The sequence below is a fragment of the Pituophis catenifer genome, unplaced genomic scaffold (assembly GCF_029215685.1).
Source record: "Pituophis catenifer annectens isolate HBS135680 unplaced genomic scaffold, rPitCat1.0.hap2 SCAF_11, whole genome shotgun sequence".
Taxonomy (NCBI): Eukaryota; Metazoa; Chordata; class Lepidosauria; order Squamata; family Colubridae; genus Pituophis; species Pituophis catenifer.
In genome coordinates this window covers 10,740,741-11,029,098 of record NW_027256891.1, presented here as the reverse complement: position 1 = coordinate 11,029,098, position 288,358 = coordinate 10,740,741, and positions in this window count along the sequence as shown.

Here is a 288,358-nt window from a genome sequence, read left to right as displayed (position 1 = left end):
GGATTACCTTGAAAGTGAACTTTTCAGATTGAAAGGGGATTCATGGAATCTGAAGTTCTAAAGTTCTAAAATATCTATCAATTTGATAGATCAGCCTTAATCTGCTACCTTTGCCAGCTGCCAAAGCAAAACCTTAGAGACTAGAGAGGATGGCAAATCTTATTACTGGCAGTAGAAGTAGACAACACTATTTGCACAAGCACACATGTACACACACACACACACACACACACACACACACACACAACACACACACACCAGTGGTGGAATTCAATTATTTTTACTACCGGTTCTGTGGGCGTGGTTTGGTGGGTGTGGTGTGGCTTGGTGGGCGTGGCTTGGTAGGTGTTACATATGTAAATAGCAAGTGAAGCCAGGGATGTAGGCTTCACTCAGGTCCGGGTTTAGCTGGACATTTGCATGCCCACCACTGATTGGCGGATTCAAATGGGGCCCGCCACTGATTGGTGGATTCAAACGGAGGGACATGTAAAGCGTTGTCAGAGGCTGAATCGGTGGGACTGCTCCCTTTAAAAGGGAGTGCTGCTGGCTAAGCCTTGGCAGAAGTCACTGACTTAAATAAAGAGTTGAAGTTACTGTCTGTCCTCCTGCCTATTCATTGCCTCCCACGATCTAACAGTGGGCATGGCAGGGGAAGGATAATGCAAAATCCCCATTCCCTCCCCGCTCCTGGGGGAAGGATTTTGGAAAATCTCCATTCCCACCCCACTCTGGGGCCAGCCAGAGGTGGTATTTGCTGGTTCTCCGAACTACTCAAAATTTCCACTACGGGTCTCCAGAACCTGTCAGAACCTGCTGAATAGCACTCCTGACACACACACACACAAATCTCATGTTATTTTGTCAAGAAGGAACCCACAACCTCACTTCTCCCTTTCCCTCCCTTCCAAACAAAACACCATCAATTCTCAGTCAATCAATTCCCAGTCAGTATAGTTTGTTTTGCAAACAACAGACTTAGGAAAACTTCGCAAGGAAGACAAAATTTGAACGTTCTGGCTACAAAGGTAAAAAAAAAAAAAAAATCCCAACGAAATATCATCTAGTTCCCATATTAGTTCCAGGCAGCTGGTCTTCATTTGTGGGAGCCATTAACATGCGAGCTGAGAATTTTGCTGCAGTTGTAATTTGCAGCATAATTCACTGCCAGTGAGAAAACAGGAGGTCCCAGTCACATTTTGGAAAAGGTGCCTTGGGTAGGTCCCTCCCGCCCAAGAGCAGAAGAAATATGTGAGCCGGCCTTAAAATATCACCTACAACAGGGGGAAGTTGTAAGCTCAATTGCTCTGACCGTGTATTGCCTGCATATTCCATCTTTATTCATAGATTCTTGGAGAGCCGTAAAAATGGCAGAGAGGCAATTCACTAAATAAGGGAAGCCATTACAGCCAGCTCGATGGTCCATGCAACATACTTTTATATGTACATTTGAAGATTTAGATTGTTCTCTCTCTCTCTCTCTCTCTCTCTCTCTCTCTCTCTCTTCCTTAATTCACCTTGCCGTCTAGAAACAGAAGCCACTCCAAACCAGTTATAATCAAGGTTATCCAAAATAGCTTTTAAAATCATAGGTTTCATGCATGTCTTTTTTCAAAAAAATAGACGCTGATATCTTGAGATCATCTCCACCGAGAACTGTCTTTGATTCCTCATCTCTTCCATCTGTCTGTCCCTACTCTTTGTCTTGGACTTCCTGCTATTCTGCTTGGACTAATTTGTTGCCGCTGCTGTAGATTCTTTCTGTCACCCCCTGGGATATTATTTAGCCGGTTTCTTTAGTCCTGCATAGTTATATAGTATTGCTCTTTCCTTGGCATACGATCTCAACTTCCACTTCAATTTTCTTTTATTTGTTTTTATTCCCCCCTTCCCTCCTGCTTGAAATTCCTTTAATCTCGGCACAGGGCACCGCAGCTAATTGGTTTCTACAAATGGTGCCTACAAGGTTAGCGGCTCTTGTTACCATTTGACAGATAAGGGAGGCCGAAGGAGCAAAGATGATGCATTTTAACAAGACCTCAGAGGAATTTGCTGCTGTACGAAAAAAAAAAAAAAGGTGAGTGCTTCTCCCTTTGGTGCATTTTCCCTAGCTCACACCAGGAGTGTTAACGAGGAATGGAGAATAGCGCATTCTGGAGGGCCTGGGTGGATTCCCTTGGCACCCGCCAGAAACGCTGCTAGTCCTGATGTTTATGCCTAGTTTCTTTTAATTAACAAAAAAAAAGCTGCCACACTACAAAGCAAGGTGTCATCCTTCGGTATCATCAATATTAAGTGGCCTGCAGAGTTCCAGAGGTCCAAACCGGAGGCAACCCACCACTGCTCCTCTTCCTCATCAGCCACCTCCAGACCTGGGGCTATTGATTCTCCATCTGAAGGCTGATGGCTGACCCTGTTCTGTCCCCGTCTCACACACGCACCCCCACAGACAGGCAACAGTTAAAGAACTCAGCCGACAACAGTTTATCCGGTATCAGAATTGGCAGCAATGCAGTGGCTGGCTGCCAGGTATTCTTTACTCACGAGGGGGGAGTTTCTCCCTTCGTCTGGGAACAAAGCCAATACACAATAATTAACAAAGTCCAGTAAATACAAAGAAGGTCGTCCAATATCCGTTTTTTGCTTGTCACAGAGCTAAGGTGACCAGACGTCCCGCTTTTGGCGGGACAGTCCCGCTTTTGAGCAATTTGTCCCGCGTCCCGCGGCGTTTCAAAAAAGTCCCGATTTTTCTTGAGCCCCAGCTGATGGCTAAAAGAAAAAAAAACTGTTTAAACTCTTGCCCGGGGCTTCAAAGGGCCGCCCTACAGGCAATCAGTGTAAAGCAGTTTTTTTTTCCCCTAGCTAAGCTTCAGAAACGAAAACGAAACCGAAACCAGGGTCTTTGGTGCAGCGTGACAAAATGAGGCAGAGAGAGATTTATTTTTATTTTTATTTTTCCTCCCCAAAAAAGGTAGGTGAAAAACTGCAAACAATAGGAAATTTAGGAGGAGAGTTCAAGATTTTAAAACACAAAGGAAAAAAAGCTGTATTTAACTAGGGAATTGTAATAATTGAGATACTATTAATTGTATATTGTGTTGAAAGCAGAAATGGTTAAGTTGTGGTTCGGAGGAATATATGGGAGAAATTATTTGGTTTATTATTATTGGTAAATATAATTAATTGATTTGTAAGAAATTGGATTGCATGGAAATAATTGGAATATTCATGTTCATATTGATTAATATACAAAAAAGATAGTTTTATAACTAATTGATTTATATTAAAATGTTGAATTTGTATTAAACAACTGTATTACATAATTACATAATTAAACAATGTGAGGATGGATATAAAAATAGATGACAATGGGAAGGGGTATAATATAGAATAGAAGGGAAAATTTGAATTTGATTAAGATTAGAGATGAGGATGAAGGGTAATATTGGTTTTTTTAAAAAATAGATGAGGAATAAATATGGCAAAAAGGAAATATAGAAATTGTAAATTTAATTGAAATGACTAAACGCTGTTTAAATTTGTGAACCAGCCAAATATTCTGTTCAAAGAAAATACATTGTATGTTTGTATGTGTGTTTCTAATTATTGCTATTTATTCATATTTGTTCTCTTTTATTCTTTAAAGTTTAACAATTCATTCTTTATCTTAATATCTTTATATTTGCTTGGGGTTGGCTTTCTTCCCTTTCATCTTTTTTATTGTACAGCAATCTTTCTCCTCAAACCTACCACCTCTCTCTTTTCTTTCCTTCTTACTTTCTCTTCCCCCCACCCTCTTTTTCTCCTCCCTACTTCCTCTTTCTTTCTCCTTCTCCTCCTCTCTTCCTCCCTCTCTTACCCTCACTCCTACTCTAATTTCCATTCCTTCATCCCTCTCGATTGCTGTAATCCTTTAATGCATATGGACTACTCAGAGGGCTGAAAAAGTTATTTTTGACTGGTCCTCACACTTTTGACCAGTCCTCGAACTTACGACTGTCCTCACATTTTACATTTTTGCCCTATCTTGTCACCATGTTGAAGAGAAGCAGTTGTGAAATGAGTGACATGGTTGTTAAGAATGCTGCACGGGCATAAATGTGAGGATGGTCATAAGTGTGAGGACCAGTCAAAAGTGCGAGGACCTGTCAGAAATGACTTTTTTCAGCCCTCTGGTTAGTCCTTTTGTGCATATGGACTACTCAGAGGGCTGAAAAAGTTATTTTTGACTGGTCCTCACACTTTTGACCAGTCCTCGAACTTACGACTGTCCTCACATTTTACATTTTTGCCCTATCTTGTCACCTTGTTGAAGAGAAGCAGTTGTGAAATGAGTGACATGGTTGTTAAGAATGCTGCACGGGCATAAATGTGAGGATGGTCATAAGTGTGAGGACCAGTCAAAAGTGCGAGGACCTGTCAGAAATGACTTTTTTCAGCCCTCTGGTTAGTCCTTTTGTGCATATGGACTACTCAGAGGGCTGAAAAAGTTATTTTTGACTGGTCCTCACTCTTTTGACCAGTCCTCGAACTTACGACTGTCCTCACATTTTACATTTTTGCCCTATCTTGTCACCTTGTTGAAGAGAAGCAGTTGTGAAATGAGTGACATGGTTGTTAAGAATGCTGCACGGGCATAAATGTGAGGATGGTCATAAGTGTGAGGACCAGTCAAAAGTGTGAGGACCTGTCAGAAATGACTTTTCAGCCCTCTGAGTAGTCCCTATACACATAGCCATGGCCACCCGGTCACATGACCAGGTAGCCACGCCCACCCAGTCACATTGCCTCCAAGCCACGCCCACACAATAAGCCACGCCCACAATGGTGTCCTTCTTACCAATGTTAAAATCTGTTCACCTTACCCTATAGACATAGCCATGGCCACCCGGTCACATGACCAGCTAGCCACGCCCACCCAGTCACATGACCAGCTAGCCACGCCCACAAAATAAGCCACGCCCACAATGTCCCTCTTTACCAATGTTAAAATCTGGTCACCTTACACAGAGCTGAACCGGCCACCACACCCTCTTATATACCCTGTGGGGTGTGGTCCAGTGACTCAGCCTAATCCCTGGCATGCCTCTTTTTCTGCTGCATGCGCTTATCTCTGCGACGCTGCCGAGGGTCCAGCCAAGACTCATCTTCCTCATTACTGTCCACCTGTGGCTGCGTGGACGTGCTTGGCCCCGGCCCTATCTCTTGACCTTCGGCGGACACCAAAGGCATTGCCAGAGAGGAGGGTCCTGGAGAGGGAGGCCCAACTCCTCTCCTTCACTCTCGGAGTCCTCTCCTGCCGATAACACAGGCTCAGGTAACGGAGCCACAACAGACCCAGGCTCCACCTCTCTCTCTCTCTCTCTCTCTCTCTCTCTCTCTCTCTCCCTCTCTCTCTCTGACAGCTCCATTCCTTCTTCCCGCTCGGAGCTCTCAGGTTGCCTTAATGCTGACCCTGACTCTCATGCCTCCTCCTCCTCATCTGATTCAGCTGCTGGAGGGGCCGGCGGCCAACAGGCCACAACAGGTCATAAGCCACTTTTTCAGTGCCTTTGTAACTTCAAACTGTCACTAAACGAATTGTTGTAAGTCGAGGACTACCTCTATTATAGGATCCTAAGCAGTTGCATCAGAAGGGTTGATGGGGAGAAATCTCAGCACTTTCCTTTACGGTAGGTAGATATTTGAGACTGTTGGCTGTTCTACAACCGGCTCTCCAAATTCTAAAATCTGTTCACAATCCCCAGAATGTGGTCTGGGTCTCTTTTCTATAATTGCATGACAGCAACATTTGGTAATTCTATGAACTGTTCTGAAAATCCTGCAGGTGGTCTAAGGTAGGCTCTGTGCCCTCCCACGCACCGTAAAAACAAAAACATGTCCAAAGATGCATGAAAGAATACATTCTCCTGGATTTTTCTGTATAAAACAAGAGCCAAGATAAAAATAGCTTGACCCATTTCCTTATAGACAGAAAAATGAGGATTAAATGGACATTGATCCTGCTACTAATAGAGGTCAAAGCTCAGTGAGCTACACAGAGACCCAATTATTGCCTTAATGAGTCTCTGATATAGGCTGCAACACACTGAAGTCCAACTTGATTTGTAAAGGATTTCCAAAATTCTACACAAAGGTTACTTCTCTTGGAGAATGACAATCTTGGGAAAAAAGGGACCCTCATATGTCCAATTTCTTAAGAACAATTTCCACCAGTTTGCCATCGGCTAAAGATAATGAATTGTAAAGTTCTACTTCTTCTACTAAAGCTTATATTTTAACCTTTTTTGAAGAAAGAAGAAACGATGTCGCCCAGTGCCTTGTTCCAGATGTTTAATGCCACAAATCTATAGAGATGCAGAGATCATAATTAAAAATAGATGTATATTATCAATTCCTGCAAGAATTGATAGTAGGACATCCTGGTGTAGTGGTTAAGGTGTTGGAGTAGGAGAGGAGGACCCAGGTTCTAGTTTTCCTTTAGCACAGAAATCCGCAGAATGATCTTGGGCTTCTTAGCTTAAACCAATGTCAGGTTTTGTGACATGATAATATGAACCTGGCAAAATCATCAATCTCTTATTGGAGAGAATTCATTGAGTGGTGTGGTAGCCTAGAGGTGGAGCTCTTGTCTCACAGTCAGGAGGTTATGAGTTTGATCCTAGGTAGAGGCAGATATTTCTTTTTCTAGGCCCTCTGAGAATGTATCTGCTGAAAAAACTCTGCATTGGCAACAGGAAAGGCATCCAGCCAGGAAACAATCAGCTCCATTCAGTTGCCCAGACTCCACCCAACAAGGGATTTATAGGGTCATTAAAAGGAGATAATGATCAGTTCCTGAACTGCTTTAAAGTGGTGGCACTGTGATTAGAATGCACTATTACAGTCTAATTCTGCCAACTGCCAGCAGTTCGATCCTGACTGGCTCAAGGTTGGCTCAGCCTTCCATCCTTCTGAGATCAGTAAAATGAGGACCCAGATTGTTGGGGGAAATATGCTGACTCTGTAAACTGCTTAGAGAGGGCTGTAAAAGCACTGTGAAGTAGTGTATAAGTCTAAGTGCTGTTGCTATTGCTATCACATTTCCAGTCCATCATCACAGCATTAAATATTACTTTAAAAATTGTGAGACTTCCGGTTTCCTTGTCTTCGGCGTCGGCGGTGCTCTTTGAAGCTCCGCCAGCCCCGCCGCCTGTAGAGCCGCTTCGAGACGAAGAAGCGGCTCGAAAACTTCTAGATCCTAAAGGATTGAAGAAGAGAGATCGCAGGGCACAGGTTGAGCCCCTGTAACCCCCCAGGGAAGTTTCTGGGGAGAGAACAGGCGTGGCTCCCTTCCAGCCTGCTGAAACTCCGGGCGACGTGGGACGATTCTGCCTTTGCAGAACAAGCCGGCTGCAGGAAACTTAAAGCGAAAGAACCGGCTCTAATAAACAGCGAAACTACCTGAATCCTGAAATTTGGAAACGCAAGTATCAGCACTTTATTGACTTTCAATTTGAGAAATGTGAGTGAGTGAAAGTGCTTTGGAAAAAAAAAAAAATATGGCGCTTAGCCTCAGAGTTAACGAGCCAGTGAATGTGGATTGGTGAAGTTATCTTGTTTTGTTACAAAGTTTCCAAGTTGCTACAAAGTTGCCTTGCTTGTTATAAGAGAAACAACAATTTCTCCCCTTTTAATACTGGACTTTGCTTTATTTTAGTCTTTATTTGATCAAATCTGGGGGACTTTTTTAGAAGTCTTTGTGCAGGAGGGAAAGGAAAAGGAACTTCCCTCTTTAGAAAAATTAGATCACGAGCCAGGATGGCTTCAAAGAAGCAGGAAGGGAAGGCATCAGGGGGGGGATCCCCCACACACAAACATGAAACGCAATCTCCCCCTGCTCAACAGTTACAAACTCAGAAAAAAGAATTTGATGTGGGAGATTTAAAAGAATTTATTTCTAAAACTTTGGATGATAAATTTCAAAAATCCCAACAGGAGATAGATGATAAACTTCAAAAATCACATCAAGAATTTATGCAGGAAATTAATGAAGTTAAAGATATGGTGAATCAGAATCAAAAAAAGGTGACCAAAAAAATATCAGAAGTGGCGTCTGGCCTGGTAGAATTTATTGGGAAAGTTGATTTTAAAGTTGAAGAATTTAAATCAGAAGTTAATGTTAAGATGAAAGACAATGATTATAAAATTGATGAAGTTGACAATAAAATGCAGAGAATTGAAGATGAGATTGTTATGATACAATTTCGGGTGATGGAATTTGCCATACGCCTTCGGGGAATTCGAGAGGAGGAGAGACAGGATTTGAGACAAGTTTGCTCTGAAGCCTTGGCTAAGATTTTACAAGCTAATCCTGATTTGGTATTTCATAAAATAGATAAAATTTACAGAGTGAACTCTTGGGTGGCCAGACAAAGACAACTGCCTAGAGATGTGGTGATATATTTTACTGATAGAGAAATTAGAAATCATATCCTGCAAAAATCTTTTCACACTTCTGTACAAGTGGGGGGTTCACGACTTGAAATTTTTAAAGAATTACCTCCTAAAATGCTGAAAGCTAGAAAAGAATTTGGTTTTCTTGTTAAGGAATTGAAAAATTTACAGATACCCTTCCGGTGGGACGCACCAGCTGGGATAATTTTTAGATACAAGGGAGAAGGATATCGGTTGAATACCGTGGAGAAGGCACAACATTTTTATAGTACTATACTTAAGGAAAGAACTCCATCTCCACGTACATCTACAGTTTTGGAGATTAAGGAGAGTGAAGAGAGGCAATTGAAAGAACAGTCTAAGCAGGAATTAGAAACAGTGCAAGGTGCAGAAGGAGGTTTTCTGAGTGAGCCCTTGCTGGATTCTTCTCCAATTTTGGATTTGATTCAGTTGGCTGAAGTTAAAGATCAACGTATAACTAGAGCTCAATCCAAGCTATTTAAACAAAAGCAACAACAACAACAGGAAAGACAAGACAAGAAGGCAGTTAAGAGTACCGTACAAGAGAGTGGCGCTATGGGAGGAGCGAGATCGAAGCTTTCGGAGGAACTTCAAATATATTGCTCCGCGCTCCAGAAAGAGGCTGATGACCTTTAAGTGTCTATCTTGGAATGTCAATGCGTTGAATTCAGCACAGAAAAGGAAGAAATTATTTATATATTTGAAACAATTTAATAATGATATAATATGTTTACAAGAAACGCATATAACCACTCAAGATCAAAAATATTTGATAAACTCAAAACTAGGAGCACATTTTATATCTTCAACTTCGCAGAAAAAGAATGGTGTGGTTATTTATGTAAATAAAAAATTAACAGCGAAAGTTATAGAAGCAGATCAAGATGGTAGATTTGTAGCAATTGAATTGCTTACAGCAAATGGCCAAATTCTTTTGATTGGAATTTATGCTCCCAACCAACAACAGGACTATTTTTATAAGATGTTACATACTAAAATATTGCAATGGGACTATAGATCTATTTTAATTATGGGAGACTGGAATGGAGTAATTGATTCTAAACTAGATAAAAAGAGCTTGGCAAAGTCTAGAATTAGACTACCACAGACTTTTTTTGATATGAAAGAAGATATGGAATTAAAAGATGTTTGGAGAATACATAATTCAAATGTATTGGATTACACTTTTTTTTCTGATAGACATAGATCCTTTTCTAGGATTGATTTTATCCTGTTGTCAAATGATCTACTTGTTAAGACAAAAAGAACAAAGATTTTTCCAAGAACTTTGACTGACCATAGCCCTGTATGGATAGAAATTGAGATGGATAAGGTTGAGAGACGTTCTTGGAGATTAAATGAGAACTTGTTTAGATATGAAAAAAATACAATAGAACTTAAAAAGCATTTGAAAGAATTTTTTGAAATAAATTTGAATAAAGGTACTCCAATTGAAATTGTTTGGGACGCAAGTAAAGCTTATATGAGAGGGGTACTTATCTATATGAACTCTAAACATAGACAGTTTCGACAAAAGAAAAGACTTGAGTTGGAAATGGAAATAAAGAATAAAGAACAGCTATTTATTAAAAATCCAACAGATGAAAGAATTCGAAGTGCTATAAAACTTTTGAAAGACCAATTTCAAATGCTTATGGCGGAACAAGTTGCAACAAGTCTACAATACGCGAAGCATAATACATTTTGCAACGCTAACAAACCGGGCAGATGGTTGGCTTACACATTGAGGAAAAAACAAAGTATACGGACTATCGATAGTATTGTTATTGGCGGGAAAGAAATCTTTCAACAAAAATTAATTAAAGAAGCTTTTGTGGACTATTATACTAAATTATATGCTAAAGAAGAGGTGCAGAATGGACTTATAGAAAAATATTTAAATGATAAGAGAGTTACAAAAATTACTGATCAACAAAAGGAAAGAATGAATTATCCCATAACAGAGGAGGAGATAACAGCAGCAATTAAACAGTTAAAAACAGCCAAAGCTCCTGGCACGGATGGTTTGACTGCAGTGTATTATAAAACTTTACAAGCTGAAATGGTGGGACAACTTAGAGATTTATTTTGTAACATTCAACAAGGGGGTAAAATACCCCCATCCTGGACAACTGCTTATATATCTTTGATACCAAAAGAACAAGTTGGTCCTAAAAAACCAGAGAATTATAGACCAATATCTCTTTTGAATACAGACTATAAAATTTATGCGAAGGTATTAGCCAACAGGTTGATGCCAGTAATCCAAAAGGTGATTCATGAGGACCAAGCGGGATTTATTGAAGGCAGATATATGAAGGACAATGTAAGGCAAGTAATAGATTTATTGGAATATCTTGATAAGAATAAACAGATTCCTGCAGTGCTGGCTTTTTTGGACGCAGAGAAGGCCTTTGATAGAGTGGATTGGAATTTTCTACTAAAGACTTTAAAAAAGATGGACTTTGGGGACCAATTTATACAGGCGATCTCAGCAATTTATCAAGAGCAAAAGGCACAAATTATTATTAATGGAAGTTTGACGACAGAGTTTAAAATTGAAAAAGGAACAAGACAGGGATGTCCGTTGTCCCCACTTTTATTTATTTTAACATTGGAAGTCTTGCTAAACACAATACGGGACTCTAAAATTTTGAAAGGCATAATGATAAGGCAAGAGGATTATAGAATAAAGGCATTTGCAGATGATCTGGTTGTTACCCTATCACAACCAATGGAATCAATAATCTTGATGAATGACATTATACAAGACTATGGTAGAGTCTCAGGCTTTAGACTGAATTCAAAAAAGACTAAAATGATAGTTAAAAATATGACACAAGATCGTAAACATGAGCTTGAAAGGAGGGCAGGTTTTGAAATTGTACTTAAGGTAAAATATCTTGGAGTTCAGGTTGCAGAATCAAATTTGAAATTGTTTCAAAATAATTATGAGGTGTTGTGGCGAGAGGTCCAGAAAGATATGGAGACTTGGAAAAAGCTGCAACTGTCTTTACTTGGAAGAATAGCAGCAGTTAAGATGAACATTTTGCCAAGATTTCTGTTTTTGTTTCAAATGATCCCGGTGCTTAAAAGTGATAAACAATTGAAAGTTTGGCAGTCTGGTGTGAATAAATTTGTCTGGAACGAGAAGAAGCCGAGAGTGAAACTGAAAATTATGCAAGATGTTCCAGAAAGAGGAGGTCTTAAACTCCCAAACCTACAGTTATATTATGATGCGGCAGCTTTAACTCTAACAAGTGATTGGTTTGGAAGTAAAAAGACTGGAATACTGAATGCAGAAAGTTTTGATCTTGAATTTGGATGGCATGCTTATTTATTTTATGACGACAAAGTAGATAAAGTATTTAAAAGTCATATACTTAGAGACTCCTTGATGAGAGTTTGGAAGAAGCACCGACTCAAATGGGATTACAAAATACTACTATGGCTGGATCTTGGTCATACTTTGTGGAATACAAATATAATGTCACTCGGGGGGTTTTTATACAAAGAGGTTCTTTTTACAGATGCGGGCAGATGGCAGCTGAAGACATTACAGACACTGTTGGATGAAGGGCTTAATCTAACTTGGCTACAATATAATCAATTACAATTGAGATGGAAAGAGGACCAAAAAACTGGTATTATGTTGCATGAGGAAGAATTGGTTAGACATATAAGAGAGAAAGGTCCAATGCATATTAAAAGGCTTTATAATGTTTTGCTAGAAAGGGATTCAGAAACTGAATTAGTTAAAGATTGTATGATTAAGTGGGCACAAAATTTTGAAGAACCAGTGATGTTGGAAACATGGGAAAATATTTGGGTTCAGAATGTTAAATTTACACAGTCCCAGAACTTGAGGGAAAATTTCTATAAAATGTTTTATAGATGGCATTTAGATCCCAAAAAGTTGTCATGTATGTACCCTAATGTTCAGCCAAAATGTTGGAGATGCGAATGTTTGGATGCTACGTATTATCATGTTTGGTGGACCTGTAGGAAAGTTAAGGCTTTTTGGATAAAAATTTGGTGGGTTATGCAGAATGTTTTGAAGAAAAAAATTCAATTTTCTCCACAACTGTTTTTATTGGGTATAGTTAAGGGTTTTACACGGGGTGAAATAAAACTAATATTGTATATGATAACAGCAGCAAGATTGTTGATAGGTAAATATTGGAAGAATGAAGCCTTGCCTACTATCGAGGAATGGACTTTGAAGATGGCTAGTTTTGCAGAGATGGCGAAGATTTCAGCGTATTTAAAAGACTGTTCACAAGAGACTTATGAATGGGAATGGAAAAGGTGGATAGAATATGTTCAGAACAAATATCAAACTAGAAAGTATCAAATAGCTTTTATTTGAAAATAATGTATTAGAAATATTTTAATGTAAAGAGATAAAGAGGAAAAATTATATAGGGGGAGGGACGGGTTCAGGCTTATATATTAGTGTTATTAGTTATGAGTATGTAATAGGGAAGTCTGGGGGGGGAGGGTTAGGGAGGGTTAGGGAGGATGGGAAGTTTGGGGAGGGAGGTGGGGGGTGAAAAAGGGGGTGAAAATGTAATTGTAAAACTTTTGCAATAAAAAAAAAAATTGTGATAAAATAAAAGAGAGGGGAAAAAAAGAATACCAAATACTAGTCAGCATTTGGAAATTAGGTGTGCAAGGAATGAAAAATTAGTTTGAAAAGTGATACTAAGATCTTAAAAATGATATAACATGATAAATACCCAGAAGAAAGTAACATTAGAAGCATGTATGTGTTTGGATAAATATTTAAAAACACAAAAAAGATAGCAGAAACAACATTATCTGCTGTTTGAAAAGCACTGCCTCATCCCATTTCAAACACTTGAATTCTACTGTACTGCAAATTTTTTTTTTGCCAAAAGTCTTCAATTTTTGAGAGCAAAAAACTAAGTAAGAATGGAAGAATCTGCCCATTTGCTAATTTTTTTTTGGTCCTCTTTAATAAAAATTAAGTTCTACTAAAACTGGACCCAGGATTAAGGGGCGGTTAAAATTCTCAGCCAAGTTTTTGGCACAGAAAATGAGTGGGCAATTTATCTAAAATTGGTTAGAAGGAGACACTATCCAGTCTTAACTTCCTTTTAATGATGGGAAAACCACTGTTGCTGAACAATAATTTGCTTTTTGAGTTCATTCTCTGGAAGGCTGTTGAATCCAGGGAATCTCCCTGAACGATGATTGTAAAGGAGAAAGTCAGTGGAATTTCCACCCAGGAAAAATATATTAAAATTCCTTCTTTAAAGATTCCCTAAAACAAGTTCTTTTTTTAAAAAAGCAAGTCCATTTTTAAAATGGACACCTAACATCAACATTGCTGAGCACATTGTAAGCCGCCCTGAGTCTTCGGAGAAGGGCGGCATATAAATCAAATTAAAAAAAAAAAAACATCATCAAAAAAGCTCAACAAAGAATGTTCTTTCTGCGCAAACTCAGAAAGCTCAAACTGCCGAAAGAGCTGCTGATTCAGTTCTACAGAGGAATTATTGAGTCTGTCATCTGCACCTCCTCCACCTCTGCAACCCAACAAGACAGACACAGACTCCAGAGGATAATTAGAACTGCAGAAAAAACAATTACTACCAACCTGCCTTCCTTTGAGGAGCCTGTATACTACATGAGTCAAAAAGAGGGCTGTGAAAATATTTACAGACCCCCTCACATCCTGGACATAAACTGTTTCAACTCCTACCCTTAAAACAACACTATAGGGCACTGCACACCAGAACAACTAGACACAAGGACAGTTTTTTCTTGAATGCCATCACTCTGCTTAACAACTAATTCCCACAACGCCGTCAAATTATTTATTAAGACTGTATTACTATTATTCTTCTCTTCCTTACTAGTATCTCTCTCTTCCCACTTATGACTATAACCATGTTGCTTGTATCTTTCAATTATATTATTTTTATTTGTTTCCTAGTATTATTTGATAGCTTATTAGTAATCTTGACTATCACTAAGTGTTGTATTTTTTTTATTCTTGATGAATGTATTTTATTCTCCTTATTTACACTGAGAGCATATACACCTAAAACAAAATACTTGTATTTCCAATCACACTTGGCCAATAAAGAATTCTATTCTATTCTATTCTATTCTATTCTATTCTATTCTATTCTATTCTATTCTATTCTATTCCATTCCATTCCATTCCATTCCATTCCATTGTATATTTTCTATTCCATTTTCTGTTCTATTCTATTCTATTCTATTCTATTCTATTCTATTCTATTCTATTCTATTCTATTCTATTTGTCAGTGAAGGGAATGATAGCTGTTGAAAAAAGAAAATCTTTGCTGGCCCGGTGCTAATTAAAACAGATTCTATTGCGACTGTGTATCGTTGCAAACCGAACGGGTGTGTGTATATATGGGCAATAACTGTTTTCTTTCAATCTTTTTTTCTTCTTCTCCCATTCTGACAACCAGCACAAACCTGCTTCTGTCTACAGGCAACGGTGCATGAAAAATGCATCCAGAGATTCGACCTCAAGATCCTATCGCTGCCAGATATGCGACTTGCGAGGACCTGCAGGCTCACGCAGAGGGCAATGATTGCATTTTCAAGAACCCGAGAGACAGAAATGAAATAGAAGAGTGATGGTGACAGGAGGGTAGAAGGTGTTTAATGAAAGCAGCGGGTTGGAATGAGGAGATGAACTTTACGCTGGCCATAAGCTTTTTCAATGTTCATTCCTCAAAAAGTGTAAAAACAAAGCAAGGACTTGGCTCTCTCTTGTTTCTGGAAAATCAGCATTTGTGAAATAGCTCCTCCAGTAAATATATTTTTTATTTCACATGATAAATGTGCTTCTCTTTCTCAGGCCCAAGCACTATTTTTCTCATGCCAGCCTTCTCTCGGCTAGTCTCCATGTCCGTCTTCATAAATATAAAAGAAACCTAAACGAAACTCTTCTAGGTTGGTCCCAAAAGGTGCTTTTTAAAGAGGCAACTGGACTTTCTGATTTTTCTTTGAAGACGTTTCGCTTCTCATTCAAGAAGCTTCCTCAGCTCTGACTGGATGGTGGGGAATGGAAGAGCTGGAAAAAGCTTCTTCGATGAGAAGTGAAACGTCTTCAAAGAAAAACCAGAAAGTCCAGTTGCCTCTTGAAAAAGCACTTTTGGGACAACCATGACCTGGATGACTGAGAATCTCCATAGACTCTTCTAGGATAGGTTTCTGTACCCATTTTTAGGGCCTGCTTTGGGGCGCAGGACAATTGTCCTCAATGAAGATCGTTGAAATAGCAGAATTGCTACATTGTAGGGTCCTCCATATCATTTGCCCAATTATACCCCTGGCTTTAGATTAGTATTTAAATAAAAAGACCATAAAAATATCATCAATCCTATTTATCCAACCTTCTGCAAGAAACTAATTTACAATTTCCCCTTTATTACAACTCCCTTTCATTCTGGCAACTGGTGTGGGCAAGAATAGCAATAGCACTTAGACTTATATACCACTTCACAGTGCTTTACAGCCTTCTCTAAGCAGTTTACAGAGTCAGCATATTGAAGTGGGACAACTTGCTGTGGCCAGTTCACCACAGGACAACTCGCCACAGGACAATTGAACAATTCAAATTAATTATTTAAAATAAATTTAAAAATATTTTAATTTTTGTCATTCACATTTCATTTTGTCCCTCCTTTTTCTTCCTTTCTTTAATAATTCTATTCCACTTTTTCTTTGATATTAGTGTATTCTTGTCCTGTGGCGAGTTAGCTGCAGCAAATAGGCTGTGGGGAGTTGGCCATGGCAAATTGTCATAGACCCCAGCAGATTGCCCCTAACAACCTGGGTTCTCATTGTACCAATCTCAGAAGGATGGACGTGTCAGGGTTCCAACTGATACCTAATTAAATCATGAGTCTTGAGCTAAGCTTCAAAAGAAATCCAGGTATTTTTTAGGAGCTTCATGTCGGCACGTTCCCAGGTGAAACCAGCTCTGACCCTACATAATTTACGCTCCAATTATGACCCTGTTCCCCCCTCCCCCCAGGGCGTGTTATCAATCACATTAGCCAACGGAGCAATTTCAAGTGTGTAGAGGTCACTCCCCTTCGACTGTTGTAAGTATCCCTGGGATACAGCCTTGAGGGAGATAAGCGTGAATGTGCATCTGTTTATGGCTGCTGTGCAGTTTCGCCAGTTTCCCATCCCCCCTGGCCTATGGCAACTCGAAAGCAGGCCAGGGATGCTTTGCGAGTTGACAGGAAGGCTGAGTCAACCTTGAGCCTGTCAGGATCAAACTCCTGGCAGTGAGCAGTGAGTTAGCCTGCAAAACTGCATTCTAATCACTGTGCCACCACAGCTCAATCTTGCCAGGGACTCGTTTAGAATTGTGACACTCAGGGTATACTCACAAAATATCTAACATGGGACATCTGCTTACTGACATGTTGGGAATAGCAACTCAGAAATCACCCATTTGCTGGAAAGCCAGTTGTATCCTCAAGGTTGGTCTCTGTAGTCACAGTGGGAGAACGGTGGGACCTAAAAGCATTCCAACAAATAATACAATAATACTGGCTGAGCTTTGCATCCTGGTGGGCTCGTGCCAGATTTATCTCCCAAGATATGACAATAAATCCTAACTCTCCAAAAATTCTACTTGGTATTCTGAGTACTAGGCTTCATAGATTAACATGGACAGATATGTAGCTTTACTGAAGACAAGAACAAAGTCATATGGACACTGTCTGTCCATATGACTTTGTCTCCTGCATTAGCAGCTAAGGCAATGGATGGATAGATGACATTATCTATCTATCTATCTATCTATCTATCTATCTATCTATCTATCATCTATCTATCTTTCTATAGCTAAAGAACTAGCTAGCTAGAGATGGATGGATGGATGGATGGATGGATGGATGGGTAGATAGATGATAGATAGATAGATAGATAGATAGATAGATAGATAGATAGAATAGATAGATAGATACGAGAGAGAGAGAGAGAGATTTTCTTCCCTGATAAACCTCATGGAAGTTTTATCTCAAATAAATTAGTTGGTGGTAGCATACTAGTCAGTTGTGCCCATAACCTATAAGAAAGGTGCAATAGGAGGTAGTTGGGAAGAGTCTGGGTGGAAATCAACAGTGTTGAAGCTCCTTACCCCTTCTTTTCCAAGACTGTCAAGACACTTGAAGAGGAATAGTACATTCTTTAGCACTCTAATTATCTAGGCAAGTGACAAATAGATAATTCACATTGCCCAGAAGGACAGAGAATAGAAACAAGTCAGTAAGATGTCTTTAGATGTTGAGTATGGATGTGTATTGAAGGTAACAATCGAGGTAAAATGAAAGAAAAATGACTTTGTGCTCTGGAATCCAGCTATTAGTTAGGATTTAAATCCTCTTTATGTTTCCAAAAAAAGCACTACGCATCATTACGGACACTTGCAGAAAAGCACATGTCAGATGATCCACAATGTTTTATTCTCAATGCTAATAATAAGCAGAATGGAATGGAATGGAATGGAATGGAATGGAATGGAATAGAATAGAATAGAATAGAATAGAATAGAATAGAATAGAATAGAATAGAATAGAATAGAATTCTTTATTTGTTTGTTGCAAAATTAAATCCAGAAAGAACACACAGGTAAACTGATTCAGCATGATTCATTAACTTCTTTATATACATATAATACATGAAGATAAATGTACAATACCAGAGCAGAGTACAATACCAGCAGAGCAGACTAGTTTCAGTTTCTCTGCACAGACTCAGAAGCTGCTGACTAAGACACGCCCTGGCTCCAGTCTGTCTCAGCTCCCAAACATCCCTCATTGGATGATTTAGTTGCTATGCCTATACATTGGCTGACCTTGTTACCATGTCCTATTCCAGTTGATGAATATACTCTGACACAATTCTTAGTGGAATTTATTTCGAAGTGAAAGTTTGCATGCTTCTAGGTATGATTACTCCAAAGAGAACCTTTTCACTTTAGTAAGACTTGTCAACTTCCCTGCAATAAAAACATTATATATACTTGGGTTCAAACTTATTAAACATAGATTGATTTCTGAATAAAGCTGAGTAAAGATTTTGTTCCTATTTTTCCATGATAATCTCATTCTTTGAATGTAGTATATCAACATTTCTGTGTATTTTAAACTCCTGCAGAAAGGAAAAAATATATATACATTCTACAGGAGCTGTTTTCCTGTCTATTTACCTTCTCTGGCTCATATAATAAGGGAAATAAATACATGAAGTTGTATATTTCTGCATTATTCATGGTTCCTGGTTATATTATCAGCCAGGTACCTGGCTTCTGCTCTTATCTACCCATGTGATTGACAGTCATTTGATTTCTTTCTTTCTTGACTTCCTTTCTGCTCAACCTGCTTTTCATTACGGTAGTCAGATCTCTCTCCTGCCTGTCAATTGGCCTGGCCTCCTCTCCCCTTCCTTTCTGCTTGGTGAATTTGACTGCTTCAGGGTAATAAGCCAGGGAACTGCCACCATCATCATTGCAAAGGCCACATTGAGCTTTGAATGCATATCAAAGTCCATACCTGAATGATGTTTAGATAGATGTTACCAGGAGGATGCCTACAGCATTTAAATAAGTCAGATTCATTTGTTTTTAAATGAAGTAAAGGGACATAATAAATATGTGTTGTGAAGGATGGAGAAAGAGAAAGAAGTGGGGAAGAAGAACAGAAGGTTTTACCGAGCTCACCTTTTATGGGTCAGCATACTGAATGCCCAAACTAGAAGTGAGAGGCAGAATTATCTAGATAAATTTTGTTTATTGGGGATAGAACGAGTAAAACATCTCCATCCTACCTCAGCCAGCTTAAAATCCATTCCAAATTGCCATGTGCTTAAAATAGTATACTGCACGGATCAGAAAGAGGGCTGGGAAAGTATCTACAGACCCCTCACATCTATGGACATAAACTGCTTCAACTCTTTCCTTCAGGATGCTGATATAAGGGCATTGCATGCCAAAACAACGAGACACAAAGACAGCTTTTTCCCTTGTGCCATCACTCTGCTGAACACCCAATTCCCACAGCACTGGCTTGTGTCTAAGGATATTTACCCATTTAGTATGGCTGTATCACTATTACCAGTGGTGGGATTCAAGTAATTTAACAACCGGTTCTCTACCCTAATGATTTCTTCCAACAACCAGTTTGCCAAACTGCTCAGAAAGTTAACAACCGGTTCTCACGAAGTGGTGCGAACTGGCTGAATCCCATCACTGACTATTACCCTTCTCAACTTTTGTACTACCTTCTATTGGTATCTTATGATTACCCATATTTTTCGGACTATAAGACACACTTTTCCCCCCCTAAAAGGGGGTGAAAATTTGGCTGTGTCTTATACACCAAATGCAGCCCCGCCCACCCACTGCCCCCTACCCTTTGGTTTCTGCCTCCCAGCAATTTACCTCCTTGCGGCAAGCAGCAAGAAGAAACAGCCCATTTCAGCTTCAGCACAACTTAATTAGCATAAGTTGATTGTCGGTTGGATCGGCCTCCCGATTCTCAGCTGTTTCAGGCTGCAGGGATTGCCATTGCCTATTGCTGTGCGGGCCTCTGCTGCTTGCTGCAAGGAGGTAAATTGCTGGGAGCAGATTTTTTTTTCTTGTGCTAATCAACCTATGCTGAAAACGAAAATGAAAGTAAAGCAGGCTGTTTGCTGTTTGCTGCAACGAGGCAAAATTGCTGGGAGGCAGAGGCAGATTTCTTTTTCATGTTTTCCTCTCTATTCTATTCTATTCTATTCTATTCTATTCTATTCTATTCTATTCTATTCTATTCTATTCTATTCTATTCTATTCTATTCCATTCCATTCCATTCCATTCCACTCTGTACAGTTGTAATGATTTATAAGTGTGTAAATCTATTGCCCTCATGTTTTTCAATGTGCAACCCCAGAATTGACAAGCAACCTGTCAGCTGCGGATTTCTGAGACTAATAATTGCAATAGATCTGGAAGGCAGAGATGTCGGCAAAGCTGTTGTATGCAGTTACAGAGTTGGATGAATTAGACCAATCTTATTTTCTTGATTATATGTCCGCTGTGCAGTCAAATATTTCTTTGTTATCGTATTAATTCAGCCATTTCCTCACCGGATTATGTAGTTGGATGGGCTTACTTGGTTTCTATTTTTCATGGTTTTATTTTGTACCTGTAAGTTGCTTTGAAGGCTTGATAGAGGAGAAGGATAGTTAAAAGATGGTTGAATCAATCTGTTTTCGCCTGCTTTCAGTTTTGCACTTCTAAATCGCTTCTGAAATTTAAAACCTCAGAAAACGTTGTACCTTTCAACACAATATTTTAATTTTGTTCCCTATCAAAATATGAATCTTACATTAGTTGATCCAAAAAATTAATCTGCAAGTACAAAATTGAATTTATAAGTAATATACACAATCAAAGAATATGGAACAGACCACTTCATAATTCAACTGACAGATCGAATATTGCAAGCATTTATTGCAAGTTCTAGTGTTCCTAAGAAATATGATTCTATACAGAAACATTCATAATGTCTCCATTATATTTTTGTAAAGTCCTATCTTAATATATTTTAAAACTTTTAAATTTTGTGACCTCAAACTACTTTTTTTCTTCCCTTAATGTATTGATGTGACCCAGTATGTGTGTGTTGTATTCAGCTAAATAATAACATTAGATATCTGTATATCTGTATCTATCCTTATATTTATTCATGTATACATTATGTATGTTATAAAAGCTGCTGGATCGTTCATTTTGGCTATTAAATGAAAACTGGAGAATTTAGAACATTTTGTTGATCTTTAGAAAAAAAGACATATATGATAAGAAACTGATAGAAGTATACTCAGGTATCTTATGAAAGGAATAGATAGGAATTAAGTTTTAATTTCTCTTTCCTAGGTTTGTAACCTGAGGATCATGAAATGAATGACCAGAGTATCAACTTCCATACATAATGGAAAAGCTGTAGAGTTAATGCTAGTACACGATGTTCTGATGGCCATCAGCTTCGATGACCACTTAACTTGGGGGAGATTGGCCATATTGAAAAAGGAGAAGGCTAATTAATGATTGCTAGCTATAAAACATAAAATGTTATTAAGTTATAATAAAGTTCAATGAAATACTTAAAAAAAAGATTGCTAGTCATGATGGCTATGCATCTTCAATATTTCTGGAAGCATGACTGAATACCAGTTGCTGAAAACATAAGTAGTAAGATATCTATGGAGAGTCTCAGTCATCCAGGTCATGGTTTTCCCAAAGGTGCTTTTTCAAAAGGCAACTGGAATTTCTGTTTTTCTGGATGGTGAACTCAACAGCTCTCTAAAAGAATACAAGTGACCAGCTGTCTGCAAAGAGTATAAATCCTTCCATTCCCCACCATCCAGTCAGAGCCGAAGAAGCTTCTTGGATGAGAAGCAAAACGTCTTCAAAGAAAAACCAGAAACTCCAGTTGCCTCTTGAAAAAACACCTTTGGGATAAGTAGCAAGAGTGGTGCTCATATTCTGCTTGTAGTAATATTTGGCTATTGATGAAACAAGGTACATGGGAACACGGCATGTATAATATGTATACTCCCACAGGGACCAACATCAGTGGTTTTCAATTAAGGCTCCCTTGTCCAGTTTTGTCTGTATATCTGACTCTAGGGCAGTGTTCTGTCCCCTCCCACGAGTGGCCTTGCAGAGGCTCAAATAGCCCGGCAGTAACAAACGCAGACTAGATAGACTGAAGCTGGCCCTTTAATAAATAGTTCTCTTCCAAAGCGTTTATCAGTCCAATAGTTACCGGGCAATGTTCCAAAGGTCTTGGCAGATGGCGAGCAGGCTACTGCAGGAATGCAGACTCTTGTCAAAAAACTCCAGACTAACAGTTGTAAATCCACTACATCCAAAACACCAACAAATTGTTCACCACGCCTTTCCAGCCCAGTCACACCCCTTTTATACATCTCCTGATCACATCTCCTGACCACACCTCTTGGGAACTGTTCTCTATGACGTCTCCTACGTCTCTCTCTTGCATCCAATAAGGGCTCCCCCTCCTTGTTACCGGCCTCTGTTTCCTTCTCACTTTGACTGGGGTCCAGAGGCACGTCATCAACTGTCAGTTCTTGCTGACTCACCAGTGAAGACGGCCCCTCTGGCACATAGCTCGTGACAGCTTCCTCCTCTTCCATATCATCCTCCGACTCAGCATGTGAAGATAAATCAGCCTCCGAGGCCGGAGTCACAACAGGCAGGGTGCTCATCTTCATTTCTTGGCTGAGGGAGCCAGTGTTGTCTGGAGACACTTCCATGGTCATGTGATCAGCATGACTATACGCAGAGGTGGACGGAACTCTGTTACCTTCCTACTAAAGTAGTATCTATTAATCTACTTGCATGCTTTCAAACTGCTAGGTGGGCAGGAACTGGGCAAGGAACGAGAGCTCACCCCATCAAGAGCTGTGGTGGTGCAGTGTTTGGAATGCAGTACTGCAGACTACTTCTGCTGACTGACAGCTGCCTGCAATTTGGCAGTTCAAATCTCATCAGGCTCAAGGTTGACTCAACCTTCCATCCTTCTGAGGTCGGTAAAATGAGGACCCAGATTATTGGGGGCAATAGGCTGACTCTGTAAACCATTTAGAGAGGGCTGCAAAGCACTGCGAAGCGATATATAAATGCTAATGGTATGCTATCATGTGATGCTCAGGTCTTGAACCTGGGCAGATAAGCTCAACATATTTAAGTTCTGAGCCCTGGGACATTAAGGGGATGCTATTACTACAATGGACTGCATGGCCACTGTATGAACAAACTACGGAGCTAGAGATGCCTTGGATTTGATGTAGTACATCTCATGCTGTTGTGTTCTTGCTAAGTCTGTTCCAGAACCTAGTATAGATATAGAAATAGCAATAGCACTTAGACTTATACAGTGCTTCACAGTGCTTTACAGCCTTGTCTAAGCAGTTTACAGAGTCAGCCTATTGCCCCAATAATCTGGGTCCTCATTTTACCCACCTTGGAAGGATGGAAGGCTGAGTCAACCTTGAACTGGTCAGGATCGAACTGCCAAACTGCTGGCAGCTGGCACTGTGCCACCATATCTGTTTATGGCCTATTATTACAAGATGAGAACAGAGCTGAAGATGTTAACTAGGTTTTAATTCCCATTAGGACTGAATATATGTCTCGATTGTGTACATAAATCTAGGTCTGATGTTAAGAGTTTTTGTTTTTCTCTTCTACTTTCCTGGAGAAAACATTGAGAGCTAATGGTTCTTCTTAGGCCACAATGTAATTGATACCATTTTCATAGACAGTTAAAAATGCTAAAAACATAGCTAAGAAATATGAAGAGCCATTCTGCAACTTTTTGGCCAAAAATAGAATGGGAATGTGAAGTCCTTTCTTAGCCCATGACATTATTATTTAAGGCACATCTTGATCAGTTTCCTGATATGCATGTTAAAATAATCCTGTTTGGTCAAGTATGTTGCGGTTCAAGAATTGAAAAGCAGGCAAGGAGAAGAGTCACCCTTTCTTCTTAACCTAGCATATCTATGACAGCAATGGGTATTGAATAGAGCAGAAAGATTCTTACTCATTTTCCACTACTCTCTTCAGTTTTATAAAAGATTAGAAATTCCATTAGATGAGAATATACATAGCTCAGAGTTGAACTGTGGAGTCCTTGATGCTCTCTGTTAGGATATGGTTTGAGCCTAACAAGTTGTCCAGGCAATATATGTGTCCTGTAACTTTAATATGAATATGTATTGTGTGACTTTAAAGTTTTCCTGCTGATTCATTGTAATGCTGAGTCATGCTGTAATTAGTTGTGAATGTATTTAAGAAACGTATTCAGTTAATGATAAGCTACCATAGTGTGAGGAGTTGCTATCCATTGTGCTATCATCGGTTGGATGGATCTGCTACCATCGTGGTTTGTGACAACAGAGACAAGTTTGCACATCAAACTACACACCAGTTTGCACATCTCTTATTCATTGCTCTCAGCAACGTTTCTCTGTGCTCTACACTCTGCTGGTTGGTAACACAACAACAATATCCTTAACACTCTCTGAGCTTGCTTGCTTGCTTGCTTGCAGACTTTTCATTACCCAACTAGGTAACCTCATTAGTGTTAGTAAGTGTGTTGTTTGCTCCCTGTTTATATACAGTAGCTCCTCCTAACAGTATTGGTGAAGGTATGGTTTTCTGCTTCATAGTTAGGAATTAAAATTTAATTAGGAACTATCTAATTAAGGAACTACCTAATTAGGGAACTTTAGCTATGGAGTCATTGATGCTATCTGGGCTTGGTGATTTCTTTGTGGACGTTTCATTACTAAAGGAAATAAATAAAGGTTATTCTTTTATAAATTGTAACAAATATAATACCAAAGTGTGAGACTATTTATCTGCTGTTTTCTGACTATGTAAAGTGACCACAAATGGTAATCAGTGGAGACAATGTATTATGACTTGCTAAGAGCCCCCCAAGAGACAGGAACTTACGTCTTGGGCAAAAATCGCTATCAGGAGACAGGAACATCGGCCCAAGGTGGAAATTGTCAAGATGACCCTTTAAAATGTAAAACAACTTAAAGGATGACTTAAGAGAATAAGGGGGAGTTGGGAGGGCTTCTTAGGCGTGGCGTGCGTTGTGAAGGTGTATAAAATGTATAGCTTGAACACTGCTTTTTGTGCTCTTTGAACTCAATCCATTTGGGAAGAGTCTAAGAAGCCGCGCTTGCAACTGCTTTTCTTTTTTTTAATTTTCATGCTTTTCTCCAATAAATCTTTGATTTTGTTAATCAGACTTGTCTTGGAGTTGTGAGTATAAAATTTTGGGAATTTTAAATCTCACATAACCCAACTAGGTAATGCCATCAGTGCTAATAAGTATGGGGTTTGCTCCCTGTTTATATACAGTAGCTTCTCTTGCCAGTATTGGTGAAGATATGTTTTTTTTTCCTTGATAGTTAGGAATTGGAATTTAATTAGTTTAGTTTATTTGATTTGTATTTGATTTGTATACCGCCCTACTCCCGAAGGACTTAGGAACTACTTAATTGAGGAACTATCTTAACAGCTACCAAGAAATATAGAAAAGCTACCCCTACCAATACTGGAAGAACAAGCTAGTGGCATACAACTAGTTTGGAGGGAAGAAAATAAATATCCATTTTTATGACTTATAGGAGGGGTTGTTTTGCAACTCAAAGTACTATTCGCTGCAAACTTCATCACCACTCATTTAAAAGCACCCTTATTGTGTGTTCTTCCTTTCCTATTAACTTTAATACAATTTTCCCCATTACCTTTTACTGTATTTTGCTGTGTTAAAGATTCAGCCCTTCCCTTCGCTTGCTGATTTCATTTGAATAGCAAGCAAACAACGCTTCTATTTTGGCCTCGTCACGATGCTGCCTTTTTGTATAATTTTCAGAGGAAAATGATTAACATCTGAGCCTGATGGCTTCCATTGAAAAGAAAGGAGGGGAAAAAAAGCCCACTTACTCAAAGACATTAGAACCCATTCACTGTGATTCCAACTGTCCTTGAAGGCGCCGCTTAAAAAAAGCACAGAAATAAATTTGACACCTCTCGGACTCTGAGTTCGGACATGCTGCATTAAACTGTTCAAAATTAATTTAATCTGAGCATAGAGAATAATAGTCTCTCAGTTCAAGGTTTCAGATAGCAGCAATTTGCACTCAAAAGTGCTTCCAAAGGAAAAGAATAAATGAAGGACGAGTCTCAAAACCCAGAATGAGCAAATATATTCAATTCAAACCAAAATAACTTCTTGGTATTCCCGTGAAAAGATCAGCCTTAAAAATATCTTGCAGGGATTGGTGAATTGTCTGAGAATATTGGAATGGAGAGATTTTCTCTTCCAAAGCCAGTCATTCCTGCAGTTAAGAAAAATATAGTATAGGCAGTCCTTGACTTACAACAGTTCATTTAGCAACCATTCAAAGTTACGACAACACTGAAAAAAGTGACTAAGTTATCACTGTTTTTCACAGTTACGACCTTTGCAGCAGGGGTGAAATGCTCCCGGTTCGGACCGGATCGCCCGATCCAGTAGCGATGGAGGTGGGTGGTTCGGAGAACTGGTAGCAAAAATCCCTGCCCCCCCCCCCACATGCCCAGCCGAGCTGCACAATCATCAGAGGCTTTTTTTTTACTTTTAAAAGCATTTTTTCTACAACCTCTTCAGCCAAAAAAATGCTTTTAAAAGTAAAAAAGAAAAGCCTCTGATGATCGTGCGGCTCAGCTGGGATCGTCAAAGGCTTTTAAAAGTATTTTTTCTACAACCTCTGATGATCCAAGTTGAGTTGCCTGATTGTCAGAGGCATTTAAAAGAAAAAAAGCCTCTGCTGATCAGGCAACTCAGCTGGGATCGTCAGAGCCTTTTGAAAGCATTTTTTTACAACCTCTTCACCGAAGAGGTTGTAGAAAAAATGGTTTTAAAAGTAAAAAAAAAAAAAATGGCCCAACCAGTCACATTACCCCACCACCACCACCACCAAGCCATGCCCACAGAACCTGTAGTAACAAATTTTAGATTTCACCACTGCTTTGCAGCATCCCCACAATCACATGATCAAAATTCAGGTGCTTGACAACTGATTCATACTTGTGACCATTGTTGCATCCCGGGGTCATGCAATCCCCTTTTGCGACCTTCTGACAGTCAATGGAGAAGCCAGATTCACTTAACAACCAGGCTACTAACTTATCAACTGCAGCGATTCACTTAACAACGGTGGCAAGAAAGGTTGTTAAATTGGGCAAAACCCACTTAACAAATGTCTCACTTAACAACAGGAATTTTGGGCTCAATTGTGGCCATAAGTCGAGGACTACGGTACCTGTACCAAGAACTGGGAATTCTCTAGGTAGATTTTTAAGCATACATGGTTGCAAAACCATGCCAGAATGTTTTGTTTTTCAGTAGTCAATATAGAAATGCATCGTGAAAAGAAGTTGATGTTATTACCGTGTTTCCCCGAAAATAAGACCCTGTCATATTTTTTGAACCCTGAAATAAGCACTTGGCCTTATTTTTGGGGAGGTCTTATTATTTTGGGGCGCATGGAGGAAGACGGGGCTCCTCTTGTTGTCTTACCTGATTTCCAGCGCTGTCTCCCTAACCCTAAACAAAGGAAATGGTGGGGATTGACTGCGCATGCATTTAAATATTTTCAGGGAGGGCTTATTTTTGGGGAGGGCTTATATCCTGGGTGGGACTTATTTTAAGTCAAAAGCCTGATGGGGCTTATTATCAGGCGATGTCTTATTTTAGGGGAAACAGGGTAGATGTTTCCAGCATTGTTAATTTAAAAGCAATACTCAAGATCAATCAGAATACCTTGTGATAAAGTTATAGGACTTTTTTTTTTTAAGAAAATAAAAAAGTAAGACAATTCAGCAGGACTTTGGTTCAACACAGCAGAAATGTGCAGATCCTATGGGAAAGACAGCTCTTGGCCTCTGAACACGTTTATATTTATTTTATATGCCAGTCCAATCTAGCGGAATTCTGAGAAGGTTATGATATTCTCTTTACAGCAAAAGGCCAAAATAGAAGAACTGTGTAAACCTACAGCATGAAATGATAACAATACTGCAGAGATACATTGAGAATAGAAATATTTAAGCAGAGTACAGGTTCTCCTTCATGAAGGGTGGAGCTCGGACAAGAAATTTAGAATAAATATTTCAATACAATTTCTCTCATTACTTTACAGCTTGCTCTTTTTTTTTGTAATCTACAATTCACGGCTTTTGGAAATCTCTAAGGAAGAATATCCAAGGCTTTGGTTAAGCATTTCTTTAGAGTAATAAATGATATTAGCTGCTTCCAATTTTTTCTTCTGCTCTGCAAAATATTCTCCTCTTTGGGTATATTCTGAGATATGGCAAATCTGTGACACCGAAAAAAGCTTCATCATCTCTGTAATGAAGTTTCAATTCCAATCTCACACTTGCTTTGGGAAATTCGCAAGACGGAAATGCAAAAAGATCTTTTAAGTTCTCAAACAGCGCATAATTTCTTCTGAATTGCCTGCCACTTGCTGTTTGTTCTAAAATAATTCAGAGAAGATGGGCTGTGTCGAGAACCAAAGGGAAAAGTGACTTGGGAAGGGATGAGAAAGTTACCAAAAAAAGGGGGAAATTATGCTAAAGCTCAGTCAGGCGATCTTCAAAATATTTTCAACTTAACCAACAGCCTTCCAAAAAAGGAGCAAGGATATCCAGATGTGTGAAGGAGATAAAGGGGATTTAATCAAAATATTCGAACTGTTCCATTGTTTCATTGAGTTCCATTTATTAATTCTCTCATCCCGTCCCCGCCCCCCACTACTCATTAGTATCATTTGCAGAACAGGAAAATATGACTAACAATTTTGGAAATACAAGGACAGTACAGAAAATCTGGGATGTATGTTGCTTGTCTTACAGGACACAGTAGGTGGGAGAAGGTAAAAAAAAATGGCAGTCATCCCCACAGGACTGAGGGGCCATGCTTTCTTCTGTGTTGAATAAAAAAGTAAAGGTAAAGGTTCCCCTCGCACATATGTGCTAGTCATTCCCGACTCTAGGGAGCAGTGCTCATCTCTGTTTCAAAGCCAAAGAGCCAGCACTGTTCAAAGACGTCTCCATGGTCATGTGGCCGGCATGACTAAACCGCTGCTACCTTCCCACCAAAGGTGGTCCCTATTTTTCTACTTGCATTTTTACGTGCTTTCGAACTGCTAGGTTGCCAGAAGCTGGGACAAGTAACTGGAGCTCACCCCATTATGCGGCACTAGGGATTCAAACCACTAAACTGCCAACCTTTTGATCGACAAGTTCAGCGTCTTGCCACGGAGCCACTGTGTCCCTTTCTGTGTTGAATACATTGCAACAAATATAAAGAATACAGATAATCTCCGAGTTACGACTGTGATGAAGCCTGTCCATCATGGTCATAAATTCATGTTAGCTGTTGATCACATGATTAGCCTGATTTTATCACCTTTTTTGTAGCAGTTGTTAAAATGAATCACCATTAAGCAAATCTACCATCATTAAGGGAAACAGTGATGTGCAATGGGCGTGATTTTGCCAAAAACTGGAATAAATAGTGATTTTTGGCAAAACCACTGTAAAACGTGGTCACATGGCCATGGGATGCTGCCAATGGTCATAATTGCAGCCTGTTTGTCAGGTGCACAAAATGTGGTCACATGATTATGGGCGGGATCAGGTGACCATTAGAACGTTGGATCCGGGTTGTAAATATCCCCAGGTATGTCTGTTGGAACGCTGAATGGTCACTAAGCAGCCAGTCACAAGTCAAGGACTATCTATAGCTAGGATTTCTAGCACAGAGTTGTGGCTCCCATCTTCATTTTTTCTTTGCTTCCCCTTCAGGTATCCCTTCTGCACAGCTAAATGGTTGGATTTTTCCCCCTGACATTCCCCTTTAGATGCAGAGCACCTATTATTTAGTTATTTAGCGTATGGCATCTACAGAGGACATGCAATCACTGATATACAAATTTAGTTTAAATAAAGCGTCAGCAAATTTTATACGCAAATACACACACACACACACACACACACACACACACACAATATGTGGAGAATACAATGTAGGAGATAAAATATTAAATTAAGATAAAACCATAATAAAATCACCATAATATGGAGCCACAGAGCACCTGTGAGAGTCGTATAAAATTATCTAACTTGCAACCCGAGAGTCGATTTTCATATTTGCCACAACAGAATCACATTAGTTTCTGTAAAGAAAAATATATTGTTCAAGGACAAATTGCATCCTCAAAAGCTTTAGCGCTCACATTTGGGCCAGTATAATGTGTTAATATTGAATGCTGGAATCCTGCATAGAGTTTGGTTATTTAAATTGCAGAGATCTTTTAGCGGTCCTGCCAAATGCAGGTTAGTAGCCCAAGGCACAAAGCAAATAAACTGCTACTGTCTCATGTTTAAACTATTGCAGCATAAAAATTCCAACTCTGAAGCATCCGAAGTGACTTTCATTTTAGAGGCTTTTTAGAGTCTGCCATAGTTTTTTTTTTAAAGTATTTATTATTCAGAGAAGTCAATATTAGCCTGTCTCTTTTCTAAGCATGACACCATAATTTTCTTATATTGTAAAATTTGATTGCCCTTGTACATCCTAAAAAGCTTGTAACACTATTGTCAGGGATTAAATGGTTTCGAAGAGTGTAGTCTAAATAACATATCTCGGCTTCCAAAGATAAATGGAGGTAATTAATTCATAAAGTGACCTATGATTATAACAAGGAACTTCTCAAACCTTGTGACTACCATTTGTCATTTCATGCAAGTTACAGGCACTTATTTCAAACTATTAAGAGAGTTCACTGAATAGGGGAGTACTTAAGACATTAATAATACCAGTTGCCACTGAGGGTTAATTCTTGGAGTGGGGAAAAATCTTCTATTTCTCAGAGTGGTAGGGTTGTGTTTTATTTTTTTGTTTTTTGGGGAATTGTCCCAAAAGAGGGAGCAGATTAGTTTTTTTTTTAAAAAAAGTATTGATCAATGCTGAACACAGTACAACTTCTAGCTGAGTTTGAGAGCTGTTCCCAGAGTTCCCAGCCAATGGCTGATCTAAACTCACGATTCTGATACTTGTACTTCAACAGAATAAAAAGACACCAGATTATGGAAGCTACCATAGATTTACTATGCTCATTTTGCTGAGGATTCCATGCCCAATCTTTGATAGCTTCTTTATACCTTGCTCTAAAACAGATGCAATTTATTGTTGTTAGTCGCGAAATTGTGTCCAATCCATCATGATCCCATGGACAATGTTCCTTCAGGCCTTCCTGTCCTCTACCATCCTATGGAGTCCATTTAAGCTCACGCCGACTGCTTCAGTGACTCCATCCAGCCACCTCATTCTCTGCTGTCCCATTCTTCTTTTGCCCTCAATCTTTCCCAGCATTAGGCTCTTCTCCAGGGAATCCTTCCTTCTCATTAGGTGGCCAAAGTATTTGAGTTTCCTCTTCAGGATCTGGCCTTCTAAAGAGCGGTCAGGGTTGATCTCCTCTAGGACTGACCGGTTTGATCGCCTTGCAGTCCAAGGGACTCACAGAAGTCTTCTCCAGCACCATCGTTCAAAGGCCTCAATACTTTGGCACTCAGCCCTCCTTATGGTCCAACGTTCACAGCCACAGATTGCAACTGGGAAAACCGTCGCCTTGACTATACATAGTTTTGTTGCTATTTATTATACATATGCAAATGAACATTCAGTTAATTTTTCAGGAGTGAGGTGCAGAATTCTTGCTTGTTGAAATGGTCAATGGATAAGGTATGCAAAAGTCTTCTTTTATATTACACAACTGCTTCCTCATTGATCTTGGCTTTCCTTTCCTAAAGGAAGAATTGGATATGTGAACTGCTCCCTCTGAAGAAGAAAAAGACAGCCAGAAAAGAAGCAAACATCATCCATCCATCCATCCATCCATCCATCCATCCATCCATCCATCCATCCATCCATCCATTTTACATAGCAAATAAGGTAAAGGTTCCCCTTGCACATATGTGCTAGTCGTTTCTGGCTCTTAGGGGCAGTGCTCATCTCTTTCAAAGCTGAAGAGCCAGTGCTGTCCGAAGACATCTCCGTAGTCATGTGGTCGGCATGACTAAATGCCAAAGGTGCATGGAACACTGTTACCTTCCCACCAAAGGTGGTCCCTATTTTTCTACTTGCATTTTTTACGTGCTTTTGAACTGCTACGTTGGCAGAAGCTGGGACAAGGAACGGGAGCTCACCCTGTTATGTGGCACTAGGGATTTGAACTGCTGAACTGCCGACTTTTCGATCGACAAGTTTGGTGTCTTAGCCACTGAGCCACCATGTCCTTTTTCCGTAGCGAATAGTGAAGAATTATATAGTCCAAGATGACAACAACAGTTGCGGCAACCTTGACTGCTTTACAACAATAAAGCAAGCTCAAAGGCATTGCCCAAAGAAATTTGAAAAGAGGCTGAAATGAGAAATCTGTTTCTTAGAGGAGGCAAAGAGGAGCAAAATTAAGGAAAGATTGAATTTGAGACTTTTTTACTACTAACAAAGCCCAGAGTCCCCGAGTTTGAATTTGCAACTTAGACATATTAGGAATGAAGCTTTGCTTTTACAAAGCAGAGGTTTCTCTTTAGTTGAAAGAAGTTGGTTGATCTCATAATCTCTCTTTTGACACTTTCTCTTGGTATATGACACATTAAAGGATTACAGATTAACAGAGTTGGAAGGGACCTTGTAGGTCATCTAGTCCAACCCCCCACCCAAGCAGGAGACCCTACACCATTTCTGACAAATGGCAGTCCAATCTCTTCTTGAAAATCTCAAGTAAAGAAGCTCCCATAACTTCCGAAGGCAACTTCTGTTCCCTTGGTTGATTGTTCTCATTGTCAGAAAATTTCTCTTTATTTCCAGGTTGAATCTCTCCTTGATCAGTTTCCATCCATTATTCCTTGTCTGGCTCCAGGTGTTTTGGAAAATAGCTTGACCCCCTCCTCTCTGTGGCAGCCCCTGGTCTCCCCTGGTCCTTCTCTTCACTAGACTAGCCATGCCTAATTCCTGTAACTATTTTTCATGTTTTAGTCTCCAGTCCCCAACTCATCCTGGTTGCTCTTCTCTATACTTTTTCTAGAGTCTCAACATCTTTTTTATAGTGTGGTGACTAAAGCTGGATGCAGTACTCTAGGTATGGTCTTGCTAAGGCTTTACTAAGGAGCAAGCATGAACTGAATGCAAGGCTTAGGAGCAATGTCTCTTTGGTTTAAGTACAGGAGCTTATCACGAGACAACCGAGAATTCCTCATCATTGCAGCATATAACCAATGATAGTACAGTATGAGGACCTAGAATATAGATTTACTTTCCCAGATAGACCTCAGATAATCTCCAGAAGTGACACACTTCAAGAAGCTGTCAAGTTGGTAGCCATCCTCAATTTTGCAATAATGACCTTCAAACTGTACTTTGTGCCTTGTGCTGATGGGCTGTTTCCTTTCAGACCTGAATTGCTCATCCTTCAGCTACAGAAGGTGACCCCAAAGTATATAATGACAGTATATAGAGCACATCTTCACTTCACACACTCTCCTTACACCATAAATTGGAGACTGTGCAGAAAAATCCTCCAGTATTTTTTTCCCTTAACAGTTCTTATTGAACAGGTTGAAGCAGAAGAAAATATTGGTAGGGAACTTCTGGGTGACGAATATAATGTTTTGATTGGCCAAAGGGTATGTTTTGTATTTGTGGGTGGGGTGGCTGGGTGGGTGCACCATTTCCTTTAGTGCATTTTCATCTTTCCAGAAATCTGCATTTTTTTAGCTTTCTATACTTTGATTAAGGGTAGACATCATATTCCGCTTATGAGCGTAGGGAAGAGTGGGCAGCCGGAGAAATTTCAGAGTGATGGAAAAACATGAAACAGAAAACATTAAAATGAGCAATATCTTAACAGATTAACAGAGTTGGAAGGGACCTTGTAGATCATCTAGTCCAACCCCCCATCCAAGCAGGAGACCCTTCACCATTTCTGACAAATGGCAGTCCAATCTCTCCTCAAAAGCCTCCAGTGATGAAGCTCTCACAACTTCTTTCTTCGCTTGAAAAACATCAGATAAAAAATGTCTATAGAGATTTTCAGTCATCCAGGTCATGGTTGTCCTAAAGGTGCTTTTCTCAAGAGGCAACTGGGCTTCCTGGTTTTTCTTTGAAGATGTTTTGATTCTCATCCAAGAAGTTTCTTCAGCTCTGACTGGATGGTGGCGAATGGAAGGATTTATATTCTTTGCAGACAGCCAGTCATTTGCATTAGCATTGCATTCTATGTCCAAATTGAACAGCCCTCTCTCAACAGAGGGGGAGGGAATACGACATTAACTATTTCCAGTCTACAACCCAGTCCTTGTTGTCGCTCCGATCACCGAGCCTGTGTTATCAGCAGAAGAGGACTCCGAGAGTGAAGGAGAGGAGATGGCAAGGCCTCCCTCTCCAGGATCCTTGTCTCTGGCAATGCCTACGGTGTCCTCCGAAGGCCAAGAGATAGGCCTGAGGCCAAGCAGTTCCACGCAGCCGCAGGTGGACAGTAATGATGATGATGATGAGTCTTGGCTGGACCCTCGACAGCGTCGCAGAGATAAGCGCGCGCAGCAAAGGAAGAGGCATGCCAGAGATTAGGCTGAGTCACTGGACCACACCCCACAGGGTATAAAAGGGGGTGTGGTGGCCATTCAAGCTCTGTGACGAGCAAAAACTGATATTGAACAAACCTCTCTGCATTGCTGGACTTTTTGAATATTCTCTTATCTGTTGTGTGTTGGCTTTGAAAAACACTCCCTTCGTAAGGAAAAGACTCTTGGCAGCCAGCCACTGGGTTGCTGCCAATTCTGCTCTTAGAGAAACCTTTGTCAGCTGGTTTATTTCACTATTGACTGTCTGTGGGGGTGCATGTGTGAGACGGGGACAGAACAGTCCTTTCAAGAAGGTTCCACACCCATTTGCACCACTCAGGTGACCCTGACGACACAGATAAACCTCCAAGTGGCCTCAGCGGCTCTCTAAAAGAATGCAAATGACCAGCTGTCAACAAGGAATATAAATCCTTTTCCATTCCCCACCATCCAGTCAGAGATGAAGAAGCTTCTTGGATAAGAATCAAAACATCTTCAAAGAAAAACCAGAAAGCCCAGTTGCCTCTTGGAAAAAAGCACCTTTAGGACAACCATCACCTGAATGACTTCAGAGCTGAAAAAGATTCTTGGATGAGAAGCAAAATGTCTTCAAGGAAAGTCCAGTTGCCTTTTGAAAAAGCCCCTTAGACATCAGTTTAAAAAGTCCACCAAAGAAATCCTTAAGCACCTTAACATTAAGGCAGGGGGGAAAATATCTTTCAGAGGAGAAGGAAATTTTTGAAAAAATTGCAAGCTGAATTTCAGCAGGCATTAATTTACAGCATTGTTGTTGTTTTTTTCTTTTACATCTACTCTTAGATATTTTATTTTAAAGTTAAACAGATCTGAACATTATACCTTTTCTTCTTAAAGGAAAGTTTCTTTCAGCTTCCTTATTTTTTGGGGGGGGGATTTTTAAACTTTTTATATTTATTTTTCAGCATTTCCAGAACTATTACTTTATATAGCCTTTCTGAGAGGCATGGAGCAGATTTGCAAAGTGTGCCAAGGATTTTAACAGCAGGTATAAATTGTATATATATATATACAATTTATAATTTTATATATATATATAATTAACCCAACATTAGAATTTGTCTTTTTTTTAAAAAAAGCAATGTTAGTGAGATCACTTTCTACATAGAAGGCGAGATGAATTTTATGTTATTTGCTGAAAAGCATTTTATTATTATTATGCTTGGGAAAGTGAAAATCCAGAGACAATGTTCAAAACAAATCAGACATTTTAAAGCTGAACATTGCTTTCCTAGCCTGAGAACTGTTATTACAGTGGTTAGGTATAATACTCAGTCTATGTAGCTACAGGGGTCCAGTAAAAGCTGTAATTATGTCATGCAATGCTACCATCATTATGTAAATGATGTCATGACATGCCTGACCTTACTTGACCCCCACCCTTGTTCTTCCTGCTGACACCTCTATCTCTAAAGCTGGGAGAGATAACAAGATATTCTACAATCCACCAGCTTCCTGTATCACTTGCTGTGTTCTGGAAGATAATTGGGACAATGAAAACTTTGTTCGGTTCAAATAAAACCTGGTTGCTATTTAAAAAAAAAGGTAAGTAGAGGCATGGGTGGGCTTCAAAAATTTTAGCAACTGGTTCTCTGCCTGGTTGCTGGGTGGGCATGACCATGGTGGGCGTGGCCTACTCGGCCTCCCACACTATGGTGGGGGGGGCATTTTTGCCCTCCCCCGGGCTCTAGAGACTCTCAGGAGACCGGCCTTTCAGAACTTCTGGGAGGCCCATTTTTTTCCCTCCCCAGGCTCCAGAGGCTTTCCTTCAAGCCTCTGGGAGGGCGAAAATGGCTTACCCCGGGCTCTGGAGGCCCTCTAGAGGCCAGAAACGAGCCCATCTCCAGACTTCCGGAACTTCCGGGAGGGCCGTTTTTTGCCCTCCCAGAGTCTTTGTGCGGGCCCTGCACTTATCTGGCATCCAAAACAGACCATGTGGAGACTCCTGGGAGGGGTGGGGAAGGGTGAGTGGGGCCAGCCATTCCTTGCAACTCCCGGTTCTGCAAACCAGATGTAAAATTATCATCCAGTTTGCCCAAACTGGTCCGAACTGGCTAAATCCCACTCCTGAGTAGAGGTAAAGGAATCCCTGTGATTTTACTCCACATGTCTTTGTTGACTCTAGGGGAACGTGTTCATCTCTGTTTCAAGGTCATTGATCCAGCACTTTCTGAAGACATTTCCGTGCTCATGTAGCCAGAATGATGTCATGGAGCATTGCTACTTTCCACCGAAGTGGTACCTGTTTATCTACTCACATTTGTATGCTTTCAAACTGCTAAGTAGGCAGAAGCTGAGGCAAGGATGGGAGCTCACCCCATCCCATGGCGCTCGGGTCTTGAACCGGGGATGCCAGATTTCCAGCCAACAAGCCCAACATCTTAACTACTGAGCCATCATGCCTCCCTTGTTGCTATTTCAGCTGAGTATTAATTCGAATATGATGGCTTTTCAAACGGTAAACATGCCATGACTGCCTTCTTGTATCTTAGACAAGAGGATTAATTGTAGAAATGCACAGAATTAATCTGTTTTCTGCAAGTGGGCTGTATCATTGTTTGTCTGGCTAAGCTCTTGTTCTGATAGACATCTAAGGAATGAGCTGTCCTTGAATGATATCAGGTCAACGGCATAATAAGCTGTTCAGTGGTGTAAGTTACTAAGATGACATGTGAAAGGAATATTGAAACTGTGGTTTTTCTGACCCGATGAATTGGAGTGCTTTTCTAGGTAGCCTTTTACACACATGACTACAATTTGTGAAGCTTGTCATAGCCCAGCTTTGGAAGTATTTGTGCAACATCATCCAATCAAATCTTTATTACGGCCATCGACCCCGCATAAAAACAACACAATTCATATTCAGTGCAGTTTCCTTTCTTTGAAATCTTATCCATCAAAGGGAAATGAATTTTTTTATTTCTTTGAACTCCTATCCATCAAAGGGAACGACTATGGGAACTCTGAAATTGTCATGACATCCTAAATAAAAAAGAAGTTCATTGCTTATAACATTGGAAAGGTTTATTGTTTAATATAGGGTTTGAATCCAGCTCTTCTGGATTGTTAGCAAAACAAGGTTAACAAAACCATGGTTTGGTGCAATGCATTAAACCTTGCATATATGTAGAGTTCTCTGACAACCCATTCTGTAATTTTAGCAGAAAATTCTGTTATGATTCGAGGACATGTTTTTCTCTTCAAGGTGCTTAAAGTTACAGGGTTATTTACAGTACTCTTTTTTTCTATGTTACCCTGCCAGAGAAAAGCTTTGATGTCTAGGATATTTATTTATCTTCATAAGAGGCCTCAAAGAGCGTTTTCAACCTAAAGTCCTGTGCTAAAGCTTAGCTTTCAATTAAACCCATTTGCAGAATGAAGCTTACTGAAGATGAGGCTAAGAGAAGGTGAGTGCAAAATACAAATAATAACCAGTCTGACGATCCCTGAAGAGGTTTCAGTCCTTTGACAATTGACAAAGAGATGGCAAAATTAGCATTGGGGTAAAACTTCCATTTGTGTACGATGCCTCTCTGCCAACAAAAGCGTCTGTACAGAAAGATTAACCTATTGACAATGACTTTCAAAAATCCAGACTCATTTAATAACAGGTGCTGAATATGTTTACTTTCCCAACTCCCCCATTTCACGATAAAGCAGGTTTTCTTGAAAAGGTCAAAATCCAGGAAGAACTGAATCTGAAAGGGAAGGCATCTAAAAACATCTCTGAATAGGGCACTTTCATTCAAAAGAAGCACTGGAACTAAGTCAGTTTTGACTCTTCAGATGGGAAGAGTGTTTTGCACAGAAAATTCTGGGGTGATAAAACTGTCAGTGTTTTTGCAATGATACAGGCTGCACATAAGAAAAAAAAATGGAGACAAATTGTTAATCGCCATGGCCCATGTTCCAAGTAACCCAGAGAGGTCAATATGCTTTTTCTTTCTCTTCACAATCAACACTTTTAATTTTCTCTCCTCCCTCCTCAGATTCCATTTGCATAAAATATACATGAACATAGTCATTGGAATTTGGGAGAATCAGCATTTTCTAGATATGAATTAGGATTTTGCTCATGGTCTTAAGCAATTCTCGGATAAGTAAACAAGAACAATAAGAAATACTGTACTGGCCTCCACACTTAGGGTTGATCCTTCTGAAATGCATTCCTGAATATTTAGCGCTCATAAACATACATGTACACGTAGTCATCCTTGTTCAGCAAACCACAATTGGGACCGACAATTCCATTAAGTGAATTGGTTGTTAAGTGAAACCACAAATTTCTCATGATCTTACTTCAGCTTTCCTTTGCTTTAGAGACCTCAAAGGTCATAAATGCATGGATTGCTTGCAAAGTGACTTTTTTACCACTATTGCAGGGATGAAATTCAGCAGGTTCTGACAAGTTCTGGAGAACCGGTAGCGGAAATTTTGAGTAGTTCAGAGAACCGGCAAATACCACCTCTGGCTGGCCCCAGGAGTGGGGAGGGAATGGGGATTTTGCAGTATCTTTCCCCTGGAGTGGGGTGGGAATGGGGATTTTGCAGTATCCTTCCCCTGCCATGCCCACCAAGCCACACCCACCAAGCCACACCATGCCTACCAAGCCACACCCACAGAACTGGTAGTAAAAAAAATTGAATTCCACCACTGCACTATTGTATCTGTGAATGGTCACTAAACAAAACAGTTGCTAAATGAGGATTACCCATACATAAATAGACATGCTTACTAAGAAGTATGTAGGTAAGGCTCTCTCATGAACAAAAACACAATTGATGATAGAAATTGATTTCTCGGCAAGACTTCCGGGGGCACCACAGGCGCTGGCAGATGTTCCTTTTGGATTGTCAGCCCTGCGATCTCATTAAAACCGCTGAGACAGCGCAAATCAGCTGTCTGGCGGTTTGGAAACCTTCCCCTCGGGAGAAGAGAGGAAGGCGAGCAGCCAGACAAAGGTAGAACTCCCCAAAAGCCCTAGGAGTAATTTTGGGGCTTGGAGGGTGAGAGCTCCCTGGTAGTCCAACTGAGCTCCGGATCTGGGACTTTTCTGCTTTAAGCAGAACAAGATGCCGCGACCACCCCTGCAATCAACATGCAGCTTCAAAATAATCTCAAAGCAGGCAGAACAAAAACAGGAGTCCTCGCAACTGCAAGTACTGAACTTTAACTCTGTATCTATATTTCTTCCTTCTAAGATCTTCAAAAAGGAAAGGAAAAATGGCACCTGAACTGTAACAGGGCGTGGAAAAAGTGAAAGTTATAGTGAAAGTGATTGTTAACATCGTTAGCGCTTCTAAGGCTGTTCAAGATTATTGGATTCTATACTAAAGAAAGAAAGATTTAAAGTGGAAAGATTACAGTTTGGACTTTAAATAAACTATAATACTTACAAAAGATTTAAAAATAATTGGACTTACTGATTTGGTTGCTGTAAGAAGTATAATTTGAAAGTTAAAAATGGCTTCTAAGCAAATAAAATCTGGTTTTAAAAGTGCTGGAGGATCGCCAGCACAACCATCAAAACTACAATCTTTGTCTACTTCAAACCCACAAATATTGACTTTGGAAGCTCTACAGGAATCTTTACAGGAGGCTTTTAAGCAACAAACCTCTGTTTTAGAGGGGAAAATTGAGGGAGTGTCTGATGAGATGGCTGAAATTAAGGAAGTTATCCAAACTCGGAATAAGGAAATAAGAGAAAATATAGTAATGGCATTTCAGGGTCTGGCAAAACACATTGAATTGTTGGATGAAAGAGTAGAAGAAATTAATCAGTCTAATATGAATTTGGAAAATAAAATGGATGAAGTTCAGACCAAGGTGGATAGGGCAGACGATGAAGTGGTGATGTTACAATATAGAGCGATGGAGTTTGCCCTGAGAGTAAGAAGTTTGAGAGAGCACAATCGAGAGAATCTGAGAGAGATCTTTGCAAAGGCTTTTGCAAAGATAACTGGAGAGCAACAAGCAGATCTTTCATTGCAAATTGACAAAATATATTGCGTTAATTCCTGGTTTGCTAGACAGAACCAATTGCCAAGAGATATTGTGATTTATTTTACAACGAGGAGGACCCGAAATGAAATTTTACAAGCCTTCTATAAAAATAAACTTCAAATGGCAGGACAAGAGGTTTTAGTGCTGAAAGAAATCCCCCCCCAAAATGTCGAGAAGCAGAAAGGAGTTTGCTTTTTTGGTGGATGAACTTAGAAATCGACAGATTCAGTTTAGATGGGATGTTCCAGCTGGACTGGTGGTGAATTACATGCAAGAAAGGCATCGCCTTAACACAATTTGGAAGGCAAGAGATTTTTATACTAATGTATTAAAGGCTGGATGCCCATCATCTCTGGAAATGAGGAGAAGAAAAGAAGAGCTGGCAATACAGGGACAGAAGGAAAGTAAACAGCCACAAGCTGCAGGAGAGACCTCGCTTATTGAAGAAGATTTATTGCAACTTTTTGGTACTGTTCAACCTTTGGAAGTAGCAGAAAAAAGAGAAGAACCAAAAGATCAAAGACAGACCCGAGCTGCAGCTAAACGAAAAGAACAAGATTTAAAGATACAGCAAACCCAAATGAAAGCTCAAGAAGCTACAAAAACAGAAGCAGTGGGAAGAGCAAGGCCAAAGAGAAAGGTGCAGGAGGATCTTCAGCTGGCACTTCGGAAGCTTCAAGGCGCCAAAAATGGCAACTAAATTTTTGACCTGGAATGTCAATGGTTTAAATTCACCACAAAAGAGAAAGAAAATATTTCACTATTTGAAGCAGTTTAAAAACGATGTAATTTGTCTACAAGAAACACATATTAGAGTGACAGACCAAAAATATTTGATAAATTCAAGATTGGGAACACATTTTGTTGCATCTGCTCCAGAGAAGAAAAATGGTATCTAAAGACAGACTTAACAGCCAAACTAATTGAGGCAAATGCTCAAGGAAGATTCTATAGATGGCATTTAGATCCTAAAAATTAGCTTTTATGTATCCGAATTTGCAATCTAAGTGTTGGAGATGTGATTGTGATGATGCCACTTATTATCATATATGGTGGACTTGTAAAAAAGTTAAAGCATTTTGGATTAAAATATGGTGGATTATCCAAAATATTCTTAAAAAGAAGATAAAGTTTACTCCACAGTTGTTTTTGTTGGGTATAATCACAGATTGTACGGTTATAGAGACTAAATTGATGTTAAATTTAATAACTGCAGCTAGACTTTTGGTGGCGCAATATTGGAAGAAGGAAGATCTGCCTACTATTGAAGAAAGGACATTAAAAGTAGCGAGTTTAGCAGAAATGGCGAAGATTTCAGCATATTTGAAAGATCATTCACAAGAAAGATATATATCGGAATGGAGAAGATGGATTGATTATATTCAAAATAAATATCGGACTAAAAAGTATCAAATAGCTTATGAATGAATAGAAAAATTAAGAGTACTTATATTTAGTTAAGTAAAAGGGGAGTTAAAGTGTGAAGGGGGGGATAAGAATCCATAGTTAGTTAGCTTAGTTTAGTATATGATTGTTAATTGTTATAACCTGTATTTTGTACTGGGAAGTTCGAGGGGGGGGGTTGGGGGGTAAGGAAGGGAGGGGGCTGATGGGGAAATATTTGTAAAAAATTTTTTTTGTAAAACTCTTTAATAATAATAATAAAAAAAGAAATTGATTTTTCGGCTATCCCTTATCACAATTGCAGATTCTACTCTGACCTTCCAATTGCTCTTGTCTTACTTCTGATGTTATGTTTGGTTATGTTAACTAACAATCATTGATTAGGATTACCCTCCTGAAACTTAACCTAGCCTATTCCTACTGCATCTCATGATCTTCCTGAATGTGAAGAAGAGATTAGTATTTATAGGTTTAAATAATAATTAGAGAACACTGTTCCCAGACCTAAGTGAATTATGCTGCTAAATTGAAAGAAATAACTTACTTTCTACTTAACGATGTCTCTTCTTTAATAAATATGTACTTTTCTATATCTCTCAGTTTTTGCCATACACATGTTATTGCACAGCTACAGCAGACAACAGGGGCTCTTGAGATCTATTATAATGTTTCCAGTAGGAATAACTAAGTAAATAAATGGTAAAATAAAATATAATAGGAAGAAGTTATAGTCGAAAGAATTAATGGGGCGTTTTGTGACACCCAATGATGGAATGAACTTCCATGGGAATGGCCACTGTTCCTAGGATAATTATTATTGTCTGCATCTTTTAGATTTTATTTCATTTGACCTCACAATTTATAATTCCTGAATTTTTAAATTGAAGATCTCATTATAATATATGCAACTGTTCTAAATCACGGAACTTTTTGAAATAGATACATTGAGATTCTGTTCATTCCTGTTGTGTCCAAGAGCTTTTCCAGATCTTTAGGGATGGGATCAAAGTGTACCTGCCACTATTGGCACTACTGTAATTTTATTTTTCCATATTCACTCAATCATTATTTGAAGATTTTATTCCTTCCTTCCTTCCTTCCTTCCTTCCTTCCTTCCTTCCTTCCTTCCTTCCTTCCTTCCTTCCTTCTCTCTCTTTCCCTCTCCCCTCCCCTCCCTTCCAGCCACTGCAGTGTTAATGATTCATACTGTACTTGTTTCTTTATATCTCTGACCCATTATGCGCTAAATGCTTATCAGATTGTATTCGAAATTCCCACAATATGATGATGATGATGATGATGATGATGATGATGATGATGATTTGAAGGGTTCATTCAGGTTTGTGCCATAGTTAATTTGTAAAGTTAATTTGCTAGATCCTTCATGTCTTTGTGCTGCCATGAATTAATGGACTATATTTTCAGTTCGGCAGAAACAGACAGCGAAATGAGCTGTGAGACGATGAATGCTAAAGACACATCTTGGAACCAAATGGCAGACTGCAGTGACAGGCACAAGGAAAGAGTGACATTACTAAAGGGCCATATTGCGATAGTATTGTATTATTTTCAAGAGGTTTTTCAGTGAAAGTGGGTGGCAATCATGTACCTTTTTAATTGCTTACGATTCTTTCTTTTAGCAGAGCATGTGGCGCTGATTAATAAGCCAAACATGCATACTGCCATTTCAAAGGAAGATTATTTAAAAAGAGAGGAATGGCTAAATTCAGCTTCTTCAGGCTGCCTTTAATTTGGCATTTTAAAAAAATAGCTGGAGGAAGACAAAGCGTGGCTGCATCAGCTCCAAGAGTCCAAAAGCCTAATGAATATTGGAAATGATCTGTGCTTTACAGAAGGCCAGGTACCACCATGTGTCTTGCAGGCTACAGAAAAGTCCTGAAATCAAACAGCCAATCAAAGCGTGTCATTTCCCATGGGGACTTTCCAAGGTAGGTATAGGAGCATTTTTGCCTATTAGTAGTTCTCCGCTACGACTCCCATCTTTAATGCCACCCCCCAAAAATTAATGGGTAGGCCCAACACTTAAAATTAAATGGGACAATTCTTCCAAGCAGAGAGGTTTTTTTTTTAATCGTTTCATACCTTTAGGCAAAATCTTGTCAGATGGAGGCCTCTACTATCTGCACCTACAATGTACTGTGGAAACTGTTAGGGAGGAGCGGTCTTCACCCTCTTTCTGATATCTGGGCTGAGTTGCCTCTTACTCTTCTGAAATTCACCCCTCCCTCCTGAGGATCCATCATAAAAAGTAAGATCCCGCCCCACAACTTGGCTATCTCTATGATGTCACCACTCTTCTAATGTGATCCTCTAGCTAGTTGGGAGAGCAAAGAATCGTTAAATGAATCAACTCAGGAATGTTGTCTTCCTCTTCTTAATTTTAAGCAACTTTTCAGATACCATTTAGTATGGGGTGCAACTGGCGTTGGGGCTAAACTTTCCAATTTCATAGCGCAATACTTGGTTCAAAATTATATATAATTTTAGCATAGTTGTGATTCTATAGTTGAAATGGTTTACAAAAATGCTTTGTCCAAGTGAATATCTATCTATCTATCTATCTATCTATCTATCTATCTATCTATCTATCTTCCTTCTCCATCTCACTATGGGATAAGGTTAGAAACTGAAAAGGAGGCCAACCATTTTTATTAATAAACCAATGGATAATTTTGGTAGGCAAATAAGTCTATATTTTTAATGCCAACTAAACTTTCTGTTTGTGTGCTGTTTCTTAAAAATACACAAACATACATACACACACACACATACACATCGATCTTTCAGAGTAATACCGAAGTTGGTTGGTACTGATCTATGAATGAATAGATGCAAAACTGAACCAAATTAAATGTAAATCAATACATTCGCCTCCACGAATCATCTTTAAATGTTAAAATCCTCATAATACCAATGTTTATCATAAAGGAAACCATTCACAGCTCATTTTTGCTTCTACCAGATGTTATGATATAGATTTTTACAGATAACTTGCATTTTTAACCAAACATTTTTTGGTGACACAACTAGCAATTAAAGTATTTCGCAGCTTGGGAGGAATTTTAATTCTTAGCAGATGGCTGGATAGTGCATTGAGGCCTTCCTTATCAAACAACATCAAAAAATTTGGAGGCAGTAACTATGTCTTTCACAGCAATTAAAGTCAACAAATATTTATTATGGAAATTAAGCAGCTGGGTTATATTTTACTATTAAAACCATTGGATATTATTTATCTTCGGGCTTCTTACTTACAAGTAGATTGTGTTGTATTCTTTTATCTTTTGAAAGCAACATTTTACTATCAATTGGATAAAACAATGAAATCAACTATAACATTCTAATGTGACCTTTTTTCTTTTCATAAGCATCCTATCTATACAGCATCTTGATAAGAACTCAGAATGTGGATGGGTTGCTCCTAATAATTTTCTTTGTATTGGTGTCCAATATCATTGTGCCTTCATTTATGAATATGGAATTTGATGGGGGAAAAATGTTCTTTCCCAAACCCAAGCATTTTAGGAAAGCTTTAATTTAATTTAATTTAATTTAATTTCGAATTTATATACCGCCCTTCTCCCTGAGGACTCAGGGCAGTGTACAGCCAAGATAAAAAACATAGAATACAAATATTAAAACATTTAAAAATATATATAAATTTTGGCCCAAAAATTTAATTTGTGTTAAGGTTTTTACACAGGCTGAGCCTGCTTATGAGATGATAGAAATTGTATAAGAATATTCTGGATTTCATGGAATGAAAGCAACCATGGAATTTTTCTCAACCATGGAATTTATGTCAATTAAATCACAAGCAACTACTACAGGAGGAGGGGGGGGCTTATTCAGATAAACCTATCCAAGTTCTTCCACAACTTAACAGATATATAATATTCAAGGTTATGTCTCCCTATTTGTGATCTTTGAAGCATTGTATTTATACCTAGTTCTCACTCACTCTCACCTTTGTTAGCTTTATCAGTGTCCTCGTGTGCTTATTAATATTTCCATTTACATACCACCTACTTCTTTTAAAGATTCAGGCAGCTTACAATAAAATGTTCAAATGTCAAACAACAAAATAAAAATACATTAACGGCAAGTCTAAGAAACTGCCTTATGCAAGTTAAATTCAGAAACCAAATTATTGTTAAGTATAATATATGAATCCAGCTGCAAAGTCAGAATGTGTTCTAGCTCATTATTATTTACATTAGCCTCCTTCAGCCTGATGCCTTCCAGAATCCAGATGTTTTAGACAGAGGTTCAGAAGAACAAGGCTACAGCTGCAGTCCATCACATTTGGAGGATAACCATTGGAGGAAAACTAATTTATATAATAATTTGCAGATTTTCAGACAGAGACTATTTCTAATAGTCTTGATTGATTTTTATATTAGGGTTGAATGGGATTTTCTCTTTGTTCTCCACCACTGATTTACATCTGTTTCTCCAACAGGAAGACCCTAGTTGGGTAGGGATCATCTAGTTTGTCATTTTCATTATAATAGAGGCTTGTAGCAGGCCTTCTTAGAAGAAGAAGGGAGGGAGGGAGGGAGGGAGGGAGGAAGGAAGAAAGGAAGGAAGGAAGGAAGGAAGGAAGGAAGGAAGGAAGGAAGGAAAATCTATAGTAGGTTGAATGACAAAAAGTAGTTTATAAACAATGTGTTGAGGAAACCCAGTTACCACGTTGCCCAATGAAGGACATCAAGTGAAACCATAATATAATTTGACTGTTCAAGTAGCATTGTGTAAGACAAAAGCTGTAGATTTACTTCTGGCAAACAAGATAGGAATATTTTAGTGTTTGAGACATGGATTCTTTAGTTCTTCCCAGAAGTCTTTGAGAGGGAAGTTAGAATCACTGGATATGGGAATTGTATGGTCTATCTCAGTGGTTCTCAACCTTTTCTTCACCACGGACCCCCTATAAATATCTTTTTTATCCACCAAGACTTAACCCAAGATTTAAACCATAACATTTCTTCAAGCCTTCACGGACCCCCAGTGACCACATCGAACCTCCCCAAGGGTCCGTGGACCACAGGTTCAGAACCACTGGTCTATCTTAACTGCCTGTTTCCTGAATTTATTCTCTTCTAGAAACTTAGCAAAAGGTAACTTTTAAAAATCAGAGTCTCATTTTTTTTTTGAATACACTAATGTTTATTCATGAGAAATACCTGTGAGTTGTGTGGGTGAAAAAGAGAGAGAGAATGAAATATTGTAAAAGAAATCCTCACCCGTAATCACATTTTAACAGAAAAATAAACAGGAAGGAGTGGGTTGAACACTGAAGCTATTGAAACCATGATGCTAGTACTTAAGAAAGCATGTTCCCATTGGAACCAATCTAAAGATCAAGAAAACCCCCTTCCTCCCCCCACCTTTTTAAAAAAGTAATATTTGTGGTTTCTAAAATCACCATTTAAGAAGGTGGTACAACCAAGAAGTCCTACTTAGTAGCAAAACAGGAGTCAAAGCTTTTTTCTTAGAATTGCAGAAGAAAGAATGCAAAATTACACTTCTCTAATATGGAATGGATCACAGTTTACCAGATTATAGAGTTGAACATTCTACTGTGGTAGAAATTAGTATGTTATGAGAAAGCAACACAGATGGAAAAGGTCTTTAAAAGGTTTTGAAAGCATAACTATTATGAGAGGGGTGGGAAAACGGATAGGCTCTTGAACTGAGAAAGCAGTAGTCATAAAATAATTCAGAACTTTTTATAATCGACCATGAGCACCTCTTATGTTGATCCTGAATCACTATCCCTGTTATCATGATCATTATTTTTACTGAATTCCATAAAAACATCAGCGCAGTTTACAAAATTAGAAAATGTTCTCCAAAGCACCTGAAGGCAGAACAAGAAGCAATGGATGGAAACTAATCAAGGAGAGAAGCAACCTAGAATTAACAAGATTTTTTGTTCATAGAACAATTAATCAGTGGGATGACTTGCCTCTGGAAGTTGTAGGTTCTCCAATGCTGGAGATTTTGAAGAAGAGATTGGACAGCGACTTGTCTGAAATGATGTAGTGCAGGGGTCGGCAACCTTAAACACTCAAAGAGCCACAAAGGTCCTAATCGAAAGCTCCCCATTCAATTCTGGAGCTGACCGGAAGTCCAGTTCCCCCACCATAGAGTTTCCTCCTAGAGCAGTGTCCTTTTTCCTCTACCTGTCCTAACCAAAAGCCCTATCAATTGTAGACCCAACAGGTGACAGGGAGCCACAGCAGAGGGATGAAAGAGCCACATGCGGCTCCAGAGCCGTGGGTTGCCAACCCCTAGTGTAGTGTTTCCTGCCTCAGCAGGGGGTTTGACTAGAAGACTTCCAAGGTCCTTTCCAACTCTGTTATTCTGGAAGATTCTGTAAAAGGGTTATGGCTGTGAGTATAAATGGCTGGAATATAAACATTTGCCAAATAGGACTTCTAAAGTATTCGGGTATCTAATAATGGGCATCTTCTAGACTTATTTTGATTGCTTTCCTTGAAACCTTCCCTATAAATTTATCAATCTCCACATAGCTGGAAAACCCAGGAAGCAAAACAGATTTCAAAAAGTCATCTTTATCACTAAAAGGTAAAAAAATCTTGAAAATGCTTAATAGTTATTTTCTAGGCTGACTTTATTTTCCTGGGCTCCAAGATCACCACAGATGGGGACTACAGCCAAGAAATTAAAAGACGCTTGCTCCTGGGGAGGAAAGCTATGGCAAAGTTAGACAGCACACTAAAAAGCAGAGACATCACCCTGCCAACAAAAGTGCATATAGTCAAAGCTATGGTTTTCCCAGTTGCAATGTATGGCTGTGAAAGTTGGACCATAAGGAAGGCTGAGCACCAAAGAATTGAGGCATTTGAACTCTGGTGCTGGAGAAGACTCTTGCGAGTCTCTTGGACTGCAAGGCGATCAAACTGGTCAGTCCTAGAGGAGATCAATCCTGACTGCTCTTTAGGAGGCCAGATCCTGAAGAGGAAACTCAAGTACTTTGGCCACCTAATGAGAAGGAAGGACTCACTGGAGAAGAGCCTAATGGTGGGAAAGATTGAGGGCAAAAAAAGAAGGGGATGACAGAGAACGAGGTGGCTGGATGGAGTCACTGAAGCAGTCGGCGTGAGATTAAATGGTCTCTGGGGGATGGTAGAGGACAGGAAGGCCTGGAGGAAAGTTGTCCATGGGGTTGCGATGGGCCAGACACGGATTTGCAACTAACAACAACAACAGGCTGATTTACCACAAATTAATATAGAATATCTTTGAAATATTTATTGATTTCTATTTATTGATCAACCCATCTCATGGTTCAGGCAACTCTGAGTGATTTATTTCCTTTCTGTGACCCACATATGTGGGCTTAGTTACCTCTCTCACATCACCTGAACTCTTCCACTGTCTTCCCATAGTCTCCCCCAAATTAGAAAAAAAGAAAAAATTAGAAAAAAGAATCATACTGTGGTTGAGTTTGCAAGTTACATTCAAGCTTAATATGGCTTCCTAGTTCTTAATTAACTTTTTTCTACAGTGCAAAAATTTCATGTTATTTGGGCATCATAACATGAATTTCCAGGAAAGAACTATTTATATATATGAAAATATATCCTTCTTCTCAGAAAAGGGAACACGCGCCTTAGCGTAAAGACAATTAGCAAAAAAATCAAAGATGCTGCCAGCAAACATAACTGAAAGGGAATATGAAACTAATGTGTGGGTTAATAGAGTATGGAAATATTTAAGGATTTACACTACTTATAGAAATTCACATTTAATTAGAAATGACCATATCAGATTGGTTAACTCTATTGGGAAAATTTAAAGGAATTGGGAAACATTAAATTGGTCATGGCTGATGAGAACAAGTATGGAAGAATGATTATTTCTAAAATTTCATTGTACTTATAAATAGTTTTAACTCTAGGTAATTTAATAAACCAGAACTGGCTGGATTGACATCACAGCTAAACAAATCATTTTACTGTTGACTCGAGACTTTGCCTGGAGGGTCAAGGATATGGTCTCCAAACTTCATTTTGGAAGGAAGTTTAGTAGTTAAAGCATCAGAAAATTAATGCCTTAAGCATCTGAAAAACATTTGGCCCAAAGAGCCTTCAACAATGTAAGGGAAATAAAGCATTAGCAATTTGGGCTGTTTTGGAATCAGAAAGATGTATGCACAGGCTCCAAGAAGGCCATAATTTTAGTAATTTTCAATAAAGGATCTATGACTTGGAGTGATTAATTGATAAATTATGAAGGGGGGGGGAATTGAAACAAAACAGGCACCTGATTTACTTTGAGAGGGTTGAGAGATTTAAATGAGATTTCAATGTGCTTTATTTCTGACTTTATTGTGAAGCAAGGCAAGTTTTAAATCTGTCTGGGCCAAATTGTTTAATTTGGTTTTATTCTGTTTTTTAAATTTTGTATATATGTATTTTATCGTTTGGCTGTTCACCGCCCTGAGTCCTTCGGGAGTAGGGAGGTATATAAATCAAATAAAGATAAAGAAGATAAAGAATGCATTTTATGCATTTTACGCATTGCCCTAGTCTGCTTCCATCCCTTTTAGTGATAGGCACATCTGACGATAGTGCTTTTTACAGTTTAATAATACAATACATAAACAATTGCTTCCTTTCTTGAATCTCCTGATGGATAATCTTTAATTTATTATTTTAACTTATTAAAATAATTAATATAAATCAAATTATTTAATCAAGCCATTAATTAATTCATCTTTAAATGGATATTTAATTCAATCTTCAAAAGATATTTGGAATCAAGTATAGTGAGAGAATGAGGAAATAATCCTTTCCTTATCAAAAGTATTTGTGTCTGATGGGGTATTAAAGTGGTTAAAAAATAAGTGCAAAGTCTAGAAATCCAAGGAATGGAGTAGACTAAATGCACATTGTTAAGAGCTGTTCAAAACAGTGACAGGTGTAAGGCTACGGGAATACAAACACACGAAAACTAATGGACTTCTTTGTGTGTCCATCTCAATTTCTCGATTGTCAATAAAGGTATAAAAGCTCATTTGTGTCTCATTCTGCAGCAAAATAAAGGCGGAAGTCATTATAAGCAGCAAACCATGTCAGAATAATAGAATAACTGAGTTGGAAGGGACTTTGGAGGTCTTCAGACTCCTGCTCAGGAAGGAAACCCTGTACCATTTCAGACAAATGATTGTCCAATCTCTTATTAAAAACTTCCAGTGTTGGAGCACTCACAACTTTTGGAGGCAAGGCATCCCACTGATTAATTGTTCTAACTGTCAGAAAATTCCTCCTTACTTGTAAGTTGCTCCTCTCCTCAATTAGTTTCCATCCATTGTTTCTTGTCCTCAGGTGCTTTGGAGAATAAGTAGACCCCCTCTTCTCTGTGGCAGCCCCTCAAATATTGGAACACTGCTATCACATCACCCCTAGTTCTTCTTTTCACTAGACTAGACAAACCAAATTCCTGCAACAGTTCTTCATATGTTTTCAGTACCTAATAATCTTTGTTGCTCTTCTCTGCACTCTTTCCAGAGTCTCAACATCTTTTTTATATTGTGGCATCCAAAACTAGATGCAATATTCCAAGTGTGGTCTTACTAAACAAGGAAGTCTAGCAAGTCAACAGAAATGAACAAAGGCCAGAATTTCACATCAACACTGAAACTCTAATTCTTGGATTGGCAGCAGCTACAATTTCTTAAGGGATAGAAAAAATAAAACTAATATCAGAGTATTAGATATTTGGGAACAAAGCCAAATTTCCTTTCTGATTTCTGATTCCTCACTCCCCCTCCCCAGGAGAAAAAAAAACGGAGCCCTTTTTAAAGTTTGATGCCACATTAATTCCTGCAACGGACAATGATTGTTCCAATTTAGAAGGAATCTAAAGGGAGAAAAACTTGAAAATCGGTAACAAGATGTTGGATCCATTTTTCAATAGATTCATTTTATAGAATAAAGTATACATTGGAACAATTGTATATAAATAGTATGTTTCTCTTCCTTTCAGGTCATTTTCTCTATTTTCTATATGTGTATTAGTTCCACTGTAAAAAAAAAAAAAGGCAGATTATTATGATTGGTCAAACTTAGCTTTACACAAATAGATTTCTGCAGTTTAAATCAATGCTGGATAAGTATCTGACATTTCCAAATGTAACCAAGACTTAAGGATATTAGAATGTGATTCTGATTTAAAATGCTATGCTCCAAGCAGTGTTAAATGTGAAATGCTTCTCAGCTATTTATCGCTATTCAACTTGCCAATGAACTAGGGGAGGGAGGGATAAGAGAGAATGCAGATGATCCAAGAATAGATCGTTTGAGCCAAGAATCCACCAAGGTCACTACTGCAGGTGTCTGACAAAGAAATGAACTGTTCTCAAAACAAAAGACTGATTCTTAATTGGACAGTGTGATCTCTGTGGGTGGGAAGAAGGGGAAATGAATGTTTAACTAGGTAGCATTACATGGGAAAACTTCAGAGCTGGTTTTAATTCATCAGTACCAAAATGGTGTATTCAATAAAGTTTTACTTTTGGGATTTTAAAATGCCTAAGAGTGCCTACTTTTCTTGGGTCTATTGTCGGACGGTTGACAGCAGTACTGATTAATTTTACTACAATTCTACTGAAAATATGTAATTTTTTTAAAGACATAAGATGAGTCATCATAAAAAAATGTGAATGCTTTGCACATCATGCTTAATTTAACTATACACATCCATTATACACCCAAATTTTGTGTGTCTGTGTGTATGCATACACATTTAAATGCATATTCTTTACCGTTAAGCTACTTTCTTTCTGGTTTGACATATAAGAGGTAATCCAAGGATAGGAAATCAGATATTAGCCAATGGGGTTGAACCACAGTCCTGTCAGCTGGGACAAACACTGGTGGAATCTGATAGCAGCTCCAGACCAAAGCAGGCATCAGCAAATGTCTTACCAGAAAGAAAATAGCTTAGTGGCGAAGAATATACATTGTACGGGGGGGGGGGGGGGGAAGCAATATCAAGTTGCCTTATTTATTATCAATAGAAGTTTATATGTCATTGTGTCTGATCATGACAGCCTGCTTCTACTATCACAACTATTTAATTGTTGTTATTGTTTTTGGAGAGGGGTGGTGTTTTCAGAATGAATGAGTTCTGATGGACTGTGGATTAATACATGAATTCATATCACCATCATCAGGACAGGAAATGCTGCTTTTATGAGTATTTAGGAGCACTTTCATGAAGAGTGAGTCAAGAGAACAGGCAAATTAAGAGGTGGTGGAAGAATAGAAATGACCAAAGTTTTGCAATTTGGGGAAAGAGGGACCATTTCCCTTTTTTGGAAGCAGTCAATGGAGTTTTGTTTTATTTTCCTTTCCTTTAAAAAAAGAACATGTGTATCCATATTTCAAAGGAACTTGCTTTCCTCCTATATCTTCTTTCAAGGAATTCAATTATCTGGCCACACAAATAACTATGAATGTTTGCAATGCCACCTGTCTTAGAAATCTTTCAGAAGGAATAAATAATCTCATGCACAATCGTAGCTGTTGAGCCCAGTTACAGCTCGACATACTTTCCGGAGGGAGAGGCATTCAGTGACATCTCTCAAGTCCTTGTTAGAGAGGGATGGCTACGAACTTTTCGGGTTAGAGGTGGTGGCGAGATAAGCTTGATTAATGGTGATGGTGGTCGCTATGGGTTGTGTTTAGGCTGCGAAACGGGATGATATGTCAAGGGAGTCACTTCTACGAGGCTACGATGACGAATGCAGAAATGGAAGGAGCGGAGTGATCTGAGGATCGCTGCAGCCTGCCAAAACCAGGATCAGCTGAGAAGTGTTAATGGGGGTGGGGCACGGGCGCAGTTGGTGCGGCTTTGTCGAAGTGTGAATCAGCCTCGTCCCCCCTGGGGAAACTGTAATTAATTAGAGGTGGATGGATCTTATTTTCCATGCTGTATACTTTCAAAGAAAGAAAACCCAAAGTATATATTCTAATAAACTTCAAAAAAGCTCTGAGGAGCAGTAACGCTCAGGGCTGACTTTGTACCGTTCGTACTTGGTTTTTCCTGATGCCCAGGTGTTGCGGATCAAAAGAACGTTGACTCCCTAGAACTGTGTTTGGTTTGGTGATTCAGCAGTGGACCGCCCAAACGTGGATCAGAAGAGCCGAGAGAAGCTCTCAGAAGCCTTCTAGCTTTCACACAGTTGCCATGTAGACTGGGTTAACAAAATGTTCCTTCCATTGGGATCTACAGGTAGTCTGTGTCTTATGACCACAATTGAGCCCAACATTTCTGTTTCAAAGCGAGACATCCATTATGTGAGTTTTGCCCCATTTTACAACATTTCTTGCCACAGTTAACTAACAGAATCATAGCAGTTGTGAAGTTAACAACAGGGTTGTTAAGTAAATCTGGCTTCCCCATTGATTTTGCTTGTCAGGAAGTCACAAAAGGGGATCACATGATCCTGGGACACAACAATGGTCACAAGTATGAGACCAGTTGCCGAGCGTCTCAATTTTGATCACATGACCACGGGGATGCTGCAAATGTCGTAAGTGTGAAAAACAGTCATAAGTCACAGTTGTAACTTTGAACAGTCACTAAATGGACAATTGTAAGTTGAGGACTACTTGTATTTATGGGGAGGGGGGAGGATTTTATTTCAAAATTGATACAGTATTTTTGAAGTAAAGTCTAAGAATTGGTGCTGTAAAATCAGTGTAATTATCTTTAAATACATTTGTTTGCAATGTAATGGTAAAAATAAACTGGCCCTTTACACAGCAGTGTCAAAGGGTGTGAAGGGACAGGCTAATCTGAACATTGGAAGTTTCACTCTAAGCTAATTATATCTAGTAATTTAGTTGGGAGGAAGACTAACTTGAAAAGTGAATCCAATTTAACGGTGGGAAGATTGTTATAAGGACTATCTCATTGTGAACTCAGAAGTCCCTTAAAGTGCTAATTTTTCACTTCAGTAATTAGGTTGCTGCAGTGAAGTTTTGAAAATTGTTTAATATTCACAGTGTATTAGTGGTGCTAAGAAACAGAAAGGAGGAGGAGAATGTGGGAGCTTTTTGATTTCCAATTGTATGACAACTATTAAAACAGCTGTGAGGAATTAGTAATTCATATTGAAAAATATATATATTCCCATCAATTGCGGCTCAACTTTGTTAAGGGTAAAAATGCTAGCAGCAAATAAAGTGAAGGGCCACTACTTGTGCGATTTAGAATGACTTCTATTAAATGGAATTATTCTGAAGACTTTCTATTGGAAACTTGAAATTAATCTATATTTATATAGGATTCATTTCGACTCAGTGAGGGCTCTAGGCCTCAGCATGTGAGGTCTACCATTGCAGGTTGACTAGGATAAGAAATTATCCTGCAGATAAATGGCTTTTGCAAACAGGAAGCTGTTCCCCAGACTGTGAAATGGGAAAGCAAGATGCTCATTCCTTGTTTCAACTCAGATTTAGATTGTTTCTCTCCTGAATTTGTACATAAAATGGAACACAATTACGGACTGATTGTTATAATTTGAGCTTTGCAATGAAGCCTGTATCTATCTGGGACTTGAGGTGGGGAGCAAACCACAAGTTTCTTTAAGGGGACGATCTATGGAGATTCTCAGTCATCCAGGTCATGGTTGTCCCAAAGGTGCTTTTTCAAGAGGCAACTGGATTTTCTTAAAAGTCCAGTTGCCTCTTGAAAAAGCATCTTTGGTTCAAGGGGAATGCTGTTTAGGCAGAATGAAAAGGTATGCAGCTTAAGTACGCTCTCAAATCCACAGGAAAAATAACAGCCTTCAGAGATACCTAAGAATGGAAAAGATATGTATTATGCTGGTGTTTGAACAATTCCCAGGGTTTGGGATAAAGCTAGAATGGACTCTAAATTACCATCATTTGCTAAGTATCCTTCAAAAGAAGGTTCTGGGCTTTTTTCTTTTCTAACACCTAGCAAGCTCTCACTGCTAGGTGGGAGACCTAAATAGATCCATTTCTAGCTCGTTAGCTGTCATCAGTAGGCCACACCCATATCCTCCCTGTAAAGGCATAGTATCAATTTTCTATTTAGGTCTCCCACCTAGCAGTGAGAGCTTGCTAGGTGTTAGAAAAGAAAAAAGCCCAGAACCGAGTAGATGAGATTCTACTGAGCTGGAGCTACAAAAAAAAACCTTGGCTACGTAGGGAAAACCTGGCTAGAAGAAAACACACATAAACCCTACGAAGAAGTAAGAAAATTTATATATATATATATATATATATATATATATATATATATATATATATATATATACACACACACACACACACACACACACACACACACACACACACACTTATGGTAGTACTAAACCTGAACTGTTTGTTCACCTATAGTGGTATATAATGCAATTTTGACAGCGTGGACCTTGGAATTGTAATGCATTTATACCCCATTACATTATTTATGGGCCACAGTAACATGGTTTTGATTGGTGACTTGAAAATCATGGTTTATATTAGACACAATAGATAATTGGAGCCAATTTTGACTTATTCAGCAAATCATGGTTAAGCAAACTGTGGCATAGCATGGTGGGTGTGGCACAGGGGTGGGTTCCTTCCAGTTAGGTCTGGTTCGGCCGAGCCAGTAGCGGTGACAATATGACCGAACCGGTTCTCTCCCCCACCCACCACCCACGTTATTCTTACCTTTTATTTGGTCCACCCCCAATCTATTGCTGCCTCCTGAGTCCCAGCTGATGACTAGGGGGAAAAATACTGTTTAAACTCTTGCCGCAGGGCTTCAAAGGGCCGCCCTACAGCTGATCAGTGTTAAAAGCAAACAAATGAGTTGGGTCATAAGTGTGAGGACTGGTCGTAAGTGCAAGGACCTTCCAGAAATGACTCTGACCAGCTAGCCACGCCCACCTAGTCACATGACCTCCAAGCCACACCCACAAAATAAGCCACGCCCACAGAACCAGTAGTAAAAAAAAATTAGAACCCACCTCTGGTGTGGCAGGTTAAAGATTCAGGGGAAGGAGATCAACTAGTATGTAAGTATGATGGACAGTTCATGAGAAGACTGAGTTTCCTTGGAAAGTTTGTAACGCTTGGAAGAGAGGATGGAAAATGGGAGAAAAGAGTCAACAGAAGGTGGGTGGATTTGAATTATGACAGCTATGAATGGTGAACTTCTAAAAGAAGTCAAGCTGAAGACAGATTACTCTAGAAGATAGTCTCTATCCAGAATCATAGCTAGATGATAGATAGAGTCCAGAAGGATTGATACCAATAGTTCATACAGATGTGATATCAATCAATCAATCAATCATGTAAACTTAAGCTTTGCAATTTTTTCAGTTAAAGGATCAGCCAATTACCGTATTTTTTGGAGTATAAGACACTCCGGACTATAAGATGCACCTACCTTTTTGGGGGAGGAAAACAAGAAAAAGAAATCTGCCTCTGCCTCTGTCTCCCAGAAATTTGCCTCCTTGCAGCAAACAGCAAACAGCCTGCTTTAGTTTCATTTTCATTTTCAGCACAGCCTGATTAGCACAAGAAATAAAACCTGCCTCCTAGCAATTTGCCTCCTCACAGCAAACAGCAAAAAGCATGCTTTAGTTTCATTTTCATTTTCAGCACAGCCTGATTAGCACAAGAAAAAAAATCTGACTCCCAGAAATTTGCCTCCTCGCAGCAAACAGCGGAGGCCCATGCAGCAATAGGCAATGACAATCCCTGCAGCCTGAAACAGCTGAGGGTTGAGAAGCCGATCCAACTGACAATCAGCTGCTTGTGCTAATCAGGCTGTGTTGAAGCTGAAACGGGCTTCAGCTGTTTGCTGCAAGGAGGTAAATTGCTGGGAGGCAGAGGCCAAAGGGTGGGGGCTGGCAGGTGGGCGGGGCTACATTCAGTGTATAAGCCGCACCCAAATTTTCACCCTCTTTTAGGGGGGAAATAAGTACGTCTTATACACCCCAAAATACGGTAGATAATGGAAGAGCTTATATTTAAAATATTAACAAAATTGAGACACTATTTACTTTAGCTCCATTTGGATAAGGGAAGTAATTATTGATATGCTTTTGAAACTGGTAAATTGCCAATTAGCCCCATCATTTTGAGGCTGGGCAGACTTGTTTTCCTCCTCTGTTTGATTAATGCACGCACATTCAGACATGCAACCAACATATTACAGAAAGCTATTCCAAATACTGTTTTCCCTGTATGCAAACTCTTACCCCGTCCAGTCTTTAGCCTCTATGTATAATATTCAAGAAGTAATAAATGAATTGCAATAAGCCAATATTTTCACTTTTACTCCAAGCAACACACAAATTAAGCTAATTTATAAGGCTTACCACCCATAAAAACAATTTCTGCTATGAAACCAGTTCCCAAATTCCTGAAAGCGTTCTTTTCCAGTGAAAGAGACTTCTGATTAATCTATCTCATTTTGCTTTAAATGTTTTTAATTTATTCTATCAAGGTTTTGAACTTACTTTAGTCCATTAGAATAGAACAGAATAGAATAGATTCCATTTCTAGATAGAAGACTCTATCTAGGAATGGAATGGAATAGAATAAAGAACAGAAAGAATGGAATGGAATGGAATGGAATGGAATGGAATGGAATGGAATGGAATGGAAGGGAGGGGAGGGGAAGGGAAGGGAAGGGAAGGGAAGGGAAGGGAAGGGAAGAAAGGAAAAGAAAAAAGAAAAGAAAAGAAAAGAAAAGAAAAGAAAAGAAAAGAAAAGAAAAGAAAAGAAAAGAAAAGAAAAGAAAAGAAAGAACCAAACAGAAAGAATAGAAGGGACGGGACGGGACGGGACGGGACGGGAAGGGAAGGGAAGGGAAGGGAAGGGAAGGGAAGGGAAGGGAAGGGAAGGGAAGAGAACAGAATTAAGAACTGAATAGAAAAAAATGGACTGGACTGGACTGGACTGGACTGGACTGGACTGGACTGGACTGGACTGGACTAGACTAGAACAGAACAGAACAGAACAGAACATTTTGGCCAAGTGTGTTTAGACACACAAGGAATGTGCATAAGCTCTTAGTGTACATGGAGAACAACAAAATAATAATACCCATAATAATTAAGGCTGATATTTTCCTGTCACACTCTGTTTTCTTCCGTTCAAAAGTGTTCAATTCTGCCTGGATACGTCCCTATAATATTCTTGGCAAAGCTTTTCAGAAATGGTTTGCCATTGTCTCCTTCCTAGGACGGAGAAAAAATAACTGGCCCAAAGTCACCCAGTTGGCTTTGTGCCAGTAGTGGGGTCCACTTACCTTCGCTACCAGCTCGGAACTGTAAGCGCTCACGCAGGGCACTTCTGCACATGTGCAGAGCATCCATGATAATATCTGGACAGGTGGGCGGAGCCTCCCACCGCCACCACTACCGGTTTGCCCAAACCGGGGCAAACCGATAGAAACCCACCACTGCTTTGTGCCTAAAATGTGGGATGGATTAGAACCCACGATCTTCCAATTTCTAACTATGACAAACCACTATGCCAAACCAGCTCCCATTGCACTCTTAATCACTCCTAATTTCCATGGCTGATTGCAGTTCCCGATCTGAACAAACCAATTAGATTAGATTAGATTAGATTAGATTAGATTAGATTAGATTAGATTAGATTAGATTAGATTAGATTAACAGAGTTGGAAGGGACCTTGTAGATCATCTAGTCCAACCCTCCGCCCAAGCAGGAGACCCTACACCATTTCTGACAAATGGCAGTCCAATTTCTTCTTGAAAGCCTCCAGTGATGAAGCTCCCACAACTTCTGAAGGCAACTTCTGTTCCATGGGTTTATGGCTCTCACTGTCAGGACAAATTACTTCAGAATGTCATATCATACTGTGTATGCTGGTGGCTCAGCAGACTGATAGCATTGTGATTAACACCAGCTGTCTGCAATTACTGTAAATTCGAATCTCACCAGGCTCAAGGTTGACTCAGCCTTCCATCCTTTCTAAGGTAGGTAAAATGAGGACCCAGATTGTGGGGAAAATAAGCTGACTTTGTATAAATATACAAAAGTATGAAGGCTATTGCTTAATGCATTGTAAGCCACCCTGAGTCTCCGGAGAAGGGCGGCATATAAATAAATAAAAAAAAATTATGACACAAATGTTACTTTGACCTCATTTTGGCTTGTTCTTGCGAATGCACTCAAAGAGACATTGTTCTGTATGCAAAGAACATAACATCCAAACAGACAACGGGTGGAAATATTGCTCAAAAGGAGAAGATTGGGAGAGAAGACAATAGAAATGTCATTAATTCTGCAAAAATCTGTTTTGGGAATGGGAATTAATATGTTAAGCCACAGGCCACAAGAAATCTCTGTGCAAGCACTAAACAGGTGGAAAATGGTTAGAATTTTGTTTGCTATCTTCATCCTTCAAGTTATATGTTGCAATGACTAATGTCTCAATCCAGCTGTTGAGTAGGCTATATTGTATTCTGTTATACGAAATAAGATCTCCCTTTGGAATTTCATACTCATCATTGAGACATTAGGAAGGCTGGCACCAGCAATGTTTATGAATGTGCATAAAGCACACAAATTCAAAGAAACTTGGGGATAAAAAAAAAAAGAGTGTGACATTTCCATTCAGGGTCCATTATCCAGTTTTTGCATCACATGAAGCCAGAATGCAGTGAATAAACATTTATTAAACTTTTTGTACTTGGGTTTTCACAACACACTGATCCGTAAATTATAGTTTATAAAGATTAATCACGGAGTTCATAAAATACTTATTAGAATAGACTATGGTTTGTTTTGATTTAGTATATTGTATGAACTCAGGAAGGAACCTTCAAAAGGCTCAATTAGTTTTTGCAAAAGGTTGAATAGTTTAAACTGGATATTTCAAATCCTGAAGTTAGTATATTTATTACGGGTTTTTTTGACATGTATTCTCTTGTAAACGTTCTTGGAAATTAAAGCATTTTTATAAATTGGCTTTGAGATTCTCAGAACCAGAGTTAGTTCCTCAAAGAATTAAACATTTTGATGAAGTTCCCTATCATACCATGTCTTTGTATATTGTTTTAATCCAGCAAGGGTATATGTAAATCACAGGTTTTGCCTTACAATATTGTGTGAAGCCTAAGTAGATAATACTTTATGCTTAATAAGCAAAGTCTTTGCTTGCAATAAATTCACTACAAACCAATGTTTGCAGCTACAGAAAATTGACACACCCAATGTACAATGTGAACTGTAATATATTACTATCTTGAAACAGGACACGTAGAAATTTTACACAGACAGTTGATCTATCCATCATATGCTTTGAAATAAACCATTAGTTGTTTTATTTCAATATTATTTACAACATTGAATCCACTATCTCCAGGGATCAAAAGGAATTATGTTCAATAATAAACAATTAATTAATAAGCCAAATAATATTCACATTGGTATTGTCCTTTTTTTTTGCTAAACCTTTTTCTGGCATTTCATAAATATTACTTTGCAGCCAAGCAAGGAATTCTGAATGGCCAATTCATAAACTGTTCCACCAGTTCATTGCTTTTTGGGTTTCCATATCTATGCAATTTTCTTCTGAGGGATTAACAATACCTGTCATTCATTTGGATTTCATTGTTGGGAATTGAATCACTGAATCACTCATATTTATGAAGCCCACGGTGGTGAATCCATTGTCACGCCTTTAAACAATAACACACGGCCATAGTAGTAAGATTCGTACAGAGATTCATTATCGGGTTTAATGCTGAGAAAAATGATAGACTTGGAAATAAGCAAAATTCCAGCTCTCATTTATTTGTTTCAAAATATTCTGTTTACTTTTTCAGCCGCAAGAGTTGCCTTGCAAGTATCTTCTTTTCCATTCAACAACTTCAATCAGTCTCACACACTTTCACAAGGGAAGTTTTTCATCATGTAGGCACAGAATGTTACCTCCAGTCCCTCCCTCTGAAGGATAGGGAGAAAAGCTTCTCTCATTTTAAATTTTGAGGCAGAACTGGAGGAGAGCTGCTGAGGCTGAGAAAGAAAGAGGATCAGAACTGTTCCCCAAACTTCAATTAAAGTTGAGATTTTTCAGTAAAAAAAAAAAAAGAGAATTCAGGGTAAAGAAGAAATGTGTCCTTACTTCAAGAAAAAAAAAATCCCAAATAATTCTGCAGAAATAAGTAAACATATCCCAACCAAACCTAGAATGCTTCTTTTTCTCTGTGTTAACTCAAGTTTAACCTTATTTATCTGTACAAATTAGAAAATTAAATATGTAACTTCATCCCTCCCATCCTTCAAGGTCATTTATAATTTTGGTGGGCCTCTATATTAAATAGCATTATCTCAAAGCAAGAAAACATCGGGACCAGACCTGCACTAACTTGTGATTTGCTTGGAACATTGCATTTTAAATATAACTCTGTAGCTTTCATGTTTTGTCTTTTCTTTCTTTTCAAATAAAGTTTGATTTTGTTTATTTACCATGGGATTAGTCTACTTCCCTAGGAAGAAAAGTAAAGGCCAAAACCTCTAGTCACATTCTCCTAGGCTACCAATGCAAGAGGCGCTATTATTGAAATTATTTCTTTTCTTGTCTTATTCTTTTGAATTTTACTTGTAAGAAATTTTAATTGTAATTTTACTCACATATTGGGATTGGAGAGAAGAGGCTGTGTGAGCTGCCCTCTTCAAAATAGATTGTAGCACTGAGAACCATCAAGCTGTTTCCCCAAGGCAAGAGATGGGGCCAAATTGTGAAGACCAAAGACTGATCGGAGGGAATATTAAAGTCCACCCTTACAGGCATTCTGCTTAAAGTCAAACAGTTGTTGAATGTTTCACTGCTGAAAAAGATTGTGGCCAACAAATTGTACTACATTAATGACAACAGCATCTGCAAAACAACGTATATTACAAAGTGCCCTTGAGAAAACTAGTCACAACAAACTTGGTTTTATTCTGAATAACACCTCTGATCACATGGCCTGAAGTGCAGCCTACATAACCTCCTCTGAGTTTCCCAGCACACACACACACACACACATACACACACACACAGAGAGAGAGAGAGAGAGAGAGAGAGAGAGAGAGAGAGAGAGAGACAGAGAGAGAGAGACAGAGACAGAGACAGAGAGACACAGAGAGGCAGAGAGAAAGAGACAGAGACAGAGAGAGAGAGGCAGAGACACACAGAGGGACACACAGAGAGAGTCAGACAGACAGATAGATAGAGAGAGAGTGGCAGGCAGACAGGCAGACAGGCAGACAGGCAGAGCAAGACACAGGAATAGTCACACAGATACAACATAAGGAGAGATCAGAATGAATGAAAGCAAATATACGTATCCCAGGATAATGTTGGGCCAGTCACTGGGACTAGAAGTTTATTCTTTTGACCTTTTGGTCTCATGCTGGAACCCATCTTCAGGGAACTTCTCTCTACTGAAATATCTGCTTTGGGCTATTCTGTGAGTCGTATTTATGTGGTGCCTTCCTATTGGTTGATTGTGTTGATAGCTGGCAATTGGCCATTGTTTTATTGTGCTGCCAAGCCTTTGGCTCCTAAGTACCTGATAAACTGGTGGTAAATCAGCACTCCTGGTGACTGACAAGGGGTCAATAAATCAGAATCTCCACCAAGAAATATTCCTCATTTCTTTGTTACATGTAAGAAAACACAGAGGGCTCCTTCGACTATGGTTAGGGAAGGAACTGGAAATAATTCACATGTTGTATGTTTTCCCTGTTTTATTTCTGAAATATGCCATCACCAATAACACTATTCCCCTAAACGTTTCTTCAAAAATACGCTTCTTCACTCCATGCAGCCGGAATTACTGTTCTGTTCCCACAATACACTTAACTGGGTCAATGAAGAGTTAGCATGTCTTGGGAATTCCAAATAAAGGTTAATTTACCAGTTAAGTAATCCTCAGGGGATTTCGCTTTAACACTAAACAGACCTAATCTTCCATAGAGTTAAACTAATTTTCCTACAATCACCCATCCCTCGGAAGCCATTGACAGTACAATAACTGAATCTTACTTCTTTTGAGATTAAAAATACCCAGAAAAGAAAAAAAAGAAAGAAAGAAAGAAGAGAAGATTTCTATACATTTCTTTCACTGTGCATATTTCAGCCCCTGTTCCTCCAGTGTCAGACATGTAGGAATATGGAATATTGTGTAGCATTTTCCCATATATACTGATTTATGAAGTTGTAACAGGAATCTGAAGTAGTCTCTGATATATCTGGCATCTACTGACATCAGAAAATCTTGCCTTTTTATGATTGCTATTAGCCCAGGCATTAGTTAATCCTCCTATTATTATAAATTCTGAGAACACGTTGACAGTCCTGGAATGTATGTTCTGAAGCATATTTTGCAATATCTAAAAAATGATTATAGCATTGACAATGATTGATCTGTTTTAACCCACTTGGAAAAAAATGATTTGCTATCATTTCCTTTTGATCTGCCTCAATAGAAAATCCTAATCAACAGGAGATGATGATAGATGGTTTGTCCAAGGGGAGGAAAACATGAGATTTGCTATGCAAACATAAAAATTTGGGTAAGATGGACATAGATAAATGGGATCAAGTGCTGTGGTTTGGTCCTTCCTAGTTGTTTTAAACCAACTAGATCAAGATCAAGATCAAGGGAGGTACTAATACCACTCTATAAAGCCTTAGTAAGACTACACCTAGTGTCAACTCACGAAGTATTCCTGAACTGTTCTCGAGTTGCCATAGGCAGGGGGATGGGGAACCGAGCCTCGCAGCTGCATCAAGTAACTTGTACATCAGTCAAAACAAAGCACATTCCAACTGGCAATTGTCAAGGCCATCTCCAAGGAGACCCACAGTGGACAAAGGGACTGATTTCTACAGCCTGTGAAATTGGGGAATGTGACTGATGACACACCTTCCTTGATGCAGTTGCAAACCCTAGAGTACTTCATGCTGCAAACCCTAGAGTACCTAGAGTACTTCATACAGTTTTGGTCACCACACTATAAAAAAGATATTGAGACTCTAGAAAGAGTGCAGTGAAGAGCAACCAGGATGATTAGGGGACTGGAGGCTAAAACATACGAAGAATGGTTGCAAGAACTGGGCATAGGTAGTCTAGTGAAGAGAAGGACCAGGGGAGACACGATAGCAGTCTTCCAATATTTGAGGGGCTGCCACAGAGAGGAGAGGGTCAAGCTATTTTCCAAAGCACCCAAAGGCCAGACAAGGAATAATGGATGGAAACTGATTAAGGAGAGATTCAACCTAGAAATAAGGAGAAATTTTCTGACAGTGAGAACAATCAACCAATGGAACAGAAGTTGCCTTCGGACGCTGTGGGAGCTTCATCACTAGAAGCTTTCAAGAAGAGACTGGACTGTCATCTGTCAGAAATGGTGTAGGGTCTGCTGGGCGGGGGAGGGGGGTTGGACTAGATGATCTACAAGGTCCCTTCCAACTCTGTTAATCTGTACATCTGTAAACTGGGGTCATGTCCTAGTCAATAGAGATGGTGCAGAAAAATTCCAATCCAGCCAAAGTTTTATTTATTTATTTATCTCATTGATTTGTGTCCCACCTGTATTATTTTTACAAATAACTCAAGGCAGTGAATACATCCAAGACATCCAAGACACCTTCCTCCTCCTATTTTTCCCACAACTAAAACCCATGTGGCAAGTTGGGCTGAGAGGGAATGACTAGTCCAAGGTCACTCAATGGTTAGTTGATTAGTTTCCATCACTCAATCAAGGAAAGAAACAATCTAAAGCTAAGGAGAAATTTCCTGAAAGTTAGAACAATTAATCAGTAGAACGATTTGTCTCCAACAGTTGTGAATGCTGCATCACAGGAAGTTTTTAAGGTTGGACCACTATTTGTCTGAAATGATATAGTGTTTCCTGCTTGAACAGGGGTTGGACTAGAAGACCTCCAAGGTCCCTTCCAATTCTGTTTTCTGTTACTCAGTTGACTTTCAAGGCTAAGGCAGGACTAGAATTCTGTCTTTTTTTGCTTCCCACCTTCTCTTAGTAATGAGATGGGCGGCATATAAATTTAATCAACAAACAAACAAATAAAACTAGATTTCAAAAAACCTTGCCAATCAGGAAATGAATGACTTTTGACTTCAGATCTTCCAACAAAACTGTGTAAATTTGATTTTAAACATGTTTTTTATTTAATGGTGGATCTTTTTTTCCTCACCAAACTTCATGGCAATTCTTCCCATTTATTATGAATTTCTGAAGCCATCCTCATCTTGTGAGACATTTAAGAAATCTGGATTTTCAAAGAAAGAGAGCCTTGGTAGTACAGTGGTCTAAAGCACCCTGTTATTAACACAGCTGCCTGCAATTACTGCAGGTTCGAATCTTACCAGGCTCAAGGTTGACTCAGCCTTCCATCCTTTCTAAGGTAGGTGAAATGAGGACCCAGTTTGTGGGGGCAATAAGCTGACTTTGTATAAATATACAATAGTATGAAGGCTATTGCTTAACGCATTGTAAGCCGCCCTGAGTCTCTGGAGAAGGGCGGCATATAAATCAAATTAAAAAAAAAAAGAGGAATGAAATCTTTCTATGTCTTCTCACAACTATCCCAATCTTTGCTATTGTGAGATGTAGGTTTCAGAAAGAAATGTAATGTATTATGAAATTTTCAGATTTTTTTCCCCAGTTGGTTGGTTTATTTCAAATAGAAATTTGTTGCCCAATAAGCAAACAAGCCACAAGTGCATTCAGGAATTAGGTTCAACAAATTCTCTGCCATCAATATATGTGAACAAATCTTGGTAATTGTTAGGTAGACTGAAAAGTATAAGTTTCTATTCTAGATATTCTGTGTGCAAAATGAGTAATTAATAAATTAATATTAGTAATTAATGTATATTGCCTGGTTTATCAACTGAACTTCTTAGGCTGTTCTGGTCTTCTCTTCTTACCATTAAAAAGTTGCTTTTTTATTTTGCAAAATGTTAAGGAGAAGTTATACTGGTGATGTTAAACTGGCCCATACATCCTCTTTCCCCCTCTTTTGCCTTTGTTACAAATTCTTGGGGGATTCTAAACGCATTAGGCTATTAAATTCTCAGCAGTTTACTATGAATAGCTCATATTACTTTGGATTCAAGACCCATAAATCCATTTCTTTTGGGATCTGTATTGTGTGGCTTTAAATTGGTGTGTTTGTATGTGTGCCTTTACTTTCATCTAATAGGTTCTCATGTGTATAGATAAGGGTAGAACAAAAATAGTGTCCTATTACTAAAATTGGAGAAAATGCTCAAATCACACAGGGATTCTTACCTTTTCTTTTTCACTTTTCAAAATTGTGGAAGCTTAAGGTTGAAACTGTTGGATACCATTTTTATAAAGATGCTTTTTCGCCTCCCATCAACTTGGCAGTAAAGAAAATAATCTATGTATTGTTGATGTTTTCAAGAAATAAAGTCATTGTCTTTCATTTCACGCAAGTTGCTGGCTGAGGAATTCTGGGAGTTGAAGTTCACCCATCTTAAAACTGCAAACGTTGAGAAACACAGCTCTACTGGATAGATTTGTGGTCTTCTTAAATATAATCTTCTTAGTTATTTATCTGATTAAGGCCACTAGTTGCTTGAAACAAAATCGTAGCTCAGGGGTCCTCAAACTTTTGAACAGAGGGTCAATTCACAGTCCCTCAGATTGTTGGGGGGCCAGACCAGCTGGGTGGGCATGGCTAGGTGGTCATGTGACTAGATGGGCGTAATCTGGTATTTGTGTAATCTGGTATTTGAAATACCAGATTACACAAATTCATAGCCTGTTATGACTAGATTATTCACCTCAAAACTGACTTTTAACTGCAGAACCCATGGCTAAAACATCTGGTTTAAATTTCATTCTACATCATTTGAAATATTGTGCTCTCTTTAAGGCATTTTGGTTAATCCTAGTAAAGGCATTATTCAATTATGGCTTTAAAGAGACATATAGTAGTATATATTGCCTTTTAAGAAGGTTGTTTATATGGCCACCCAACTCACTCTCACTGACTCCAAGAGGCTTGCAAAGATAAAAACCCAATAACAAGCAATAACAAGCAATAATGCCTTAAACCTTCATCTCAAACAAAATCAGTTTGCAATTGGAAAATATTTTCCTCATTGTCCTTCTCATATTTGGGTTTTGCATATCACCAATTATGCATGCACACAGGCTTCAAATAGACAATTGAACTTTTAAAATTAGGATATTAGCTAAAATGCTTGTTTCATAAGCATTTTGGCCCTATCTATTAAAAGTTCTATTCCTGTGACCATTTCTCTCTTTATGTGTTCTTATTCCTAGCTGAATGAAAGCCAAATATTAGTACAAAATGCACTGACCATGCAACAGAGTTTTTTATATTCATGCTAATAAAATAAGTAACAAATTAAGTAATTTTATCACAATAGCCATTCTGTTTTGCTTTTCATTCTGCCGGTTCCTAATTTAGCTGGTAATGATGGCTATTTCACTCTGCACTGCATAAAGACGAGGGCTTGGTTCATGCAACAGTTCATGCTTTCAAACCACTAAATATCTTACTGCATGAAATAAAAAATATTGTGCACCTCCTTAGAGGCGCTCATCCAGTGGCAGAATTGTGCAATATTTGCAGAAACATAATATTCTCTTCCCTCCTTAGCATGCATAGAGGAAATATCAAAATTCTTATAGGGCACTAATGCTGCTTACCTCAGCTTAATTATATCACAGTATCAGACAAAGGCGTTAGGCAAATAACAGTTTTTCTTGCTTTGCGAAATATTCAGAAACATTTATTTCCAAATGACAATTTCCTCACCAGCAAACAGGAATTTGGTGGGGAAAGACAAGGGGGAGAAATTGCCCCTCTCATATTTTTCCTCATCATTTTTTCCCTCCGGTTCAGGTTAGTCATCACCCAGGGAAGAAGCTTCAATGAAACTCAGGATTAGAGCAAGCAAATTAGGAAGATTTGCATGCAGGTTTGGAGAGAAGGCTTGACTGGGAAAATAGATAGGAAGCAAACATCATCCCGCCCTTCAAAGTAGCAATAGCAATTGAACTTAGACTTATATATCGCTTTACAGGGCTTTACAGCCCTCTCTAAGCGGTTTTACAAAGTCAGTATATTTCCCCCAACAATTTGGGTCCTCATTTTACCGACCTCGGAAGGATGGAAGGCTGAGTCAACCTTGAGCCTGGTGAGATTTGAACTGCCAAATTGCAGGCAGCCAGCAGTCAGCAGAAGTAGCCTGCAGTATTGCACTCTAACCACTGATGTCAGGGTTCCAAAAAACACCCCCCAACGAAATTTATTTATTTTATTTTATTATTCATATTTCTATGCTGTCCACTCTCCGAGGACTCTGGGCGGCTTACACCAAAGACAGTATACTAAATAGCATATTGCCCCCCAACAATCTGGGTTCTCATTTTACCCACCTCGGAAGGATGGAAGGCTGAATCAACCTTGAGCCGGTGAGATTTGATCTGCTGATCTGCTGAACTAGCAGTCAGCTGAAGTAGCTGCAGTACTGCACTCTAACCACTGCGCCACCTCGGCTCATAAATAAAACTCCAAGGCTATATATTCCTCAAAGTTCTACTTTATTAGAAGTGTCATGTTGGCACATCTGGGAAAACCTGAATCTGAAAGCTTCCAGATTTTCCCCACCCAGTTGAAAGTTCACAACCCTGCTTCACACCCACAAGTTCATCACATGGTCCAGTCCATTCTTCAGACCCAACTGGAGACAATCCCCAGTCACTCCCATCCAGGTGCAGGCAAATGTCCTTGACTCCCAGAGTAAGGAATGTTGTTATGGCTAACCTTCCAGCACTCCAACAACCCCCCCTCCCAATTTCCCAGGCTAAAATATGTGGCAGTTAGGAAGCTAAAAAGAAAAAATGGCTTCCAAAACTGACAACTGCACTACCACGGCTCATGAACAAGTAATGGTTGTGTTCCAACTTGAAGATGAGTCAAACTGCACCTACTGGAAGTGCAAGCTTGTTTCCTTATGACAGGAGATTCTAAAGGGACTTGAGATTGTCTACATTGAAGTATATTCATCTACTCAGAGAAGATGAGAGATAAAGTATAACTGAAGAACCCCAAAAGAACAGGAGAAGAATTCTTTAGCAGAGCCAAACACATGGAAAAATATGACCCAAAGAAGCAAAGAGACTTGAAATCATTCAGTCCCAGTGGAATTCAGGAACTGGTCCCAGACTTGTCCCAAAGGCAACTGGACTTCCCTTGTTTGTTTTAAGATGTTTCACTTCTTATCCAAGAAGCTTCTTCAGATCTGGTTCAGTTCAGTTCAGTTCTTAGAACTGAAGAAACTTCTTGGATGAGAAATGCAATGTCTTCAAGCAAACAAAGAAAGTCCAGTTGCCTTTTGAAAAAAGTACCTTTGGGACAACCATGACCTGGGTGACTGAGAATTTTCATAGACATTTGGTCCCAGTCTTCTTGTCTAGAAGGTGGTCTACCACTACCTGCCATTGAACATTGTAGAAGACATTTGACCCCATGTGCATCAAAGAAAAATAAGACAAACTGACAAAGAAGAGGCAAGTTCAATGTAAGGAAAATGTGATGGCAGTCTTCAAATACCTAAAGGACTGTCACTACCAGAAAACATAATGGATTTATCTTCTATGGACCCTTAAGCTTAAAAAATACAAGGAAGGAAGTTCAGGACAGAGATCAGGATGAAGTTCAGAAGCTGTCAACTTTTGGAAAGGGCTGTCATATGAAGTAGACACTGTAAGAGATGTCTAAGTGGAGCTTAGATTCAACAGAAAGCTGGACTCCCACTGTAGTTCTATTCACAAGACAATGTATTTTTAATCATTATTTATTTAGAAAAAAAGCCAGCAAAATAAATCAACTTGCTCGTATTTAATTCCTGGCATCTAATTCAAAACTATAGCTGATCTTACGGATAGAGATGAGAAATGGATTTGCAATACATTTTAATATTAATTTATCAAATATATAACATCCCACTCTATACCAAAGGGTATACATCGGCTTTGAAAACTGTTTGTGCCAACTTGCCATGGGTCAATTCAAGAATTGAATTTAATTATTTAAAATAATTTAAAAAATATTTTATTTTTTTATCATTCACATTTTGTCTCTCCTTTTGCATTGTTTCTTTAATGACTCTGTTCTACCATTGGAGAGTGGTGAGTTGGTCCCTATGTCTTGGCTATGACAAGTTGTCCTTTGGCAAAGTTGGCCATGGCAAGTTGGCTATGGTGAGTTGTCCTAGACCCAGATTTGGGGTATCCTCAAGCGGACAATGAGATGGGCATCTGATTTACACATACAAAAGCTAGTTCTATGTATCTACTTTTCCAGATCCCAATAATATTGTTTCTAAGAGTATGTTTCATTTAATATGTTGGTTGGTACATGGCTTTGAGATATTATAGCACTGGAAAATGAGATTTGTAAGTTGTATTAATAGGTAGTTGGGGAACCTTTATTTCAATTGTAGAATTACACTGACAACACTGTCTTGAACAGACTTAAAATTTATGGCCTTCCTCCTTTACTGAGCAAAATGTGATGAAGAAATTAATCAGGTTTATTCCTGAGGGGAGGGGGATGAGATAATGGCAGAGACAGAAATCCAGACAGATAAAGCATTGGACACCTTGAGTGATAGTCAGAGACAGGGAGAATAAATTTCTGGCTTTCTCACTTCTTAGGGAACATTACATGTTCACCTTCAGAGGAAATGTCCCTCATTAAGTATTTTACAAACCAATAGATTAGCTTTCCTAAATTTATAGAACAGGGAATGCTACATTGATGAAACCTGACCTAGGCATAAGAAAGAATTTCAGATCCAGCTGGGAACAAATTTGGTTATTTTGCTATGAACGTGGATCCCCAGAAGGATGAATTCTAGTTTGGCCAATTTCTGTTTGTCATACTGATTTATTTTTTGATGGAGAAATCCTCCTCCCCCTCCTCCCCAGGCATTTCCTCAACTGACCTGAGGAAACTAACCCAGAGAGTGTTTAGAGAACAATACTAGCTGCAGTTAGTCCTTGACTTACAAACACAATTGGGAGCAGAATTTCTATTGTTAAACAAGGTGATTGTTAATTGAGTCATGCTTGATTTTATTATCTTACTTGGCCATGGTTATTCAGAAAATCAAAGAGGTTATTAAGTGAATCATGCAGTCATGAAGAGAATCCAATGTCAGGGTTCCAAGTAACACCCCCAATGAAAGAAAACTCCGAGGCTTGAAGTTCCTCAAAGTTCCATTTTATTAGCGATGTCCTATTGGCACTTCTGGGAAAACCCGAATCTGAAAGCTTCCAGGTTTTACCCACCCAAAGGAAAGCTCAAGTCCTTGCCCAGCATCCACATGTCCATCACATGGTCCAATCAATGCACCATCCCAACTGGAGATGCCTCCCAGTTCCAGCCCTCCAGGTGCAGGGCAAGATGTCCCTGACTCTCTGAGAAAGGAATGTTATTATGAGTATATATCACCCCAGCTTCATACAATCCCTGCTCACAGTTTCCCACAACAGTAAATGCAGCAGGCCTGAAGGCCCAATGCAAAAGATGGCTTCCAGGCCTGACATCCAGCCAGGGGTGGGCTTCAAAATTTTTAGCAAGGGGTTCTCTGACTGGTTGTTGGGTGGGTGTGGCCATGGTGGGCATGGCCTAGTCTGCTTCCTGCACCATGGCAGGGGGAATGTTTTTGTGCTCCCCGGGCTCTGGAGGTTTTCCTTGAGCCTCCAGGAGAGCGAAAACGACCTCCCCAGGCTCTGGAGGCCCTCTGGAGGCCAGAAATGGGCCCGTTTCTGGCCTTCCTGAACTTCCGGTAGGCCCATTTTTTGTCCTCCCTGAGCCTCTGTGCGCACCCTACACTTACCTGCATCCAAAACGGGCTGTGTGGGGACTCCTGGGAGGGGAGGGGAGAGGAGGGGTGGGCGTGGCCAGCCAGGAGACGGATTTGGGGGTTCTCCAAACTGCACAGAATCTTAGCTAGAGGTTCTCCTGAACCCCTGTGAACCCCCAGCAGCCCACCTCTGCATCCAGCTTTCCTCATTTGCTTGTTGGAAGCCAGCTGAGAAGGGCCCAAATATATGCTAGTTGCCAAGTGTCCCAACTTTAATCAGGTGATTGTGGGGATGTTGCAACAGTCATAAGTACAAGGATCAGTTGTAAATGAATGGTTGCAAGTTGAACAATACCTGTATATTATATTTAGTTCTACAGTACTTTCTGTGTTCTGAGTAGAAATGGAAACTTTTTACTTGGTTTTCCAAAATTCTACTTATTTCAGGAATTCATCCTGGCAGTGAGGAAGATGGGAGATCACTCTTTTCCTTCCCCATTTATTCTGTGAATATTTCAAAATATTATCTGCCTGGAACTAAACCTTGATCATTCTTATAGCCAGAGTTCAGGATTGAAAAGTCAAGATGGCAAGTCTTAATGGTATTCTTCTTTATGTTCTTTGCCTTCAAAATGGGCAAAGCTTTAATAGACTGCCTTGGCAATCATTGGGACTTTTTTTTAATCATACCCTGTGGACGCTCTGCTCATAGCTAACTGAAACTTCGTCACTAATTGAATCATGATTTAAACCTTACAGTGAAAAAGATTCTTCATCTTTATACGTTGGTATCTTCAAATGCTGATTTTTCCAAGGAAGTTTCAGATAAAACCAGTCATCAAACGTTCAGTACTGTTTTGTTTTTTTAAAGAAAGAATTCAGTATGCTACAAACTATGAAATTTTGAGATTGATAATATTTGTTTGTGTCAGCTTGATTTTTATATATTCTTAAAAATATTTTGGGAGAAAGAATAGTAAGGGACTTACTTTATTGGTTTGGCTCTTTTGCAAATATATTATATACAGACAGATATTATATACTGCTGAGGAAACCAAGCAGCCATTGCCAACAGAATAATTTATAGAAATTTGTGTTTAAGTAGGAGAAAAACATGCCCAGATTTTAACATAGTATGAATAGTTAAAAACTATTACTGCTGTAAATAGAATGATAAAATTATTGTCTAGAGATCATTGTGTTTTTGTTGGATGCTGACAGATTCTTTCCCGCCATTAACAACCACCAAGGAAAGCTTACATTTATTAAAACAGCCCCAAAAAGGGGGTTATTATCATTAGACTGTAAAACAGCTTCATCTAAGCCATATTTACTAAAAACCTAAGTCTCTATTCCCTCAAATGATCTTACCCCTAAGAAAGACAATATAACAACCAATTTCTCCTCTTCTGTGCTTAAATCTTTGAGGAATAGCGTCTGCTGAATATTAAATTCTCTTTTGGAATTTATGATAGATAGAATTAAAGCTCCGATGCGACTGAAATATAGAATACAAACAAAACCCACACATATACAAACACAAAGTTTCAGGAATCCCCTCCTGATAATTACACCTTTGAAATAATTCCCATCTGTGTTTTTCCCCTTTTGTCATTTTTTTGTACCTTCCTTGTCAACTCAAAGTAAATAATAAATTGATATTCTTGAAAGCTGTAAGATTACAGAAGCACATCTTCACAATTGCTGTCAGTGTATATCCACGTTTTGTGCAAAATCGAACAATGTTTAAATCTAGCTCATCTGCTGTTAAATATGTCAGAAATGGTACTGGATTTTTACTCTAAATGTCAAGTCTGAACATTGATTTTGCACAATGCCTACTTTATAGTTAGAGAGATACCTTTCTGGGAACCTAAGCACACACTAATATGTGCCAAAACATCTGATCAGCAAGACACTTCTTCATAAGGCAATGAATGCAAGGGAATGGCTGAAGTGATCATATAGAAGTATCTTTTAGAATAGAATAGAATTCTTTATTGGCCAAGTGTGATTTGACGCACAAGGAATTTGTCTCTGGTGCATAAGCTCTCAGGGTACATACAAACAACAAAGTGATAAGTCATAGATCATAAATCATAGATACTGTCAGAGTTCCAGAAAGCTGACAGATACAATTATAAATCATAAGATACAAACAAGTTGTCAGGTTTTCAACCAATGCCCTAATAAAATTAAGAGTCTCAAGCCGTTTAGCAAGAAAAATCCAGTTGTTTATTAGGAGCGCCATGTTGGCACAACCTAGGTGAAGCCAGCTCTGGCTTCACCCAATTTGCGCCTTGCCTCTGACCTTGTTTCCCCCTCCTCCCAAAGTGTGTCACCAGTCACATTCCACAACAAAGCAATTTTACGGGTCATAGAAGTCACTCCCTCCAGCCATTGTGGGTCTCTGTGGAGATGGTCTTGACTTCGGCCAGCTAAGCTGTGTCTTGTTTTGACTGAGGTGTGAATTCCTTGGTGCAGCTGTGAGGCACGATTTCCCATCCCCTTGCCTATGGCAACTCGGGAGCAGGTCAGGAAAGCTTCGCGAGTTGACACAAATGATAAATCATAAGATACCAATAGGAGAAGGTAGTAGGAAAGATGAGAAGATGACAAAAATAAGATGATTTTATTTATTAGCCAACCTTTATCCTCCTGACCACTGAAGACTCAAATTATTTACCATAAAATATCTAAAAAATGTATTTAAATTAATATCAGAATAAAAACTATCCACAATTAAAATCCAACAAAGGATTAGACCCTTAATTAAGCACTAAATAAGTTATCTAACCAGGTAATGAAACATCTACAAGAAAACAACAAAGCTCAGAGAGCACCAAGGATTTCACAGATTAAAACCTTCATATCAATAAACAGCTCATTCTTAAAGAATTGGTAGACAAGAATCATTCATGAGGACCCAACAGCAAACATCTGCAGATGATCCATGTTCAGGCAAAAAGAGAGTCAGACAAAAAAAATGGGTTCCTTCAGATACCCCAGTTATCATCTGCAGACGCTGTTCAAGTGTCACTATTATGGACAATTTATCATTCAAGGAGATGGGATCCAAGCTGAAGAGTAGATAACTTGCTTCAATTCCTGTCATTTTTAGTTAGAAATAATGGAATGAAGCATGAAAGATATATTACCAGACAAATTAGCCCATATTAATGGAGGAATAAATAGCTCTATATTATTTTGATTTATGAAGCCATGAAATGTGCCACCACAAGAACCAACAAAAGTTTCCACATTTTAGTGGACATAGCTCTGAGGAAAAAGATGCTGAACTGAGTTTAGGACAATTAGAAATCTGGAATAACACTGTATGTTCTTTATTTCTCTTTAGTACTATTCTTAACAAAGGAGAGAGATTAACAAATTGGTGATTACCTTTCCCCACTTAGGTTAAAATCTACCCTACAATAGTCCAGATGATTAGTAAAGTTAGAAGTTCCTCTTGGATGTTTGCAGACCAAATAACTCTAGTTAAGCATTGCTGGTTGATTTTGTTTATTTCCCAATTGTTCCATCCCATTTCCACATATGTTTCAAAAGTTGCTTTAAATTTTTCCCCCAGTGATTCCTTGCGTTCTCTATAATATTTTCACTGTAGATCCCTTCAAAGTTTAACAAAGATTATATTATTTATGACCAATCACTTTGTTGTTGTGTGTGTAGACTGAGAGCTCCTACACCAGAGACAAATTCCTTGTATGTCCAATCACACTTTGGCCAACAAAGAGTTCTGTTCTGTTCTGTTCTGTTCTGTTCTGTTCTGTTCTGTTCTGTTCTGTTCTGTTCTACTCTACTCTACTCTACTCTACTCTACTCTACTCTACTCTACTCTACTCTACTCCACTCCACTCCACTCCACTCCACTCCACTCCACTCCACTCCACTCCACTCCACTCCACTCCATTCCATTCCATTTTGTATTTTCTATTCTATTCTATTCTATTCTATTCTATTCTATTCTATTCTATTCTATTCTATTCCATTCCATTCCATTCCATTCCATTCCATTCCATTCCATTCCATATTTTATTTTATTTTATTTTATTTTATTTTATTTTATTTTATTTTATTTTATTTTATTTTATTTTATTTTATTTTATTTTCCATTCCATTCCATTCCATTCCATTCCATTCCATTCCATTCCATTCCATTCCATTCCATTCCATTCCTGAAGAAGTCATGTATTAATATATTGTGTTCACCTTGACATACATTCCTAAGAGAACAGCAGATTGCCAGGGAAATGACACCACTCCCACAGGTATTCAACAACCTTGTTAATACCACAGCCTTAAAATGGCATTAAATTGGCACACTCTTTACAGCCCCTTCCTACATGATGCGTGATGAGGACACCAGTGACACTGTGCACTATATACTGTAAATATCTATAATGATATTTTTGCTCTGTTGGGATTTGTTTGGGTGCCACTGGGACTTCATTAACAGGAGACATGCCTGAGATTATATTGACTTCACAACTTTTGTTTTCTTGCAATAGCTAACCCCTTCAGTTATTCTAAGGATAGCTATGTCCATTTCTGTTCCCCAGCTCTTAAGAAGAATTCAAAGAAAGACAACATAGAAGATCAAGTCACTCATTTCTGATCTAAGTATTGTGAGAAGAGATTGAGGGAAGCAAACGTTTCTAACATTAAATATAGGTAGGACAGCAGTAGGGAAAATATGATGCTCCTTTTTTTAAGAACCTGAAGGGACTTCACAGAGAAGGATGTAACCAATTTATATTGTCCTAGAGGGCAGGACACAGAATAATGGTTTTAATCTAAGGAGTACAGATTCTGGTAAAAGAAGAAAAAATAAATGTAGAACAGTAAGAGCACTTTGGCGGGGAAACTAATTATTTAGATAGGGGGTGGCTCCCCTTGTTAGATGTTAGAGGCTGTACAGCTTTAATTTGTGCTCCTACACTGAGCAGGGGTTTGGTACAGATGGCCTAAATGGCTCCATCCAACTCTATAACCACATAAATCAAAGGAGGTCAAAAAGGAAGGCTTTGGAAAACTGCAGGAGCTCTTAATGCAGTTAGGAATAAGCTCTTAAACTCTTTTCCCACGGCCATTCTCTTAGCAGTTTCAGGGAGCTTAATTAACTGTTCAAAAGAGAAACACACTGAGCTCCTCCTTTGGAATCCGGCTATACTGAGCCAGGCATCTAAAATGTTTCCGCTAAGTTTCAAATTAAAAGATGGTTGCTCTTTAATAAGGAAAAGAGGAGAAGGAGGGAGAGAGAAGACTGACCTATTCAATTAAATGAAGAAAAAAATAATCTTGGGTTTTGCATTACCAAACCCCGGCTGAGTTAAGAAAATTGATTTTTTTCCCCATTGTTTCAAAATATAACAAAAATAACTTGTGTATTTATTATTGAACTAGAACCGAAACTGGCCATGGGAGGTTTCCTCATCTAACCAAATTAAGCCTTCCAATGTGGCAATTATATCAACTAATTAAAAATTGGTCAGGTTAGGTAATTATATTGACAGAAGTATCCTATGATATAAGTTAAATGTTGTTTAAGTCACCCAGAGTCACCTTGCCAGCAGCATAAAATTTAATAAATAATAAATAATAATAATAAGACCTCTAATTATTTTGGTCCATTTGCTCAGCACGCCAGAAATTAAACCATAATCCAGTTTTATTCCATGATTGTTTGTACTGTTGTATACAGTTTATAACTTCTATTAAGAGATAAATTGCAACAAGACAATGTACTTTTGCCCAAACTCTACCAACCAAGAGATATTTACGGTATATGGATACACATGGGATACAAAGATGCATTTGCTCCAGAATGGATTTTTTACACACACAGTCAAAACTATCAAGAGAGTGCAAAAATTAATGTAATTTGAGATGTCAATCAATATCTCTCAACAGCTTTTCTTGGAAAGAACAAAAGCTTTTTCTGTGGCAGATGTAATGGTGTTTCCCACTGTCCTTAAGAAGTTTCCAACACTAAAATATTTTCTTATATTTTAAAATATTTTATGATTGCACATATGTTTAGCAACTAATATGGTAGATATTTTTTACCATATTTTTCTTAAGAAAAAAAATTGACACAGAAGGAAAGGAAAAAAAAATTGAAGTGAAAGAAGAATGATTATAGGAAGATATACTATGAGCCATACATTTAAAATGTTCTAGAAGATTAAATTCATAGAAAATGAATGGAAAATAGATGGAAAGAAAGAAAATGTGGAAGCCACAAGAAAAATTGTATGAATTGGACTGAATTATGAAATGTTTTGCCTGAGAATGAAGTTGAAGGTTGATTGCTTAAATGGATAAAAGAGGTGCTTGACGGAAATAAAATACACGTGAAAGTAAATTGTTCAATACTGAACAGGTAATAAGACAAAAATGTGTGGTGTACATTTGGATGCTTAATAGGTATATTCATAAAGGATGTTTAAGAGCTGTTATGCTTGTAGATTTGCAAATTAACATATCAAAAATCACAGCAAATGTTTTTGAGAAGGAAAATGGAGCAAAGGGCAAAACACTAGCAAGAAAAACTAGAGTCAAGTCTATGAATTGGTGTACCTAAAGAAAAGATTTACTAAAGATAAGGAAAAAAATTAAGAGAGAGAAAAAAATAAGACATGCAAATGTTGGTAGAAAGATAGTGGGTAGCATTTGCTCTGTTGCAAAGAATAAATCTTTGTTGAAATAAGTAAAAATTGCTCTATATCAGAGGGTGCACCTGCCAGTTTTTTTATGTGGAAGATAGAATTGGGTGTTTCAAGAGAAACATAAAAGTTGAATGCAGTGTGAATGAAATATTCAAGAAATGTGTGGGTGATAAAAAAAAAGCTAAGTCAAAAATGAATGAGTAATAAAAGAATGCAGACTGTCACAAAAGCATGCAACCGACAAGAAAAAAGCATATTGAGGTGGTTTGATCATATTCAAAGAAAATGAATGGGGACTGAATCACAAAGCAGACATGAAGGAAGGCTGAAGATATATATATATATATATATATATATATCCCTGGGAGAGAGGAGGTGTGAACACAGGCCTGATATTTCGTGTGAGAGAAAGAGGGTGAAGACAGCCCCTCTTGAATAATTCCTGGAATATGTTGTAGAGGCGGAAAGTAGAGTCCTCAGTCTGCAAATATTTGGCCTACAGCAGTGAAGGAATTTGAATTTTTTTACTACCGGTTCTGTGGGTGTGGCTTGGTGAGCGTGGTGTGGTTTGGTGGGCGTAGCTTGGTGGGCATAACAGGGGAAGGATAGTACAAAATCTCCATTCCCTCCCCACTCCTGGGGCCAGCCAGAGGTGGTATTTGCTGGTTTTCCAAACTACTCAAAATTTCCACTACCAGTTCTCCAGAACCTGTCAGAACCTGCTGAACACCTGCCCTACAGGTGTGAAACAATAAAGAACTCAGCTTGGAAGGATTGGCACATGTCATTCTTAATTGGGGGCCTGGCAGATCCTCAGAATCAGAGACATGAGGTGCTTAATGAACAAAATACAAGCAAAAAATGGTATATGGAGCTAAGTGCATGGACAGAAGGTTGGTGAGGGGACTGAGATTGGTATAAATAGCAATAGTGCTTAGACTTATATACCGCTTTACAGAGCTTTACAGCCCTCTCTAAGTGGTTTACAGAGTCAGCATATTGCCCCCAACAATCTGGGTCCTCATTTTACCCACCTTGGAAGTATGGAAGAGTCAACTTTGAGCCTGGTGAGATTTGAACTGCCAAATTGCAGTCAGCTGGCAGTCAGCAGAAGTAGCCTGCAGTACTGCACTCTAACCACTGCGCCACCATGGCTAAAGCAATTTTTATTGATTTATTTATTAATCACACATAGCTTTAGCTACGCTTTTCTTTCTCTTCTTATTTCTCCCTCACGTTCTGTCTTTCGCATAGTGTTGCTTACCCTGAAAGTAAATATGGTAGTAGGATGAATTTTTACATGGTGCATGTCTTATGATCATTCTTCTTTCCGAGATCTAGGATTCAAATTTTTAAAGACTTGATAAAAGCAAATATTTGGGGTATCAATGAACAATGGGAATCTTAAAAAAAATAACCTTCCCATTGACCTATTACATACTATTTTGCAAAAAGAAGTAAAGGAGAGTAGAACTGTCTCAACGCGGTATTTAGCAAATTGTCATAATTTATTTAACATCATGAAGATCTAGCACTGATGAAGATCCTTAGCAAGGTGAGATCAATTTCCTTCCGTGAACTTTTATTCTTCCCCCTCCCCATCAACACATCTAGTTTCTAGTTTCTTGACTTTAAAAAAAATGTTCCTGCATTTGATGGTGTTATGTTCAATTTGTGAACCACTTAAAAAGCTTCCATGATATGCCCTAAAAAGTAAAAATACACACAATAAATAAATCCAATGCACAGAAGAAATGGGAAGCTATATCTCAGCTGGGAACTGGATCTGACAGTGAGTACCCGTGATAGACTATTTCTTTTGGAGGGTATCACAAGTAGCATTCAAAGCGGTATTTTCTCTAACACTTCGCTCTGGCTTCATTTATCTGTTCACTGAATAGGAAATCTACTTAAGTCTCCATGCCAAGATCTGCTATTTCTTGGGCTTCAAATACATTTTTCACTGTGCTGTAGTGGTAATGAAAAAGAATTATATATATATATATATATATATATGTTTTCTCAGGTTTTCGCGGGTGTTTGTATGTAGGTCTTTGGTTATTCGGGTCTTCTCCCACGTAAAATTGGAAGTGTCTTGGCGACGTTTCGACGAAGTCTCATTCGTCATCTTCAGGCTGGTGTTCTCGGCTTCGTGCTTCCAGGTGCTCCTGGAAGCACGAAGCCGAGAACACCAGCCTGAAGATGACGAATGAGACTTCGTCGAAACGTCGCCAAGACACTTCCAATTTTACGTGGGAGAAGACCCGAATAACCAAAGACCTACATATATATATATATATATATATATATATATATATAGGTATATCCATCCGTTCCTGTTATAAACAACACAAAAGCCTTTTATTGAAACGTATTCTTAATTCAGACAACACATCTTTGTCTCAACCATATTTTAAACGAAACCTTGACTGAATCAAGCTCAAGCTTTGATGAATTATGAGGATGAAGGCCTTGTTAAACAACAACAATTACAACAACAATTACAACAATTACAACAACAACAACAACAACAACAACAACAACAACAACAACAACAACAACAAAAGGTTCACAGCACCCTTGCAAATGATGTCTTTATTTCCTAAGATATGCACATGGCTGGCACTGTTTCCCTCTATTTCCTTACGAAACAGAAATGGCATTTTCTGTGTGACCTCTCCAGCAAAAATGACTGAAGCTATTACTACTACTATGTTCATGTCAGAAGCACCTACCAAGACATTTCCAGTTGAAAGGATTAGCTGGTGATATCACCGTGGCCCAGGAGATACCCGAGGAGGCTCTTTTCAAGCCTCCGGTATTTTCCCATTGAAGTGGTACCTATTTATCTACTTGTATTTGCATTTTTCCACTACAGGAGCTGGAACAAATTGACTAGAGCCCATTCTGTCATCCAGCTCACTCTCAGGTTTTGAACTGAGTTATTAAACTCTCAATGGTCTTCTGACTCAGAGTCCTAAACACATTGTGCCCATCCCCCCACCCCCAAGTTTGAAGCTTAGGAAATAGGATTGTAAGAATGTGCTCATTTCTTTCCATAACTGCCTATCTGTCAAAGGCATAGAATCAAGCCCAAATGACTATATTTCTATTGTTGTGTACAACACTTATGGGCTGCTTTAAATGGAAATCTTGTTTTCTCACAAGCCACAGAGAAGGGTAGATTGCAAAGGTCCCTTTCAGTTGGAATCTTGATTAATGGAAATACTTATTTTTTGCATTTAGTTGAATTACTTTAACCTTAGAGAAGCATGCCTGTGTACATGGGTGTACATGTAAATATGAATATGTGTATGTACGGAAGCTGTAAAACCAACTTGTTTCTCCAATGGCTTTAGATGTAGTATTAGATGGATAGAAGAAGGTACATAATATGGCTGCACATCAATGACAGAACATAAATGGTGTCTTATTATCCACAACTTTGCTTAGGACAGGTGACCTGTGGTTTCCTAGTGTATATTCCTAGAGTATTACAACTCTTTCAGCATTGACTATGATGCCTCAAGATGCTGTGAGTTATAACCTGGGAACATCTGGAATCCAACAAGCTGCTACCCCAGATTTACATCTGCAAATTAATATATTCAACAGCTTTAGAACAGGAGTGCTCAATAGGACTGCACAAACTGGGCCATCTCAAAACATTCCAACTTTGAAACAGATGGTTATAACTTCAGAAAGAGATCCCTGAGCATTCCAGAAATAGACCAGTTCAGATAGTCCTGGAATACTGGAGTCAGCCCATTCCCAAGTCAAACCATCCCACTGGAGAATCACATCTTTTGAATAGTTTGCACACGCAACTGCTTAAACTTTCCCAAGATTGGGGCTGCACCTGGCTTTTGAATGTTGCTCCAATAGCTGCATCTCAGCAGGAATAAAAGTAACTTTAACTTTGTTTGAAGGCATTACAATGAAATTAAATACCATTAATGTAGTGATAGACTTTATGCTTAATGTTTCTCTTCTATTCCCTTAAAATTTAGAATTGGACATAAGCTTTCCTGGCTTGGGATTTCTCAGGTGCAAGCAACCAGATTCATGTGTGTAGAGTTCAAGCTAACTACTTTCTTGTATTCTGTGTCAACCCTGAAACTGACCTGACCGAGGCCATTTTGAGATTTTAGTGTTGCCACACTGGAGCTGAGGGATAGGGAGGGGGGAATAGAGATAGCTGGGGTTTGTAGCCAAAACAAAATGCTTTCTCCTGGGAACCAAGGACATTCCCACAGGTGGTTGGAGGGAGGAGGAATGAAGTTACCAGGCAACTGGTCAGCACCTTGATTGGACCATGTGACTGATTCTTTAGGGAAGGGAATAAACTTTTACTTTTAATTAGGTAAAAACTGTGGGAAGATTCAGAGTCGGTTTTCACCAGCCTGTGCCCATATCATATGTCCAATAAAACTATTATTTGAGGAATTCACCTGCCTCGGAGTTCTGTTTGCTATGGATGTATTACTTGTAAACCTGACATTCTGCCTATAATACAGGAATCTCCCCAGATTGCTTATCTTCCCTTGGGAACAAATAAATGAGGTTGCATGGAGCTTAGGATTTATTTATTTATTTATTTATTATTTATTAGTTCGATTTATATGCCGCCCTTCTCTGGAGACTCAGGGCGGCTTACAATGCATTAAGCAATAGCCTTCATACTTTTGTATATACCTGCTTAGTAGGGCTTTTTGGCCCCCCCTAAGCGGTGTTCTTTTTTATACAAAATCAGCTTATTGCTCCCACAATCTGGGTCCTCATTTTACCTACCTCGAAAGGATGGAAGGCTGAGTCAACCTTGAGCCTGGTGAGATTTGAACTTGCAGTAATTGCAGGCAGCTGACAGCTAAGTGCTACTTTAACAGCAGCAGTTTAGTCTGCTGCGCCACCAGGCTCCAGGATGGATCACTCTTAGGTCTCTTGCAGCCATGCAATGATTCAAGACTAATTCCTCACTCGATTCCTCCTCCCTTCCTGATTGGGCATTTTCCAACAGGATTCTGGGAACTAAAATTTCATACATTCAAGAGTGCACCGCATTGAGGATGGTTGTTTTTTCAAGTTGTAATTCCTTTTCCTCTCTTCAGAAGCTGAAATCACACCATTGCACCATTGTGCAATTCAGCTCTCCCCTCCCCCCTCCCTCCCTTGCAATTTTTGGAAAGCATTCAACAGTCCACTTCCAATTGCTATTAAAAACATAAAATAATTTCTGACCTTAACAATTCACTGTCCCGTCCTTGCATTAAAAACAACTATAAATCTGCAACTAAATATAGAAATTAGCCCACTCAGTGATCCAGACAAAGTGTCCTTGCTATCAATCTACAGTTATCTGGTGCTCTCTACCAATAGGGAGTTCACAATTTGCTAGCTTACCATCTCTGACAAATTTATATTAAAACACTTAAGATCCTGGCTGGTAGTTTGGATTTTATTTGTTTATTTTAAAGTGCAGGGTGTACTTTTTAAAGAAACCACTTCAAAGAAAAATAATCTATGTTGCAAAGATATATAGTATCCTGAATAACTCACTGACAAATTTTCACTTAGCAATAGCAATAGCTTATATCAGGGGTGTCAAGCCTGATCTCATCGCGGACCATATCCAGGGGTACTATTCAGCAGGTTCTGACAGGTTCTGGAGAACCAGTAGCGGAAATTTTGAGTAGCTCGGAGAACCGGCAAATACCACCTCTGGCTGGTCCCAGAGTGGGGTGGGAATGGAGATTTTGCAATATCCTTCCCCCAGGAGAGGGATGGGAATGGAGATTTTGCAGTATCCTTCCCCTGCCACACCCACCAAGCCACACCACGTCCACAAAGCCACACCCACAGAACCAGTAGTAAGAAAATTGGATGCATTGGGATGTTTTTTGCCTTTGAGGAGCTGGGGTGGCTGTGGCCTGCATGGGCCCAGGTGTGGCCTGCATGGGTTATATCTGGCTTGCGGGCCGCCAGTTTGACAGGCCTGGCTTATATGATGCCCTACAGTGCTTTCCAGCACTCTCTTAGCAATTTACAATGTCAGCATATTGCTCCCAACAATCTGGGCCCTCATTATACCAAACTCAGAAAGTAGAAGACTGTGTCAACCTGGAGCCCATCAGGATCGAACTCCAGGCTATGGGCAGAGTTTGCCTGCAATACTGCACTTTAACCACTGTACCACCATGGCGCACTACTTAGAAGATGCACAATCTTATTATAGATGCACATGTTTAGGATTAAAAGGTATGGGCTTCAGTTCAGAGGTGGGATTCACTTACCTTCCCTACCGGTTCGCAAACGTGAGTGCGTGTGCAGTGCTCACGCATTACATCCAGGCGGGTGGAGGGAGCCTCCTGTAGTCGCCACTACCGGTTTGCCTGAACCGGACAGAACCGGCTGAATCCCACCTCTGCTTCAGTTCCATATGAACATTAGGAATCTTTATTTTTTGGGTACACCTTTGTGCCACCAACTATAGCAAAAACAGTATTCAGTGCACAGCGAGCTGATATTACAATCCAAATTGATATTTCAGCTACAAAGGACAATGATGAAATGAATGAATAGCATTTTTCTCGCTTTAGTTATCCTGTATAGGCTTCCTGAAGTCTGTTGGATGGGCAAATTTCTCACATGCTCAGGCCAGTATCAGTGTTGCCCAATAAGGATGAGACCTTTAATCAAAATCATACGGAGGGTGCAAAATTTCCTAACCTCAGGATATCACCTACTGTTGGGAAATGTTGCTGTGAATATGTCATTCTTCTGACAGCATGGAGAAAAAAGAGGAAAGGTATCTTTTATGACATGCATCCAGGAGTAAATCTGAAATATAAGCTTACTTATTTCCCTCCAAACCTGTTCTGGCTCCCAGCCCTTTCAAAAGGAGTACCAGGTTTTAATGTTAATGTGCCCAAAGGGGAAATTGTTAAATATAGGGGAATAATCATAAATGTATTTAATTTGTTTGAATTCAATATACGGTAGAATAGAATAGAATAGAATAGAATAGAATAGAATAGAATAGAATAGAATAGAATAGAATAGAATAGAATAGAATAGAATAGAATAACAGAGTTGGAAGGGACCTTGGAGGACTTGTAGTCCAACCCCCTGCTCAAGAAGGAGATCCTATTGTTTCAGACAAGTGATTGTCCAATCTCTTCTTAAAAACTTCCAGTGTTGGAGCATTCACAACTTCTGGAGGCAAGTTGTCCCACTGATTAATTGTTCTAACTGTCAGGAAATTTCTCCTTAGTTCTAGGTTGCTTCTCTCCTTGGTTAGTTTCCACCCATTGCTTCTTGTCCTGCCCTCAGGTGCTTTGGAGAATAGCTTGACTCCCTCTTCTTTGTGGCAGTTTATGAGATATTGGAACACTGCTAACATGTCACCAGTAGTCCTTCTTTTCATTAAACTAGACATACCCAGTTCCTGCAACCGTTCTTCATATGTTTTAGCCTTCAGTCCCCTAATCATCTTTGTTGCACTTCTCTGCACTCTTTCTAGAGTCTCTGCATCTTTTTCACATCGTGGCAACCAAAACTGAATGCAGTATTCCAAGTGTGGCCTTATCAGGGCATTATAAAGTGGTATTAACCAGTGGTGGGTTTCTAATTTTTTTACTACCAGTTCTGTGGGTGTGGTTTGGTGGGTGTGGCATGGCTTGGTGGGCATGGCAGGGGAAGGATATTGTAAAATCTCCATTCCCACCCCACTCCAGGGGGAAGGATATTGCAAAATCCCTATTTCCTCCCGATCAGCTAGGACTCGGGAGGCAGAGAATAGATGGGGGCGGGGCCAGCCAGAGGTGGTATTTACCGGTTCTCTGAACTATTCAAAATTTCTGCTACCGGTTTTCCAGAACTGGTCAGAACCTGCTGAAACCCACCTCTGGTATTAACACTTCACGTGATCTTGATTCTATCCCTCTGTTTATGCAACTGTTGTTGACTTGGTTTTAGAGAACGAAGTTATGCATTTTCAGGTTTCCCCCCAAAGCTAGATCATTGGAAAGGGCAAATGAAAAAAAAATAGTACTCTTTTGGACTGGATCCCGGAGGCAAAAATGACAAACTGAGGTGTCTGCAGAATCTTATGTTTTAATGCCGATGACAAAAGTGGTGTCACACCATTGTGCTGTAAGCTGCACCCCTTTTAGAATTGATGGGTTGGAGGACAAAACAGCCACTGTTGATATGATTCCCAAAAAATATGCATCGGCACCATGGGATACAGCCAGGGGTGGGTTCTACTTACGTTTACTACCGGTTCACATTGAGCCTGCACGTGCTCTTCTGCACATGCACAGATCACTTCTGATGATGTCCGGGTCAGTGGGCGGAGCCTCTTGCCAGTTTTACTACCAGTTCTTGTGAACCGGTCCGAACTGGAGGCAACCCACCACTGGATACAGCATGAAATTTATTTATTTTTTTTTATTGCAAAAGTTTTACAATTACATTTTCACCCCTTTTTCCCCCCCCACCCCCCCCAAACTTCCCAACCCCCCTAACCCTCCCTAACCCTCCCGTCCCCCCAGACTTCCCTATAATATACTCATAACTGGTAAAGAAAGATAAAAAAAACCACAAAAAAACCCCCCTTAATATGACACTTATGTAAAAACTTGAACCCCTCCCTCCCCTAGATAGTTTTTCTTTTTACCCTCATTACATTAAAATATTTCTAATACATTATTTTCAAATAAAAGCTATTTGATACTTTCTAGTTTGATATTTGTTCTGAACATATTCTATCCACCTTTTCCATTCCCATTCATAAGTCTCTTGTGAACAATCTTTTAAGTATGCTGAAATCTTCGCCATCTCTGCAAAACTGGCCATCTTCAAAGTCCATTCCTCAATAGTGAGCAAAGCTTCATTTTTCCAATATTTACCTATCAACAATCTTGCTGCTGTTATCATATACAATATCAATTTTGTTTCACCCGATGTAAAACCCTTAACTATACCCAATAAAAACAATTGTGGAGAGAATTGAATTTTTTTCTTCAAGACATTCTGCATGACCCACCAAATTTTTATCCAAAAAGCCTTAACTTTCCTACAGGTCCACCAAACATGATAATACGTAGCATCCAAACATTCACATCTCCAACATTTTGGCTGAACATTAGGGTACATACATGACAACTTTTTGGGATCTAAATGCCATCTATAAAACATTTTATAGAAATTTTCCCTCAGGTTCTGCGACTGTGTAAATTTAACATTCTAGACCCAAATTTTTTCCCATGTTTCCAACATCACTGGTTCTTCAAAATTTTGTGCCCACTTAATCATACAATCTTTAACTAATTCAGTTTCTGAATCCCTTTCTAGCAAAACATTATAAAGCCTTTTGATATGCATTGGACCTTTCTCTTTTATATGTCTAACCAATTCTTCCTCGTGCAACATAATACCAGTTTTTTGGTCCTCTTTCCATCTCAATTGTAATTGATTATATTGTAACCAAGTTAAATTAATCCCTTCGTCCAACAGTGTCTGCAATGTCTTCAGCTGCCATCTGCCCGCATCTGTAAAAAGAACCTCTTTGTATAAAAACCCCCCGAGTGACATTATATTTGTATTCCACAAGGTATGACCAAGATCCAGCCATAGCGGTATTTTATAATCCCATTTGAGTCGGTGCTTCTTCCAAACTCTCATCAAAGAGTCTCTAAGTATATGACTTTTAAATACTTTATCAACTTTGTCATCATAAAATAAGTAAGCATGCCATCCAAATTCAAGATCAAAACTTTCTACATTCAATATTCCAGCCTTTTTACTTCCAAACCAATCACTTGTTAAAGTTAAAGCTGCTGCATCATAATATAACTGTAGGTTTGGAAGTTTAAGACCTCCTCTTTCTGGAACATCTTGCATAATTTTCAATTTCACTCTCGGCTTTTTCTCGTTCCAGACAAACTTATTGAGTCCAGTTTGCCAGACTTTCAATTGTTTATCACTTTTAAGCACCGGAATCATTTGAAACAAAAAAAGAAATCTTGGCAAAATGTTCATCTTAACTGCTGCTATTCTTCCAAGTAGAGACAGCTGCAGTTTTTTCCAAGTCTCCATGTCTTTCTGCACCTCTCGCCACAACACCTCATAGTTATTTTGAAACAATTTCATGTTTGATTCTGCAACCTGAACTCCTAGATATTTTACCTTAGGTACAGTCTCAAAACCTGCCCTCCTTTCAAGCTCATGTTTACGATCTTGTGTCATGTTTTTAGCTATCATTTTAGTCTTTTTTGGATTCAGTCTAAAACCTGAAACTTTACCATAGTCTTGTATAATGTCCTTCATCAGGATTATTGATTCCATTGGTTGTGATAGGGTAACAACCAGATCATCTGCAAATGCCTTTATTCTGTAATCCTCTTGCCTAATCATTATACCTTTCAAGATATTAGAGTCCCGTATTGTATTTAGCAAGACTTCTAGTGTTAGAATAAATAAAAGTGGGGACAACGGACATCCCTGTCTTGTTCCTTTTTCAATTTTAAACTCTGTTGTCAAACTTCCATTAATAATGATCTGTGCCTTTTGCTCTTGGTAAATTGCTGAAATCGCCTGTATAAATTGATCCCCAAAATCCATCTTTTTTAAAGTCTTTAGTAGAAAATTCCAATCCACTCTATCAAAGGCCTTCTCTGCATCCAAAAAGACCAGCACTGCAGGAATCTGTTTATTCTTCTCAAGATATTCCAATAAATCTATTACTTGCCTTACATTATCCTTCATGTGTCTACCCTCGATAAATCCCGCTTGATCATCATGAATCACCTTTTGGATTACTGGCATCAACCTGTTGGCTAATACTTTCGCATAGATTTTATAATCTGTATTCAAAAGAGATATTGGTCTATAGTTCTCTGGTTTTTTAGGACCGACTTGTTCTTTTGGTATCAAAAATATGTAAGCTGTTGTCCATGATGGGGGTATTTTACCCCCTTGTTGAATATTACAAAATAAATCTCTAAGTTGTTCCACCATTTCAGCTTGCAAAGTTTTGTAATACACTGCGGTCAAACCATCCGTGCCAGGAGCTTTGGCTGTTTTTAACTGTTTAATTGCTACTATTATCTCCTCCTCTGTTATAGGATAATTCATTCTTTCCTTTTGTTGATCAGTAATTTTTGTAACTCTTTTATCGTTTAAATATTTTTCTATAAGTCCATTCTGCACCTCCTCTTTGGCATATAGTTTGGTATAATAGTCCACAAATGCTTCTTTAATTAATTTTTGTTGAAAAATTTCTTTCCCTCCAATATCAATACTATCAATAGTCCGTATACTTTGTTTTTTCCTCAATGTGTAAGCCAACCATCTGCCCGGTTTATTAGCGTTACAAAATGTATTGTGCTTCGCATATTGTAAGTTTGTTGCAACTTGTACAGCATGAAATTTAAATAACTTCCATAATTATTTCATAATTATGTTCTCTTAAGTGCTGGCCACCATTTTGTATTATATTTTATATTGTATTTGGTTGTTATTCTTTTTATTCTTTTAAAATTATTTTTATTATTTTTATTCTTTTTAAATTATTTTTATTATTTTTATTCTTTTTAAATTATTTTTATTCTTTTTTTTTATTGATTGCTTGTTTTTTATGCTCTTCTAGGCCATTCAGTATCACACTGGGCAGCCTTAAATACCTTGAGGATAAAAAGCCCTAAATTTAAACTACGACACTGTAAAGAAGAGATAGACAAAACTATAATGGTCTACAGCTTTAATTAATATAATTTATAAAAATGATTCTTTAGAAGACTTTGATTGCAAACTGTCTGTGTGTATCTGGGGCATATTAATAAGTTCTCGAAAATGGAAAGAAACAATGGGGGGGGGGAGAGAGAGAGAAAATTCTCCACATTTTGCGAAGTGTTCTAGACAAAATGTGAAAGTCAAAAATGGTTACTTTGACCTTCAAACTACAATTAAGGTTAGCCACTAATGCTGTTTTTTTATCAGAAAATCTGTAACTGAGTTTTTTTTTTTTTTTTTTTGCTAGGGTTGCATGCATCTGTTGTTGCAAAACAAATCCTACATTTTGTAGATGTTTCTCCTTGGCCTGATTCTTCTTTCATAGTGGATATCTGTATTCCTCATCTTTCCTTTGTAGTCGTTTCCTTGGCTGAGTTACTTACTTAATTTGTATGGATTAAATGGCTAAAAAGCAAATGTTTTTATAACCCCTTGAAAACCTGTGGTACATGAAAATATTTCACCTTTGCGGTCCTTTCTCTGCAAATAGAACATGTTGATGTGGGATAAATATATGTTTCTGAGTCATTTTCAGGGGCGAAACTTACCTACAAAGAATTACAGCATTAAGTGAGAGATTAACAAAGGCATGAATCATTATTTTCAGCACCTTTTGGTTGAAACATGGGTGCCACTGGCAGACAATCTCTGTGTTGTAGCAGGAGCTGTGAGTTCAGAAGTTATCCCAAATATTACAATAATGTGAATAAAATAGGAATCATACAGAGTCAGATACATGAGCTCTAGGAGACCCTCTCTATTCACATTATTATAAGGGAGAAACGTGCTTGTTGGAGATTATATTAAAGTCAGTTAAACCCCATTAAGTGGTAATATATCTTCTGATGAGACCTAGATGTCACGGAAGGACAAGCCATATGGAAAACATTTGAGGGGCCCCACTGTCATAGACAAGGACATATATGTTACAAAGAGTTACTTAAACCAATAAATTTACCCAAGGACAGCAGTAAATTTCCCATTAGCAACTACAAGCACTTAAGGAAGGTTGTCTAAGATAAGATAATCTTATAAACTAAAAATAATGGTTTACTAATGGTTTAGTAATTAGGAAATGTGTCAATTATCATATAACAAGTGTATATTAACCATATATGGAAAATGTATGATCTCATGTTAACCATATATGGAAAATGAATGATCTCACCAAATCCTTTGTCTTAGAAATGTATAAAAACAGAGGTATCACAGCTCTTTCCTCGTTCAAAGTTTCAAGTACAAATCTGGCTCTGAACCTTGCGCAATAAAAACTGTCTCTGGCTGACCCAGGAATGTTGTTTGGTCTCATCATTCCATAACAACAACAACTCTTTAGGGGAGTTTCAGCCCCAGCTAGACCAATAGATGGAACTTCTACTAAAACAACATTACCAATAATAGCTCTATCTTGCTAGACAGCATGCTCTTGTGGTTTTGCATCCCAAGTCCCTTGCAGCCTCTGAGGACAGAGTCAGGCTATCTACTACTTACTGGCCTGACCAGATAACCATAGCTGTTATTAATATTATTATTCTCTCTAGAGAATACTAGGTGCCATGATGACACCATTGTTAAAGTTCAGTATTGCAGACAAACGCTCCCCAGAGCCTGGAGTTTGATCAAGGTTGACTCAGCCTGTCATTCTTCTGTGGTCCGTAAAATGAGAACCCAGAATGTTGGAGGTAATATGCAAATAATGCTTATATTGTAAACCACCCAGAGAGTGCTATAAAGTACTACAGGGCAATATATGCCTAAGTGCTATTTCTATTGCTATTGCTGCTATAAATCTCTTTATTGCTGTATAGCCAGGGGTAAAATCCAGCAGGTTCTGACAGGTTCTGGAGAACTGGTAGTGGAAATTTTGAGCAGTTTGGAGAATCGGTAGCAGAAATTTTGAGTAGTTCGGAGAACCGGCAAATACCACCTCTGGCTGGCTCCAGAGTGGGGTGGGAATGGAGATTTTGCAATATCCTTCCCCCAGGAGTGGGGAGGGAATGGGGATTTTGCAGTATCCTTCCCCTGGAGTGGGGTGGGAATGGAGATTTTGCAGTATCGTTCCCCTGCCATGCCCACCAAGCCACACCATGTCCACCAAGCCCCCCCCCTGCAGAACTGGTAGTAAAAAAAATTGGATTTCACCACTGTGTGCAGCCTTTCTGACTGCTCCCCATGGGAGGAATTGCTTCACACTCCAAGCATATGAATCTCAGTGGGGTTTTCTTCTTAAGTTACTTAAAACAAAACAAAACAATTATATTTTTCATCAGATGGAAGTAGAACAATTGAACTAATTCAAAAGTAATGTTTGAAATAATGCTACTTTAAAATTTTTGATATTGTCCGATAATTATCTCTTCATCCCTTTTTTTCATGCACTTGTTCTTCTTTCTAACCTAACTTTTATCCACCAACTTCAGCTTCTTCTATTTAATTTCCCAAAACCCTTATCACAAAACAGTAGTAAGTACTAATTTGCAAAAACACCAATAGCATAATTTATTCCTACAATTTGAAGAATGAGAAAATAAGTTTTGCCATTAAGCTGTTTTGTTGGATTTGAGCAATTATATCAGATTTATAAAAGAAAACAAGAGTAAAATAGATTTTCTCAAACTGGAGAAGGTTTAATATATTGATCATGTGAAAAATAAAGCTTATCCTCTAATGGATATTATTTGATGATTTAGTATATTTTTATGACAGAGATAAAATCTGCAAATAAGTATGGAGCAGATTCAGACTTAATCAACTGCAGAATGTATATAGTGAAATCATTGGGAGCACTTAATTATAATTTAAATCACATTGATTTCAATTATTTACTCTCAAAATGACTAAATCTGGACCCAATGCAACATCTTTATCTGCCTAATTGCATTGATTTTAATTATGATATATCATTTTACTAGTACTATATTGGCAATTCTTAAAATTCTCATCCCCAAAATGAAAGCTTTATTTGTGTACAAGTTTATTTGCATGCATTGATCCATCTATAACTTTGACTCTTTTGATAGATCTTGGTTTTTTTCCCACCTCTGTTTTCAACTGTTAACCTCTTGTAGACAGAAGCTGTTTAGTTGTTATTAGAATTTGAATTTCAATAGGCATTAATATGATACTGTGATTTGAACTTTAGTGTGAGAACTTGAAAAAGCTACTGGGAAACCATTTCCAAAATGTTGGCAAGAAAATTGTTAAGCAGATCAAGCCAAAATATAGCTTATTATTTGAGCAAAATAAGCTATGTGAACAGAGCAATAGACTTGATTAGCAAATTAACCAATTTTCCAGGTTTACACAGCGCATCATGCATAAAATAACCAAATAGTCTAGGTTCATATCATATACTAGATATAAGAGGTGACTGGGAAGAACCCAAAGGCGGGGTCAAGTGCATCATCAGTTTAGAATAGTGATGGCTAACCTTTTTGCCGTTGTGTGCCAAAAGCGGGGGGGAGTGCGGGGGTGTTGCACCCATGCGTGCCCACATTCATAATTCAGTGCACCCATCCCCCCTGCATGCGCGCGCAAAACCCCTGCGCTCCCCCCACTTTTGACATGTGATGGCACAGTGGACCCAGTAGGCCCATTTTTTGCCCTCCCCAGGCTCCAGAGGCTTTCTTGGAGCCTGGGGAGGGCGAAAACAGTCTTCCCTATCCCTCCAGAGGCCCTCTGGAGGCCAGAAATGGCCCATTTGCCAACTTCCGGTGGGCCTGGAAGGCCCAAAAAACATCTGGCCGGCACGCACATGCGCGCCAGAGCTGAGCTAGGGCAATGCTTGTGTGCCTACTGATATGGCTCCACGTGCCACCTATGGCATGCGTGCCATAGGTTCGCCATCACGGGTTTAGAATCTCTATGGCCCCATAAGAGACCAGCCTTCCTTGAAGTCTGTTGACTCTTATCTGGTGCCAATTTTTTTATTTCTTCTGGATAGGTAGCATGAAATAAACTCATAGTACTTTTGAACTCTATCCTGGCTCCTGATTTCTTGAGCTTGACATTAGGATATTGAAAAACCCTCAACTAAAGCCGAAGTTGAAGAGAGCTACTAAATAAATAATGCATTTTGTTTACAGTCTGAGATGAAAGGAAAGGAAAAAAATCAGATAATCAGGCAATACACAATAGAAAGATTAGAAGACATTTCTATAAAAAAAAAAAAAGTATTCTTGCTGTTAACAGTGAAACACTGACAAGCCTAAAAGTAGAGACACTTAATTGATAATATCAAGCTCAAGTTGAAAGCAAACTCTTTCTAACCAAAATTACAACTGAATAGAATTTAACAACCGTTATAGAAATTCATGTATTCTGATAGGCAAACAAAAATGTGCACTCTTCATTAACTGGCCAATCATGCCTTTAGTAAAGTGCAAATTACTAAGTGCATGTTTTAAAATGCATTTTAATTTAGCAAACTAGAAAGTCTACCAGGAGCAATGCTGCAAGATATGGGCAATTGTCTAGTTTATCGCATCTGAGATTGGGGAGATACGCACAAAGTATGAAATATTGCTGCAGCTTCCCTCTAGGGCCTTTGATGTTATTAAGATATTATGCTTAATTAGTGGGAAAAAAAACCTCTCCAAAATGTAATAGAAAGAATATTGAGAAAATCACAAGGATAGAAAAAGATTTATTTCACAGGTCTCCAGTTGTCAGGCACAGCTCAAGAACAACATAGTATAATCCAGTCAAAAGTCATGCCTATGGATATCCTCAGTCATCCAGGTCATAGAGGTGCTTTTTCAAAAGGCAACTGGGCTTTCTTTGTCTTCACTTCTCATCCAAGAAACTTCCTCAGTTCTGACGGAATGGTGGAGAATGGAAGGATTGGCTGGGATTGACAGAAACTGCAAGGAATATAGATCCTTCCATTCTCCACTATTCAGTCAGAATTGAAGAAGTTTCTTGAATGAGAAGTGAAACGCCTTCAAAGAAAAACAAAGGAAGTCCAGTTGCCTTTTGAATTTTGGACCAGCCAAAATTAAGTTTTTAATTTGTCCATACCATATATCCGTGATGGCAAACCTATGGTATGCATGCCACAGGTGGCACGTGGAGCCATATCTGTGGGCACCTGAGCGTTGCCCTAGCTTAGCTCCAGCGCTCATGCGCGCTCCAGCCAGCTGATTTTCAGGCTTTCCAGAAGTCGGAAGTTGGCCCACTGGAAGTCAGGAAGCGGGCTGTTTCCGGTCTCTGACGGGGGTGGGGAAGGCTGTTTTCGCCCTCCCCAGGCTCCTAGAAAACTTCTGGAGCCTGGGGAGGGTGAAAAATGGGCCTTCCGGTCCCACCAGAAGTTGGGAAATGGGCTGTTTCCAGTCTCCGGAGAGCCTCTTGGGGGTGCGGAAGGCCGTTTTCACCCTCCCCAGACTCCAAGAAAGCTTCTGGAGCCTGGGGAGGGTGAAAAACGGGCCTACCAGGCCCACTGTGCCATTGCGTGCCAAAAGCGGGGGGAGTGTGGGGGGGCTCATGCGTGCATGCGCAGGGGTGGGGCGCATTGAATTATGGGTGTGGGCACACATGCATGCAACCTCCCCACGCTCCCCCCTCTTTTGGCATGCGACAGCAAAAAGGTTAGCCATCACTAACCTTTATATAATTGTGCCAGACTAAACTTTTACTGCTTTCATCCTAACCGATATAACTTCAGAGATATTAGGGAATGGTTATCCTGAATCTCACTCCGTCTCCAATCTAGCTCTTGGCTGTGTTGCCTCTTCTCTCACCCCCCCCCCCCGGAATTTCCTTCCTTCCTTCTTCCTAGGAAACTGTTGCTTTACTGTAGCCCAGGGGTGTCAAACTCCATTTCATTGAGAGCCACATCAGGGTTGTGTTTGACCTTTGGGGGGGGGTAGGGGGAGCATGGCCAGCTTTATGTCATTCTTTGGGGATGCTTGTGGTGGCCTGAGTATTCTGTGTTGGATATTTATCCTACGGTTGGGTAGGTAATATATAGAAAATCTATGTTTGTGTCTTTAAATGTTATGGGAAGAATGATTGGCTGTGCTATTATCAGGCAGCCATGAAAGCAGACAGGAAGCCCGGGAGCTCCTGCTCCTGCTATTTGATGATTGATCTTCTGAAGAGGGACTGCGTGTGACTGAAGAGAACTGTAAGCAAACTATGTTTTGTGTTGGAGAGTGATTATTCGAAGACATGTTATCATTGTTTTGAGAAACCAAGTTTGTTTTTTCACTAAGAGTAAAGACTGTTTGTTTTTTCACCGTTCAGAGTCTGTGAGTATCTGTGTGTTTAACCAGCAACATATCTCTTTGCTGTCCGGTCTGTTGCCTACTATGCAAAGGGAAGTTTCACTCTCAACATTCTGCCAGCAAAATCAGGCTCCCAAGTTCTGTTTCAGTTGCCATGGCCTCCTGCAACTCTCTGCCAGCAAAAACAGAGCGGGAGGGAGGGCACACACGGCCCTCCCGAGCTCCGTTTTTGCTGTCAGAAGCACTGCGGGCCAGATCTAAGTACCCCATGGGATGGATCTGGCCCCCGGGCCTTGAGTTTGACACCCCCTGTCAGATTTCGATGCTATCTCAAAATAAATGAATTTCCAAACTGCCAATCTTTGAGGAAATTTTCTCTTTATTGAGCATAGTGATCTGTCCCTGGCTCTTTCGCGGTCAGCACTGACCTTTGCCCCCCAAGGCCTCCCTTTCCGATCCCCAATTCTCTGCGTCTCATTGGCTATCTTCAAAGCCTCTCTCCTCATCCCATCTCCGTCAGATCACAGGAATGTCCCCCCTCCTCCCATCTCCGAGGAAACAGAATCTTCAAAGGAATTAAGTAGGCAAAAGTTCAAGCTTCTCCTCTCCTTTCATATGTCAGCGCTGGAACACTGACACCCCCATCACACCAACTCCTTCTTCCTAGATACAATTCATCAAACCAACAGGTCACTGGGTCTATTCCTTTGCAAATCAAAATCAAAAATTCTTTGTTTCTACTACAGCTTTAGAGTTCTACTAAACCAAGCCTTGTTGACAAATGTAGCGTGTTGTGCGGATGCAGCTGTTGAATTTTTAACCGACTTGGAGAAGTGCATGAAAGAATCTTGCACTGCTTTAGATCACAATAGGATTGCTGTGGGAGAGTTAGATACTGAAAATATTAATGCCTCTTTTATTTCACTCTCCCAACTGTTATAGGCCAAGTAAGGTGAGCAAGGAAGAAGGCATCAGAGAAAATGGGAAAAGAAACGGGACTAACTCCTGGGTTCCAAAAGAGGAAAATCAATATGGATTGTTGAGGGATCTCTCCAAAAATCTGTTGGTTCTCCAGTTCTGACAATCATCAAAAGACAGGAAATGGTTCTTATATAATTAGTTATAAAGGAGGTAGTCTCCACTGAAAATAATACAACCATTTTGTTAGTCAATGCCTGGAATGCATTACTTGACTGGAATGCCTGGAATGCATTACTTGTGGTTACTTCCACAGATCCCCATAACTTTTACCTTAGACCGTCTACTGTCGACCTCACCCCAATCCTAAGAGGTATGTAAGGGGCGTGCATAAGCGCACCAGCGTGCCTTCCGTCCCTGTCCTACTGTCCCCATTTATTCGTATCCTTATCCTGTTATACTTATATCTGTTATCTTATACGTATTTGACAAACAAACAAGATAGATAGATAGATAGATAGATAGATAGATAGATAGATGGATGATAGATAGATAGAATGAACTTTGTCTGGTAGAATGTGAGGATGAATTTGGTAATGTGGGCCTGGTGGCTCAGCAGACTAAAAGCATTGTGATTAACACCAGCTGTCTGCAATTACTGTAAGTTCGAATCTCACCAGGCTCAAGGTTGACTCAGCCTTCCATCCTTTCTAAGGTAGGTAAAATGAGGACCCAGTTTGTGGGGCAATAAGCTGACTTTGTATAAATATACAAAAGTATGTAGGCTATTGCTTAATGCATTGTAAGCTGCCCTGAGTCTCCGGAGAAGGGCGGCATATAAGTCAAATATTTTAAAAAAATGTTATTTTCGGTTCATCTGAAAGCCACAAAATGGTTGAGTCATATACTTCTTTACTGCTTGCTCTTATTTTTCTCAGTTTGTTTCCTTTTGTTTCTATTAGCCATGGTGGCACAGTGGTTAGAAAGCAATACTGCAGGCTAGTTCTGCTGCCTGCCGGCTGCCTGCAGTTTGGCAGTTTGAGTCTCACCGACTCAAGGTTGACTTCTGAGGTCGGTAAAATGAGGAAATAGATTGTTGGGACCAATATGCTGACTTTGTAAACCGCTTAGAGAAGGAGGGCTGTAAAGCACTGTGAAGCGGTATATAAGTCTAAGTGCTGTTGTTATTGCTATTATATGCAGATATTGTAGACCCACTGCCCATAATAAGCCTTCCCATCTGGCCCTCTTCTCTCTCTGCAAAGATCAAATAAAATTGGGCACATGGCATGAGAAGAAAAGAAAGGAAAAGAAAGAAAAGTGAAAAGAAAATAGCTATTACCCAAATCTGCCGTTTAGAATATTAAACCATGCAACAAAAAATTCATTGCCTGCTTGAGAACACTGAGAAAAGGTATAATTTTCCAATATAGCATTAAAAAAGCACCCATTGTTCAACTACTAATTATACTTTAATTATGGGCAAAAAGTAACATGCTGGAAATTATTCCTTTTATATCCAGGGACAACTCTAAATTATAGATGATATTTAACCTTAGATAAACGAATCTTCTCACTGTTTTTTTTTTTTTTTTGAGACATTTCAGATGAATATTTTTTCCTCTTAACAATGGCATTTAATTAGTACTAAGACAGCTCTAGTTTTTAGTTTGATGGTTCTTCTCTTAGCACCCCCCTTTTCAAATAGTACACTATTATTTTGTGGAGGGGTTTTTTGGTTGTTTGTTTCTTATGTTTGGCATGAGACACAAGAGATACACAGGATTTTCCTTACAACATTTTTGATTGTTGGCAATACTAGGCTTAGGCTAATGAAAATTACAGCAAGAAAGATCAAGAAGGAATTTCACTTGGGATGGTTAAGTCTCAGTATTCAGATTAATCCTATGCCAAATTCCTCTTCTACAGTTTATGTTAACATGTCCTCATTTAACTTGTTACGAAAAAAAATTAAATTTGAATTTGTTTTCAGTGGAAAAGCACATTTTAGCAAGTTTCTAATGGGGGGAAATGTCCCTTTTTATCAGTTAGAGTTAGGTTCCATTTATCTCAAAGCAAAAGCAATGAAACCAACAAAAGGGCATGCAATTAATTACATTCTGGGTTCATTAAATTCCGGGGAAGCCAGACTGGTGCAGGAAATGTCCAATCAAAGGGAAGAATTTTATAAATCATAAGATCTTTCTTAGCGCTCTGCATTAGGTGCCACCCAACAAGATGTTGGGAAACACCCATCCTGGCAAGGGGGAGGCCTCAAGCATAGAATTAGCCTTGAGTCATTGCGCAGGCACAAGAGATCCAGAACTGACTTCCTTCCCCCATTAAAGCACCATAGAACTTTATTTATCTGCTCCCAGGCTGAAGCTGGCAATCTTGGAAGACTCTTGTGTAATCGTCAGAATATAATAAAGTAGTGAGCTTGAATTTTACACATGTAGATCTGGTTACTTGTGCCTGGCACAAGCAGAATAACAAATACTTCATGCTACTGGGAAGTATATAATTTTTCTGTTTTAGAAACCAAACCAATAGAGGGAAACTGCTGCCCCTCTGCCGAAGATATATTTTATGTAACTGTCTACCTTTCTATGACTCTTTGCTGAGTTCTATTCCTGCCTTAGAGTTGGGTGATTTGGGTCAGTCATTCTATTAAAAAAACACAGATTTTTATAGTAGTTGGAACATGTGGTATGATTGGATCCAGAAACGATGGGAGAGAGAGATAAAGGATAATGTTGAATTATAATTATAGATGATGGTATAATTATGGTAATCAATAAGTATTGGAAATGTAAATTTGTATATAAGAATATGTAAATAATTTCTATTTTTACTTTCTGATTATTGGTGTATATATACATGGATATTTTGGTGATGTTACACTGTAATAGAAAAACTATTACACATATTTTTTTTGAACTATAATAAAAATTTTAAAATAAAATAAAAAATGCAGCAACAAACCACCTCTGACCAATGTTGCCAAGAAAACTGAATGTACTTTCAATTAGTTGTCTGAAGATGCAATGGTATGTGAGAAAGATCTTAAGAAACAGGAAGAAGAAATGCTGCCTAGGGCAGGGGTCTCCAACCTTGGCAACTTTAAGACTTGTGGACTTCAACTCCTAGAATTCCTCAGCCAGCCAACTTTGCTGGCTGAGGAATTCTGGGAGTTGAAGTCCACAAGTCTTAAAGTTGCCAAAGTTGGAGACCCCTGGCCTAGGGAATCATCAGAAAAGAGAGGGCGTAGCCTGCAACTGCATAATGGACTGATGAAGATGCTCAGGAGAGATCCTTCCTAGTTTATCAGACTTCAAAGGATATGGTAGGAGTTTTGTACTTTCAGACTTGCAAAATTCTGTTAATGTAGCCTTACAGTACTGTAGAATTAGTTCATCCGGCTGTATTTCCTGTCTGGTCTACCTGGGGAGGCTGACAGAAGTCAGGACTCAAAGACACACGTACCCAAAAAAGGCACGGAGTAGGTGCAGGTTGCAGAGTGAGGGCAAATCTTGTAGTCCAAACCCTGTAACTTTTTTTCTGCAAAGAAAAATGGTTCTCCATACTCTACATTCTTATATGTGTTTGAAACATGTCATGACAACATTTCTCACTGACACAATGTCAAATCAAGAAAACAACAGCATGTCTGAGAAGGATACATTTCATAGAAAAGATAACCAGAGAGAATGGGATTTTAAAAAAAAGTTTTATTTGCATAATTCAGAAATATCTGACAGGCACTGTAATTATTTGAGGTACTTATGACAAAAAGTACCCTAATTTGTCAGAGTTGCAAACATCACTGCAATTGCAGGAGTCAAAATAATTGTGATTAAGCCACTTCTTGAATATTATTTGGAAGATATAAGAAAAAAGCCAAACTTTTCAAGACAATGACATTTAGAATGCTTGAAAAAAAGATAATCCACATTCCTGTGGGATCATTTGTATTTTTTTTATTTCTTATTAGAAAGGTGTTAGCCATATAGGCTTTGTCACATTCATAAAACAACAACAATAACAACAACAAAAAAGACATGCTACCCATAAAAATAGAACAAATAACAAAATGAAAATACCTTTCTTTTAGAATTAAGTGACAACAGTAGACAGTAGATACTGTCAAAAGGAATATTGAGAGAAATAATAGTAATTTTATTGTCAAAACTAACTCTCTGAAATGTAATGCAAAATATTTTTCAAAGCACAATAGGCAAAATAAGAAACAATGGTTGGAAACTAACCAAGAAGAGTAGCAACTTAGAAATAAGGACAGATTGCCTAATGGGGAGAGCAATGAACCAATGGAATAACTTGTTTTCAGAAATCGTGGGTGCTCCATCACTAAAGACTTTGGGGAAAAAAAGAGTGGACAACCATTTGTCTGAAAAAATATAGGGTCTCCTGCTTGAGCAGGGGGTTGAAGACCTGTTGAGGTCCCTTCCAACCAGGGGTGGGCTTCAAAAATTTTAGCAAGGGGTTCACTGCCCAGTTGCTGGGTGGGCGTGGCCTAGTCGGCCTCCTGCACCATGGCCAAGGGGGGCATTTTTGCCCTCCCTGGGTCTGGAGGCTTTCCTCAAGCCTTCGTGAGGGTGAAAATGGCCTCCCCAGGCTCCGGAGGCCCTCTGGAGGCTGGAAACAGGCCCATTTCTGGCCTTCCCGAACTTCTGGTAGGCCCATTTTTCGCACTCCCGAGCCTCCATGTGCGCCCTGCAGTTACCTGCATCCAAAACGGGCCGCATGAGGACTCCTGAGAGGGGCATGGTGGGGTGGGGAGGGCCAGCCAGGAGTGATTTGGGGGTTCTCCAAACTGCACAAAATCTTAGCTAGAGGTTCTCCCGAACCCCTGAGAATCCCTAGCAGCCCACCCCTGCTTCCAACTCTATTATTCTATGAAATATGGAACGTGATATACATTAGACAAGCTGAAGCTTTGCAATATATTTCAACCCATTTCCTAAACACTATCAGAAGGTTGCATAGATAATGGGTTATTCAAATCAAGAATGCTGGATAAAAGCTAAAAGGAGTTAAGGAGATTCATTCAAAGCATAAGTGGAACCACATAGCTTTGAAGACCAGGGAAAGTTCACACACACACAAAAAAGTCTGAAACTATTTATCTCCTCGTTTAAGACTAGAAATGTATAGGATGAGGCTATAAATCATGTAAAGGAGAAAGCTGAGCTGGTATACATAATGCCATTTCAGTCCACATATTTGAATCAAGAAACCCATTCATGAAGAAATGGGTTCGATTATTATCTGCCAAAGCATGAAAGGGGGCTCATAAAATTGAAATGATGCTAAATAGTTTGCCTTTCTACAAATCTATGGAGCGTGATCTTGTGTACGGTCTTGCTCGCAGCATCCCAAAAGGGTTACTGCACAGCTGGAAAAAAATCTATATAGAAAAGTCAAAATTATCAAAACTCTGGAGCAACTTTCTATAAGGAATAAATGATGGAGTACTTTGATTTTTGATCTTAGGGGAAAAATGAATAAAACTTTACAGTTAAATGCCACTGACTTCAGTTCAGAGTGGTAGCCTTGGTGGCACAGCAGATTAAAGTGCTGTTAAGTAACACCAGCTGCCTGCAATTACTGTGAGTTCAAATCTCACCAGGCTCAAGGTTGACTCAGCCTTCCATCCTTCCGAGGTAGGTAAAATGAGGACCCGGATTGTGGGGGCAATAAGCTGACTTTGTATAAAAAAAAGAACACCACTTGGGGGGGGGGACGAAAGCCCTACTAAGCAGGTATATACAAAAGTATGAAGGCTATTGCTTAACGCATTGTAAGCCGCCCTGAGTCTCCGGAGAAGGGCGGCATATAAATCGAACCAATAAATAAATAAATAAATAAATAAATAAATAAATAAATAAAAAAAGCATATACAATTATACATGGGGTTATCAAATGCATTCTCAGAATGACTGAAAATTTCTAGTTCAATATTTGCATGCATGTTCTATAATAATAAATTATTCACTTTCCAATATATAATTAATTGTTTCTCTTAAAATTGCTTTTCAAATGCTTTGTTTTGAGTTGAACATTAAGCAGAAGCTCGAAAACGTGAGACACGTGAACCCCTAAGGATAATTATATTCTAATTCCATTATTAGTTTCACATCAACATTTCAACAAATCACTTTCTGTCAAGCACTCCCAGGTTTTTCCAAAACAAGAAGCCAATTATTGCATGGTGCATTTTTCTGTTTTGTTTTTCTGGAGGGAAAGGGGAGAAAGGTTCTTTGAGAAAGCTCACAACAACCCCATGGTTTGCACAACACTTGAAAACTGCTCATCTTTGAATACAGAAACACAACAAAAAGAAGGAGAACTCACATGTGCTTCTTGCTCTATTATTTCTTTGTGATTTGTCTCTCTGCTACTCAAAACGTCACCCAGAGGTATGCCGGTTATCATTTCATCAGTTTCCCTATTTCAGGGGTCCCTGAGTTGCATTCAGAAGGCACAAAATGATTTTGAAGCTAAAAGGTTTCTTAATGCACCTAAAGCAAAAATATACTTAAAAGTTAAACGGCGTGCTTCTTATTTATTTATAACCTGGCTGCAAATATGACATTGAAGTGATGGCAGAAAAGATCTCATAGTTGGCTCATTTTAGAAGGCAGCACCATTATTGAAATTAAGTGGGGAACAGATATATAAACATGGAAAGTGCAGATCAATTATTGATTGATAGGTTGATTAAATTTATTTGCCTCCCAACTTTCGGCATCTTATCTAGATCTTAATGGAAAGGCTGTGCTCATAAATCTTCAAATTCTAAAGCGAGGTAGCCACAGATAATGGCAGGACTCATAAATGGACTTCAGCAATGACTCTACCAGCACCTCAGTTCTAGATATCAGAAATATTGTGAATCTATGACAAAGCTATATTTAAAAGGTAAAGAGAAAAAGAAAAAGGCATAATCATTTACCACAAGGATTTTATTTATTTATTTTATTTAAATTTGCATACCGCCCTTCTCCTTGGCGGTGCACAGCCAAATAAAAAACATCCAATACAAAATTTTAAAATTTAAAAAAATTATACCCTTTGGCCAAAAATTAAGAACCTTACGACTAAAACCCATTAAACAATTAAAAATCTAATATCTCAAAAACGGGGGGGGGGGGGGTTCCACGCCAGCCCTGCTTGATGGAAGAGAAAAGTTTTTAGGGCATGGCGAAAAGCCCGGAGATCTGATATCCTCCGTATCTCCGGGGGCAAATCGTTCCAGAGGGCAGGTGCTGCCACAGAGAAGGCCCTCCCCCTGGGGGTCACCAGCCGACACTGCCTAGCTGACGGCACCCTGAGGAGTCCCTCTCTGTGGGAGCGTACTGGCTGGTGGGAGGCTATTGGCGGCAAAAGGCGGTCCCGCAAATGTCAAACTTGATTTCATTAAGGGCTGCATCAGCATTGTGTTTGACCTCGGGGGCCGGGGTGGGCTTGGCCAGCTCAACATCCCTTGTGTCAGGGGCCCCTGTGGTGGGCCGAGCACTCTGCCAGTGAAAATGGGCTCCCGGGCTCCGTTTTCATCTGCGACGGCCTCCTGCAACCCTCTGCCAGTGAAAACAGAGCTGCATGTGGCCCTCCTGAGCTCCGTTTTTGCTGGGAGAGGCACTGCAGGCTGGTCCTTCACTGTTTCCAGGGTGGCTCTGTGGGCCAGATATAAGCACCCCATGGGCCCCTGGCCCTTGAGTTTGATACCCCTGATTTATCATTACGCTGAACCTGGTCAACTTGTGTACCTATGCACCTATGTATTGATGCATATGCACCAAGACAAATTCCTTGTGTGTCCAATCATACTTGGCCAATAAAGAATTCTATTCTATTCTATTCTATTCTATTCTATTCTATTCTATTCTATTCTATTCTATTCTATTCTATTCTAATTTTTGAATGACTACTCTCCTCCACACTCTCAAAGCATTTGTTCATTCACAAAGACAGAACAACAGAACCATAATAAAAGATACAAAGCTGCTCTTCAAGCCATTTGACACTAGTCTTTCTCAGTCCATTAAGAGCTGATGCTATTAACTTTCCATTAAACCATCCAATCTAAGTACTCCATCCAAGCAGCCATCCATGCATCTATGCATCCATGCATCCAACCAGAGTCCATGGGTTCATTCATCTCACCCATCCATCAATGCACCCATGCATGCATCCATCCATCCATCCATCCATCCATCTATCCATCCATGTTTACCATTAGTTTAACAGAATCAGTAAGCAGATTGGTAAGACCCACAGATGTTGATCATGATCTGAAATTGGAAATTGAGCTAGAGAACTGTCCCCAGTCTCCTATTAGAGATACCTGTGAACTACCTCAATTTTTACTTAGGAGAGAGGAGAGAAACAAAGAGAGACTGGGTTCATGTGCCATGCCTGTTTAGCCATGAAATAAATAAACCGGCTACGATTCATTGGGTTTGCTCAGCTTTGAATCCCAGAATCAGAAAGGGAAAGAACTGGAAGGATCTTAAATCCTGTTCCCTGTCCAGTGCTGAAATCCAAAATAAAGTGGTAGTAATAGTGAAGAAGACTCCACTATTAAACTGCTTGTCAACCCTGAAGTTGGCTGAACTGTGGCCATTTTCTTTTTTGTAGTATTTTTTAGGGAGTTCTTCTCACGGCTTCAGGGCTGACACAGCCTGGAGTGAAGGGGCTGGAGTGGTGGCGGTGTAGAGATAGCTGGGGTTCTGTAGCCAAAATAAAATTATTTCCCCTAGGAATCAAGGCCATTGGTGCAGGTGTTCGAAAGGTGGAGACCAAGGTCACCTAGCAACTGGACTACATGCTGATTGGACCATGTGACTGAGACTCTGGAGGTGGGAGAAGTGACAAAGTTTTACTTTTAATTGGATGTAAAACCGGTGGAAACTTAGAGTTGGTTTTTCACCAAGAAGATGCCAATTTGATATGTTCCAGTAAAATGTTCTTTGAGGAATGTGCCTGCCTCGGAGTTCTTATTGAGTGGGATGTATTACTTGGAACCTTGACACTGCTCTTATTTTGGGAAAGGCTTTTTTTAAAAAAATCATTCAGTTGGAATTTGCCTTCTCGTAATGTAAATTCTTTATTCTGTACCATGCCCACTAGAATGACAGAAAGTAACTCTTGATCTTATGACACGACAGAGAAATAGATCTTGACCTTCTTTGGTGTGATGTTCTCTCAGGTATCTAAAGAGGCTCGGGATCCTCCTTTTTTAGTCTTTCCAAGGTTAAATAAGCCTAGCGCTTTCATTTTCTTCCCAGAAATTAAAGACTAGCAGCTTGATTATCGTTGTTGCTTTTCTTTGAATCTGTTCCAGTTTCCCTGAATCCTTCTTAAAATGTAATACTCATGACTAGACCAATATTCAATCTAAAAGTCTGGCCAACACAGAAATCATCTATGGATCACAAATCCATAGAAAGGAATGATCAGTCCGTATGATTTGAAAACTGTCCTTTTGTTGAGGTAACCTAACATCGAATTACCTTTTTTGCAGCTTCATCTTCCTGATGGTTCATATTCAGTTTGCAATCAAGTATTATTGATTTTTTCACAAGTACAATAACCAAAGCAAGTCCACCCCCCCCCCAATCTTAGGTTCTGCATTTAACTTCTGATTCCTAAGTGGAAACTGCTGCATTTCTTTAGATTTAGTTCTATTGTTTTCAGCTCAATTCTTTAACCTACAGAATACTAGAGTTGGAAGGGACACCTTGGAGGTCTTCTAGTCCAACTTCTTGATCAGGCAGGGAACCCTACACCATTTCAGACAAATAGTTGACCAATCTCTTCTTAAAACCTCCAGTGTTGGAGCACTCACAACTTCTGGAGGCAAGCTGTTCCACTGATTAATTGTTCTACCTGTCAGGAAATTTCTCCTTAGTTCTCTCCTTGATTAGTTCCCATCCACTGCTTCTTGTCCTGCCTTTTTATGCTTAGGAGAATAGGTTGACTCTCTCTTCTTTATGGCAACTTGCTAGATATTGGAGCACTGCTATCATATCACCCCTAGTCCTTCTTTTCATTAAACTAGGCATACCCAATTCTAGCAACAGTTCTTTATATGTTTTAGCCTCCAGTCCCTAATCTTCTTTCTTATTCTATTAACCTATTTAACCTATTATATTCATTTTGTACTTCATTTCTGTCTTCTAAAGTATTGACAACCCTCAATCATCTGCAGATGTCATAAATGCTTTTTTCACCTTTCCATCCAACCAGTGAAAGAGTAGAGGGTTAGGACCAAAGCATGTGGCACTCCAGTAAATACCGTACACCGATTTGAAAACCATGCATCAAATTAGCTAGTTGTCCACTTAACTGGACCACACTTAATTAGTTGAACCCTAATCAAAATGTCACTTGCTAAGCTATAAATCATGGCCGCTAAACCACAATGCCTGGTTTATGCTACAAGTTAAACCTAACCCAAGCAAATCATATAATGGCTTGACACAAATAAACTCAGTGAGAAAGAGAAGCAATTTTAGGGACGTTCTGAGGAATCAGAAAAAAAGCTTTGTTTTACCAAAACAAGTAAAACAAAACAAAACCCCTATGCCTAATGTACATGCCTCAAACAAGTAATTGCATGTATACAACCCCAAAATCTCATTTTGTGATTAATTGGTGCCCATCAATTATTTTAAAATTTGAAAAGCGAATTCATGAATGTAATGTTTGATCTACCTATCCATCTCCATCCATCCATCCATTTATCCATCTTCATTATCTTCACTTTCCTCTCTCTCCAATTTTATTTATTTATTTATTTATTTATTTATTTATTTATTTATTTATTTATTTATTTATTTATTATCAAATTTATAGACCGCCCTTCTCCCGAAGGACTCAGGGCGGTGTACAGCCAAAGTAAAAAACATGGATACAAACATTAAAAACAATTTAAAAATATATATATAAATTTGGCCCCAAAGTTAAAAAATAATAACAAAACATATTAGAAACATTTAAAAAGCATTAAGCCAGCCTAGCTTGCTGAAAAAGGAAGGTCTTCAGGGAACGGCGGAAGGCACCGAGGTCTTGAATTCTTCGTATCTCTGGGGGCAGTTGATTCCAGAGGGCAGGTGCCCCCACAGAGAAGGCCCTCCCCCTGGGGGCCACCAGTCTACATATACAGGTAGTTCTAGACTTATGACCACAAGTGAGCCCAAAATTTCTGTTAAGTGAGTTTTCCCCCATTTTATGATCTTTCTTGTCTCAGTTAAGTGAATCACTGCAGTTGATAAATTAGTAACCTGGATGTTAAGTGAATCTGGTTTTCCCATTGAATTTGCTTGTCAGAAGGTTGCAAAAAGTGATCACATGATCTTGAGACACCGCCACCATCATAAATATGAGTCAGTTGCCAAGCATCTGAATTTTGATCACATGATCATATGGATGCTACAAAGATTGTAACTGTGAAAAATGGTCATAAATCACTTTTTTCAGTGCCATTCTAACTTTGAGTGGTCATGAAACAAACTATTGTAAGTCAAGGACTACCTTTATAATCAAGAAAAAACACCCACAGTTTAATTCTTGCCACTGAAAAGTTGCTTATGCCCAGAAGTTGCTTCATATTCAGAATGAGAATCCAAAATGACCATCCTTCTCTGCACAAGAGGAATAAATTACTCTATTCAGGAAACCTCTAAGTGTCTCTAACAGTTGATTCCTAGAAAGTTATGTAAACAGCCTGCTGCAAGTTTCCATATTATTACTGAAAAGACATTCCACATTAAAAGAAATATCACAGTCACTGCCTTAATGTAAATAGAAAATTGTTGGTCCTAAATGGAAAATGGTGCAGTTGTTGGGATTCTTGAATTAAAACCCTTCCACTTCAATAAATCTTGCTAAAAAGATTTGATGCTAAAAAATCAAACTCGGAAAAGAACCATTTGCTACTTGAAGTAGCTGCCAGAGAGCCAGAGAGTTTCTACAAATAATATAGGGAAAAGAAGACAAAGGGGGAAAAAAGTGAAGCCAAAAGTTCTAAGAGGGCAAAATAATTATTTAACATGTTTAATGACCATAGAATGCTGACTGTTGAAGGTGGAGGGAGAGCTAGGCAAAATTGAATATGCTGGTAAAACTGATTTACTAGCTAAAATATCTGAAGAGGAACAAATGACACTGTAAAGCTTTGTTATAGGCAGTGTTTTGTTGCAGGCAACACCTGAGGGTCACAGCCCTACTGCCATCTGCACAAAGTGTTTATCTATCATGTACAATGGTATACCTGGAGGGCCAGAATAATAGGAAATGATGAATTAGATGAGAATGAAACTCAGCAGCCCCATATTTGAAAAAAACAAAACCAAAAGTAAATAAACAAGACAAATTGGAATTTAAAAGATTTGAGACAGGATAGATAGATAGATAGATAGATAGATAGATAGATAGATAGATAGATAGTAGGTAGGAAGGTAGATAAGTAGGTAGAAGATAGATAGATGACAGATAGATGACAAGTAGATGACACATAGATGACAAATGATAGGTAGGTAGGTAGGTAGGTAGATAGAAGATAGATAGATAGATAGATAGATAGATAGATAGATAGATAGTAGGTAGGAAGGTAGATAGGTAGGTAGAAGATAGACAACAGATAGATGACAAGTAGATGACACGTAGATGACAGATGATAGGTAGGTAGGTAGGTAGATAGAAGATAGATAGATAGATAGATAGATAGATAGATAGATGACATAGATGACAGGTAGATGACAGGTAGATGACAGGTAGATGACAGATAGATGGTAGATGATAGGTAGGTAGGTAGGTAGGTAGATAGATAGATAGATAGATGGATGGATGGATGGATGGATGGGTAGATAGTAGATAGATAGATAGATAGATAGATAGATAGATAGATAGTAGGTAGGAAGGTAGATAGGTAGGTAGAAGATAGATAGATGACAGAGAGATGACAAGTAGATGACAGATAGATGACAGATGATAGGTAGGTAGGTAGGTAGGTAGATAGTAGATAGATAGATAGATAGATAGATAGATAGATAGATAGATAGATGACAGTAGATGACAGATAGATGACAGATAGATGGTAGATGATAGGTAGGTAGATAGATGGATGGATGGATAGAAGATAGATAGATAGATAGATAGATAGATAGATAGATAGATAGATAGATGACATAGATCAGCGGTCACCAACTGGTGGTCCGCGGACCACTGATGGTCCGTGAGAAAATTTTGGTGGTGGTCCGCAGAGAAATCATTGTATTTCTCTCATGGAGCCCAGCCAAGGTTTCCTGCACTGCTCGCGCTTCAGCGCTTTGACTCCCAGAGACAGAATGGGGTCCTTCAGGAAGTTATCTTGGCCGCCTGTTAGCAGAGAGAAGCAGCTGGAGTCAACCCTGGCTTTGCTGTCCATTGCAGATGCTAGATCAGCCCCCTGCAAACTCTTGTCTCTCAAGGAGCACTTGCTGAAGAGGCACGGGAAACTTTGGCCGGGCTCCTCGAGAGGCAAGAGTTTGAAGGGAGTTGATCTAGCATCTGCAATGGACAGCAAAGCCAGGGTTGACTCCAGCTGCTTCCCTCTGCTGTAGTGCTTCCTGAACGTGGTTTACTGCTCTGAGCCCCAAGTGCCCCCTCATCAGTCCCCCGCAGCAGCTCCCCTCCACTGGTCGAGTCCAGTGCCAGCTCTCGTATGCCAAGTAGAGCCCTTTGTCTACTTCAAGCCATCCCCCATCAGGGGGACCCCACAAAGCCCTCACCACCCCTTCCATCCTTCTGTCCCCAGCCTTTTGGATGAGGTGGAAATACTGGATCTTCAGAGGTTGGGTGGCTACGGCCGGGAAGAAAAGGAAGAAGAGCAGCAGCAGTTCCAGGAGGAGGAGGATGAAACCTCTCCCCCCTCCTCCTCCTGGAGATATCTTTGAGGTATCTTTGCCTGACTTTTCCATACAAAGCCAACTGGCTCTTTCCCCTTCTTTCCCTGTAGCTCTTTCTGGAAAAAAAAAAAAAAAGATTCCTTCCTCTTTTTGTATCCAGCTGGCGCTTTCCAAAGCTGGCTTTTCCAGGGTTAGCTGCCTAAATCCCCTTTGATTGTGATTTTTTTAAAATTATTATTTACATCAGCCATCCCTTTCTGGACATCACTGGGCTTTAAAGACTTCTCTTTGTATTAGATTGGTGGATAAATCCCAGGCATAGTCCCATATTCCATAGGCTGGTGCACCCGGGTGGAGGAGCTGCTCTGGGATGACCAAAGGGCCAGTCCTGTGACTACCACAGCTCTGGAATATGGGACTGACTTTCCCACCAATGTCAGCAAGCCACCGTCAGTCTGCCTGCCTTCGTTTTCCTTCACTCAGATTGTCCAAGCTTCTTGAGAAAAGGAATGCAAAAGAGGTTTCCAGGCTGTGTGCCTGGAGCAGGCACTTTCTCTCGTGCCTCCCACCTGAAGGCCTTGCAAAAGCAGACAGATGGGCACGACAGGTGGCTGAGCCTCCCCCCCCCCACAAATGATCCATGGGATTTAAAATTATGAGTTTGGTGGTCCCTGAGGTCCAAAAGGTTGGAGTCCCCTGACATAGATGACAAGTAGATGACAGGTAGATGGTAGATGATAGGTAGGTAGATAAGTAGGTAGGTAGGTAGGTAGGTAGATAGGTAAATAGGTAGATAGGTAGATAGGTAAATAGGTAGATAGGTAGATAGGTATAGAGATAGATAGATAGATAGATAGATAGATAGATAGATAGATAGATAGATAGATAGACAGACAGACAGATAGATTTACAGACATATAGCAAAATATTTTTATATTTCCTAATATTCATTTCAAATATAGTCTTTCAGTTTCCTCTCTTCAAGAGAAAGAAGAGGGCAAATTATTCTCTTTTGCTGCCAATTTAACAATTGCAGCTCGGTAGAGCAGCATATTATTCATATTCAAATTCCTACTTTGCAATTGGAAGTTTTCACACAAAAAGGCTGATTTATGAGTCTGTTTTAATAAAAGAGACTTTATTTTTTTTCCCCTAACAGTGCAGTAACTAATAAAAAGAAAGCAGAAAATGATAACGACAATTATTTCATCAGACAGCAGGGCTCTATCTGATGCTTCTGATAATACACTGTCATGACACAAATAGCAAATTTTCCTTAGGAAAATAAAATTAATATTCAAATTAATTTCATTGAAAATGCTTGCAGAATGGATACAATTTAAAATAACACAAAACTTCTGAATTTAAAACTTTCCCATATGTCAATGGAAATATTTGTTCATAATAATAATAAATTATATAACATAATAATGTTAATGATAAATAATGTTATTTATTAATGTCAATAACAAATTAAATGTTAATGTTTAACATTTAATTTATGTTAATGTTAATAAATAAATACTTTAATGATTTTATAAACATTACATGATTTTATAAACAAACGTTTTGACTCTCTGAGAAGTATTTTCACTGACATATGGGAAAATTTCAATTCAGAAGTTTTGTGTTATTTTAAATCTTATCCATTCAGCAAGCGTTTTCAATGTAGCTTATAACCTGACAGAAATCCAAACCAAAACACGTACAGAAATGCCTGCTTTGTGACTAATGCACACAATACTGGAAACATTTATGAAAAACAAGCAAAATGACTGTTCAGTCATGTTCAACTCTTAGACATTGCCATTTTTTCAGCTTCTGAAACCTCCGTTTGAGAAGCTGGGCGGGGCTACATTCGGAGTATAAAACGCACCCAGATTTTCACCCTCTTTTTTGGGGGAAAAAGGTATGTCTTATACTCTGAAAAATATGGTAATTTACTCTGAAATTATAGAGCCATGCTGGCGCAGTTGTTAGAATATGGGCTACTTCTGCTGACTGCCGGCTGCCAGCAGTTCAGCAGTTCCATTCTCACCGGCTAAAGGTTGACTCATCCTTCCATCCTTCCGAGGTGGGTAAAATGAGGACCCAGATTGTTGGGGGCAAGAGGCTGACTCTATAAACCGCTTAGAGAGGGCTGTAAAGCACGGTGAAGCGGTTTATAAGTCTAACTGCTAAGTGCTAAATTTATACACCGTTCAATTCCCAATGATTCAGGGGAAAAAAAAAACCTGTGGTAAAACTTCAGGCAAACATGTACATCCCAAAGGACATATTTGAAGAAGTATTAGGGTGAGCCCAACCCTGCTGGCCTTTCACAAGACCCTAAAGTCCTGGATCTTTAACAGATGTAACAGTAACAGAGTTGGAAGGGACCTTGGAGGCCATCTAGTCCAACCCCCTGCTCATGCAGGAGACCTATACTAGGGATTCGAACCGCCGAAATGCCGACCTTTCTGATCGACAAGCTCAGCATCTTAGCCACTGAGCCACCTAACCAGACTGTACTCCGGTCTGGAATCTTGAGGATGTGAAGGGTCACATCTCCTGATTGTGCTAACAGCCATGGATTGTGACATCTTTCTCAGTTGCTGTGTATTTTAATTTTTGTATTTAGGAATTGGTTGATTGATTTTGAGACTGTTCACCACCCAGAATCACTTACTGAGATAGGTGGCCATACCAATTGAAAAAGTCAACTTGGATAGATTTGTCTGGGAAAGCCAGTTAGATGTCATGGTTAAAGGCACCAGGCTAAAAATGGGAGACTGTCATTTCTAGTTTTAGAGTTGGTGACCCTGGACCAGTCCCTTTCTCTCAGCCCAGGAAGGAGACAGTGAGAAATCACTTCCAAAAATATTTGCAAGAAAATGGTAGGGATTAATCTATGTGATGGCCAGGAGTCACTAAAACAAAAGTGAAATAATTTGGACTTTGCGGAGGAAAAGGGACACTGAGAAATTTGTCTCTAAAATTGCAACTTAAAAATTCAGACACATTAAGGTAAAGGTTCCCCTCACACATGTGCTAGTCATTCCCGACTCTAGGGGGCGGTGCTCATCTCTGTTTCAAAGTTGAAGAGCCAGCACTGTCCGAAGACGTCTCCGTGGTCATGTGGCCGGCATGACTAAACGCCAAAGGCCCATGGAACACTGTTACCTTCCCACCAAAGCCATCACTCTGCTAAACAAATAATTCCCTCAACACTGTCAAACTATTTACAAAGTCTGCATTACTATTAATCTTCTCATCGTTCCCACTACCCATCTCCTTCCACTGTATGACTGTAATTTTGTTGCTTGTATCCTTACGATTTATATTGATATTGTTTCCTGATTGCTTATTTGTATCCTATGACTATCATTAAGTGATTCTTGATGAACGTATCTTTTCTTTTATGAACACTGAGACCATATGCACCAAGACAAATTCCTTGTATGTCCAATCACACTTGGCCAATAAAAAAATTATATTTCATTCCGTTCCGTTCCGTTCCATTCCATTCCATTCCATTCCATTCCATTCCATTCCATTCCATTCCATTCCATTCTAAGGTGGTCCCTATTCTTCTGCTTGCATTTTTTACATGCTTTTGAACTGCTAGATTGGCAGAAGCTGGGACAAGCAACGGGTGCTCATCCCATTACACGGCACTAGGGATTCAATCTTTTGATCGACAAACTCAGTGTCTTAGCCACTGAGCCACTGCGTCCCTCAGACACATTGGAATGGACAGCGAGACAGTCCTAGAGTCACAAAAAAGAACATTTCCAAAGTATATTTGCAGCCCAAGGAGTAATTAGAACTTTGAATGTGATGCCTTTCTCCTTCCCCCCCCCTAATGTTATAGATTTATACTGCAATCACATTAATAAAAGGAGCCTGTCAGTATATTTGCTTATTATACTTCATTACAGTACCTGTGCTCTCTTGTTAAGACTCTCATTAACCTTTCTGAGTTCGTAATAAGAAATCTCAGCTAATGGAAGCAAAAAGCTGCATTCCGAAAATGAGAACAGTTGTCATGTACAAAAAGTTTAATATGCTTACTAAATAGGCCAATTTTATTAAATGAAATAAGGTGGGTCCCTTTTTAATCAGGGGAAGCAATATAAGACAGAAACATTGTCTGCACTTTAAGAATAATGGATATTTCTGAAGTTCAGCTGCTAAACATTCCAAATTCTTTATCCTAACGAAAGCTATAGTGCGAGTTTTACTGTTTCCTGCTTTTTAAGAAGCCAGATAAAGTTGAACTTTTTCTGTTCGTTCAGAGTTGCGTATGGCTTTCAGTATGAACTATTCCATAGCAACATCTTTTTATTACATTTTAAATAAAAATTGGTAGCTAGATGTCAATGAAGAAGTCCCAATTACAAGTACATAGAATTAAATAAAACACCACATGGAATATATTAGAGAATCTTTTTCTGCTTAATATATTTTTTTCACACTCAAAAGGGACATGGGAGTTAGGCTGAGAATCAGTGATTTTCAGGGCAAAGATGTCAATTATGCCAAGAACTGACAACCACCAAGATGTCAAGAGCTGGATTCAGCACCCTGGCAGAGCAGAATCTATTGAAATACTGTATTGCAAAGGCTAGAAGAAGCAGTGATGGCCTGGCACCATCTCATTCACGGAGGGGAATTAACTATTTACTACGGGTTCCTTCCAGTTTGCAGAAAAGATTGTTATGTAGCTGTGTCATGTTGAGTGTCTGAGAAACTGCAATCAATTCTATGTCTAGCAGCTAAATCAAACCAATGGCAAATGACAAATGAAATAAAATTATGGTAGTAATTTTAATGATAATCTTTCCTGCGGCATAATGTTTTCACCCATTCCATCCGGTGTGGCAGGAGGCACATGTTCCAAGTCCCATCTTCTATGGAATTTCAGAAAAACAGTCCCAGGAGGAAAGCCTTTTCTGTAGCGGCAGAAGGCCTTTTTGTAAGGCCTTAAAAGTTTTGTATGTGACACTGATAATGTTACCTAGTTTGGTAATGAAACGTCTGCAAGAAAACTACCAAATTCAGAGAGCACCAAGAGCCCCACAGTTCAATCCTGAGCTACGAATATTCTTAGCTCTGTGCTTATACCTGGGCCAAATGTGAGATCTTCCTCACTTCATTAAGTTTATAGATTGTGAAAGAGATAACGAATATTATGAATATTCCTGGACTTTGGAACACATTTTTCCTGCAAGTGCACTTGGTGTCTTCCCTCTTTGCAATTCCACAAGGCATTTAAAGCCCTTATATTCCACTCTGTCTTTGGGTTGTGATAGATTCATTAGAAGAATAAGAATAGAATAGAGCTGGAAGGGACCTTGGAGGTGTTCTAATCCAGACCCCTGCTCAAGCGAAGAACCTATACCAGTGATGGCTAACCTTTTTTTTCCCTTGGGTGCCAAAAGCGTGCAATGCCGCCCACGCAGCCCTGCCCCCCCACGCATGCACGCGCAACCCCCTGTGCTGCCCCACCCCCTGTGCAGGCATGTGCGACCCCCCCCATGCTCCCCCCCTGCGCATGTGCATGTGACCCCCCCACGCCCCATTTTGGGCCTAGTAGACTTCCCTGAAGCCTCTGGAGGCTGGAAATGGCCTGTTTCCAGACTCCCGGTAGCCTGTTCTGTCCCCATCTCACACACGCACACAAACAGATAGCCAGGGGTTAAATAAAACTGGCAGACAACAAATTATTTCGATAAGAGGCTTGGCAGCAACCCAGTAGCTGCTTGCCAAGAACTTTACTCATAGAGGGAGGGGGTGTTCCTCCAACAGATAAACCCAAATAAGATACACACAGTTCAAGAATTGTCAAGTCCAGTCCGTATTAAATCTGAGGCAGATAACATTGTTTCAAAGATACAATATGACTCGCTAGTAGTTAGTTTTGTCCGTCACAGAGTCTGAATGGCCACCTCACCCCCTTTTATCCCCTGTGGGGTGTGGTCCAGTGACTCAGCTTAATCTCTGGCACGCCTCCTTTTCTGCTGTGTGCGCTTGTCTCTCTGACGCTGGCGTGGATCCAGCCAAGACTTATCTCCATCACTGTCCAACTGCGAGGAGATACCTGGCTCCTGGCCAACCTCTTCTCCTTTGGGAGACATCTGAGGCATAGCCAGAGAGGAGGGTCCTGGAGAGGGAGGCCTGGCCAACTCCTCTCCTTCATGTTTGGAGCCTTCTCCTTCTCATAAGTCGGCCTTGGGGGTCGGAGTCACAACATAGCCCATTTTCACCCTTCCAGAGTCTCCACGTGAGCCTTGTACTTACCTGACATCCAAAACAGGCCATGTGGAGACTCCTGGGAGGGGAGGGGAGGGGAGTGGCGGCATGGGCATGCGCGTGCATCTCCTGCATGCACAGCAGAGACCTGAAAAATCAGCTGGCCAGCGGGAGGCGTGCGCACATGAGTGGTGGAGCTGACCTAGGGTGACGGCTCATGTGCCTGCAGAAATGGCTCTGCATGCCACCTGTGGCACGTGTGCCATAGGTTTGTCATCACGGACCTATACCATCTCAGACAAGTGACTGTCCAACCTCTTCTTAAAAACCTCCAGTGATGGAGCCCCCGTGATTTCTGAAGGCAAGCTGTCTGGGCAAATATAGGTAGATATATTTTATGATTGGCTTTCTTCTGCTTTAAAATTAACACCTGTAGTCTTTGCAAATGGGGATGCTCAAAAAATATTGAAGGGAGGGAGGGAAGAAGTAAGTAAGTAAGTAAGTAAGTAAGTAAGTAAGTAAGTAAGTAAGTAAGTAAGTATAAGCCTGAGGAAGTATTATTATTTCCATTATCCAGTCACACTACCTGCTCCAATAGTCCTACCGTTTGAGCATTTTAGTTACCATTTGGTGCACCTTGTACATTCCTAAATCATTACTTTTGCAATGGAACAATCAGAAAAACATCTTCAAAAGGCATGTACAGAAGGCATTGTGCCCCTTATATGCAGTATGTAATATGTTTTCAGTTATGAAATATACATTCTCAGTATCATAAAAAGCCCCGTATTATTTCCCTATCAGCCTCAACTAGAGCTAGGAAATAGTTTATATAGGATAGGTTTTTTTTACAAGTCATATCCTATATGATTGGCATTGGACACTCTTCCTATGTTCAAAGGAGAGGAAAAGGGGAAGAGATTATATTGGACAAAAAGAAGGAGCACATTGTAATTTCAGCCAGATACTGTATTGTTTCAAGCTATAACGAGTTCAGGCTTGTTGTCTTCTATATATTTCTACCTTTCTCAGGCAAAGCCTATTTAAAATCCCATTTTTGTTTGACCCAGGTGGAACAAACAATGGTACTAACCAATTAAAGGACCACGGCTGTGAGGTAGAGTTTATAGAAGCTAAGCATAAGGATAACATCATCTTCTTAGACCAGGAATTTCACATGACCCTTTCAAAGGCACAAGTATATAAAGGCAGATTAAAACCAAACAAACAAACAAATACACAAATAAATAAAGACAGAAAGACAGAAAAACAGATGAAAGAAAAGAAAGAAAGAAAGAAAAGAAAGAAAGAAAGAAGGAAGGAAGGAAGGAAGGAAGGAAGGAAGGAAGGAAAGAAGGAAGGAAGGAAGGAAGGAAGGAAGGAAGGAAGGAAGGAAAGAAAGAAAGAAAGAAAGAAAGAAAGAAAGAAAGAAAGAAAGAAAGAAAGAAAGAAAGAAAGAAAGTTGTTATTGAGAGCAACCTACTGTTACTGTAGGTGATGACCAAGCTGAGCCTGAGGGAGGGATCAAGTATGCAATCAGTTTGGAATCCCTTCATGCCCACAAGAGATCCTGTCCTTCAGTTCCATTGACTCTTATCAAGGCACCAATTTGCCTTGACTGTTAGTAGTTCAGACTCTATTTAGAGGTAGCATGGAATAAATTTGTACTCATTTGAACAACCCGGCTTCCTGATTTTTTATGCCTGAGAGCAACTGCCTATTCTTTGATTTCTGTGAACTCACCTATGATATATAAGGGATCCAATTTCAGAGTGTGACATCGTTCCACACCCATTTCCACCCTTCTGTGTGCATTTTGTTAGTAGCAAATTTAGTCGGTGGCCATGGACAGCCTAGTCTTCTTCTATTCAGTTCCTAAAATAGCCTCACAAGATAGCAACCGGTTGACCATTATTAATTATTCAAGAGATTACCTCACATACATAATTACAGGTTTTTGGTCCACCGATTCGCTATAAAATATGGGCCAATAAAAACCACAGTTAACCTAACCTTGCTGTAAAAGATATTATGAAGTGTCTAAAGTTATTAGCAAAGCCCAGCATATGAGAGACAAGAGCTACTTCGATGTTAAAATATTCCCATTATTTGATGACAGTGCAAAAGAAAGCAAGGTCAGTTTTCAAGGGACCCATTCAATGCTGCTGGTATTTTTTTTTATTTTTTTTTTGGGTACACTTTTGTGCATAAATGAAAAGCAAAGGGAGAATATATTTTAAAAAAGTTCTCCTGTTTATAAAAGTAAAAGTAAGAGCCCTGGTGGCACAGCAGACTAAAGCACTGTTATTAACATCAGCTGCCTGCAATTACTGCAAGTTCAAATCTCACCAGGCTCAAGGTTGACTCAGCCTTCCATCCTTTCTAAGGTAGGTAAAATGAGGACCCAGATTGTGGGGGCAATAAGCTGACTTTGTATAAATATACAAAAGGATGAAGGCTATTGCTTAACGCATTGTAAGCCGCTCTGAGTCTCCGGAGAAGGGTGGCATATAAATCAATTTTTTTTTAAATTTAAAAAATACAGATAGTTCTCAACTTCCAACCATTCACTTAGTGACCATTTGAAGTTACAATGGCACTGACAAAAGGGAGTTATGATTATTTTTCACACTTATAACCATTGCAACAGCCTCATGGTCACATGATCAAAATTCAGACTCTGGGCAACTGAGTCATATTTATGACGGTTGTAGTATCCCGACGTTATGTGATCCCCTTTTGCGACCTTCTGATGAGCAAAGCCAATTGGGGGGGTGTCCCTATTTTTCTACTTGCTTTTTTACGTGCTTTCGAACTGCTAGGTTGGCAGAAGCTGGGACAAGTAACGGGAGCTCACCCCGTGATGCGGGGATTCGAACCGCTGAACTGCCAACCTTTCAATCAACAAGCTCAGCGTCTTAGCCACTGAGCCACCCACCACTTCCCTCTTTTGAGGGAATGTGGTTGCCCAATTCACAAGATTTTCCTTTTATGGGTTTCCTTTGACTGTTTTCTAATTTTAATGTAAACCACACAGAATTGCTTTTGAGTTGGTCAGCCTCTATATTTTATAAGCAAATAAATAGAAAAATAAATAACAATGAAAACTATAGTGAGAACACTTCTGCTGCTAGATGAAAAGGCCAAAAGTTTGTAACGCAGGCTCATGCTATTGTTATGTTTTCATATAAAGTTTCTTTTCCTTTTTTTCTGTTCACCTCATATAGCTAGTATCTGTCCCCCCCAGTCAATTTTTTAAGTCTACAAATGCCTGGAAGTGCATTTTCTCTTATCCTATGATTTTTTTTTAAAAAAAGCAAAGATGAAAGTACATTCTATTTTCCTTTTCTGATGAGATAGATACCATCAGGTCCACAGTAGGGTGCCTCTTTTGCCCCCAAGACCCTCTGCCCTGACTTAAAAAAAAAACATAAAACCATGGAAAGATGGTATGATACAAAATGAAGCATAAGCCTCCAGCATTCTGCACTTCTAAGACTGTGTTGGATCTCCAGCTTCCATTTTTACAAAACAGCAAAAACTTATTATCGGAGACCAGTGCGATTTCGGAAAGTCTGTCCATCTGCTTAAAAAAAAAAAAAGGCTGACCATTAGAGAACGTTTTCAGACATCAGCGATGAAGAAGCAACCACACCCAGACTGTTTTCTACTACATGAGTGACTTGTGATCGGTTGCATCCACCATGATAGTCATTTTATGGAAAGCAATCTAATGCTAGGGAAACATTTTATTAAAATACTTACCGTATTTTTCGGAGTATAAGACGCACTGGAGTATAAGACGCACCTTAGTTTTTGGAGAGGAAAATAAGAAAAAAGCTGATTGGCGGGTGGATCGGCCTCCCGGAATAACCCCAATCAGCTGTTCCCAGAGGTGAATTTTAGCAACAGGTTCCTTGGTTATGAGCTCTGTGCCTTGCTTTTTTTTTTTTTTTTGCTTTTTTTTCTTCTGCCTCTGAAACTTCTAAAACTCCATTTCAGAAAAAAAAAACTGTTTTTTTGTGCAGTGCAGGGCCTTAGAGGCGAAGACACTCAACTCCCATTTGGAAGACTGAGAGTTCAATCCTAGGCAGCGACTAGATATTTTTTCTCAAGACGTGAAAAGAAAATATCTGCTGCAAACTCAGCATAGGTGTCAGGAAGGACATCTGGCCAATAAATGCTCACCTTCATTCAGTGCCCCCGACTCCACCCTGACAAAAAGGGACTATAGCAGTGGTGAAATCCAAATTTTTTTTACTACTGGTTCTGCGGGCGTGGCTTGGTGGGCGTGGCAGGGGAAGGATACTGCAAAATCTCCATTCCCACCCCACTCTGGGACCAGCCAGAGGTAGTATTTGCTGGTTCTCCGAACTACTCAACATTTCTCCTACTGGTTCTCCGAACTGCTCAAAATTTCCACTACCGGTTCTCCAGAACCTGTCAGAAGCTTCTGGATTTCACCCCTGGACTATAGGGTTATAAAGAGAAAAAAATAAACCCCTTTCAAAGCAAAGCTGAAAAGTAGCTCTAAAACAGCTGTCAAGTTGGCCTGCTTTGCAGAAGCTCTTGTTTCTGAAGCAAAAACAGACCAGCCCATTTTAATCCATCCCTACAAGGTACTTCATGGCATCAGAGAAGGATATCCAGCTCTCCCCAAGGCCTACCACAGAGGGAGATCCCAACTCATCTACAGAGGCCTACTTTGTCCTTCCATCTGCTGCCTTTCCCCCTTTCACTTCAGCCCTGCAGATTTTTCAGTTCAGAGATGAGTTGTTTGATGGGACTCTCCTCTGCTTCTCATCCAATTCTCCCAGTTATATTCCCGTTTGTCATTAGACAGCCACTGTTGCGTGTCAAAATTCTCTTGTATGGGGAAAGATTATGGATATCGTGATATAAATAAAGTCGCAGAGCTTTGAGTTTAATGCTTTCGTATCATTTTCCAGGCTTTGTAGTGAGAATAAGGACTGTGTGAGTCAAAACAAAAATTATCCTGAATCAGAAGTCCATTAAACATGAAATTTGCACCTCGTTGCCAGCACCAAACCTAAGGAAGATATTGCCTTCTGCATGATATCAAGTCTTTCAAAGCCTTATCCCCATCTTCTGTCCAACCATTAGAAAGATACATAGTTTGTCCCCCACCATATGTTTCACTGTGCCCAAATTGGCAATTCTCAGAGAGAGAAGACCTTCTCCTCGCTTTCCAATATGATCTGTTGGTGGCCAAAGACTCTGCCCTGCCTGAATTGTCAATTCCATCTGCCAATGGCTTCTCTAATTCGCATCACCATCTGTCAGCCATTGACCTATAATTCCTTCTAGTTTTCATACTATTCTGCCTCAAATCACTGGTGTCTCAAAATTTTCCCTGTTGCCTAATTGTATTCCTGGAAAAAAAAAAAAAGAGAAGAGACCAATACTGATGTTTTACATTCAAAAATAAATTCACAAAAAAAATCCTCTTTGGAGGATATAAACTAAATCCAGGTGTTCAAAGAGTCTCCTAAACCACTAATATGACACAGGTAATCTGTTTTTAAAAACAGATTTATATAATTGACTCCCTTACATATTTTATACTTATGCTATGATTTTGTTCTGTTTGTTTCTACAATGGAGGGTACATTTAGCGAGGCTAATTAAGATGTTAACTGGGAAGTTACAAGGCCCAAATCTTAATTCATGTTCTAGCCCAGCCTCAGCTATGGAAATTCTCCTTTCTCTCAAGCAGCTCACAGGACTGTGGAAAAAAATATGAGGCGGGAACGCTACATCAAACTGTCCTGGGCTTGTGAAAGAAAAGTGGGATGTAAATTTCACATGCATGCACGCATGCATGCCTGCATGAATGAATGAATGATTTCCTTATGGGCTTTAGAGGCTGCTCCAATCTGTTACAACTCTGGGTTGCTTACAAAATATAGCAAAGAAAGCCAGCAATTCAAAGCTATTAATTATATCTCTCAAAAGAAAAGTCCAAGGGAAAAAAAGGCAAACAGCCATTTAAAAGAAGAAATGCTACCCAAGAGGTCCATCACATTCTCCAACCTAGAGCCTGGGGGATAGTACCAGACTTTAAGGGCTTGTTTCAATAGAGCCAGGTTGAGAGCTGTATAAATCTTGAGAAAGCAGGGGTGCTATTCAGCAGGTTCTGACAGGTTCCGGAAAACCGGTAGCGGAAATTTTGAGTAGTTGGGAGAACCGGCAAATGCCACCTCTGGCTGGCCCCAGAGTGGGGTGGGAATGGAGATTTTGCAATATCCTTCCCCCAAGAGTGGAGTGGGAATGGAGATTTTGCAGTATCCTTCCCCTGCCATGCCCACCAAGCCACGCCCACAGAACTGGTAGTAAAAAAAATTGAATTCCACCACTGTGAGAAAGGGTGTTCCGGAGGGCACACACCATGACAGAGAAAAGTTACTTTCTGGGTCCTACCAGGTGACATTTTTAATTGATGAGACCCAGAGCATACTGACACTGTCAAAATGTGGGGGACAGGAAGATAATCAGTTCCTCATGTAATCCGGTCCTACACAATGAAAGTTGTATAGGTAATAAAGCTAATGCAATCCTTGGTTGCATAAACAGGGATAGAGTCAAGATCTCAAGAAGTATTAGTACTGCTTTATACAACCTTAATAAGACCACATCTGGAATACTGCATCCAGTTTTGGTCACCACATTATTAAAAAAATGTTGAAAAAAGAGCAAAGAAGAGCAACAAAGATAATTAGGGGCCTGGAGGCTAAAACATATGAAGAATGATTGCAGGGATTAGATATGGCTAGTCTAGAGAAAAAAATGACTAGGGGTGACATCAGTGGTGGGTTGCTCCTGGTTCTGTCCAGTTCTTTAGAACCATAGTAAAAGTGGCGGGAGACGCCACCCACCCACCCGGACATAATAATTGATCTATGTGCATGCTCCTATTGCAAACCAGTAGTAAAGATAAGTAGAACCCACCCCTGTGTGACATGATAGCAGTGTTCCAATATTTGAGGGGCTGCTACAAAGAAGGGAGGGGGGTCAACCTATTTTCCAAAGCACTGAAGGCAAGGCAAGAATCATTGGAAACTAATCAAAGAGAGAAGCAACCTGGAATTAAGGAGAAACTTCTTAACAGGGAGAACAATCAAACAGTAGAACAGCTTGCCTTCAAAACTTGTGAGCACTTCATCACTGGAGGCTTTTAAGAAGACACTGAACAGTCACTTGTCTGAAATGGTATAGGGTCTCCTGCTTGAGCTGGGGGGTGAACTAGATGACCTCCAAGGTCCCTTCCAGCTCTATTATTCTCTATTCTGTAGTAGCCAACACTTGGATGGTATTTGGAAGTCTCCTGCCAACCAGATGATCCAAGAATGCTTCTATGGGTTCTAAAACATGCTGAAGGAGAAATCTGAAATTTTCTGCCCAGCTCTAATGTATGTGCCTATTTCAGATAGTTGTGTCCATGTGTCCATGTTGGATACTTCTGTGCACTGATGTGCATTGATGCTTGCTTACATTGACTGAATGGCATTTGCTATTTGAAGCAATCTCACCTGAAATAACAAGGTGCATCGATGTTGCTTTACCCTCCAATGGTCTCAACAGTGACAAATAATATTAAGGAAAAGCAGGACACAGCTGGAATTGTATCTAGATATGATGGAGATCTTCAAAGATTTTCTAGCTCAATGCACAGCAGCAACAGTTTGGAAAAAGCAATTCTATGGAGGAGAAAATGGCTAGCATGAATAGGTTCAAGCCTTCTTTCTGTGTTTGTACTCCCAGGCTCCTGAACTCCATGTATGAACAAAGTGTTGCTTGCTTCTAGAGAGCTGGAGAATTAATGGAGATTTCATGTGTTCAGAGGGGTTTGGTAACATAAGCAAAAAATGAGAGATGGGAAAAGATGGAGAGAGGTAGAAAGATCCTCTCTTCATTTGCCCACAAGTGGTCTTTCAAGAAATGTTAGCTCTTTCAAAATTAAATCAACTGAAGGTAAAGTATCTGATTGAATTCTGAGACTATACCCATCTGAAGTACTGTGTGTCTCCTTTTTATAGTTGTGGCATGGACTGCTCCCCCTTTTTCCAATATCTTGATTCAGTAAGTTACCTCCCTGAAATGCCTTCCTTTGTAGTCTACGAATCCAGCTCCAAAGAAAGATGCATGTTTTTAGAACTCTCAAAGATTCTCGTTTCTGCTCTATGGGGTACGTTATAGTGATGAAAGGAACCGGATTTTTAGAAGGTACCAAACTGTAGATCTCGCTTGGGAATGTAGTATTTGCCCTCTTCACTCTATGTTCTCTGGAAGGATATTTTTAAACTAGCTGGGTAGTAGTTTAGGTTGGAAAATGCTGCTGTTTCAGGAATGTGTAAACAACATTAAAATTCTGATTTGACTTTGTAGCTTTTATAGCTTGTTTTGGCCCAGTCACTTTCTCTGACACCTCCCCCCACCAAAGGTTATTAGGATGATAAAATGTGTAATTCACTTCTAAATGGGAAGAGATTGATTGATGTGCTCCTAAGGACCACATAAATATGATGACCTGTCCCTAATCTGGTCTTTTAAGTCTTCCAATGTTGCACTCATCACTATTGTAATTGAGTCTATCCACCTTATCTTTGGCCATTCCCTTCATTTCTTTCCACCTTTTCCAGCATTAGGGCCTTCTGCAGAGAGCTAGGTCTTCACATAATGTCTCCAAAGTAAGATAATTTGAGCCTCGTCATTGAGCTCTCGAGTAAGAATGCTGGGTTGATTTGTTTGATGAAGCGTTGGTTTGTTTTCTTGGCTGTTGTCAGGTGTCTTCTCCAACACCAAAGTTCAGAAGCATGAATACTCTTCCTATCCTGCTTCCTAAAAGTCCAGCTTTGACTTCCATAGAGTGTCACAAAGAGCACCATGGCTTGCATGATTCTAATCTTGGTAGCTATAGAAATATCACAGCCTTTGAATCAGTGGTGAAATCCAAATTTTTTTACTACTGGTTCTGTGGGTGTGGCTTGGTGGACATGACAGGGGAAGGATACTGCAAAATCTCCATTCCCTTCCCACTCCAGGGAAGGATACTGCAAAATCCCCATTCCCTCCCCACTCCTGGGGCCAGCCAGAGGTGGTATTTGCTGGTTCTCTGAACTACTCAAAATTTCCGCTACCCGTTCTCCAGAACCTGCTGGATTTCACCCCTGCTTTGAATATATTTTCCAAGGCTTTCATGGCTGCTGTAAGCATTTTAATGTTAATTTCCCCGATGTAACTAATTATTTATTTTGACAGCTATAATATCATTACCATTTTAATGATATTATGGTAGCCATTTAAATTGCACACCCTCTTGTTAGTAGATCTGGAATAACCTTCCTTGGAAATCTATGGCTGGTTTCCTTTACATCCAGAGTAAGAACTCCTAATTTATTGGATGAATTAATGCCGAAGCTAAAGACATTCTTGCTCTTGCTGACATCAGCCTGACCAGTCATCTTGATAAGATGAATCCAAGCAGAGGTAAACATTGTGATTCCTAGCAGATGGCAACCCATATAACTAATTATCTTAATAGATTCCCAAAACTGCACATTCCTATTAACATCTGCATTGTTAATAATAGCATATGTGTTAACTATCCGATGCTATTGCTATTCTGCATTGTTCTGATGTTTTTCTTTCTTCTTATGATTTAAATCACTAAAATAAGTTTGTCCATCTTTTAAATACCCTTTTTTCCTATGAGAATTTTTTTTTTTTGGCTCTCTCTGTGAAACATTTACTCTTCTTTGTTGTAAAGATGAGTGTTGGAATGACTTTATTGTTGCCACTGATGAAGTATCCTCCAGATGTCATTAAAAATTAAATAAAGACCCAAGGGGACACAGAGAAATAGATTTTCCATTTTTCTCCCTTTTGCTCTTGAGAGTGATTTATGAAGTACAAACACATTCATAAACTGAGCTACTACACCCGGGAGAAAACAAACCAGAAATTATTCAATTGCTGGGGATTTGGATTATGAAGTGGCCTCTACCAAATTTACATTGTGCATCAAGACCATTTTATCTGTCTGAGAATGTTTCAAGCCTTCAGAATGCAACAATCCAAAATTAGTCAACCCATCAGCCCAACAAGAATACTCTCCATGGTGACTTTGATTTTGTAAACATGCATTGAATTTCTGCAGTCAAAGCCTATATGTATCGGTTTAGGAGGAAGTCCCACTGACTTCAGTTGAATCTACAGTCCAGGAAGTGTTCTTAATGATAATCATACACATATTTCTGAATTCAAAGCAGTTGTTTTTCAGCAGATATAGTAAAGAATTACAGCTTTATCCATATTTTCCAAAATGTGAATCTTAATGAATGCTGTGCTAATCGTCCTGTCTGTAACACCTGTATTTACCATATTTTTCAGAGTATAAGACACTCTGGAGTATAAGAAGCACATTAGTTTTTGGGAGGAAAACAAGAAAAAAAATTCTGCCTCTGCCTACCAGCAACCATCAGTATTCATCTGGCTAGCATCCTTGCAGCAAACAGCAAACAGCCTGGTCAACACATTATCACAGCCTGATTCAGCACGGGCAGCTGATTGGTGGGTGGATTGGCCTCACGGAATACCCCCAATCAGCTGTTCCAGGCTGCAGGGATTGCCACAGACCATCGCTGCTTCCGTGCCTCATGTTTTTGGCCTCCGTGCCTCACATTTTTGGCCTCTGTGCCTTGTGTTTTTTGGCCTCCGAACGCTCCATTTTAGACCTGTTCCAGGTTGCGGGGATCACCTCTGTGTGTCGCATTTTCAGACTCTGTGTGTCGTGTTTTCAGCCTCCACACGCCCTGTTTTTGGTCTCTGCATGTCGTGTTTTCAGGTGGTTCCAGGTGGCAGGGATTGCCGCTGCTCCCCGCCACCTGGAACCGCCCAAAAGCACAACACACGGAGGCCAAAAAAGGGGTGTGCAGAGGTTGAAAACACAATGCATGAAGGCTGAAAACATGATGTGTGGAGGCAGAGATGGGTGGCGATGTGCGGAGACGATCCCTGCAGCCTGGAACAGGTCTAAAACAGCATGTGTAGGCCAAAAACGTGACGCGTGGAGGCTGAAAACGGCCAAAGGGCGGGGGTCGGTGGGTGGACAGGGCTACATTCAGTGTATAAGACACACCCAAATTTTCACCCTCTTTTAGGGGGGAAAAGTTCATCTTATACTCTGAAAAGTACGGTACTTTTGATTGGATGTTGTCAATTCTAGGAAAATTGCTTTTTGATGCTAAGGTCAACTACATGCTCCATGTTGCTCTTTCTCTCTGAACAAAAGCCAAACATTTATTTTAATCTTAACAATATAATTTGGCACCTGGGTTTCCAACATTACTCCTGAGGCAATGCATTCATTGAGATAAGGAAATGGTTGCTCATACCATGTGATGATCCTCAGTCATTTAGCTGGGTCCATGGAGTACCATTCCCACCAAAATCCAGATAGTCTAACCCTGCCATTCTTTTGAAAGACTCTGAAACCTGGGTCCTTTTCTCCGGAGGTTTTTTTTTTTTTTTAACCTGTTTTGGTTATTCTGGTTATTGCTTGAATCACTTCTGGTGATTTTATTTTTTGTCCCTTTGAGTCACTGTTGATTTCTGGTGACTACCTGGACAAGTTTATTTATTTATTTATTTATTTTATTTAATTTCATCAAGCATGTATTAGATAATAGATATAAGTACAGTATAAACATGATTATGAATACATGAAATTAATCCAAATAAAAGGGAACATTACGGCAGGCACGCTGGTGCGCTTATGCCCGCCCCTTACAGACCTCTTAGGAATGGGGTGAGGTCAATAGTAGACAGTCTAAGGTTAAAGTTTTGGGGGTTTGGGGAAGAAACCACAGAGTCAGGTAGCGCATTCCAGGCATTGACCACTCTGTTGCTGAGTTTGGAGCAGTTTATCTTAAATTTGTATCTATTGTTTGCTCGTGTATTGTTGTGGTTGAAGCTGAAGTAGTCATTGACAGGTAGGACATTGTGGCAGATAATTTTATGTGCTACACTTAGATCAGACCGAAGGCAGCAAAGTTCTAAGTTGTCTAAACTCAAAATTTCAAGCCTGGTGGCATAAGGTATTCTGTTGAGAGCAGAGGAGTAGAGAACTCATCTCGTGAAATATCTCTGGACTCTCTCAATTGTATTAATGTCCAATATGCAGTATGGGTTCCAGACAGATGAGCTGTATTCAAGAATTGGTCTAGCAAAAGTTTTTGTATGCCCTAGTTTGCAGTCAATATTACCGGAGAAGAAGCTATGCAAGATTAGGTTGACAACACCTAATGCCTTTTTGGCAATGCTGTTACAGTGAGCACTGGCACTTAGATAATTTGAGATGAGTACTCCAAGGTCCTTGACAGAGAGAGGGTTGTCTACGAAGTCGTATCTGCCCAGCTTGAATTTTGTGTTCTGATTTTTTTTTGCCAATGTGTAAGACAGAGCATTTGTTGGTTGAGATGTGGAGTTGCCAATTGTTTGACCATTCTGACACATAGTCAAGGTCTCTTTGTAGGGCAGCACCATTGTCGGAGGTGTTGAATAGTTTTACATCATCAGCAAAGAGAACACAGTTGCTTATAATTTGATCACAAAGGTCATTTATGTAAAGTATAAAGAGTGTGAGTCCTAAAACGCTGCCTTGGGGGACAGTTCCTACACTTTTCTTGGTTACATTTCAGAAGTGGTTTGCCATTGTCCCCTTCCTAGGGCTGAGAGTGAGTGATTGGCTTAATGTCAGTCTAGATTAAACTAGAACTCACAGTCTCCAAGTTTCTAGCCTGAAGCTTACATCAAACTGGCTGTTTCTATTGAAATAGTTTTCAATTAATTTATTTTGTTGGTCGTTATTTGATGTCTCTAAATGTGTATGCTGACCTAAGTCGCATATTGATTGGACAGCCTTATAGGATGGATGGATACATGAGTGAATGAGCCAATCTTGACTTTGAATCTGGAATAGCTAATATATCACATTTATTTCTATTAAAGGTGGGATAAGATTCTTAAGTTTTGTAATTGGCTAGAAATCCAGATCAACCACCATGACCAGATATATTTTACATTCTGGTTATAAAATTAAGAAAGCTATTCCAGGTCTTCCTGCTCAAGATAGTAGTTAACTACAGGGGGGAAAAGTCTAGGAGGCCTATATATAGATATTTAATTGTTCCCAGTGCCAACTGTTTTAGGTGAACATTTTGCATTTCAATACACCCTAAACTGCAATCCAAGTGAAATAACATTACTGATTTCCCCCCCCATTCTTCCCTTCCAAATTATCTGTCCACAACTGCCATTTCTGAAACTTCTTTTATACCATTATGGAAATCAGAAGAAGTAACAAGCAACACAAGACATTCAAAATATGTTCTGTGGACCAAACCTCTCTCCCACAGTAAATGTCAGAAATGTAAGCGAATAATGAATCACCATCCCAAAACTGTCTATTTCTTTTTAAATAAAAATAGAATAACCACTTTCAACAATATTAGAAACATTGCTGGGGAAATCTTAGGCATTTTCATACATGGGAAATAAATTGTTCTTGATTTTTTTCCTCCTTCACCTGTCCCTCAAAAATGTCTACATTTATTTCAGGTGAATGGAGCATTCTTGCATTCGTTTAAAGTTTGGAAGCAAGAGATGTGAGGGAAAGACTGTCCTGTCTTTCTCTGCGCAATCATCTCCACAGCACTCTGCAGCCTTCCTAGAGGGAAGATTTTATTTTTTTAAGTCCTAGACTGGAAACAGATCCAAGCAGGTTTTCAAAGATAGAAAGGCCAGTAGCTTGACTGAAGATAAAACTAATGAAGCCATTATGAAAGAATTCCATGCAGGGGTGGGCTTCAAAAAATTTAGCAAGGGGTTCTCTGCCTGGTTGCTGGGTGTGTGTGGCCACGGTGGGTGTGGCCTAGTTGGCCTCCTGCACCATGGTGTGTGGGGGGGTGTTTTTGCCCTCCCCGGGCTCTGGAGGCTTTCCTCAAGCCTCTGGGAGGGCAAAAACAACCTCCCCAGGCTCCGGAGGCCCTGGAGGCCGAAAACAGGTCCATTTCCAGCCTCCCAAACTTCCAGTAGGCCCCATTTTCGCCCTCCCTGAGCTTCCACATGTGCCCTGCACTTACCTCGCATTCAAAATGGGCCGCGTGGGGACTCCTAGGGGTTGGGTGGGTGGGGTCAGCCAGTAGTGGGATTTGGGGGTTGTCCGAACTGCGCAAAATCTTAGCTAGAGGTTCTCCCAAACCCCTGAGGACCCCCAGCAGCCTACCCCTGATTCTATGACTGCTGTTTTAAATTCAAACTTACTCATAGGGAAACCAATTTTTTTAATTTTTCTCTCTCACACTCATGGAGTGTAATGAGCTTGATGCCACCATTCCTGGATGTGAGAATCACCTTCAGTGTCAGGGTTAAGAGCCACAGCCAGGGAGACAGATCAGAGGCAGGTGGAATGGGCATGTAGCAAACACCTCAGAAGGACCTCTTCCTAATTTCTTGGCCTGTAAAGAGGATGAGGAGGGAGATATATTTGCAAACTTGCAAGTTTCTGTTAATGTAAGCTTACAATAGAGTAGAAATAGTCCATCTGGTCATGCTTCCTCTCTGTTCTACCTTGTAAAAGTAACACCCCTCCTTCCCATTGTTCCTGCTGGTACAGACTGATAGCTACCATAATTCAAGACTTCATTAGGGGACCCAACTGTCTGGTCCTCAGAAGCAACAGCAGCTGAGAACGACTGACCTGGTCTTACCATCGAACGGAATAAAGCATCCATTTCCAACAGCCAGAGAGAACAAGCCCAGAGATGGATTTTTCTAGAACTGCTTTTATTGAGCATAAGCGGCACAGATCCTTATAAGAGATGTCCTGCCAGCCTTGGTCCTTCTTGCTTCACGTTTGACCACTTTCACCACGATCTGACCAGTGGTGCTATTCAGCTGATTCTATCCAGTTCAGGCGAATTGGTAGCGACAACTGTGGGAGGCTCCGCCCACCCACCCAGATGTCATCACATTCCATTTTTGACACTCTGTGCATGCGCAGAAGGTCCTGCGCATATGCGGAGGTGGCGCATGTGCTCCCATTTGTGAACCGGTAGTGAAGGTAAATGAATACCAACCCCTGGATCTGACACGGTGGTTGGAAACTTCTCTTCCTTTTCATTGCACCTCTTCTCTTTTGAATTATGAGCCTGCAGATGGATCCCGAGTCTTTGTTTGATTTATGCATAACACCTATTTAATGTAGTAGCTCTTTACATAAACAATAATATGCTCTAAAGCACTTCTTGCTGCTACTAAATCTTTCCTGCCTCTATTAGTTTGTTCTTCACAGCAGCACCCCCAACCCCACCAGGTGTGTTGGCTGATTTAACCCAAGGCCCTCTATTTAACAGTACATTTGGGGGGTCTTTGAATTATTCCATTCATTAGCTTCTCTAAGGAACACATGATGTACGAGCAGAGGCCATCACCATTTTGACATTAGCTTCCCTGCTAAACTGCTAATGCACTAATATCCCCGTTGACAGGCATGTAAGCAACACCTACCGATCAGGCTAATGTAGAAAGTTAGTGATTATGTATACCAAGGTGATGGAAAGAACAACTGCTCTAATAGAGGGAGAAAGCTTGATTAACAGCAAGTGCCACAGAGAGAACTGATGGTTTTGTGGGTGAATGAATCACACAGGAGGAAGATAGCAATTGCCTACGACTCTGCCCGTTGGCACAAGATGGAAGGCGAGGGGAAAAAAGAAAGAAAGAATACCACCTGGGCTGAGCTACAGTGTAAAGCTTTTAGAACAGCTTCAACTCTACTTAAAGCAATCAAATTAATTTAAGAAAGTGTGATAAACTCTTTGATTTAGCAAATCATTGTGGGCATTGGAGAAGCCTACACTTCTGTTGTTGCCTATTTTCCTTAAAGCAGTTCTTAATACTGGGTTTTCAGCACAAAATCCTAATGAAGATGGTGATTTCACCAGGGGTGAAATCCAGCAGAGTCTGACAGATTCTGGAGAACTGGTAGCGGAAATTTTGAGCAGTTCAGAGAACTGGCAAATACCACCTCTGGCTGACCTCAGAGTGGGGAGGGAATGAAGATTTTGCAATATCCGTCCCCCAGGAGTGGGGAGGGAAGGGGGATTTTGCAGTATCTTTCCCCTGGAGTATGGTGGGAATGGAGATTTTGCAGTATCCTTCCCCTGCCATGCCCACCAAGCTACACCACACCCACCAAGCCACGCCCACAGAACCGGTAGTAAAAAAAATTGGATTTCACCACATTGTCTCTTCGGGAAATTAACTGGGAGCTAGTACTACATGTATGGCTGTGGTGGGATTCAATTTTTTTAACTACCGGTTCTGTGGACGTGGCTTGGTGGGCGTGGGATGGCTTTGTGGACGTGGCTTAGGTGGGCATGGCAGGGGAAGGATATAAAATCTCCATTCCCACCCCACTCCAGGGGAAGGATACTGCAAAATCCCAATTTCCTCCTGATCAGCTGAGACTCAGGAGTCAGAGAATAGATGGGGATGGGGCCAGTCAGAGGTGGTATTTACCGGTTCTCCAAACTACTCAAAATTTCCACTACTGGTTCTCCAGAACTGGTCAGAACCTGCTGAATACCACCTCTGATGTTTGGGCTGTGTTTCCATTTAATACATTTCACTTTGAGCACTGCCAGGCTCAAGGTTGACTCAGCCTTCCATCCTTTCTAAGGTAGGTAAATTGAGGACCCAGTTTGTGGGGGCAATAAGCTGACTTTGTATAAATATACAAAAGTATGAAGGCTATTGCTTAACGCATTGTAAGCCGCCCTGAGTCTCCGGAGAAGGGTGGCATATAAATCAGATTAAAAAAACAACAACTGTATCAACTTTTTAGGGTATTACAGGAGTGTTAATATGTTGTCTACTTAATTCAGTTTGAAGAAATACAGCTGCTATTCATGTATACAATACATGAATACAATATAAATAAATAAAGGCTATACCAAATGACCTCTTTAGCCTGGCTTTCTTTTGGCCATTCCCAGGGCTGGTCCTACCAAATCTTGAAACTACTAGACCCTGATGAAGGTCACAAAAAAAAAAAGGAACTTTGCAAATAAAACTGTTCTACAAAAAGACCCAACTGTAGCCCATTTTGGGTTTATAAATGAGACCCATTCTTCAGGAATACCCAGCTTTCCGTCTACAATGATAGATTGTTGGGCCAAGGAGCTTCTTTTTCTGGATTCACCAGCTGGGTAGTTGACACTAATGCTATTGAGTTAAAACCTGAAAAGGTTTATTAAGAAAAGCATAATAAATGAATAACTCTAACTCCAAAGCATAATATAGACAGGAAATATGCATGGACAAGTGAATAAGATAAGAAAGGGCAATATTTAGTATAGGAAAGGCAGGACAAAAATCTCACATTCCTTTGGTAGCTGGCTACTCATCATCTTCATCAAAAAATAGCTATGGATATAGCCCAGATTAGCCTGGTAATCATATAGCACCTTTCTGGATATAGTAATCCTCATCTTTTCTCATGTCACTCATTTTTATCAAAGGCAGTTACAAATTATATGTATGTAGCATAGGTAGCCACTTAGAGCTAGTTTGGAGAATTATATACTGTACTTTTCCTTCCTAACTAATCAATTTCATTATTTAGATAAAATGTATCTCCAGCTATTCATGCCATAGCTGTAGGAGGGGTAGCAGATGTTGGGTACGGAGTCAAAAGAGGAATCAGCCTAGAGTCTCTAGGTTCCCACAAGTGGTCTAAATCCAACTCCTCTTGAATTCCATTAACCCTTATCTAGGTCCAAAATAATGCCGAACATTAGTTGGCTAGTTTCTTGTGTATCAGGCATGAGCAATAAATCAGTTTAACTGGAACTTAATGTGTGGTTTTGTGTTAATCTCTGGTTTTTCACGCCTGACAAAAGCAAAGACTTTCCATCATACATTGATAAACAAACCAGCCAACCTTGACCATGTCAGTCATAACTAACCTAGGTGGCTGACCTTGTGATCAAGGGTTTGAGATCATGCTATGCTGACATCACTGATTGTCCGGGATAAACATTTACATCATGCTATGCCGATATTACACCCCAAAAGAAGCAAAGTTTTTATGTACTAATTACCAAAATAAAAAAAGAAAAGAAAAATCATGTACATGGCAACATGGAGACCTTCCATCAGTACCTTGACATTCTTCTGCAAACATACAAATGGGATTTAACACAGGAATTTTCCTATTCATCCATTCCATGCCCTCTTCCAAAAAAAAAAAAAAAAAGGCCATCCTACAATTTCCTTTAATTTTGTACCCTATATCAACATTGCATTGTTGATCTTGGAGGATAAATTCTTCTCAATTTAGATATCACCCTCCAACTATTTATTTTGTCCTTCTCTGACCTTCTCTGACCTTAGTGTATTCTGGCTATAAGCTGGTACACTGCACGTATTTCCTCTTAATAGGATCCAGGCAACAGGAAGTTAGTTTGTAAAGTGGTCTCCAGGTGACTGATTTTAGTATAGAACAGCATCATCATGCATGAAGAATCTGCTTGGAGCAGTGAACTGTGTGAAGTTAAGCTTATGGGAAGTGTGAAAAAAAGAATGGTGAGAAAATGAGGTGGAATCGTCTGCAAATGAAGGAAAAAGGCAGGTAAGAGAATGACTGTTGCAGGAATGATGAAAGACATTATATTTTATTTATATATATAGAGAGAGGACGGGAAGAAAGATAGCTGCATAAAATATAGTCAAGGATAGCAAGGGATGCTTAAGATTAAAAGAAGAGAAATGCAAGGCTGTTTTGACAGGAAATAACATACACGTCTTTGAAGTGTATGTGAAGAGCTAAACAGGAGCTCGCAGCAAAGTGATCACAATTAAAGATAAAAGTGACGAAATGATTGGAGATAAAACAGAAGAGAGGGAATGCTTGGAAATTATATGGAAATAATAGGGAAGCGGAACTGAAACCAGTACTGTAGTACTGAAGGGGCAAAAAGATCATGAAACAGAAGTAATGAAAGCTGTGCGAAATGTAAAAAGAAGATGAAGAAGAGGAAGAATGAAGCTTATGGAGGAGCTGCGTAGCTTTTTTTTTAATTTTAAGAATTATGAAAACTGCATCACCCTCAGCCAATTTGAAAGTTATCATTTTTGTTCCCTTGTTCAGAGTAAGAAGCAGCAACAGTGAATTCAAAAATTTCAGGGATATATTAACTTATGTATTTAATCAGGGGTGGGCTTCAAAAATTTTAGCAAGGGGTTCTCTGCCCGGTTGCTGGTTGAGCATGGCCATGGTGGACATGGCCTAGTCAGCCTCCTGCACCATGGGGAGGGGGGTTGTTTTCGCCCTCCCCAGGCTCCAGAGGCTTTCCCGAACTTCTGGTAGGCCCATTTTTTGCCCTCCCCGAGCCTCCGCGTGCACCCTGTACTTACCTGCATCCAAAACGGGCAGTGTGGGGACTCCTGGGAGGGGTGGGGTGGGTGGGGCCAGTCAGGAGTGGGATTTGGGGGTTCTCCGAACTGCACAGAATCTTAGCTAGAGGTTCTCCCGGACCCCTGCGAACCCCCAGCAGCCCACCCCTGTATTTAATTTACGGCTGATAAGTGACAGTGAAGAAAATTTGGGAAGTTCAATGTGACTTATGCTGGACAGAGATTATGAAAACAAAGTATTGGCTCTTCAGAAGGTCATTATGAAATATACAAACGTAAGGAATAAAGATTGCATTTTGTTATTTTAGAAAAAGCATGTGATAAAGTGAATGCCATGCAGGAAGCCAAGGTGGATGTAATGGAAACAATGAGAGTTTGCAAAAATAGAAAGATACAAAGATGAATAGTGAATGGGGTGGATGTATGTAAACTAGACTGAGGTACATTTCTTCTCTTTTCCATCTTTTATATCTCTAATTTAATCCAATCTCTTTATTTCTCAACTTTTTTGTGCTCTGCATATTAATTATCCTACAAAGGAATAAACATGATGACTCATAGTTGGCCATGCTTCCAAGCTTGCTGATGGCATATTCTTGCACAAAAATGCAAAGCACTATCAACTTGTCACACAAGTTGATGATTGATTATTTATTTAGTTAGTTATGGTGCCTTCCAATCAGTGTTGATGTCAAGCCTGGAGCTGGCCTGAGCAAGGCCATTTTCTAGCTTCAGTGTTGCCACTCTGGAGCTGAGGTTTAGGGAGGGGGGACTAGAGATAGAGGGGGTTGTAGCTAAAACAAAATACTTTCTCTTGGGAACCAAGGACATTCCCACAGGTGGTTGGAGAGAGGTGGAGTGACGTTACCAGGCTGTTCTGACCTAGGCTTCCTTAGAAATTAAACAGCACAAATGTAGTCCCGGCAAACCTCTTTAATTCATACGGGTGTAAATTACTTTCATTTAAGGCTTGATAAACAGACTTTCAGAGGAAGGTTATCAATACCCACCTATCTCACGTGGAACGCTTCCAGAGAGCTAATTTCCAGACACAGGGCAAGGCTAAACTTGGCACAGAGTCACAAACAGAATTTTCAAATTTTGAATCGGCCAGATGAACTAATTGCTTCCTGCAAAAGCTCACGTCCCATTCGCTTCTTTTTTACGTCTTATGGGAGGGGCGAATCATCTCCAAGCCTTACTCCCAAATTGACCCTGTTTCCTTAATTGTTCCTGTCTCCTGGCAGCTCTGCGCATGCTCACACTGGGAACAGGCTCATGCTGTTCTTCTGCCTTGCTGATGTCAGACTCCAGAGGCAGCAAAGAACTGCCAGATGGCCTTGTCCCCCTCTCTGCCTCTGACTCAGAGCCACCGTCCGAGCCTTCCCCAGGCTCCAGGACTGGCCCACATTCCTCCCCAATCTCCTCACTGTCCAAATCTGCTGCCAGCTCTGCTGGCTTCTGGTGGACCACAACACAAGCAACCAAATGACACGATGATTGGACCATGTGACTGAATGACTGGGGAAGGGGAAAAACTTTTACTTTTAACTTGGTGAAAACTGCGGGAATGTTCAGAGTCAGTTTTCACCAGCTTATGTCAATATGGTATTTCCAATAAATCAGTTCTTTGAGGAATCTACTTGCCTTGGAGTCCTATTTATCATGGGAGTATTACTTCGAACCTTGACAGTTGACTTTGGGCAACTGCCTTGACAGGTACCTACAGTTTTCTTGGTAAGGTTTTTCAGAAGTTGTTTGCCACTACCTTCTTCTTCCTAGATCTGAGAGAATGTGACCGGTCCACCATCAGCCAATTGGCTTTGTGCCTAAGGTGAGGCTAGAACTCATGATATCCCACTTTCTAACATGGTGCCTTAACCACTGCACCAAATGTTGATGATAGTGTATCTATATACTGAGTATTTTAAAGTAGCATTAAATCATCATCATCATCATCATCATCATCATCATCATCATCATCTTCATCACTACCACCTCCTCCATCATCTCAAGCAGCTTTCCAAAACCTTAAGGAGCATGCTAAAATTTGATAAAGATGCCAAAGTTGAGACATTTTTTCATACTACAGAATATTATCATGTGCACAGTATTTCCATTTTCCATTTTTTTCAAGCTTGAAATGTCTGGTTGAGAACCTGAAACTTAGGATGGGGAGTAGAAAACTCAGAGCTGGCTCAAAATACTTCATTCTCTGAGGTTGAGCAAGGAAAAATGCCACCCAGCCACCCAAGTCAAGATACATTCTTTTGGCACCTAGGGCAAAAAATAAATAAATAAATAAATACTCCACCATACCAAAATATTTAACAGTAAAAATTCAGCGATTAAGAAAATAAATTGTTGCCCTCCATGGCTCTAAAGATCTGTTACCTGAAGAGCTTATTTCTCTTTGCCTCATTGTAGATCTAGCCTTGGGAGATTGAATATTCACATTTTCACTTAGTCACGAAGTTCACCTTGAACTAGTTATCATCCTTCTGTTTATCTTAGTTGCAGAGAAATTGGGATAAACAAAGGTATGTGGGGAACTTTGCACAAGGTGCCTAAATCTCTTAAGGGGGGGGGGATGAGCTAAATACGGAAGGTGATGCTTTGGGGAGATTCACATGATGTTTATTATAAAAAAAGATGCAAGCTTATATGGGCTCAGACAATTTACAAAGGAGTCATATTTAATGAAAAGTGACAAGGTTAATGATGTTTGCTCTCATTTCTGAGGATATCTAATTAACATCATTACATTTTACAAGGCTAACGTATTGATGGTATAGTAAAAAAAAATAAGCAAAATGCTAAATTGCATATCAAAGCAGCTGGAAACATCTGGCTTTAAGATCTTAAGGCAGAATTTCTATTTAGTTTCAAAATAAAAACGAAAGAGGAAGAAAACGAAAAGCAGGGTGGATGGGAAAAGGGAGCGAGGAAAATGTCTCTACGGGCTTTTGAACCAGGGGACAGTTCAGTAAAAAAATATGGAGAGTTCTCTTGAGATGCTTTAATTATAGCACGTGCCTTTTCCTTGCTTATCCTGCTGCACTTTGGATACAAATCTAAATAAATATCCAGTAATTAAATTAAGACCTTAAACAAGCTATTTGCTGGGCTTCCAGTTTAACTATACAGTTTTGTATTTGCTGAGAATCTGGTACTCTTCATTTAGCCTATACAGCCTACTGGTCTGTAATGTTCCTTATTCTAGCCAGACTATTGATCATAAGCAACGACCAAAAACAACTCTAGATTTTCAGTGTTATTTGGAAATGCTGGAAACTATATTCCTCACTGTCTATGGGCAAAGCAAATACCGTATCCTTAATCTATGTTGCCTTTAGTACGTAGAAATTAATTATAGTTTTGGACTGTTTATTTCCTCCTGACAATACCTTGGACCAAATGTTTGCTCAATTACCTAAAAAGAAAATCTATTGAACCCTATAATATCTATCTGTGAGTAGAAATGTGTACAATAATATGTATTTATTTGTCAAGTTTTATGGCTGACCATCTCTAATGAAATCGTGGGTGTCTAGCAGAATAAAAATACAATCAATCCACCAAAATCCAAAACAAGAAAGCAAAAGACAACAACAACACCTTCCACATGAAAATCTCACATTATACATTCCATAATTACTGTAGCGCCTTAGCTATAATGGCTGGAAATGACAAGTCTTCATGGCCTTCTGAAAGGCCAGGAAATTTGGGGCAATAGCAATAGCACTTAGGAGTTATATACCACTTCACAGTGCTTTAAGCCCTCTCTAAGCAGTTTACAGAGTCAGCATATTGCCTGCAACAATCTGGGTCCTCATTTTACCCACCTTGGAAGGATGGAAGGCTGAGTCAACCTTAAGCCAGTGAGATTTGAACTGCCAAATTGCAGCTAGCAGTCAGTTGAAGTAGCCTGTAGTGCTGCACTCTAACCACTGTGCCACCTCAGCTCTATCCTCACTTCGGGGGAAAGGCTCTTCCATAATGCAGACATCATAACAAATCACAGTTCCTAGGGTGCACTAGGGAACATTGCTTCTCTCAGAGGATACGGAGTGCACCCACTCTATCAGGTCTGGTGGGATGGACAGAGAGCAAAGTGACAGTGATGGATGCACCAGGAGAAGGAAGATGGAGAGAATCCCAGCAGGAGCTTCATGGTTTCCACAGGGGAGGCAGACCATTCCAGAGATAAGCCTAAATTAAGAGACTGCACAATCTTGAGCTGGATGGCAGAGGGAAGAAGAGGTTCAGGGAGGCCACACCCTAGAATCTCCCAGGGTATATCTATTAGGTTAGGTTATAGCTATGGTTTGGCAAGATTCTGTCTATTAGGTATAAGCAAATAAAGAACTGGGCTCAATTGGATTTCAATGGGTTATCTTTGGACTTGGGTCCAAAGTGACAGGTGTGAAGGGCGAATATACGTGTCTCAGGATAATGTTGCAATCTGGGTCGGTCACAGGGATCAGAGGTTTTGTCTGGAGTCATGCTGGAGCCCATTTTCAGGAACTTCTCTCTAGCAGACTGACAGCTTTCCTGCAACCAACATGACCCCATGCCATGTAGAGCTTTGAAGGTTTTGAATTGTAGCTGGAAGCCTTACAAAGAGTCATCTTGCATGAGTGTAGTGTGGTGTACCCGATATTGTAAGTGCATTTGGGACCCGATGTTGATCCAGTTGATGCTGGATCATATCTTATAGGGCAGAAGTATCTCTGGGCATACTGTTTCACCCACTTTATAATATCCGGAGTGAAAATGGCCACATGGCAATGCAGGCTGTTGAGAATCTGCAGCATTATTTACGGAAATACACTTCAAAGCAAATTCAGAGAAAAATAACTAAACTCACAAAATAAACACAGCAGGTAACCTGGGTAGATCTGCTGCAGGCTTCATGTCGAAGGATGGTTGCTTAGTGATTTTGATTAGATTGCTCGGCAAATCCAGCCTCATAAAATAAGGGTAAAATCAGGCTCTTTGAGAGGACACACCTGGAGCTTTTTCACTGAAAAGTACACTTCAGTATTTAAAATTATCAGATACACGGCTCCCCTTTTCATTCCAACCAATCGTATGCATTAATTAAAAATATTAAAATTAAACATCAAGAGGATTTTGCCCTGTAATTTGAGTTTCTACTTATTAACTGAGCCATATACTTCAACAGACAAAAACAATGGGTAAAACACTCCCAAAACATAATAGGTTACAATGAGAAAATTGTGGGTCAGATTCACTATTTGTTTCAAATGGCATCTGATGGAAAATGCACATTGTGTAACGATAGAATAAATATTGCCAAGATATAAGCATTGTGCTTATTCTCAGTGGACCAGAGATTTCTGCTTTCAAATAGTTACTGGAGTGGGTGAGTATTTATTTATATTAGAATTGTGATATAATTGTTCTGTAATATTCATGGTGGGGTGATCAACATACTGAATATTAATTGTACATAAAAAAAATAACATCAACAAGAAAACTCTTAAAATATTAACACCTTTAGAGTCACTAAAACAACACCAATATTAAACATGGTTTAATGATCCAACTCAGGGATAAATACTGTTTGAAGTGATGCAGGACAAATACCAGCTGTATTTATTAGATATAGTGATGAATTTTGCCTGTGGAAACCCAGGTTCATATCTGTCCTTGATCAAGAATCAAAACATTGACATTAGCCTATGTCAATAAAATATAAAACAAAAGGTAAAGATTTCCCCTGTCCTGTCATGTCTGACTCTAGAGGATGGTGTTTCTTAGCTGAAGGAGCCAGCATTGTGCAAAGATGCATCATGCTCACGTGGCCAGCATGATTATACATCAAGGCGCACAGAACGCTGTTACCTTCCCACCAAAGTATTTAACTCCTTGCATTTGCATGTTTTTGAACTGCTAGGTGGGTAGGAGGTGGACCAAGGAACGGGAGCTCATCCCATAGTGTTGTGGTCGGGTCTCGAACTTGGGCTGCCAACTTTCTAGCTAACAAGCTCAGCTCTTTAGTTAGTTAGTTAGTTAGTTAGTTAGTTAGTTAGTTAGTTAGTTAGTTAGTTTATTATATTTGTATACCACCCTTCTCCCGAGGGACTCAGGGCGGTGAACAGCCATGATAAAAACAATGTACAACAAAAATTAAAAGCTTATTAAAATAATTCAATCATTCGGCCAAATTTAAAACATCCAACTAAGATCATTTTAAAACCCCTATCAAAACCCAATTTAAATTTAATTTAATTTAATTTAATTTCGAATTTATATACCGCCCTTCTCCCTGAGGACTCAGGGCGGTGTACAGCCAAGATAAGAAACATAGAATACAAATATTAAAACATTTAAAAATATATATAAAATTTGGCCCAAAAAATTAAAAATCGCAGACTAATTAAAAGGATTTAAAAATTTTAAAAATTTCTTCTTAAGCCAACCCGGCTTGCTGAAAAAGATAGGTTTTCAGGGAACGACGGAAGGCATTGAGGTCCTGGATTCTTCTTCTCCGGGGGCAACTGATTCCAGAGGGTGGGAGCCCCCACAGAGAAAGCCCTCCCCCTGGGGGCCACCAGCCTACATTGTTTGGCTGATGGCACCCTGAGGAGGCCCTCTCTGTGGGAGCGCACGGGTCGATGGGAGGTCATCGGTAGCAGCAGGCGGTCTCGGAGATAGCTAGGCCCTATGCCATGGAGCGCTTTAAAGGTGATAACCAACACCTTGAAGCGCACCCGGAAGACCACCGGGAGCCAGTGCAGCTCGCGCAGGAGTGGTGTTACATGGGAGCGCCATGTTGCTCCCATCACTACCCGCGCTGCTGCATTCTGGACCAGCTGGAGCCTCCGGGTGCTCTTCAAGGGGAGCCCCATGTAGAGAGCGTTACAGTAGTCAAGGCGAGAGGTGACGAGGGCGTGAGTGACTGTGCACAGGGAATCCCGATCAAGAAAGGGCCGCAACTGGCAAATCAGGCGAACCTGATAAAAGGTCCCCCTGGTAACAGCCGTCAGATGTTCCTCCAAAGACAGCTGCCTATCCAGGAGGACTCCCAGATTGCGAGCCCTTTCAGTGGGGGCCAAAGACTCGCCCCCAATAGTCAGTGATGGAGTCAACTGACTATATCGGGATGCCGGGAGCCACAGCCACTCAGTCTTGGAAGGGTTGAGCCTGAGCCTGTTCCTCCCCATCCAGATCCGCACAGCCTCCAGGCACTGGGACATCACTTCAAGGGCATCGTTGGGGTGGCCTGGGGTGGAGATGTACAGCTGGGTGTCATCAGCGTACTGGTGGTATCTCACCCCAAAGCCACGGATGATCTCGCCCAGTGGCTTCACATAAATGTTGAACAGAAGGGGCGAGAGGACCGATCCCTGCGGCACTCCACAAATGAGAGGCCTCGAGGTCGACCTCTGCCCCCCTGCCAACACAAACTGCGACCGGTCGGAGAGAAAGGAGGAGAACCACTGTAACACGGTGCCTCCCACCCCCAACTCTTCCAGCCGGTGCAGCATGATACCATGGTCGATGGTATCAAAAGCCGCTGAGAGATCTAATAGGACCAGAACAGAGGAACAACCCCTGTCCCGAGCCCTCCAGAGATCATCAACCAGCGCGACCAATGCCGTTTCCGTGCTGTGCCCAGACCTGAAACCTGACTGGAACGGATCCAGATAGGATGTTTCCTCCAGGAATTGTGGAAACTGTTGCGCGACCACACTCTCAACAACCTTCGCAATGAAGCGAAGGTTGGAGACAGGACGATAGTTAGCCAATATTGCTGGATCCAGGGACGGCTTCTTGAGGAGAGGCCTCACCACCGCCTCTTTCAGGGCAGCAGGGAAGTGACCCTCACTCAAGGAAGCATTAATAACGCCCTGGAGCCAGCCTCGTGTAACCTCCCGGGAAGCCAGTACCAACCAGGAGGGACACGGGTCCAGTAAACATGTGGCCGCACTAAGTCTCCCCAAAATCCTGTCCACATCATCGGGAGTCACAGCATCAAACTCCTCCCAGATAACATTCTCAAGACTGTTCCTCGTCACCCTGCCCTGATCTACCCAGTCAGAGTCCAAATCCCCCCGGATCTGAGCGATTTTGTCATACAGGTATTGTCCGAAATCCTCCGCCCTGCCTTCTAAGGGATCCTCCCGCACTCCCAGATGGAGCAGGGTGCGGGTCACCCTAAACAGGGCGGCCGGACGATTCCCTGATGATGCAATAGAGGCGGAAAAGTAGTTAGACTTTGCCGTCTTTATCGCCACTAGGTAGGCCTTAATATGCGACCTTACCAGTGTTCGATCAGATTCAGCGAGACTGGCCCTCCAACCGCTCTCCAAGCGTCTTTTCCGGCGCTTCATTTCCCTCAGCTCCTCAGTAAACCAAGGAGCCACCCGGGATCGGCATCGGGTCAGAGGCCGCAAAGGCACAACTCGGTCCAAGGCCCCACCAGCCGCCCGATCCCAGGCGGCTACCAGGTCCTCGGCCGAGTCATGTGCTAGATCCTCAGGAAATGGCCCAAGCTCCGTCTGGAACCTATCAGGATCCATCAGGCGCCTGGGGCGGATCCATCTAATTGGGTCCGCCTCCCTGCGGCGAGGGGTCGCGGTTCGAAGATCTAGGCGAAGGAGTGAGTGGTCAGTCCATGACAAGGGTTCCATGTCTATATCCCCTATAACAAGACCACTCAACCACTGGCCAGAGACAAAAATCAGATCCAGAGTGTGACCTCCCCTGTGAGTAGGGCCATGAACTAACTGGGTCAGGTCCATGGCCGTCATGGAAGCCATGAACTCCCGAGCCACCTCAGACGTTTCACCGACAGATAAAAAACCTTTATCCTGTCAGTCCAGCTTGCTGGAATAATAGGGTCTTCTTTAACCTCTCAGCCACCACGGCTGCCAAACATTTTAAAGAAGTATTGGTTGCACCATTTACAGTGGCTTGGTTTAGCTAAGCCATGATGGTTGGTTGTTGAGTCAAGCCATATCAAGCAGCAACTGGGGTAAAAAAGAGTTCCATTAAGTTGATGTTGTCCAATCATCATCTTGCATACAAGTATAAAAATGAACAAGCAAAATACTCCATCTTGACTTCCCTTGATAAGTAAACCAATCCAACATATATCTAGCTTTGCAAAAACTGAAACGAAGTGATAGTTTATTTCAGCCTGCCAGGCCAAACATGATCCCAGCATCCTGCTTCATAAAACATGGCAAAAAAGAAAGCCATTATGAAGTTGAATTCTTGCATTATGAATTCCTTTCAGTCTCTTGTGTGGAATCAAACACACACACACACACACAAAATATTGATTCCCTCCGTCTTCCCGGTTACCTCTCAAGAGCTGAATAGATTCCTGGCTGTCTCTTTTCTTGCTTCACCAGCCAAATATTAATAGGCTCTCTAACAGCCAGAAATGTATTTGACCAAAAGTGCTTTCAGCAAGCAGTGAATAGATCCTTTCAGGACTTGAAACAGCAATATGATCAAGATAGGTAGTCTGCTGCATTTTGGAGATCTGGCTCCAAAGAGTTACTAGCAGCAATAAGAAATATGTCCTAGCTGGTAGATGGTTTTAACCTTTTCACCTTCAGCTGCTTATTCAAAACTGCAGATATAACTTCAATTTCAATGTACTTCCTATGAGGAGGAAGAGGGAGATTACTGTTTTATTAAAAAAAACACTATTTCTTTTTAACAGAACAGACTTTGCCCCTTCCCTTTTGATTTCTGTTGTTAAACAAATTGCAGTTTAGCATTATATTATAAGTAGAATTTATTCCAGGAGCAGACAATGTATACAGGCCTTGGAGGGACATTTAGAATTTTGCAAATAAATTGGGTTTTTTTGTACAAATAACTGTCTTGGTGAGAGATTGTGCCAGGACGGAATAGCAGCAGGACAATGTCGCTGATCCCAATCAGCCTGAACGGACTGGGCAAATCACAGATTCAACATTTTGCTTCAGTCCAATTGTCTCTTTAAATCAAATTGCAAAATCTATTTACTATACTCAATAATACAGGGCACCTTTGAATTGATTTGAACATTCACTAGACTGCACATATGCGTGCACAGTTTGATAGAACTGAACTGAGGCTTCAAACTGGATTGGTTTGATCTGACCATTTGAATCAATAATTCAAATCAAGTTGCCTCTTTGAACTGTGCAAACTTAATTATTGCTTGGTTAAACCATTGATCTTCAAGTGACATAGATACAATGAGAAAGGGAAGGGAAGGGAAGGGAAAGGAAAGGAAAGAAAAGGAAAGAAAAGGAAAGGAAAGGAAAGGAAAGGAAAGGAAAGGAAAGGAAAGGAAAGGAAAGGAAAGGAAAGGAGAATTCAGATAAAGAATTTGCCAGCAACAAACAAAGGGAAAATATTATCAAAATTATTAAGGATTTTCAATGTAATTGCAATACATTGCAATTCTACCACTAATTTTAACACAGTAGTTAATTTTTGCAAAATATGACAAAATAATATATCAACAGTAAAGACAAGTGACCACACTTTTTTTAATGTTCAAAATGAAGAACCACTTCATATAATTAAATGCTTTTTCCTTCTAAGTTTGTTCTTTAGAACATTAGATACTATTTTCATTCCATCCGCTTCCAGTAAGCAGAGCCCTTCAAAATTCCAATTAAACGTAAAAATAAAGACAGCAGATATTGTTTGAAAGAACATCTTGATCTTTCTGACATTTAAGAACTTTTAAAACATATTCTACATAATTACATTTCAAATATTTCCCCCCTTTTAAGGGATCCATCTCAGCAATTTTAATTGGTTAAGATATTTTTGTATCTTAGTTATTTAAAAGGAGAAAAAACGTAACCCTAACTTTCCCCTAAATGTGTGAACTACTATACTATCTCTCTTTAAAAATTATGTTGTTTATTAATTACTAATTATTAATTTAAGGCAATATTATTTTGGGGACTCTTAGTTGCTCAGATATCTTTTTTTCCTCTTTATTGTGGGTAAATGTGGTGCTTAATGGTTTGAATTCCAAGACATTTTAAAATATGTGTAACGGTGTATACGTACTCTGTGGATTGATTGATTGACTCTATCTGTAAAACCATGTTTTGTCACCACCTGAATCCTAAAGGGACAATATAATAACAACACTGGAAGTGACACACATGACTGATGCAGTCATTCATGATGCCTTGTTATTAATCCAAGGTTTTATTCAGGGTCCTTTCCTTTATTCTGTACAATGTTCTGTTGAGCAAACTAAAGGAAACATTTGGCTTCTTACCTAAAGTTACAGGGTGCTGATCGAATGTGATAAGGAAGCTGAAGGCTTTGTGTGAAACAGAGTTCTAAGAACAAAGGGAATTATAGTGCAAGATCCAAAACTTCAGAGATGTTATGCATGGGCAAATCATTTACTACAAAAAGCAGGGGTCTACAACCTTAAACACTTAAAGAGCCGTTTGGACCCATTTCCCACAGAAAAGAAAACACCGGGAGCCACAAAACCCTTCCCGTTCCTGACTATTTCTTGAGCGGCCACAAAACTAGCATATGAAGTTAAATTAAACATTCTGTTTTCTTCTGAAACTTTTCTTTTCTTGGATTTAGCCATGGCTGGCCTTTCGGAGGTTGAAAAGCTCAATAAATCATGTGTCGGTGGATGTTGCACATTGGCGGTTGTGACACATATTTTGAGTTGCAGGGGCAGAGGGGTGAAAGAGCCACATGCAGTTCCAGAGCCGCAGGTTGCTGACCCCTGGCATAAAGGCTGAAGTTCAGAAGTGAACAATTACCAAAAAGTAACAAGGGATTTATCCAGGGGTGAAATCCAGCAGGTTCTGACAGGTTCTGGAGAACCAGTAGCGGAAATTTTGAGCAGTTCGGAGAACTGGCAAATACCACCTCTGGCTGGCCCCAGAGTGGGCTGGGAATGGAGATTTTGCAATATCCTTCCCCTGCCATGCCCACCAAGCCACGCCCACAGAACCGGTAGTAAAAAAATTGGATTTCACCACTGGATTTATCCCAAGATGAGCAGCATTCTCTTATGAAGTAAGAGGGAACAATAAAACATTTATTTATTTTATTTCTATCAAATTTAGGCACTACCATCTCATCCTCAGAATGACTGAGCAGTTTAGAGCTAAAAGCATTGTTTTTTTTTTTTTAAAAAAAAGGAAAACTCTATGAGCCCCACTGAGTTGGCAGAACCAAGTCTTCACATTTTTCCAAAAAGCCAGGAGGTAACAGAGTTCCTCAGGTAATCTGGTTCCACGGCACATAGGATTTTACAGGTAATAGCCAACACCTTGATTTGGACCTGGAAGCAGCTCATACCACAAAGGTGTTACAACATACACTTTTATCAAAACATCCATCAGACATAAATCATTGATTTTTTTTTTTTTGTCTTTTAATGAACCTGTAATCCTTTGCATAGGGGTGGAATCGGGGCAACTGAATGGAGCTGAGTGTTTAGTGGCGTGATGTCCTTCCTGTCACCAATGCAGAGTTTGCAGCTGATATTTACTCATTGTGCCCCAAGAGAGAAATATCTGCTGCTACCTAGGATCAAACTTATAAATCATGGAGTGCCAATCAAGAATGAGGAAGAATAAGAAATAAGAAGACTCATTCATCTGAAACACCCCTGGGAATTACACAGATATTAGAGATGGTCTCCCTCATCTTAGGAAATACTCTGCTCCTAGAGGTATGCTTGCCATTTTGCCCTGCCTGCCATTTTGTTCAGTGGCCTCTGGACATGAATGAATATTGTGAGTAACCAGTTCACTTCATGTATTATATTCCATGCAGCATTTATTGTGTGTTTGTAATTGTTTCTCTGTTGCATTAATGAATAGTTCCAGAGATGTTTTAATTTGATTGTTCATAAAAGGCAATACTACCCCAATTTATTTCCACTTGTGCTGACTCGAACACAGATGATTGCAGATGTCTTTTTAATTGTGATTAAAATGAAAAGAAAATGTCCAAATCGCTCTCCACTTTCAGGTATCTAATATCTGTTTATGATTAAATGTGGTGGATGGACAATTCATGCAAGACTTGAATATAGGTCAAAAGATGATATTACTCCAATGTAGGTCTTTGGTTATTCAGATTTTCTCCCGCATAAAATTGGAGGTTCTTGGCAATGTTTCAACAAAGTCTCATTCGTCATCTTCAGGCTGGTGTTTTCGGCTTCGTGCTTCTAGGAGCAATGTGTGTGATCGCAGCTGTTTCTTCCTTTTAACTGCCAGTGGGGGTGTGAACTGATTGGGTGGGATCTTGGCTGTGTTCTGATTGGGTGGAGGTGTGTTCTGATTCGATGGGGGGTTGGCTGTGCTCTGATTGGCTGGGTGTGTGTTCTGTTTAGGTGGGGGCTTGGTTGTGCTCAGGTTAGTCTGAGTAGTAGGGGGATTTGAGATGGTGAGCTGTGTTGCTGTTGTTTGGCTTCATGTTCGTGGCCGTGCCACCTCCTCATGGTGGGTGTCAGTCTGCTTCATGTATGGATTGGAGGGGTTTAAAGTGGCTAATGATGCAGCTGTGGTCTGGCTTCTGGTCCATGGTCGTGCCTCATCATCAGTGTGGGTTTGAGTCTGCTTTCTGCGTGGATGTGTGGTGGTTACTCTAATGTAGTTCATACATACCTATCCTGGGATCCAAGCCCACCTCTGTAGTCCTTTTGGTGATTAGAATAGCTCAGTTTTCCCTATAGCCATCCACAGTCTGATCATTGAGCAATATATCCAAAGGCAATAACTTTGTATCATGCAGAATGAATTAAATGAGAATTAAATTAAATGAGGTGACTGGGACGTGGTCAGTCCCAGTAACCCTGGGACTGACCACGTCTGGTAATTCAGATAGCTTAGATAGGCACACCAACCTAATTAAGTAATTAGCAGATGATTTGAGTAAACTTGTTGACAACTCCTTCCCATTAGATATGTTGGACATCAGATTGGAAAAGGCTGGGATAGAAATAGAATCTATGTAAATATGAATGTTATGGATGATATTGATACTGATATGGAAATGCTGTAATGAGTGAACATTTGTGTTTTGTTTTTTAAATGTTGAAAAAGTTTAATAAAAAATCATTTTTTTTTAAAAAAAAGGAAAAGGCTGGGATGAAAATATCTTAGAAAGAAACTTATTTGTCCAAAAGCCTGCTCAGCTTATCGAAGTCTGTATCTGTCTATATTATATATATATCCAGTTTGGAATTCCAGGTAGAAAAATAACTTTTATTTGATGTCTTTACACTGATAAATGCTACAGCATAGCTTTCTGAGCTATTAAGCATTGACAGCTCTTTTCAAGATGCCAGAGAATTAGCAGAAACATATTAGGCATTGTTAATAACAGTTATGCAATTTCTGTGCCAGACAGCATGGCTTATGAATGATTCAGGTCTATGAAAGATACACCAAGTGATTCATCTTCTCTTATCAGCAAGATTAATTCCTACCTTTATAAAAGCCAACTTCCATTTATCTAACTAAGGAAACCATAATACACTAATTTTTTCCATAGTCTCCAACTGTCTTGTCCAAATTTTCTTAAGGAGGAAAAGCATACAGGAATTTTTGTTTTTTTTAAATGTCTTCCTTATCGCATGACACCATGGATTCAATATATGTCAAAAGTATGGAGAAAATTAAACTCAGTCCTCCTTTACTGTCGTAGAAATTTACTCAGCCCAAAGGAGATGTATTAATCAACAGTTATTTGTTCCGTTGTATTCTGATCACCCATGCAGTAGGATAAAACAAAAACAAAAATTGTCATTAAGATGACAGAGACAGAGATGCTTTCACCTAATAAAGCAGTCTTCACTTTCATTTAAAACAGGTAAATTATATGCTCAGCTCTGTTTCTCTTGAGAAGACACTTTAAAAAACTGAGTAGCACATCTGAACCACAGGTGGGTTCTACTTACCTTTACTACTGGTTTGCAGCGGGGCTGGCCTGCACGCTCGCTCCACGCCCACGTGTTCTTCTGTGCATGCACAGAAGCGTTCTGATGATGTCGGGGTCAGTGGGCGGAGCCTCCCACCGTTTTTACTACCGGTTCTATAGAACCCACCCCTGATCTGAACCAATCAGGGGTGGGTTCTACTTACCTTTACTACTGGTTCGCAATGGGACCGTGCGCACAGAAGCTTCTGCGCATGTGCAGCTTATCCATTATGATGTCCGGGCGGGTGGGCGGAGCCTCCTGCCACTTTTACTACCCGGTTCACAAGCAACCCACCACTGGAACCAATGCTTTCTCCAGAAACCATTGCTGATGATGGTATTAATGAAAGTAGTAATACTTATTTAGATTGATATATCTTCTGGTTTCATGCCATCAAATTTGTAAAGGGTAAATGTTCACTAAAGCTACTGAATGACTGATGTAACATCTGTTTTAGTCCTACCCCGCAGTCTGGATTCCAATTATCCAAATATATTTTTTGCTTGCAAAAGAAGCTTCAGGCTTTTTTTTTTTTTTTTACATCTGTCTCAAGATGTTTGACAATTACTTTGAATTTCATACTTCAACCACCTAACTGCTAATGCTTCCTCCACTGAAAAAAATCTCATGGGTGGGGTTTCTCCCAAGCAATTGTCTTGGGATTTAATGACCCATTTACAAGTAGAGACCATGCAAGTGATACAAGTATGTGTCACTTTGTGCTGGGGAGAGACCACAAGGTTTGGCCTGCTGAAGGTCAGTACAAACAACTTTTATAACAGGAGTGTCCAACCTGGTCAACTTTAAGACATGCTGGCTGGAGAATTCTGGAAGCTGAAGTCCACAGGTTATAAAGATGCCAAGGACAGACACCCCTGCTTTATAGAATCATGTCAAAGGCAAATCACAACATGGGTTAGATTTTCTGCTTGTAGTACGATACAAGTCCAGATTTAAGACTCAGCCAGCATCTACAAATGCCCAAGCAACCTATTATGTGGAAGACTCTTGAGAGTCCCTTGGACTGCAAGGAGATCAATTCAGTCAATCCTAAAGGAAATTAACCCCAATTGTTCTTTGGAAGGATAGATACTTGAAGCTAAAACTCAAACACTTTGGCCACTTAATGAGAAGAGAGGACTCACTGGAAAAGATCCTGATGTTGGGAAAGATGGAAGGCCAAAGAAGGGGACAGAAGAGAATGAGATAGTTAGGGTCATCAACACAACAAACATGAATTTATGCAAACTCCAAGAGAATAGGGAGGCCTGGCAAATCTGGAGATTTGAGTTCAGGGTGATCGTTTTACTCATTTAACTATAGACAATCGAACAATTATTGTATAATAAAGGCCAGCAAATGGTTACACATACATGACAATAAACTTTTAACAAACGATCGGAATAAGAATCCTCCACCCAAACCTTGAAAGTTTTATTCTATGAATTTTATTCTGCCTTGAGATAGATCCATCACAATAGTTTAGAGACAGAATTCTATAAATTTTCACAGAACTACAGTTACGGCCACAAGCAAGCAGAAGTGGGCCGGCAGCCACATGGGCTCCTGCTGCACATTGTTGCTGGTACTGTCACCCCATGGCAGTTGTCGGGGCATGGATGGCCTGGTTGCAGAGGACCCTAAGGTAAACCGGTGTGGGGCCTGTGGGGCAGATCCACCACCACCCCACCTTGCCTCATGGATGTGGTATCGCGAGCAACCAGACGGAATGGGCTGAATAAGTAGGGCTTATTTGGGGGGTAGGGCTTATATTAGTTGCATGCATAAAAACGTGCTAGGTCTTATTTTTGGGATATATCTTATTTTCAGGAAAACACTGTAGGTTAATTCTATATATTGCCAGATTAAAAAGTCCAAAAATGATGCCTATATATATATATATATTTAAAAAAAATACAGGCAAGGCTCTTTTCAACAGAAAAAAGCTTGAAAACGTCTCAATACAATAAAAAATAAGAACAAAAAAATTACGTAGTACTACCAAATTATCCTCTAATAGTACTGCTTTACTTCTTGTAGCTTGTGGCATTCTAAATTTAGGATTCTCCACAAAGAGTGGATCTTTGGCAAACTTCAATTCCTAAGAATTAAAAGGCATCGTGTGTGTACATTTAACTCACAACAAATTATTTCCAAATGCCACTGATTTTGAATTTTTTATTATTTCCTGAAATTATGTCCTGCTCTTCTGATGGATGTGTTATGTTGTATTTCATTACTTTTTCTCCTTACCTTGTTCTTCTCTTCTTTCAGATAAATGATGATGCTTTCAGAAAAGATTAAGCACAAGCAGGCGATAAAGCAATGGTCCAAACACAGTTTTAATTGGAACGTCAAATCCTATAAGGAAAGAAAAAATTTAAATCATTAATAATGTGACTCTTCTTTAATCTGCCGAAACAATAGAAAATCCATAGATTTGGGGTTTTTAAGCACCCTTTTCTGGTTTTTGATCATATACATTGATCATCTGTAGTTCTGCAACATTGCAAAGACACATTCAGATCTTGCCTTTGGAGATTCAAATTCCAAGTGGCTTAATTAAAATTAATTTCTAGGGATCAGAAAGTTTTTTTAACCAGACTTCCAGCAAGGATCCAATTTGCTACAGTAACACATCTACTGCATAATTTTACATTGGTTTTAAAGTAAACACAATATGGAGATTAGAATAGAGAGGTTAACAGCAATGAGTGAACTGGAATAGGACATCCTATTTTCCTGTTTTTTTTTTTGTTTTTTTTTTGCTCCTTTCCATATTTATCTCTTAAATATTTTTTTCTAAGGATTAAAGAAAGAGAAGTGCAATTAAACATTAAACCAGACAAATAGCCCAACCCAAAACAATCTCTTAAGCAAGACAAATCAAGCAAAACAGGGCCACAAAATGCAATTATACATTATTGCAAGGGGTGTCAAACTTGCAATGACATGTTGTCGTCACATGACATTTCCCCCCTTTTTAAAACGGACGTGGGCGTGGCCAGCACGTGACACATCCAGCCTGAAGGCCGCATGTTTGACACCCCTGCTTTATTGCATTAACTCTACACCTGAGACCAAAGTCAGGTTCAATTGTCAGTGTAGACCCACAAAAATGGTTTAATTCTGTGCTTATGTTAAGCATGCCGTATGAGTGTAGCAAATGTTTCCTCTTTGGGATTGAATGAAAATGTGTACAGCTACAGAAGCTGCAAACTGCTGGAGGGGTTATTACACAATGAAAGACAAGACATTCTCACTTACGTGAGCAATGAAACTTGCATTCAGGAAACCAAGTAAATAAGTGCAAAAACACGACTCTCTCTCTACCTATGAGAATATATCTGAAAATAATCTCTCGTTAGAAATTTCAAAACCTGCCACTCAACAAATTTGTTGTGTTTTTATAATGATGATGTTAATGTTTTCATGTTGTAAGGTGACCAGAGTCATTGGATACAAGATGGATGGCAAATAAATTTTATAAACAAACAAACTGAAAAATGCAGAAGGGATTATTTTTTTGTATAACATCCTATCTCTTTCCATTACTAGTACTTCCTGGAATGACCATGTAAATATATTTCACAACAAGAGAAGGAACATCAGTGGTGACGCAGTGATTAGAATGCAGTACTGCAGGCTACTTCTGCCGACTGCCGGCTGCCAGCAGTTTGGCAGTTCAATCCTGACCGGCTCAAAGTTGACTCAGCCTTCCATCCTTCCGCGGTTGGTAAAATGAGGACCCAGATTGTTGGGGGCAAGCTGCTGGCTCTGTAAACTGCTTAGAGAGCACTGCAAAGCACTGTGAAGAGGTATATAAATCTAACTGCTATTGCTATCAGTCTGCAGTGAGCTTGCAGTAATGCAGGTGTATTGGGCTTCATAAAATTGTTGTCCTTTATTCAATTAACACAGTTTAGAAACTAAGGGAAATCTCAGTTCTCCCTCCCTATCACTGTTGTTTCCTTGACAACAGCAAATGCTAAAAGGACTTTAATTCCTGCTACTGTAAATCTCCCAGATCCCCAATTCCAATTTGTCCTTTTGGTCCCATTAAGTATGACAATCCAGGTTTAACTTTTTAAGGCATTCCAAGAAATGCACACAGTTCAACCCTGGGCAGTCCAGAAGGTGAGTATCACTGATGGACAGTTAAGGAGAGAAAGGTTAAGTTTTGAACTTCACAACGTAGAATCATAGTTAAACTACCCTCTCTCCACCTACTCTTGATCATTATGATCATTAAGTCTAAGATCTAACTGGACTGGTGGGATAACTCTGAGATTTTGTTATCGATGTGTTTGTGGTGCCAGAAAGAAGAGGACCTGGGAAGAATGAGCGAATGCCTGTGAGCTGTTCTCCCCTTCAGCTGACCCACAGAGAAATCTAATCAGCCTCTCTAGGGAGGAATTTCGTTGTCTGCCTCACTGCAGCTTCTGCTGTCAGCACGCTTAATTGAGTTCTTTCATAGTTGGGTCCATGCATCCACCGGCACTAATTATGCAGTGATCAATGCCTCTTGCTAACAGTATTTGATCCATAGCGACTCCTCAGTGGACTAAGAGTCAGTCTGTTTAATGCCTTTTGTGTCAGTCACTCAGATTGAAATGTAAAGATTGTTTTGAAAGGAATTAGAAAGACTTAACCTCTAGCAGACGGGCTGAAACAAAAGGGGTGCTAAAGAGGATACGTTTTCTGTAGGGGTTCATGTTTCCATGAGCATTATAATTAAAGGCAGCCCAGCGGTTCCTTAGGAAAGCTGTTGGTGACTTCAGGAATGTCAGTCTATGTCGGGACATGCATCTTTAGTGGAATGGCCAGGATTATTCTTTGAAGTTGAACTTTTTTTTTTTATTTGTTTCCATTTCTATACCGCCCTTCTCCAAACAGGACTCAGGGCAGTGAACAGCCAAAGTAAAAAAACAGAACATACAAAATTTAAAAACAGTTTAAAATAATTAAATATTTTGGCCGTACATTAAAACAACCCAATTTAAAATCAATTTAAAATTTAACTCAAGCCAGCCCAGCTAGTTGAAATAAATAGGTTTTCAGGGCCCGACGAAAAATCCGGAGGTCTGTTATTGTACGTAGCTCTGGGGGGAGGTTGTTCCAGAGGGCGGGCGCCGCCACAGAGAAGGCTCTCCCCCTGGGGGTCGCCAGCCGACATTGTCTGGCGGACGGCACCCTGAGGAGGCCCACTCTGTGCGAGCGTACTGGCTGGTGGGAGGCTATTGGTGGCAGAAGGCGGTCTCGTAAGTACCCTGGCCCTAAGCCATGGAGCACTTTAAAGGTGATCACCAACACCTTGAAGCGCACCCGGAAGACCACCGGGAGCCAGTGCAGCTCACGCAGGAGAGGTGTCACATGGGAGCGCCTCGTCGCCCCCATAATCCCCCGCGCGGCCGCGTTCTGGACCAGCTGGAGCCTCTGGGTGCACCCCAGGGGGAGCCCCATGTAGAGAACTACCTTCAATTTCAATCTTAAATCATAATAGAAAGAAGAAGAAAAAATACCCTGGATATAGCTTTCTACAAAGAAGATTGATGTTCATCATACAGGTAGTCCTCAATTTACAACCATTCATTTAGTGACCATTTAAAGTTATAACAGCACTGAAAAAAATCCAACCAGTCCTCAAATTTAGAATTGTTGCAGCATTCCCAGGATCACATGATTAAAATGCAAGCATGTTATGAACCAGGGTTGGTGCGCAAGGAACATGTGCTAGGTGGAAGCTTAACAACCTTTATTCCATCACTTTCTCCCACAATCCCCAAAATTCCTGGTCCGTTCTCCAAAATCTCTGCCCACAGGTTACCCCTACAGTCCAAGAGCAAGGCTCAAATACACATGCCCCTGCACACATTTTGTGCAACTTCCCAGCAGTGAAAGTCCATAGGAGCAGCACCACTCCCGGGGCAAGACAGGACCTCAACAGGAGGTTTGCCAAGTTTGAGGTCAAACTTGGCAAAGTTCACAGCGAATGTCAAGGCAAAGGATCAAATCTCATTCCACACCAGCAAGGATTCTGGAGCAAAGTAATTGTCCGAGCTGTGGAGCATGTTGCTGCGAAATACAACACTTGTTCCCAACAAAAGTCCCTCCCCACGATTTCTCCTTAAATGTACTCTCTAGGTGATCCTCGGGAGGAGGGGTGGGGTGCCCTCCTCCCAAGTAGTTGGGTCACCCTGCATTCATTCTGCCTCCTCTCCATTCTCCGCACTCAGGGATCAGGTGGGGGAAGCATTTGCTCATCTCTGGAGCTCTGCCCCTCCTCTGCCCCACTGCCTGCCCTTTCCATCTTCTTCCTCGGTCAGCCTGTACCCTCTCTTCCTCCTTGCCTACTCTTTCGAAGCCCGAGGGGCCCGGGAGTGCCTCATCCTCATCCCCAGGTCATTCCTCATGAGCTATAGGGACTGGGCCCTCCCCCTCTCTCGGACCCAGCTGTCAGCTTTGGAAGCCATATTAGGCCGGGAGCTTCCATGCTGCCACCTTCTCATGTGTGGGAAAGTAGGAGGGGGGATTTAGTAGAGGGGTTGTCTGTAGACATAATAGCATTCTTCCTGTTGGTCAAAGTCAAGGCGATCCTGCATCTGGAGAAGGAGTGGTTGGAGTGCTGTCTCGAGATGGGACAGTGGTTGATTGGAGCATGCGATTGACTGAGAAATGAGGGGATGGTTTGGGGGGTTTTGATTTACTGAGGGAAAACCCGGACCTCTCAGATTCGGGTTATCCCAGATGTGCCAGTTTACCTATTCTAGTAAATAGAACTTTGAAAAATGCTTTTGCTTCAGAGTCTTTACTTGGAGTTGGGTTTTTTTCTGGAATGCTGACATCGGCTCCATCTCCTCCTCCTCCTTGGACCCAGGCTTCGACGGGGCCATGACAAAGCACTTGGCAATTGGCATGTGTTTATGACAGTTGCCGCATGCCAGGGTCATCTATTGGCCATTTGGAACCTTCAAAGTAGCTTCAGACAAGCAAAGCCAATGAGGAAGCTGGATTGACTTAACTGCACATGTTTCACAACAACTGCAGCTATTTGTTTAACAACCATAACAAAAAAAAAGGACCTAAAATTGGGCTTGATTCACTTAGCAACCACGTTGTTTAGCCACCGAAATTCTGGTCCTAATTGTGATTGTACGTTGAGGGCTAACTGTAATTTGAAAGAAGCTCTAACAATGTTTTGTTACTGTTAAACTTTACATTTAAGATGGATGCTCATAATGCAGGTGTATAGGAACCCAAAGAAGAAAGTGTTAAAAATACTGAAAAACTCATTGAATGATAATTCAACTGACCTCATTCATCAAACAGAAAACAATGGTGTCTGCTAGTCCTTGATTATTTATCTATTTATTTTTCATAGAAGAATTCATTATCCAGTGTGCTTCCCTGTCTGACATGTGTGCATAAACACTATCAGAATCTGTGTACAGAGTCTCTCTAAGAAGATGCTTCAAACCGAATCAGGTGTATGTTCCATTTGCCCAACAATGGTTAATATATGCTTCCTCAATTTGCTGAATTCCAAATCCCTAAAGAGAGTAACAGTGATATTGGTTTAACTAGGTTCCCAGATATGCACAGCAAGCTGCCTGAAGCAGATTAGGGTTTTTATAAGGTGCCTATTAAATTGGGAAACTAAACTGGATTGAGCCTCGTTACTGAGACCTACCACTATCTGGACCTGCAAAATTTGGGTGACCTGCAGATGGCAGCAAAAAGGATATTCCTGTACCTCTCTTCTGCCACCTGGTGATTGTTTAGATTTCTGCAGTCCAGATATGAGAATATATGATGGTATTAGAAGATGGATGAGAAACCTCTAATACTGCAGACCACACTGGGGATGAATCCACAGATCAGATTCTAAATAGAGCTCTCACAGGAGTGTTTTCAGCAAAGAAATTCCTCCCTGAGGGACCTTAAATTAGAGGCACTGCAAAAGTCCAGATGACAACTAGATGGCAGCAGAGCAGTAGAGGTTTTAGTATTCTTTCCTGCCAATTACGATTTTACACCTAGCCCTACCTTAAATACTGAAGGTACCTCATTCCCCAATAGCTATGCTGGTCTATGGCCATAATAAAGATTTGCTTTTGACATTCCCCAACAACCTTGGATTGGGTAAAAGTCTGACTCTGCAAAACTTCAACTTTCATCAAGAATCTTCCCCTGAAGCTACTCCTTTGTCTCCTTATCTTCCGACTCTCCATACATTGCCAATAGCGTTTGTGAGCGACTATAGAGAAAAAAGGAAATGGCCTGGAGGGACAAGTGGAAGAGTTGCTGCCAAGACAACAATCAGATAAAAGAGAGCTGAGTTCCGGACAGGAATGTAACTTGAGAAAACATCTCAGACAAGACCCTATCTTACTTCTCCTAAAGATAAAAGAAGTGGGTGGGAGGGGAGAAGCACATTCAGACTGGCAGGATACTATTACTGTAGCTTTGACATAAAAATAGTACTGTACTGATCTACACTGACATTAGATTTCTAGTTTGATCTACCTTGAAGAGCTGCCAGGGCCTGGGCTTTGTATTCTGTTTCTGGACATAATACTCTGTATCAAGACACGAAGCAACCTTTTCACTGAAGAACTGGGTTTTAGCTGCTTAGAGTTGGGTTTTCTGATCAGCTTGAGGAAGATGAGGTGCTTAGCTGGGCTCTGAAAGTAGCTATTCCTAGCATATTATTTATTTGTAGCAATGCTTTTGACCAAATTCCACTGGGATTGTTAGGAGCCTTCTAAGAAAGCCAGTTTGACTTCTGATAAAAGGATGTTCCATGATTGGCCATGCTTTCCATGCCAGCCATTGTATGCCTACCATATTCTCTCAAAATTTCAAGTATAGCCTAGCCCTCATCCCAAAAAAAGGTTGCCTGCCTCTATTTTAGCTGCTTCTAGCTGATGGCAGAGATATCATCTTTCCAACAAAGGTCTGTAGAGTCAAAACTATAACTTTCCCAGTAGTAATGTCTGACTGTGGCAGTTGGACATAAAGAAGGCTACGGGTGGAAGAATCGATGCTTTTGAATTGTGGTGTTGGAACTCTTGAGAGTCCCTTGGACTGCAAGGAGATCAAATCAGTCAATCTTAAAAAAAAATAAACCCCAACCCTGACTGTTCTTCGGAAGGACAGTTACTAAAGTTGAAACTCAAATACTTTGGCCACCTAAGGAGAAGAGAGGACTCCTTGGAGAAGACAATGATGCTGGGAAAGATTGAAGGTAAAAGGAGAAGGGGATGGCAGAAGATGAGATCAGAGTGGTATTCAACCAGTTCGGGCAAACTGGTAGTGGAAATCGTGAGTGGGCCTGCCCCCCTCCTGCCCCGGCTCTATGCCATCCTATTTAGGCATGTTTTTGAGGCCAGGCACATGTACAGAAGACAAGTGTGTGAGCAAAGCACCTGCGTGAAAGGCCGGGTGCAAGCGCAGAAGTGAAGCAAGCACAAAGTGAGCGTGTGAGTGACCGGCGAACCGGTTCTAACAAAATGTGAAACCCACCGCTGGATGAGATGGTTAGATAGTATCATTGACTCAATGAACATCCATTTGGACAAACTCTGGGAGACAATGGGAGACAAGGGGGACATGTTACAGTCCGTGGAGTCACAAAGAGTCAGACACAACTTAGTGATTGACTAACAACAAATGATACCTTCAGACTCAGAGAGAGGGAGGAGATGTTTGCAGACTTTCTTGTCTCTGATATCAAAACAACTTGACTGATTTGGGATACAATCAGTGGTGGGATTCAGCCAGTTCGCACCACTTCGGGAGAACCGGTTGTTAACTTTCTGAGCACTTTGGCAAACTGGTTGTTAGAAGAAATCATTAGGGCAGAGAACCGGTTGTTAAATTACTTGAATCCCACCACTGGTTATAATGTACCATGGAACTTGCAGGGCAGGTGAGAATTGTACAGAAATATATTTGCTTTTCTCAATCTTATATACAAAAATGATCTAATTTTGATATATTATTTACTACCTGCGCACTTTTTTAAAAGAGCTGTGTTAATCAAACATTTTTAGTTTAACGTTCAACAGACTCATGTTGGTTTTGATTAAAAACCTGTATGAAATAACTTCTAATATCATTAGCGTCTAATGGTGCTTTGGAATATATACATTTTATGTTATTTCAGCGTGTCTGTCTGCCTGCTTGTATTTCTCTATCTGGACCTGGTTCTTCTATTTGCTCTATCACTCAAAAATAGGCAACAATAAAATGGGAATATGGTTTATGAGCATTAAAAGAAAGCGAGCATCCTATCCTTTCTCATGTTCTCTCATATTTTGATGTAGCCCTTGCCTCTTTTATATGTAAAATAAGACAGATGTCATTTCAACCTCCTTTTATAGAAATAGAAATAGTGTTTCATTTTTTTTCTTGAGTATGGGAGGAGGAAAAATTTTGCACAGTTAAAACATCTGTCCTTTCATAGCTAATAGCTGAAAATGTCTGAACCTTAACATATATCAACATTTAGCCATCCCATCTGTCTCGGATTTGATGTTGCTCGAAATGATGAAAGAGTCAGAAGTTGCAGGCTAAAAAAAAAAGTGCATCTCACAGCTTCTATTTACAATTGATGAATAGTCTTTCTCATCTTGAAATCACACTTTCATCAGTATTATGATTTTAGTGCATGCTTTTGCTGTGGGAAATTTTCCAGCTGTGTTCACATTTGGTCTGGTACAAGCCTTCACTTGGAAGATTTCAACTGTGTTCTAGAAAATCAAATACTGGAATAATATATTTTTTTTCTCAGTGCTTATGAATAACTCTATAACCTGCCGTAATTAAATTAATATGCATTCATCAAGGGACAAGTAATTTATAACACATTGAATGACTGTCTTCCCACTCTTTCTAAAATGGCAGCTGTGGTCACTGTTTCATGCTTGATTTAACACATAACTAATCTATAGGAGAATAATAGACCAAATTCATGCCTTGTATATCACAACTTCCTAAAGAAAATCAACCCAACTTTTCTTTGGAAGGACAAATACTGAAGCTCAAATACTTTGGCCACCTAATGAGAAGAGAGAACTGATTGGAAAGGACCCTGGTGTTGAGAAAGATGGAAAGCAAATGGAGAAGGAGATGACAGAGGATGAGATAGTTAGATAGTATCATCAATGAAACATGAATTTGGGCAAACTCTGGGAGACAGTGGTGGATGGGTGGGCTTGGTGTCTATGATCCATGGGGTCATCAAGAGTCAGATGTGACTTGACTTCCGGTGGCACCGCCGACGTTGCTGGACGCTCTCTCCCGGAGCGCCAGCCCTGTGTTCTTGTAAAGCCGCCTTGACAGCACAAATCAGCTGTCTGATGGCTGGAAAACCTTTCCCTCGGAGGAAGAGGGAAAGGAGAGCAATCGGATGGGTGTAGAGCTCCCCGAAAGCCCCTGAAATAGTTTTGGGGGCTTGGAGGGTGAGAGCTCCCCAGGAAGTCTGGTGAAACTCCGAGATCCAGGGCGCTTCTGCTTTAAGCAGAAAAAAACGTCGCGACCACTTCTGCAATCTTTACTGAGATCAAAGTTGATTATCTAAGCAGACAGAGTGAAGACAGGAGAGCAGACAATTGCAAGTAACAAATTCTTAATTCCATGCTTAAATTGCTACTTTTTGAAGCTGCTTAAAGGAGTGAAGAAAATGGCGCTTGTGCTTAATAGGGTGTGAAAGTGAAAGTTAACTCTCGATAAAGCTGTTAATACCCAGCATTGTTCAAGGTGGATGGGGAAAAAAATGGCTGGCTTCTTTGAAAGTGATGAAGGCTCACTATTATAAACATCAGTAAATACACAAATACTGATTGTGGATCTCTTTAAAGAAATTTTAGAATCATTTACCTCCGTGTTGGAAAGAATGGAAGGGTTTTTCAACAAGGATTTTATTCAAGTTCGAAACAAAGTTATAAGTGAAGATACTGTATCAGTATTTCAGTTGCCAAATTATAGTGAGTTGCTGAATGAAGAGATGGAAGAAATAATCCAGTTTAATGTGCCTCTGGAAAATGGAACGGATGTTTTTCAAATTAAGAAGGAAAGGCTGAGAGGTTTGAAGGAGTGTAACCAGGAAATACTGAGAGAGATTTTTCCAGAGGCTTTGATACAGTCAACTGGAAAATTGTCAGGAGGCGCTGGGATTTCTAATATAAGAAGGAGGATTCGAAGTGGAACTTTACGATTTTTTTACAAAAATGGGCTCTTAATTGCAGTTAAAGAGGTGTGTTTACTGAAAGGAATTACTTTGCAAAGAGAACAAGATTGTAAGGTACAGCAACTTCAGCTGAAAACTCAAGAACTTATAAAAATAAAAGAAGGCGGAGGAATAAGACTGAAGAAGAAGGTTTGCAAAAAAGTCAGGAAAAAATGGAGATGGAAAAATTACAACCTTTTTGCCTGGGGAGGACAGTAGTAGTAAAAATGAATGACTATACCTGTATGTATGTATACCTGTATTTGCTTATTATTGAAGAATCGACAAGACCGAAGTTGGATTGATTACTTTCAAGCAATAATTGATCTGTTTTGAAAAGTTATGTTATAATGAAAATGAATGATTTACTTATATTTAGGGATATGATTTGCCTTGAAAAGTTATATTAAGTAATGTTACGTTTGAATTGTTATGGGCTACTGACCAAATTTTCACTTTTGTCCTGAAGTATATTAATACTAAAGTTATTTAAAGAATGTTTTGTTGAAGAATAAATATAAACTTGTGGGTTATATGGAAAATATAAGTGGTGCAAGGGTTGAGGGAAGGTTTTTACAATATTTTTTATAGATATTAAATAGTGAAGAGATTATTTGATTATATGCAGTGGATTTGTAGAGAATAAGATGAATAAGTTTATGTAAAGCTATTAAATAAGGAATGTTTCCAGGAAGAATCAATATAAGTTTAGGGGGTAAAAAGTAAAAATAAGGTTTTTACAATATAATTTATTTGAGATTGGTTAAAATATTTTGTTAATGTGTTAATATATGTAGGGGTTGGAGATGTGATGGTTAATTGTAATTGGGCTTTGATTGAACAATGCTGGAAGAAAGAAGACTTGCTTATTATTGAAGAATCGACAAGATCGAAGTTGGATTGATTACTTTCAAGCAATAATTGGTTTAAATAGTTATATTCAGATATAAATAAGGGGAGTTAAAGTGTAAAAGGGAGATAAATCTATAGATAGTTAGCTTATGTTTTTTTTTTTAATGTTTGTTAAATGCTATATCCTGTATTTGCTCTGGGAAGTCCGGGGGGGGGAGGGTTGGGGGAGGAGGGGGGAGGAGGGAAGGGAAAATATGTGTAATTTTTTTTTAAAAAAACTTTTCAATTAAAAAAAAGAGTCAGATGTGACTTAGCGAATAAACAACAACATATCACAACTGCTATAACACAATACTTGAATAAATGTGTCTGTTGGTACTACTATGTTCCTTTTCACTACCACTGGGGTGATGCACAATTAAAAGTAGAAGAAGAATACTTGAAAGTAACGATATGGTGGGGGGACTCCAGGAAGCTACAGATTGTTGAATTTACACATTCAGTTAGTAAGAATGTTAGCCTTTGTGTTTCTTTTGTTCAGATGGTTTTATGGTTTGATAATTTTACTATCAAATCAAGTCAAACTTTTATTAAGCCATAAGACCAGCGATCTTTAAAAAAAAAGAAAAAGAAAAAAAGAAACATTTTTGAAGTTAAAAAGAAAGAAAATTAGTGTAAATATTTAGACTGAAGGAAAAGAGATATAAAGGTGCAGAATTGGCAACTCGGTAAATTATTTCCAAATACTGATGAAATAGGAGAAGTGGTCAATATAACTCATATTCTTTGCTAGAATATGCCTTGATAGGATAAATAATTATGATCCAGGATTCCCTGTAGAAAAAGTAGCAAAGGAGCACATGGTTCAAGGACCCTGCTGGGTCATCCATCCAAGGATGGATGCATTGATGAATGCATCAATGGATGCAAAGGATGGATGCATTGATGAATGCATCAATGGATGCAAAGGATGGATGCATTGATGAAGGGGGATATTTTTATAGTGTGCCAACTGGATGGGATAAAGCAAGGCATCCACTCCAGCTACACCAAGGATGAGTGAAGACCATATCAGGACTTATAATAGAGGAGAGGTAAGGGGCTAGTTCACAGCTAGATGAAAAGACCCCACATGCTGTAAGGCTAAGAACCAGGTTGATTTGAAAACCAATGCCCCAAACAAAGATGCTTTTGTTGTATTAAGGTTGTTTGGATCTTGGAGAAAAAAAAAACTCCAAAGGAAATCAAGTTTTCTATCAACGTTTTTAGCTAAGTTGACTTGAGTAGTGTCTGAGAACCACTGGGGCTAAAATGCCTAGGGAAAAGTACAACTTCGGTCAAAAATTCAAAAGATGTTACCAGGCTCTGTATCCATGAAAAATGCACCAGTCTCTATAGTCCACCGGTTTTAATGAATCTTGGGACTGCAAGGATGGGTCTAATAAAATGGCTTCAAGGTTATCAAGATTTCTAGCACCACATACTTGGACACTGTAGTGAAAATGGAAGATAATTGTCTAGACTTACAAACTGCAGGGATGAAATTGGCTCAGTTCAAGTGGAACAGTCTCAGGATACCTGAAGAGCTTTGCAGAGCAAAAGTTGCCAGATATAGAAAATATTCCTTCCTGAAGAGTGAGACTTGCAAAGATACTCCAAGGTATTTATAAATGCACACCTGCTTGTTATCATCCCTATTAATTTGCCACTTGATCATCATGATATCATGAGTGCTATGATAATTTCATGTAAATAATAAATATTATTTTTTTGGTAATTTATTGCTGGTTTTCATCTCAGCAGAAAGAAGCTAAATCTCTCAGCACCCTTGTTCCCATTTCCATGTGGCATATGGCAGGGGTGAAATCCAGCAGATTCTGACAGATTCTGGAGAACCGGTAGAGGAAATTTTGAGCAGTGTGGAGAACCGGCAAATACCACCTCTGGCTGGCCCCAGGAGTAGGGAGGGAATGGGGATTTTGCAGTATCCTTTCCCTGGAGTGGGGAGGGAATGGAGGTTTTACAGTATCCTTCCCCTGCTACGCCCACCAAGCCATGCCCACCAAGCCACATCAGGCCCAGCAAGCCATGCCCACAGAACCGGTAGTAAAAATAATTGGATTTCACCACTGGCATGCACTATAGAAATAGATAAAGAGCAATAACACAAAATAACACAAAAACACCAAGAGTCATTGGAAGTTGGGTGGTATATAAATTTAAACAACAGCAACAATGACAATGATAACAACAACAATTAGACAACAGATTTTGGGCACTTGACCTAGATGAGAACCAGATATTGCTAGTGAAAAAGAAAGGGGAAAAAAAGGGGGGGGGGGAACCTGAGCTCAAAGTAATTTGCCCAACAGATTTATAATCTCTATAAACCAGCATTCTGTGTTCTGAATAAATAATAGCTCTGATGAAAAGAAGTCCAGAAAAAGCAGATTTCGCCATACTGTAAAAAGGAATTGTCAAACGTCTTTAAATCCATTAATAAATAAATGTAGAAGAAAGATACTGTTAAACAAATCTTGTTAATTGTGTTTATCTCAGTGTGACGCCATGTCAAAAAGCCTGCAGCTAATGTAGTTTGTTAAAATCCTGATTTGCACAGCAGGAAGTGAGCATTAGAACAGAAAGCCTTGTCATTACTGGAAGAAGCCGAAGAGGCTACTAATACTTGACTAAATCATTAATATAACTGTTTAAAGATTTGAGACACTGAATTAGCATGTAGCGTCGTTTTTGCAACACCATCCTTTCAACTTAAAGGTTTTTTTTTTTACTGCAGTCGCTTCATAAATCAACTTTCATGGTGAATGCAAAGAGGCTCTTTTGATCTTTGCACCATACCTTGGGGATTATTATTATTATTTTAATTTGATTTATATGCCGCCCTTCTCCGGAGACTCAGGGCAGCTTACAATGCGTTAAGCAATAGCCTTCATACTTTTGTATATTTTATACAAAGTCAGCTTATTGCCCCCACAAACTGGGTCCTCATTTCACCTACCTTAGAAAGGATGGAAGGCTGAGTCAACCTTGAGCCTGGTGAGATTCGAACTTACTTTAATTGCAGACAACTGGTGTTAAATTACAGTGCCTTGTCTGCAGAGCTATCCAGGCTCCTGGATAGCTCTGCTATCTTATTGCTTCTTATAGACACAAAGTAATGCCTATTTAACAATTAGTGAATTCCCGTCCATGGTTCTTTTTTTTGTTTGTTTGTTTTTTTTTAGTCCTTCATGGAAAAAAATAAAGAAGTGGAATTAAAATGTCACAGAATCCATCACCACTGCAAAGAAATGTCCCACAGGTAGAGTTATTGTCAATTCAATCCTTACATATTGGAACAACCAGGGAAGAATAGACAACACTGAACCTGCATGAGGCATTCGTCAGTGCTTTGAATTAACTATGATTTGTTTAAACTTGGGTTGTTGGAAAACCTCAATTATCTTTTGAAAGAACATGTTTAGTAGTTTATTGACCTCAGTGGATGGTTTCTTACAACTTGCTAAGCATAAGTAAAACACCTTATGACTTTGCACCATGTGCTTCTACTCCTATTTTTCAATACTGATCAAACATCAGTTCAACGTCTTTTTTTTCAGATTAGGTTTTGCAGCTATTTTATTTATTTATTAAATGTCTACACCACCATTCTACCTAAGTGGCTCTGGGTGGCTTACAACCATATAATAGGTAAAGATAAAGGTTCCCCTCACACATATGTGATAGTCGTTCCTGACTCCATATAATGAAACCATATAAATAAATGAATAAAAGCACAACTTAAAACGGAGTCAAAACCAAGTTAGAATAAACACTGCCTCTTTTCTTGCTTTGTTTTTCTCCTGGCATTTGCAAAACCTCATATTTAGAACATCTAATTGTGGTTTAGAAATACTTAAATACTGGCGGATATAAAGACCAATATGTTTAATAGATTTCCTCTGAATATAAATATAAATCTTTGGTTTGAAAAACATTCTATTTGTCAATGTTTGCATTCTTCACCATAACAGCTTGACATTTGGGTCCTAAATGTTTTATTTTTCTTCCTTTTCTGCACTCTGTGATTAAATGCTATATTGATATTTAATCATTTAATCACCATTTATTAATGTGTGGCTTTAAAGCTAGTAAATTTGTGTAATTTTTACTGTTGTCCTTTTCTAGTTTTGATGAAAACGGCTTTTTTTTTAGGCCCGCAGGAAAAAAAATATATGTCATATGGAAGAAATCCAGTAATTTCTCAATGTTTCTGAGCCAAATTATTTAATTGTATTTTAAATGGTTTTTTAACGTTTGTATTATATGTATTTTATCTTTTGGCTGTTCACCGCCCTGAGTCCTTCAGGAGTAAGGCGGTATATACATTCAATAAATAATAATAATAATAATAATAATAATAATAATAATAATAATAATAATAATGATGATGATGATGATGTTGGTTGGTTTATTTTTTATTCCAGTCAAGATACAATGGTGGTATTACAGCCCATATACATATCTAATATAATTTGTCATCTTGTTTTGCAACAGCAAAAAAAAAAAAAAAAATTGCCTGCCATTGATCCTTGATGATTAAGATCTGACATAATTCGATAAAATTACCTACTGAATGGGAAAAAAAAAAGAAATCAATTCCTTAAATATGGTTAGCAATTGTTCAGGCCAAGATTTTTCTTCTAAAAATATGTTTGCTATTTTTCATGTCTTTTTTCCTGTACAATCAACCAGTTGAGGAATTTCTGGCTTTTGGGTGGGCATCAGAAATGAAGAGGCTAGACAGTGTTTCAGGTAAATTAGGTCTCCGAGTTTATCACATTACAGCAAAGAAAACCATAATAATAAATATGCCTCTTGAAAATAAGCATATTTTTGTGCAAATATAATTTTCAAGAGAAGTGCAACATTCTGAGATGTATTTATTTCCCATGTTCATAAATCATTGCCAAATATTCAGAGAACAGCTAATTTGTATATTGGCTAAAGATACTTGATCAAAGATGGGAGATAGTAACTTTAGTTTTGCCTTAGGCCAGGCAAAATTACTTGACAACTTTACTTGACAACTTTAAAATGTGTGGACTTCAACTCCCAGAGTTCCCCAGTAGGAATTCTCACCAGGGGAATTCTGGGAGTTTAAGTACTACATCTTAAAGTTGCCAAGTTTGGAGAGCCCTGCCTTAGGCAAACACAGCCTATTCCATCAGGCTGGCCTGGCCTAATTTTTCCCTTTTTCCCTTTTTAATACATAAATTTTAATTCGTTCTTAATTTATTGGGGTGTTTTAAATCTTTTTAAAAGATTTAAAGACTTTTTATCAGGTTCGCCTGATTCGCCAGTTGCGTCCCTTTCTGGATCGGGACTCGTTACGCACGGTCACTCATGCCCTTGTCACTCACGCCTGGATTTTTGTAATGCTCTCTACATGGGGCTTCCCTTGAGGAGCACCCGGAGACTCCAACTGGTCCAGAATGCGGCCGCGCGGGTGGTGATGGGAGCAATATGGCGCTCTCATGTGACCCCCCTCCTGCGCGAGCTGCACTGACTCCCGGTGGTCTTCGGGGTGCGCTTCAAAGTTTTGGTTACTACCTTTAGAGCGCTCCATGGCTCAGGACCAGGGTACTTACGAGACCGCCTCCTGTCACCAATAGCCTCTCACCAACCAGTTCGCTCCCATAGAGAGGGACTCCTCGGGGTGCCGTCGGCCAAACAATGTCGACTGGCAGCCCCCAGGGGGAGAGCCTTCTCTGTGGGGGCACCTGCCATCTGGAACGAGCTCCCCCCGGAGATACAGAGGATCCAAGACTTACGCATCTTCCACCGTGCCCTAAAAACGTTTTTATTCCAACAGGCTGGTCTGGCCTAACTCTGCTTTTAAATTAGCTTTTAAATTGGCTTTTAAATTGGGTATTAAAATCTCTTTTAAATAAATTGGATGTTTTTAATCTCTGAGCCTAAATTATTTAATCTGTTTTTAATAGTTTTTAACTTTTGTATGTCTTTGTATTTTATTTTTGGATGTTCACCGCCCTGAGTCCTTCGGGAGTAGGGCGGTATACAAATATGAAAAATAAATAAATAAAAAATAAAATCTGTCTTCGTCCAAATTGTTTAATTTGGTTTTATTCTGTTTTTAAATTTTGTATTTATGTGTTTTTATCTTGTGGCTGTTCACCACCCTGAGTCCTTCGGGAGTAGGGCGGTATATAAATCAAATAAACTAAACTAAACTAAACTAAACTAAACTAAACTAAACTAAACTAAACTAAACTAAACTAAACTAAACTAAACAAAGACCAAAGACTCTAACTTGATCCTAGGAAGATATATCACCTACATCTACATCTACATCTACATCTACATCTACATCTACATCTACATCTACATCTACATCTACATCTACATCTCTCATCTCTGTCTATGTATGTATGTATGTATGTATGTATGTATGTATGTATCTGTCTGTCTGTCTGTCTGTCTGTCTATCTATCTATCTATCTATCTATCTATCTATGAGGGAGGGAGGGAGGGAGGGAGGGAGGGAGGGAGGGAGAGAGAGCGAGAGCGAGAGAGCGAGAGTGAGAGCGAGAGCGAGAGAGAGATTGATTAAAATCCAAACCCAGCCAGCCTGGGATCAAATGTAAGTATCAAATTAACAATTCCAAAAAAATTAGATTCATATGCCCCTTATGGCATTTGCTGTTAAGCAGAATTTAGCAACAGGTTAAGCTACTAGTAGAAAAAAGAGATATTCTTAATGTAGCTGGCATAGACAAATGGCTAATAAGAGCTCTATTAGATCACAGTGCCAAGGCTGGTACATAGACAGTGCAAGAAAACACAATTTAGTTGATCTTTCAGAACAGCCTTTTAAAACAATATTATTATTTTTCCTCTCTGTAATTACAAAGGGCAACACATTAAATCTATCCAACGAAACTATTCTCTTCCTGTGTCATCAAACTTTAACTGGGTTTTTTCCCCTGAAGATTACCACACTGCTTCATGTTCTCATTTCTTAATATAATATATTCCTCAAGCAAAGGATTAGAGATGGTTATCAGGGTGAAGGAAGCCCTGTGTTAATGAATTAGATACTGGGATATAAGTGACACCATATGCCATCAGTATCTGCAGAGGACAGTCCATTCAAGTGTCAATCCAGTCTTTCAAGCTTTGTCTATTTTGTGGGGTTCTTGGTGCTCTCTGAGCTTGGTGGTTTGCTTGCACTATGAAACTGAGCACTGATGATGTTACCTAGTTGGGTAATATTAACACTTAGTTAGTAGAGCTAAGTGTTGTATCTTTTCATTCTTGATGAATTTATTTTATTCTCCTTATGTACACTGAGAGCATAGACACCTAAGACAAATTCTTTGTGTGTCACGCTTGGCCAATAAAGAATTCTATTCTATTCTATTCTATTCTATTCTATTCTATTCTATTCTATTCTATTCTATTCTATTCTATTCTATTCTATTCTACTCTCCTCTCCTCTCCTCTCCTCTCCTCTCCTCTCCTCTCCTCTCCTCTCCTCTCCTCTCCTCTCCACTCCACTCCACTCCACTCCACTCTCCACTCCACTCTCCATTCCATTCCATTCCATTCCATTCCATTCCATTCCATTCTATTCTAATGAAATGTCTGCAAGTGAACCCAAAGGTGCTTTTTCAAAAGGCAACTGGACTTTGTTTTTCCTTGAAGATGTTTCGCTTCTCATCCAAGAACTGCTCTCTTCAAAACTGCTTTTTGGATGAGAAGCGAAATGTCTTCAAGGAAAAACAAAGTCCAGTTGTCTTTTGAAGAAGCACCTTTGGGACAACCATGACCTTGGATGACTAAGAATCTCTGTAGACCTCTGCAAGTCAACCACCAAGCTCAGAGAGTAGCAAAGAACCCACAGTTCAACCCTGAGCTACAAATATTCTCTTATATTGGTTTCTCTATTTTTATTTTAAAGAAAAGTGTTCACCCCCAAACCTCAACCACTGTGCACAACTTGCCAAAACATACATCTCTTTCTCTTTTTTATTTATTTTTATTTATTTATTTGTCAAGCATACGGTATATAAGATAACAGATAAAAGTATAAACATGATTATGAATACATGAAATGGATATGAATCAAAAGGGATATTAGGACAGGGACGGAAGGCACATTGGTGCGCTTATGCACTCCCCTTACAGACCTCTTAGGAATGGGGTGAGGTCAACAGTTGACAGTCTAAGGTTAAAGTTTTGGAGGTTTGGGGAAAAAACTACAGAGTCAGGTAGTGCATTCCAGGCATTGACCACTCTGTTGCTGAAGTTGTATTTTCTGCAATTGAGTTTGGAGCGGTTTACCTTAAGTTTATATCTATTGTGTGCTTGTGTATTGTTATGGTTGAAGCTGAAGTAGTCATTGACAGGTAGGACATTGTAGCAGATTGTTCCTGACTATAGGGGGATGGTGCTCATCTCCATTTCAAAGCTGAAGAGCCAGCACTGTCCGAAGACATCTCCATGGTCATGTGGCTGGCATGACTAAATTCCAAAGGTGCACAGAATGCTGTTACCTTCCCACCAGGTCCCTATTTTTCTACTTGCATTTTTTACGTGCTTTCAAACTGCTAGGTTGGCAGAAGCTGGGAGAAGTAACAGGAGCTCACCCCATTACGCGACACTAGGGATTCCAACTGCTGAACTGCCGACCTTTCGATCGACAAGCTTCTTAGCCACTGAGCCACCACACTGGCACACATTATAAGATGAAATCCTGATGCCCGCTCTCAAAGGAAAATAAATATGTAACTATACCCATATATAACATGCACACACATATATATATATGAGAGAAAGAAAGAGAGAGAGAGAGAGAGAGAGAGAGAGAGAGAGAGAGAGAGAGAGAGAGAGAGAGAGAGAGAGAGAGAGAGAGAGAGAGGGAGATACACACACAGTCCATTTTGAATACATACAGTAGTGGAAAAGAGAGTCTTGATACTACATGCTATTACAGAATCTAGTTGTTCTGCTTTAGATAGCATGTAGCTATCTAAAGAAGATAACAAAGAAAACCTGTATTAGCAAATATATTAGTGTCCATGACAATATACTGTAGTGTTTAAATGCCATCTCCTGAATAGAAGGACATATGATAACCAGCTTCATACATCTTGCCATTTACTGTCCGCGAGGATGAGCAATGATGCTCCAGGATTTGAACTTAAATCTAGCATGTCTTGTGCCTGAGTTTAGGACCTTTGGAAGCATTGAGGCTCAAACTATGGCCACATTAACATTGTCAGTCCTCGCTTATTCATAATGGCACAAATCTGGATTATGGCAGGGATTGATCCTATGTAGACCTTCTCATTTCCTGCGATTCCTATTTATTCACAAAGCAATCAGTTGTAGCTTGAAGGTGTGAATAAGATGAATAAGGTCATGTCTTGCCGGGACTGTTTCATTTGCATCATGCCAGCTAACACAAATGAAGCCATCACTCCACAAACAAATATGTAAACAGCCTCACACATTCATCTTTTCACCCTTTTGATGAGCACAGCATGAATATTGCAGAAATCAGATGCTGAAAGGCTACAATGGCTCAGGTACTTTGAGTTAGTTGAAATACTAATGAACCTAAGACCAATTTGCTTGCTCAATTCCTGGTGACTGATGAATATTTCGACATTGCTTTCTGGGCAATAAATGGAGAAGTATCTAGTCATTGCATTCTAGGATTTATTTTATGTTTTATTTCCCAGTCTAGTCTAACTGGTCAGGGATTTTCCTGTCATCTCCCAACCAAATAATAACAGATATGATCATGCTGTAGGAAGTTAGCACCCACCCCTTTCTTGGAAGAGTGAAATAGTTTAGGAAATATGAAAAAGGCAGAATATTATATTTCCCTGGATGAGAAATGGATAAACGTGTTTTGAAGCAGCTCCCATCTTCCTGCCCCCCACCCTTTAACAATGTGCCATTAAGGCTTGGGCCAGTCTATTCTACATAACAAAGATCTACCTCCTTCAGGCAGAGCCATAGTAGGAATTGTAGGAATCCAACAAAGATAGGATTAGCCCTCTACACAATAGCAGCAGAAACTCACCACATGTGACCTGGGAAGCATGTGACCTGGGAAGCACATGTGACCATCACCCAGCAAGGCTAGCTAAGACCCCCACCCCCTGGGAGTCTGACAACCAATCAGGATACTCTTTCGGGGCCCCAGGAAATGCAAAGCCAGAGAAAGCATAAAAACCCGAGGATTTACTGTATCTGCCCCCTTTTCTGTTCAGGAACTCAAGCCATGTGATCCTGTCCACCATTAAACCATCTTTCCAAGCAGCCTCCATGTTTGCAGTGTCTGTTTCCCCACTTGGAGCAGAACCTAGAAGGAGATTTCTTGCAACAATGCTTAGTCTGAGATATGATAGGATAAGAGCTGTGGTAGTGCAGGATAACTCTGCCCATCGTCTGGAGTTTGATCCTCACTGGTTCAAGTCTTCCATCCTTCCAAAGTCAGTAAAATGAGGACCTAGATTGTTGGGGCAATATGTTGATTCTGTAAACCCCTTAGAGATGGCTGTAAAGTGAGGAGTGGAATATAAGTCTAAGGGCTGTTGCTATATCATATGATGAGATATAATATGCTGAGATATGATAGCTGTATTCTAGTACTTGAGGGGCTGTCACAGAGAAGAAGGGGCCAGCCTATTCTCCAAAGCATCTAGGTCAGGACAAGAAGCAACACGTAGAAGATCATGAATGGGAGATCCAACCTAGAGCTAAGGAGAAATTTTTTATCAGTGGAAACAATTAATCAGTGGAACAGCTTTCCACCAGAAGTTGTAGATGTTCCATCACTGGTTTTCAAGAAAAAAACTGAACATAGAATAACAGAGCTCAAAGGAACTTTGGCGGTCTTCTAGTCCAATCCCTTGCTTGAGCAGGAGATCCTACATCATTTTAGACAGATGGTTGTCCACTCTCTTTTGGAAAGCCTTCAGTGACAGAGCACCCACAACTTCTGAAGGCAAGTTATTCCATTGGTTAATTGCTCTCACTACCAGGAAATTTCTCCTTAGTTCTAGGTTGTTTCTCTCCTCAGTTAGTTTCCAACTACTGTTTCTTGTCTTGTATTTTGGTATTTGGAAAATATTTATTTATTTATTTATTTATTTATTTATTATTTCGATTTCTATACCGCCCTACTCCCGAAGGACTCAGCGTGGTGCACAGCCAGACAATAAAAACACATCCATACAAAATTTAAAAGTAGAATAAAATCAAATTAAATAGTTTTGGCTCCAACAAATTTAAAACCCCGAACTGTTTAAAACCAATTTTAAAATTGAATATATAAGATACTAAAAGATATTTAAAAATTGAAAATCTTTTATGAAAGAGAGAGAAAATTAGGCCAGGCCCGCCTGGTGAAATAAGGTCTTTAAGGCGCGGCGGAAGGTGCGCAGATCCGGGATCCTCCGTATCTCTGGGGGGGAGCTCGTTCCAGATAGTAGGTGCCCCCACAGAGAAGGCTCTCCCCCTGGGGGCCGCCAGTCAACATTGTTTGGCTGACGGCACCCGGAGGAGCCCCTCTCTATGGGAGCGTACCGGCCGGTGGGAGGCTATTAGTGGTAGTAGGCGGTCCCGCAAGTACCCAGGTCCTAAGCCATGGATAGTTTGATTGATAGCCATTTGTCTTGAATAATATAGGGTCTCCTGCCACGGGCATGGGGGCCAGACTACAAGACCTCCATGATCCCTTCCAACCCTATTATTCAATGTTCTATGACCTCAGCCAGGTTTGGCTAGATGCTGTCCCTTGTTTGCTTCCTTCCTTTGTTTTTTCATCATTTTACATTTTATGCCACGGCACTACACAATGATGCCTTGTCTTAAACAATTCTTTCATTAACTAATGTAATTTCATACACAACAAGAATGCACATTCACAAGACTAATGTAATTTCATTTATATTACAAAGACATATTCTTTTCCAATCTTCACAGACCATTTAAAAACAGTCAATAGTTATGCACTGGGAAGAAAGAAGTGTGCGTGTGGGGGGAAATCAGAGTTAAAGTTTCACAGCTGAACCTCTGCCAACTCTTCAATGCTTGTATGATGAATTTTAATCATCTGTATTATGGGCTTCCTTATTAAAAGCTGTCAATAGAGATAAAAGTTGGGAATTTGGATTCAAAAGTACTTTGATTAAACATAAAAAGTGACCAGGGATGCAAAAAGTTAATGTTTTCAAATGAAGTGTAACCTTTTCTAAGGGAATATGCTAATTTTCCTTGTAACAGAACTTGCACATTTAATAGTTAAAGTATTTCTATGATGAAATTTTTACCAATGGTAATCCATATGTAATTTGGCTGTCAAGAACATGCCATTTATCAGGTTACACCTTATTGAACATAATCGTGATATGCTCCTGGATTTGGTCGAAAAAAAATACTAGCTTTGTCCCTCAAGAGAAGTGTATATTTTTTTTTCTAGAAAGGATAAAAGGGTAGAAATAGCAATAGCACATAGACTTATATATCACTTCACAGTGCTTTACAGTCCTCTCCAAGTGGTTTACAGAGTCAGCATATCGCCCCCAACAATCTGGGTCCTCATCTGACTGACCTGAGAAGGATGGAAGGCTGGGTCAACCATGAGCCAGTCAGGATCGAACTGCTGGCAGTAGGCAGAGTCAGCCTGCAAAACTGCATTCTAACCACTGCTTCACCATGGCTCTTATGCTAGGTATTTACAAAGGCCAAGCCTAAAGTACCCTTCTTCATTATAATTCATTTGCTATTGTGATTGCTAAGAGATAGCATATCAATTCCTATTTTTGGAAGTGAGCCTGAGATCCTGAACACCAACTGGGTAGGAGCTGAGAAAAAACTCATTATAACCACAAAGAGTGGGGCAATCAAGAGGAAGAAAGGATTTACATTTGTAGAATCTCCTGTAAAATTATGAAAAGTGACAGGCTCCAGTTCTTTTTATCTCCGAGTCCCCTAAACCTTTTTGACACTTCAGCCAGATTCTTCCTAGCTGAGGACTAATACGAAATTAATAGAGTGAAATAAAGGTCTGTTGAATTCCATTCTAACTCTGCTGCTTTTGAAGTAAAAGAACAGAAGGCATAATTTCAATCTTTGTTTAGTGGCTTGGACAGCCAGTCACTGGCATTAAAGTATGGCCAGAATTAAAAATCTGATGGATAGCAGCCCAGCCCCTTCCTGACAGCTTTTCTGTTCAAATACAAATTTCTGTCACAGCCCCAGAATGTTTGAAGGAACATTCAGAGATGAAATATCGTTACTGTAACAAGCCCAGTGTGAAGCTATTATGTTTTGAAAAGAAAAATAATTACATATAGTACATCTTCCAGGCACAGATCTGAATTAATAATGCATAATAATAAGGACAAGGAAGAAGATACTAATGAATTTCTACTGAATATTATGATTTGGAGGACTATTGGATTAAGAGTGGTTATTTGCAAAATCACACAGTTCATTTCCAGGACTTTTTTATTCTTTTCCCCAATGGAATAAACTATACTTTCTGATTTCTGTGTTTCTGTAAGTGTATTTTCGAAAGTAGAATGTAGTTTGTGGTGTTAGATTTGGCTTAATTGGAATGTTCCTGGGGCAAAACCAGAATCTTATAGAAGAAACTCATTCTATTTTACATTTCCCTCCTTATCATGGAAAGTTAATCTAGTTCCTTCTTTTTAAAATGGTATCTCTTTAACATTCTTTGGACAATCCATAGTATTGTTGGAAGAAAAATCCATCTGGTTCAGTTCCAATCCGGGAGAAAGACAAGAGAAACATGGAGGCTGATTGGAAAGGTGGTTTATTGATGGAAGCAGAACTACGTGGGTTTGTGGTTCTGGGAAGCTGACAAAATGGAGTTGAGAGTGGGTGGCTTCTATACCTTCTTTTGGGCTTTGTATTTGAGCTTCCTGTTCCTGTGCAAGAACATGTCCTTTAATATTCTATTGGCTGTTGTCAGATTCCAATGGGGTCATGTAGGGGTTATATAGGGGTCATAGCTGGCTCTATAGGCAAAAGAGGAAATGCAAATCCTAGATGCTTGTTGAGCTAATTTGGTTGAAGTTTGGACTGCTCTGGGGTGATGCAATGAAGGGGCTTGTGTTTTGAAAGGGTGTTGGGCAATTCCTATTGTGCCTTAATGGCTTTGTCCTGGTTTGGATCTTGAGTGAGGGACTAATCCTATCATTCTGCCTTTGTTCAGACTTTGCTGCAGGAATTTTCAAAATATCCTGTCTTGAATGGATTACCAAATCTGCATTTCTAAAAGGTGCCTCCTCAGTTTCTTCTTAGAGGCAGGGAGATTGGGGCTGCTTCCTGCCTCTAAAAAAAACTATGTTTCTCCATTTCTCATCTAGGGAAATATAATATTCTACCTTTTTTCAATATTCCTCAAAATATTTCATTCTTCTAGGAGAGGGGAGCTTCCCATGGTATAGATGAAGTTAAACTGGCTAATCAGATGATGGTCTGAGTTGTTGTGGCTCCTTTTTTATTCCAGGTCTATAGCCTTCTTATGTTTGGTTGAGACTACGGAGATCAAGATACACATGTAACATACCCACTTGACATCCTCAGAGAGAGCTACAAACAATGATAATGTTTTTATTTGTTTACTTATATTTATTTCAATGGGTTTTGGGCTGCACCTTCAAGTCAGATGGATTCCTAATAACTACATAGACAAGTCTTGGCAACATTTTTGGGAAGAGCTGTGCCACTGTCTTCTTCCTCTGCTGAGAAAGTGACTGCTCCAAAGTCAGCAAATTGGCTGTCATGCAGGATTGGAACTCACAATTTGTATTTTAATTGATTTATCCACTTTGTATGCCATCCCTACCCCCTTGAAGGCTATCAAGTTATAACTTAACAAGATATAATTTAATGGGTTTCAATTTCAGTGGTTGGTATTCTCATTCTTAATTTTCTTAAATTTTTTTTTTAATTTGATTTATATGCCGCCCTTCTCCGGAGACTCAGGGCGGCTACAATGTGCTCAGCAATAGCCTTCATCCTTTTGTATATTTATACAAAGTCAGCTTATTGCCCCCACAACTGGGTCCTCAATTTACCTACCTTAGAAAGGATGGAAGGCTGAGTCAACCTTGAGCCTTGGCGAGATTCGAACCCTGCAGTAATTGCAGGCAGCTGGTCTTAATAACCAGCTTAATAACAGGGTGCCTTAAACCACTGTACTACCAAGGCTCTTAAGAAATTTAAACTCTTAACTAATTTTAATTTTGAAATGTGGTCACACAGGACAATCTGTCCTGTTGCAACAGAATTTTGGTAGCAAAATTTCAAATTGTTAAGAGGAATATGCAGTCTCTAGGTCATCACTTGTTAACGTCTAGTACAAGAGGAGGAATTAAGAGTATAAAGTACCATCCTCTGATGCATCTTTGCTCCTACAGGTTCTACAGAAAGCCTGAATACAATTCATTAAAAAAAAGAGAAGCAGCTATGTTGCAATTTCTCATGTTCGATCTAACTTTCTATGAAATCTCTCTAGATTATTGCCATCATTAAAGATGGAACATATCCCTGGTTTTGATGCATTTCCAAACATTGGCAAAATATCCATTAAGACACAGTTAATCTAAACATTGAATGATTGTAGTGATGGGGTAAAGTTTTGATTAGCGGTAGATACCGGGAAAAGACAGATCACATATGCTCCAACGTGAATTCAAAATGCCTTTTACAAATAAAAGGGGGAAAAAAAAACTAGGGCAAAGCTTTATAATGGAAAAGAGAGTTGGCGGAGCTAATATAAAGAGAGCTGCATTTCCCTTTGAGCTTTGTCTTTAATGGAGAGAAAAGGCCATTTCTTTGTCCATTATGTTATGTTTTCAGTCTCCTTCTAAAAAAAAAAAAAAAAATTCAAACTCCGAATCACAGTTCACATATTATGCACATGAACATGGCTTTACTTTGAAGAGGAAGAATTTTCCAATGTTTTCTCCTTGTGCTATAGAGTCTATATATAGAATAATTGCCTCAGCTGAGTTTTTAATGCAGATGTCTCAAATCGTAATTTCAGGGATATATGTCTCAGGGTATTTATTCTAATACCCTTCTTATATTGAGATGAATAGGAAGATGAATAGATGAATAGGAAGGGTATTTTAAGAAGAGACTGGACATCCATTTGTCTGAAATGGTATAAGGTTGTGATGGCAAATCTATGGCATGCGTGCCACAGGTGGCACACAGAGCCCTCTCTGCGGGCATGCCAGCTATCGCCCCGGTCCAGGTCTACCACGCATGCGTGCGCGCCTCCCAATGGCCAGCTGATCTTCGGATCTCTCCTGTGCATACGTGGGGGATGGGGCAGATGGGGGGATGCACACACACATGCGTGGGGGGTGCAAGTTGGTGCAGGAGGCTTAGATTGCATTTTGGAGTTTCTGGCATGCATGTGTGTATTTGTGCACCCGCGTGTGCGCTTTGGGCACTCAGCACCAAAAAGGTTAACCATTACTGGTATAAGGTCTTCTGCTTGAGCAGAGGGCTGGACTAGGAGACCTCAAATGTCTCTTCCAATGATGATGTTGATGATGATGAAGATGATGATGATGATGATGAATGTCAGCTGCCACCTTGCACTTGCTTGTGCTTTGCTACTATGTGGTGACAGACTGCTATGAACTGTGGGGAGGAGGAAAGAAGAAGGGGGAATGCTTTGGAAAATGAAAGTAAGTGTTGTATCTTCTTGAGATACTGCCTCAAGGTCACTCTGTTGGAAGAAGGAAGTGGCTGCATACCAAACTATGCTTGGACTGGCCATTGGGGAAACATCTTGCCTGATCCTGATTGATTGCATTGGGGCAGGCAATGAGAGACAGCTAAGGGAGAGAAAGTAGAATTTAGGGATTTGGGCGCAGGATTTTCAGTTCTGGTTTTTCAATGCTGCAATAGACTTGATTTCTAATAAAAGTGCACCTTTCTCAACAAATGGAGCCAAGAATTGTTTTTATCGAGGGAGTAAGCTGTGGGAAGTCTGACAATGAAGATGAAAGTTAAACCAATGTATTAGTAGTATTTTTTTAAAAAAAATACAGACTCATAAAGTATTGATTTCCACTTCCAAAATATGCTCAGAAATTTGGTGGCCAACTTGAGATTTTCACCCACACAATTGTTGTCCTTAAAAAAGAAAGGATGTTGAACTTTAAACCAAATATGCTAACACTAGTGAGAAATCTTCTACAGACTTCAGTAAATTGAAAATAGACTATCCTACTTCGGGGTGGGGAGGAGCTCAAGATGATGGCGGGTGAGCAGTTCTGCGTTTATGTTTTCCATTTTTAGCTTTTATTTTAGTATTCTTACTCTCCATTTTAAATTAAAATTTTAAACTATCCTACTTATTTTGTGGGCATTACACCATCACACAAAACTATCCGTGGGTGGATGGATGTAGAGGCAGCAGTAGTGATGGTAGTAATGGTGAAGGTAATAGTAACTCATCAATATAAAGAAGTTTTAAAAGTTATCAGGCAAAATACTTAAACATTGTATTATAAAATTGAATTCATGGAGCTACCATGGATTATTAGGAGAAGGGAAATGCAGGTTCTATAAAAATAATATTTATTAAATTTTCAAACATTAAAATACACAGTACAAAAAATAGAAAAGAGCAAAAAATGGCCAGGATGTTCTCAAGCAGGTCCCCGGAATGTTGGAGGTGTGGCCATAACCAAGGGACATTCTACCACATGTGGTGCACCTGCCCTAAGATTAGGAAATTCTGGTGGAAGATAAAAAAAATGGCTGGAAGAGATAACTGGGCAGAAGATAGAAAGAAAACTGGAACTATTCCTCTTTGGTATTTTGGAAGGGAAAATGGGCAATATATCATATTACATATACTAACTGCGAGTAGAATTGTCATAGCACAAAATTGGAAACAACCGGATATCCCCCCCAGACCAAATTATAATCAAAAAATATACGAATGTGCAGAAATGGACAGATTATCTATGGAAATTAAGAAAAGGGAAGACACCGAGTACTATTTAATTTGGAACAGATGATATTCCTGGCTTGAGAGTAAATCTAAAACGTAAGGGATATTTTGTCATGAAATCGAATTGTGAATAGAAGTTATTATAATTCAGATAAGGATGTAAATTAAGATAGAGACAGATAGAAGTAGAATTTGTGTATAGAAGTTAATTAGGATAGAGATATCGATGTAGAAAAACTGTTACTAGTGTTTAAGTTTTGATGTGTTTGTTTTTGTTTATTTGTTTTTGTTGTGTTATGGTTTTCTATTTTTTGGAAATGCAAGTTCTAATTCACCCTCTGCCATAGAAGGTCCCTGTCTCTCTTCCTCAGTCCAGTTTATCATACCAAATTATTGTCTTGGGGAGAAACAAGGAAAGCAAACTCTGTTTAAGCTGCCTCAAGGCCTTGAATGAATAATGGAATAAAGAAACAAATCAGGATTGCAAAATGCCTCACCTGGATGGATGATTTGATTCAACAGTATTTTGGGCAAATAGACAGCATTTCCAACACCACAATTTCTAAGGAAAATAAAAAAGGAAACCAATTATCTCCCCTGGCACTTCCAGTAATTGGAAGAGGCGTCTTTCTACTTCAAAAGCAATAGGATCACCTCCATGGTGTGAAGGCAATTTGCAGCCACCCTGTTGAAATCTATATTTAAAGAAACATTATATTTGACCATTTATTTTAGGACTAAAAGTTGTACATGATGCCATAGGGCCCAGTAGTTTGAGGAACCATAAGAAAAGAACAGGCGGAGTTGGAAGGCGGAATAAAATGTGTCATCAGTTTGGAGTCATTGCGTTGCCACAAGAAACCAAGTCCATCCCCTCCTGTGAATTCCATTGATCCTTACCTACCACCAATTTAGCATTGACTATTAGTTGACTTGATTCTTGTGTATAGGTAACAACAATAAATTCTTGTGTGTTTTGAACTCAGTGAATGCTCCTAGTTATTTGTGCCTGACGGGAACTGCCTGTTTTCTATGGTTTATGGCCACCTGGTATGATCCCACAGTCTGGACATGCTCTGGGTTCCCACAATTAAACAGTGGCATCTTTCAGGATCCAGAAGCATAAATTCTCTGTGATAATAGCACCTGCTATTATCATAGTTTCACTAGGTAGACCTGATCAGGGAATAAACTCCACAGTTGATTTCTTTTACTTTTACTGAGATTGGCTATAAAAAAATATTTTATAGATTGTGCTCTACCTCTTTCTCCTCCTTATAGGCATCTGACTGAGCAGCTTCTGATGTTATCTTGTTGCTCTGGATTTAGAATGTGTTTCAGCCTCTTTTGCTTAAGTCTTGCATCTTTCCATCATGGCCATCCTTCTTTTTTAAAAAAAAAATGTTTTTATTATACAGTTTTCTTCATTTTACATTACATTTTTTTGCTTTGCAACAGCTCTATACCGGCTTATATCCACAGTTTTTTACATTTATATATACTATTATGTTTACATTATATATTTATCATTCTTATTGACAATTGTTAGGGATGCGATGTCTCAGTGGCTAAGACGCTGAGCTTGTCGATTGAAAGGTTGGCAGTTAAGCGGTTTGAATCCCTACTGCCACGTAATGGGGTGAGCTCCCGTGACTTGTCCCAGCTTCTGCCAACCTAGCAGTTCGAAAGCAGGTAAAAAATGCAAGTAGAAAAATAGGGACCACCTTTGGTGGGAAGGTAACAGCGTTCCGTGTGCCTTTGGCATTTAGTCATGCTGGCCACATGACCATGGAGACGTCTTCGGACAGCGCTGGCTCTTCGGCTTTGAAACGGAGATGAGCACCGCCCCCTAGAGTCTGGAACGACTAGCACATATGTGCGAGGGGAACCTTTACCTTTATTGACAATTGTTAAATTTAGGGTGTTAGGTAGCAGGTGCCTATCTTATTATTAGTTCTACCAATTTACACATCCTTCCTGGGAACATACCTTCTAGAGGGAGGGAAAAAAACAATAGGATGAAAAAAAAAAAGAGAGAGAGAGAAGTTCCCAGAGGATGGGCTCCAGAATGAGTCCAAAAGCTTAGAAGAATAAACTCAGGTCTCGGTGACTGATTCAGTTTGTATCTTGCAATATTATCCTGGGACACATATATTTGCCATCATTTGTGAAAAGTAAAAAGTTAACTTATCTTATGCCGATATCTTTTTTGCTTCTATGTCAGAAAGTATAAAGTGTTTGTCCATCATTTTTGCAGAAAACCTTGACATCTAATGGGTTGTGGGCTGTCCGTGGTGTGACTGGCTAGTAAGGCCTATAACAGGTATGGAATGTTCTGCCACTTGTTGGGCAGCCATGTGTGGGCACCACTATTGCAGCATTTGCAGCTCGGGCTTTGCAGAATGCTCGCTTCTCTTGTGCTATGGTTCTCCTTCTGTCTTCAAATGTCTGGCAGCCTTGATGGATCAACGTATGCCATGTCGAACGATCTTGTGCCAGCGTTTCCCAGGAGGTGGTGTTGATATCCAGAGACTTGAGAGAGGCTTTCAGTGTGTCTCCGTATCGCTTCCTTTGTCTCCTGTGCGATCGCTTTCCTTGAGACAGCTCACCATAGAGGAGCTGTTTAGGGATGCGGTGGTCAGGCACCCTTGCAACATGGCCTGCCCAGTGTGTCTGGGCTTTCATCAGCAGGGTGTAAACTGATGGCAGGCCATCAGAAAGTATAATGGGCAGAAGAACAACTTTGTGGAACAGGAGAAAGAGCCACAAACTAGAGCAGGGGTCAGCAACCCGCGGCTCTGGAGCCGCATGTGGCTCTTTCATCCCTCTGCTGTGGCTCCCTGTCATCAGTCGGCTCCACAACTGAGAGGGCTTTCAGTTAGGACAGGTAGATGAAAAAGGATGCCACTCTAGGAGGAGACTCTATGGTGGGCGAACCAGATTTCCAGTCAGCATAGGGAAAAGGACACCATGCTAGGAGGAGAGTGGGGTAACCGAGCTTCCAGTTGGCTCCAGAATTGAATGGGGGGGGGCTTCCAGTTAGGACTTTTGTGGCTCTTTGAGTGTTTAAGGTTGCCGACCACTGAACTAGACAATGGGCAGATTGTCCAGAAATCTAAACCTGGGCCATAAGTGTAACCTGAGAAAGTGTCTCAGACAAGACCCTCTGTAATTCTCACCTCTTTTTCAAGGTTATTCCATCTGCTCGTTACCAAAAGCCACAGCTGCAATTCCTATGTGTGGCAAGCAATTGTCTTGCTTTTATTTGCTCCTATTGTTTGCCTTGCACAAACTTCCCTTCGCAGACTATTTCACTTGGATGCAGATTGCTAAATAAGCATGCTTTCTTCCAATGCTTCAGATGTTCACAAAATTACATCCAAAACTTCCAGAGAAGGAGGAGGAGGAGAAGAAAATGTTCCTACATTCAGAATATTTTGATATCATTTTCTGGCATTGCAGTCAGAAATGTGCAGGGAGGGATGCTTCTAATTCAAAACCAGGAAAACCTGCATTTTTAAAATCTGCATTCCATGGAAATGGCCAGAATACAGGTAGACCTCCACTTAAAACCATTTGATAAGTGACTATTCGAAGTTACAATGGCACTGAAAAAAATGACTACAGTTTATCATACCTACGACTGTTGCAGGATCCCCAGGGTCATGGGATCAAAATTTGGATGCTTGGCAACAGGCACATATTTATGAAGGCTGTAGTCTCCTGGTGTCATGTGATCTCCTTTTGCAAACTTCTGACAAGCAAAGTCAATGGGGAAGCCAGATTCTCTTAACAACCATGCTACTAACTTAACAACTGCTGTGATTCAGTCAACAGCTGTGGCAAGAAAGTTTGTAAGATGGGGTTAAACTTTAGCTATAGAACTTTTGGGCTCAGATCTGGTCATAAATTGAGGATTACCTGCATCTTAATGCCTCTGTGTTATTAAAGAATGGCTCCCCAAATTATAACTCTCTTGCACCAGAATTGGTAAATCTAGGCGTGAGGGCAGGAAAAAGCAGCCCATGGGAAAAATTATTAAGGGGATGGTGGTGGAAAGTAACAGCTACAGATTTGGGGTAGTTTGTGGGGGTGGAAAGCAAACCAAGAATGAAAGGGACCGCCTTCTGCCCCCAATAGCCTCCCACCGGCCAGTTCGCTCCCACAGAGAGGGACTCCTCAGGGTGCCGTCAGCCAGGCAATGTCGGATGGCGACCCCCAGGGAGAGGGCCTTCTCTGTGGCAGCACCTGCCCTCTGGAACGACCTGCCCCCAGAGATACGTAGGATACCAGATCTCCATGCTTTTCGCCGTGCCCTCAAAACTTTTTTATTTCATCAAGCTGGGCTGGCGTAACCCCCCCCCCCAGATATTTTTAATTGTAAATGGATTTTAGTCGGGAGGTTTTAAATTTTGGGCCAAAATTTGTTTAATTCTTTTAAAAATTTAAATTTTGCATTGGGATGTTTTTTATTCTAGGCTGTGCACCGCCCTGAGTCCAGCAGGAGAAGGGCAATATAAAAATTTAATTAAACAAAAAAAGTATATGACATTACAATGCCTTATTTTGCAGGTTAGCACTATTCAGGTGAATCAAGGACTTTCCAGAGAAGAAAGAGAAAGAAAAAAAAAACAGATTGTGGACGACATGGAGTAAAGCTTTTAAATTAGAGAAGACCACTTTCCGGTTAAATGTCAAGGAAAAAAAAAATAGATTTTACCTGGAGCGCTTCAATAGTGGAACCAATTATTCAGAGTAATGATGGTCTCTCTGTGCAGAGACTATATAGATATTGGTCTTTAATTTGTACTTCTGGACAAGGGGGACTGCACTCAAGCCCTCCCTACTCTGATTCTTCAGTTGCATGAGAAAAAATAATCACGTTAAAGCAATTATTCAGAAGACAGGGAATGATTTCAGAGTACAAGCTTAAATACAATAAACCAAAGGAGCTGGGTTTTAATTTTAATTTTCCATATACAATTAGAGAGGAGTTACTCCAGATATCCTGGAGTTGGGGTTGATTACAAAATGAATACGAGTCAACAGCATGATGTGGCTACTGAAAAAGGCTAGGGGAATTTTAGGCTGCATTAATAAAAATTAGGTTTCCAAATCACAGGATATTTTTATTTATTTTTATTTATTTATTTATTTGATTTATATACCGCCCTACTCCCGAAGGACTCAGGGCGGTGAACAGCCACAGATAAAATACATAAATACAAAATTTGAAAGCAAAATAAAACCGAATTAAACAATTTGGCCCAAGACAGATTTAAAACACCCCAATAATTTAAAACAGATTAAAATTTACATTTTAAAAAGGGAAAAAGGGAAAAAGGGAAAAAGGGAAAAGATTAGGCCAGGCCAGCCTGATGGAATAAAAAGGTCTTAAGAGCGCGGCGGAAGGTGCGCAAATCCGGGATCCTCCGTATCTCCGGGGGAAACTCATTCCAGATAGTAGGTGCCCCCACAGAGAAGACTCTCCCCCTGGGGGCCGCCAGTCAACATTGTTTGGCCGACAGCACCCGGAGGAGCCCCTCTCTATGAGAGCGTACCGGCCGGTGGGAGGCTATTGGTGGCAGCAGGCGGTCCCATAGGTAACCAGGTCCTAAGGTATGGAGCGCTCTAAAGGTGGTAACCAAAACCTTGAAGCGCACTCGGAAGACCACCAGGAGCCAGTGCAGCTCACGCAGGAGAGGTGTTACATGGGAACGCCATGTCGCTCCCATAACCACCCATGCGGCTGCACTCTGCACCAGTTGGAGCCTCCAGGTGCTCCTCAAGGGAAGCCCCATGTAGAGAGCATTGCAATAGTCCAGGCGGGAAGTGATGAGGGCATGAGTGACCGTGAGTAAGGAGTCCCAATCCAGAAAGGGACGCAACTGGCGAATCAGGTGAACCTGATGAAAAATCCTCCCGGTCACGGCCGTCAGATGCTCTTCTAAAGACAGCCGTGAATCCAGGAGGACGCCCAAGTTGCAAGCCCTCTCTGTGGGGGCCAACGATTCGCCCCCAATAGTCAGTGATGGTGCCAACTGACGATATCGGGACGTCGGAAACCACAGCCACTTGGTCTTGGATGGGTTGAGCCTGAGCTGTTTCTCAGGCTCAGGCTCAATAAGAGCCTGAGGCCTATAAGAATTCTAGTTCTGTTGCTTAGACCCCAGCTAGCATACTGTGCCTAGTTCTGGGCATCACACATTATGAGAAGGATTGTGACAAATGGAAGCAGATTTGGAGAAAGGCAATACAGAAGCTTAAGAGACAAGGAACTAAGCTTTACGAAGACAAGTAGAACAGCTTAACCTTAGAAAATGGGTAGTGGACAGGTAAGTATTTATTTATTTTATTTATTTATTAGTCATATTTCTATGCCGCCCACTCTCCGAGGACTCTGGGTGGCTTACACCAAAGACAGTATACTAAATAGCATATTGCCCCCAACAATCTGGGTCCTCATTTTACCCACCTCGGAAGGATGGAAGGCTGAATCAACCTTGAGCCGGTGAGATTTGATCTGCTGATCTGCTGAACTAGCAGTCAGCTGAAGTAGCTGCAGTACTGCACTCTAACCACTGCGCCACCTGGGCTCTTCTGCGCTACCTCGGCCACCTCGGCTCATTTTCTTACAGTAGTTGTAACCACAATTGAGTGCAACACATCTGACAATTGAGTGCAACATATCTGTTGTTCAACAATTATTAAATTGAATGTTGAATGTTAAACTATTCTACACCACCAACAATGCAACTACCCTTCCAAAAGACCTTGACTATGTGTCAGAGTGGTCTAACAAGTGGCAACTTCAAATCTCAACCAACAAATGCTCTGTCTTGCACATTGGCAAAAAATCAAAATCAAAACATAAAATACAAATTAGATGGACATGACCTTGTAGTTGGCCCTCACTCTGTCAAGGACCTTGGAGTACTCATTTCTAAAGATCTAAGTGCCAAATCCCACTGTAACAACATTGCCAAAAATGCATTAAGAGTTGCTGAACTTTTGCATAGCTTCTTCTCTGGTAATATTGTACTACTAACTAGAGCATACAAAACATTTGCTAGAACAATTTATTTATTTATTAGTCACATTTCTATGCTGCCCAACTCCCTAGGGATTCTGGGTGGCTTACAGCAAAAAAACAATGTGAACAATATCCCGTAATTTTTTTTAAAAGAACATTAAAAACCCATACAGTCCATTCCATGGCCAGGTCTCGCAAGATCACTGTAGCGAGATCAACAGCCTCAGTCCTGCCGGAAAAGCCAGGTCTTCACCACTTTCCAGAAGGCCAATAGGGTGGGGGAGGTCCAGACCTTAGGAGGTAATTGGTTCCAGAGAACCGGGGCAACCACAGAGAAGGCCCTCCCCCGTGGGCCCGCCAACTGACATTGTTTAGCTGACGGGACCCGGAGGAGACGAACTCAGTGGGATCTTACCGGCTGATGGGAGTTATGCGATAGAAGGCGGTCTCGAAGATACCCTGGCCCTGAGCCATGTAGGGCTTTAAAGGTAATAACCAACACCTTGAATTGCATCCGGAGACCGATAGGGAGCCAATGAAGCTCACGGAGAATTGGTGTAATGTCGGATAGAGCTCATTTGACTGGATCGCTGCACCGCATAGCGGACATAAATACAATTGAGAGAGTCCAGAGATATTTTACGAGAAAAGTCCTCCATTCCTCTACCCGCAATAAAATACCTTATGCCATCAGACTCCAAATTTTGGGCTTAGACAACTTAGAACTACACTGACTTCGGTCTGACCTAAGTGTAATACATAAAATTATCTGCTACAATATCCTACCTGTCAATGCATAATTCAGCTTCAACCGCAACAATACACGAGCACACAATAGATACAAACTTAAGGTAAACCGCTCTAAACTTGATTGCAGAAAATACGACTTCACTAACAGAGTGGTCAATGCCTGGAATGCACTACCTGACTCTGTGGTTTTTTCCCCAAACCCCCAAAACTTTAACCTTAGACTGTCTACTGTTGACCTTGCCCCATCCCTAAGAGGTCTGTAAGGGGAGTGCGTAAGCGCACCAGCGTGCCTACCATCCCTATCCTAATATTCCTTTTTTTAAAAAATCTTGCACTCTTGCACAACATGACAAAAATTATCCAGTGTGTGTTGTTAATTTTCAACCAAGAAAGCCACCTAAAAATACATGGACATTGGACATCAGGTCTTCTATAATTGTCTGTTCACCAAACTATCTGTAGACTGTTTGTCTTTATGTAGCCATAAAAACTAGAATTTTACATTGTTAACCTGCACATAATGATGTGGCATCTGTTCTCTTTGTTTTCTCACCCTATCTTGCAATTGTTCTCTAGTCAAACTATATAAAGAACATCTTTTATAATTTCAATAACTATCCACACCTAAAATCTCTCCTGTAATCCTTTTTTAATCAGCCACATATCATTTTAGATATTTAATACTCAGTCCCATTTGAGGAGGGTCTAATAAGCTATTTGCACATGGTTAAAAATTACAGGCGTAATTAAGAATATTTAGATTAATTAAAAGCATCAGACAGTATTAAATGTGAAAGAACAGATTTTTAATTACATGTTTAGAATGTTTTCTCCCCCTAATTTCATAGTCTTCTGGGATAAATCAGTAGCATTTTCATCTGAGTAAAATTTCTCGCTACAACAAGGCTGCAGGATTGCAGTTATTTATTTATTTATTCTTTTCTTGTGACATTTTGGCAACGTTTTTAGCACTACCTATCTAAAATTATATGCCTCCATTTTTTTTTGCTTTGTTTTATGGGAGAAATGAAAAAGAGGCTGTAAATGGCTATAGAGAACTTGCCCATGCACAAAATGGTGCCATGGGTAGCATAGCTAACAATATTTGCTACTGTGGAAAGCCCTCCCCCCCCTCCAGAAGAATGAAATATTTTGGGAAATATTAAAAAGGCAGGATATTACATTTCCCTAAAGGAGAAATGGAGAAACATGCTCTTAAAGACAGAAAGCAGACTCAGTCTTAATAGTCCCCTGCAAATATTTAGAATAGAATAGCAGAGTTGGAAGGGACCTTGGAGGTCTTCTAGTCCAACCCCCTGCTTAGGCAGGAAACCCTACACCACTTCAGACAAATGGTTATTCAACACCTTCTTAAAAACTTCCAGTTTTGGAGCATTCACAACTACTGCAGGTAAGTTGTTCCACTGATTAATTGTTCTAATTGTCAGGAAATTTCTCCTTAGTTCTAAATTGCTTCTCTCCTTGATTAGTTTCCACCCGTTGCTTCTTGTCCTGCCCTCAGGTGCTTTGGAGAATAGCTTGACTCCCTCTTCTTTGTGGCAGCCCCTGAGATATTGGAACACTGCTATCATGTCTCCCCTAGTCCTTCTCTTCATTAAACTAGACACACCCAGTTCCTGAAACCATTCTTCATATGTTTTAGCCTCCATTCCCCTAATCCTCTTCGTTGCTCTTCTCTGCACTCTTTCTAGAGTCTTAACATCTTTTTTACATTGTGGTGACCAAAACTGAATGCAGTATTCCAAGTGTGACCTTACCAAGGCATTATAAAGCGATATTAACACTTCACGTGATCTTGATTCTATCCCTCCGTTTATGCAGCCTAGAACTGTGTTGGCTTTTTTGGCAGCTGCAACACACTGCTGGCTCATATTTAAATGGTTGTCCACTAGGACTCCAAGATCCCTCCCACAGTTACTTCTATTGAGCAAGGTACCAGATATACTGTATCTGTGCATTTTGTTTTTCTTGCCTAAATATAGAACCTTCCTTTTTTCACCATTGAATTTCATTTTGTTAGATAGCGCCCAATGTTCAAGTCTGTCAAGATCCTTCTGTACCTTGAGCCTATCTTCTGGATAGTTGGCTATTCCTGCCAGCTTGGTGTCATCTGCAAATTTGATGAGTTTCCCATCTATCCCCTCGTCCAAGTCATTGATGAAGATGTTGAAGAGTACTGGGCCTAAAACAGAGCCTTGGGGTACTCCACTGCATTTTGTGCCCATTATTGCTTATTGCTTAGCGCATTGTAAGCCGCCCTGAGTCTCCGGAGAAGGGCGGCATATAAATCAAATTAAATCAAATATAATATAAATCAAATTAAAAAAAAAAGAAAGAAAGATTGGGCCATTCAGAAACAAAAGACCTTCACCTCCAGCGATGGGATTAAAAATTTACATTCTCCTCCACCCAAATTCTAAGAACAGGACATGACCATTTAGGACATAAGGAGATTAACCCACTACCATTTAGCAGAAGACACAGAGCTCACTACATTGCACAATTTCCTAAGGGCATTTCAGACATTGTGCAACCCACCCACCCCCACAGCATTTCAGGACCTGTATAAAAAAATCCCGGCACTCATTTAGCTAGTTGTTCAACTGACACACTGTCTTTGTGGTTCTGTTTAATAAACGTTCTTTCCAATCTGCCTCCATGTTATTTCCAGCATCTTTCTCCCAGCTTGGAACTGAACCAGATGGATTTTCCTTCCAACACTACACTTACTACATATCCCAGCCTGTAGGAAAGTTTCTTTAAGCTGTATTTTGTTGTCATGTCATGTCCAACTCTTTCGGACTCCATGGACCATAGCACATCAGGCCCCTATCTAACTAACTCATCCACTGCCATCCCCTTCTCCTTTTTCCTTCTACCTTCCCCAACATCAGGGTCTTCTCCAAGGAGTCCTCTCTTCTCATCAGGTAGACAAAGTATTGACCTTCAGTTTCAGTATCTGTCCTTCCAGAGGACAGTCAGGATTGATTTCTTTTAGGATTGACTTTCCTTGCAGTCCAAGGGACTCTGAAAAGTCTTCTCCAACATCACAATTCGAAAGCATCAATTCTTCAAGCACTCAGCCTTCCTTATGATCAATTTCTCACAGTCATTAATTAATTACAATTAAGTATACATTAAACTGTTACTCTGAACCAAACTATTCCCATGTTTAACCACAGCATGAACTTTAATATAAAAAGCAGACATTACACAGCATGGCACAGGCTGCATCTGGGACTCTACATGAGGATAATGTCAGATGCAGAGATTGTGAAAAGTTCACAGAAGAAACATTTCACAGGCTGAAAAGTTTCTCACACAACTTGGGGTAGGGTGAGTTGGGCCACCATATTAAATAAATAAACAAACAAACAAGTAAATAAGTAAGTAAGTAAGTAAGTAAGTAAGTAAGTAAGTAAGTAAGTAAGTAAATAAATAAATAAATAAATAAATAAATAAATTTCTTTTGCATGTGCTCAACACGATGGTTATAAATTTTTACAAAGCAGTTCCTTGGTATTTGTTTATTTGTTTGTTTGGAAAATTTATTAGCTGCCCATCTTATATTTCATTTCAGATTAACAGAGTTGGAAGGGACCTTGTAGATCATCTAGCCAAAGTCCAGCAGACCCTGCATCATTTCTGACAGATGACAATCCAGCCACTTCTTGAAAGCTTCCAGTGATGAAGCTCCCACAACTTCTGAAGGCAACTTCTGTTCCATTGGTTGATTTCTCTCACTGTCAAAAAATTTCTCCTTATTTCTAGGTTGAATCTCTCCTTGGTCAGTTTCCATCCATTATTCCTTGTCTGGCCTTCGGGTGCTTTGGAGAATAGCTTGACCCCTCCTTCTCTTCACTAGACTAGCCATGCCCAGTTCCTGCAACCGTTCTTCATATGTTTTAGTCTCCAGTCCCCTAATCATCTTGGTTGCTCTTCTCTGCAGAAGGCAACTCTGGGTAGCTTACAATATTAAAAAATAAAACTATACAAAGCCTAATGATATAAATATAATACTATAAAAAAAATCCAGTTATAGACGTGCCATGGCAGAATACGGCATGCATACTTGTTGGTCGTCAGAGGAGCATTGCGTGTTTACTCCTGTAAGTATTTACTGTTAATAAAGCTTGTTGTGATAACAGAGACTTCCAGCTCGTATTTCTTGGGAATCACTAATGGATGTAGCACATTCATTTTTACCCAGAGGTAAAACTTCGGGGAAAAACACAAGTGCAGCTTAGTTTTATCCATTTAAGCACCTAGGCACATTTCCAAACTGAGTATTGAGATGAAATTATGCAGCATTTCATTTGTACGTGGTGTTTTGCTATGTGAAATGCCACCTACCATTTTTGGGGATAGAATTGTTTTTTAAAAAGTTTTTTAAAAGTTAGGTGAATTAGGAGATAGCGAGGCTATATTGATGGACAGTTGGCTCGCATGACAAACAGGGACCATGAGACTGCTGATTGTTATAAGTCTTATTTTGGGGGAATAGACGACATTTGTCAAGAAACATCTCAGAAAATCCAATGCATATGCCCAAGAATTTCTAAAATATTTTCACAGAGAAATGTAATCTTGTTACCAACCATTAAGAATAAAGAACCCAGGATCTAAAAGAAATTCGTCTCAGATAGATATCACATTGAAGTGCCATGATCTAATGTTGTTGTTGTTGTTAGTTGCGAAGTCATGTCCGACCCATTGTGACCCCATGGACAACGTTTCTCCAGGCCTTCCTGTCCTCTACCATCCTCTGGAGTCCATTTAATCTCACGCCTACTACTTCAGTTGGATGGAGTCATGATGGGTCGGACATGACTTTGCAACTAACAACAACAACACTGCTTCAGTGACTCCATCCCCTCTGTCGTCCTCTTCTTCTTTTTCCTTCACTCTTTCCCAGCATTAGGCTCTTCTCCAGTAAGTCCTTCCTTCTCATTAGGTGGCCAAAGTATTTCAGTTTCATCTTCAGGATCTGGCCTACTAAAGAGCAGTCAGGGTTGATCTCCTCTAGGACTGACCGCTTTGATCGTCTTCCAGTTCAAGGGACTTGCAGGAGTCTTCTCCAGCACCAGAGTTCAAAGGCCTCAATTCTTTGGTGCTCAGCCTTCCTTATGGTCCAACTTTCACAGCCATACATTGCAACTAGGAAAACCCATGATCTAATAAGCTTTGCTATATTTCTGTTGGTGTAAGTCTATGGTGTTTGGTACAATCTATCATTGCTGACTTCCAAAAGGGAACAGGAAAAGAGCATATTCAAGAATAGTACATAAATATCTGTATTTTTTTAAAGGAAAATTGGACTATAGAAATAGTCCAAATATGTTATGGATAAATTCTATTTAAAAACAATGTATTTAGTAGACGTGTAGTGGACAAAAAGCTTGTATTAGGAAATATTACATTAGAAAAAAAACCATATATTATAAGCTTATTATCAACTTCAGCGTATGTAGGTCAAATGTAATAATAGTCTACAGCTCCTTAAAGCCCTCATATCATTTCATGAGATGTGAAATAATTATATATTACAGAACTCTTAGAGGAAAATAATGTATTGAAAAAACATGCATGCAGATATTGTTTTTCTGTTTAATGAAAATGACATTTTTAATAATTTTGAAATCTGCCCAAGGATATTTAATTAGTTATATTAAAATAATAAATAATTTAAAATATATACATACATAAAAATCACAGCCTATTAAAAAAGAGATGCAAATATGTACAGCAGAATCATTGAGTTGTACGGATATTTTTGAACAAATGATTTACTGCAAATTTAGAGGAAATAAATTACTATGGAACTGATTCCAAGAAGCCCTTGAAGGTCCATCTGTTTACTCAAGAATTTCCCAAACTCTTTTATTTTGGAATTTATTTATATTTATAGTTTCAATTTACACCCTGTCTTGAATCCCGTGAGGATTTCAAGGTGGTATCAAAATTAAAATATAAAAAATTAAATACTAATCAAACTAAGTGTTTTGCTCCAAGGTCTAACAGAAATCTGAAATTTCAGGGTTCTTTTAAATAGTAAAGGTTGGAATGGATTTGGGAGGAATGTTTTCATTGTTACAGTATTTGTTTTTGATCTTGATTTTAATGAGCTTTAATAAGTTGCCTTGGGAAGGATTTCCTTATCAAGTTGGCCCAGAACAAGGAACTATATAAATGGAAGATTTTGGGCTGCAAGTGAAGTTATAGTTTCCAAAGCTGTGGCTCTTTATAAAATAGTTGAAGATCTCTCTCTCTCCCTCCCTCCCTCTTCCTCCCTCCCTCCTTCCCTCCCCCCTCTCTCCCTCTCTCCCTCCCCTCCCCCCTCTCTCTCTGACACACACACAAAGACTATACTTAATTTTATTTGACATGTTTATTCTTAGGATATATGTGAATATGATTAATGGTGTTGGTGTTATTGCAATTATAATACAATATGTGTAGCATAGTTTAAGACACACACACATGTAGTCCTCAATTTAAAACCACAACTGAGCCCAACCTTTTTTGTTGCTAAGTGAAACATTTGTTAAATGAATTTTGCCCCATTTTACAACCTTCCGTGCCACAGTTGGTAAGTGAATCACTGCAGTTGTTAAGCTAGCAACACGGTTGTTAAGTGAACCTGGCTTCCCCATTGACTTGCTTGACAGAAGGTCACAAAAGGGAATCAAGTGACCCCGAGATACTGCGATTGCCCGAAATATGAACCTGTTGCCAAGCATCTGAATTTGGATCACGTGACGATGGGGATATTGCAACAGTCGTAAGTGTGAAAAATGGCCATAAGTCACTTTTTTAGTGCTGTTCTAACTTAATGAACTGTTATAAATCGAGGAATATAGATGTTATATAGATATAGATATAGATATAGATATAGATATAGATATAGATATAGATATAGATATAGATATAGATATAGATGATATAGCTATAGCTATAGCTATAGATATGCATATACATGTACATGTACATATACATATACATATACATATACATATACATATACATATAGACGGGATGCGGTGGCTCAGTGGCTAAGATGCTGAGCTTGTTGATAGAAAGGTCGGCAGTTCAGTGGTTCGAATCCCTAGTGCTGCGTAACGGGGTGAGCTCCCATTCCTTGTCCCAGCTTCTGCCAATCTAGCAATTCAAAAGCACGTAAAAAATGCAAGTAGAAAAACAGGGACCACCTTTGGTGGGAAGGTAACAGCGTTCCGTGCGCCTTTGGCATTTAGTCATGCCAGCCACATGACCACAGCAGTGGTGGGTTGCCCCCACTTCGGACAAGTTCACAAGAACCGGTAGTAAAACTGGCGGGAGGCTCCGCCCACTGACCCAGAGGTCATGATAGCTGATCTGCGCACATGGGTGCGATGCGGATCGGTAGTAAAGCTAAGTAGAACCCACCCCTGGACCACAGAGACGTCTTTGGACAGTGCTGGCTCTTCGGCTTTGAAACAGAGATGAGCACTGCCCCCTAGAGTCAGGAACGACTAAGCACATATGTGCGAGGGGAACCTTTACCTTTACCTTTGTACATATACATACACACAAACACACTCAGGAATGTTATATTATAACAGGCAGAATGTTATGAATGAATGAACAAAAGTAAGTATTTCTCCTACTGAGAGTTGCATTTTGTTTTTCCTATTGTTTCTTAGTCATCATCTGTTTGGAATTGAATAATGGACTTAGCATCATCATGACAGACCCTATTTATCTTGAAGCCCTTGGACAGCTCCAATCTCCTTCATTCTCAAGGCTGAATTGTTGCAACATTAATTGATTGGTGGGAAATAAATGGTTGTCAGAATTTACCATATAAAACACGATGATAACAACTGTGATATTTCTAACTGGTCCACAAAATATCAAAAGATTCACTTAGTACCTTAAAGCTTAATCAACACATTTATAATCATCGGAGCTTTTAAGGATCATAGTCGAAAGGATGAAGCATTTCGTGACCCACAAAAGCTTATTAGACAATAAATCTGCCATTCTTTTAAGGAACAATGCAAGACTTTTGGGTCATTTTTGCTACAAAAGACTAACTTGGCTTCTGGAAAAAAAAATAGCTTTTGTGTACACTTTTATCACAGCGAGATAGAAGTTCAAAAAAGCCAAAATGGAACACTGAAATTGTCTTTCAATTCCCAATATGGAGTAGTGGTCCTTCATTATGAAAATCATCTGAAAACATGAATCAATCACTTATTCTGTCTAATACATTGAATGGAGCCCTTTGAAAATGGAATGGGAAGAAATGGGAGGAAAATGAACAATATTTTTGAGCTCCTTGAAGGAAGAACATAATCCATTATTTAAAATTGTCCAGTTCTAATTGAATTAGATTTTTTTAAAAAAAACAGAAATATTAAAGGGAAGCTCAATTCTGAATTTTGGGTCTGATATTTTGAGCTTCAGAGATTTCACATTTCCCTCTTATTTAATCTCCTTGCTTATTGGGTTATAAGCCACTTGAAGGAATGTTGTCTTTTCAGTCTTTGTAGAATGACAAAAACACAAATCACTAGTTAATATTTCCTCCATTAATTTAACATATTATCAGGAATTATAATGGATATTAACAATTTTGGAATGATGAATTATTAGACTGTAGGCTAGAACATATCAAGGTGCTTTTCCAAGAGGCAACTGGATTTTCTTGGTTTTCTTTGAAGACATTTCACTTCTCATCCAAGAAGCTTCTTCAGCTCTGACAACCATGACCTGGATGACTGAGACTCTCCATAGACAACATATCAAGATATTCACAGAAAACTCTTAAAGAGTTCCAAGATCTAAACAAATATTTCTGTACTTGCATGAGGTTCTTCACATTCCTTGATGCTAAGTATCACAGTTTTTTTTAAATTTGATTTATATGCCGCCCTTCTCCAGAGACTCAGGGTGGCTTACAATGCGTTAAGCAATAGCCTTCATACTTTTGTATATTTATACAAAGTCAGCTTACTGCTCCCATAATCTGGGTCCTCATTTTACCTACCTTAGAAAGGATGGAAGGCTGAGTCAACCTTGAGCCTGGTGAGATTTGAACTTGCAGTAATTGCAGGCAGCAGATGTAAGTGGATTTTAATTAGTCTGCTGAGCCACCAGAGCTCACATTATGTCACATCATTTCTAACTCTGCAACTCTACATGTTATTTTAGTCATCATGTCACTATTAGTGCAAGTGAATAGAAATAAGATGCTAACTCCTTTCCCTTCCATCACAGCACCATCACAGGTTGAAAAAGTTGAAAACGCCATCACAACACCATCACAAGTTGAAAAATGAACATCTGCACAGGGGAGATTTTCTTCATGTTCTTTTAGTCCTCATTTTCCAAAGTTGGAATTCCACAAGCAGTTGAATCTTGGCTACCATGGTAGTGAAGGTGGGAAGAAAATACAGAAGGTTGGGAAAGAAGCCAAGGCTGACTGGGCAACACATCATAAACTGTTCACATGCTAGTTCCAAGTTAAGCTAAAACAGAGGCAAAAAAACCCCTCTCCAGTTTCCACAATATTACTTGAAGATACGCAAAAAATGTTCAAGGAGAACACCAGGAATCACTTTGATGTGTGAATCTTATTGATAAGGAACCAGAGGAACTGTGGAATGAAATCAAAGAAGAAGTTAAGGATGAATGAGAAAAGAAACTGCCAAGATTGAGAAATGGAAGAAACCAAATTAGGTGTCAGAAGAAGTGATGGAAATTGCCAAGAGGAGATGAGAAGGCAAAGGAAGAAAAACGAATATCTCAGAGAGGAACTTACAATTTTTTTTCTCCATTGAAAAATCAATGATGCTGGGAAAGATGAAGGAAAAAGAAGAGACTAATTAGCAGTAAGGTGGATTGACTTAATTATAATGAAAATGGTACATTGTCGGGAGACCTGAAGGGATACATTTGTCAGATTATCCCAGAGAAGGATGACCATCACCTATGTGGTAGCTCAACCCTGACTTAATGGCTCATTATCAGTCCATCAGTCCAGGGAATTTCTATGCAAACCAAATGGCAACACAACTGATTTCTATTTATTTTTTCTAAATACTGAGGAAGTTGGCTTGCTTGTTTGCTGGCTGGCTGGCTGGCTTGTTTGTTTTTATTTGTATTTTACTCTTCTTAACCACCCACCTCCCTCAAAGAGGAGCTCAATTTAATCAATAAAATTAATTTATTGCAATACATTTCAGAAAGACATGTATATCGTGCTACCTGCTCTAACATATGCCAGTGAAATGTGGACTCTAACCTCACAATCAGTGCAAAAGCTACAGGTAGCACAAAGAGCCATGGAAAGATACACGCTTAGCATTACAAGACAAGATAGAAAGTATGTGGATTAGAAGAACAGACGAAAGTATACCATATCATCAAGAGAGTCAAAGAATTGAAATGGAAATGGGCTGGTGACATAGTAAGAAGAAATGGTGGCAGGTGGACTAAGGCAGTCATAGAACAGATCCCAGTTGATTAAAAAGCATCCATGAAAGAGACCTAAAAACAAGATGAATTAAGAACATCAGCAATGGGCTTAATTGGCAAAAGAAAGCTCAGGACTGTATTGGTTGGAAACATGCAGAAGAGGCTTTCATCAGTGATAGCCAATGGCTAAAATGATGATGATGATGATATTTTGCCTGATCTATGTCAAGCCTATTACAGCATAATTTGACCAAGAAAGATTCCCACAGATCCAGTGTGAACAGGCTTATTGCAAATACAAATAGTTTAGGTTACGTAATTTTGGAGCATGGTTAGCTATTCCTTGACCTTCATTATAATCTATAGATATAAAAGCCAAATCCATTCACTCATCACAAAATCTCCAGAACTGTAAAGCCTACAAACTTGAAATTTGGCAAGTATTGGCACATTGGCCTCTAGGTGCTTGCTAAGAAAGGATTTTTCAAAATGACCATCAGATCATTAGTATTTCATATACAGTATATTCATATACAGCATATTAACACTCTGATGCTAAGGAGTTAGACAATCTACTCTCCCTCCCTACTTGAAAAGTTCCAACTGCCACTTGCCTCACATTCTGTTACTTCAAGTCAAACTGGCAGACATTCCACTCCTTCACTTCAACTGACTTCCTCAGTTCAGACGAATCTGTTCCTTCTACTGTAGCACCAGTTAAAGGGAAAAGACTGTCTTTCTGCTTCCCGAAAGTACAATGGATGCTTCAAAATGATGTCTTTTGGAGTCAGAGAGGTGAAGGAGGGAAATTTTATGCCAACATTCAAAGTGCAGGGGCAGGGATAGGGAGTATCATGGCGGGGTCTCAGCAGCAGCCTTCATTTCTCCAGGTATACTTTGTTGGTGATCATGACAATGAGTCTGTCAAGACCATGGGGATGCTACAATGGGCATAAGTATGAAAAATGGTCATAAGTAGTGAAGCACGGGTATCCAGCTAGTACAAATATATTAAGGCAGAGTTATTTCTTTTGATAGGGTTTCCAAGTGAATCTTAATTGAATGGGGAGAATACTAATTGTTTATTTTATACCACAGGAATGTCCATCTATTCTTCTTCTAGAGTATTTTGGAATTCTATATTTCCATTCATCATCCAGGAATTGTATGACAGATTAAGTACAGGATTAGTGGCTGGCTGCATAATATGAATTTGTTTAAAGGGGTTAAGAATGTTCCTCGGCAGCGGGAAGGTTAACATCCCCCTTGATAATTTTCCTGGCAGGGATATATTTATTTTCAGATCAATTCTTGCTTTATTGCTTAAGATGGCCTAATCAATTGCTAATGTATTTTTAAACACGCTCATCATTATTGATTACATGCTGATTTATGCTTCCAACATTATGTGTTTTTCTTCTAATTATGGAAATAGGATCAAAAAAAATATTAAATATTACTAAAGCTACTGTATAATATACAGCCTAAGCTTCAATAAGGTTTTGGAACAAGCAATCCTTTTCAAATTCACAAATCATGGTTGACATTTCAAGCACCATGATTAACATTAAACTTTACCCAATTTTAAAAAGATAACTCTTGAAGCCTTCATATCACATTCATTTCTGCTCATGGGTGACAGTTTTACATATGCATCATTGCAATTAACTCCTGTTGTGATATTTGTAAAGCCAGATATCAATAGGAAGTTAAAGCACAACAGTAGTTTTATTTAGTTCTACTGATAAATGAAATTTGTCCGGTGGATATGATGACACCACATCCCTATCAAAAAATCTCCCTTACAGATAGTCCTTGACTTACAACTATTATAGAGCCAACCCATCGTGACTGGCTTGATTTTGTTTGAGGCAGTCATTAAGCGAGTGCTGCAGGTGTTAAAATGTGGTCATCTAACTGTGGGATATTGCAAGCAGCTGTAAATGTGAGCTTAGTGCCTTAGTAAGCCTTAGTAAGACCACACCTAGAATACTGCATCCAGTTTTGGACTCTACACTATAAAAAAGATGTTGAGACTCTAGAAAAAGTGCAGAGAAGAGCAACCAGGATGATTAGGGGACTGTGGGGAAAAAAAAGAAAAAGACCCAGGAAACTACAGACCAATCAGCCTAACATCAATACCCGGGAAGATACTGGAAAAGTTAATAAAAAAAACAGATCTGCCAACATCTAAAAACAAGTAAAGTAATAACTAGCAGTCAGCATTGGTTTGTTAAAAACAGATCATGTCAAACCAATCGTATTTCATTCTTCAACACAGTGACTAAATTTGTAGACCAGCGAAGTACTGCGGAGATAATATACTTAAGACTTCAGCAAGGCATTCGACAAAGTAGACTACAACCTACTTCTTGGTAAGCTAGAAAAAAGTGGGATAGATAGCATCACCACCAGATGGATTCGCAACTGGCTGACAAACCATACTCAATGAGTAGTCCTTAATAGTCTATATGGAGGGAAGTAAGCAGTGGGGTACCACAAGTTTCCGTCTTAGGCCCAGTACTCTTCAATATCTTCATAAATGACTTAGATGAGAGAATGGAAGGGGATGGATAGTGGTTTAAAAGTTAGGCAGTTCCAAAACTATGGCTGTTTTTTCTTTTGATTCTACAAGGGCTTCTGATGATGTAGGCCACAAGTTGTAGATAGCCCACAAATCTTGGGGTCCTGGGCCACCTCATCATCCCATTAAAGAATCTGTTTGATGATCAGGAAGCAGAAATTAGAATGAGGAACAATTAGAAAAAGACTTTGAACAACTAAATGGCTCATTTTTTAAAAAAGAAATCTGTGCTCTATGTTATTTTACTATGTGTTATTTAACTTGTATGCAGAATATATCATTAAAAAAAGTTGGACTTGCAGAAACAAAGCAGAAATAAAATTGCTGAGAGAAGCATCAACCAACTTAAATATGCTGATGTCATCATTCTGATGGTTCGGAATAAGGCAAAAGCTAAACATTTCTTGTTGAAGGTGAAAGAAGAATATGAAGACAAGCTGTTGTTCAATATCAAATATAAAAAATGAAAAAGTCTGAAGATTATGTCAACAGGTAATGGCAACCCAATGTAAATTAGCGAAGAAGTAACACATTTCATCTTCCTAGGTTAAGAATATCACATGACTGTTAACTGTGAAAGAAAGAGAATCTGCTACTTGGGAGAAAGTCTATGACAGATCTAAACCGAATATTAAAATGCAGAGATCTCCCACTGACAACAAAGGGATGTGTTTTCAAGGCCATTGTTTTTTCTGCTGTAATATATTGAATGGCATGAAAGCTAAATCAAGAAAAAAAGTGATGCTTTTGAGTTGTGTGGGAGAAGATTGTTAAGAATACCTTAGCAGCAAAAAGAACAAATTTTTCAATATTAGATTAAAGAAAATTGGACTGCTCACTGGAAGTCCTGAAAAATGAAGCCAGAGTTTCAATATTTGGTCACATAAGGAAGCATAACTGGAAAAGACCCTAGTGTTTGGGAAAACTGAAGACCATAAAAAAAAAAGGAATCAATAGAAGACAAGGTAGCTAGATAATATCATGGATAGCATAAGCATGAGCCTATAAGAATTCAAAGATGAAATTAGTGGGAGATCATCCTGGTGATATGATGTTCATTGGATGAATGAATCAAGAGGACCAGGAGTAAACCTTCCAAGAAGCAGAATCTGTGTTCTGCCCACTAGGAATTACGTCAAGCCAGCAACAAGTCCTACCAAAACCAAGGGGATCTGGAGGTGCTGTAGACTCTGATCATGACAGGAGACCAGTGGTGAAATCCATTTTTTTTTACTACCGGTTCTGTGGGTGGGGCTTGGTGGGCGTGGCAGGGGAAGGATACTGCAAAATCCACATTCCCACCCCACTCTGGGGCCAGCCAGAGGTGGTATTTGCCGGTTCTCCGAACTACTCAAAATTTCTGCTACCGGTTCTCCAGAACCTGTCAGAACCTGCTGGATTTCACCCCTGCAGGAGACTCGTCCAATCAGTTTTCAGGAAGACCTGTATCTTAAGACAAAACATCGACTTTATAAGTTTTATGCTCAGGAGATGATGATAATGTATATGTGCTCTCATATAGGATTATCTAGGCAATCAGACATGCTAAAGTGTAGGAATATTTGGACTGAAACATGCATAGGCTCCTCTTCATATAGTTCATTCAAAACATGAATGGAGATATCCAAAAAGGAGGAGTGGGGGGGGGAGGAGGACTGTTGGATCTTTGGTGCTCTCTGAGCTTGGTGGTTTTCTTGTAGATGTTTCATTATCAAACTTGATAACATCATCATTGCTAGAAGGAAGTGGGATTTGTGGGAGGAGGAGGAGGGGTGGGGAGAAAATATGTAGGAGTTACCAAAAGGCTGGAACATAATGTTCAATCTTCTTTTTTTAAAAAGTACTCTGTGATAATTGCAATGAAGGTTATAGGACCTCACAGATTTTGAATAAGCCAATCTACTTGGTATCTAAGGATTGTTTTAACTGTAAGAAGATAATTAAAGAGGACTTTGGGAGCAATAGGATTACAAAAGTTTAATTTTTTTGCTTCCGTTTCTTAATCATTATTCAATTGATGCATAATACTTTTAAAAATTGATACCTATAGGATTTTTTTTAATTCTGTATTTTTTAAAAAAAGAAAAGAAAATGGAAAGCCTAGAAAAATTAGCCAGCATTGTGCAGAAGCTAAGAGACATAGTTACATTCCTGTCTAATTTTCCTTTTCAGTTGAATTTATTTATTTATTAAATAAATTTATCTGGCTGCCCAACTCCTATATGGTGACTTTGATGGCTTACAATTTTTTTAAAAAAAAATAATTAATTAAATTAAGATTGTTAAACAATCTGTTTTAAAATGGTTCACAGATCAAACAAAGAGTGTCTCTTTTTAAAATAAATCAGTAAATAATTTTGAGAATAAATCAGGTTTGCATTTAAGACCACATTTGTTCCCTCACAATCACTAAAGTGCACAGATGTGTCTGGCTAAAATATAAATTAGCTGATTAAAAGCATTCACACTAAAAAAAAATAAGTACATTTTGGCAGCTGTGTGTTAATATGTTTGAAAAGCCACTGTGTCTTTTTCCTAATAATGCAGAAAGCTGGAGGAAACGAACATTTAAGAGGAGGGAGAGAGGCAGCTGCTCTGTACACTATCAGAAAGGGCGGGAAATGGTTGATGATGGATAATTGAGGGGGACAGATGGCTCCTTGGACTTTCTTTTTTAAACAAAAACAAAGCAAAGCAGAATCAACAACCTCTGTGCTTTCATCTTTGGAGTTTGTGGGAAGGCAAAGTTCACCAGCTATTTATATTTTTTCAAATATACTAATATACTGTATGTGACTGTTCTTTTCTATCCTGGAGCAGGTTTCTGGTTTTTTAGTAACTGCAATTGATCTTAGCTTTCATTTCCCCTTTAGTAGACTATGGATGGATGGATGGATGGAAGGAAGGAAGGAAGGAAGGAAGGAAGGAAGGAAGGAAGGAAGGAAGGAAGGAAATGTAGATTGTTTATTATTCAGTTTTATGCTCAGTAGGTATTATGGTCACACCCGGAAGACATCTCTCAGTGGTTATTTTGAACTTCTCACAATGAAAGTGACATCCATCTTGTTTAGAAAGTATCTTTTCTGATAAATTTGATTGGTCTCTGAACTGGTGAATAATAAAGTCCAAACTTTACCAAGACATTCTAAAGAATTAACCTCTTTCATTCTTAATAAGCTGAGTTTATGTATGCTAAGAACATAAGTGACATATTTATCCTACAAAGACCACAACAGGGCAAGCCATTTTATTCCCTGTGACACTCTTATGAAACCAAAGTTGGATTTTTAAGAAGCAAGGTAGGAAAAGTATTGATTTTTTTTGCTGCATGTTGACATTGGAGAAGACTCCTGAGAATATGTGGACCGCCAAGAAAATAAAGTGATGGATCATCAAATATTTCAACACAGAATTCTCACTTGAGGCACACGTGACCAAACTCAAATTATCCTTTTTTCGATACATTATGTGAAGACCCAGCTCTCCGAAGAATGTTTTATTGGTGGGAAAGACAGAAAGAAATAGATGTACAGGACTACCAAGAGCAAGGTGGAGGGACTCCTTTACAGAGGTAATGAGTGCACCTTTGGAAGATTTGAAAACACAGGTTAGGGACAGAGCATCATGGATAAAACCTGTTTAGTTGTTAACAGCACCAACTTGATGGCTCATAACCATTTGTTTAAGCTAGCGAAATATATGCTTTGCTTTAGTTTAAATTGCAAGTAACCTTTTCTGATTAAGTGTTCTAAAGAAAAAAAAATCAGGAATTGGCCTAATCTGAGAATGTATTACTCCAGGTCAGATGACTGATTGTTCAAGCTTACCTTATTCTTAAGGAGACAAAAAACTCCTGGGATATAGCCTAGTCATTCTGTAAAAATGCAATTCTTCGGCCTAATGTAATGATCCCGACTAACGAACCCAAGCAAATCAGAATTCTGAGGCTGAGGTCTTCCTCTAAGAACTTCTTTATTCGGTACATCATATTGGCACAATCAAATGGAAAACCAACTCTAAATGTTTCCAGCCAGTTTCAGTATAATTAAAATAGGAAATAACTTCCTCCCTATAAGTCACAGGTCACATTGGCCATTTAGGTTAAATGCACCCCTCCCTATCTCTATCCATCACCTGGATAGAGTGACCTTGGTTCCCACAAGAAAGTTCTGTGTTTTGTCTAGCAATGCATTTCATCCTGTTAGCTAGTTGGGTAATGAAACATCTGCAAGAAAAACAACCAAGCTCAGAGAGCACCAAAGACTCCTCATTTCAACCCTGAGCTACAAACATTCTCCTTTATTGATGTAGAGATTTCTAAACATCTTGAACTGCATCTGGAACCTCGTTGGTAACCAAGGTATTTTATTAGAATTGGAGGCCGCCTAGCTCCAGAACAACCTGGGCAGTTTACAATTAAAAATGGAAGAACAATAAAAAATATGAAGTATCTGGTCAACAATATCCACAAATATCTTACTCTCCAGTCTGTGAGAAGACCACATTTTTAATGTTCTTTGAAGTGTGATACACACTTTGAAGTGTGGTGCACCACTCAAAAGCCAAGTATGGCCCCCAGCCCAGATACCCTTGAACCAAAATCCTTGTTTGTTTTAATTTTAGTTTGATCCATAAACAAATCATGTTGTGTGATAGTAGAAAATGTGAAATATTTTGCTTAAATGCCTCTTCTGAAGTATAGAATCTACTTGGTCATTGTTTTGTTTAGAAAACGATTATAAACGTAGTACTGTAATCATGTTGTTAATTTATTTGAGAAGTTGATTTGATCTGCATTGTGGATTTGCTTAATTTTTGATAGGCAGATTATCACAAATTCTTCAATTGGCCAACTCATAAAATACAGTGTGACTCTAAATAACAGTGAAAATATGTGGGGGGTGGGGGGAAAGAGTATCTAGGAGAATTGGGCAAGATTCTGCTAATTATATTTGGTTATTTGTGTATAAAATGTTAGTTTTCTTGCCATGTTTACTTAGTTTGTGACATAATTGTAGAGGATGGCCAGGAGCTTCTATACCCCCATAAGAGACCTATCTCCAGTCCCCCTTAAGTCTGTTGACTTATGTGGTACCAATTTGCCTTGACCATTAATAGTTCAGATTCTTGTGTATAGATAGCATGAAATAAATTTGTAGTACTTTTGAAGTCTATTAAAGCTGTGGTGGCACAGCGGTTAAAGTACTGCAGGCTACTTCTGCTGATCACCGGCTGCCAGCAGTTTGGCAGATCGAATCTCACCAGGGTCAAGGGTGACTCAGACTTCCATCCTTCTGAGGTTGCTAAAATGAGGACCCAAATTGTTGGAGGCAATATGCTGACTCTGTAAACTGCTTAGAGAGGGCTGTGAAGTGGTATGTAAGTCTAAGTGCTATTGCTATTGATATCCTGGTCCCTAACGTCTTGCCCCTGGCAATAATAGAAGCTTTAGGCATTTGTAAAGTCAAATACATTCAAACAAATTTTGGGTGCCTTTACTAGAAACAAAGATGTTTAAACATAGGCAACTATAGAAGAGAAGAAAGGCCTATTTATTACTCAAAATGTAAGCATCATTCATTACTTTCTCTTCTCCCTTGTTTAGCTCTGAATTTATTTTGAAAATGAGCTGCAGGAAGAGTTGCAGCAAATGTGATGTCCTCATTTAAAGCAGAGATGGACCAACTTCACCCTCATGCTGCTTAAATTAACAACACATTTATCACACTCCCCATACTCACTGACAATATTCACGCATGGAATTAAGCCAAGCATACATAAATTTGGTTTGGGTTTAGCAAGTTGTATAAACCCAGCATTTGGGGTTTGTGAAACAACTTTTAAGGCTTAACACATTTATTTATACGAACAAGTTTGGTCTTATGCTCATGCATTAATTGAAAGTCAGCCAATTGCAGCTTATTCAATAAAACCGCAACTGAATTAGGAAGAGGAGGTATCTGCTTGTTTTTTCCGCTATTTTTCCAATGGATCTCCCATACAATTTGCAACGCGCTTGCTCTTTATTACTCCTAACCATTACGCTCTCACAAAAACAGGCTTGAAGCAAATACTGTATGCATTATCTTTAAAGACTACCCAATCCAACCACTTCTATCATCTGGTTATCAATGTCTTGGCACTCACATGTCACAATTGTTGCCCTACAGAATGATGGAAGTTTGACAAGCCTCAGAAATGTCAGCATTAATGCACAAGCGCACTTTGAAAGTGGCGGCTTCCACCTTGGCAAGGGATCAGTTTAATCCCCATTACGCAGTTGGCGCGCTCCATCTGATAAGATTTGACACTGCCAAGTCAGCTGCACAACACGGCTGTGTCTTTGCTGGAGGACAATCACTCTATAATGAGTTTAGTGAAAAGTTCCTATGCTATACATCACAGCTGACAGCAGCTCAAGGGAGAACCTGAAACTTCAGAATGAGGAACTAAGGGAAATTCAGGCTCATCCGTTTGAAGAAAGAAAACAGAATTTCCTTCTATCATGCCAGCCATTTAAAAATGCACATAACTCAGCCAGGCTGAGAAAAAAAAAAGAGGGGAGGGGAGGGGAGGGGAGGGGAGGAGAAGGCAAATAAACAAAACAAAACAAAAAGCAAATCTTGTTGCTATGAGTTGTCATCACAGTTTTGGTCCTTCTTCACTACCATAAGCACCAGGAATTCACTTGTCAGGGTTCCAAGTAGCATACCCATAGCAAATAAAACTCTGAGGCAGGCAAATTCCTCAAAGAATAGGTTTATTGGATATGTCATATTGGCATAGGCTGGTGAAAACTGACTCTGAATATTCCTGCCATTTTCACCTAATTAAAAGTAAAAGTTTGTCACTTTCTCAAAACAATCAGTCACATGGTCCAATCAGGACTATGCTAGGTGACTTCAGTTCCCTCCTTCCGAGCACCTGCAGGAATGTCCTTGGTTCCCAAGAGAAAGTATTTTGTTTTGACTACAACTCCCCAACTATTCTTCAGTATGTCAGCACTAAAGTCTCAAAATGGCCTCAGTCAGGCCAGCTTCAGGGTTGACATCACTTATGAGAAATGATGGATTGTTCTTTTTGGTGTCTGCAGCAGCCATGAGTGAAATGTATAAATTCAGCAACAGATTCTCTCTTTTTTTATGTTGGTGACAAAGAAGAAGGGACATTGACTTTTGTGTCTCTTAGGGTTTTTTCCAAAGCAGAAGGATCTTGGATTCCTAGTGGAATCTTTCACTTGGATTCCTAGTGGAATCCTTCACTTGGATTCCTAGTGGAAAGCTTCAGTCATTCCATCTATCTTGTTCTAAGATTTGACCACCTAAGATAGTATCAGGAAATAAGTCAGCCTTGTATCCAATGTGTATAAAATTTAGCTTAGACCTCAACTTTGCTTTTGTTTGCTTTCACATTTGTTAAGTTTTTATTCACACCCGCCATCCTATTATTTTTAAATACGTAAATTTAGGTATTAAGCAGTTCTAAATTCTCTCCCGCTTCTATACTTGTTTACTTCAAGAAGTTGGGGACAAATCATCCTTGCTCAGAATTAGAATGTTCTTATTTGGTTGTATTCCAATACAGAATACACCAAATACAGGTTCTTATGTTGAACAAAACTCAGAACAATCCAAGTGTTCCATCATAGAAAAAAGCGAAAACGCAAGAAAGTTATTTAATAAATACATTTCCGTGGCAAACAATGGGAGCAACAGTTGGTGCCCTTCTTGTATAATGACAGAAACCCAACAAAGATTAACATAGCATGGATTCAGTGGAGTTCATGAACATATACATGAAACACACACACACACACCAGGTAGTTACTACTGCTAATGCGTAATCTTCATAAGAATTCTAGAAGATTCTAGATTCACCACACTCGTTAGTGTGGCGCAATATGTAAGGCCAATACACTAATGAGATTCCAACTCATGCCCTTTAGGATATCTTACCCCCTGATGTGAGATTGGCTCTCACCTTCCTGACCTTCCATAAGAGCTTGAAGACCTGGCTTTACCAGTTGTCTTGAGGGCCAATGGGGGGAGTGTCATGCCGAAGATGGTTGATGGACTAATAGCTGATCCCCCCTCCCCATTATACCTTCTGTGCCCTCCTCCCCACCTTTTAATCATAATTCATATTTTTATTGTCGCTCATCAGTAATAAGTCTTTATCACTAGTAGCAACACTATTGATTGTGTTAGCAACCTCTCTTAATTCCGCAACCTTTCTCAGTGCTGGTTGTTTGGCTATAGAAGCAGACCTTTTGGCTTCAGCTTCATGGATTTTATTTGCCTTATTCAACTTTTGAATGCTTGGAACTGGGCATTTGTTTTGGTAATTAATAACCAGGAGAAAACCTCAGTCAAGATCTGGCAGAACTGAAAACTCCTTCTCAAGGCATTGTGAAAGTCTTTCCCTGTGTATAAATAAGCTTCTAACATTTGAGCAGGCTATAATGTGAAAGTTCATAAAACATTATTTTTACCAGTATAGCAACACATAACAATAGTAGTGAAAATATATCATCCCCCTAACTTTTCAAAATCTTGTAGCAATGGAAGGATTGAAATATGGGAGTTATTGCAAGGATTTCATTCATAAATGTCTAAGGAACAAGGGCTGGGGAAAAATAATTTTCAGATATTAGGGCATCGAGGAAAATAGATAAGTTGTTGAAATGTTCAGATGAATAGCAGTGCTTTTTAATACTTCAGTTGAAATGTGGCATTAATGTTTATAGTGATTAGATATTTGATTTCACCAAAGTCAGTTTGATCCACTATGAACTTCTAATTGTTAGTTAGTTTTCCAATTTAAATTTAACTCCTTCTGCACTTGGGCAGATTTTTTTTCCAAAATAAATTTGAAATCTCAAATTAAAATTGACTCAATTGGATAAACAACAACAGCATTTCAAGTTGGTGATTTGAATTAGATATGGGTTGCCCTGCTCCTTACAATTCAACTGGGAATTTTATGCTATTTTTATGATGGCTTTTAAAACATTCTTATATGTTGATGCTGTTTTTGTCTTTAAATTGTTGCATTCTTTGTTTTGGAGTTTGTTTTAATCATAAGCCACTCAGAGGCATATATATGAGATGGTGGCTATATACATTTGAATAATGAATTAAATAAACAAAATTTGCCCTTACACCATCTACATTACAAATATATGATGTTGCATGTAACTATATACTTCAGCCATAAATAAATTATGAGGGGAAAAAATACTGTCATTAAAAATTACTCAGAGCAATTTACAAAAGTTATAAAGTATTACTTCATATGCATAAAACTCAATAACTAAGGTATAAAAATTGATAGAGAGAAAAAGAAAACATGATTTGTCCCAGTCATTTATTCAATAACCCAATAGATGAAAATTCACTCATGTCTATGGCTACAAGCAATTGTAGGGATATTTGCATTTAAATGTATCATTATACACACATATTTATGCTACTGTCTCTCAATATTTCTTAAGACATAGTGAGTTTTATTTTTTTTCTTCAATTGAGGACTACTAAACCCTGTGGAACATTAAATGAAATGAAATTAAATACATTAGCTTGGAAAGCATTGATCAGATAAATATTAAATTCTCTCTATCAGCAAGAATATATGTATGTATGTATGTATGAATTTTAAACAGATACTCCTGGCTATTTCTCAGAGTAATAAATAAGGATCAGAGGCTTCCATACCGAAGATACCAGGCAAAATAGAGAGCTCTTTTCAAAAATATTCTTTTTGCTGATTATGAATTATATCTGATTATGAATTATATCTAACCTGGGCTTTGAAAAACAGACAAAACCCCAACATAAATAAATATAATTCTTGTTTCCTCCACAATCCTTGCATTTCCCCCTCTGACGAAGAGTTCCAGAGAATACAAGTCTACTTTTTGTTCATTATTACAGCTGGTTATCGGTATGTATGTCTGTATATATGTAGGTATTTACGTATGTATTTTTCCTATTTCTAAACCGTCCGTCTTCCTCAGAGATGGGCAGTTTCCTCACTGTGGTTTCTGGTACTTTCTAAAGGTCAAGGGTGCAACAGTTCCTGGATGTGTATGTTGCACAGCTTGTAATCAGTGTAAAAAGGCAGGCGACCTGCTAACTGCATATATGATAGCACCTGTTGTTAATTATACACTAGCAAAAACATAAGTTGTTGATAATGCCTTTGAAAACCCTAAAATGCTTAGAGCAGTGTTTTCTTAGGCTTTTGAAGACTGAGTAAAGTTCACTCCCATCAAATTTATTTATTTATTTGTTTGTTGGTTGGTTTGTTATTAAATTTATATTGCCGCCAATTCGCCCATGGCGAAGGAAAATGATTTCTTTTATAAGGCAAATGAATAATCTAGGGAAAAAAAAACAATTCAGAGATGATTCCTATCTTTGCTTGGAAATTATTTGAGCACAATGTACACATACTGTAATATCCAGGGGTGGGCTTCAAAAATTTTAGCAAGGGGTTCTCTGCCATGGGTTGCCAGGTCTGCTTCCAAAAAATAGTGGACAAGCGGGGGGGGTGGGGGGATTAAGTAGTAAAAAAATAAAAAAAAATTACAATTAAATTATATATTTTCTTACAAACATTTTAACACATATTAAAATAATCACTTCAAAATTTTACTTAAAATTCAAAACATCAAATATAATAATATGTAAAATATTAAATTACATTTTAATTTCATCATAAAGCTTTTGAATAAAAAAATGTCCACTATTTTGTGAAAAAAAATTGTGAACATAATGTGAAAAAAGCGGACTGTCTGCTCAAATAGTGGACACCTGGCAACACTATCTCTGCCCGGTTGCTGGGTGGGCATGGCCATGGTGGGTGTGGCCTAGTCAGCCTCCTGCCCATTTCCGGTCTTTCCAAACTTCTGGTAGGCCTGTTTTTCACCCTCCCTGAGCCTCCATGCGCACCCTGCACTTACCTGCATCCAACATGGCCCACGTGGGGACTCCTGGGAGGGGCAGGGCGGGATGGGAAGGGCCAGCCAGGAGTGGGATTTGGGGGTTCTCCGAACTGCACAGAATCTTAGCTAGAGGTTCTCCCGAACCCCTGCGAACTCCCAGCAGCCCACCCCTGGTAATATCCCTCCTGCAATTGTGATATCATAAAGGAGGCAGGACCCATTGAACCTAAACAGGTTAACTGAGGCCATTTTCATTCCCATTCTGACTGAAAAAACAAACTTCTGCCTTTTTGTGTAGATTCTGCAGTTTAGATTCAGGGAAAGCAAGGCTTTAAGCTAATATGCCACTGACAACCACTTTCCAATTGTTCAGGATCAGGAAGGTTTTTTTTTTTTTTTTAAATAAGAGGTCTTTTTTTGTACATTCTCAGGATACTTTTGATTTATCTCATTTTTGAATGGAATTTATTGTTCTGAAGAACAGAAGAGGTGTTCTTAGATGGTTGTTTTCTGTTCCATATCATTCCATCATTCTGCTTCCTCACCTGAAAAAGCCCCCAAGGTGGAGTTCTTCCAGATTGTTTCTTTAAGATTTAATGTGAAAAGCTAGAGAGGCTGTAAGCAAGTGAAGAGATGGATTCATAAATATTTATTGATCATCTCATATCTTATGATCATTGCGAGTAACCCAGCCAGGAGAATTTCACTAAAAATGTTCTCTTTGGAGAGGAATAAAAAAAAATTCTTTTTGATTAAAATAATTAGCATTTGTCAAAAGGCAGAAGAAACTTTTGTCTCAACTCTATGTCACAAAAGAATCTAAATTGCAGACTTTACATAAGAAAGGCAGGTGCAAATAGCTTGGAGTCTTCCTGACATTCGGGATGACAACTTCTGTCCATTCCAATTGTTGACTCTGTTGGCTGGAACATATGAGAGCTATACTTTAAGACAGGAGTATTGAACCTTGGCAAATTTAAGACTTGGGGACTTCAACTCCCAGTATGGCTGGCTGGCTGGCTGGGGAATTCTGGGAGCTGAAGTCCACAGAACTTAAAATTGCCAAGATTGGACACCGCTATTCTTAAGATATCAGAAGATACCAGATTTGAATGTCTACCGTGTAAAGGGGAAGAAAGAAAAATAATGAAGGGATCCAATTAAAGAATAAGTTTTGGATTTGGATTAATGACAAGTCAAAAGTCAGGAGGACAATTGATTGTAGATGGACTTTCCTATCAAAGATGAAGGAGCCATGGACCATTTTTCTCCTTTGTTTTGTTATGAATTGTTAATATTACTGAAACAAGGCAAAGTTAAACAATTAGGACCCAGAGACATTGCTTTATTATATCTACACACACACATATTCAAGATTTCTTTGGGCGACTTATATAACTTACCCCAGTGGGACCATAATGGCAAAGGAGAAACAAAATTGTACAATCTCAGCAAAACTGGAGAAGTTTATGAACCACAAATCAGGTGCACAAACTCATTTCTTTCTTTTGGCAAGCAAGGAACTAGCAGGTCAAAGCATTTTTGGCACTTCAACATCTCCCACAGGACTAAATGTGGGCGATGCTAACTACCATTCAGTCGGCTTTTGCCATTGAGCACTAACTCACTTGTAGCTCTAAATATTGCATACATTTCCATGTCAAAAGGTCAGGAAGGATCCTTTCCTTCAAGTCGTGCTGACTCTGCACAGTTCAGAAACTCCATAAAAGCTTCTTTATTTTTTTGTTGTTATTGTTGTTGTTGTTTGTTTGTTTCTAGAGGTTGCAGAAATAGTCAATTCCATAGGAGAGGAGATAACTTGCATTGATAGAGGTACCACTCAACAGTCTCTGCACTGTTAGATTTTTAATGGATCATTTAAAAAAAATGTTTTGAAAATCCATTAAGATTAATCTATATAGTTTATCCATATAAGGAAGGCCAGTTTACAGAAATCCCCACATATCATACAAAATGGTCTCTGAATTAACTTGTCTAGCTTGTACAATATAATGAACCCATAAATTCAGTTTACAAAGCACACACATACATACAGAGCCTTGGTAGTACAGTGGTCTAAGGCACCCTGTTATTAAGCTGGTTATTAAGACCAGATGCCTGCAATTACTGCAGGTTAGAATCTTGCCAGGCTCAAGGTTGACTCAGCCTTCCATCCTTTCTAAGGTAGGTAAATTGAGGACCCAGTTTGTGGGGGCAATAAGCTGACTTTGTATAAAATATACAAAAGGATGAAGGCTATTGCTTAGCGCATTGTAAGCCGCCCTGAGTCTCCGGAGAAGGGCGGCATATAAATCAAATCAAATCAAATAAAATAAATAAAAAAAAATAAAAATAAACACAAGTAACCAATCAACCAAAGTTAGCATATTGCTTAAATTCATCCACCGGATTCTTGGGTGTCCCAATGGTGCTTTTCAAAAAGCAACTGGTCTTTCGTGAGATGGGTGTCACATTAAACAAACAAACAAATAAATAACATCATCAGTGCTAGTAAGAGAGTAGGGTTTGCCCCGGGGTGAAATTCAGTAGATTCTGAGAACCGGTAGCGGACATTTTGAGTAATTCAGAGAACTGGCAAATACCACCTCTGGCTGGCCCCAGAGTGGGGTGGGAATGGAGATTTTGCAGTATCCTTCCCAAGCCACGCCCACCAAGCCCGGCCCACAGTACCGGTAGTAAAAAAATTTGAATTCCACCACTGATTTTCCCTCATTTTATATATGTTGTTTACTGTTAGCTCAACATCTCAGTCAAGGAACTACTAAGACCATTCCCACCGACACGGAGAGGGCAAGCCACTACAATGTCTATAATGAAAGCAAACTCCACTCCTTCTAGCACTGATAATGTTACCTAATTTGGTAATAAAACTTCTGCTAAAAAATAAAATAAAATAACCAAGTTTAGAGAGCACCAAGGACCTCACAGATGAACCCTGAGCTACAAATATATATTTTTCCATCACAAAGTTATCAGCTCAGGTTTTTTTCAGCATTTTTTGGGTTGGGTGGTGGGTGGGGAAGGATGCTTGTGAAATGGAGCAATCTTAGACATCTGAAGGTTATCTCAAGAGCCGTGGTGGCACAGTGGTTAGAGTGCAGTACTGCAGGCTACTTCTGCTGCCTGCCGGCTGCCTGCAATTTGGCAGTTCAAATCTCACCAGGCTCAAAGTTGATTCAGCCTTCCATTCTTCTGAGGTGGGTAAAATGAGGACCCAGATTGTTGGGGGCAATATTGTGACTCTGTAAACTGCTTAGAGAGGGCTGTAAAGCACTGTGAAGTGGTATATAAGTCTAAGTGGCCTTTATATGGCTAGAGGTAGACCCAGCAACCTAATTTTTTTTACCTTTCAATCTGAGGCTGTAGACAAGTGCTACATCTGTAAATTTTTGAAGCATTTGAGGCAAAGGCTGCTTGGAGATGTGCATATAAGATTTATTCAGAGCTTTATATTCAGCTTCCAAAAGATTGATGATTCTGTGACTTGGTTTGGAAACTGAATCCAGAGCTCTGCACAAACGTACATGCCTGTTTCCATGGAATACGTGATCTATATCTTTGTGACCAAAAGCATTTTTCAGACAAAAACAACATTGGAAAATGTACTTGAAAATCTGGAAAGGGATTATTTTCATGAAGGGATGATATCCATGAAGAGAACATAGATAAACTTTCCAGTTATCAATTTTATGAGCATATCAGGATGCTGTTTTTCTGAGTTCAATGATTGATTCACTGATTCATTAATCCAGTATTAATTACTCTAATATGAAATTTCTTTATAAGAACAATAAGCTTCATGTTTGTTATTGTTTTAATCAGATATACCTAGAAGTGTAGGAGAAAGATAGGAAGAGCCTGGGGGCAGAGTCAAGAGAGGAATTAGTCTGGTGTCGTTACTTTCCCACAAGTACTCTAAATCCAGTTTCTCTTGAATTCCCTTAACTGTTTTCTAGTGCCAATTTAGTGCTGAGAGTTAGTTGATTAGATTATCGTGTATAGTCATAAGTAATAAATCAGCTAAACTGGAATTTAACATGTGGTGCTGATATTTTGTGCCTGACAAGAACCTCTTACGTATGAAGCATGTAATTTACCTTCCTGAATTATGTCCTTATTATTACATTACAGATATTCATAGGTATTACAGATGCATTACAACATCTGTGAAAACACTACTTAACTTCAGAAAACTCTCTCTCAGAAAATCTCTCCCAGCTTAATGGGCAGGCAGAATCATAACTGAATCTCAGATAATCAGGCTTAAGTTAGAAGTCAAGAACTGAAGAAGCTTCTTGGGTGAGAAGTGAAACCCAACAAGTTGGTTGCTCTGCAACCCAACAAGACAGACACAGACTTCAGAGGATCATTAGAACTGCAGAAAAAACAATGGCTACCGACCTGCCTTCCATTGAAGACCTGTATACTGCACGAGTCAAAAAGAGGGCTGGGAAAATATCTACAGACCCCTCACATCCTGGACATAAACTGTTTCAACTCCTACCCTCAAAACGACGCTATAGAGCACTGCACACCAGAACAACTAGACACAAGAACAGTTTTTTTCCCGAATGCCATCATTCTGCTAAACAAATAATTCCCTCAACACTGTCAAACTATTTACTAAGTCTGCACTACTATTAATCTTCTCATCATTCTCACCACCCATCTCCTTCCACTTATGACTGTATGACTGTAATTTTGTTGCTTGTATCCTTACGATTTATATTTATATTGTTTCCTGATTGCTTATTTGTACCCTATGACTATCATTAAGTGTTGTACCTTATGATTCTTGACAAATGTATATTTTCTTTTTATGTACACTGAGAGCATATGCACCAAGACAAATTCCTTGTGTGTCCAATCACACTTGACCAATAAAAAATTCTATTCTATTCTATTCTATTCTGAACATCTTCAAAGAAAAACAAAAAAGTCCAGTTACCTCTTGAAAAAGACCTTTGAGACAACTATGACCTGGATGACTGCGAATCTCCATAGGCAATCACAATCTTAAAACTATGGACTTAACGCAAGTGATGACTAGTACAAGGTTTTCAACGTAAGTGTCATATATTTCTGGTGTCCTAAACAGTTAGTATCCTAGCTAATTTGAATCAAATATATATTTTATTGGTAGTGAATGACAACTAACAGAGTTTATATCAGAGTTTATATCTCTGATGTTGTAAATTTCCTCCTAATTAAAATTCTTTGGGGAAATGGGATATCATCTAAACATTAACACATACCATAAGTAAAAATATGTTCTCTAGTTCTTCATTTTTCTTAGCTCTAAAATATTGCTTCCTGTTAAATCATTTATTACCAGAATGCCATACAAGGAAAGATGTAATCCAGCTACTGGCAGAACAAAATAAACATGACCTTTAGATTTGCTGCACAATGCTTTATGAAACATCAACATGTTTAGAAGATAGTAGAGAACTCTGTTAGTGTCATTCATTGCTGGACATGGTGATTATGCATATTTCCAAGGAAAGATGGACTGAAAATGGAACAGCATGGCCTAAGGAAAATTTCTCAAGATGATCAAGAACAAAAACAGAAGCGGTAAATGAACTGTTAATCCCACACTTTTTAATTCCACATTTACCTCCCCATCAGGGGTGGGTTCTAAATTTTTTTACTACCGGTTCTGTGGACATGGCTTATTTTGTGGGAGTGGCTTGATGGTCATGTGACAATTATTTAGGATTTAGCAGAGGGACTGGTCTACCAGGTTTTTAACTGCAGAGCTGTACCGATCTACCCATTTATTTTTGCAAGCACTGGTCTACTCATTTGTTTTCTTTTAACACTGATCAGCTGTAGGGCGGCCCTTTGAAGTCCTGTGGCAAGAGTTTAAACAGTTTTTTTCCCTCTAGCCATCAGCTGGGCCTTGGAGGCAGCAATAGATTGGGGGTGAGGCCAAATAAAAGGTAAGAATAACGCGGGGGGTGGGTGTGCGTGGGGCAGAACCGGTTCGGTGACGTCATATAATCACCGCTACCGGCTCGGCGGAACCAGGAGGAACCTACCACTGCTCCCCATGTATTTTCTTTTAAATTGAATTTTCTTTTTATGAAAGAACTTTCGTAAAATCACTAGCTGTTTTTATTTACACCTCGGTTACAAATTCCTGTTGCCCATAAACCCCGAAGTCCAGTTGATGTGAGATATCTGACTAAAAAGCTGTATAGCTAATTCTTCACTTATAACCATTCATTTAGTGACCATTCTAAGTTACAACAACACTAAAAAAGTGACTTATGAGCTTTTTTTCACACTTATGATCATGGCAGCATTCCCATGGTCGTGTGATCAGAATTAGATGCTTGGCATCTGGCATGCATTTATTATGGTTGCAGTGTCCCAACTATAATAGTGCAGTGTTTTCTGACAAGCAAATGCAGTGTCTTCTGACAAGCAAATACAGTGTTTTCTGACAAGCAAATGCAGTGTCTTCTGACAAGCAAATACAGTGTTTTCTGACAAGCAAATGCAGTGTCTTCTGACAAGCAAATACAGTGTCTTCTGACAAGCAAATGCAGTGTCTTCTGACAAGCAAAGTCAAAGTCAGATTCACTTAACACCCGTGTCACTAATAACCAGAGTCATTCACTTAATAACTGTGGCAAAACAACTGCCTTGCTTAACAATGGAAATTTGGGGGTTAACTGTCATCATAAGTAGAGGACTACCTCTACTCAATGGAAGTAATTATGAGATACACAAAACTCTTTTTTTTTTAATGTAGTGTATCATGCCAACACAGGCAGTTACGTAGATGACCCTACACAAAAGGTGCCAGGTTTTGACCTTCCTTGCCAGCATTGGTCAACTCTGAACAGGATCTGTACCCAACATGGTGTCTGCCAGGACTCATTGTTTAAGTGGGGTCTTGTCTCTACCCCTCAGTGTGACTGTGCTGCTCCTCAACAAAATATCCACCACATTGTGTCTGAATGTCCATCAACACCAGCCCAATGTCTGGCTTTTTTCAACATAGACCACCCTGTCCTTGAATGGCTAGGTGGACTGGACATTAACATTTGAACTACTATAAGTCCATGTATTTGCCATATGCTAAATAAATAAATGCCAACATAGCCAGTTGATTCTTTACTTGCCTTTCTGCAGTTAAGCTTGATGGCCACTGTGGGAATGGGAATAGCATCTTGAAAGAGATAGGCCTTTGGTGTAAGCCAGCAGGATTCTCATGTTCTTATGTTAACCACTTTTTGCTAAAAGGAAAGACAAATCTTTTCCCTGCTCTTTAGTGAGGTTCACTTGTCCCAGCTGTTTAGGTTCACTGCAGGCAGTAAAACCCCTTTCAAAGCATGATTAGATGAGAACCCCAGAACCCCCCCCTCCAGAAACAGTGGGAGTTCCGAGACTTAATTCTCTCCATGGTGTTCAAGCCTTAATAATAACACAGAAGCTAAGCCCCATTCTTACATTCTGGGTAGACACCAATAGCATTTCAATATGTTAGAAGCTACAAGTCATCTTGCTATTTTAAGAAACTCATGGGGATTATTTAAATGTATTTGGGACACAGAATGACATCAAATGCAATCATCAACATAGTGTGCAGGTGTCTGTATATATGTGAACTATGCACACACAATTTTATTGAGAGAGAGAGAAAATGCTGAATGGAAACAGAATGAAATTATTATTGCTGTATTTTCTTTTTATTTGACAGTGATCATGTCTTAGCGTAATAGGTGAATTGTGCTTTAGAGCTATGGTGGCACAGTGGTTAGAATGCAGTACTGAAGATTACTTCTGCTGACTGCCGGCTGCCAGTAGTTTGGCAGTTTGATCCTGACCGGCTCAAGGTTGACTCAGCCTTCCAGCCTTCCGAGGTCCGTAAAATGAGGACCCAGTTTGTTGGGGGCAATATGTTGACTCTCTAAACCACTTAGAGAGGGCTGTAAAGCACTGTGAAGCGGTATATAAATCTAAGTGCTATTGCTGAGTGCTATTTATCACTCACATGTTTTCAGAATAGTTAAAATATCTAGACTATAAACACATAAATTGGGTTCAGGTTGGCCTAAAGCATTATTAAATTCGAGTTAATTTCATTTTCATGCAAAGAAATTCAAACACGATTTACCAGTCCTTTAATGTATCTCATAATGAGGAGGAGGGGATAGTGCTCAGGTGAAAGCTTCTCTCATTAAACTGCCAATTTTGCACACTTCTAAACTATTAAGTGTTGAGTATCTGCTGTGAAGATCCTGTACATTCATCAGCTTCTAGTCAATCACACCTACATTCTGACAGACAATTACATTCAGCATTTATCAAAGCACATTTGAATGAAATCAGCTGTCAGAATAGGAAGTCAAAGAATGAGAAAGAAATGTGTATGCCACCAAAGCTGAGACCATTCGGCATTTCCAGGTGGCAATCTGGATAAATTGGTTAAATCCGATTAAATCCATTAACACTGGAAAAATTGGGTTGAGTTCAGACCTCATTTCTGAAGTACTTTTTTCCACTCCAAAACAATAATTACTTTCTCCACCTTTGTGGCAGTGACTACACTGTTTTCTGAATAACTCACAAAATTCAGAGAGAGGATTATCTTACCTTCTCCCCTTTTCCCATTGTTAAGAAGCTCTCCCCCACTCAGAACAGCTTAAAGGTTTACTTCCTCCTTTCTTACCACACAAAATTGCACAGTTGGGTACAGTGTAAAGGATGACAAACAGCCCCCAAATTATTGCATTAGTGTCATATGTATAGATTTTCTCTCTCTTTGTTTTTAAAGATTGGGAGCTCGAACTTGGAAAAGGGGGAATACAGATCTGCTGCTGGCTGTTTCTTATTTTATTACTGTAATTTATAATCCTCGATTTACAACTGCAATGGAGCTCTATTGCTAAGCAAGATATTTGTTAAGTGAGTTTTGCCCCATTTTACGACCTTCCTTGCAACAGTTGTTAAGTAAATCATTGCCGTTGTTAAGTTAGTAACATGGTTGTTAAATGAATCTGGCTTCCCCATTGGCTTTGCTTGTCAGAATGTCACAAATTATTAAAATATTAACAAAATAAAATATTAAAACAACACTTCAACCTATAATCCATACATTCATAGCTTTATATGTCCTCTGTTAACACATGAAGATGTCAAGTTTCCGAAAGATGCCCTAATTAATTCATGAGCCATGATCCAAACTTCAAAGGAAATATATTCATTTATTAGGAGCAACATTCTGGCAATACTCGGATGCAGTTAGGACTGATCCTACATAGATTTACGTTCCCCTATGACCCTGTTTATTCCCTCCTCTCTGGCCATGTCATAAATCACATTCTCCAATTAACCACTTTGGCTGGCTGTGAAACCTAACACCCTCCTTCTGATTGCAGTCAGAAAGAATGTATGGAATTCACTTCAGTTCTCCCTCCCTCCTGCTCATGGCAACTTGAAAGCTTTGCAAGTTGACAGAAGATCTCTTAAGGATCTTCTTCTTCTTCAAAAGTCCTAGCAAAGAAGACCTCAGGAGAATAGGATGGAGGTCAGCTGCTTTACACTATGGTGTCCACCACCTCCATCCTTCCCTGCATGCTTGCAGCATCCTCTCTCAACTGGATTTTATATGAGGGACAGATTCTACAGAGGGAATATTTATTTATTTATTGGTTCGATTTATATGCCGCTCTTCTCCGGAGACTCAGGGCGGCTTACAATGCGTTAAGCATTGATTTGAATGATTGATTTGATTTCAAATTTGATGATTTGAAGATAACAAGAACCAGTGGTGGGTTGCCTCCGGTTCACACCGGTTCTATAGAACCGGTAGTAAAACCAGCGGGAGGCTCCGTCCACCGACCCCGATGTCATCAAAATGCTTCTGCGCATGCACAGACGCTTCTGCGCTTGTGCAGAAGAGTGCGCGTTCACAAGCAAAGCAAGCGCGCGCGGCTCCATTGTGAACCGGTAGTAAAGGTAAGTAGAACCCACCCCTGACAAGAACTCAATCCAAATACTGCTTGATAGATAACTACTAGCAACTTGAACTGAGCCTGGAAACTAGTCTCTCTCTCTCTCTCTCTCTCTCTCTCTCTCTCTGTGTGTGTGTGTGTGTGTGTGTGTGTGTGTACCAATGGCAGCTCTCAAAAGCAACCATTTGGAGAACAATGGCCAAACAATGTAGACTGGCAGCCCTCAGGGGGAGAGCTTTCTCTGTGGGAGCGCCTGCCCTCTGGAACGAGCTCCCCCCGGAGATACGGATGATTCCAGACTTACGTACTTTCCGTTGCGCCTTCAAAACTTTTTTATTTCATCAAGCTGGGCTGGCCTAATCTCTCCAATTGTGTAATTTTAATTTGAATTTTTAAATGGGGGATTTTAACTGTTTAATATATTTTTTAATTGTTTTTAAATTTTGTATTTGATGTTTTTTACTTCTGGCTGTTCACCGCCCTAAGTCCTTCGGGAAAAGGTGGTATATAAATTTAAATATTAAATTAAATTAAATTAAATTAAATTAAATTAAATTAAATTAAATTAAATTAAATTAAATTAAATTAAATTAAGTAGCAGTCGTCTAAGTGGGATGTCAAGAATACGTTGATTTCCAATGCCAATGGGTCCAGATGACAAACTAGACAAAATTGTCCCAAGCTGTCCTCTGCCATAGCCTCCATGTTGCTCTAGCAGTACCTAGAGCAGGAGTGGGCAACTCCTATGGCCTTTACCACCTTTTCAACTCCCAGAATTATTTTACGATCTGTGGACTTCAACTTCTAGAATTCTTGAGCCAGCCATGCAAGTCGTGAAGGGATCAGAGTCGCCCACCCCTGACTTAGTGGACCACAACTCTGAATTGCAAACCTGTTACTTCATGGGAAGTGCAACCTCATCTAAAGCAATAGATGGAATATCTATGACTCCAAAGGTTGCTGGGATGCAATCTATATTTGCATATATAAAGAAATCTATTAATAAGTTCCTGGCTTATGATACATATTATTATTATTATTATTATTTATTGAATTTATATATCGCCCTTCTCCCCGAAGGGACTCAGGGCGGTGAACAGCCGAAAATGAAAATAACATACAATATAAAAGTTAAGATAACTAAAAATAAATTAAATTGATCGGCCTCCGATTAATTTAATTTATATTAAATTATATTGTTAAATGTTATGCAGCAGCTTTCCATTTATAGTTCAACTTTACTCCTAGATTCTTTTGCCTTTGTAAAAGACCTTCTAATCTGCAAAGCTCCTATTGTAATGAAACCTTGATTTTGTTTGTCAGCCTGGCAGTAACAAGTGTGTCTGAAGGCTGAAATGTGTTTTACGGTTAACACTTTGATTAGTTGAAAAACAAGATTCCCCATTTTTGTGTAAAAGGCATTTGTTTTAAATAGGGCATAGAGGAGACAGAATATAAGAGTGTTGGTTTTGCACAACAAAGGCATCAAATCGCGGTGTCAGGTGAAGTTTTATTGGCTGGCACTGAATTACACAAGGGCAAGATACCACCTAGCAAATTATTGCTATGGCGGTGCCAGTTTCAGTCCCATTTTCATTATTGCAGATAACAACAAAAGCTTAATGAAAAGTCTTGTAAGTGGGAGAAAAGTCTCCAGCAAGATAGAAACAAAAACCAACTGTTGATATTCTTTTCCCAAGTTGACAAAGAACTTATGGAAAGATAGAAATCAGAATATGTTCAGCCTTCCTTCTCTTACCATCTCCCTTGAGACAAACTATCTGTTGCTATTAAAAAATTTGGGTCAATGCCATGGATCATGCACATCCAGTACGTAAATCACACAAAATAGGAGACCAGATTTTATAGTTTAGAGAGTATGCCAAAAAGAAACTCTCTCTTTATGGGGCTCCCCTTGAGGAGCACCCGGAGGCTCCAACTGGCGCAGAGTGCGGCCGTGCGGGTGGTAATGGGAGCGACATGGCATTCCCATGTAACACCTCTCCTGCGTGAGCTGCACTGGCTCCCGGTGGTCTTCCGGGTGCGCTTCAAGGTTTTGGTTACCACCTTTAAAGCGCTCCATGGCTTAGGACCTGGGTACTTGCGGGACCACCTACTACCACCAATAGCCTCCCACCGGCCAGTACGCTCCCATAGAGAAGGGCTCCTCCGGGTGCCGTCAGCCAAACAATGTCGACTGGCGGCCTCCAAGGGGAGAGCCTTCTCTGTGGGGGCACCTACTATCTGGAACGAGCTCCCCCCAGAGATACGGAGGATCCCGGATCTGCGCACCTTCCGCCACGCCTTAAAGACCTTATTATTTCACCAGGCGGGCCTGGCCTAATTTTCTCTCTCTTTCATAAAAGATTGTCAATTTTTAAATATCTTTTAGTATCTTATATATTCAATTTTAAAATTGGTTTTAAATAGTTCGGGGTTTTAAATTTGTCGGAGCCAAAACTATTTAATTTGATTTTATTCTACTTTTAAATTTTGTATGGATGTGTTTTTATTGTCTGGCTGTGCACCGCCCTGTGTCCTTCGGGAGTAGGGCGGTATAGAAATCGAAATAATAAATAAATAAATAAATAAATAAATAAATAAATAAATAAATAAATAAATAAATAGAGATTTAATTTAATTAAGAAATGGGAGAGTGTAGGGCCAGGTATGTATGTATGTATTTATGTATGTATGTACCAGTATGTATGTATGTACACACATACACAATTCACTTCTATACATTCCTTAAGGTACCCTGCACTGGTTTGAGAACAGACAGAAGAGGAAGGAAAACTTTACAAGCTTACAAATGAGAGGCATACTTTTTTCATTTTATTTATAGTCCCAGATCAATCAAAATGGGAAGAAAGGTTTTTGAACTTCCAATAGATATTAACAGAGGGATAGGAACAAGATTATGTGAAGCATTAGTACCAATTATTAATGCCTTGGTAAGACCACACCTGGAATACTACATCCAGTTTTGCTCACCATTATATATATAAAAAAAGATGTGGAGACTGTAGAAAGAGTGCAGAGAAAAGCAACCAAGATGATTAGGGGACTGGAGGCTAAAACATATGAAGAACAGTTGCAGGAATTGGATTTATAGTTTATAAACTAGTTTATAGAAAAGAAGGACTTGGGGTGATGTGATAGCAGTGTTCCAATATCTACAGGGCTGTCACAAAGAAAAAGGGGTCAGCCTATTCTCCAAAGCACCTGAAGGCAGGACAAGAAGCAATGGATGGAAACTAATCAAGGAGAGGCTAGAACTAAGGAGAAATTTCCTGACAGTGAGAACAATCAATCAGTGGAACTCCAGAAGCCTCCAGAAGTTGTGGGTGCCCTGTCACTGAAAGTTGTGAAGAAGAAATTGGACAGCTGTTTGTTCAAAATGGTATAGGTTCTCCTGCTTGTGCAGGGGATTGGACCAGAAGATCTCCTGGGTCCTTTCCAAATCTATTATTCTGTTATGGTGAATTAATTTATTTTTTTTAAAAAAAACATGTGACTGCCCATCTAAACATGCAAACTCTGGGCAGCTAAGAACTACACAATCCCCCACACCAACAACCTATTTTTTTTTAAAAGGTTTTGGTTACCACCTTCAGAGTGCTCCATGGCTTAAGGCCTGGTTATTTATGGGACCGCCTGCTGCCGCAAACAGCCTCCCACCTGCTGGTACGCTCTCATAGAGAGGGGCTCCTCCGGGTGCTGTCAGCCAAGCAGTGTCGACTGGCGGCCCCCAGGGGGAGGGCCTTCTCTGTGGGGGCACCTACTATCTGGAACGAGCTCTCCCCGGAGATACGGAGGATCCCGGATCTGCGCACTTTCTGCCGTGCTTTGAAGACATTCCTATTCCAGCAGGCCGGCCTGGCCTAATTTTTTTCCCTTCTTCTAAATTTTTAAACTCAAATTTTAATTCATTTTAAATTATTGGGAGTTTTAAATTGTCTCGGGCAAAAATTATTTAATTGGGTTTTAATCATGTCTTAACTTTTGTATTTATGTGTTTTATTTCGTGCCTGTTCACCACCCTGAGTCCTTTGGGAGTAGGGCGGTATACAAATTTAATAAAATGAAAATGAAATGAAATGAAAAAAAGAAACAACTAAGGCACCGTAGAATATATTAATTCACACAAATCATACCTGCCTTGGCTTATCTTTCATCCCAGCTGAAGACCTGTGAGAATAGCAAGTCTTCACAGCCATCCAGAAGTCCAAGAAGGCCAGAGCCTTCTGGAACTCAGGGGGGAGGCTATTTCATAGCGTAGGCACCACCACAGAGTCAGTATTATGTCATCATTTAAACCTAAATGGGGGAAGAGTCTTTAAGAATGCAGTACTATAGGATCCCGTGAGTATGAGTTCTATGAGAATTTAAAAAAATAAGAACTCCCTTGGGGTGATTCTAATGCTTGCCCATATAGTTTTACAAGAAGCAATATGGAAATGTTTCTTATCATCTTCTTCTAGAATGGTTTTCCCCCCACAACTTTCCAGTTTAATTTGCAACCATGGGATGTGCTGGTAGTTTTCCATTCAAGTACTAATCAGGTTGTTGTAGCCAATGGAACTTATTTTTAAATAAAAGATTCAGAATTTTTACGAGAATTTTACGAGTCCTCCATTCCTCTACCCGCAATAAAATACCTTATGGCACCGGATTCAAAATTTTGGGCTTAGACAACTTAGAACTACGCTGACTTCGGTCTGACCTAAGTGTAGTACATAAAATTATCTGCCACAGTGATCTACCTGTCAATGACTACTTCAACCGCAACAATACATGAGCAAATAATAGATACAAACTCAAGGTAAACTGCTCCAAACTTGATTGCAGAAAATATGACTTCAGTAACAGAGTGGTCAATGCCTGGAATGCACTACCTGACTCTGTGGTTACATCCCCAAACCCCCAAAACTTTAACCTTAGACTGTCTATGGTTGAATTTACCCCATTCCTAAGAGATCTGTAAGGGAGGTGCATAAGAGCACCAGCGTGCCTACCGTCCCTGCCCTAATATACCTTTTTACTCTTACTCTTTTCATGTATTCAAATTATGTTTATACTTTTACCTGTTATCTTATATATGCTTGACAAATAAATAAATAAAAAATAATAACTGTATTCACAACTAAGACTTGTATGCAAGCAGTAACCTGGCTTAACAGGATGTTCATGGAGTTTTCCTTTTTTAGCCATATTGTTTTCAATAAATAATTGCCTGGGTATTATAATTTGATGAATTGTAAAGCATGTTTTACAAGCCATAGTGACTAAGCTGAAGCAAGAGACTAAGAGCTACTCATAGAAATCTCTCAATGAAATTCATGTACACATTGAAGCAAAGATGAGGGAAATTGTTGCAGCAGCTATTAAAAAGTGAATATGTTTGATATCTCATTGGCCCAGTTATATGGATGGATGCACAAAATTGTGTGTTATAAGAAGCAGTATTTCCAACTGCAGAGAAGAGCCAAACACAAGGATTGAATTTTGATTGATTCCAATATGAACTTAGGCTCATGATTGCAACCTTCTGCCAATATGTGAATGTTCTCCATTTCTTTGAAACACTTCCCCACACATCCACTACCAAAAGTAATATTTGAAGACAACAAGAAAAAAGAAACCAAAGTAGCTATAAAACGAAATTGCCGAGCAAGCAAACTTCTCTGGGGAATGCAAGACTTATATCATTTCTTGTTTCAGAAAATGCCAGAGCTGACATTATTTCCAGTCAATTCCTACATAGCTAAAACTTTTCCTGTCCTTCGATACTTAAGTTTCCCACAGCTGTTCAGTGCTGGAATTATAAAATTTATAATTGAGCATTATGCATTTTAGAGTGCAGACCTGCACAGCCTCATACTACTTAACTGTTAACTTTAAAAACTAGAAAGAAAGTGTTTATGTGGGAGAGAAACAGAAGATGGGGAAAATAAGTTAGAGGTGATAAGGGAGAGATTAAGTAGAAAGATAATTTTAGAGGCAGTGGCATGTCTTTTTACAATTTAATATGGTAGGCATTGTAAGAGCCTTATGGTTAGGTGTCCAACAGTTAAACTGTAAGCATAAAGGCTTTGTTCAACAAATTAACCTAAACATAATTTCTTTATTTGTATCCCACCTTTATTTTTTTAAAATAAATAACTCAAGATGGTGAATATATCCAACACACTTTCTTCCTCCTCCTATTTTCCCCACGACAACCATTCTGTAAGATGAGTTGAATTGAGAGAGAATGATTGGCCCAAACTCAGGAGCTGACTTTCATGGTTAAGGCAGAACTAGAACTCACCATCCCCTGGTGATTGGACCAAAGTTACCTAGCCAGCATTCATGGCTACAGCAGGACTCAGAGACAACTCAGATAACTCAAGAGTCCCCCAATTTTTCGCTTGGTGCCTTAACCATTAGACCAAACTGGTTTGCTGAAAAAGTCATGATTAGTTGGGACCAGTAAGCCATGGATTTTAAGAGTTATGTCATGGGCACTCTCAAAATGGTTGCATCACAAAGCCCTATTATGAGAAGATATACTAAAAAGTTAGCTCAGTGGTGAAAATATTTTTTTTACTACCGGTTCTGTGGGTGTGGCTTGGTAGGCGTGATGTGGCTTGGTGGGTGTGGCTTGGTGGGCATGGCAGGGGAAGGATACTGCAAAATCCCCATTCCCTCCCCACTCCTGGGGGAAGGATATTGCAAAATCTCCATTCCCACCCCACTCTGGGGCCAGCCAGAGGTAGTATTTGCTGGTTCTCCAAACTACTCAAAATTTCCCCTACCAGTTCTCTAGAACCTGCTGAATTTCACCTCTGAGTTATCTCTTCCCTTAAACTCCCAGGATGTTGACCATTTCCACAGCTTGTTTTTGACTTTTTTTTTCTCAATAGAAAAAGTTTTTATTGTAATGTTTATCACAAAGTTTTAGAGATCTCCTTTATATCCCTAGACATTAGATTATATTTAAGACTGATACTGGCTTCCTGATTGCAACTGGAGTCTTGGGGTATATCAGATACTAAATATCTTACTGTGAAAATCTGCTTTAAAAATTTATTGGGATGAAAAGGTATCTATTGCTCAGGAAAGCCCATGGAAACAGAAGGCTGTAAATTGTGGAGCTTCACTTCAGTCGAGAGATATTGACACAAATGATATTCGCATTTACAGGATGATGTCATGATATAAATAATGCAAAGGATGTAAACCACAGTGGAAATTTAGTCTGCAACATGCAAAGTATATCTCACTGAGGTCTGGTAAACTCAAGGGTTTACAGTTCACAATAGAAATATTTGCACAACACACCTGATCATGGGATTTACTCCCTCCTTGGACTCACACAACACTTTAAATCGTTAACTAATCAGCCTACTTTTCAAAGCATTCTAAGCTTACATGCAAAGCAGTGGTGAAATCCAATTTTTTTTTACTACCGGGTTTTTTTACTACCGGTTCTGTGTGGCTTGGTGGGCGTGGCTTGGTGGGCGTGGCAGGGGAAGGATACTGCAAAATCTCCATTCCTTTCCCACTCCTGGGGAAAGGATATTGCAAAATCTCCATTCCCACCCCACTCTGGGGCCAGCCAGAGGTGGTATTTGCCAATTCTCCAAACTACTCAAAATTTCCGCTACCGGTTCTCCAGAACTTGTCAGAACCTGCTGGATTTCACCCCTGATGCAAAGGTACCAAGAATTAAAACTACTATACATAGGATGTTGCACAAATGCAATGCTAACACTTTCACTGCCATAATTAACTATTAACTAACTGTTAGACAAATGCAGCTAAGAAAATAACTGCATTGTTTTGTTTTTAAATCCAGACCAGAGAAATTCATAGGAGACAAATACCGGTAATCTTCAATTTACGACTACAACTGAGCCCAAAATTTATGTTGCTAAATGAGAAATGAGTGAGCCTTGCCCCGTTTTACAACTTTTCTTGCCACATCTATTAAGTGAGTCACTGCAGTTGTTAAGTGAATCTGGGTTCCCCATTGACTTTGATTGTCAGAAGGTCACAAAAAGGGATCATGTGATCCCAGGACACTGCAATTGTCATAAACATGAGGCAGTAGCCAAGTGTCTGAATTTTGATCCCATGGCCCAAGGGATGCTGCAACAGTGGTAAGGGTGAAAAACAGTCATAAGTTATCTTTTTTCAATGCCCATGTAACTTCAGATGATCACTAAATGAGCTGTTGTAAGCCGAGGACTTCTTGTAGACAAACTTAGCTGAGTCTGCCAAAAATACATTGTGCATACTGATGCTATCCTATACTAACTACTTTGCAGTCCAAAGGAAAACATAGATAAGGTGAGATAAATCATCATTTACCCTTTCGCTATGTGCCTTGTAAACAGTTACAATGGAGAAAATTCAGTGGGCAAATTCCTTGTGTGTCTAATCATACTTGACTAAATAATGTTCAGTTCAGTTCAGTTCAATTCAATTTAATTGCCGTAGTCTGTTTAAGCAATTTGTATGTACCTGACTAGGTGGCTCAGTGGCTAAAACACTGAGCTTGTCGATCAGAAAGGTCGGCAGTTCGGCGGCGGTTCGAATCCCTAGGACAGGTCTCCTGTGTGAGCAAGAAGGTTGGACCAGATGACCTCCAAGGCCCCTTCCAACTCTGTTACTGTTACCTGTATGAACTGCAGTGATTTGGAATTGCTGAATATGCCTACAGAGATCCCCTCCATCCAACATAACCATAATAGATAACAGAACCAGGCGAAGTATGATATGTTGCATTAGTTTGAGCTCCTTTGGTGCAATGTAAATATATCAGAGGGGGAAAAGTGGGAAATAATGGAAGTTATACTCTCATTATTCACCATAACCTACCACATATTGACAGATGATTCACTTCCAGTAAGAAGGAACTCAGTTGAAGCAAACAAAGCTTGTTCTCCCAGAAGACTTTTAGCCTGACACATTTACACCACAAGTACCACTCAGTCCTCCCAAGTAATTAATGTAATAGTATATAGTTAGCAAATGGAACCCTACTTTATCAAATTAACCCAGGGTTCTACACTCAAACAATACACTAAATTACAAACAAATCACATCAGCAAGAGTGGAAGAATATGCTATGATAAAATGTAATTAGTAGGTGGTTCAGTCTGCTGGTGAATATGTTTCTGAGAAAAATGTAAGAAGTGAAGACTGGAAGGCAGATTTCCTATCTTCAGAGGAGATGACCTTGAGATGATTCACAAGCTATGTTAAGAAAAAAAAAAACTATTGAGTTCCTACACAATGCAATATCAAAACCAATCCCCATTCAGGTTCTCAGGCTCTGTTCCTGGGAACAGTAAGAAGGTTACAAGAAAACGATAGACCTGTAATGGCGAACCTATGGCATGCATGCCAGAAGTGGCACGCAGAGTCATATCTCCGGGCATGCGAGCCATTCCAGGTTCTGGCATGCCAGCCAGCTGGTCTTCAAGCATGCGGGAATGCAGGAAACTGCTCTTCCATTTTACGGCACATGCATGCACACTGGCCACTGGCTCTTCTGGTTTCTGGCACGCATGCACACACAAACACCAGCTGGCCGGTGCTCATGCGCCCTCCAGAAACTGGAAGATCCTCTTCCTGGTGCATGCATGCGCTCTGGGCGGCTGCTCTTCCAGTTCCAGCATGCTCCTATTTTGGCACTTGGTGCTGAAAAGGTTCACCAACACTGGCATAGACTGTCCAGTAATATATGGGGAAAGGTATGTCCCTAGTCCAGTGTTGGCAAACCTTTTCAGCACCAAGTGCCGAAAGGGGAGCATGCGTGCGTGTGCCAAAAACTGGAAAAGCAGCTGCTCAGTGAGCATGCACGCATCGGGAAAATGATTTTCCGTTTTCTGGAGGGTGCATGTGCACTGGCCAGCTGGTCTTTGCATGCACATGCACACCAGAAAGCAGAAGACTAAGTGGCCAGTGTGCATATGTGCGCCGTAAAATGGAAGAGCAGCCACCTGGCACATGCATGCGTGCCGGGTGGCTGCTCTTCTAGTTTACAGTGCTCCCACATGCTTGAAAACCAGCTGGCCGGTGTGCTGGAACATGGAAGAGCAATGGGCAACAGTTTGTATGCCCGGAGAGATGACTCTGCATGCCACTTTCGGCACGTGAGCCATAGGTTCGCCATCACGGCCCTAGGCCTTGTGATGAACTATATGTCAAGCTTTGAAATGTGCCCTGCTGTCACAGCCATCTTTTCCTTTCTCAGCTTACCAAAGACTATGGTGGTGGTGGGGGAAAAGAGTTTTGGAAGGTCAGTCCCAGACAACAACAAGAAATCATCCTGTGGGAACTAAGGTTATCGCAACAGATCTTTGGCGAGGGCCTGAAGGAGTTGCCATAGAGACACCTGAACACCTAATTGGACAATGTGACCTGGTCGAAGGAAGGGAGGAAAAGATTCCTTATTTAATTAGGTGAAAACTGTTTGAAAAGAAACTCGGTGGTGCAGCGGACTAAAGTGCTGTTAAGTGCTAGCACTTAGCTGCCAACTGCCTGCAATTAGTGCAAGTTCGAATCTCACCAGGCTCAAGGTTGACTCAGCCTTCCATCCTTTCGAGGTAGGTAAATTGAGGACCTGGATTGTGGGGGCAATAAGACAACTTTGTATAGAACAACATCGCTTGGGGGGGCCAAAAGCCCTAATAAGCAAGTATATACAAAAAAAAGTATGCAGGCTATTGCTATAATGCATTGTAAGCCGCCCTGAGTTTACGGAGAAGGGCGGCATATAAATTGGACAAATAAATAAATAAATAAATAAATAAATAAATAAATAAACTAATTAAGAGTTGGTTTTGCTTCATGCGTGCCAAAATGATGTACTCAATAAAGTTATGCTTAAAAATATCTGATTGTCTCAATTTGTTGGCTTGGCTGGGTTCGTCAGTTGGAACCTTGAAACTACAATTCCCATTGTTTCCAATCAATATAGCAAAATACAGAAGTCTGTTTAGAGTTACTCAACTAATTAAACCAACAACTGCTAGTGGTTAAGTGTCAGACTAGAAATTAGGAGGCGATGAGTTCTAACTATGCCTTAGACATTAAAGCCAACTGGGAGACTTTGGGCTCAGCCCAACTCGCCTCACAGGGCGGTTGTTGTGGGGATAAGAAAATATTCAGACCCCCTTCACTATTTCACTTTTTTCTTTTTAATAAATTTACAGGCATTTCTAAAATTCTGTTTTCATTTGTCATTTATTTATTTATTTATTTTATTTTATTTGGTTCGATTTATATGCCGCCCTTCTCCAGAGACTCAGGGCGGCTTACAATGCGTTAAGCAATAGCCTTCATACTTTTGTATATACCTGCTTAGTAGGGCTTTCGGGCCCCCCAAGCAGTGTTCTTTTTTATACAAAGTCAGCTTATTGCCCCCACAAACCGGGTCCTCATTTTATCTACCTCGAAAAGATGGAAGGCTGAGTCAACCTTGAGCCTGGTGAGATTTGAACTTGCAGTAATTGCAGGCAGCTGGTGCTACTTAACAGTGCTTTAGTCTGCTGTGCCACCAAGGCTCCTTATGGAGTACTGAGTATAGATTAATGAGGGGGGAAAAACAAATTTCAAAACAATAGAATCAGGCTGCAGTATAACAAAATTGACAAAAGGGAAGGGGGTATGAATACTTTCTGAATGAACTGTAAAAGGAGGGCAGAAGATTAAGTAAGTTTGCTGCCTTGAGTTATTTATAAAATATAATAACAATAGAAATAGCACTTGGACTTATATACTGGACAGCGACTTGTCTGGAAAGGCTTGCGCAGGAGGTTGGACCAGAAGACCTCCAAGCTCCCTTCCATCTCTGTTATTCTGTTGCCACTCCACAGTGCTGTACAGCCCTCTCTAAATAGTTTACAGAGTCAGTATACTGCCCCCAACAATCTGGGTCCTCATTTTACCAACCTTGGAAGGACGGAAAGCTGAGCCCTGTCGGGATCAAACACCAGACTGTGAGCAGAGTTCGCCTTCAATACTGCATTCTAAATACTGGGCCACCATGGCTCCTACCCTGTTTCCCTGAAAATAAGACATCCCCTGATAATAAGCCCAATCAGGCTTTTGAGCGCATATGCTAAAATAAGCCTCCCCCAAAAAATAAGCCCTCCCTGAAAATATTTAAACACATGTATAGCCAGTCCCTGCCATTTCCTCTGGTTAGGTTTAGGTAGACAGAGCTAGAAATTGGGTAAGGCAGCAAGAGGAGCCCCGTCTTGCTCCACGTGCCCCAAAATAATATCTCCCCAAAAATAAGACCAAGAGCGTATTTCGGGGTTCAAAAAAAAATATAAGACACGGTCTTATTTTAGGGAAACACGGTAATAGGACAATAAATACAATAAATAAAAGAATGATCTGCAAAGAAGCTTCAAATTTATGGAAGGGGAGGTATTTTCCTTAGAAAGAACATCTTTGGCATGATATCAATGCTCAACCTATGCCCACCTAACCAGAAAAGTTGGGGGGGCCTCAGGTTCATAAAATGAATTATGATTAGAGCGTTTGAAGTGGGAAAGGAACAAGCATTACTAATTTTTTTTTTTTTTTTGGAGAGGAATACACTTGGGAAAAGAAAAAAAAATAATGGTCAGGATGGCAGAGCCTTACCTAATTATCTCCTGGAATATGTTTTTCCATGGGCAAGTCATCATGAAAATGTCACCACGACTGATCAATAGCTTTTCTGAAGTGCCTAGCCAGCTTTTGTTCTTGCGCCTGTCTCCATATTTTACAAAGTCTTCCTTTCGGGAGGTGGCTTTTGATTACATTGGCAGCATCTTGGGAACGAAAAGGAAAGGTCAGGTGGTTCCTTAGTGCAACGCTCTTTTCAAAGTGTGCTCAACCTTTTCTTCCTTGTGTGAATTTTTCCCTTCCAAATGTCATCGGAACCATCCCACCTCTTTCTTTCTTTCTTTCTTTCTTTCTTTCTTTCTTTCTTTCTTTCTTTCTTTCTTTCTTTCTTTCTTTCCCTCTCTCTCTCTCTCTCTCTCTCTCTTTCTTTTTTCACCTCCAAATCCAGTCTGAGGTTGCAAATGAGAAGCGGGAGAAGATGGGGAATGCAAAACATTGTCAATCTTTTATCGGTCGTGTTCTTGAGTACAGCAGCGAAACTGTGTGATGAATTAGGATTTGCCCAGTTTGGCATTTGATAATTTGTGTAAATATCAAATGCGTGTGAACTTCTAAGGATTGTGTTAACAGGAAAGCCGCGTATTAATAGTGTTTTTCCTACTAGACGTTTCTTGATTGGAAAAAAGAAAAAAAAAACTCTGTTGGGCTGAATTGTAACCCAATGTGATTGTTATATTGAAATATGGAAATAAGCTCTTTTAAAATAACTGTTGGGAATACATCACAGCAATTGCTTGTTCGCTCTTGTTCACTGTGAAGAATAAATGATTTGCACATTAGCTCAATACAGATGATGCTAACTCAGTTAAAGACACAGGAGCTGCATTCACATAGCACGTTAACCTTGATTAGTTTTCTTTTTTAAAAAATTGTGCCTTGGTGTATTCTGTGAATCTAGGTCATTAGATTGGGATTTGCTTTAATATATGAATCCAGAATAATCAGTAGTAGCATGAACAGGTGTATAAGGATATTGACAATGGCTGGCATTGCAAAGACTACCACAATTGGGCTGCAAAACTCTCAAAGGTCACAAAATGACTGCCATCTAGAGGCCTTCTTGATTTTTGCAGCCCAGATATTGAACCTTTAAAGGTAAAGGTTCCCCTCGCACATATGTGCTAGTCATTCCCGACTCTAGGGGTGGTGCTCATCTCCATCTCCTAATGGTAGAATAAACAAACAAACAAACATGTTCAAAAATTTTTTGAAGTGAACTGAAGAAGCTTCTTGGATGAGAAGCGAAATGTCTTCAAGGAAAAACAAAGAAAGTCCAGTTGCCTCTTCAAAAACCACCTTTGGGACAGTCATGACCTGGATGACTGGGAAGCTCTACAACCATTGCTCACAGAACATTCTTGGTTATTTACACGTTTGTTTTATTCAATAACTATGATGTGGTCATGGGTTAACTTCACAGTCACATTTTAAAAACACAGATGTTTACATTCTTTAGAATTGTATATCAATATATTGGAAAATGTATGGGACGTGGTAGCTCAGTGGCTAAGATGCTGTGCTTATTGATTGAAAGGTCGGCAGTTCAGCGGTTCGAATCCCTAGTGCCACGTAATGGGGTGAGCTCCAATTACTTGTCCCAGCTTCTGCCAACCTAGCAGTTCGAAAGCACATAAAAAAAAGGCAAGTAGAAAAATAGGGACCACCTTTGGTGGGAAGGTAACAGCGTTCCGTGCGTCTTTGGCATTGAGTCATGCTGGCCACATGACCATGGAGATGTCTTTGGACAGCGCTGGCTCTTTGGCTTTCAGATGGAGATGAGCACCACCCCTAGAGTCGGGAATGACTAGCACATATGTGCGAGGGGAACCTTTACCTTTACCTTATATTGGAAAGTAGAAGAGGTGATGGAAATGGAGACTTTATAATGAGAGAAAAAAGCCCACCAACAACACACTCGGTTTTCAGAAGGGCGGAAAAATGCCTTTTCTTTGCAGATTCTTCAAATTTGCATGCTGGTGGGGGCAGCTTCATCACTGCTGATTTTGAGCTTCTCTTTAGAGGCTACAACAGATTAATTCCCCAGATCTGCTCTAAGAGCTGGTTTTCTCTGTTTTATGAAATTCCGTCTGTCTATTTTTGTTCTGCTTTGCTTAAAGCCAATTCACATTCATCAACATCTTAGCATAAGCTCTTGCCGTTAACTGAAGGAGCAAATTATTAGCATCACGAAGTCTCAAATTTCAGGATTTATGGCTTCTGACCTTAATTCCCCCCCCCTGTACGAATTCAAACACTAATGAGCTTCTAAATAGGGAGACTAAGGGCTATAGATAGGTTGACAGATCCCCCCCACACACACAATATATGTGTTGTGTGCAAAATCAAAGCATTTCTATTATTAATATTTTATTTTTTTCTTCAAACTGAAGAAAAACAATATATCCGGCGTATGGAACTGCTAAAGGCAAAATCATTTGGTTTTATCTCAGCAAGGAAGACTTTGAAAAAGGAAAGAAGAAGGAGGCAGGGATTCCAAAAGGACCACATGTCACTCAGCCACCTGCCAGTGGCTGATGAAAGACAAATGAATAGTCATAAAGTTTGAACAGTTGGAGATTTCATCTTCGTCTTGTAGCACAAAGAGGGTCCTTGACATCTAAACTGTGCAAGGAAGTGCTTCATTAATTGAGAGAGATGTGTGGGCAGCTCAGCTATCATGTTCGTGTACATCAGATGTCATTTTATAAGATTCCTTGCACAACATCTGTGCCACTGCCTGCCTGATAGTGTGCGAAACAAAAACTGACAGGAGTTTTCCCCTGTTGTATCCTTTCCTTCGGCCAATGTGTCAAGAAGATTAAATAACCAGATAGACCCGTTCAACACAGGTGGGCAACCTGAGAGCTAAACTCTTTCCAGTCCTGTCAGAGTATGAATATTCATAGACTGGAATAGATCAGCCAATGAATAGGCATAGCAACTAAGTCAGCCAATGGGGACTTTGGATAGACATGGTTAACAGGTCAGCCAATGGGGACTGTTTAGAAACAGAAACTTAAGTAAGAAGTCTGGGCGTGGCTTAGCCCTGCAGCTTTAAGCTCTGAGTCTGATTCTGTGCTGAGAACTAAAGAAGTCTGGGCTTGCCTACTCTGAACTGAAACTCATCTCTGTTTTCTCCTCTGCCTGTAACTTCTACCATCTTGGAAGAATCAACTATTGGTATTGTAAAATTTACTTCATCTGTTATTATGTATATAAAGAAGTTTATGAATTCTGCTGAATCAATTTACCTGTGTATTTGATTTTCTACTGCAAACTCTGATAAGTCCTTATAGCCTTCTCTGACTCCTACCGTGGAAATGGGTTGGTGGTTTATGTTTTCCCCTTCTGAAGAAGGAGGTGTACAGAAACTATATATATAGAACACAGAGGCTGGACACCATCAATGTGGATACCAGCCAGAGCATAGAACAACTCAAAGAAGTAATGCAAGATTGGAAGATGTGGAGAGAACTTGGCCCATAGAATCGTCAAGAGTTGGAATGGATATCATCATCATCATCATCATCATCATCATCATCATCATCATCATCAAAACTAGACTTATAAAATTGACTTGGCATAGTCAAAAATAATAAACTTCCTAAAACTCTTTACACTTTCCTCAAATCCCAATAATTTCCCAATAATTTCATTGCCTGAGCGACTTATCTACTGTGATTTTGAGTTCTGAAAAAAAATCTTGTATGGTCTCCAGTCATCAGAAGGTTGTCAACTGATCTAGAAGGTTAAAAAAATATGTATGGGATGAGGTATTATTTCTTCCTCCTTTTGCTTATTGAAGTAACTGGCATAAGAGAAAGGTAAGTGACCTCACAGGGTGATACTCTCGTCTGCTGCGTTAAAGATAAATAGAGCAAAACGAAAATATTCTTTCTTTTTCTTTTTCTTTTTTTATTTTGTCGAGTACATATAAGTAAAAGCATGAAATGAATACATAAAATGAGTACAATTAAAGGGAACATTAGGACAGGGATGGTAGGCACGCTGGTGCTCTTATGCACGCCCCTTACAGACCTCTTAGGAATGGGGTGAGGTCAACAGTAGACAGTTTCTGTCTACTGTTCTCTAGTAGATTATGATTCTTTATAATCTAGTAGATTATGATTCTCTAGTAGATTATGGTGATTGGCCTCTCATTTGACTTTGGATGGGGGCAGCACTTCTTTTTCAAATTTGGTTTGTAATTTGGGGTTTGTGTGTTTTGTGGCCTGTCAGCCATCGACCCCTCCAGCAGCCGAATTTTTATTTATTTTATTTTTTTATTTTATTTTGAATTTGTATACCGCCCTTCTCCCTGAGGACTCAGGGCGGTGAACAGCCAAATAAAAACATCAAATACAAATATTAAAATACAGTTAAATATATATATATATAGATTTGGCCCCATTAATTAAAACGATAAACAAAACAATTAAAAACACTTAAAAAGAATTAGGCCAGCCCGGCTTGTTGGAAAAAGAAGGTTTTAAGGGCTCGGCGGAAGGCACTGAGGTCATGGATTCTCCTTATCTCTGGGGGCAACTGATTCCAGAGGGTAGATGCCCCCACAGAGAAGGCCCTCCCCCTGGGGGTCACCAGCCTGCATTGTTTGGCTGATGGCACCCCGAGGAGGCCCCCTCTGTGGGAGCGCACGGGTCGATGGGAGGTCGTCGGTGGCAGTAGGCGGTCTCGAAGATAGCTAGGCCCTATGCCATGGAGTGCTTTAAAGGTGATAACCAACACCTTGAAGCGCACCCGGAAGACCACTGGGAGCCAGTGCAGTTCACGCAGGAGCGGTGTTACATGGGAGCGCCACGCTGCTCCTGTCACTACCCGCGCTGCTGCGTTCTGGACCAGTTGGAACCTCCGGGTGCTCTTCAAGGGGAGCCCCATGTAGAGAATGAGATGAGGAGGAGACGTGGGAGTCAGGGTCAGCATCAAGGCAACCTGAGAGCTCTGAGGGGGAAGAGGGAATGGAGCTAGTAGAGAGAGAGAGACAGAGGGGGAGCCTGGGCCATCCATCAGTCCTCAGATGGAGAGTCAACAGCCCCCAGGTCTGGAGGTGGCTGATGAGGAAGAGGAGGAACAGCTGGGCCCACTGCCTGACGCATGAACTAGCCACCACTGCTAGCGAAGCCCCACCCTAGCTCTGGGGATAAAAGGCAGGGGGTGGAGGTGAATAGATGTGACAGACACCTATTCATCCTCCTGCCGGACAGACTTGTTAGCCTGTGGTGAGAGAGAAACTTTTTGCCAGAGCTGCTGGAGCTCCTAATAAAGGAATCATTGATTTAAATACAGAGGGTTTGTCGTGTTTGGGGGTTTCCACTGAACATTGTCCAGATGTTGTCACATAGATGGGCATCATTTGTGGTATTTACCGTAATTTTCAGAGTATAAGACACACCTTTTTACCCCCCAAAAGGGGGTGAAAATTTAGGTGCATCTTATACAGCAAATGTAGCCCTGCCCGCCCACTGGCCCCCACCCTTTGGCCTGTGCCTTGCAGCAGTTAACTCCTTGCAAGCAAACAGCAAGAAAAAACAGCCCCTTTCAGCTTCAGCATAGGTTAATTAGCACAAGTTGATTAGATCGGCTCTGATTTGCTCTCAGCTGTATTGTGCAGGGTTCTGCTGCTTGCTGCAGAGTGCTGGAGCAGATTTTTTTTCCCTAGCTATGCTGAAAAAACGAAACTGAAAGTAAAGCAGGCTCTGCTGCAATGTGACAAAATGAGGCAGAGAGAGATTTCTCTTTCTTTTTCCTCACCAAAAGAGGTAGGTGCAAACAATGGGAAATTTAGGGCAAAAGAGGAGAGTTCAAGATTTTAAAACACAAAAGAAAAAAAGCTCTATTTAACTAGGGAATTGTAATAATTGAGATACTATTAATTGTATATTGTGTTGAAAGCAGAAATGGTTAAATTGTAGTTTGGAGGAATATATGAGGGAAATTATTTGGTTTATTATTATTGGCAAATATAATTAATTGATTTGTAAGAAATTGGATTGCATGGAAATAATTGGATTAATGTTCATATTGATTAATATACAAAAAAGATAGTTATATAACTAATTGATTTATATAAAAATGTTGAATTTGTATTAAACAATTGTAATATTAAATAATTAATCAATGTGAGGATGGATATAAAAATAGATGACAATGGGAAGGGGTATAATATAGAATAGAAGGGAAAATTGAATTTGATTAAGATTAGAGATGAGAATGAAGGGTAATATTGGTTTTTTAAAAAAAATAGATGAGGAATAAATATGGCAAAAAGGAAATATAGAAATTGTAAATTTAATTGAAATGACTAAACACTATTTAAATTAGTGAACCAGCCAAATACTCTGTTCAAAGAAAATACATTGTATGTTTGTATGTATTTTTGTCTAAAAAATAAAAAAACAACTTTAAAAAAACAACAACCAGAAAAGGTAGGTGCATCTTATACTCCGGTGAGTCTTATACTCTGAAAAATTCGGTATGTTACAAAAAGTGTTTGTTTACTCAAATAGCATAAAAATGAATACATTCTGATAAATATAAACAATTAGTGCAAAAGTTATGTATCTGGAACTAGGTTGGTTTTTTTTTTTTTTAAAGTTGTGTCTGAAATAGTTCATAATGGATAATCGTAATGGATAATGAATTTAAGAGGTTTTCACCTGGATCGGATTTAAAATCATTCAAGCGTTCCAAACATTTATCTTTCTCCTTCTTAATTCTTACTTTTAAGTAGTGTTTGGGGAAACCTGGTAGCTTATTCAATAATCAAGTTAGCCAATATTAGCAATGAACAGCCAAATCTCATCTTATCTTGAAAGGAAGTCCTGCTAAATCCTTTTTCTCTGCAGGAAATACTTTTTGTTTTTTACTTTTATAGAGTAAGATTTGCTTTGGGGCTCTAAGACTGCTAATTTCCAAGCTTTCTGTTTTGATGTAGGCTTCCTTAGAAAGTAAACAGCACAAACGTAGTCCCAGCAAACCTCTTTAATTCATACGTCTGTAAATTACTTTCATTTACAGTCCATAAGGCTTGATAAACAGTCTTTCAGATGAAGGTTATCAACACCCACCTATCTCACGTGGAACGCTGCCGAAGAGCTAATTTCCAAAATTTCCAGATGAAGGGCAAGGCCAAACTTGGCACAGAGTCACAAATAGAAGTCTCAAATCTTGAATCAGCCAGATGAACTAATTGCTTCCTGCAAAAGCTCACATCCCGTTCTCTTCTCTTTTATGTCTTATGGGAGGGGCCAATCATCTCCAAGCCTTACTCCCAAGTCGACCCTGTTTCCTTAATTGTTCCTGTCTCCTGGCAGCTCTGCGCATGCATACACTGGGAACAGGCTCCCTCTATTCTTCAACCTCGCTGATGTCAGACTCCAGAGACTCCAGAGGCAGCAAAGAACTACCAGATGGCCTTGGCCCCCTCTCTGCCTCTGACTCAGAGCCCTCGTCCGAGCCTTCCCCAGACTCCAGGACTGGCCCACATTCCTCCCCAACATCCTCACTGTCCGAATCTGCTGCCAGCTCTGCTGGCCATTGGCGGGCCACAACATTTTCTTTCCTAATAAAAATGACCTTGACAAATGCCTTCCCAATTAAATTTCATAGCAGTTTGAGCCTATATTTTATTTTTGTATTTAGGATCTGACAACAACTTTTCATGATCTAGTCTTGTCTTTTTATAACAATTTATATCTGCAAAATAAATTATAACATTGTTCTCTAAGTTATCTCGGTACATTTTTCTGAGGCAAAGGATGACAAACTACACTATTTTATAAATAAATAAAATATTAGTCTTACTGTCTACCATAAGGATAATGTCAGGCAGATGTAGGTACATACATATTCTTGCTGTCCAAAATCAAATTAAACATTGGGTGATCCAGACCAAACCTATCTGTCTGATTTAATCAGGGAAAAAAATCCTTTGGGATGATACAGTTGAATGTACTCTATAAATTTTGTGATTAATGAAGAGATATATTAATTATTACCTGCACTCTTGAGAAATAGATACAAACAGAAGGTAGAATACATCCTACTTCTGATATCCGTCTGTTTCAAAGCCACATACAGTGAGAGAAAACAGAAATGAAAATTAGGTAAGATATAAACAACTCATACTTTAATAAAAACATGTCACTATCAAAAGATAGCAAAGGACATATTTAAAAACATTTGTTTTAAAAACGCATACATTAACTTCTTTTTAAATGGGGAAAGATAATGAAGTGGGGTTCTTTTCAACACTACATTTGTTTCTAGCATAATGTATTATTTTAACAGCTACAATATCCTGGTTGTGTTTAGTAAAACTGATTGCAATGTATTAGAACTTATGAGTGTGTAAATCGCTTTTACTGATTATCACACGCAGATGAGAAAATAGGAAGGGAAGCTGATAAATGCCACAAACAGATTTCAGTTATTGGAATCAAACTTATCAGTCTGACTCCCAGAAAAATAAATTTAACGTAATACTTGAATTATGTATAAGAAAATAATCTTTTATATTTATACATTGAGGAAGGGAATTGGTGTCTTGAACAAGGAAGCAACCATTTAAATCTGGCCAGATGTGACTATATATATTTATAAATAAATTATAAATTATAAATAATAATATCCCAATGCTAAGATAGGAAATAATTGTTTCTTGATTTATTTACACACACATTCCATCGCCGAACATATGGCTCCAAAATTACATGAGCAACATATATATAGGATTCTTTTCTTTCAAAAAGTCCACTCTAGGTTTTGTTCCTGTTCTTTATTATTTTTTTGCATCTGCAAAGTTACAATGGCATCCATAGAAATGGATTTGTCAGATGGTAGATACAAAACAGAGGTGGGTTGCAGCAGGTTCTGACCAGTTCCGGAGAACCGGTAGTGGAAATTTTGAGTAGTTCGGAGAACCGGTAGTAAAAATTCTGACTGGCCCCACCCCCATCTATTCTCTGCCTCCCAAGTCTCAGCTGATTGGGAGGAAATGGGGATTTTGCAGTATCCTTCCCCTGGAGTGGGGAGGGAATGGAGATTTTACAATATCCTTCCCCTGCCACTCCCAAGCCACACCCACCAAGCCACACCCACAGAACCGGTAGTGGTACAGACCTTGCACATTAAACCACCCCTTTGGTGCCCTCCTTGCAGATTTTGAACCCTCTGCAATCACTGCTGCATGTTTGAATTTTTTGAGTATATGTTAACAAGCACAGATTTTGTACACCACTTTTTCCCTCAGCTCTTAGAACATAGAATAATAAAGTTAGAAGGGACCTTGGAGGTCTTCAGGGGTATTAAGCTCAAGGCCCGCGGGCCAGATTCGGCTCATGGGGTGCTTAAATCTGGCCCATGAGGCCAGCCTGGAAATAGCAAAGGAACGGCCCGCAGTGCCTCTGGCAGCTAAAACAGGGCACAGGGGGGGCTGCGCGTGACTGCACCATACCCCATTTCGGCTGGCAAAGTGCTGCAGGAGGCTGTCCAGGCTGAAAACAAGGCTCAGGGGCTGTGCGTGCCCCCCCCATGTCCCATTTTGGCTGGCAGGGTGCTGCAGGAGTCGTCCGTCCCATCTCTCCTCCTCCCCCCTTCCGGCTGGCTCATGGAGGAGAACTACAATGCTGATCTGGCCCTCGAAGAAATCCTGTTTGACACCCCTGTTCTAATCGAATCCTCTGCTTGAGCAGGACGCCCAATACCATTCAAAACAAAAAGTTGTTCAATCTCGTCTTGAAAACTTCCATTGTTGAAGCACCCACAACTTCTGGAGGCAAGCTTTTCCACTGATTAATTGTGCTTCTCTCTTTGGTTAATTTCCATCTATTACTTCTTGCCCTGCCTTTAGGGACTTTGGAAAATAGTTTTACCCCCTTTGTAGGAGCTCCTCAAATATTGAATCAGTGCTATTATGTCTCCCCTAATCCAGGGGTGAAATCCAGCTGGTTCTGACAGGTTCTGGAGACCAGTAGCGGAAATTTTGAGTCTATATACCACCTCTGAGAAATTGAGAAATACCACTTCTGCCTGGCCCCAGAGTGGTGTGGGAATGGAGATTTTGCAATATCCTTCCCCCGGAGTGGGGTGGAAATGGAGATTTTGCAGTATCCTTCTCCTGCCATCCCCACCAAGCCACCCCCACTAAGTCACTCCCACTGTAGTAAAAAAAAATTGATTTCACCACTGCCCTAATCCCTCTTCTCATTAGATTAGACATACCAATTCCTGTAACCCTTCTTCATATGTGTTTTCCTCCAGCCCCCTAATCTTTCTTGTTTCTCTTCTCTGCAGAGTCTCAGCATCTTTTTTATATTATGGTGACCAGAACTGGATGCAGTATTTCAAGTATGGTCTTGTTTTAGACATTGAGTGAATTGTTTAAACTAAAATAAATTTCTTCACATCTGTATCTCAGAAGAAATGTCTGGCCTATGAGAAAAAATACATGTTATTTGAATTCAAAAAACTCCCTCTCCTTAATCTTGAAGTTAGCTAAACGTGTTGAGAAAACTCTCCAGGATCATAAGATCTCAAGCTGTCAATCTCCAATTCTTCTGGGAAGTTGGGAAGACCCCAACAAAAAGGTTATTGCAGGCAAGGCAAGACTGAGAATGACCTTCAGAGATGCATCAATTGTAGACTTCCAAATGTTGCTGAATTACACCTTCCTGCACTCCCAACTGGCAATGCCCAAGGATGCTGAGATATTTAACTAAGCAACATATAGCTGGTCATAGGTTTGCTTTATTAGCTTTGCTATTTCTGGGCTAATGGCTGGATCTAAATAGTATACCATGAGCCAAATATAAATCAATGCAAATTTGATTTCATATTAAAATCAATTTCCCTAATATGATTACAGTGTGCAGCAGTCATATATTGAATAAGATTTTCCTCCAGTCACCACTGAAATGCACCAGTTTTGATCACTTTTGAAAGTTTCTAGGTTTCGCAAAAAAGTTATCTAATAGAAGTCGCCATGACCTCAAAATGATGTCAAACACCTGAAAATGTAGATAATACTGGCAGTATTATGAGTTTGTACTCATGTCGTCTTGTATTTTGATGCAGAATAAAACCTGATGATGTCATGATGCATGTCACTTGCCCTCGTCTCCCAGAAGACACTTAAAACTTTCAGAGATGAATGAAGATCTGGGATATCATTTCTTTGCCCAGAGAGATATTAAACTGGCCATCCCAAGGTATTTTTTGGACCTTATGTCTATAGTCCATTCTGCCAGCAGATCAGTTTGCTGCTTCCGCCCCACTACAAGAGAAGAGAATTCATCAGAACATCCCTCAAACCTGGATGTGGTCTAGTAAGTTTCATATGAATGTCATGTTCATCTGTTATGAAATGATCAGTTGGGGCAGGGGTGAAATGCTCCCGGTTCGGACTGGATCACCCGATCCGGTAGCGACAGCAGCAGGTGGTTCAGAGAACCAGTAGCAAAAATCCCTGCGTCCCCCCCCCATGCCCAGCTGAGCCGCAGGATCATCAGAGGCTTTTTTTTTTTAACTTTTAAAAGCATTTTTTCTACAACTTCTTCCACCGAAAAAATGCTTTCAAAAGTAAAAAAAAAAAAAAAAAGCCTCTGATGATCCTGCGGCTCAGCTGGGATCGTCAGAGGCTTTTCAAGGCATTTTTTTCTGCAACCTCTTCCGGGGAACAGGTGGTTTAAAAAATGCTTTGAAAAGCCTCTGCCAATCAGGCAACACAGCTGGGATCATCAGAGCTTTTTCAAAGCATTTTTTTAACCACCTCTTCTGCTGAAGAGGTTGCAGCAAAAAATGCTTTAAAAGTCTCTCTGACGATCCCAGCTGGGTTGCCTGATCCTCAGATAGGCTTTTAAAAAATTATCTGACAATCAGGCAAACTCAGCTGGGATCATCAGAGAGACTTTTAAAGCATTTTTTCTGCAACCTCTTCAGCAGAAGAGGTGGTTAAAAAATGCTTTGAAAAGGCTCTGACGATCCCAGCTGTGTTGCCTGATCGGCAGAGGCTTTTCAAGGCATTTTTTTTGCATTTGCAAAATAAATGCTTTGAAAAGTTAAAAAAAAAAGGTTGGCCACGCCCACCCAGTCACATTAACCCCCCCAAGCCACGCCCACAGAACCGGTAGTAACAAATTTTACATTTCACCCCTGAGTTGGGGATTTCATTTTGCATAAAGCTTATTGATCATTGGAATTGTTTCCTTAAGGCCTATGTGGAAAAAAATAACAAGAGAAAGGATCAAGAAGGAACAGAAGCTGCATGCAGAAGTAACACAATAATAGAGAGGTAGAAGGGGTCTTGAAGGTCTTCTGGTCCAACCTCCTGCTCAAGCAGGAGATCCTATACCATTCTGGACAAATGGCTATGCAATCTCTTCTTTAAAACCTCCAATGATGGAGCATTCACAACTTCTGGAGGCAAGTCATTCTGCGGATTGATTGCACATGACATCACAAAGTAAGTCATCATTGTAGAAAAATGGGGGGGGGAACCATTAAAAAGTATAGTGAACAGTGAAGGTATAAACTAACAGTCTTCTGGTTTTTTTTTACTTAGGACTTCCTGCTCCTCCCAGCCTTATTGTTTGTGCAATGTGGCTTACCCAGAAAGCAGACAGCATGATATATATATATAAATGCAACTGAACATATTCAGTTCTCTTAACAGCTATTGAAAAGTAATTTATGACATCATGAATTTCAGCAGGGACTATAACAGAATCACTGGAGATACTTTAGCCAGAGAAATCCGCATTGTTGCTTTGGTACTGACATTTCAATGTTTTGTTCCTTCTGCTCTTCTAGCTGCCTTCCAAATCTTCATGATTTCTTGCCTATTATTTACCCAGAGCGAGTATCTCATCTGAAAAGCTCATAATGGAAATCATGACCTTTTGATTTACAAATCACTATTTTAAATATTAGATTTAGTGGGGAAAAAATCCATTTGCTTATAGAGCCGAGTTCAGTGCTCTCTCTTGCTCTGTTATTATTCTAGATGCATAATTTAAATGAGAGACCCTGCTATTGAAAAGGCCTGAAAACTGCACCAATCAAGCCTTGGAAGCCAAGAGTTTTTTTTTAATAAGGTTCATATCTGAGTATAGAATTTCTACTCATACATTCAGATCAGGTGCTTTTCTTCTGCCTCTGACTGGCTTTCTGTTATATTCAAATGAAGAGTTGAACGAAGGGTTATGCAATTTATATTTGGCAGCAAATTGAATGGCTCTTGTACAATAATAGCTGTTTATGGAGCCGGTAATTTATGTTGCTACCTATCCCAAACAGACTACAGAATACTTTCAAAATAGGTCAGCCTGGTAGAAGATGAGGAATTCTTTAACTTCCCAGAGATCCAAAAAAACCAAATAATTGGAAATGGGGCAAAGAGAATGAAAACAAAAAGTAAAAGCAACGATTTCAAGTCAGAGCGTTCTATTTCAAAATAAATATTTTAGGTCCAAAATGCTGGAAATACAACTATTGTATAAAAGGATTTTGCTAATGTCAAACATATTAATGTGATTATGTTATTTAAGGAAGATAGCAGAGTTCCGGCATTATCATAAGATCCTAGGCATCACCAAATTATGCTAATTCTAGTTTATCTATCATTTTATGGATGGGAGAAATCATGCAATGAATAATTTTTTGTTCTTTAATTATTGAAAAGGAAAAGAATTCTATCACAAATTCCCTTTGGAACAGAAAGCATGGTAATGGACAGAAAACAAATGAAGTTTGGCTAGTATTAGTTGCCTTTTGCAAAATTAAAATAAATCTGATCCAATTCATGGTAGCTGTAATCATTGTAAAAAAATGTTATTAAATTTATATTCTGCCTGTATCCCAGTGATTCTTTTACAAGATAAAATTCACTAGATAATTCAATAGGAAGGTTTGTTTAATTTTTAAAGTAGATAACAAGTAATTGTCAGAGCCACTGGTTAGACCAGTCCAGGAAACGAATTCTCCGGTAAGACTAAAGCTACTTTTGTTGAGATTAGGTGTAATAGCAGAATTTTGCAAGTCTGATTCTACTGTATCGTCTCCTCCTTCTTATACTTCAGTCAATTAAGTAGGTTTTTGGCATAGTGGTTAGAGTGCAGTACTGCAGGCTAACTCTGCCCACAGCCTGGAGTTCAATCCTGATGGGGCTCAAGGTTGACTCAGTCTTCCATCCTACTGAGGTCAATAAAATGAGGAGCCAGATTGTGGAGGGCAATATGCAAATAAGGTTTCTACATTGTAAACCGGCCAGAGGATGCTATAAAATGTTATGGGGTGGTATATGAGCCTAAATGCTATAGCTATTGTTTGAGTCATTTCCAAGTGTTTTCTCAACCTGGACTTCAAAAGTACTTCAGCCCCTTTTGCCTTGGTAACTGTACCTATATATCTCTGCCAAGGTCATCTTCCTTATTTTGTATAGCAACAAAAGTAAAGCTTTCCCTGAGTTAAGTTTATGTTTGAGGACTAGCTGGCATGTCCATGTTGTTGTTATTTTACAACAAAATAGTAGAGCTTTCCTTATATTTCCTGACTTCCCAGTGTAGGGAAGAACTTCCGGATGGTTGCCATACAAACTCTAATCAGGTTTGCTTAGTGTCAGAGTGTTTACAGTGTAACTACTATTTTGAGACAACCCAGGAGCAAAATGTAGAGGTTGTAGGATGTAGGGGTGTAGAGGTGTAGAGGTTTGTCTTACAAACAGTGGTTTATATACAAGACTTCTATATACATACATACATGTGGTAGGCACATACCAGGCAATCAATCAGTCTTCAACTCTACATGGAGAACTACAATGCAGATAGAACACAATGAGGAGAATGAAACATGAGGAAAGAGAGAGAGAGAGAGACGCCCTCTCATGGCCTCCCTTATATAGACATCTTCTTAAAGCGGCAATAACCCTGCTGACTCATCCTGGTCCACAGCCTTACAGCGGCTGGTCGGCTTTAAATCATCATTACCCTGACACTTAGCTTCTTCAAGATCCAGTAGGAGACCCCCTACAGCAGTACTGCAAATATTTTCATTCATCACCAAAATAGAAAAGAAAAATATTGAGACTCTGGAAAGAGTGCAGAGAACAGCAACAAAGATAATTAGGAGACTGGAGACTAAACCATACAATGAAGACTGAGAGAATTAGGTATGTCTAATGAAGAGGAGGACTATGGGTGACATGATAGGAGTCTTCCAGTACTTGAGGGCTGTCACAGAGAAAAGGGGAACGAACTATTGTCCAAAGCACCTGAGAGCAGGACAAGAAGCAATAGATGGAAACTAATCAAGGAGAAATCCAACCTAGAAATAAGGAGAAATTTCCTGATATTGAGAGCAATTAATCAGTGGAATGGCTTGCCTCCAGAAGTTGTAGGTGCTCTATCACTGAAGGTTTTCAAGAAGAGACTGGACATCCATTTGGTATAGAGCAGTGTTGGAGAACCTTTTAGATACCGAGTGCCCAAACTGTGCACACGTGCATGCTCAAACTGAAAGGTGCGTGAACACGTGAATGTGTGCACGTGAATGTGCAAACATGTGTGAATGTGCACATGCATGGACATGTGTGCATCCGCAGCAGAGATCCGAAGACTAGCTGGCTGATGGGAGGAAGGGCATCCCAACACCGGCAGCGCGGCAAGAGGTAAGATCTTTTTCTTTTGTGAGCTTCTGTTTCTTTGTTTGCAGGAAAACAGAAGATCTGACCTGGGGCAACGGCGCGCATGCCGGCTGAGAGGGATCCGTGTGCCACCTCTGGCATGCGTGCCATAGGTTCACCATCACAGGTATAGAGTGGGTGTCAGCAACCCGCAGCTCCGGAGCCACATGCAGCTCTTTGGCCCCTCTGCTGCGGCTCCCTGTCCCATCACTGGCTGGCCCCATCCCTCGCCCTCCCCTCCCAGTCACTCCTCGCCTGGCCTTGGAAATCTGAGAGATACAGAGAGGAGGGTAGAGGGAGAGAGAGAACAACCAGTTTTCTGCCCTAATAACCGGCTGGGTAGACGTGGCTAGGAGAGTCATGTGACTGGGTGGGAGTGAGTGATGTGGAGTTGGCCACGCCCACCCAGGTTTTGTGGCTGTTTTTGTTTCTGTTGGAAACGGGTCCAAATGGCTCTTTGAGTGCTTAAGGTTGCAGACCCCTGGTATAGAGTCTCCTGTTTGAGCAGCGGGTTGGAATAGAAGACCTCCAAATTCCCTTCCAACTTTGTTATTCTGTATTTTGTGTATCCCCTGAAGTGATAAAAATATATCTGATTTGAAACTGAGAGGAAGACTTGAAGTAGGCAATCAATTCTAATTTCCAAATTCAAATCTTCTTTTTAAATCTTTCATGAAATATGGAACATCAATGTTTTCCAGAAACAAATACTTCGGAAAATCTACTTTCAAATTTTAGTTTAGCTAAGATTGATGATACTGGGTGTTTTTCAATCTCTCAGCCTCAAAGGTCCCAACAGCAAGGCAATACAGTTTCATTGAAGCTGTGATAAATAATTTTTGCAAATGAAGTAATCTTCAAATGGTAACCAAGTTTTATGACAGCACTAATTCGTAAGGAATACTGTAAGTCTAAATTACTTTTACTTGGAAATAAATGTTTAAAAATAAAACAAAGACAGGGAGATTAATATTGTATTCCCTGTAGCACCAAGGAGCAGAAATCTGGATTTATATTACTTGTCTTTGATTGAATGATTTAATATTGGCAACAGCCTACATAATTGTAAATATTTTACAGTGTCTTATACTGAAATGTGCTTTTTGAAACTTGTGACTCATATACCTACTCTGGATAACCCCACCCCAGTCTGATTTTATGCTAGCATAAAAAAAATGTGCTACTTAGCAGGTGCTATTCAGCTAATCTCCTGGGTTTATTAGTTCCACTTTTTTATGTAAGTCATTAATTTTGTAAAAACATTCAGCCTGGAGTTTCCAAAGTGGGTTTCATTAAATGAAGTACTATCTGATAATGTCCTCTGGAAATCTCATTTTAATAGATATTTTTAATTGAATTCTAACCGCTGAGAAAAATGCAAAAAGAAAAAGAAAAAAAAAAAAACCTCCTGTGACTGATGGAAAGATACATGCTGTGGAATAATCTTTCTTTATTTAGCATATGGGGAATGCAATATTTTATAAGATTAGTCTTATTAATATTTGTCTTAGCCTGTTCCATTAATAATGATTTTTAATAGACTTAAGTTTTTTGGTTGTAGAAAAAAAATGTCATTTTGTACCCTTCGAATAACCACATCAGGTGCTAATAAATTACATTTTGTTGAGGGGACATTTTATTAAATATTTATTTTTAATACAAAGATAAATTAAATTAAATACATTTTAATTTTTGATGTGATCCATTAAAAATCCAAATATTTTTGTATATATGTGCTTCTAGTATGTGCCTTATTTTTGCAGTAAATTATCCCGAATACACTCGGTAGAAGGGCTGTAGTTAGTGTTCTGGAATATGTAATTGAGAAAATGGAATTTTCTTTTGATAGATGCATACTTTGTGCAGCGTTAAAGTAAAGAAAAAAACCCTTTCCATGTGTTTGTATGTGTGCGTGAGTATTTGACTGACGCAGTGACTCAGTGGCTAAGATGCTGAGCTTTTTGATCAAAAGCTCGGCAGTTCAGCGGTTGGAATCCCTAGTGCCGCATAACAGGGTGAGCTCCCGTTACTTGTCCCAGCTTCTGCCAACCTAGCAGTTCGAAAGCACGTAAAAAAAAGGCAAGTAGAAAAATAGGGACCACCTTTGGTGGGAAGGTAACAGCATTCTGTGCACCTTTGGCATTTAGTCATGCCGGCCACATGACCACGGAGTTGTCTTCTGACAGCGCTGGCTCTTCGCTTTGAAATGGAGATGAGCACCGCCCCCTAGAGTTAGGAACAACTAGCACATATGTGCGAGGGGAACATTTACCTTTTATATCTATCTATCTATCTATCTATCATCTATCTATTCGTGTGTGTGTGTGCGTAGAGACAGAGACAGACAGAGTGTATATACATATATATATATATGTATCTATGTATGTACGTATACATATATGCAGTACATATACCTGCAGAGTACAGCTCATCTTGAAGGACATTTTGTTAGAACTTTGTCGAACAATGTCTTTGACTTTGTGGTGTTGGTCAAGTGGAGGTCATTATCAATTATGTCCTCCATTGCCCTCTTTGCAATGAGATTAGGGCCGCACTATTGATGATAGGTGACCTCAAGGGCTCAGACCTTGAACAGTTGAACTATCTTCTTGCCAACATGTTTCCAACTGTTAGCAAGCAGGTTGCTATTTTTGCTCTGCAAAATTTAGAAATAAATATTTAAGTTCTTGGTTGCCACTCTGTCTTTATCTGGTTTTAAGCTTCTTATATCTAATGTTCTTTTTTCATTTTGCAAATCTTACTATTGTACTCTTGTTTTATTGTATTTTTATTGTACATTACATGCTACGACTTGAAGTTGCAACAATACACCAACTTACTGGACCCATCCCAGTTCTAAAATCCCAATGAAGTTTTAGTTTAATGAGTCATTTCGGACAAGTGGCCTGCTACAACAACCATGCTAAAAAGGGGAAACCTAAGAATAAGAAACCAAAATGTCTCCCTTCTTGAAGAAATTCCAGGGGTTAAGAGATTGAGATATTTGTCATCAACTCAGAAGCCCTTCCAGCCTTTAGATTTGTGGTGAAATAACAAGTCCTCATGGCAGAGGAATCAATAGGGAAGGGGGTAGAAAAATGACATCTTGATGCAAACTTTACCCCTTTGTGTATATGCCATAAGATATCACACACATATGCAATATTGGCTCATTGATTTCAAGAAGAAAGCAGAGTTTGACAAGGAGGGATTCTTGTAGGCTTTCTAATTTCTTTGTTGTTGTTAGTTGCGAAGTCGTGTCCAACCCATCGCAAACCCATGAACAACTTTTCTCCAGGCCTTTCTGTCCTCTATCATCCCCTGGAGATAATTTAAGCTCATGCCTACTGCTTCAGTAACTCCAACCAGCCACCTCGTTCTCTGCCATCCCCTTCTTCTTTTGCCCTCAATCGTTCCCAGCATTAGGCTCTTCTCCAGTGAGTCCTTCCTTCTCATTAGGTGGCCAAAGTATTTGAGTTTCATCTTCAGGATCTGGCCTTCTAAAGAGCAGTCAGGGTTGATCTCCTTTAGAACTGACTGGTTTGATTGCCTTGCAGTCTTAGGGACTCGCAGGAGTCTTCTCCAGCACTATAGTTCAAAGGCCTCAATTCTTTGATGCTCAGCCTTCCTTATGGTCCAACTAGTTTCTTACGGTGCCTCAATAATGCAAGATGTGTTCTAAAGATGATGGAAAGTTTCCCTATCTCTATCCTTAAATAAGCAATGGAGGTCCTCTTGGGGAAGCCCAAGATCTTCCTTATATAGTTGTATTGAATTATTTTGAATTGGTCAATAGCCTTCTCATCCCACCCCCAGATTTCAGTTCACACAGTATCTGGGTAATCACCTTGCCCAAGGATAGATCTACTAGGTTAAAGCTACTCATCCCATCTTTGCTGATAGAAATTTATCTTATATTTTTCCATTCATCCCATATTGTAGCTTCAACACAAGCCAATACATAGCTCCATTTAAACTTTGGCTAAGCAGTACTGCTAACACATTTGGTTGAGACAGATTTTTAAAGGTTAATGTCTCACACATCTAGAAAAAGGAAATATCAAACAGTCAAAAATCTTTGTAAAATGTTTAATAACTAGTAAGTTTAATTTTGATTAAACTCTCAACAGAATTCTGATTTAAAAAGCAACTTGGATATAAAACACAGCCTATCTTTAATGCATTAGCTCCGTCTTCCAAAAATCGATAACCTAGGTTCAACTGAAATATTAAGCCTTAATAATTGCTGCTCAATATAACAGCTTTCCACATTAAATGTGAAGAAGAATGCTAGAGACCTTCTAAGCTTTATTAATGATGGTGTGAATAACAAGGCTGGATTAATGCAGTTATGCAACAATGAGCAATGGGGGCTTCTCCATTTTAATCAACCACTGTTATCAATTGTTTTTGAAATTAAGAAAAATGCTGAGTAATACAGATCTGTTAGGTGCTATAACATGTTTTGAATTGTTGTTGCTGTGGTGGTGGTGGTGATGGAGGAGGAGGAGGAGGAGAAAGAAGAAGGAAGAGAAGAAGGAAGGGGAAGAAGAAGAGGAGGAGGAGGAAGAAGAAGGAAGAGAAGAAGGAAGGGGAAGAAGAAGAGGAGGAGGAGGAGGAGAAGAGGAGAAGAAAGGACAAGAAGGAAGAGGAGAAGGAAGAGGAGAAGGAAGGAGGAGGAGGAGTAGGAGAAGAAGAAGAAGAAGAAGAAGAAGAAGAAGAAGAAGAAGAAGAAGAAGAAGAAGAAGAAGAAGAAGAAGAAGAAGAAGAAGAAGAAGAGGAGGAGGAGGAGGAGGAGGAGGAGGAGGAAGAAGAGGAGGAGAAGGAGGAGGAGTAAGAAGAACAAGAAGGAAGAGAAGAAGGAAGGGGAAGAAGAAGGAGGAGGAGGAGGAGGAGGGAGGGAGGGAGGAGGAGTTTTAACAGCATCTCAAGATAGAATGGAAAAATAGTGGAAAAGTTCCTTACAACTGGTCCTCACACTTTCAATTGCTGTGACATCCCCATGGTCATGTAATCAAAATTCGGGGACTTGGAAACTGGCATGTATTTACAAAGGTGGCAGCATTCCAGGGTCACACGATCCCTATTTGCAACCTTCCTAGACAGCTTCAAAGTGTCTAGGAAGCTGGGGGAAGGAGGAGGAGGAGGAGGAGGAGGAGGAGGAGGAGGAGGAGGAGGAGGAGGAGGAGGAGGAGAAAGAACAAGAAGGAAGAGAAGATGTTCCTTCAAATGGGGGGAAGCTGGATATCCTTCATGACCACGTGATTCACTTAGCTACTGCAGCAATTTGCTTAATAATGGGCCATCATAAAATCAAGAACAACTCACTTTTAACCATTAACAATTGCCTTGCTTATGATTGGAAAGTCTTGCCCCAATTGTGGCCATAAGACAAGGACCACCTGTACATATGTGTTCTGCTATGCCGAGAAAAACATAATATCATTATGTGGGATTTTCCTTTAACATGTGTTTCATTATTCCCATGGTTACAAACTAACCTCCAAGCTGTCAACTTAGAAAGGTTGAAATCTATGCCTGCACTAATACTTACCAAGAGTATTGTCAGGCTGAAGTTTTGAAATAGCCTTGACTTCAAAGAACTGAAAAAAATTAGATTGCTTTCAATAAAAGGAGTCCCTCGGTTCCAATGCTATTATTTTTTTCCCTTCCTTTGCTATATTACTAATCTTCACTACGCTGTTTACAAAGGACATGTGCGGTATATGAAGTTAGAGCAACTTAGGGTTGTTTGCAACGAAGGCAATGGATCCAATATTAGCAAGGAATAACAGACAGTGGCTCAAATATTGATTTCCTTTGTCTGCAGTAGCACACTAGAAATGTTTTCATAATAAATTACACACTCTTACTGAAGACCCAAAGAGCCCAAGTCAAGGCTGCTAAAAAAAACCTCTACTCTTTGAAGTCTGTTTTTCAAGAATGCAACTTCTTATAATAATGGCCAAGTCACCATCCAAAATATATAGCAAAGATGGCAAAAGCCTTCAATTAAGGTCTTTTTTGTTTGTTTGTTTTTGAAGTGTATAAAAGAACAGTTTTTCTATCTAATATTTTGGAAAGTACACCAGACAGCAGCTGACCTTGCCTGACCTTGAAAAAGAAAACAGGGTCAGACCCACGGACGACTTGAATGGGAGAATTGCAGGAAATCTCACAGGGATAGCTAGACAGGGATTTATTTATTTTTAATTGCACCCCTTTTACCCTGTTTTCCCCAAAATAATACATCCCCTGATAATAAGACCAATCGGGCTTTTGAGCCCATGGTAATAAGGCCAAGTACTTATTTCAGGGTTCAAAAAAAATATAAGACAGTGTCTTATTTTTGGGGAAACACGGTAGAAAGAAGCAATTTCAAGCCACCTCTGCATTATTGCCAAGGAAATGATACAGACAGGTTCATATTGTCACCATGGACCAAATGTATTGCAGCCAATTTGGTATAGTGGTTAAGGCATCAGGCTGGAAAGTGGGAGACTGGGAATTCTAGTCCTGTCTCAAGCCATAAAAGACAGATTGGTGACTTTGGCCAGTCTCTCTCTCTCCCTCTCTCTCCCTCTCTCTCCCTCCCTCTCTCTCTCCCTCTCCCCTCTCCCTCTCCCTCCCTATGATATTTAACTGGAATTAATATTGCGGTATGTCTCAGAAGATATTAACACATCAAGCCCTTCCTTCCTTCCTCTTTCCTTCTTTTCCTCCCTTCCTCCCTCCCTTCTTTTCCTCCCTTCCTTCCTCCATTCTTTTCCTCCCTTCCTCCCTTCTTTTCCTTCCTTCCTTCTTCCATTCTTTTCCTGCCTTCCTCTCCTCCCTTCCTCCCTCCTTCTCTCTCTCTTTCCCAAACCCACCTCATAGGATTGCTGTGGTGGGGAGAAAAAGAGGAGGAAGGAGTGTGGATATGTTTGCTGCCTTAAATTATTTGTAAAAATAATAAAGATGGCAAATAAATAAAACTGAATGAAACTCCAACATAATGTTACCTTTAATATTATGGGGAAATATAAGAAAATATATTATTATAGGAAATAATACCTACTTAAACAACATCTTTATGTATCCTTTATGCATTAGTTAAATTTTAAAAATTTCCAGCTACCCTTTCCTCTTCCTCTTTTTTTTTACTTCATGTGTTTTATTATAAAATAACATTGAGCAGAAAATGGAAACTACATATTTTTACTGAAGTTAGGTTTACATCAAAATTCTTTTTCTGCACCAGTTCTTGATTTAAAATTATGGTGGTTGCTCATGCAAATTCTTTCTTAATGAACACCCTTGACCTTTCTCTGCTTTCACAAATAAGTTTAAATAGTTTCAACTTCATGCAGTGAACATGAACGGGGAAGACAAAATACTTCTCTCTTTTTTTGGTGCAAAAGCTCACATTCTCATAATTAATCTTTCTCTGCAGTTCATTGCTGCTAACAATGTATAATGATGGTGCTTAATTGTGAAGAGGTGATAGATAAATGCATTTTAGATGAAATCAGAGTTGTTGTTAGCCTAAGTAGGAATTCAGAATTCTAGGAATTTCTTAAATGGTTGCAAATCAGAAACACAAAGGTCTTATATTGCTTACATTTTGTATAAGTATAAGCAATATCAATGCTGAAGTAGATCAAAGTCACCATACAATATTTCTAGGAAACCTTTGCATAAAGTTTGCTAGAAGTATTGTGAGTTGACTATGAGGAACAGAACTAGATGGATCTTTGATCTATTCCAGCATGATTCCTCTTATTTTTATTTGTTTGTTTGTTTGTTTGTTTGTTGGGACTTGTATGCCGCCCTATCTCCACAGGACTCAGGGCAGCTCACAACAATTAAAACAGAACAGACAAACCGTTTAAAACAGAAGTCCAAATTAAAATTAAGAAATTCAATAAAACCCAGATTAAAACCCCCATCAGTCCAAGGCGGCCAGGTGAAATAGCCAAATTTTCAGCCGACGGCGGAAAAAGTGAAGGTCGGGGGCCACCCGGAGCTCCAGAGGGAGTTGATTCCAAAGGGTGGGTGCGCTCACAGAGAAAGCTCTCTCCCTGGGGGTCGCCAGCCGACACTGTCTGGCTGAAGGCACCCTGAGTAGGCCCTCCCTGTGGGAGCACACCAGGCGATGGGAAGCTGTTGCTGGCTGCAGATGGTCCGCCAAATATCCCGGGCCTAGGCCATGTAGGGCTTTATAGGTAATCACCAGCACCTTGAATCTCACCCGGAGGGCAACTGGCAGCCAATGCAAGTCGCGCAGGAGAGGTGTAACATGGGAATGTCGGGACACTCCCATCACTACCCGCGCGGCTGCATTCTGCACCAGCTGAAGCCTCTGAGTGGTCTTCAGGGGCAGCCCCATGTAGAGAACATTGCAGTAGTCAATACGAGAGGCGCATGAGTGACCATGCGTAGGGCATTTTGGTCCAAGTAGGGGTGCAACTGGCGCACCAGGCGAACCTGGGCAAATGCTTCAGGTGAACTATGAATACTTCAGGTGAACTATGAATAATTTGCGGCTTTTCCAATCACCTTGAAAATTGGTCCTGAGCCCACCCCTGTATTCTGCTACTATAATAAGAGTAATTGGCCTATTATCGCCAACCAGTTTCCCCAACAAGCCTGTGTTGAACTGGAAAGTTGGTGGAGGATTATGGTTAAAAAGAATTGAAAGTCTTTCTGAAACCAAAATTCTGCTTTACTCAGCATCCTGATTACACAAAGGAAACACAAGTAGAACCTTATAAACACGTCACATCCAACACAGCAGATGATGGTGGCACTAGTGCACAAAACCACTCCTATCATTTTTCTTAGTGTGAATGTTTCTTGTGCTGACATCTTGTACATGTTTGACAAACAAATAAAATAAATAATAAATAAAATAAGCAAATCTTGCAAATCTGAAAGTATATCTCTCCCTCTGCCTTCTTCACAGCTCAAGAAACTATGGAGGGTCTCTTCTGAACCTTTTGCTCATCCACATTCCTGCTCCAGACTCAGCTGTCTTTTATTAAACTGTTCCCTGCTGTATTGTGTTTCTTTCATCTATCTCCCAAGGTCATTCCTACATACCACTACACAAACAGAAACCCCACAAAATTTATAAAACATTATATTCTAACCAAAGAATGTTACTGTATTCCATGTTGACAAATTATCTCACCCAGTGGTTTCAGGAAGATGTTAAATAGGAGTAGCATGAGAGACACTTCTTGAGACACCCTGGTCAAGCACCAGGGAAATCAGGAGATTCTGGGAAGCTTAAATGAGTGTAAAGATTTATTGCAAGCTTAAGCTCTCTACAAGAATCTGGCCAACTGGCCATTCAGAGAAATGTGGGAAAGATAAGAGAGGTGTTCAAAGTAGGCTTGACTTAGATCTCTTGTGAGTGTGAAGGGATTCATGACTCATAACATGTTTGACCCCTCCCGCAGGCTCAGCCTGGTCATCTCCTATAACACTCTGAATACACATAACCTAGAATAATCTTACACTTAACACCAAAAAACTAAAGAACTTATTTTATTTTTATTTTATTTTAAATTTATATACCGCCCTTCTCCCTGAGGACTCAGGGCGGTGTACAGCCAGAATTAAAAAAACATGGAATACAAATATTAAAAACAATTAAAATATATATAAATTTGGCCCAAAATTAAAAATACAAACCAATTAAAACATTTAAAATTTCTTCTTAAGCCAGCCCGGCTTGCTGGAAAAAGTGGGTTTTAAGGGCACGGCGGAAGGCGCTAAGGTCTTGGATTCTCCTTATCTCTGGGGGCAACTGATTCCAGAGGGTAAGTGCCCCCACAGAGAAGGCCCTCCCCCTGGGGGTCACTAGCCTGCATTGATTGGCTGATGGCACCCTGAGGAAGCCCTCTCTGTGGGAGCGCACGGGACGATGGGAGGTCGTCGGTAGCAGCAGACGGTCTCGAAGATAGCTAGGCCTCCCTTCAGGAGGAAGAGAGATGTACATTTACCATTGTACATAAATGGTGAGGAGGTGGAGAGGGTTGGTAGTTTTAAATTTCTGGGCATTTATATCTCAAAGGACCTCTCATGGACTATGAATGCTAACATGCTTGTGAAGAAGGCACAGAAGAGGCTGTACTTCCTGAGAATGCTCAGGAAGATAAATCTATCTCAGCATCTACTTCTGTCCTACTATCGCAGCACCATTGAGAGTGTCCTGACATACAGCATTCTTGCATGGTATGGGAGTAGCTCTGTAGCGGACAAAAAAGCTCTACAGAGAATCATTAAAACTGCCCAGAATATCATCTGACTCCAGCTACCAGCTCTGGATGACATCTTCGAATCTCGCTGTTTGAGGAAGTTGCATAACATTCTCAGAGACTCTTCCCATCCTGCTTACAATCTTTTTGGACTGGTGCCTTCTGGCAGAAGATATAGAACAATTAAAACTCGGACCACACGTTTTCTGAATAGTTTTTATCCCAGAGCTATTGTTGTGGCCCGTCAGCGGCCTGTACAGTTAGTAGCTGATTCTGACAGCGAGGTGGTGCCGTGCCAGCAGCCTTTGCAGCTGGCGCTCAAGTCAGACAATGAGGAGGCTGGAGAAGATGTGGTGCCAGAGGCGGGGATTCAGCCAGGGCCTTCAGAACCTCCAGAAGCTCCCATAAGTGAAGAGGAAGAAGAGGAGGAGCCTCTTCTCGATGCATGAGCACATAGAGCTGTTAAAAGGCAGGAGTGGCTCCTCAGGAGGAGGTCTCCTCAAGAGTAAGACTTGGGGCTAATTGGCCACTCCCCTAGCCTATTTAAAGAAGGACTATAACGGATGCAATTTGCAGAAAACAACTTTGTTCATATTCCTTTGCATCTTGATCCCAGAAATGTTTGATTCGCTTTTGTTTATCTCTTGTCAGTTTTCCTGCAAATTGCTTCTGGGCATTCTGCCAACCACAGTAAGATTACGGTTATCTGAAATACTGTGCCTCAGAACTGAGTTATTATTCTTTGGATTCTTGTCGGCTGTTAATGAAGTTAAATTGAAGCCCTTGTTCAGAAAAGACTGATTTAAACTGTACTTGTGTTCAAACTACTAAGTACTAAGTACTTAGTACTTCAAGTACTAAGAAAGCTCATTAGTAGTCCTTAATTAATAAACTAAGTTTTGTACTTAGTGTGTGCTGCATTCTTTGGGGTCCATAGCTGGGACAGAACAACTATAATTACACTCAACAATGAACTAAAGGGCCACCATCAGTGAGCTGTTGGACAGCATTACTTGGTCTGTTGTGTGGATGTTTGGGTGGTTTAGGGGTCGGGAATTGTGAAGGGTGGGAGTGTGTTTGGGGATTGTTGTGTGTGTTGGACCTGGTCTTTGGGTGTTAAGTGAATTTCCTTGTATGGGTATACTGTGTATACACGTACAATAACAATAAAGTTATTATCAATATTATTATTATTAGAACTAGATTATTCTATGCTGTCCTTGCTGTTCTCTGAGGTTGGTTGTTTGCCTGTAGATTTTTCATTACCCAATCTAGGTAACATCATCAGTGTGAGTGAGTTTGGGCTATGCTCCCTGTTTAAATACAGGACATTGTATATAAACAAGGTTTTCTTCTTGGTAGTGATTTCATTAGGGCACTGTTTTTTGCTTGTTTTTTTAATTTTTTTAATTTTTTAAAAAATAATATTTATTAAATTTCCAAAGATTAAAATACTCAGCACAAAAAGAAACATAACACACAAAAAAAGCAAGAAACACACACACACACACACACACACACAAAATATAAACAACCAAAAACGAACATATCAAAATTTCAATACTAATAACAACTTTTCTGCATCAGTATCTCTAGCCTATTTAACCTCTTTACACACATTCTACTTCTAAATATCTCTATCGTAAACTTACATCTTTATCTAAATTATCTTGACTTCTATTTACAATTCGATCTCGTAACAAAAACATTTCTTAAATTTTATGTTTACTCTCCAATCTGGAATAACATTTATTCCATATTAAATACTACTCGGTGTCCTCCCTCTCCTTCATTTCCATAGATAATCTGTCCATCTCTGCACATTTGTATATATTTTTTTATTATGATTTGATCTTGAGGGGTGTCTGATTGTTTCCAATTTTGTGCTATCACAATTCTACTTGCCGTTAGTATGTGTAATATGATATATTGTATACTTTTCTGCATTTTTCCTTCCAGAATACCCAGGAGAAACAATTCTGGATTTCTTTCTATCTTCTGCCCTGTTATTTCATCCAGCCATTTTTTAATCTTGTCCCAAAATTTCCTAATCTTAGGACAAGTCCACCACATGTGGTAGAATGTCCCTTGTTTGTGTCCACACCTCCAACAATTCAGAAATCTATTCAAGAACATCCTAGCCAATCTCACTGGTAGCAAATGCCATCGGTAGAACATTTTGTAAAGCTTTTCTTTATATGCTTGTTTTTTTTTAAAAAAAATCAGGTATTAACCCCTGCTTAGGGTTGTTGGATGCTGGAGAGGTTATTTTCTAATCTTTTTGTTTCCTTCCTAGCTTTTTTTTAATTTTCTCTTCTGAATGATGAATTAATATATTCACAATGATGATATTACCTAGCTGGGTAATGAAACTCTGGAAGCAAACTAACCAAGCTTGGAGAACACCAAGGGCTCCTCTTTTCAACCCTGGGCTAAATAAATTATCTTCTAGGTTACTCCATTTCCTTATTCCCATTTTCAGGTAAAAACACCTGGAAAATATACATGATTGCATGATGATTGGAGCTGATTACTAGGCAACTTTATGTAGATCTTAGAACTTCTTTTTTTTATTTTAAAAAACAAACTTTAAAGTTTCTTTCAATTTAAAAAGATAAAAGATTATACAAAACATTCTTAACTCTATAAAAAAAGTACAATTCTAAATTACATATATACTCAAACTAACAAACAGGATTATCTATCTATATTTGAACATGTAAATACATATATACATTAAGCTTGATTTCTTAATGACGGTGTAGATTAAAGATCTAATTAATTAATTTAATGTAATTAAAGATCTTAGAACTCCTACATTATAAAAAGGAATCATTTTATAAATACGGTCTCAAAAGGCAAGTGGGACAGGGGTTTCTTAAGAGCAACTATGTAGAAACAACACAGTTTTGGGGAAGCATGTCAAATGTTGGAACATCTGCCTGGATATTGTCTGCTCAATTTTTGTAGTGTCTTAACGAGGCACAGACTAAGCATAGACACATAATTTTATCTCTTTTAATTTTCAAAAGAACAAGCCCCCTCCCCCACGCTCTCTTGGCAGACAGAAGCTTCCCAATGGCAAGGGGCAATTCTTACTTGGAGATGCGGCTGCCAATCATGTTTTATCTTTTAGCTCTTGGCAAGAAGGGAGCAGTGCAGATGAGCAAGGAGGCTGGAGACAGCATGAGGAAGAATGATAATACATCACAGCAAGCGAGTGCAATGGCTTTTCGGCTCTAACTACTTTATTTAATATGCAGAACACTTGTGCCACATTTCCATAGGCATTGGTGAGATAGTGGGAAGGCTGAATTAAAAGAGTGTTCCTTCTTGTGTGGGAGGGGGAATTTTAAATGGGTTCACTGGATTGTTAGAAAGCAAACCCAGTAGAATTACAGTCCCACCAGTATCTGCTGTGGTTTCTATGATGGAGCCTTTCTTTCTTTCTTTCTTTCTTTCTTTCTTTCTTTCTTTCTTTCTTTCTTTCTTTCTTTCTTTCTTTCCTATCTATCTATCTATCTATCTATCTATCTATCTATCTATCTATCTATCTATCTATCTATCTATCTATCATCTATCCATGCATCTCCTTCAGGCCATCCTGTCATCCATGCATCTGTCTCTCTCTCTCCCTCCCTCCATGCATGCATCTCCCTCCCTCTGTCTCTCCCTCCCTCCCTCCCTCCATCATCTATCTATCATATCCTCTGCCAGTCTGTCTGTCTGTCTGTCTGTCTGTCTGTCTGTCTGTCTGTCTGTCTCTCTGTCTCTCTGTCTGTCTGTCTCTATCTATCTATCTATCTATCTATCTATCTATCTATCTATCTATCTATCTATCTATTTATCTATCATCTATCCATGCATCTCCTTCAGGCCAACCATCTATCCATCCATGCATCTGTCTCTCTCCCTCCATGCATGCATCTCCCTTCCTCCCTCTGTCTCTCCCTCCCTCCCTCCCTCCATCATCTATCATCCATCATCTATCTATCATATCCTCTGTCTGTCTGTCTGTCTGTCTATCATCTATCTATCTATCTATCTATCTATCTATCTATCTATCTATCTATCTATCTACCTACCTACCTACCTACCATCTCCCCATAAGTCAGGGTTTTATATTTCTTTTTGTCTGAAGACTGGATGGAACATATTTTATCTCCTCTTTGTGCCAGCCAAGCCCACCTTCTACTTCATGTTTCACTCTTAATAAGGAAATCTCTCTTTTTCTATACCCAAACACAAACACACACATGCACCCCTACCTTACTACACATTGACCAAGAACAAAACTAAGAATCAGTCTACTCTGGTAAGGCAAGCATCAAATGACTTAGAGCAGAATATGAAGCAGCTCCTGCTGTATGATACAGCCACAAGAAGCAGATTGAGACTAACCCAATTTAGAACTAGGTTAATAAAGGGAGATTATTTCCTCTTTTTTTCCTTTATAATCACATTCTCATTGACTGAATCATACCGGGGTGGACAAACCATAGTTCTATGGGCTTAAATAAGGTTTTAGTCCCCTGATTTCTAGAATGTACACCTCCAAGATTATGGTGTTGAATTCTTTTTTAATATGGCAAAATATCAAGCTTCCGGTAGGGTTACTCGTGTAGTTCACTTGCCCTTATACCTCTTCCAAATTGAAATGAAGGACCATGGTTTGTTGATTTTTTGTGGTTTGGTTCACAAGTCAAACCAAGCCATAAAGTATTTACAAATCACAACAGATGGAAATGCATATCAGATTTATTCAATTATACACAAGCCACACTCTGGCTTACTTGGGCACATGAACCTTGTCAGTTACTTAGCTTGTAAGTGGATGCAAATGATTCATTTCTGTGAGCAATGCAAAAAAGCTGTGGAATCTTGGATAGGATTCATTATAATTCATTATAATTCTGCTTACTGGTCCATGTCGCTTGCTGTCTCTTAGAGTACACCAATTGTCAAGTGTTGGCAAATAGCAGTATCTTAACTGATTTGGTTGAAGATAGGAACATTGTTGGATAGTCTTGTGGTCCCCCAGCAGCTTGCGAAGCTGGCAGCGGAGTTGGACAGTGAGGAAGGCAGGGGAGGAACATGGGCCAGTCCTGGAGTCTGGGGAAAGCTCGGACGAGGGCTCTTCATCGGAGGCAGAAATGGGGCCAGAGCCATCTGGAAGTGATGCATGGACTCTGGAGCCTCCACAGTTAGACAGCAGAGAGGCAGAGGAACAGAAGGAGCCTGTTCCTAGTGTGCGCATGCGTAGAGTTGCCAGAAGGCAAGAACAGCTAAAACAAAAGTGATGACTCAGGAGTAAGGCCTGGAGATGATTGGCCCCTCCCATAAGGCTTAAAAGAGGAGCAAAGGCATGTGGGCACTTTGCAGGAAAGCAGTGTTGTTAATTCTGTTCCCAGTCAGCATCTCTGTTTGATTCTGGAATCCATGTGGCTTTGCCAAGTAGGTCTTTGGCAGAGTGTCAAGGGAAATAAAGGTTGGTGATTATCCCAAAGGACTTCTCCCAAAGGACTTTTTGCAACTAATTGGGACTCAGCTGTGAATGAACATAATTCACAGCTGTTGCAATAAAAGAGGTTTTTGGGATTACTCGTGTGTTTTAATGGCTTGGGAAGCCTAGATAGGTGACTACAAAAATAATTCCAGATCTAAAGATTAGACAAACAACTTCAAAGAAGAATGAAAGCAGTCACGAGGAGCAAAGCTTTATTTAAATGCACCTTGACCTTTTTATGGCAATATTTGTCCTTGCTTCATATTTATGGTCATTAAGCAACATTTTCATGGCATGCCTACTTTAAACTGTTAAGTATATCAGTTCCAGAGTTGATGGGCACACATTACAGCAAAGAAAGTGAATTAGAGCAGTGTTGTGGCTAAGGCACCAAGCTAGATTCCAGATTATGATTTCTCATGCTACCTTAGGCACAAAAGTAACTTTGAAACAATCACCAGGAGACTGGGAGTTCTAGTTTCACCTTAGGCATGAAACTAAGCATGGGTAACCATGGGTAACTTTGGGTCAATCACCAGGCGATGGTGAATTCCAGTCCTGCCTTAGGCATGAAGCCAACTGGATGATTTGGGACCAGTCCTTCTCTGTCAGCCCAACTCTCCTCACAAGGTTGTTGTAGGAGGAGTAGGAGGAGGCAGGAGAGTATTAGGTGTGTTTGCCACCTTGAGGTATTTATAAAAAAGAATAAAGACAGGATTTTTTTTAAAAAAATATCTAAAGTAAATAAATAAATGACAATTAGTTCATTTGAAAAACTAAAACACTAAATGGATGAATTCTGGGGGCCAGAAAGATAAGGCCATGACAGAAGGAACATCTAGATTTTTTTTTCTGAGGTAAAATGCATTTCTTTTCTTAAAACTTTCAAGGCCTTTAAGATTCCTTGAAAGTCTACTATTAGCATAGCTTGGAAGATTTATGACTTTTCAGCTCCTTCATGACAATATAAGCAAAAATTCTTCAAATAACCAAGGGCTTAAAGTAACAACGAATGAATCAAAAGATAATAAATAGTAGTTTTTTAACATCTACAATTGGCATGGTTCTTGAAAGCTTGGCTCAAATAATTTCCAGGAAAAATCTATTGTCTGATTATTTTGTGATTCTTAGATTACTAAAATAAGGCAACCTTACTAAGTGTGAAGGATTTCTTTGACACAAGGTGGCATATTAGCTTTTGTTGAGCTATCTATCATTTACAATACTTTCTCTCTCTCCTTTTTTTGTTTTGTTGGAATGATAATATAATCTTTATTCCATTCTACAAGTTCATGCCACTCTATATCTTTTAAACATTTTCCCAGAAGACATAGAATGGCACAGACGTTGTACAACAAAGTGACGCTGAAACTTAAACCTAAAGTAAAGAAGAACTAGGGGTGACATGATAGCAGAATTCCAGTACTTGTGGGGCTGCCACAAAGAAGAGGGGGTCAAATTATTCTCCAAAGCACCAGAGGGCAGGACAAGAAACAATGGTTGGAAACTAATCAAGGAGAGAAGCAACCTGGAATTAAGGAGAAACTTCCTAACAGTGAGGACAATTAACCAGTGGAACAGCTTGCCTTCAGACATTGTGGGCACTCCATCACTGGAGGTTTTTAAGAAGAGACTGGACAGCCACTTGTCTGAGATGGTATAGGTTCTCCTGCTTGATCAGGGGGTTGGACTAGAAGACCTCCAACGTCCCTTCCAGCTGTATTCTATTCTATAATAATTCTATTCTATAAGTTGGTCTACAGTCAAAATGAAACTACTTTTGTGAAATGTTGGAGCTCCTCAGCATCTCATTTAAGGTAGAACTTCAGAGCCAGGATAAGCAATACATTGAACTTTTTCCATGTGGTGCCCTCCAAAGATTTGGGTGACAGCACGCATCACCTACTACCAGACCAAAGAGCACAGGTCATCCTTGAAGTACAACAGTTCATTTAGTGACCGTTCAAAGTTACAATGACACTGAGAAAAGTGACTTATGACCATTTTTCAGACTTAACAACGGTTGCAGCATCCCTGTGGTCAAATGAACAAAATTCAGATGCTTGGCAACTGACTCATATTTATGACCATTGCAGTGCCCTGGGGTCACCAGATCACCTTTTGCGACCTTCTGACAAGCAAAGACAATGGGGAAGCCAGATTCATTTAACAACTATGTTACTAATTTAACAACTACAGTGATTGACTTAACAACTGCGGCAAGGGAGGTTGTAAGATGGGATAAAACTCACTTAATAAATGTCTCGCTTTGTAACAGAAATGTTGGGCTCAATTATGGTCATAAGTTGAGAACTATCTGTATTGGGTATTGTTTGTAGGGGTGATGAATGGTTGCAACCAACACATTAGAAATTTTGTGTTGTACGATGGCAAAAACTGCATGAGGAATGTGCTATTGGGAGCTTTGGGGAGGTTGAAAATCAATTAATGGTCAGTGATTCTTTTTTTGGTTTTAACATTCCCTCTCCCCTTCCCCATATTCCTCTCCAGTCAATGCAGTACCAAAGAATGAAAGGTCATGTTTGTGAGTGGCTTTAAAATAAAGATTTCATGACTTGTAGTTCTGAAGGATTCAGTGAGGAGGTCTAGGCAAAAAATGCAATTTAGAATCACATATGTTAGATGGGCACCTATATAAATGAAATAAAGGCATATCTGTGATCTACTAGATATAACTCAAGTACAATTCATAGCATCTCTTGAAAGAATTGTCAATATCAGACAATGCTTGGTGCTGCTGTACCATAACATCTGCAGAGGCATAAGATGGCCACTGCTGTTTTAGAACATGTGTTTTGTGAAAGCATCTGATAGAAAAACATAGAAGTAGGCTTAGCTGGTTGTGTGAATGTAACCTCCCCACAATGGCTGTGAGAGTTGGACCATAAGGAAAGCAGAGTGCTGAAGAATTGATGCTTTCTCATTATGGTGCTGGAGAAGACTCTTGAGAGTCCGTTGGAATGCAAGGAGATCAAATCAGTCAACCCTAAAGGAAACCAACCCTGACTGTCCTTTGGAAGGACAGATACTGGAGCTGAAGCTCAAATACTTTGGCCACCTAAGGAGAAGAGAGGACTCCTTGGAGAAGACAACGATGCTGGGAAAGACTGAAGGCAAAAGGAGAGGGTGAGATGCTTAGATAGTCATCGAGGCAATGAATAAAAACTTGAGCAAACTCCTAGAAACACTGGAGGACAGGCGGGGCCCTGGGGTGCTGTGGTCCACGTGGTTGCAAAGAGTCGGCCACAATTTACCAACTGAATAACAACAACAACCTCTCCATTTTGTGTTTAGGGAAAGTTTTCGTTTAGATTTGGAAAATGGCATAAATTCATTCCTCTTATCTTTTGCCCACTGAAAATTGCAACTAAAATTACAGTTTAGAGCAATTCGCATCTGTACTGGGAAAGAACAGCAGTAATGGGGAAGGGTTTTTTCCCCCCCCCTTCCTTTGGATAAACAGCTTGGGGGAAAGGATAAGGCCACTGCCTTGAATTTACTCAGAAAATGACAGCATCTAGTTAAAAGCCCCCGCAACTGTAAGACAGCGGATTGTGCTTTTCTAAAAAGGTTCATATTTATGTCTACTTGAAGGGCAGAATTATTTCACCTTAACAACTATCTGTTTCTTTTTATTTGCACATCCTGTGTTCTGCCTGAGCCTTTATGGGGGGGAAAAACAACAAGAAGCAAGCAAACAAAAAGATTGCCAAGAAATATCAGAGCCTCCTCTTACCTATTGGGAATGGTTAGATATTCATTTGTTTTGGAGATGTAGATGGTTTGAACAAACTGTGCTTAATATTTTTAGATCCTGACACCTCCATTATCCTCACCATCAACTTTCTTTATGCTAATATATTCTGAAACAGGATCAGAAGGAACTCAGAACTACTGGGTTCAAAAACAAAACAAAACAAAAAGATTCGCAGTGGCAGGAATTGGGTTTGACTAGTCTAGAGAAAAGAAGGACTAGGGTGCAGTATTCCAGTATTTGAGGGGCTGCCACAAAGAAGAGGGGGGTCAAATTATTCTCCAAAGCACCAGAAGGCAAGACAAGAAACGATGGATGGAAACTAATCAAGGAGAGAAGCAACCTGGCATTAAGGAGAAACTTCTTAACACTGAGAACAATTAATCAGTGGAACAGCTTGCCTTCAGAAGCTATGGGTGCTCCATTACTGGAGGTTTTCAAGAAGAGATTGGACAGCCACCTCTCTGAAATGGAATAGGGTCTCCTGCTTGAGCAGGGGGTTGGATTCAGGGGTGGGCTGCTGGAGGTTCGCAGGGGTTCGGGAGAACCTCTAGCTAAGATTCTGTGCAGTTTGGAGAACCCCCAAATCCCACTCCTGGCTGGCCCTGTCCTGTCCTGCCCTGTCCATCCCACCCCATCCCTCCCAGGAGTCTCCACCTGGCCCATTTAGGATGCAGGTAAGTGCAGAGTGTGCGTGGAGGCTCGGGGAGGGTGAAAAATGGGCCTACCGAAAGTTCAGAAGTTCGGCCCATTTCTGGTCTCCAGAGGGCCTCCGGAGCCTGGGGAAGCCATTTTCTCCCTCCCAGAGGCTCAAGGAAAGTCTCCGGAGCCCGGGGAGGGGCTCGGTCATGCTGCCATGACTGCCATCTTCATTATTTTGACCCTCCTTCTTAGGTGGGCACCCCTGGAGTCAAGTTCTAAAATCAGTGGACGCTTGGAAGTAGTCTTGAAGATAACTAGACAAAACGGCTGCTAAATGCAGAGGTCTTGTGGTCACCAAACTAGAGTGCATTACATACTCCACAGTCTGTTTGGCTTACCATCTTGTGGTGAGCCCAGCCTTTGGCTGACACAACTGTTGGCTTATTTTAACATGTTTTTTTTTAAAAAAAATAAAAAAATAAAATAAAAAGAGTTTTATCTTGCCCCTCCCCCCCCAATATGAGTTCGGCCCTAACCCTGCTATCCTTATGTCAGGGCTTAAAGAGGTGGCTCTGCCCCAATAGGGGGACAGCATGATGGAGCTGATTGATCAAGCAACAACAGATCCCATCTCTCCCCCCCCCATTCCATCCCAGCCCTCCCTTAGATTTTAAAGTTTGGTTTTAATTTATTTGTTTTTAATGTATATGCATAGATATATTTTTATGAATGTAAGCCACCCAGAGTTACTGTCAGATCCGTGTATCTGCCATTCTTCATTGAGGAAGGGGGAGGTTTTTTGCAGTTGTTACATTTAGTTCTTTTCCTATATGTCCTAAGTATCCAATTTCTTGCTTTATCCTCTTTGTATAAACTTTACCCTGATTTACAACCGTTGCCTGGCACCAGGAATGCCTGGAGAATTCTCACACCTTGGGAAATGAAAGGGAAGGGGGGAACGAGTGGATTGTAAGATGACCCTGAGAAGCTCTTCTTATCTGTTTCTCAGAGAGGCTGGTATAATTCATCTTCACAATGACGGATTGGTTGGAATCCACATCGGATGGTGGGGAAGGGTTTCCTAATTACTTACTTACATAAATAAATAAATAAATAAATAAATAAATAAATAAATAAATATAATAAATATAATAAATATAATAAATAAATAAATAAAAAATGGTCAGTTCAATTACATTTCAGTAGCTAGGGTAGAGGTTGTGCTTCTTATTAGTAGCAGGGAGCAACAGGGAACTGATCATGTTTGGTCTTGTTACCAACTCTAAGCAGACTAAACATGGCTACCTCTGGGATGAGCATTACATTAGAACAGAATAACAGAGTTGGAAGGGACCTTGGAGGTCTTCTAGTCCAACCCCCTGCTTAGGCAGGAAATCCTACACCACTTCAGACAAATGGTTATCCAACATCTTCTTAAAAACCAGTGTTGGAGCATTCACAACTTCTGGTGGCAAGTTGTTCCACTGGTTAATTGTTCTCACTGTCAGGAAATTTCTCCTTAGTTCTAAGTTGCTTCTCTCCGTGATTAGTTTCCACCCATTGCTTCTTGTCCTGACCTCAGGTGCTTTGGAGAATAGCTTGACTCCCTCTTCTTTGTGGCAGCCCCTAAGATATTGGAACACTGCTGTCAGCTCCTTGAGCCAGTCCTAGTAGGAAAACAGACTTTACATGACTTCTGGAACTCTACTTCAATGAAATAGCTGAAACTGCAGAATACTGATCCCCCCCCCATTGTCTTTCCTCCTCTTTCAATGGAGTGATACATGGTGCCATTAACATTCTTGGCGTATATCATTCTTTTCTCCCTGATTAACCCATCACTTTTTTTTTCTTTTAAAAAAGATGCTTGGCTTATTTATTGGCTGAAATAGACCAGAATCCAGAAAATGGAAGTTTTAGATTTCTAATACTATGTAAAGACTGCTCTTTTCCAAGAGATCATGTAGCAGAGGGATCAATGTTCCCAGCAAGGTGTAGATTCCAACATCAACTAGTTGAAGGAAATTCAGAAAAAGAAAGTTTCCATGCTATCTTTTCCAGCCCATTGCTGGAATTCACAAAATAGAGCACAGGACGGAGCAAACAGTCTAAAACCCAACAAAGAATACATACAATAAACAAATGCACATGTTCTGACCTAGGCTTCCTTAGAAATTAAACAGCACAAACTTAGTCCCGGCAAATCTCTTTAATTCATATGGCTGTAAATTACTTTCATTTACAGGCTGCAAGGCTTTGATAAACAGTCGTTCAGAGGAAGGTTATCAACACCCACCTAGCTCACGTGGAACGCTGCCAAAGAGCTAATTTCCAGATTCAGGGCAAGGCTAAACTTGGCACAGAGTCACAAACAGAATTTTCAAATCTTGAATCAGCTAGATGAACTAATTGCTTCCTGCAAAAGATCATGTCCCATTCGCTTCTCTTTTATGTCTTATGGGAGGAGCCAGTCATCTCCAAGCCTTACTCCCAAGTTGACCCTGTTTCCTTAATTGTTCCTGTCTCCTGGCAGCTCTGTGCATGTGCACACTGGGAACAGGCTCACGCTGTTCTTCTGCCTCGCTGATGTCAGATTCCAGAGACTCTGGAGACAGCAAAGAACTACCAGATGACCTTGACCCCCTCTCTGCCTCTGACTCAGAGCCATTGTTTGAGCCTTCCTCAGACTCCAGGACTGACCCATTTTCCTCCCCAATCTCCTCATTGTCCAAATCTGCCGCCAGCTCTGCTGGCGGGCTACAACAGCATAGTCGATATCCAGTCTATGTCCCATGGAATTAAGATAGACTCAATTTAAGTTTGTGGCTTTCATTACCTGAAATGCATTTCCATTTCAATGTACAAGAATAGATGAACCTTCCAGGGTTGTTTGTAAAAAAGCAGATAGGTATATACGTATACAGAGAACAGTGCAATTTAGAGGGGAAAAAAGCATGGATTGTTAGGGCATAATTTAATTGGCCACTGGGAAATGAGAATTGGTGATCCAGAGCTACCTGAATGACCATTAAAATCAAACTATTTACAGGTGGCTCATGGCTAGAATTTTATGGCTTAATGCATGGTGCTGGGTAGATTACCCACCTCATGGACATTCGCATAACCTCTGGTGTGAGCCTAATGTTCAGATTTATAAGTTCTAATCAATCAAGCTGATTTTAATTAATCCTAATTGTCCCATTAGATGTTCTAGCTAACAATATCACAGCAAAGAAAAGTCCCCAAACAGCTTAAATGACTTAATGAGTTTCTTTGCAATTCTTCCCCAGTTTCAGGTCTGAATAAGACTGGGATATTGGGACAAGTGCAGGAGCCAGATTTCTTCATAATTCTTGGAATCCTCTTTGCCTACTTAATAGTTACTTAATAGTCAAAATTCACATTTACACAAGGATAGTTCTAGAGGAGATCAACCCTGACTGGTCTTTAGAAGGCCAGAACCTGAAGATGAAACTCAATTATTTTGGCCACCTAATGAGAAGGAAGGACTCCCTGGAGAAGAGCCTAATGCTGGGAACGATAGAGGGCAAAAGAAGCAGGGGACGGCAGAGAATGAGGTGACTGGATGGAGTCACTGAAGTAGTAGGCGTGAGCTTAACTGGACTCCAGAGGATGGTAGAGGACAGGAAGTCCTGGAGGAACGTTGTCCATGGGGTTGCGATGGGTCGGACACGACTTCACAACTAATAACAATAAATGCAATACAGTGAAGATGTTTTGTATCAAACAGAAAAGCATTCAAAGAATTCAACGTTAACTTTTAAAAGAGAAATCAGCTGGCAAGAAATAGTAAAGCCACACTATTTAAAATCTGGTTAAAAAGTAATGCCCTGTTTTAAGACCCAACTAGGAATGTAACACTGCAATTTTAGTAATGAATAGAATACGTGATTGAATTTGGAAAAAAGAAAAAAAAAACCTCAGACATTAAGATGCCAAGTCAACCAAGCACACAGCATTCTTCAAATGCAATATTAATTATGTTTCATTTCCTCTTTTTTAAAATTTGCATAGAATTAATTAAACATTTTAAAAAACTAGCCTAGAGTTATAAAATGGTGTCAAATAATTATGGATTATTCTACTCTCCTCCCCCTCTTACTATTTGTATCTAGCATTGCATATTTTAAAGTAGAAAATATAGTTTAAAAAAAAGGAAACATGGGAGAATTCTCCTAGTAGTAAGTATAATAGTCAATATTAATGCAAGTAGTGCTGATGTTCGAGAATATATTGATGCCAGATTTGAAGAATTCTTCAAGAATAATATATTGATCTGTTTACAGAGCATTTTTATTCATATCTATGCAGGAGGAATAGGCTTTGTTGAATTCAGTGAGGATTACTCTCATTTTACCTGCCGGTAATTCAAACCTCAAACTACCATGTGAAATAATGCCTTGGTAAGGCCACACTTGGAATACTAAATCCAGTTTTGGTCGCCATGATGTAAAAAAGAAGTGGAGACTCTAGAAAGAGCGCAGAGAAGATCAACAAAGATGATTAGGGGACTGGAGGTTAAAACATATGAAGAACGGTTGCTGGAATTGGAATTGGAATTGGGTACGTCTAATTTAATGAAAAGAAGGACTAGGGGTGACATGATATCTAAGGGGCTGCCCCACAGAAGAGGGAATCAAGCTATTCTCCAAAGCACCTTCAGGGCAGAACAAGAAGCAATGGATGGAAACTAATCAAGGAAAGAAGCAACCTAGAACTAAGGAGAAATTTCCTGACAGGTAGAACAATTAATCAGTGGAACAACTTGCCTCCAGAAATTGTAAATACTCCAACACTGGAAGTTTTCAAAGATGTTGGATAATCATTTGTCTGAAGTGGTGTAGGGTTTCCTGCCTAAGCAGAGGGTTGGACCAGAAGACCTCCAAGGTCCCTTCCAACTCTGTTATTCTATCTATCTATCTATCTATCTATCTATCTATCATCTATCTATCTATCTATCTATCTATCTATCTATCTATCTATCTATCTATCTATTCTATTCTATTCTATTCTATTCTATTCTATTCTATTCTATTCTATTCTATTCTATTCTATTTAAATTCAGTTGTATTGTAGCATTCATATATTTATAAACATGATAGTGCAGTTCCTAAAGCAGTCAGCCTTCACAAACAACACTGTATAAAATGAAAAGTATTAATGGATTTAAAAACATCCATCGCTTTTCCACTGGTGGCCAATGACTTTAGGCCGGGCATGGTGCCAAACTGAATGGGGGAACTGGGATTCTTAGATAACATTTATGATAATGGAAGGGTCAGATGCCAAGAACCAGAAAAGTCATGTGGAATTACTGCTGAGCAGTTTCCATCTATAGACAGAAATCTATGCCAAGCTAAAGCAGCTATTTGCATCGCTATAGTGATACTCTGAGAATTACACAGGAGAAACTTGGTTAGCTGTCTTCCTTCCACCAAACTGTCTCAGCTTCTTTGCCCTCTGAAATGCAGCCCCTCCTTCCTGACTATATTCCAGGAAGGAATACCAGGCTTTTTACTGGGCATTAACAATAGTTGGAGGGACCTTGGAGGTCTTCTAGTCCAACCCTATACCACTTCAAACAAATGGCTGTCCAAACTCTTCTTAAAAACCTCCAGTGTTTTAACACCTACAACTTCTGGAGGCAAACCATTCCACTAATTAATTGTTGTAACTGTCCGGAAATTCCTTTTTAATTCTAAGTTGGATCTCTCCTTGATTAGTTTCCATCCAGTGCTTCTTGTCCTGCCCTCGGGTGCTTTGGAGAATAGCTTGAGTCCCTCTTCTTTGTGACAGCCCATTAGATATTTGGAACCCTGTTATCATGTCACCACTAGTCCTTCTTTTCTATAAATTAGACATATCCAGTTCCTGCAACTGTTCTTCACATGTTTTAGCCTACAGTCCAGAGGTGGGTTTCAGCAGGTTCTGACCAGTTCTGGAGAACTGGTAGCAGAAATTTTGAGTAGTCTGGGGAACCGGTAGTAAAAATTCTGACTGGCCTTGCCCCCATCTATTCTCTGCCTCCGAAGTCCCAGCTGATCGGGAGGAAATGGGGATTTTGCAGTAACCTTCCCCTGGATTGGGGAGGGAATGGAGATTTTACAGTATCCTTCCCCTGCCATGCCCACCAAGCCATGCCCACAGAACCAGTAGTAAAAATTTTTGAAACCCATCACTGCTGCAGTCCTCTAATCATCTTTGTTGCTCTTCTCTGCACTCTTTCTAGAGTCTCAACATTTTTAAAATATTTTTTTATATCATGGTGACCAAGACTGGATGCAAGAGGAGAGATGAATGGGATACAGCAGAAAAAAAAATGTCCCTAAGGGAATCTCTACATTGCAATATTTTATTCCATATCTCCACCTATTATTTGAATAATACTGACTGTGTTGTAAAGGGTAATTCTAACCATCCTGCAACCAAATGGCTGTTAAATGGAAATGAATTCTCCAAACCTTGAATGGATTTTAATGGGATTCACTTTATATGAATAACTTGCAAAAAAATCAAGTGTGAAATTGTAGCTGAGATGGAAGTATTGTAACTCAAATGGCATTTTGCCACATTGGAAAAGGTCAAATGGGTAGATGGCTATCATTAGCTATAGTCCCATGATCGCTTAAAGGTTATAAAAATATAAAATGACCGCTAATCAACCATAGAAAAAGAAGGGGCATTTTTGTCTTTAGAAATCTTTTGCAAGACTATTTCTTAATATCCTTTGACTGATATATAGTTATAATCACCCAATCTGTGATATTTGAAAGAGCAAGCTACTTTTCCCTACTTCTGAAATACCTTCCAAATTAAATGAACGGAACCTATTTCAGGCTGAAAGCATAGCTTAAAAAAAAAAAATACCAAAAAAGCATATTTTGAGGATTGTCCTCAGCCATATTTCCAATGGGATCTCTTCGTATGCTTAGTTTCAGGTATAGCTGCAGGCCAAAAGCATGCAGGGAACATATTTATTTTATTTATCACATATTTATTACATGATTTTTTATAAAGTATTCATTTCTGAACAACTTAAGGTAGTTCATAAAATGTAAAAAGTGTATATAATAAAATGTAAAAAGTGTACAGTATATAATAAAATGTAAAAAGTGTATATAATAAAAAAGGAGCCACGAACAACTAACAATTTATTTAAAAGCCAACTTTCAGCCATTAAACTCCAAATACTTAAGAGCTCAACCAAGGTTTAAGCAATTTATGAACGGCAAGGAGTTTCAATGTATTTTGTATCTTGTAAAGTTCTTCTACAGCCTGAGGGCAACTGCAGAGAAGTGATTTTATCACTATTCTCTTTGCTTCGTAAAGGGTAGGGACCCTTAGAAATCCCACCCTTCAGGAATTAATGAGGTGGGTTTCCCTATTTTAAAAAAAATTCCCACCCCACTCCATTCCCATCCCACTCCAGGGGAAGGATACTGCAAAATCCCCATTCCCTCCCCACTCCTGGGGGAAGGATATTGTCAGGTTTCGATGCTATCTCAAAATAAATGAATTTCCAGACTGCCGATCTTTAAGGAAATTTTCTCTTTATTTGAGCACAGCGATCTGATCCTGACTCTTTCGTGGTCAGTACTGACCTTTGCCCCCCAATCCCTCCCTTTTTGATCCCCAATTCTCTGCTTCTCATTGGCTATCTTCCAAGTCACTTTCCTGATCTCTTCTTTGTCAGATCACAGGAATGTCTCCCCTCTCTCCCATCTCCGAGGAGACAGAATCTTCAAAGGGATTTAGTAGGCAAAAGTTCAAGCTTCTCCACTCTTTATATATGTCAGTGCTGGGACACTGACAGATATTGCAAAATCTCCATTCCCACCCCACTCTGGGGCCAGCCAGAGGTGATATTTGCCAGTTCTCCGAATTACTGAAAATTTCCGCTACCGGTTCTCCAGAACCTGTCAGAACCTGTTGAATAGGACCCCTGGTAATAGGACCTTAAAATTACAACTAGAACTTTTAATTGAACACTTACAGCCGGATGTAAATACAAGTAGTCTGTGACTTACGACAGTTCATTTAGTGACCATTCAAAGTTACAATGGCACTGAAAAAAAGTGACTTATGACCATTTTTGAAAAAAAAAATGGTCATAAGTACAGGTAGTCTTCAATTTACAACCACAATTGACCTCAAAATTTCTGTTGTTAAGTGAAACATTTGTTAAGTGAGTTTTGCCCCATTTTACAACCTTTCTTGCCAGGAGTTGTTAAGTAATTGTTAAATTAGTGACATAGTTGTTAAGTAAATCTGGCTTCCCCATTGCCTTTGCTTGTCAGAAAGTCTCGAGAGGGGATCCCATGATCCCAGAACACTGCAATGGTCATAAATATGAGTCAATATTGCCAAGCATCTGAAATTTTCATCATGTAACCAGGGGGATGCTGCAAAGGTCATGAGTGTGAAAAACTGTCATAAGTCACTTTTTTCAATGTCATTATAACTTTCAACGGTCACTAAATGAACTGTTGTAAGTGGAGAACTACCTGTAGTTGAAATAGGTAGAGACCTTCCATTACAAGCCTATCTGAACCTTTTGGAGAATAGTTAATTTGTACTGGTAGTCATGCTGAGTGGAACCCAAAGGTGCTTTTTCAAGAAGCAACTGGACTTTCTTATTTTCCTTTGAAGACATTTTGCTTCTCATCCAAGAAGCTTCTTCAGCTCTCACTGGATGGTGGGGAATGGAAGGATTTATACTCCTTGCAGACAGCTGGCCCTTTGCAATCTTTTAGCGAGTCATTAAGGACACCTGGAGGTTTATCTGTGTCCTCAGGGTCACCTGAGTGGTGGAAATGAGTGTGAAGCCTTCTTGGAACTGCTGAAAGGACTGTGTTGTAGACTGGAGATAGATGATGTCGTATCCCTCCCCCTCTGTTGAGAGAGGGCTGTTCAGTTTTGACATAGATGGCCTCTTTGACACCTCTTTCAAACCAGAGGTCCTCTCTGTCCAAAATGTGGACTTTGTTGTCTTCAAAAGAGTGTCCTTTGTTCTTTTAAATGCAGATGGACTGCTGAATATTGACCTGATGGATTTGTTCTCCTATGTTGTGACCTGGATGACTGAGAATCTCCATAGACATGCTGAGTGGAAATGAAGTGAGTCCAATTGTCTGGATTCCAGTAGAATAAGGTCTTATCAGAACCATGGAGAGTTCACTGAAGAAAAAGAGCAAGGCAATTGACTCCTGATAGAAGAGTGCTCATTCAGGACCTAGCAGTGGTCAATTGAAGGCTTAGGAAAGCTGTCAGGGCCAACATCATCCCTTCTACTTTACTCTGATAGCATCTGTCTTGAACAGAGGCAAACCCAAGTCTATACAGTTCAGCAAACAAAGCAAATGAAATATGGTTTACACATACTTCGTTCCAAAACCTAGTTCCCAATGCTTTTCGAGGGAAAACCTGTGGTAGCATTGGGATTTCAATTTTGGAATGAAGTATACATTGTATTATTTTTTCCCACATCTGATGCCTAAAGAGTACATGGTTCCTGCATGCTTGCAGGAAAATTGCAGATCATTTCGGAGTGTCATCTGATTTATCAAATAAAAAAATATATATCTTCATTCATTCTGGTGTGGCATAAAAGAGGGTGCTGATGGATTCATCAGAAGTGAAGTAGCCCAGTAGTCAACCATATCCAAAGTCCATTTCATGGCTTCACTGAGTTCCTGTTGTTGGGAATATGGTATGCACCTTCTTACATAAAGTCTTTTCATTGATAAATTGATAGGTATGTGTACACTCAGTGGTGGAATTCAATTTTTTTTACTACTGGTTCTGTGGGCATGGCTTAGTGGGCGTGGTGTGGCCTGGTGGGTGTGGCTTGGTGGGCATGGCAGGGGAAGGATACTGCAAAATCTCCATTCCCACCCCGCTCCAGGGGAAGGATACTGCAAAATCCCCATTCCCTCCTCACACCTGGGGGAATGATATTACAAAATCTCCATTCCTTCTCCATTCCAGGGGAAGGATATTGCAAAACCCCCATTCCGTCCCCACTCCAGGGGAAGGATACTGTAAAATCCCCATCCCCTCCCCACTCCCAGGGGAAGGATATTGCAAAATCTCCATTCCCACCTCACTCTGGGGCCAGCCAGTGGTAGTATTTGCTGGTTCTCCAAACTACTCAAAATTTCCACTACCAGTTCTCCAGAACCTATCAGAACCTACTGGATTTCACCCCTGTGTACACTCCATTCATCAGCAATGCTAAGCAAAGACTTGTTTATCTGTTTAACACACAAAGCCCTTATAAGCAGAAGAACCCCGACACTGACATCCCCTAAACTCCACTGAAGATGTTAACTAGATGAAACATTCAGAAACCAATCCACAAACTTAGAGAATGAACCTTCACACTCATCCTACACCTGAGATACAGATATTCACCACTGTTGCAAACTTTCCTATCTATTTATATCCCACCTTTATTACTTTTACAAATAACTCTTGAACCTCAGAGTCATACCGTAGAAGGCTGCGGTGTGGGGTCACACAAATGCCTATATCTCCTCAAGTATTGCATCGGCACACATAACACTTTACCAATGTTCATTGGGAACCTGTGTGCATGTTCACACAAAATTTCATCCAAATCAGTGATGGTCAAGCAGGGACCCCCCAGACCACTTGACAGGGAATGACCCTCAAGGTTAACCTATCCAACTCATCTTCCTCCTCTTATTGTTCCCACACAACAACACTTGGGCTGAGAGAGAGCAGCTGACTCAAGTTGGCCTTTCATGGTGAAAAAGGAAAAAAAGCACAAAGAGAAGTCAAAGCTTCTTCTTGAGGATAATATTGGTAATGTCTATGCCAAAATTTGTCTCAAAGGCAGAAGATTTATTTCGACCAATGTAGCTACCATCCCAGAAAGTCAAAAGAAAAGCAAAATAAACCTTATTTTTAAAACAAGACAACTACCTTATTACAAACGATGGCCTGGCCATTTATCCAGGTTTTTTATTAGTACACCCTTTCATTATTAGGTTACAATAGATCAAGATTTATGTTCACACTAATATTGCCTTCATTTCCATTTATATTAAGCCGTATTTGTTTGGAACATTTTCTTTGTTTTGTTCTCTCTTTTATTATAACCGACCCACGTGTGAACAAAAACTTGCCTAATCTGTGTTTGTTCAGCTTGTAACATGCACAATAACACATTCAATCCAATCATTCAAAGCTTGTGGGTCTATTATGGAACTTTCTTGAAATTCATAGAAGTTTGTATCTGCACTGATTATATAATATTATAAATCAGGTTAACCAGCAGGAGTTTTGCTTGGGCTAATACATTGCTCACAACTGTTTAGTTTGAAATCTCTTCTGCCCATTCCGTTACTAAATGGGAACATATACCTTCGTCATGACACAAGCAAATGTTGCCTGCTTGGACAAACACTTCATGCATATCAATGCTTTTGAACCTCTCTTGTACGTAACAAGGGCAATTTGTCACTTTAAGAATCACAGGGACTGATAAGCAGGATAGTCGATTGACAGCAAAGCCCTCAAATGGCACCTGTGATGTAACTCTTTTAACTGGAAATGGAAAATGGGGAGCTGCAATGTTCAAGGCAGATTTCAGTTATAGACAATCTCCCAATTTAATTGAATTAAAAAATATCAGGAATGCATCTATTCCAGAGATAAGTGTCTATGGAGATTCTCAATCATCAGATCATGGTTATTCCAAAGGTGTGTGTCCCAGGGGTGAAATGTAAAATTTGTTACTACCGGTTCTGTGGGCGTGAGTTGGTGGGAGGGGACTAATGTGACTGGGTGGGTGTGGCCAACTTTATTTTAACTTTTCAAAGCATTTTTTTCTGCAAATGCAAAAAAATGCTTTGAAAAGCCTCTGGGATCCCAGCTGAGCTGCACGATCATCAGAGGCTTTTTTTTTTTACTTTTAAAAGCATTTTTTCGGTGGAAGAAGTTGTAGAAAAAATGCTTTTAAAAGTTAAAAAAAAAAAAAGCCTCTAATGATTGTGCGGCTCAGCTGGGCATGGGGGGTGGGCAGGGATTTTTGCTACCGGTTCTCCGAACCACCCACCACCATCGCTACAGATTACGCGATCCGGTCCAAACCAGGAGCATTTCACCCCTGGTGTGTCCCCCCCTGCCCCCAGTTTCTAATCCAAGAAGCTTCTAGTGAAATGTTTTCAAAGAAAACACCAAAAAAGTCCAGTTGCCTTTTGGAAAAACAATACTAATAATAAAAAACCAGCTTTGGGACTCCAGAGATAAATAACTCAACGTTCCAGATCCATATGGAGCTCCTGAATCCTAAGATATCACCTTGAAAGACTTTCAGAGTTGGTTATAGGTTTGTGTAATGGGCTATACATGGTTGAAGAATAATCATGCCAATTGCTCTTAATCACACTTAAATATCACTTCCTACTTTCCCTATTACTTTCTTTAATTTGGCTCTCAGCACCCTCAGGCCCCAAGTGTGTCTTTCAACCAATGAAAATGTTACACACCTTGAACCACCTGGTGTTGCTGGCAGTCACGCGGCATATAAATTTAGTAATAATAACAATAACAATGGTATACTCCAAGCCTGTTATTAATTCAGAATGGACCTCTTTCATCAATGGTTCCAGCCAGAGGTGGTATTCAGCCGGTTCCGACCAGTTCTGGCAAACTGGTAGCGGAAATTTTGAGTAGTTCAGAGAACCGGCAAATACCACCTCTGGTGCCCCCGATCCATTCGCTGCCTCCCGAGTCTCAGCTGATCAGCTGGGTCTTCTTTTGTTGCCCTGCACAGGAGAATGGAGCTGGAAAGCAGATTAGTGGGGTGGGGTGGGAATTGGGATTTTGCAGTATCCTTCCCCTGGAGTGGGGAGGCAATGGAGATTTTGCAGTATCCTTCCCCTGGAGTGGGGAGGCAATGGAGATTTTGCAGTATCCTTCCCCTGGAGTGGGGAGGCAATGGAGATTTTGCAGTATCCTTCCCCTGGAGTGGGGAGGCAATGGAGATTTTGCAGTATCCTTCCTCTGGAGTGGGGAGGCAATGGAGATTTTGCAGTATCCTTCCCCTGGAGTGGGGAGGCAATGGAGATTTTGCAGTATCCTTCCCCTGGAGTGGGGAGGCAATGGAGATTTTGCAGTATCCTTCCCCTGGAGTGGGGAGGCAATGGAGATTTTGCAGTATCCTTCCCCTGCCATGCCCACCAAGCCACACCCACAGAACCGATAGTAAACATTTTTGAATTCCACCACTAGTTCCAACAATGGCTGAAATAGCTCCATTATATCTGGAAGCAATTTCATTATTACAACAGGTCTCCAACATTTGTTTCTATGGTCTTTTTTTGTTGTTATATTTATTCAAATGTATTGGTTTGGGGTTGGATGAACCTTTTGGACCAGTAAACTGTTTCAGCACTGTAAAATATTCACTAATGAACATTTTCTCTATGGTTGACTTTTTACTAAACTGCACTGTAGATTGTTTTTCAGTG